The sequence below is a fragment of the Poecilia mexicana genome, unplaced genomic scaffold (genome assembly GCF_051168715.1).
Source record: "Poecilia mexicana isolate PSO_F unplaced genomic scaffold, ASM5116871v1 scaffold_7, whole genome shotgun sequence".
Lineage (NCBI taxonomy): Eukaryota > Metazoa > Chordata > Actinopteri > Cyprinodontiformes > Poeciliidae > Poecilia > Poecilia mexicana.
The window spans coordinates 23759030-23974834 of NW_028263376.1; the positions used below are offsets into that span (position 1 = coordinate 23759030).

A 215805-nucleotide genomic window follows, 5' to 3' on the forward strand; every position below is an offset into this window, starting at 1 on the left:
GTCACAAGCTATATCCTGTTTGCAGTTTGAAACAAGTAATGTAGGGAACCAATCAACTGTCTGCAAGAAGGTGCTCTGCTAAGAATCAGCCAAACTGAACTTTTAGGCCAACATGTAAAACATCATGTATGGAGGAAAAGCTAATGCTGCCCCATCACCCTAAAAATGTCATCACAATGAAAACACAAAACGATGGCAGCATCGTGTTGTAGAAATGCTTTTCTTAAGCAGGGACATGGACGAAAAGGTAAGATGGGGAAATTCGGACAAAAAGAAGTTAAAAACCACTAAAAATTTGAAACTTGGGTGGAGGTTCACCTCCCAGCAGGACCGGAGCAGAGCTACAGTGGAACGGTTTGGATTAAATTATATTCATGCCAGAATGGCTTAAATCTTTTATTACAGATTTAAATCAATACTCAAAACTTGATGTCCACATATACCTTCGACCCAATCTGAATGGAAATCAGTTGCTTTGCATACAAGAATTACGCATCCTTTCAAGCATCGAATAAAAATGCCCGTTACGCTTTTCAGATTTTTATTTATTTGCAAAATAAATTGAAAACATTGCATGATTTTCCGTCAGCATCACAACACAATACTTTATTTTTGGTTTGACACAAAAAAGTGCAAATGAAACGCATTGACATTTGTGGTGATTGCATAATAAAACGAGAGAACGCTCAAAGGGTATGAAACGGCATACAACCGTTTGATTTCAGTCCGGATAGTTTATTGGCGAGTAACAGGTTGCAAAATGGAGGAGCAGAGATAAGCAAATATGACATATGTTCAACTAACATGATGCAGTATTTTCCACCTTTCAATAAATAAGTCATTTTACCGTACTCTTTAACATTTCCACTTCAAATAAACGGCAATATTGCAAAAACGTAAATTATAAAAAACACTACAATCTCAACGACTTGACCTTCAAGATAAGAACTATAGAACTGGTGAGGGTCAATATTGCAGAGTGTGACCCCAGTTCAGGTAAACTGAATATTTTACAACAATAAGAACAATGCAACAACTTAAACAAATTGATATCGTTTATTATCAATAAAGCTCCCCAATCAAAACATTCGGCACATTGTGGATATTTTTATACCATCATTTTCAAATCACCAATCCCACCTACTGGGTTAAAAACCACACGCCTAATCAGTGTTTGCTTTATGCACATGACCCATTTCCACAGCAACAAAAAGATGCACGCCTGTCCTGCTCAGCTGCTTCATACATAGTAAAAATAGATGTAAATGACAGACATCCAGCGTTAATATACGCCACAAGTACGTACTTAAAGCTGTATAATGAACTATTCAACATCCTTTTTAGGCTGGTTAGGTCAGCATCCACGTTGAAGGAAAAGGTTGAACGAGAGAGCTAAAAAAAAAAAAAACCCACCCACACATTTTCCGATTGAATGATCCTTCAGAAAAGCCTCACGGCGATGGAAGTTGAGCAAGACGGGTTCGAGCTACGATTTTACTTTTCTGAAAGTTGCAAGGAAGGAGGCATGTGGTGAAAAAATGTAAAAAGAAAATAAAAAAAACAACAAAAAGCTTCAGTTTCTTTTTTTAAAAAGTGTGCAAGCTCACATTCAATTGTGTCGTCCACAGTACATGACTTAAGGCAAGATATAAAACTGCACTTTTTTTTATAGATTGTCACAATTTAAATATTTTAGCTCTATTACAAACTGTACAAATAAAAAATATTTTGGATTCATAACAGCAAAGTCACTCAACAGTGTTCACAATTGATTTTTCAATGCAATAATTTACAAGTTAGTCTATTTGCAATCTCCCGTTTCCTGGTTTTTAATTATTTTGCATGTCTTTCCTGTTCGATCCCTGAAGGATGCAGGCCGCAGTCAGAAGGAGAAAGACGAGGAGGCATGTCTTCAGATTGCCGCCAAAAGGCCCGAATCCTTAAATCGCGAGCAACAATCAGTAACTGGGCTCGTCTAAGTCCTCGTCGCTCCAGTCAGGCGGTGCGTCCGTTCCAAAATACCGATCTCCAAAATTCCCTGCGCAGAATAAAAAGACGTTTTATAAACTGGAATCGGCTAATTTTCCCCTGATCAGATCAACCGACTTTGACGCACTTCTTTATTACCTTAACAAGTGAGAATCAAGAAGGAAAACTAAAAATTCAAACAGCACTCACCAATGCCGGGAATGATGTGGAAAACATCATTGACCTTCTTGTCCACGGCTGTGGTGATGATTTTCACCTGTGGGAATGCGTAGGCCACTGAATGGACTCCCATTTCCGCCATCAGCAAAGAAACTAACAGGATCTTCTCCTCCTGAACATCATGGTCCTGAAAATGATAATAATAAAAAACAAACAAAAAAAACAGGTTAAATATCGAATGCAGCTTAATGAAAGCAGAAAAAGGAAGATTTTCGGAGCAATCAGCACCAGCAGAACTCGAACAGCCATCATGGCAGCAGCCCCAGTGGACACAGTGCAGTCCATCAGAATCACGTGGTCCTCGCTGATGTCTTTGGGTAGACGAAGGTAATGAAGCTGAAAATGTGCAGACAGGATGTGTGTGGTTAATACCAAAAAACGTGACATAACTGACCCGCTGCTATATTCGGGGCCCCTGCAACCTTCCGAAAAGTCAAAGTTAGGAGCGCTTCAAACACCTGCTCACTGAAAACTTTATATTCATAAAAGTTTTATTTTAATTACTCGTCCAGCGAATTTAAGTTATCTAAAGGTACAGCAATGACAGTTTTAAACAATTTATTCAGAATTTAAGAAAAACATGACTCAGCAGTGTTGTTGAAGTGACTGTTACATTCTCCTCACTACAACTCGGTGTCCATATGCATTAAAAAGTTACACAACTAAAGATCTTCTGCTATAAATAAATACATAATGAAATGAAGAAATACATTTAACAGAACAGTGAGCTCTATTATGAAACGAGTTTGTGTTTTTTTATTATCATCACATGGAAAACACAATTATAAAAACAAGCAAGACAAATCTTGAAAAATATATATTTTTAATTCCTTTCAACTTTACAAGCTTAGTGCATAAACACGCACCTTTTCATAGTGCCACACAATTACTATACTCTTGAATTGGTTTGGATTCATATTTATGCTCATGATTTATAAGAGCAGTTAAATCTATTTCAGTGTTACAGCAGTGATCGTTGTACCTCAGGTTCTCCTGTGTCCTGGTTGGTCTGGATGAGGATCTTCCCGATGCGGACGTCTTTACAGACGGCCCTCAGGGCTGGTTCCATGGTCTCCCCAGCTCTCAGGATGGACACCCCTGTAATCTTTGGGCGGGAAAAAAATGTAAGCGAAAAAGAAAGTTATTTTAAGTGGCTTTAAACTGTGACTATCGGAAAGAAAGCAGAAATGAAGCTCACTCACCCTCTTTCCGTGGAAACTCCTGCCTTCGTAGTCCTCTCCCTGGGGAGTCTGCACTATGTGGACCTGAGTGAATATTGGAGAGCATCGCAGCATAAACGCAGAGCTGTTCAGAATGCTGTGTACTGTGCTGCAGACGTCTAGAACATGCATTCGGATACGCTAAGGGGCATTAGAAACTCATGTGAGTGAGAGTGAGAGATGCACACAGCAACCCAGAATTAAGGTTTAAACTTTCCACTGTGGTGAGTTTCTAAGTTTCCATGCTTGTGTTGCAGGTCATCTCGGGCTGCATATCTCTTTCTAACACAAGCACTTCATCTTTCCATTTGTCTTTATCTTTTCACACTGTTTGCATTTTAAAGCCATCTGTGTGTTTTGTTCTCACTGCGTCCTGAGCTGATTGTCGGCTGCCTTTACGCTTATTATACTCTACAACTCAAGACTCCATGTAGCATAAATTGATTTATTGATATGTATTTAACCTGAGAGGGGAGAAAGGAGAGCGCTCGCTCAATCAACAGGCGCATCAACCTCTTTGAGTAGAAGATGAACTCATCACGGCTGGTTTCCTTGTTTCTAAATGAGATGATCAGTAAAAAAAAAAAAAGAGTTACAAGGTTTATTCTGACAGCAGAGGCTTTCCTCTGCTGAATCTTCCATTAGGGTATTTTTCCTTAAGCTTTTACCTGATGATGGTGTGCATGCCCCTGACTTGGGGTGTGCTCTCCAGAACACTGAGGGTCTGGGGGAGGGGTTGGGCCTGGTGTGCAGAAGCCAGGGCTGCCCTGTAACCACGGCAACAAATAGTAAAGCGGGGGTGGCAGAGGGTGAGAGTGCCAAAAACGGAAAGAAAGATGGACAGAGACTTGAGTGCGAGCACAAATGGATGCAAGCGCAATTAAGACTTTGTGCAGAAATCGTGTAGAATTCACACAGAGGCGTGCACACACACTCCATGTATTCATATTCAGAAAACACACACACACACACAGGTGAATTTACATGCAGATAAAACAGTAAATCAATAAAGATCTATTTCTGTAGTAGTTAGAGAAAATTTGCAAAGCAAAACAAAATTGCAAGAGTACCTCTGGACTAAAAAATAAAAACAACAGAAAACAGTAGAGTGCACAGATTTAGCAGAGACCGTGATAATGGATAAAAAAAACAAAAAAAAAACAAAAAACATTTCAAATCCAAAGAAATCTAAAATATTCTTTTGAATATCATTTGTAAGAATAATATAAATAAAAGTCATGTTAAAGGGAATATAACGCCATATTTCAACAAGTAATGTGAAAACCATCCACAACCAACACTTTCTTTGTTTTTCAAAGCTGATAAGTAAATCAGAAATTTAGAAAAGTCTTTCAAATTTTATGCTGTAGCTCAAGAAGAAGCTGCCATATATATACGGAAGACAATATAGCATCTGTATTTACATCCTCTGAGCATCATAGCAACAAAAAAATCGAGGAGGACGTAACAACAACACTTGAATGTTTCTCGATCCTTTTTTGTTTGGAATGACAGTAATTGGTGTACGAAGGTAAATTTCAGGCATACAAAGTTCGTCACAGAGTTGTTAAATTCCTCTGTATTGTGGTGGTTTGCTACGTCTCCAAGCTACTTCTTTCAGACAATATTTCTAGACTCTTCCTTCACCTTTGTGGATAGATACCCATGGAAATATTTACTTTAACAACTGGAATTTGAGCTGGAGACTTTGCTACCTCTACAAATGCAGTTCAGATGAAAAGCCATTATTGCTGAGCAAGTGTGTTTCCGACACTGGCTTTTTTTCCTTCATGCCATTTCCTTTTCTCTCCTAGCTAATTCTCTATTTCAGTAACACAATTACACCACACATCGGAAAAGGAAAACTGATATATGCCCTTTACACAAAAACGACTTGAAAGTGTTCTTTTTTTTTAATTGGTCTCTGCTTAACCACTCGTAGACATTAGGTCTGAAAAACTAACTGGTTGATTTTGATCTCCAGAGGAGCAGAAACACAGTCATAAACACCCAGTGATGCAGTTATGTTGACACTACAAAATATCAGAAAACATTACAGATTAGCCAAAGGCAAGGAAAGAAAGATTGTAGCAGATCTGCTCACATATCCCAGCGAAGTTTCCTCTAAGGGGAGATTTTTTTTTTTTTTTTTTTTGACAAGACAACAATCACACAGAACGGGGGACAAAGAAAAGACAAACAGATAAGAGAAGACAAATGAGAAGAGACACAACATCAGGTGAATGAAAGGATGAAGGTTGATCAGACAGTGTAAAGTGTGACAGCTGCGACTATGTAGAAATATGTCAAATTGTCATTTCAATTACAAAACAACAACAAAACCTCAGTAGTTGATGTTTTCCTTAACATAATGAAAGCCTAGAGCTACAGGCCATGCTTTCACAGATTCCTACAGATACAGCAGAAAACAGAAGTATCGCCTTTAGGATCAGATTTTGATATCTGCATGTGCATCCAGTGTGTGTATACGCGTGGGCGGTGCACAAGCGCTGGTGCGGCTGTCACTCTTTCACCGTGTACAACAGTAAAGGTTGGTATTTCAGCTCACAGGCCCCAGCACATCCTGTGTCTAAAGACAGACACCGAGCTCACTTCCTTTCTCTGTCTGCCTCATGTACTGTGGCCGACATTCAATGGAAAAACTCGCTGCTTTGTAGTAGGGTATTGGAAACTTTCTCTGTGGCTGAGGTATGTGATAATCAACAATAGGTGCAGCGAGAGCTTCCTTTCTCTTTCTCTGCTTTCTGTTAAGAGTCTCTTTCCCTCCGTCTCTGCTGTTTTTGCCACTTAAAGGAGGGGTCAGTTGCTCAGACTTCATGGCCGTATTTTTAGACACAGGCGTCAGGAAGAGTGTGAGCTTATTTAAACATAAAGAGAGGAAAATAACCAACACCTTTCGCCGCGTGCTGGCTGCGTCGCACCACGTTTAAACTTTTTTTTTTTAAACTACAGTTTCAATAGATTTGGAACTGGCCCACAGATTCAGATCGCACAGTCGTCAAACAATCACATCCCTTTAACTTTTTTCACTTCCCCCCCCCCCCACCACATTCCAACCACAGTTCTCATTATGTTTTTATGGGATTTTATTGGAACAAAAAGTTAAATATTATTGCGATGTGGGAGGAAAATGACATGTTTTTCAAACAAATAAACATGAAAATTGTGTCATGGATTTGTTTTCATGCCCCCTGAGTCAATACTTTGAAGGACTAGCTATTGTTGAAGCTACAGCTGTGGGTCTTCTGTGGCATGACAACTAGCTCTGCGTATTTGGAGACTGACTTCTGCCCTGGTCTCTGGGTTTTTTTGTTTTTGTTTTGCAGCCTTCAACTCTTAAGGAACTTGTAGGCCAAAGTAATTAATTTTAGTCTAATGCTATGTAGGATTGTTTTTTGTAACAATGCCTTTCTTTGTTCAACCTCACCATTATGGTTGGATTTGGGAAGTGACGGGACTAATTATCCTGACTAATGATTCTCCCAGTGGATCTCTGAAGCTCGACTTGGCTGGTTCTCTGATTTAATCTCTCCTTACCCAGCCACGTCTTGGTAGGTCTACCGCTGCGTCACACTCTTTCCATTTTCAGATGATGATCTGAACAGTGCTTGATGAGGTGTTCAAAGTTCTGCATATTGGTTTAGCACTTACCTCTGCTTAAACACTTTCACATCATCTCTGACTTGTCCGCTGTGTGAATTGATACTGATTGTTTTCCAACAAAGCTCTGAGGCATCCAAAGACCTCTTTATTATATACCGAGATTAGATTAAACACAGATATGCGCTTTATAATGAAGCAACGTCTGAAGGCAACTGACTGCGCTGTAAGTTATTTTGGGGTGCCAGAATAAGGGGATTCTTTTATGTGTAAAAAACAAAAAAAAAGTTTGAAAATATGATTTTCCTCCCACCTTCTGAAAGAAGACTTGAAGTTTGTGGTTGTAGCGAGACAAAACGTATGAATATTTTTTGCACAGCTCCGTAACACATTACTACATAGTGGACGGCTTAATTCAGCATTAATACAAGACGCAACAGCACCGCCTGCTGATGTGTCCTGGCAGCCAGCACGACGGAGAGGAAGACATGTTGGTTTGTGCGCGACGCGTTTTCGGTCCCTTCAAGTGGAAAGCTAAAGCAAGTGGTGAACTGGGAAGATGTCGGAGAGAGAAAGACATAGAGGATAAAGGCCACTCTACCTGACGCTGAGCTCACGCTGTGAGCAACGGAGGGTGGCGAGGGGGGGGGGAGAGAGTGAGAGAGCAATCCATCAGCAGCATGTGTGATACTGTGTTTGTGGTGGGGAGGACATAAAAGAAAAAAAAAGCAAACTACGCCACGGCAAAAAGTGCTCCCCACAAACAAAACTTGCAATTAGTGCAGTGGTACAGGAAAACCAAAAGTCAGTTTCATATGTCGTCTCAATTTAACAAACGTATCATTGGTGGGATCACGGGTTGTGTAATCTAGAAAGAAGCAGTCAAGCCTTTAATGACAAACTTGCTCCTTGTGTCCCAATTTCTTAAAGCTACCGGTTTTCTTCTGAGATACAAATTGTCACCAATAGAACAGGACATCATGGTCAGTTTTTTCTGTTGGTGCCATTTTGCTGCAAGTCATCACTTAAGATAGAATCAACCATCCTAAGCAAAGCTTCCATATGAGAAAATGAATCTGGTTATTAAACAAAGCATTCGATCAGTTATTTTACATTTGCATTGTTTTTATTTTTGCCTCTTTCTTTGCCTGCTTTTAATTTAATTTCCTTTTAAAGACAATAAGGAACATGGAGTCATTTTTAAAGATGACCAAAGCAGACTGGAAAACAATCTGAACTCTTCGTAAACTGTGTTGAAATCTACAGTCGCTAAACCACTACAGCGTTCATTAAGCCATCTGATCAGCTTGATTTATGTCCCTTTTTTGGTGTTATCAATCCAAATACACACAAAGCAGAATTAGCAGTTTCCCTCTTAAGTGCAGTTCTTCTAAACATGTGAAATTCAGCAGGAGAAAGTCAAGGATACAAATCCAAAGACATTCAAAACCCTCACTAACACTCAGGCAGTTCAGTCATCCTCCACAAGAGGGCGTGATGGCCCTTGCATGCTAAATATAAAAATGGGCGTGAGCAAAAACAACTCTACAGAGTGCATACAGTTAGGAAGTAGTACTTAAAAAAAAAAAAACAAGATGGAAAAATGAAAAGGAGCGGGGCTCTATTGAAATCTATTTTAATATCTCATCACCCTTCTTACCTCCTCCAGCTGACTGTGAACATGCTGCACAATCAGGTCGATGGCTACCATGTTTCCACCGCCTGACAGGATGACAGCAGAAGTCAATGTAGTTTCAGGCTTTATTTGTCTTTTAGACCACAGCTTTGACCTTTATCTGATTCTATCTGATTCTGAACTAGTCCATGCAGTCAGTGTGTGTAAGCGCTCACCACGTGGCACCACCAGATCCGCCAGGCGCATGGTGGGCTCGATGTACTGCTCAAAAGCGGGCTTCACAAACTTGTTGTACTGCTTGATGACGCCCTCGATGTCTCGGCCTCGTTCCGTGATGTCCCTCCGCAGCCGGCGCACTAAACGGATGTCGGAGTCGGTTTCCACAAAGATCTTCATGTCGAGCAGCTGCCGGGACGCGCCACACAGTTAGAAATGTTTGGCTGAGTTCACGCCGATAAACATGAAGTAAAACGACATTGAGGATCTTATTGGTTGGTGGTGAGTTCACCTCGTTTCAGATTTCAGATTTCATTGAATTATATTTCCTAATAAAAATTATGGTGAAATTCTCCGATGTAAAAACTACTACAAGTTGATTATACTTAGATTTCTTGGAAAAAGTCCACTAATGCAGAAACAAACGGTGACGTGACCTAAAAATTTGTGTTGTGACTCAAAATGTAACTTTGTTACATAAAAGTAATGTTTCATTTTTAATTATAAGAAAATAAAGGTATCATGAATGCACAGCTTGCAATTGGCAAAGTTTGTTTAAATATTTTTATATGTTACTTCAGTAAGAGACCCATATAAAATAACAGTTAAAGTATGGAGAATTTAAACACCTGCAACAATGAAAAAGAGAAAAATCAAGGAAACTTTTTGAATATCCATACTAAATGAGTGATATTTAACAGCTAAAAAAATCTAGAAAAAAATCTAGAAAATCTAGATAAATTTGCAAATTTATCTTCGCAATTCTCTGCTCATCTATATCAGCCCACATGTGCATACTTATGAGGTTTCTGCATTTGTTTACTTTGCAAACAGAGAAAATGCATATATATGTGTAATTAAAAGACCTTGTGAGAAATGAATACAAAATACACTAAAGCAAGCTTTTTCAATTATTTATGCCGTACCTGAAGGAGGGCTTTATCTGCAAAAGACATGATTCCCTCAAAGATGATGACACTAGCTCCATATACAGTTTTCTGTGAAAAACAGACACAAAACATTCAGGTTAAATGCCCATAGAAACAGTGGTATAACGACAGATCAGAGTCATGAAGTGATATCTCAGTAAGTTTGAATAAATGCTGAAAAATGAGCAACGCGGAAAAAGTATTCCTCTCAGAGAGCTCTTAGCTTAGCCTAAAAAAATTCCTGCTAAGAGTCCTAGCTTAGAGTGGCTGATGCTAAGTGATTGATGCAGCTGCAGCAAGATGTGATGCTGTCTACTAGGGGCTGTGATTGGTGGATACACAAAACAAAATAAGACTAAAAAAATAGAAATTAACCAATCATACACTCTAGACTGGATAAAGAAAAATGTGTCATGATGATGAAAATGAATTAATTGCCACACTGAATCAACACGTTTGATGGCAACTTATTTACTTTCCCATCGTCATTGTGGTTTGTCACGGCTCCTCGCTATGCCGGTCATTTTACTAGGTCATCTATCAGATAGATGACACGGTATTTGCTCAGCTGTCAACAATTTACTGGGATTGTTTGCTTTTATAAAGTTGTTTGATCATTACAAATTAGGGAAGTAAAGGACACATAACCAAACAGGACAGAGGAGCAACGCCTATGGCTTTATCCGTTTTATAGGCAATATTTCTGCTTTCTGTTGATCTTTCTTCGCAGCTTAAGACACTTTTATACTAACTAAAAGTCCTCCTCAACACTCACAGCATTTCATGAGGTTAGGAGCTCTCTAAAAACCTGAGGCGCTATGGGAATTAATTTTACCTTATCGAGGTGAAATTCTAAGACAAATCTTAGAATTCCATAAAATCCAGAAAAAAGATTTTTCTAAAATGTCATTAATAGGAGCTACTTTTAGTCTTTGGGAATTTTTTGTCCAGCATTTTCTTTTTGTTCTGTTCTCCGTAGGCTTGTGGTAAACTGCATACGGGACTTTATGCAGTCCCGTATGCTACTGCTCCACAAAGGCCGGGTTTGTGGAGCGCATGCAAATACACACACACTTTTCCAGGTTTTCATTTGTAAAATATGTAAGAAGTTTAATAAAATCCCCTTAAAATAGTTTTGTTTGCAACGTGACAAAATGTGGAAAAGCTCATAAAAACAGGCCAAGCTGCGCTAGGTCGTCCTTACCCACTCTTTCTGTCTCCCATGAGTTGTGAAGTCATACACGGGGATTTTCACACTTTTGCCCTGTTTGAGTTTGCGCAGGGTGTGTGTCAGCAAATCAAAGTCGAAGGCATCTGGGTGGTCAAAGTTATAATCATTCCTGGCTGCCAGCAGCTGCTCCTCAGGGGACAGGACCTGAGGACAGGCACATCGTTTCAGCACAGCGTGACTTCTACTGTAAGAAATTAGCCTGTGTTTCTCTTGTTTAAGCAAGAAAGAACTGAAAGCATTTCATAAAAAATAAAAATATCTGCAATGCACTATCACAGTCATACACAGTCAAATACTGCCACATGATATACACATGCTTGTGTGAAAACACTGATCCCTTCAAGAGCAGTCGAAGTTAGGAACCTAAATTTAGTAAAACATCATGCGCCACTGTGACGTCTGTACCAGGTGCTGTCTCTGTGTGTGTGTGTGTGTGTGTGTGTGTGTGTGTGTGTGTGTGTGTGTGTGTGTGTGTATGTGCCCTTAGGCTAGCTGTGCTTTGAAAAGCCCAGACCTGCTATTTGGCAGTTTCTGAACACTGACACCTCCTTCTTAAGTGAGCTGATTACACACTTAATATGATAAACTGATGTTCCTCGCTCTGTGTGGGCTGTAAGCTACTCCACCAGAAAAAAAATGAAGTCGCTAATGTACAAAGAAATCCCTGTTAGCGCAGCGAGGAAACAGGCTGAAAGCTGTAGCGGTGCTAGTCCTTGGTCGGGTATGACCCCCTGCAGAAAAGGATTACACAACCAGCGTGGGCGAACTTGTAGAGGGGTAAAAATGAAGTCTCCTATTTAACTGAACTTCAGTGCACTCTTTTTCTCCCTCTCCTCTGTCACTCCTCTTTCCTCCCCCCTCAGGATTCAAACTGAATTATATTTTGGTTTCTTTTTCTTCCACTATATTTCTGTCCTTCAGGCCAGTGGGAGGATTTAGGGGAGCCTGATGTGAGTAGGCACCAAAAATCTTTCAATGTAATGTTATGGTTTTATTTTCTTCAGTCTAAATGAACTTGCATTGATGAAAACTATACAAGAAATGTAGATATGCACACACACACACACACACACACACACATCGGTTCATGTCAGACACGCTGCATCATTATAAATACCTTATAAAAAGAGTCCATTGAGAGCAAAACAACCCATGGAACATCTAAAGCTTCAATGATTTTCCTGGCAACTGTGGTTTTTCCTGAAGCGCTGCCTCCACAAAGACCTGTCAGGATAAGTTGAAAAAAAAAAAAAAAGAAGTTACAATATGTATTTATAGAATAAATAAAAGACAAGAGCTGCACATATCAGCGCATGGAATATTGATTTTACAAACTAATGTTCTTAACATAATCTTTATTAGCAATTACTCCAAATGTGACAGATTTTGCATGCTTAACATTTCCAGCCTGTTGGGTTTGGAGCCTCAATGCAGCCAAACTGATCACAGTGTGGTGAAAACTAAAGGTCACAGAAAGAGCTGAAAATATTCCAATGATAGAAAACAAACATAAGTGAGAGAAAAATGTTGATAAGCTGCAATACTTAAAAATATACATCACTACTACATGACTTTCTAATATCATGCCTAACTGTAAACCAAGCATGAGCCTTACTTCCATCAGGTTATTGTTTTATATTATATTGAGAAATTATTGCCAGACACCAGTGGATGCCCCATAAATATTACTATGCCAGAACTAGCAATATGGACGTTTTTTTTTTTTTTTTTAATTAAAACTTTAAAGCTTTGGTAAGCAAAAAAAAAAAAAAAAAAAAAAAAAGAGCAACGACATATCTGCCAAACAAGGAAACTAAAAGTGCTTTAACTGTGACAGTACTATTTTCCAACATAAAAAGCCAAACAGTCTTATGATACGAATCTACCTCATAATGTATAAAGCATTAGCAGACACTGCTGCCGTGATGATGCTCTCAAATTATTTCAGGGTTGATTATCGACCAACAAAATGTCAAAATCTTGCTGACACTTAAGAGTGTGTGAGTAATCCAAACACTCAGCTGCACCTCTCAGGTTGTGAAGCATCGAGGCAGCAAAGCGTAGGAGTTATTCTCACTTCCTGCCTTACTTTCACTGACATCCAGCTCTTTCTGGCCTGCGTTCTCTCACACCGTAGTAAACAATTCGGGTCAGAACCCAATGAAATCGGGCTCTGTTTGTATGCTATGTGTACGTTTACATCAGCTGCTGTTTATGCAGCTAAGAAGAGGATCAACAGTCTGGATACAGCTTTCACTCATCACAGGAATATAATGTACAGAAAAGTAAATCAGTGTTAGTTTCTGCAAAGTACAATTCTTATTAAGTATGACTATTAGGTCAAACTTGTCAAATCTAATTGAAAATGGAAAAAAAAATACATATAACTTTAATTAGATATAAAGGTAGGACAGTTTAGAAAAATGGTTAAGAGGTGAATTTTTCACTTTCTTTTTATTACTGAAATGAAATTCAAAACCTTTATGCAAAACAGAAAACTAAATATACTGCTCAAAAAAATAAAGGGAACATTTCACTTTAATTGTGTGTGTGGCTCCAAATCCAGGCCTCCATTGGTTAATAAATTTGATTTCCATTGATGATTTTTGTGTGATTTTGTTCTCAGCACATTCAACTTTGTACAGAACAAAGTATTCAATGAGAATATTTCATTCATTCAGATCTAGGATGTGTTATTTGAGTGTTCCCTTTATTTTTTTGAGCAGTGTATATTACCCAATAAGCCTAATTTAATTTTTTGATTATCTGAAGCAAGTTAAATACGGTGGTTGTGACTCTGCTTGACTTCATTGGTTTTCCATTGAGATTGTGCAACGAACTTCTCTTTACAGTTTGCAGGAAGCAGCTAAGTTGTTATAGTTATGTTGCTCCCTGCTGACAGTTATCAATAACAGATTTTGGCAACTTTAAAAAAAAACCCTGTTGACAAAGCAAATCTCAGTAGTTATATATTTTCCTATATGGAGGAGTTAGTAATGGAAAACACAACAAAGATTTGATCTATGTGCCACAAACACGCAACAAGTCAGATTCAGGATGGAATTGTTTCGGTCGGTTCATGAGGAAAGCTGAACTCCCAATCAGACTGGCTGCTGAAATGCATCATGGGACTTCAGGTTTTGTCACAGGGTAAGAGCAAGGAAACACCTCAGTCAGAACGCAAATGATTAATTTTACTTTTTAAAACACTTGGACCACGGAGAACAGTGCTTTTCCCAAAATATATACTGTGCTACGCTGCTATGAGAAAGTAATCTTAATAAGATTACGTCTCTGCAATTTCCTACCGATGACGAAGGCCTCTTTGGACTGTGCTCCATGCTCGTTGTACCACGGTGGGCGGCCAGCTGTGTAGATGGTTCGTTTGGAGGTGCGCAGCAGCGGGGGCTCGGATTTACACTGGCTGGTGGTCCGTTTCCTGGGAGAAAGACCCAGGCTGACAGAGGGCAGCAGCCGGTCCAGCGATCCCTCAACGCCTCCACTTTAAATAAGCAAACACAAAAGAGATCGCAGCGTGTTTAGAGCATTAAAAAAAAAAAAACACGACATAATGAAAATGGTCCAGCTAAATGACAGTGAACAGACTGTACCAGCGATGACCTACTGTATCCCCAGCCATTGGTTAATGTTTAGTTTATTTTTTTACATCTTCAGCAAGTGAACTTTGTACACCATTGTGGAAAAGACATCAGGTAGAAGGGGCGTTTTTACGGCTGATTTGGGATAAAAGCTTAACAGATAAAGAAGTTCATATACAACTTTAGGTCCTGGAGATAAAAATGGGTTAACAAAAGACTTAAAATTTGTCTACAGCTATTGCTGCAAAAAATAAGAAGACAGCCAAAGATCCCTTTAGATGGAAGCAGAGACCTGTGTGTATAAATCAGCTCAGACAATTCAATCAAATGGATCAATTCAATCAAATGGATCAATTCAATCAAATGGATCCAACTGTTCAATCAGAGCACATACACACAGACTTAAAACGTATTCATTGCCCTTGAACTTTTCAGACTTAATCACAAGCTTTGTTGTGTTTTATTGGGATTTTATGCGAGAGAGCAGCACTAAGTGGAGCAGGCTGATTGGGTGACACTTAGTAGAACCAATGGTTGGAATTACATAATTCTGCAAAATACAGTAGCTCAAACTCAACTGGATTGGACAGAAAACATATAACCCAAAGTCAAGTAGCTATATTTCTGGACTTTGACTAGTCCAGGTCATTCAAAACCAGGAATATGCTTGGATCTAAATCATTCCAGAGTGGATTTGGCTGAACCTCCACCCAAGACTTTACGGTCTCTCACTGGTTGTTCTGCTAGACTTCTGTGCATTTAGCTCCATCCATCGACCGACAGCATCATGCAGTGGGAAAGCTCTTTAAAACAAAAAAACCCAGATCATTGATCGACAGCCAAAGACGAGGGAAATCTATAACCTCTCCCTGCAGTGAGCTTTACTAATAACTGCTGAGTCATGCAGTCAGTTGTCCAACTGAACAAAAGGCATCATCCCAGTAATGAAGACGATAAACAAATGGCAACAAGCTGATTCAAATTAGACACAAGGTTCTCACTGGACAAAGGCACAAAGTGAATTTGCATGAACTACTGAGAGCAAACACAATGGACATTCATATATTTTTGCAAGACAGAGAAGCACAGAAGGAAGGGCTCTGTGACTCATCAAAATAAAGCGTCTACAGAAACTGAGTTGGAATGTCAAAAGTGGAAATAAAGCTGCTTCACTTTGCAGAACAAAAGTAATGCAGCAGCTAATTGCTGAATAGAAGTGTTTCTTCAGCTTTAATAGAAGAACTACTGTCATACTAGCCATACTACTGGAAAAAAACAAACATATTGCAAAATCTAAACGAATATTGTCAAGTAATCAAATCCTAGGAAAGCGCAAAACAGTACAAGTAAATCTTCTGACTACTCTTAATTTCATGTTTAAGTTTTTTTGCAAAAGAAAAAAAAACTTCAATTTTTGACAAAAAAACCCCCAAATCTAACCAGCCCCCAGTTTTTAGCAACACTTACTGTAGTATGCGAGACATCCACACCTCACCCAGAGAGGACTGTAAAGAGCCAGAGGCCATAACCACAGACTATAAGAGAGGAATTCCAAGACGTCTGCCGTCATCCAGTCAACTCTCTGCCTCTAAAATCTTCCCTCAGATCACATAGTTCCTCAGGTAGAGTGAGGAAGCGGTCGGGAAGCAAACGAGAAACTGGCGAAGATTTTATCTTATCTCATCAGACTCACCTGGTTGAACCCAAGGAGTGTACTCAGACAACAGACGGAACTACGCATGAGACGCGGCTCGCTCAAACTGGGTTATCAGTTAAAGCCAAACCACGGTGCCATAATAGATTAGCCTGGCTGATGGTGCTGAATCATGTTCTTGCTCATTGCTCCAAAATGCAAAGTGCACACCATGAATGCCTCTTTGAGAGGAGGGGAAAAAAAAGGACAAAAGGTCAGATTGCAGGTAAACAAGAAAACTTTTTGGAGCGCACATGTGGAAAAAAAGGTAGCAATTTTAAAATATCCATAGAAATGCATAAAAATGCCAAACATAAGCTGACATTTAATTATTTTTAAAAAACAAGCTAGAGCCTTTCTTGCCTCAATTTGTATAACAGAGTTGATTTGTAAGACGATGCAGTCACATGATTCCACGGAGATCTTCTCAGCATATAAACAATAACAATTTGATTCAAAAGACAGCTCAAGACATTGTTCCACAATCGGAGAGGAAAAAAAGGCTCCTTTAGAGCCTGAAAATAAGACGTCAACATTGAAAATATATGAATAAATAAGACACTTACCTGCCATCAGATCTTAGAGTCCAACAGCCAGATATTCTAGCTCCTGAGTAAGCTGGTATAGTGTTCATGACGGGAGAAACTATTTCGGATTTGCTTGTGTTTTAGTTCAACACTTCTGCCAACAGGTAATAGTTTTAATACATCGGAGCACAGTAACACTGTTCAACCACCGTTCAACCACCACGCCCCTTGTTGCAAAACATCCAGAGACACTAAGGAGTTGGAGACATGAGGGGGTATTAACTTGGGTGAGAAACGAAACTTAAAGCATGTGTTTAGGTTTCAGATTCTCCTTCCTTTTGACAGAGGAAGAGTCCACAGCTTGGTTGTTGGAGAAAACGACAGAGTGAAACTGCAGCACAGCTTTTCCCTCCTCTTTCTCTGCTCCTCCCCTTTGGCTGTCCAGCCAGCAAATCTAAGAGGATCACCTACCCCTTTCCAGATTATGTTCATTAGTTTGTATTAATAGCATCAGGTTAGAGCCATACCTCCCTAGCACTGGCACAAACACACGTGTCTCATAAACAGTTTGGACAGTCGGTGACGCAAAACGTGGCTGGAGGGGGGACAGCGCGACCGGAGAAAAGCGACACAGACAAGGAAACTTTTAAAGAAGGAATAGACAAGCAGGTAGTTGCTGTTGTCCTCTGATGTTGACTGGATCCAAAGAGGAGACGCCTCGGGCTGAGCTGAAGAGGTGACAAGAGGGAGAAAAAGAGGGAAGGCAGGAGGATGATGGAGGAGGAGGGCGGGGAGGACGTGATGTGCTTGTACCCTGCGGAGACTCGCTACGTCTCTGCCTTACTCAGAGACTGGAGATGTCAGCACCACTGAAAACAAACACACACATGCACACGCACACACACACACACACACACACACACACACACACACAGAGCTGTGTGCCTCCTCCCAGGCTTCACTCCCACTGAGGACGGAGGGAATAAACAGCATGATGAAACCCAACACTCCTGCTCAATCAGCTGAAAGTCTGAAGGACGGCCGTTGGCAATGTGCAAGTCGCACCCTTACACTCCTTCTGGGCCAGGCAAAGCAAATATTAAGTCTTTATTTATATATTTATTGAAAATCGATGCAATTAAGAACAAAAAAAATAAAAGAAAGAAATAAAGAAGCAAACAGATTTACTTTAAACCAACATGTCAAACCCCTACGGGTATCCTGACTGTACTACACACATTCAGCTTCTGTTTTCTTCCTTGATCAAACTACAATGGAATTCCTCAGTTATGGAGCCGTGGCCAGAGCTTTAAAGCGCAGGCTGAAGACAGCTGCAGCACAAGAAAGCCACACTGAAACAAGAAGCTCCAGTTAGTTGCTAAGCCAAACATTCAACCAACTCTCTGTGGATACAAAGACGCAAAGCCAAGTCTAACACAGCAGAGGCAGCCTGGGAAAAACATGAATCTCTACTGAAGGCATGATTCAGATCGAGTCTGAAATAACAACAGAAATGCATTCTGTTGTTATTCTGTTTAGGTATGAGTCAGACACATTTTTACACAACAAGAATAGGCTGATTATCAAGAAAAACAAGGTTTTCATGAGCTACCAGACACGGGAGAGCGCGAAACTCATCTAAAATCAATCACTGCGACTTACAAGTTTTGTATAAAAACTTTAACAAAGGCATTTTGAATACTTTTTCTTATGCCATATTATTTTGTAAGTGAAAAAGTGTCATCGCAAAATGAATGTCCCTACAGTGGCTTGCAAAAGTAACAATACTCCACTTACAGCCTCCAACTTCAATGCACTTTATTGGTGTTTTTGTGAAAGATCAGCAAGATGTGTGCGATACAGACTCAAAGTTTTAGCATATTTTGTGGTACTATTGTGATAAAAATGATAAGAACTATTTGTTACTTTTGTTTTAGGGAAATGTGTAACATTGCATCACACAGCAATTGCAGCCCCACAAACACAAATACAGGTCTTGAAAAGCAGCCAGATAGAGTACGACTAAGCTTCACACAGTAACTGTAATAATCATATTTTCAAATTCAAAGATAAATCTACATCCTTCTCACAATAGGACATTTCTCACAATAAATGATAAAGAATTTGTTAAATGCCCATCCCTAAAACCAACATAAAGTAGTGGAGTGAACATTTTATTTTTACAAGTAAAACCATTACAAGTGCATCAAGAATAAATATTAGGCTCTCTAAAGTCAGTACCAACTTTTACTTAGGACTAAGTCTCTATCCACTTTGATAGAGAGCGACATTAATGCCATTTTTTTTGTAAAACAGTTTTACCTTGTTCATATTCAGTTTTGTCCCAGTTTTAAGTTTTCCTTCAGCAATGGCATGTTTTTAGCAACATTCATCTTTCCTTTAACTCTGGCCAGCACCACAATGTTAGATTTCTGTGGAGTCGAAAATCATTCAGTCCTTGCCCTTTTTCAACTGTACATAGTAAACAAGTCATTTCCATGTTCGATCCCCTTTTGAGGGCGTTTTTAATATTTGTGATTGTTCGGTAAATGAGCAGGAACAGGGACGTATGGTACTGTGCTATTGCAGTGCACTGATCAGGAACGCCCTCTGGTGGTACTTCATGGGATCAACCGTCATGCTGGTGTGATGCAGAGACAATTTCTTCACGACATAGCACGTGTACCTTAAATTACATTATTGGCCATTAAAATGTGAATTTCTTTCTTTCCGTAACCATGAACACAGGGCAAATATAATACATGTGTCCGGAATATTAAAAAGATTAATTTGTATCGCCATATAAAACCTAAATTAAAGTGGACTGTGGTCAGTGCCTTACCGTAATTTATGCCCCTAGGTTATACGTGTTAAAGTTTTAGAGCATGTTAGCTCTAAAACATGTTAGCTAATCGGATGTTTCAAAATATAAAGCTATATAAGGGGGCCACTTGGTGTAAAATGGGACACGATGGACGTTCCGACGGGTTACTGTATATGGAATTTGTATGTACCTAAAATTCTACCTAGAATCTAGCAGCTATTATAAGTGTCAGTTTAATGGAAAGAACACTGAGAGAGATAGCATCAGTGAAGATGCTTAACTATTGCTGAAATAATATATTATAACAATTTATAAAAATGCAAAAATAATCCAAAATTTCAAACGGCTAACACCCCACCCTGAAAGCGGAGTACCTGTTGGAAACAGAGCAAGTTTTCTCCTCGTTGTCCATCTTAGCAAGCCTTCCTTCCACGCTAACGGCAGACATTGCTTTTCTCTGTTGACAATCAGGTGTTCGGTCCGCGCTGAGGCATCATGGGATATGTAGGCGCTCCGTTATTCAGTCTTCGAACGCAGTGCAGCGTTGGCTCTCTGAAAGACTTCAAGCCCTACAATGCAATTGCAGATTTTTTTTTCTTGTTTTACAGTAAAAAAGCGTGTGCAGTGCAGTAAACTATGACGTCACACGGGGACTTTCCCGAAGCTTTAACAGCGCAGAGTAGATCCTAAATCTGACCTATTTTTTATTATTACTAAAAAAAATTACAAAAATCTATATATATATATATATATATATATATATATATATATATATATATATATATATATATATATATATATATATATATATATATAGTATTGTTTTTAATTTCTGAACGTTTTATTTTAACAATCGTTTGTCTTACAGAAGTATTGGCTACTTGTTAATTTGATGACGAATCCTGCTGCGGCTGCATGTATGGGAAATCCTTCCAATTCTTAATAATTGTTATCAATTGTTATCAACACTTTTAAAGCTCGTGTTAAAGCCCATCTATTTTACTTGGCTTTCAACTCCAGCGGGATCTAGTTTTAAATTGTATGTTTGTTTTTAAACTGTAAGTTTTTTTTTTTTTATCTTGTGTTTTAATGTACAGCACTTTGTGTCAGCTGTGGTTGTTTTAAAGTGCTTTATAAATAAAGTTGGTATGGTATGGTATGGTTTTGTTAAGCGTTTCATACTTAAAGCTCTGTAACTCTCATAACACTTACACAGCAAGACCCCAGAGAACTATCATAATCTGTGTGTCATTTCAGAATTTAATGTCACAATGCGATAGAAAACATGTACACTGTTGACATTATTCTATGGTGTGTCAAAAATGAAGTATCTGAATGGGTGTTTAATTTTACATAGTAAATAGGCAGATGGACTGATTGTCTCATATGCTGCAATGTGGTGAAGAGAAGGGATGTGGTTGGTTAGTCTACATTCTGACCCTCATCTCTTTTCATAAGATTTGAATCATGACTTAAAGAACCTGCTCTTGGTTATCAACAGCTGAATTAAAAAATAATAATTTGAGGTTATTTATGCATCTGATCAGGATGCCTCCTGGGCACCTCTTTTGGTGGATTTAAAAACAGGGCAAAGAAACTAGCAAAGGCACTAACAGAGAAATTAGTTTCTTTGCTTAAGGTAGCAATAACAAGAATAAATTCTTTCTGACACTTAATATATAATAAGAACCCAAGTAGAGAAGTATTGGGAAAACCTGTATAGGTTCCTCCAACAATAACATTTATCAGTATAGTAACCACAAGTTTTTGACAGTGACACATTATTTGTCACACAGCATACAAGAAAAAATAAAATTTTCATATTGTTCTTGAAAATGTGTCAAGAACAAGCTGCAAAAATAGAATGGTGTCACAACATGTTTTTTCGGCCTTGTGAAAAACAAATTTCTTGTTTAGGGTATGCATAGTCCTCTAAAACTCTTTCAGAGTACAAACCTTTACCAGTTGTAGTGAAGCTATTGTGGAGGATTGTACATAATGTGAATAGCGTTTAAAATAACACTGGCAAAGACCTTACATCCATACGACACTGATTTAGTCATCAAACTTTATTAATTAGTTAAGGGATACTAATGCACAGGTAATACAACAAGTTTTGGGAGAAAAAGTGTAACAGTTCAGACACAAAGGAGGAACTGATTCCTCCAGTGTTAAGTACTATACAGCTTAATTTCAGATATGGAAATCTTAATTACATCATCAGTCTCATTTTATCTGTTACCCAAGTATCATAAACAGTTATGAGCCGTAGTGCAGCTCTCAAATATTTCATTACAATGGGCGGCACCAGAGATGGATGCCAGTTCCTGCTTTTCAAGTAGGTAGCATACAAAACGAACCAGGGTAAAATTCATAGGCTAAGAGGATTTCTAAGGATTAATCTTGGTTTTGGAAATAACATTGCTGACAAAGGGAAGACACTTGAGCCTCCTGTTTCCCTGGGTACAAAAGTCACACCACACAGTCCAGGTCACTAGAAAGCTCCAACAACACTCCTATTTTCAAGCCTATTTTATGTTATAGTAAGTGCACTAAATACAGAAACAAACACACATACATATGCCTTGTTGCCCCCATATCTATATGTAATAATAATAATAAAGGACTCTCTCAACAGGGTTGCCTTTGTGTACTAAAAAAAGCTGAAATCATGTGCATCATCAAAATGGACAAAATAACAGTGTATGCCAACAAGGTTCTTTGTGGTCTACGATTATTTTTCCAACATTGTTGTGTAAAATTCATATAATGTGAAAAGCATTTTAAAGCAATTAAAGAAAATCAGGGGGCGTGGACTGGGGAGAGGGTGGAAAAAAAGCCACACATTTCTAAGAAGACACGTCAATATCAAAAAATTAGCAAGCCAACAAAATCAGCTAAATATGGTATATTGCTGTAAGTTTTAAACAAGTTGCAGTTTATTCACACTGCAGGATAGATGTGTTTTCCAAGTAATAGGAAGACAGATAGTAAAGGGTGTTATAAAATATAAAATATCCACTCTTATAAGCAGTGCTAAACTATCATATTGCAACACCAAAAGCTTGTCGGGTAAACACAGTCGACGCAATGTTGTATGAGACGGGAAACAAGCAGCTGACGAACTGATTCTGTGCCACAGCATCACACTCAACAGAGAGTGTCACTGTTCTCCGACATCCACTCGTTACAAAGGTGCTAACCGTTTAATACAAACACACACACACACACACACGCACACACACTCGCGCACACACGCATACAAGCAAGGTCTGGACAACTCGTGTTAAAAACTCGTCCATGGACCGTTCAGTGCTTCTCTAACTTATGCTCTTTTGTGAACTACGCCTAAATAGCAGATAAAGGCCCATTCCACTATAAAAACATATTCATCCCCATCTGAATACACTCCACTGTCTGATTAGTTCAGGAGGAATTCAAGTTGAATTTTTGCTGTACGTTATAAAAAGTAACAGCACGGGGATGAAACCACTTGAACACACCCATAACCTATTAAACTCTATATTCCTAGGGTATGTTCAGCTGACATCAGTGCTTGGATTTAATAACTTTGACATTTTGCTCCAAAATTCAGACAACTTGCCAGAAGGAAGGTCATGGCTGGATGGATCTGTTGACTTTAGGCGCGTTGTATCAGGTCTTTAAGGTAAAGTGGCAAGTAAAGCACCCTTATTATCCCTCACATCACAATATATCCAAAACTAGCAGACTGGCTATCTAGGTAATACACACAAGAAAATCAAATAGATTTGTGATCTTTTTTGTTTTTTTTGTTTCTATGTTTTGTTTTGTTTTTTCAAAAGTGAGCATCATTATTTTATACACAAACAGCACAAATAAACCAAGTAATATGTTGTTTACATTTGCTGAAAAGTTTAACATAACTGTGGATTCAAGTATCTACTTTGACTTTTTAGCATGTTAAAGTGAATATATTCTCTCATCTTAAGTAATCAAGTAATCTAACTTGTTATTGTTTTATAACAAATCCGAAGTTGAAATGTTGAGGAACTCTGAACTTTAAGACCAGTTATGGCTTTCTGGAATACAGTACCTTGCAAAATCATTCATAACCCTTGAGCCTTGTCAAATGTTTGTCATGTTAAAAGCACAAATTTCAATGTGTTTTAATGGGACTGTATGTGATAAATCAACACAAAGTAGTGCTTAGTTATAAAAACAAGAAACATGATAAATGATTTTTTTATCTACTTTAAATTGTAAAAAAAAAAAAATCTAAAAAGCATGGAGTGTATATGCACTCAGCATCTTTTATTCTAATGCATCTAAATAAAATTTAATGCAACCAAGGGATTTTAGTTCTAGTAGATTTTACTACTGGTAGTAAAATCTCAGTATAAACCCAGCTGTTCCCCATAGGCCCTAGTGGATTGTTGGAAAACACTGATGAACAAACAGCATCATGCAGACCAAAGAGCCACATCAGGCAGGTCTGGGATGAAATTGTAGAAAAGCTTAAAGCAGGGATAGAATATAAAAACAGCATCCTGAGCTGAGTTATTTGAGAACTTTACAAATCTGGCCTTTATGGAAAAGCAGAAATAAGAATACAACTGATGATTAGCAGGTTGACACAAGCCACGCAGGGGACAGCAAATGTGTGAAAAGTTCCACCCTGGTCAGATGAGACCAAAGCTGACCATTGTCCTAAATGTAAAACACTGTACAGGTGGATCTACAGAGTAACACGGATGTGTATTATTAGTAAAAATACACTATAATTAATTGCTACTTCATGTTAGTTGACCACAATGAAACAAAACAAAGCATGGTGGAGTTTGTGGTTGCATTGAAACAAAATGTTAAAAAGTATGAAGGGTATGAACACTTTTGCTTGGCTCTGTAAGCAATAATTACACAGTCCTGTTTTGTAGTTCAGACAGAGTTAACTGTTTCCTTTCCGATCAGAGCAACGTTCTCCTACTCCTGTTAAAGAGACGACCTGCAGGCTAGATCGAATAGTCCTAGAGTGCAAAAACGACAAGAGGAGAGCAAGAAGGGTAGAGGGTTAAAGTGCAAGGCAACAACTTTTAGCTAATTCATTCAAATACATCACTTTCTGAGAATGCTAATTTACATCTTTTGCCTGTGTAATAAAAGGTTATCATCTTAAACCTTTCTATAAAAGATAGCTTTTTTTTAAATCTTCTCTGCAGCTTAGACCTATAGTAAAGCAGAGCCCATAGTATGGCCTCCTTTTAATAGAGATATATAATTTGATTGTGCTGCAACAGTGCAACGATGTTAAAAATCCTTCCTTCTGCTAAATATTTTGTTTGGCCAGACCTTGTTTTGCTTCTTTAAGTGAAATCGATTAAATAATATCACTGTGTGTTATTGTGATTGAATTATCATCTTAAGAGATAAATGAAAAAAAAAAATCCCTTTTTGGGTTTTTTTAATTATCACCTTCAGTTTAAAGTAACCATGGAAATGTTAGGTAAAAGGAACAGCACTGGGGGAAAGAAAACAACTGAACATTGTAGCTTATGTGAAATCTGCTCACAAGAACTGGAAACCCAAAAAACAGTAATGAAAGCAAAACTAAAAGGAAAAATAATACATTGAAACAACGTTGCACTACAACACACTGCAAAATTTGTGACTGACCAAAAGCCAACTGGACGCATCAGGCTTGAAAACGAAGGATGGCATCATTACTTTGAGTATATAGATATATATATATTTATATATATAGTTACTGTTTATGTACACATACAGTATATCTGTGAAGAAACATGGAAAAAACACCAGCTATCATAAAATGACTTCACCATGCTAATAGAATTTCCTTTTTAAATCCTTTCAAAACAATTTGACTCTTGCAGAGAAAACTATTATTATTAATCTATTTGGGACACTACTTCTGTTTAATAACTTCTATCAATGTTAGGGTTTGATTTGCACTTGGTTTACGGCCTCTGCTGTGGGATCAGAAACTGAAATGTGTGCCCTATAAAGGAAACAGAGGTGGAATGGATGAAATGCACTACTGTGGTGATAAATGTTCATACCAGTGCACACATTAACTCTAAGGTATAAAACCAAGATTTAAAGACTCTTAAAATCTTTAAAAGTTTTCATCGTTGATCTGGCTTTCTACCCAGTGCCAAGGTGGAAAGGTCCTTTTAGCTTCCAGGCGGCACGTTCACCAAAAGCATCCATTTCGACTCCAGGGTTGATAAAAGCAGTGCTACTCTGACAAAAAGATCTTCTTGGTTTTGTTCCGTCTGGAGGCAGGGGGGGGGATTTGCCTCTCCTGGCCTGGATCATCACTGTCCGTTTGGTCAGGGATCAGGGCTGGGGACTGTGCTGAGCGAGAGGGAGGGGTCATGGCTGGAGGTGAATTTTGGGCGGTGGTGAGGGCATCTGTCTTTGTTTGTAGAGACTCGTCCATCAGGGGTCGTTCTTTTGGTTTCCGGCCCCTCTTTTTACCTGAGGTGGCACCGTTCCTCACCTCAGCTTTGAATCCATTGTTCTCCAACCCTTTGCTCTTGCTACCAGAAACCCCTTGGCTGGTTGATGCACGAAACCAGTTCTACAAAAAAAAAAAAAAAAAAAAACACACACCAAATCAATTAAAATTTGAACAAACATAAACATAAAACATACCAAGGGCAAACATAAAGGAATATTACTTTACAACCCACAAAGTGATATCAGTAAAGTGTGCATCTGTTAGAATTGATGACTATGGGTTACAGCTGATAATTCAATTAGAAAATAGAAAAAGACCAATTAAAAATTATCGATCTACTGAGAAGTATGTCGATGTACTGCACAGTATATTGACTCAATAATTTGCTGGGACTCCTTTTGCTTAAATTACTGCATCAATGCAGCTTGACATGGAGGTGATCAGCCTGTAGTTCTGCTAGAGCATTAAAGAACTTCAGGTCGCTTCGATCATTTATTTATCATTTTGGCCTTCACCCCTCCCAGAGAATGGGCCACTAAGTAGTTCTTGCTGAGCAGTTACTTTTAGGACACTTTTTATTAGCTTCTTATACTGCAGAGAGAGCGATCAGCATAACTTTTATTAGCTTTAGGAAACTTTTCTGCAGTAAGATCTATGTGTTTTCATTTCCTTCATAGCAGCCACTTCAGTGATGTCTTTGTGCATAATGTCACACAATAATCAGACACTCTGCATATACACACATTAGCAGGGAAAAAACTGCTAAGTTTGCATGCAAAACATATATGTCCCATGAATGTTTTGCATAATAATCTAAGAATGTGGCATTTAATTTAAAAAGTTTTTTCTCAATGAAGCTGGCACATTCATGTCCAAATATACTGTATGTTTATGTTAGTGCGTTCTTAATGGCTGTTTGTTAAGTTTCCACAGAGAGAGACCCACCTGTGAGTGTGTCTTACTAATATGATATTTAACACCGCTCTCTGAGCTAAACTCCTTCTGACAGATCAGGCAGGTGTACTTTCCCATTTCACCACCACCCTGAAAAACACACAGATGAGTAGAAACAAAAAAATGTGTAAATACAGTATGAAGACTAACTTGAACTAATTCAAAAATACAATAAGCATGCATAATAAGCTCATCATGTTAGGTAGAGAGATTCAATGGATGTGCATTACTTACAAATGTGTTCTTCAGGGATGTGTTTATCTTCTTTATTGAGTGTTTCAAATTTATTCATGAATGGATCATTGTGCATATGCCTAAGTTTAGCTTTTGTTGATCTATGGTGTTTTTGTGGTCATATGGATATTCAATCTTAATCGTTAATCTTAAACTGAGAAATACAAGTGATGTAAATAAACAATAAAGGCCCAAAAGACATGTTTTATAAAATGTTATAAAACATCCACATTTTTTAAAGGAATAAATTAGTACACCTACATCTTTATTCCCACTTAAAATGACAAGTAGTGAGGCAAACGTTGCTAAACTAAGTAGATAAACTGCAAGAAGTGTCTCATTAAAATTATTTCAACCAAAGGGGTACACTGGCTGTAAGTGGCAGTGTGTCCCAAGTTGTTCTTCAGTTAGAACACACATTGATGTTTGTTCATATCTTTTGTTTAATGAGTAAAAAAAACTTATCTTTTTGGGTTCAGCTATAATAAAATTACAATAACCAAACAATAAAACAAGATTTAGACCAATATGTGAACTTTTCTGTCAGAAGAGCTGAATATTTAATTAGGTGTCTGACATTTTCTATAAGACTGAATGAGTTGTATCATGCTTTACAATTTTAAGATTTCCTATGACCTTTTCTTTCAGATAAGCAAAGAGAACTCTTAATTAAAGGTTGTCTTATGAGGTTATGAGTTCTATGTCTTATCATATCTGTTCTATGGGGACTTGGCCATCAGATTCCACTAAATTAATTACTTTTTATTTTTTGGTGATCAATTTCAACATTTTCTATGACCTATGTTCACTACGGACAAACTGAAGAGGAAACATCTGGTCTGGCAGATGACCTCAGGTTCAAATATTGGATTGGCTTCTAATTGTGTACATTTCAGCTCATATGATGTTGTCACAATAGATAGGTGTGGTTTAGGTATTTGATAGATCTGCTGCAGATGGAGGTCTGTACCTGGCTGCAGTTGGCAAGGTGTGCCTTCAGTCCAGAGACGCTGGAATATACAGCTTCACAGTTCTGCAGTAAAAACAAGAGCAAGGAATCATAATGAGTCAGTGAACATATTTATAAAACTCTTAAAAAACTGAAGTAAAGAAAACAGACTCTTTCTGAATTACAGTGATTTCAAGCAAAAATATTTACAAAGTTGTAAAATTATTTAAACCTCTCCTTCGTAACTAAAATCCCAGAAACAGTTTGCCCTTTCATTTGACAAACTCTGTACTTTATCCAAACAGATTTGTTTTCTGTGTTTTGACATGTTAACAAGAGGAAATTTCATACAGCATTTGTGCAGCAAATGAAGCCCTTCTCCTTCACTTGGTTCTTCCAGGTCTCCAGTAGCTCTGGGCTGAAGTTGGGGAGGCCAGGACGAGTGTAGTTCAACTGTACAGAGGAGAACATTTTTCCTGAATTGTTAACTGAATTAAAGTTTAACTCACTGCAATAGATATTTGTCTTTCTTTTTTGTGCTTATGTATTCATGCTGTCACTAATCATTTACCACAGTGCATTGCAAACGTGTTCACATTACTTCAGATTTTTTACATTTTCTCTTGGTATTTCAAAAGCCTTAATCTATTTATAGGTATTTTATGTGGCCGACCCAAACAACGTAATGCATATGTGTGGCGTGTGTACATGCATTGAACTGCCCTGAGGAAATACTTCATGGAACATTTAAGGGCAGATTTCTAAAAGTTTTTCAAATCTCATTCTCATTAGATTGAGAGTGTTTGTGAACAGGAATTTTCAAGTCTTGCTACAGATTCTCAATTGGATTTAAACTAAAACATTACATTGTCGCTCTGGCTGTACGTTTATGTTTGTTGTCCAAATTAAATATATTGAGGTTTGTGATTGTGACATGACAAAATGTAAAAAACATTTAACGATATGAATATTCTAGCCAGCACCATATGTAATGTATCCTCACCCTTTTGCTGTCAGGCACCAGGTCGTCCTTGATGCGTCGCTTGGTGCCCCAGTCTTTGGCCAGCTCATCCTCTGCTATCTCCTGCAGGTGGAACACGGCCACCTGAGCAGACTGCCGCCTCACTCGGCCACTGGGTGTCCTTTCAAAGTCCTCCCCCTGACTCTTAATTTGTGCTGCTTTCTCTTTGCTTTGTTTTCTCTCCTCTTCCCTTTCCAAGTCTCTCTCTTTAGGCTGGCTGGTTGGGGGTTTCTCCTGCCAGTCTTTCCTCTCGAGCAAGTTTTGCTCCTTTTTCTTCCCTACTAACGGAGAATCATCAGAAATCCCCTGGAAAAACAAAGACGGAATTCATTTGGGAGAAATTCTTGATGCTATGACAATATTTCATCAGTCTTCTCAAAGATCCACTTACCCTTTCCTTGCCTGTATTGTTGTTGGTGTCAGTGATGCTGTTCTTGTAGTTATTGGCGTTTGTCGCTGTCGTGACGGTGGTGATGGTCGGCGGGTGCTCAGTGCGTATGTGGTAGTCTCTGCCTGCCTTGGAGCGGTAGCTCTTCCCACAGTGCTGGCACAGAAACACAGGCTTCTCATCGTCAGAAAACTCTCTTCCACAACGCTGCTGGTGATACTGGTAGCCCATCAGACTGGAAAAGTGGGCTGAACAACCCTGTGTATATGCATATATGTGTGTGTGTGCGTATATGTGTGAGAGTGTATGCGTGTTTGTGCACAAAAGGTTTGTAAGATGGTGTGACAACAATGACAAGAGATGAGACAGGATGAACATTTAGCAACGAGCCAGGAAGGCAGAAAATGTCAATGTTAAAAGGAACAGCAATACTGGATTCAGTCAACGTTTTCTAGTTGATGTTTGACAGGTGGTAATTTTTCTGTGTGCAAACATGTTGCAGCTAAACATCAATCAGGCAATCAGTTTTTCAAATTTCCTTCTTCTCTGAAACCTTTTGTAGTCCCAGAAACAGGAACTGAGTGATGACGTGGCATAGACAACATATCAGAAATAAATAAATAAATAAGTTGAAAAATAAGTTGAAATCATTGTTCCCACACATTTTTCTTGTCAAAATGTCATACCTGTAGTGAGCTGGAAGGGCAGATGTTTCTACACAGATCAGACTGTCAATATAGAAGCGACACAATCCACAAATGTGGCATGAATGGATGAAGCCTAGCAAAAAAGATTCATTCCTCTATTGGCTTCTTCACATTTTGTGGAGCCACAACCACAAATTTAAAAGCATTTTCTTTTTATTTTACTTGATGAATGAACACAAAACAATGCATAATTGTAAAAAGGAAGGAACACCATACTTGGTTTCCTTTTTTTTTTTTTTTTAACAAATAAAAATATAAAAATGATAGGAGATGACCTTTCATTGAGATTAAATCTGCACATTTTGGAGGGTATGTCTCTAAAACCTTTGCATATCTGCAGACAAAAATCCTTGCCAATGGAGTATGTGAATAACAATTTGCATCTATTGACGCAGTTTTGTCAATAAGATAGTAAATATGTGATATGATATTAAAATAATTTAACTAATAAAACGAAGGAAGTTCTTTGTACTGTATTTAAGGTATCAGAGAAAGGGAGGATGGATTCAAACACACCATCCTTTTCAGATTTTTATTTGCCAAAACTGAAAAGCATTTTTTATTTCCTTCCACTTCAGTCATGCACTACTATATATTTCTGGTAACCTAGCACATAAAAGTAAAATAAAATACGATGACGTTTGTGGTTCCAATGTGTTAGAACTGGCAAAAATTAAAGGGGTCGGGATACTTGTGCAGGGCAAGGTATGGCCGAATGGATGGATAGATGAATGAATGGATAGATAGATGAGTAAAACTATCCATCCATCCATCCATCCATCCATCCATCCATCCATCCATCCATCCATCCATCCATCCATCCATCCATCCATCCATCCATCCATCCATCCATCCATCCATCCATCCATCCATCCGCACCTATCTCTCACAGGGACACAGATGACAAACAACCATGCACACACACAGTCGTTCAGGGAAGATAATCTAAAAAAGATATTTTTCATTTTCTTTAGTTATTTTGATAATAAAAATACTAAAACTAAATTTCCAGACTTTACAAAGTTGTAAAATGAAAGTGGCACATGTGAGGAGTCTGAGAACAAAAAGACACCAAATCCAAACCGCCAAATGTGGAAAAGGGATTGTGTCACGTTAGACAGCAAAACTGACAAAAATGTGAATGACAGATGTTGAAAAGAAAATATGATATATGATAAAAGGCAGGAAAGAGACAAGGCCATGGAAAGAACTAGAGAGGAGAATACCTCAGTAGGACACTTGATTCGTCCCATCTGTTTGAGCACTCGCCGCAGCCGTTCTCTCTCTTCGTGCTCGTTGCCCGTCTGGCCTTCGCTCCCTGAGGGCTGAGGAGGAACAAACACACCGTCACATAAGCTTGTCACACCACAACGCCACCCGCTTCCTCACATCACAACAACATTGTACCAAGAAAGCATGTTTTCCCTCTCGTTTGTTCACACTGTGGCAGGATCATTGAATGATTTCATGGTGAGGCTGTTACTCAAGGCGTGTTTGTGACAACTGTCAAACTCATGTCTTCACTTGAACGTCGCCTGGTGCCAAACGCAGCCAAGACCAGAACAACAGATGGTAAGGCTGCCAGATAGAAAAAAAAGAAGAGTGGGGCACTGGAAAGAGTCTGGACCTACTGAGTAATCCCAGGGGGGTTAACTTCACGTGTTTACTCAAGTGTAAAACGCTCCACGAGACGCACGGCATGCAACTCTGCGGCAGATAAAAGGTGAAGGTAAAGAGGAGATGCCCTTTTATCTCAACAATAATGTTTGCCTGCAGATTGAGCCTGTGATTTACACTGACAGGCAAAAAAGGGTAGCTGTGCATCAACATGCATTATTAATTTCTCTAACATATATAGAGCAAAAGAAGAGTGAGAACCACCAGGAGAGGCAAAGAATGACTTGTTTGTCCTGTGATGGACTAGAGGCCTTTCCAGGGTGCAACCCAACTATCGTGCAGACTATGTAAATAAGGTTTTTAAATAGCCTAGTCCATGTACAAACACTTCAAACACAAAAGACCCTGAAAACTACACGCAACAAAAATACCAAACTACAGCACCCGGGTGTGCAGCTACTATAAACTAGTATAGTTTATGGCTGCATAAAAATAGGGACAAAAATAAGTTAATTAAGGCTAATATTAATAAAATAACCACATCAATATAAAATACTTATAAATAATATAGTAAAAAGAATCGCTACACATAAAATAAAGGACCAGAGTTCAAGTTAAGGGCTGAAAGATTGACAGGACATTAAAAAATGATGCTTCTATAAATCAAAGCCAGTAGATGAATAAATCTGATTTAGGAGATGCTGCAGTGGCGGCATGATGTTCTTTTCTGCAGTAATGCCTGCATAAATATGATCAATGGAAATACCAACTTGCCTTACAAATACATGCTAAATATTTTTTGCCATAAATAATTTAAAAATAGGGGCCACTGCTGTGGCTAGAGTGAGTATGGTAACTGTCCTTCAGTCAGAAAGGAACAAGTTTAATTCCAGCTTCCCACTACTTCAGTCAGGACCTACTCTGAGATTTGGGTACAAAAACACAAGTGACAAAACCATATCCAAAATACTGAGATCTTTTATAGTTTCACTAACTATTTATGATCATCTATAAAATAAAATATGCTGTGCATTGATATTTTCCTGGAATAACTTGCCTTCTCATATCTCTGAGGATCTTACATACCTAACATGCTGAAGTCATCTTCACTGCTGAGTTGTAAGGATGCCAGTAATGTCTGCCTATAAGTCCCTTCAGAAGATATATGGCTGATTCGCTCAGTTTAATTTTGCTGGTGCAAATGGATCATTACTCCAAAACTACCAAGCATGACACACATCATAAATATACATGTACGAGCCCATGTATCAGCTCCTTGGAGCCTAGGTGCTCACCACCTACCGACATACTACGAGCCTCAAAGTTTACTGCCTGTAGAGTCGTTAATTTTTTATGATACCTTTACAAATAAGCAGCTTTGAATTATTTAACAAACTTCATTGCAGTGTCATTGCTCTAATGCAAGACCGGGCATGATAGTGTCTTAATGAAGCTCTTGGTCGTCAGAAAGAAATAGGAGCAATAAAACAAAAAAGCTACCATCCAGGTTACAATTTCCAATACGATTTTAAGGAATTAAAAACAGAGATGTATTTTACTGAATGGAAAGATATCTAAACATAAGGTATAACTTCATGGGCCCAGAGAAGAAGAAGTACATCAACACAAGAAAAAGTCAGAGCAGTTTCCAAACAGCTGAAATTCCTTGCTGTCAAAACACTCTCAAAACTCTCAAAACACCCAAAGCATTTTCCTCAGGGTCAGGCTAAGATTGATACACAAAGAAGACACAACAGGGTGTGTATTTAACACAACTTTAAAAAAAAACAAAACACACAACACATGCCAGAGTACCTTGGTGCTGTGTTCAGCCATGGTGTGGTAGTTTAGACCAGCTTTGGACCGGAACTGTTTCTGGCACTGCTGGCACTTCAGGGCATCCTGGAGCTGAGGACAGTGAGATCCAAACAGAGAATCATTTACATTTACATCAAACAAAAACTAAGGTCGACTTTTCACTAAACTGAATCAATCAATGCACTAAAATCTAGTCAACAATCTGGTCAGTTCTCATAAAAAAAAAACAACAAAAAAAAAAAACAACCCCTGAGGTATAAGATAAAAAATGATTATGTTACAACCAGAAACTAGTGAAAATGCTGCACAGGCTGGAGATACTGGCAGATTTTATTTTCATAGCCACCTAGTGTATATACAGATGTCACTTTAAAAAAGCCAGATTGTGCACAGATGGATTTTTGTTATAGTGGCATAAAAGCCAAAATCAGGCCCTAAAAAGGCAAATTTGGTTTATCAACACAAAAACAAATATAAAATGTAAATGTAGTCTATTTAGCAAGGTCTGCCTATGTCATAAGATGACTCTGGAAGACGTCAGATTTGGTCTGCAGATGGCATAGTTAACTACTGATCCACAGGGAGGGGGTCACTATAACACTGCTGATAATAAAGACCCATCACCTGAAGAACATTGTGATATTTCTGGATCATATCTGTACAATGCAGAGTTGAAACTTAATTTTTGAAACAGTAATCGAGGTAATATGCTTTTTCACCATCACGTTGTATCGCATAACATCACAGAATATGCAAAGAGTAATTAGAGGTCAGTATGACATTCCCACAGCATTATAACTTTGAGAAACTATTTATCATGGTTTCACAGTATTAATATCATGGTATCATGCTATTTTAGTGTTAAAAATCTAACATTAATATGTACAACAGCTAATGATGCCACTGTTAAAATTAATTAGTCAGGCTATGTGCTCTGGTCTGCAGGCAGATCTTAGCCTCTAAACAAACATGCTCATGGTAGTTTGGTAGCTTTAGTCATAAAACAGTGTTCCCCTACCAAAATAGAATATTGACCCAGGTTCAGTGAAGTTTTGGTTCTCTGCGTGGTAGACAGGTGTATTTCTTGCTTACCTTCTGGCAGATCTCCATGTGTTTCTTCAGACCATGGATTGTTTTCCTGGTGACAATGGAGCAGGTCGGACACACTACTTCACCTCGCTCCGAGATTGTTCGCTGCCACTGAGTGTCAGAAACACCACCTGGGCAACAAATGGGAAGCAGGAAGGCTTGTAAAATATTAAGGATTAGGAACATTTTATTGTTTAATGTTTTTCTCAGTTTAAATGAATCTATCAGATCTGTTTTAAAATTCCCAGAACCGCACTGAACAGACGAGCCCAGCGAAAAGCAGTACGCACAATGTCAGACAGGAAGAATTCATTCAATTTCTACACCCCTGTAAAAAGTGTAATGACAGCCTTCCAAGCCTGGGTAATTTTAAATGTAGGTTTGTTACACACTAGCAACCTTTCTCCTACGTGCTTCTTACATAGTAATGGCTGGGATCTGGTCGTGCCACCTCTCCATCCTGAGGAGGATGAAGCAGTCACAGAAAATCAAGGAGCCAACAAACACTTAACAACAGGAAGTTCATCAACAACTGCCAAAATTAGTAGGTGGTATTGCGCAAATTAATAAAAAAAAAAAAAAAAAGAAGCAAAAATCTAGTAAATCTCAGCTTTTGAAATGCTGTGGCATCACTAAAAAAAACTATATATGGAGATTAGATTATTTTATAAACTGTCCACTATGACAATATATCTGAGCAAACTTATGTTAGAAATCCTTTTTTGTTAATTTTTTCAGATTTTGTATAAAATCAGCGTTGGTTAATTTATTTCTTTAGGTTCACTATTTTTTATTCATTTAAGGATTTCATAGATCTGATCTTGGTTCCCACCCGAGCTTGCTGTCACTGGCTCTTTCTTGGAGGACTGAGCAGATGCAGGTCTTCTCTGAGGCTCATCGCTGAACCCACAGCCCTCCGGTCTCTTCACTCGACCTGCCTTCAGCTTCTCCTCCACCTTAGTCATGCCTGAAATGCACATACAGAAGATACAACTACTGTAGTAATCAATTTGGACAATAAACAATTTTAAAAAAGGGGGAGAAAAAAATGACAGTGAAGAGAAAATGATGGTCAACGATTAGCAAGAAACCATAGAGTTAAACTTTATGTACCATAGCATAAAGTAAGAAGGACAATCAACTGTAAATATTACTTTAGTAGAATTGGTGTTTTGAAAAAGCTTTCACATCACCTTAAGCTTTTGCACATTAACCCCAGTAATATATATTTTTTGCTTTTATATGACTGACAGTAGTTTAAAATTGTGAAGTATTAAGAAAATTACATTGTCATTTTCTGTACAGTTAAAAACCTGAAGAGTCTGACTTGTACTTAGTCAATATCTTCTTGAACTGTTTTGGGGTTTGTTTCTATCTGCTTTGCAAATTAAAGACATTAAATATTTAACTCTTTTTAGAAATAGCTCAAACGCTGGCAGAAATAGCCTTGATCCTTATTTGAAGCATCGATTTTCAGGTCAGCAGAATCTCAATTGAATGTATGTCTCGGTAGGTTTGAAGTTGTGCAATACTCTCCTTATTTTTTTTTATGATGGATTAATTAGTTCTCTGTTGAGCACGACGATGGCTCAGGGATAAAGTGTGTGACCCATATATAGAGGCCTTGGACTTCGATGCCAAGGCCGAGTCCCGGCCCGACGACATTTGTTCCTTCCTGACCAGTGTCAAATAAAAGCCAGTAGAGCCAATAACAGCTTAAAAAACAAACAAAAAATAAGCAGTTCTCTGTTATCGTCTTGCCAATTGCCTTGAGGTTATAATTAAAATCAGTTGGTTGGGTTGGATGTTATTTAGTCATATAATAATAGAGCTTAAATGCAAATGCTATTAAACTTTTCAGATTTTTTTTGGGGGGGGTGAAAAAATTATGCCACGTATCATCTTATCCTACTTAAAATGATGCACTACTTTGGCTTAGACTGTCATATACAATGCCAATAAACTGCACTGAAGTTTGCAGCTATATTGAGGAAATATATGAAATACTTTAGGGGTTATGAAAACTTTTGCAAGACACTGTATACAGAGAGGCAGCCTGAAAGAGAGCAATCAGTCTTGCAAAACGGCAGATGAATTGTTTGACATGTGATGAGAAGTGCTTTACAGCCTGAATATGCTACATGAGTCACTGAGTATTTCCAGCATATCAATGAGACAAAGACAGAAGGAGGTTGGTAAAGCTGTGTATGTGACTCACTGTTTCATTTAGCCAGAAATGAAGCATCTCAGCAGTTGCCACATTAACGCTGTTAAAAGACTAGCTCCATTGATCAGTAGCAATAGGGACCATTCACAATAACACAACCAAATGCAATTCTCTTGAAATGGCCTAAAATCAACTCAGCAGGGACACAGTGGTATATTAGTTCTCCTTAGAATTGTATAATTAAATAAAACATCAAATAATTCCTGAGGTCTTCTGTAATCAATGCTGATTCTGTCTACACAGACGGTCTATTTATCATCTTTATAATCATGGTGACATGGTATTTAAAAATAGTGGTAGAGTGCAAATTTCCATTAGAAAGGCTGGATTATCTGCAGCAGCAGGTGTTTACCTTTCAGCCCAAATGTCCCGGATATTGACGGCTGTTCTCCGGTGAATTTCTTGGGAGTTTTTTGCTTCCGTCCTGGTCCATAAAAAAAAAAAAAAGGAACTGTCATTGTATCATTAAAGACGTAGCATACACGACAAACACAAAAGTGCATTACAACATTTTGCTGCAATCTTACTGTGCCTCATTCGCTCTGGATCTTCGTCAGGGTAAGAAGAGGGAAGACTTCCGCCTTCACTTTCACTCCCTCCTGCGTCGGATGATGTGCTTTGAGACTGCGACTGAGGCTGAACTGTGTGCGATGACGGGTGAATCTGCTGTGAAGCCGGGATGTGACTGTGTACTTTCCTCTCACTCTTGAGGTGGGTTAGTTCTCCGTTCTGAGACGGTGCGGAAACCTCGTACGTTTTTTTCACCTTAAAGAACACCGGCGATGGTGGACTGTTCTCCATAGGCCTAAATTCACACACCGAAGGAACAGATTTAGGCATTAAAACACTTAAAACATCCGCCTGGTGGCATTGGGTAGGAATTTGAACTTTCAGTCACCTTTTCTTGATGTTGGATTTGACAGGAATCTTAAGAAGCTGCTGTTCCTTGGCCTCCTTGCTAACTCTCTCTGGGTGGTTCCACAGTTTGTGCTTCTCCAGCCGTACTTTTGTGGCAAAAGCTGCCTCACAGTAGGGACAGCCATGATTCAGCTTCTCGGCTACAGTGGGCTGAAAGATATCATGAGTGGGGACCTAGATTAAGCTCTCCCCCTACACATTATCCAATATTAGTTGGTGGTTATTATTTGAAGCTCTTACGTAACTTAGAAGTCATTCAAGAAGAAAACCATAAATTGTATTTCTTAATTTCAATAGTCGTATAAGATTCAACTGGGTTTCTTGAATCTCTAAACCTTATCGGAAGAATCCAAACAGAAATAGCCAGCAAAATAGCAGGAAAAGCAGCAGAGGCTAGTGACTCACTCCTGGGCAGCGTTGATAGTGGTACTTAACGCCATAGATGCTGGGAAATTCTAACCAACAGCCTGTACATGGACATTTAACCCTGGAGCGGCGCTTGAACTCTTCCTTCCATTGTATTATCAAATGGGCCTGCGTAGACATGATGGCAAAAGAGTGAGAACCTGCAATTTTTTATTTTTTAATTGGTTTATCTTGCAGACATCATCAAGAAACTGTCCACTGTGAATGGGTAACAAAGCCCAGATAACGCACCCAGACATGTCCAAGAGAGATACTCACAGGAATGCTCCTAAGCTCCTGACCGTCAGTCTTAGGCCGACCTTTTCTCTTCCCATCTGCTTGGTCGTCACACATTAAACCTGGAAAAATGAGAATAAAATATCTTTGGAATAAAAGTGACGCCACAACTTCACACTTAACAAAAGCTTGCAAATTGCTATGACAAAGTTTCGTGACGTGTTCCACAAACCATTTTCAGTATCTCTTAGTTCTAACAGAATTAATGATTCACAATCACTATAGAGGTTGAGTTAAGCAGCGAGGATAGACAGGTACATGAGGGATCTCCAAAATGCGATATTTTACCTTTTTGTTTTCTCCTAAAACCATGCACAGTGTTCCCTCCAGTATTTTACAGTAATCCTTCAGCAGAATAACAATTTTTTTCTTTACAGACTAAGAGCACAAAACCTTGAGATGATAAGCTTGGCAGTTCTGTTTTTAAGGTGCAGACTGCTTTTGTCCTCTAGATAGCAAATAGTTGAATTGTTGTAACAACCAGTTAAAGCTGTAATTACTCTTTCAAACTAACATGAAGCTCCTAAGCAGGAGCAACTGTAGTTTTTTGACAGGTGAACTGAACTGATTTCACTCACTTAAAAGTGCAAGCTGTGGATGTACATAACTGCAGGCTTTAGAGCCACTGTGTGCACAAATGCTAGGCAAATTATATTTTTGAAGACACATTTTATTGCTGAGCAACTTGTGACAAATAAATAAACAGAACCAAACTGATATATGCTAAAAGCTGAGTTATCAACAAGATATAATTGAAAGATATGGACAACAAAGGAAACTGACTACATTTTATGGAATTATATTTGCTTATATTTAAAGTGATGAATAGGTCATTCAAGAGCTTAGTGCAGAAATATGAGCAAATTTGTTTGCAAATTATATATATATATATATATATATATTTTTTTTTTTTTTTTATTTTATTTTATTTTATTTTATTTTTTTTTTGTATTTTAGATAATTTTTTATTTCAGATTTGGCCAAAATAATCGCGTGTATAATCTTTGTTAAACCTAAAGTAATAGCCTGCAACTCTAAATTTTAATAAATAAAGATTTAACTAGAAGAAATCATTGGAAAAATTGCAAATTTCAAAGCAATTCACTGTCCTCCAAGTGGAGGACAATGAATTGTGTTGAAAAATATATATATATATATATATTTTGCAAGTTAAATTCTGTGTTTAGTGGAAAATTACTATAATTAGCAGAAATAAAGGCATGAAAGCATCAGCTCATGTGTAATTAATTAATGTGTTTCACGAATTTATTGGACTTACTAAAATAAATGTACTTTTCAGTAATATTCCAGTGTATTTGATAGCGCTGGGAACTGTCCAAATCTATTTCAGAACAATTACTTTCCCCCTGCAAAAACAAAGCAGGTTTTGGACAGAAACACACACGAGGAGGCGCTTCACACATACACAATCTGATATCATGGAATTCCCACAAAAACAAATGGACTGACTCAAGTGTGTGTGTACACAGAGCTAAATGGAAACCAGGGGAGTCACATGTCAGTCTCTCTTGTGCATGTCCATGTGTAAGTATATGTGTTTTTGCAAGAGTGTGTGAAAGTGAAAGCTGTGTGAGCAAAGGATATAAATTGCAGGAGCCTGAATGAACCTCTGACACAGCAGACTGCAGACTGACTGCCTCAGCTCACTCTATTCTCTCTGTTGCGTCCCTCTTTCATCTCTGATATTGCTGCTTTCCTCTTTTCTCACCACAAGACTAAGTTTCTCTCTTTTCTCTCTCTGCTCTTGCTCATCTTTCTCGATGGTTCCACCATCTCAGTACTGCTCTTTTCTCTGCCACAATTAAAACCCCCACACTCCCTCTCCGTAGCACACTGCTACCTGAGCAAATCAGCCCAGACAGATGAAGAGTGTGCTCCATACAAGAATATATGTATGAGTGAAAAGGTGAGAAAAGAGGGAGAAGAGAATAAAAAGGATGTTGAAGAGGGAGAAGGGAATTTCACAGAAGAATGATTCTGGCTGAACATAATACTGAATGACAGGGCTGCAGGTAACCCTGCTCTGCAGAATGTGTCTTTACATATGCTCTGAACCCGACTACATCGACACAGTAAGACCAAAAGAAGCCACACAAAAGACAACCTGGACACATAACTTTTAAAAAAAAGAGTCTCTATTATTTTTCCTTGCCGCTGTAGTAGAAAAACATAGCTGGCAAATTAACACACCATGATGCAAACATGGGACTGCTGTTTTATTCAGTTTGTCTATGTCAATGTGTGTCTGTCCCTATCAAATAAACTTGAAAGAAACATGTGAAGCACTGAGGATGATTTTGTGTTCCACGCTTTTTGTTAAAACTAATTTTATGTTTCAGATCTGCAGTGATTTCCAGGTTGAGCTCTGGCAACTGTGGAGCCCTATATAGAAACCGGTGTGTGTCTATCCAAATAAAGTCCAATCAATTGAATTCACAAGAATACAAGTATGAACTGTTTCGAAGGTAATTTCCGAGAAAATATTAAGAGTTTTGTGTGATTTTAACCAGAGGGATGTTTTTTTAAATTCTGACTAACTGTATTTCAGTAGGAATTCATGAGACAAACTTGCACAAAATAAAGTGGGAGAAAAATGATCAACAGTTTTCCAACTTTTTAACAAACAAGACTTGTCAGAGGGTTGCTTCATAGCATTAGTTGACAAACACAGCAGGCATCTTAAGATGAAATTATGAAGTTTAATGCAGGGCTAGGTTTTAAAACATTACTCCAAGCTTGGAACATCTCACAAAGCACTTTTTCAGTCCTCATTTGAAGGTGGAAAACATTTGGAACAACTGCAAATCTCACAAGACCTGGCCGTCCACCTAAACTGACAGACATAATCAGTCCAAGTGGTAGTCAAGAGGGTCATGGCAACTCAGAAAACATTGTGCATCATCCTAAACACACGATGCCACATATGGGTGATTCTCACGAACCCAGTCATTTGAATGTCTAAGAAGATTTTAAAGTCATACTCATGAAAATTAAAAATAATTCACTTTTATTTGAACAATCATCGTTTCTAATATTTGGCACAGTTAATTGTTAGTTACCAAAATATTTTTTAAAATGTTTTTTAACTAATTTTAGAGTCAGAAATTCATTACCGTAATGCGTCCACAGTAAAAAAAAATGCTTTCACCTCAATTTATCATTGTAATTATTCAAGCTGGTTTATAAAAAAATACTACCAACTTGTGTAAAATAATGTAAACTAGCTCAATATTGTGATATCTAATGATTTCCTATTAAATAATAAAATATATTTTAATAAAAGTGAGTGTCCAGAGGTGCAAAAGTCATTACCGTAGCACCTTGTTCGAAGTCCTGTTAAATTTATAGAATTTTTTAAAATTGAGTTATTTTGACCCATAATGTACCACAAAGAAGAGAAGACAAAATATGGCTAAAAAATAAGATTGTTTGACATATTTTGATTATGATAATTGTTATGTTTCTCCTTGCATACGCCTATTCGCACACCACAGCCGATCATTACCGTAATGTGCATTACCTCATGTGCTTAAAAAGTAAATGATTAGATATTTTTCTGTAGAGAAGATATCAGGGAATTTGTATTGTAGGTGAAAAAATTTTAGCTGACTCACCATGGCATGCTACCATTTTAAGCTATCTCATGCGAATTTCACTCATTACCGTAATGCACAACTTTCATTACCGCGCAATTTTAGACCTGTTGCGGTAATGAAAAACAAGATTACGGTGATGAACAGTGTCTTTTTGAAATGAAAAAATAGATAAATACATAGTGCATTTAAACTTTAATGCTCCTTATTGTTTTTTTTACACAATTACAGCAGTTTTTTATTTACTTCCTACTTATGAAAAATGGTTATACTATTTTATGGCAACAAATATTAATTACCTAATGTGAAGGGCAAAAGGAAGTAGTGCTGGATATCAATTAAAATTTCCAAAAATGCTTAGATTCAGAGGGACCCATTTCAACTCATGATCCAATTTGATGGTTTTTCGATTCAGTTAAGGATATTCCGCTATCAAAATTTTACTTGGAAGGTGAATGAGTGAAAGAAGATGTATACTGGGGGCAGTTCTCCTGGACTGGCAGCCCGGGGGGGTGGTCCACCTACAGAGTATGCTCCAACTACAGAGGGTTCTTAGGCCTCCCTGGTAATGTCTATTCTGTGGTTCTGGATTAGTCGAATCTAAGCTTCAGGAAGAGCAGTGTGGGTTTTGTCTTGGTCGTGGAACACTAGACCAGCTCTACACCCTCAGCAGGTCCTGGAGGGTCCGTGGAAGTTCGCCCAATCAATCTACATGCGTATTGTGAACTTGGAAAAGGTGTTCGACCGTGTCCTTCAGGGAGCCCTGTAGGGGCTGACAGTAAGTCGGGCTGGTTTCCGGTGAGAGTTGGACTCCGCCAAGGCTGCCCTTTGTCATCGATTCTGTTCATTACTTTCATGGACAGAATTTCTAAACGCAGCCAAGATGTGGACAGGGTCCGTTTTGGTGGCCTTCGCATCTCTGCTTTTTGCAGATGATGTGGTCCTGTTGGCTTCATCAGGTCATGATCTACAGGTTTAGTTCCCAGTATATCTGTAGTCATGGATGGGAAAATGGAGTGAGAAATTGACAGGTGGATTGGTGCAGCGTCCACAGTGAAGCATATACTGCTTTTCATTGTAAGCAGTAATGGCTTTCCATTATGGTTCAGCAATATGCAACATTTTCTCAGTTGCACTGGTCTGCCCTGGTGAAGAGAGAGCTGAGTCAAAAGACAAAGCTCTCAATTTACTGGCCAATCTACAACCATTACCTCATTTATGGGCATGAGATTTGGGTCATCACCAAAAGAACAAGATCACAGCTACAAGAGGCCAAAATGTTTTTTCTCTGGGCTCTCCTGTAGAGACAAGGTGAGAAGCTCGGTCATCTGGGAGGGACTCAGAGTAGAGCCACTGCTCCTCCACATTGAGAGGAGCCAGTTGAGGTGGCTTGGGCATCTGGTGAGGATGCCCGAGCCACCTCAATAAATAAATCACCCTTACATAAAAATAAATGAATAAAAATAAAAAAAAAACACCCAGTGAAGGACATAGCCTATTATCCAGGTCTGTGTAATATCGATTTTTGCGATATATATCAATATTTTCTTTCCTAGAAAAAAATCGATATAGTAATGCAAGTATTGTAACATCCAACTGTCATCTTGTTCACTCACTGCTTGCTTCGCCAGGAGAGTGATTAGGTCATCAGGCTTAGAGTGATTCCTTCAGATGTTAAGTGTCAAGGTTAAAAAGGTATCAAACTATTCAGAGCAGGGTACTTGGTGCACTTTATTTACTTTACAAATGCATGTAAGCTACAGTTTGTACTGTTTCAATTAAAAGAAACATGTTTTCTCACCACTTCTTTGATTCATTTTGTCCAGCTGTTGACTTTAAGTCTGTGTCCATGTCCAACTAGAGCCAGGTGTTGTGTAGTTGGTGCTTTTAATCAGTTTTCAGTTAAATTAATTCAATCCAACTCTAAGTCACAAAATGTCACCAAAATCACTCTGTCCCTCTAAAATCTTTCAGAAAATTGCAAAAGTGTATTGAATTGTATTGTTTGCTGAATATCGCAATATATATGGTATCGTGAGCAGAATATCGTGTATTGTATTGTATCGTGAGATTATTGAATCACTACAGCCCCACTATTCCTGAGGATTGATGAATTCGTCCAATTGCCCAACCTTACATTCCAAGCAATAAGCAGAGATGAAAAAAAGTCAGTTGTGGGTTTGTTTCCATGGCTCAACGTTGGTAAAATGTTTAATTTGCAGATGTATGTTTTGTTACATGCCATTTTATTATTTATGTGTAGTTAAATGTTAGTGTAATTATAAAGTGTTCATTACCGAAACATTCTTATTCATTACCGACATACGTTTTTTCATTACCGCTATGCTCATTTTATGATAATTTATTTAGATTAGATAAAAGAATTACATGAACTTTTTAATTCCTCAATGAAATGGTCAGACTCTTTTATATTATGGTTGTGTTGTTTTTTCAATTTAATGATTTAACACAAAATTAGAACAAAAATAGATTTTAAAATTGTATTCATGTTACGGTAATGAAATAATTGTTTACATTAAAATAATAAATTTTGTTATTAATGACTATTCTTTGTTGGTACCTTCTCCTTTGTGGACACTGAAGTCCATGGTGTCCAAAAAAAGTGGAAAAATGTTTTTGTGGTTTCATATTTCTTCATCAAAATTGTGTTACGGTAATGAATTTATTTCTTCAAAGTCAGACTAAAATGTCTAAAAATACCTTTAAAAATATGCATAGAGGTTATAATTTTACATTGAAAGATAAAATTAGATTCTATTTTATAAAGAAGGTGTGTTTTTGTGTGCATACAATGCATTTTTATTTTTGTTGTAAGTTGTACCATGTTCGTGAGAATCACCCATATGAAACACGGGCGTGACAGCATCATGCTGAGGAAATTATTTTCTTCAGCACACAGGATGGCTTGATAAAACCTGTTAGACACAGCTGTCGACTGAGACTAAGGTTCAGTCTGCAGTTCAATGACCCTCAATCCTAGTCAGAGCTCATGCAAGATAGTTTACATCAAAGCACATTCAGCTACTAGTTGTGACCTCCACAAATTTGGTGTGTGAGGCAAAAAAATTACTTTGTTGCCTACAAACAAAATGCTTTGTATGGAAGAGAACATCACCCTAAAAACACAATCTCCATGATCAGAAAATGATGGTGGTAGTATCGTTCTGTGGACATTTTGTTTTTTTAGCAGACAAAAAGAAACAGAATCTGCAAAATGTTCAGTTTCTAGAAGTTTGACGCACAGTGTGAGACATACCAAAAACATTTGCAGCTGTAGCAGAAGTGAACTATTGACTCTTGTGGAGGAGGGTTGAGTAGAAATGCACACCACACTTTTTTACACCTGAGTCGTTTTCCTTCTACTTCACTGTTATTCACAACTTTGTGGAGATCAATCGCATAAAATCTTAATCAGACACACTGAAGTTTGTTTTTGCATTAATGTGAAAAGGAGAATGATAGATTTTGTAAGTCACAATGCATACAAGAATTACACAGCAAACTTTTAACACCTCCACTTTCCTTCTTCATCTCTTGTTCTCTCAGACCCACACCCGCAGACAAAGACCACTGAAAATGTTTGTGTCTAATCTCTTTCTGCAGACTCACAACATTAAGTTAGTCTGAAAATATCTGAAGATGGAGCAAAATAGAATGAGACGTGGCACAACATTGCAGACTTGAAACTTCAAAAACTTGACAAAATGTGTAAACACAAACATAAAAGCACACAGTCCTTCACAAACAAGTACACAAACTCATTACCAGTGTGCATGTGTGTGTGTGTGTGTGCGTGTGTGTGTGTGTGTGTGCGTGTGTGTGTGATGTCAATGCATTGATATGAGTGTATTAATATTCTCCAGGCACCAGAGCATTTCTCTATTAGCTGGGTAGCAGCTGGAGAGGTGATGCACTTGGCAAAGCTGCTCTTTTGCTGGGAATGAAATTGAGCTTGCATTCTAATTCTTGTCCTAGAAAATAAAGGCCTTGAAAAAAAACAGCATAATTAATGAATCTTGCTCTTGGGAAAGATATGATCTTGTTGCTATGGGAATAACATCCACTTGTCTTAGCACAATTAGAGGCCTCTTTAGTGAAAGCAAAACAATCTGACTCAAATTTATGAACTGTGCGCTACAATGCAAACAATCACAGCCTGTTCAGCACATAAATTATGCTTCTAAATATAAAACGTTAACTCTTCTCTTTTGGATTATCTTTGTAAACAAATTACAATCTTTAAGCAGAACTTGGAAGTTTGGAGCACACTGGCGCTCTGATGTTCCAGCAATCACGTGCATTGTTTTGGTCTGAAACAAAGCAGGCTCATTGTGTCAAACCCGAAGACCGGTTCTCATGCACAGGCCACGGGGATAAAACAGCTGTTCTGCTAATGTCAGAGGGTGATTCGCTCCCAGCTGCCTGCAACTGTTGCGCCACACTGTTTAACACTTGAAGGCGTGCAAGAAGAGAAAAGAAAAGTAGAGAGGACAAGAGTCAGGACACAGGAGTCCTGGCAGCTGTCTAATGATCTCAAATAACCTCGGCGTTCTCCTAGCTACGCCTGCAACTGTTCTCCCTTAGTGCAAGCGTTCACACATTACCCACAAGCACACACGCATACACACAACAGTATGCACGTACAGAAGAGCCATTTGTTTTCCTTGACAAACACTTACACAGAAGCCTTTGTCTGTGTCTGCACAGTGGGCTTCAGACCTACTGTAGTTATAAACAAACATCCACCACGAACACATGCCTTGTGGAATGAGGGCATAGTTTCACTACTTCCTCAATCTAAATGGACAAAAGGTGAAGAAACCAATACACCTGGGTTCAGAACACAATGCTTACAGTAAGACTCTGCTGCAGACAATGTGGTTTAGATTTTTTTTAAAAATGTTCTCACATCTCTCGTTTCATACGCACTCGTGTTTTTTTACTACTTCCCACGACCGCATATACTGTATTTTTTCTGCATGTATTTTCATTTCCTCCCTCTCTCTCTCACTCCATCACACACACACACACACACACACACACACACTCAGCGCATTTCTCCCTCTTCTTCGTATACGCACCTCCTTTCGAAGACGTCCCCATATTCCCTCCCAGTCTGATCTGCTTCCAGAAAGTGAGTAAGACAGAGAAGTGAGGTGGAGCAGCGCCAGAAGACACTGACTTACTGAAAAGAAAACCAGACTCTGTCAGTGCGACCGGCTCTCAGACTCATACTGTCTTTGTCTTACTGCCCTCCCTCTCTTTCTTTTCTGCCCCACTGTAGCTGTGCCTAAGCTAAGCACTTCCATGTTTCTTCACAACTAAACTGTCTTATTCTAGGATCTAACACTAACCTCAGGAACCATCATTCCTTTCTTTGGTGGAATTATCACATAATGTAAATTTTTGCTGTTCATCAACAGAAGCAGCACTAAAACAGAAAATAAAAAGTCTTTCAAATGAACTCAACCTTATTCTCTGATCTTGATGGTGAGATGATCTTTGCAAACAGGAGACTAAAGAAACCTGCTACCTCAACAGAAATATAGCTATAAGAAAGCTCATATGCTAAATAATAATAACTAGTTACTGATAATATATCATAATTTTCTTACAAATGTAACATAAAGCAAAAGGAAATGTTTTAATTAATTTAGACCTTGTGTCATCTCATTACTCTGCCTTAGTTCAATTAGTTACATTACAACTCAAAAAAGCTTAGTCGCCATTGGACACGATGTAATGTTAGCTACTAAAAACTACCAAAAATCATAACACCATAAATTCTTGCATATCAATCTAACTAACAGTGTGCTTGTAAAACCGAAACCAAAAATGGGAGAGGAAAATAACATATGTTAAAAGGAAGACAGTGAAATTGCAGTGACAAGAGTATGCTCAATTTAAGGTTCTTATATATTACATGTCAAAGTCTAAATTTTTCGGGAATCAAATTTCTGAAGTTCACAATTCATCTGAATTTTAATATTATTACAAAACTTTGCTCTGACTTTTATGGTGAAAGTTTTATATGTGGAAACTGAAACAATGAATGATTAATAGACAGTTTGTAGGACAGTTTGGAGGAATTGACAGGTTGGTGGGTGGGTGGATGGATGGATGGGTGGATGGATGGATGGAATTGTTATTCACACTTCAAGTAAACATTTCTACAACAGACTCACATGTGCTACACTGACATTAATATTAGAATGTACAGCCCATCCTCACTGAGGTAAAAACTTGTTTTCCACATCAACATGTTTTATCAGATAACAATTAGAAGTCAAGAGAACATTAGAGGTGTAAACTAGAGGGTGATGGAAGTAGCTCAAAGTTTCACTACCTGTTTAAGCTCTCTGAATATTAAAGATTAAACTTGTTTGAGTTTAATTTACCGTGCAAATAATTATTATTTCCAGAGAAAGTATGATCTGCTGTTAATGTAATCATTAGTACAAGCAGCTCATGGCGCAAAATGACTTTCTGCATGTAAAAACAATGCTGCTGTATGCTCAGGGTGCACATCTTTCAGTTGATTTGCAGGTTTGCACTCTCATGTTTCATAGTACGAAACTGACTCAGAGTGGGAGATCCTCGGACCACATATCTTTAAAATTAGTAGCTAGCGTGAGAAAGCAAGTGTCCAAATGAAAAACTACTTTCAGGGCGCACAGCGGCTGAAACCACAGAATAACGACTCATTCCTTATAAGAAGCAATGACTACCAGTTTAATACTTCCACTAAACCACACATTACGCAGCCAGTTCAAAGGAAAAGAGACATGGTAAAGATTTCTGAAATGTAATCTGGATACTTACAAATTATGCATTGATCTTACAGCTGTTTTTTTCCATGCTTGTGCAGAACTAATGTGGTGTAATGGGTTTAAAGACTTTCAATCACAACAACTCCAGCTGGCTGGTCACATATGTATAATTTCAAGGGAAGGACGAAAATAAAGGAGGAGCCGAACTGACAGCAGAACGAGCTAAATCTTTGCAAATGTATACACTACCAGCAGCTCACAGGGGTTTTTTAACCGTTCTACTACATATAAATAAATATAAACATGACCCATGTTTACAGAACAAGCTATACAGTCCAGATACATGAAAGCCAGACAGCGCCTGCTACAGAAAGCCTGCCGCTCCCTCCTTATGGAAAATGACTCACAAACTTAAATTCTTTCTTCTTACCAATCTGTTTGTCGTCTTTTTCACAACTAAAAAACTCCACAAATACTATGTACAAAGATAATGAAGCTTTATTAATGGCAGTATAGGAACCAGGCAAAAATACCCCCAAATATTCTCCAACATTTTATTAATTTAAACAAGAGACAATTAAAGAGATGAAGGAAGGAATTTGTTTATCCATCCAGAATGGGACAAAATAAGTTAGAGGAATTGTGAGTACATCGAGAGAAAAGGCAAAAGAAAAAAAAAAAAACTGATGGAAATAAAGGCAAATGTGCAGTTTTAGCAAATGGCAGCTGTGGGCCAGAAATGAGGGTCCCACAGGCAGAATGGTCTCATTTCACTCAGTTTAGAACATTGATGTTTGCACATATGGACATTAGACTGAGGTATTTAAAATCACCAAAGGTATGATTTCCAGTGCTAACATAGCCAATATAATATTGTAGGGAGATGTGATTCGAAGCCGCTTCTGAGGCCATTGTCTTCTAAAGAAAGAAGCTGATAATGAGTGAATGAAACTTGTGCAGCACCTGGTGCTGTTTTCTGTACACTGAAAAACACACCTTATGTGCCAAAATGCATAAATATGGCATTAATTAATGATCTAACAGTATGTTTGCCCTTCCTTTTTTTTTTTTTTTTTTTGTAAAAACAGTCCAGACCAGTCAAGACATAGATAGCACTCATATCCTGAAGGTATGCTGTGTTGCCTGGTATCAACCTGTTAGTAGCTGATCCTTCAAGTTTTGTAAGGTGGGGCCTCCGTCTCCATGGATTTATTTGTCTAACACATCAACACACGTTTAATTGGATCTAACTCTTGGGGAATTTGGAGATCAACACATTAAAATTATGCAGTTTAAACCGTTACTGAACCATTTATCACTTCACCTGTCAACTGACATAATGATATTTCAGATCTGTGTATGTCTGTAAACCAGACTGGATAAATATTTTTCCCATGCAACCACATAAGCCAGTGGTTTTCCACAACTTTTCACAATTATATTTAATGATAAACGGTATGTTTATGTTTTAAGCAACAGAAGACATTGCAACTGCACATTTGCAGTTCATATTTATGGGTCTTTATTTTGTGCTTCAGCTGTACACATTTGACAAATATCACTCATTTCTCATAGAGGTAAGATGTTTCAACATAGTTTTCCATTTTTAATAAATATGATTATGGATCTTTTCATTAATGAGTTCATAAATTCATGTTTTTTATTCATGACCTTTATACAACTATTATGATTGTTGTGTCTACGTTCCTTGCTTTTGGATTTTAAAGGAGCTTTTGGAAACTCGCCACTGCTTGTATGATTCCCTAAAACTGGATATACTGAAATTTGTCCAAGTGGAAATCTGTTTAGAGTACCAACCTTGTGACAAACCCTACCCCTTATGTGTTAATTGGCCTGGCTTTCTATTTGTAAATGTAAGATTGGTTGTTGTGAATTTCCTTTCTATTTTGCACCTTTTCTATCTATATGCAAACAGTTCCATGTTTTATGATGACCCTGATGAAGCCCACAAGTTTAAATGTGTTAGTCTGTTGAAAGAGTTGTTTTTCCAATGTGCTAATTACATTATTGCAGAGTGTGCAATTTTTTTAGACAAACTAAGTTTGGCTGTGCTGTCAAGGTTTTGTGAATTAAAACGGCAGAAGAGTTTGTGGGCAATGCTTCAGAGGCCGCAACGAGAAAATATATCTGCCCTATTTGGAAGTTCGAGTCCTGACTTTAAGCCTCGCAGGAAGACCTTTGCAGAAGCTTGAAAAAAAAACTGAGCTACTAAAGACAATGTGCATTACTTTTAGGTAAGAAAAAAAAAACACAGTAAGCACAAAAACACATTAAAATAGCAGCAAAAACATCAGAAAAAGGAAAGACACTGGCTTTTTAATGGTACAAAGTTTTTAGTATCTCATTAAAGCCTTTCATTAAATAAAAATATAAATAATAAAAAATGGTTTAAGTGGCAGGGGAATATTTGCATATTTCCTAAAATAAAATAAAAAATTGACATTTTACTATTGAGTGCAGGTACGAGGTTGGGATGTGGGCTTTTCAACTGTATCTTATCTGAGTGGCTCAGGTGGGTCATTATGAGGAAGAGGCTTAGTTAATAAGACTAGTCTGACAGGATAAGCTAGTGGTGGCTAATCCTGAGTGGGAAGCACCAACTGTCAAAATACCTGCATTTAGCTGCAATCACACAAAGCTGCATCAAAATAATCACTCTCAAAATGACTGATGGTAAACATGGCAAATAAAATAGGAAATTTAAGGCGCATTAATATTGAACATCAGCAGGAATTAAGGAAGCAAGAAAACGGGAAGCTCACAGCCGTCAAGATGCATGAGGAACACACTGAACTTTAGATGTGGATGGAAAGTCTTGTAAAAAAAAAAATGTAAATATTTTTTTTAATGTTCTCTTGGGAGTTTGTGTGTAAAAGTTTAAATATGAAAAAATCAGTGGTTAAAATACTTAACCTCTGATATTTTAAACTGCATAACAGTGAATTCACTGTAAATAATTTCTGCACAACATCCCGTCCTCTGTGAATATTCTGCTGCCACGTTCATGTAAATAGAAACAACTTAATGAAGAACATCTACAGTTAACTAACTGCACAACTGTGGCAGAAAGCTGCTTACATTTATGGATTTAACCTGGCTCATCTGCTCAAATATCTGTGAAATTCCTGAATTAAAATAAAAGGTACCTACGTAGACACTTACAAAATCAGATCAGTCAAAATCAACATATTATTCTTTTTAATGTTTTGTAATAAATCTCATTTCGCCACCCTGAGGAGTTTCACTTTTATATTCTAGAAAAAAAAAAGAATATTTTTCTTATTCTTTACATTATTTAACATTGAACATGCTGTATTTAACATGTTCCAGAAGTCGGAGCTATTGAGCAAAGTTGAGCAAAGTATAAACCTGTGGCAACATTATATCACATATGAGTTAAAAGTATTTTATTTGCAGGCTTCAGAACAGTGGGACTTGCTATTTCTTTTTGTGCTGGCTAATTTTATCAATAAAACACCGAAACAGCATATTTCTCTCCATTCAATATGTTCAAACACTGAAGGAACATGTCCGCAAGTAGATCTACAGAACTTTTGGTGCCACTGGTTTACTTAGATGGAAACACGATGAGGTGCACGCCTACATTCTGTGGGTGTGCAGCCATCTTGAATACTACACTTCCTCAGCAAGCTCTGACTGTCTGAGTCGTATTGTTGTTGCTTTTCTCCCTGAGAACTCAGAAAATCTGACTTTGAAGTACAAAGATAATGCAGCAGCACACGTAATGCAATTAGAATATCTTGTGGTTTGGTATAGGTCTAATCTGGTTTAAAAAGGTATTACAAAAGGAATACTTTAATGTCTTAAATAATATCTCCTCTATATCTTCTACTTACTTTACAGACTTTCTTGAAGGTATACCACAGAACCAGACATTTTTTACTCCTTTTAAATGGTTATGTGTTCTCTGAGCCTGACAATATGTTATGCAAAGACTGACTTAGCAAAGAGTCAGCAAACACTGACTTTTTGCTAAACCTGCAGTTGAACAGAGCATTTTAAATAACAGATTTACTTCTAATCAAAAGAAATAATAACACCAGGTTTAAACACAATATCAAAGGGAAGAAAACATAAAACAACAAAGAAAAACGTCTCAAAGTCAACCTCAAGGACCACATCCTCCCATGTGATCTGTCTGGTGTGGCAAGATTAAAGCTTAATCACAACACTTTAGGAACGCATGCAAGTCGATCTGAACTTATTATCTTCACGTTTCAAAGCACGAAGACTTTCAGGAAACCACGAGTACAACGGAGAATGGCTTAGAGACAGTTTGTATTCTATTATTTCTTTGTGCTAAATTTTATGCAGGAAAAACCATTAACGAACAAAAGATGAAATGAAAAATGAAACATAATTAGTCTTTGATAAAAGCCTTGTTTATTCCAATGTTTTAAGCCAAACCAGCTGGGTGAAATAGTGTTGTCGATAAGAAGGATGTGCTACACCAATAGTAAATAGACGTAAACAAACTTATACAACACTTTTCTTGATGTACAGACCATCCAAAGTGATTTTTCCACACAAATATTCACAACAAAATGCAGATTAGCAGATCACTTCAGGTACAGTGTCTTGCACTTCAGTGGTAAAAATCCGGAACCAAACTCACAACCTTTCAACTGCCAGGCAACTACTGTGGCCTCAACTCCACAGCCGTCACCTCAGTCTGCTGACGTCAGTCATTCTCTACTTACTCTTAAGTTTAGCTCCCACAGGATAACATATAACATGTCCTGTTTACAGCTGGAGGAAATCTGTTTCACTAATAAGAGAATAAGAAGCAGATTCAGTCAATTATCAAAAACCTTTATATGGACTTTTTCAGAACTCAACAGTAATCTTTTCCAGATAGTTTTTGGGGTTTGATCAATCCCATAGTAATGGAAGTTTGCAAATATCATACTGTAGAATATTTTTACCTCACTATATGTCACAATTTCTATAATGGAAAATAATGGATGGAACTCCTTGGATGTGATAATTGGCAGGTTATTAGATTTCAAGAATTATACATGCCAATACCGCACATGGTCAGTTGTATGGATTAACTTCACTGCCACTAATCCTCACTCCTGATGTAGCAATAGATTGTTTGGAAATGAATGGAAAGGAGTTCGGACATTATGATAAGATGAGTTAGGAACACAAGGGTTTTACCTTAATTAATAATACCAATATTTAATCATAACTTTTCATTACATCTCTTCCTAATATCATCTAAGTTTCATACAACTTCTCTTGAAACAACTTTAACAGCTAATTTAAAAAAAAAAAAATAACATCAGAAAGTTTGGGTAAAAAAAAAAAAAACTATGCACACCACTACACCACTACTACTACACCACCACAATGATTTAATTGCACTCGTATCCCTGGGAAGCTTTGCATGCGAGTCAGAGCAAATCAACCGTAGGAAAAGAAAGCGGAACATATGCACAAACTGTAGAGTATGAAGTTACCTGGAAAAGTCCCATAAAAACCTGGACCAATTCATCACCTGTGAAAACAGTACCAACACAGACGCACACACACAAACCCCTACTCATGATCTGCAGAGTTACTCATTAAAGAAGTACATGTGTGTAACTTCTAGTCTTACAGTAAGGAGAAAATGAGGAGACAGCCACCAACTTTTCACTGATGGATCTATAAACGTATCTTTATTGAGCAATAAAGAATAGGGGAAATCTATAAAACATGACACTTTGAGAGCTTGCATGTAAGAAGCTGCCGTTTAAACTGACTCACTGTCTTCCACCAAAATAAACACAACATGAAACCACAAGACCAGCACATTAGCAGGAAGCAATATGAGACTAGCGAGCATGTTCTGAATTGGTGCCAGCGATCAGATAAGGCAGATAACTGGAAAACGATAAAGGAGGGATTTTTATAAAGACTTAAATTTGTTTTTTGTTTCTTACGTTTTCTGCACTCTGGGCTTCATCTTGGTGAATAAGGTTTGTATTGACGCCCATAAAAAGCAGGCACCACTGAACACATGCAGGCCCCCGCATGGATATGAAAATACAGCCTGGGGGATTTTACTAATAACAAACACAATGAAGCACCTCTGTGTCTGGAAAAAGGAGGCTATTTTGCAGCAACCAAAACAACTGGGTCATATTAGCACAGACCCGGCTTTCCAAGCCTGCCTGATGCTATTACCAAAGTCATGAGGATCTGCTGGTTATTGAATTGAAAAACCATTCCCTAGTCTCGCTTTCTCCTTCCAAAATATTCCATCTCCATCCAGATGGCTTGGGGTTTCAATCATGTCAGTGCTTGGCAATATGTGTTTGTTTGGCTTTCTCACTGTAAGGCAGTCCCAGGAAAAAATGTTGTAGTTTCCAGGCCCTTCTCTAGTGAGAGGGGTAGGGTTACATACAGACTGGAACCAACGACTCTTAATAAAATATAAATCATTTAAATAAATGCTGTGGGGACCAGTTAGAAATATGGTAGGGTAATCATATCTTTTGGAAACAATGCAGGAATTCTCAACAGCTAATCCAAAATGATAAATTTTCAGCAGATAACAGAAAACCAAGATGTCGAGTGACATAAGAATTCATACGTCTATTAACATTTTCATATTTAATCACATCATGTCCACAAACTCCAGTCCATTTCTTTGTGATTTTATGTGATAGATAAAAACAGGTGGCATTACAAGAAGAAAGCAGTTGTTCAAAGGTAGCAACAAGAACTCCTACTTTCAGGTTTCCAGAAGCTATGCACGTGAAACACAGAAAACATGTAGGAAAATGTGTCCTGGTCAGATGAAGCCAAAACTAAACTTTGTGGCCTACATGCCACAACATTTTATGTGGCAGACAAGTAGCACAACACAATTAACACCTCCACAGTGACAAACGTAAGTGGAAGCATTTGTGGCATGATGACCTGCATCATCAGCTGACCAGACTTGAAAGGAAGTTAGATGTTTCTGAATACAGAGCAGGTCTGGAAGAAAACTTGACTTGACTGCAGCAGAGCTTCACCTTCCAGCAGAATCTGACAACCTCTGCCTGTCTTTTCCTTTTATATCATGTCCATTACATGAGGTGGAAGCAGCCTGTCGCCAGGTACTGACTGGGAGTGCCTGGGTTCAATATTTCCAGCTTATTTAAACCTGCTTGTTACTGACATCCTTAGACTTAGAAAAAAAAATACAAACACTGATACTTTGGTCTGTATTGCTATTTTATAGTTTTTTCCACTGTTTGTTCGATGAGAGAGTCAAAAAAATATCAAGAAATTTACAAATTAAATATAAATGCATGGATGTTTCTCTATATTTTGTTGGGACATTAGTGATTTAATCCTCCAAATGTTCTTTAGATGATGCAGTTGTCTATGTGTCTCTGGCAAGTCTAGGTCCATCTCTACATCCAGATTTTGGCCCTGATCACTTTCTAGCTGTAATAACTGAAACTATGTGCAGACTCTAGATCGTTCTTCTTTAGGTTCAAAGATAATAACTTCAGTTTTGTTTCTACTCATTAGAAGAAACTTCTGCACATTCATACACTGACTTGTTCTCTGCACATTCTCTGTGCTTGAGTGGGTTCGTTGTCACCTGGTGGAATTGTAATGTAGAGCAGTGTATCATCTACATAGTTATGGTAGCTAATATTATGATATGAGTTAGTGGTAACATGTAGATATTAAATAAGGAGAGCCCCAAGATGGAACCTTGAGGTATCCCACATGTGATCTTTTGTTTGTGTCAATGAAAAGTTGACAAAATCCCTGTTCTTTAGGTAACGCTTGAACCAGTCAAGTAGTGTACCAGAGGTAGATTTAAAAATTAAAATGTTCTTTAACAGCGGCATTTGAGTTTGAGTCTTTCATTGCATTGCCATGGAGATAATGACCTAAAAAAAAGACTTAAAAGAAGTGATAAATAGGTTTTTATCATCAATTTTATCACTACGTCATAGCTGTTAATACCATAATAAAATTTTATGTCAACACTGCTCATGTCTCATACCCTCTATCATCGATATACTGATGCTAGGAACCACAATCATTCATTTATGGTTTATTAGTTTTATGTCAACTTAAGTTACATTTATAAAATTCCTTAAATTAAATTTTAATTGAAGTCAAGAAATATTTTAAGAAGAACAGAATACAAAAATACACTCCCCACTTTTCAGGTTTTTATGTTAAAAACTTCAAAAATCTGAGACAAGCTAAGTACGACAGACATACTTAGTGTATGTCTATCATATAAACTCTTTTGCACAGCACTGTATGAACAAAAATTCAATATGTGTTAGTATGTTATGTCAGAGGTCACTAGTAGGACAGATGCTCCACTTCACATCCCCAGGAATTCATCTGGGGATGAAGCCTCTACTAACCTGGTTTATCCCAACAAAAGCTTAATTCTCACTAATTATATATAAAGAGGGACATTGGTATATCACTCACTATGTTTGTTGTTGTTTTCAGGGCACGGCGTGCTTCTAACAAACTCCTGGGGATGTCCGTGTTTGGGTGTTTTGCCCCTTGGCAGGCCCGGTGAGGACAGCTTCCCAAGCCTGAGGCCACTGGAGCTCTCCATGCCTGCAATGGTAGATTATGAGGTTAAAGGCTTTCTGCTGCTCATTAATCTGTTCCCAATGTTTGTAAGAACATTATTAGCACTCCACTACATCAATAGCCTGTGAAGATGCTCTCTCCTTGTTAATGCAGAGTCTTCATACTGGTCATTGGTGCTGTTGGACTGAAGGTGAGATAAGTGGAGGCACACACATCATCTGCAGTGGTAATGAGGGTGTGACCTTCCATGTTTCATTTCAAAATCAATAATCTGACTTGCACACTAACTTCATGCTCTGCCCATTAGACAAAAGGTAAGTCAAAGAAAGGACAGAGACAAGAACTGCTGCTCTGCTTGTGGTCTATCTTATGAAAGACCAACGAAGGATCTGTGTATTAAATCACCTGGTTGACAGCAAAGTTTTCTGCTTTATAGTATTAATTATCAAAATTAACTGCTGAATCTCAACACACCTACTGTATACATAAAATGTACTGTTCCTAAAATTTTGATGAACAAGGCTGCCAATTATTAAATGAAGTGACAGCAATTAGAATCCAACATCCTTTCACTCACTTTTATAAATTACAACACCAAACAGTCTGACAGGAACCAACCAGCTTCCATTTTCACGCCTTGCTTTACAATATATACGTGTTTCTGGTTGATGTGAAAATAATTTGCTTTCATTTTGCTTAAAGATATTCTGACATGCATCGCAAGTGGCCTGCATTAAACAAGAAGTTGAAATGCACAAAGGCACAAACAGGAACTAGAGTGCATGCAGGAACAGTAATTTGGTATGACTGAGGGGTGTTAGATCACCCAAGCCCTGAAACTAACAAATGTGGGCAAAAAAAAAAAAAAAAAGCAACCAGAAATGAGTAATTGTGAGACTTCATTACAAAAAACAGTAAAAAAAACAGAACAAATAATCAGAGATTAAGTTTGCAAGGTTCTTTGCAAAAAGACCTTCTTTGTAAAATGCTACATAGCTAATGTATATGTACTGGAATTAAAATGTAGCTTAGTTCAAATATTAAAATACAACATTCACATTATAGGAAAATACTTTGTGAATGTTTTGAGTTTGTGTGATTTTTTTCCTTCTGTTTACAAATGACAAAATATTAAAATATATGCAAATAAAACATGGATCTAACAGACTTTAAATATAATTGGTATTTTTCTCACTTATACTAACTGCCAAACAGTTTCCGCTCCACCTAACACTGTAAATCGTTTGGTAGCTTTCTCTAAAATATTTCCTCATACTGTTCCCACGGTTTAATGACCTTTTATTTAGATGTCAGAGAAAGTGGCATAGTGACTACAGAGTATAGTTAACACAGTGATGCTCCTCCACTTCCTACTGCTACGAACTGCTGGTCAACTATCTGAAAGAAGGCCACTATATATTTTTTATTACAAGAAAAACATTTAGCTGTTTCGAAATAGTTGTGAAAAACCAGTCATGGCGTGAAACGTGAGTCTAATGAAGCTAAAACTGTTTTGACACTACAGCTGGCAAGTCACAGCAATATGTCTGACATAAAGCCAACTGCAAGCTGGCTACCTGAGCAGATAGCCTGACAAAGTGATCAACAATATAATACTGGTGTATCTATAAAAACCAGAACAGCAACAAGAATAAATCTTCTCCACATGAAGAACTTATAAACTACTACAACATTTAGCAAGTGTTTATTCTACATCTTTGCTTTGGTCTATGTAGAGTCAAAATAACATTTTTATTAGGTTAGGCCCTGAGTTAATGCACCCGTTTGCAAATTTTACACCCATGTTATTTTTTAGTGTTGCCATTTTGCACCCACCTATTTCCATTTAAAACCTGTAAACAAACAAAAATGTTATTAAGCCATTGTGTATCAGTTTGTTTTTACATACAGTAAAGTTTTGACCTGAATTGTGAAAATAGTGATAAATTGCTCAAATCTTATAAAAAATTACATAGTTTTCTGAAATCTTTGTATTAAAGCCTGTTTTAAATTTTTTTGGATTCTAGTTCAATTCAAATTCAAAAAAACTTTCTTGATCCCAAAGGAAAATTAAATAACTCTGATCCATGTTCAGACAAATTGATTGCTCTAAATTAACGTGCCATGATCAAACCAAATTAACTCTAAATAACATCTAACTAGTAGACATATCATTTATTGGACCCCTAAAACTACATTTCCCCACAGTAGGGCTAGAACACCTAATAGAAAATAACTTGAAACTTAAGAGTTGTTATCAGTAAGAACCCTTACAAATAACATTAAAATATATACTTTTAAAATGGTTGAAAAAAACCTGTTTCTATTTTAAAATAAAACAAATTAGATATTATTGTGAAACAAGCTTTTTCTTTTTCTCTCACATTTTTGTTTTTTAATTAGGAACAATAAAGTGCCGAATACAATAAGTAATTCCATAAAAGATTCTTTGCAACCATCCTTCAAGTTATAATGAATACAAGTCTGTGACACCTCAAACAAACCAACCTGCAAACAAGTATTTCCCACTGCACGTGGCCCACTGCCACGGTGTTTGTCAGCTTTGGTCAGGGCTCAATTTGAACATGTGAGTAAATAAAAACAATAAAAGTGTTCCACTTCTTCCTCCTTTAGTCCGACCACACCTACCTGAACTGTGGGGTCAGTCACTCAGCAGCAGGAGCCCTGGGGGGGCCCCACCGGGTCACCCACGTGACGGGAGGAGGAGGTCAGGAGACAGGCACCAAAGTGGGCGTTTTTTCCACCAATGTTATGTTACATGGCAATCACACCTGCTTGTACGTCAAGGGCCGTTCAGACAGGAGGCTGGGGGGGCCGAAGGGAAGTGGACAGCCGTCAGCCTCGTCTCCTCTGAACACGACGACAAAAAGACGAATCACAGTCCCGAGTGTCCATGAAAAGAAATCCAGTGTAGTTTCACCTCATTCCCAGTTTCCAAACGCATTCTCCTCCCTCCTCCTTTTCTGCATTAATATGTACACCACGAGGCACTTCTCCAACCTCCGTCTTCTCCTTAGACCCTCCAGAAATATTAAAAAACACCCAGGAAACACGGCCAGGTCCTCGGCTCCTGAAGGAAAAATATTAGAATACAGAATGGTTTATATAGGCAGTGAAGCAAAATGGCGACTTTATTACGAAGGAGGAGTAAAAAAAAATCCCTGCGCTGGCTGTAGCTGAAGGGAGGCACAAAAATATGTTTAGTGCAGTAATTTCGACGGCTGTGAGACAGTCGGTTAGAGTAAAAGAAAACGAAGCGAAGGAAAAGAAGAAGAAACGTCGGGTGTTAGTCCAGTCCCCGGCTCCTTACCTCGGGATTATTTCGGCTTTTTTATACGGATTTTATCTCGGCGGCCGTGTACAGTATTACAGTAGTGTGTGTTGGGTCATGCGCGTATCCACTCCACCTTTGACAGTTGCAGCCACAGTCTTGATGCAACTTGCGAGCTCTCGCGTTGTTATTATTATCTATTTCGAAGTGAATAACAACAGTGTGGGGTTGCTCTGGCTGATAAAGTCGCTGCAATATACCCCGGCTCTCGCTGCTCTTTCGACGTAACGGCGCTGGTCCCTGACGAAAAAAAGGGTCAGGGCTTAAATTCCTCATATCAGCCCTCGTTAAGTGTTTGCATCGAGCTGCTGCTAAATATTCGACCAATCTGACCCGCAGCTTGAGTTCAGTCTGTGCAGCCTTCTCTCTTTAAAAAAACAGCTGAAAACCAAGTACGCCAGAAATGGACTGAATATACCGCAAAATATTTCCTTATGTCATCATTACCAGTCTGTAATATGTTCTTATATTGCCACAGAATTCAAGGTCATCTCCTTAGATATTAAATCACATTTAATTCAAGTAATGCCATTAATGGACCTAATGCAAAATTTAATCTGCATTAGATGCTCTGTCAGCTGGCTGCAGGGTATGTGCACATGGCTTTTCACCCATCTAAAACGGCTAATAATAAATGTTTCACATATGGCGGGAGCCTACATTTTTCTCATAAAGACAGCTGACTTCATGAATCATTCATGGTTTCATTGCCACCTCTCTGTGTTTCAGTACAACAACAGAGGGACTCTCTTACTCTGACTGGTGCCAGTCAACATGGACTGATATTCTCCTATTAGTGGAAATAATCTGAAATCATGATGTAATTTAAATGTAGAAAAAAGCTATTTTAGGTATCGCCTGTGGAGGGCGGCATAGCTTAACTTTAGTGTTGCCAAGCATATTGCTAGAATTGTCAAATATGTTTTAAAAGGCAGACGGGAAATGAGATACATTAATAATAGGTTAAAAAAAAGAAGTGAGACATTATTTTTGAGTTCTGTGCATAAATTAAAAAACACATACCCTTATTATGTACACATAGTTGTATTAGAGTATCAATAATTAGAATCAACTATACAAAATATAATTTCATGCTTAATCTTATTATCAACATTATTATTATTACTAATCTTATAAAGTAAGTATTCGTTTTTTTTATTCAATTTTCTTTTGTAATTTAATTGTACCACTTCTGCTGTAATTGCAACTGTGGTTGATATTAATGAACTAATGTTTCTTCTTCTACTACTGCTATTATTATTATTATTATTATTATTATTATTATTATTATTATTATTATTATTCGACAAATAATTCATTTTTATTTGTCTCAACACGTTCAGTCAAGGTTTATGACCATAAATCACCCACTAGAGGGCAGTACAATTCAATCATTTCTCAGAGTAAAAAGGCAAAACAAACATCATTGTGACTTCGAAACTTGTGATTTGGATGCATATCTTACTGGTTTTCTCAATTGTTGACTGCATAGTGTTTTTTTTTACGACTTTGTATAGTTTTATGATGTAATGCACTTTAAACTGCCTTGTTGCTGAAATGTGCCCTACAAATAAACTTGATTGATTTGACGAGCCCAAAATTTCCTGTCAGTTCAGGAAATTTTGGGATATTTTATATTTGTTCATAAGTGATGACTAGCAGAACCATCAAGTCTATGGTGATCTTGAGTTGCTAGCTGATCAAGTTAAATATAAAATACACGCTTCCTTTTTAATCGGTTCTGATAAATACTTCACTCTGGGGCACTGTTTGACCTGTGAATAATACTTTAAAGCATGATACAGATGTTTTTTCTCCTTATCAGCTGAGTAAGCACAATCATGTCTTTTTTTTTTTTTTTTTTTAACTGGCAATAGATAATTTTTTCCCTAATAACTTTTCAAATCAAAATCCACAAAGCGCACTGGCATCATTCTCATTATTATCTTGACAGTTTGGCTCCTCATGAAAAAAATACAGTTTTGAGCTATTTATACCACCAAGAGCCTTCAGTCAACCAGCTGTTAAAGGAGAGATGGAAGACATAGGAGTGTTTCACACTCAGTTTCTGTGCTGTCGTAGGATTGAGAACCAGCAGATCAAAGTCACAAGGAAATAGCGATGAATCAGAAAAAGCACGGGTCTCAGCATTTGGCTTATCTTCGAGAACAGTCACAAAAGCATTGTGGAAGCAGAGTTTCCAAATGGCAAATAGAAGAAAACAAAAAGAGAAAGATAATAATAACCAGATTCCAATTAACTGAAGCATCCAACCATCTGCTATGCAGATTTATTCCCCTACCAAGGTTGAGAAGGTCACTGTTCATTGAATCTGTTTATCATACATGTGCCCTGGAACTAACAGGTGAGATGCTTGATGTCTTGCAGTAATTGGATCTATTTGAGTGTGTATGTGTGTTCTGAATGCGTGCGATGATGTGTCAGCGAGAGACAAAGTCAACATCTGTTTAGGCAACACTTTATTTTCACAGAGTCAAAGTTGTGACTCAGGGACCCTGAATAATGTTTCGGAACAGATGGAAGATTGAGGCATATTTTGAATTATAAAATACATCTGGCTTGGGGTCTAGTGGAATTATTTTACAGGAAAGTTTTGTTTTTGTTTTCTTTTTTAAGAAAACGAAGCAACATGAATGGATCTGCTGAAAACAAAGAACTACCTCCAAGTTCTTTGACTCGGCTCAACAAGTAGAAAGTTTCAACTTTAATACAATTGGGTGTTTAAACAAAGTAGTGATCCAAAACACACACACACACACACACACACACACAAAATATTGTTTTGGAATTGTTAAAGCAGGGCTATATAAAAGTGGTGGAGTGAACATTAAACCAAATATTAGTGCAGGTGTGTGCATTGGGCTTGTATGTATAATTCTGACTAGAAAAAAAACTAGTGAAATTCAAACATATGCCTGCTTGGGAAATTCACTGAAGTTGTTGTCCACCCTGAAAGAAAGATGGGGTCAAATGCATTATTGAAAGACCAGGATTAATCTTACATTAAGTCGCTTAAGTAGCGCATGTAAGCTTTTCACTTACGTTGCATTAAATATCACTGATGTGCATAATGTGTCTCCGGTTGCCTATGTTTGCTATTTCATAGATTGCTAAATTGAACCCCGGTTCTTGCCCATGGACCACTGGAGAAATGCAGGCCTTGGTGGTCCTTTGCTGGACTAAATGAGGTTAGAAGATGGATGGAGTTGAGGACAAACCACTGATATGAATCATGTCAGTCCTCCAAAACAAACTGTTTCTAAATGTATTGATGTGTAATGAAGACTTTGTGATTCACTGGAATGAATTCTCTAGCTGTATTTTTGTATGAATATCAAAACCATCACAGTAATTTCATCTCTACTTGCAGATAAATATATATTTATATATTTTTAGTACACTAATTTATATAATGGGAAACACTGGAGGGGGAAATACAAATTAAAATGTTATTACTAAATTATCCACTGAATATGCAAATGACTACTTTTATACTTGCAACATTTTATAAAAACAAAAACTCATTTTAATGTAAGCAATTAACCGGGAAACAACTTTGCTTCTCACTAATTTCATTTTGTCTATTGCAAAATGAAAGAAGGAACTGTGATGATGTATCCAATTTTAAATTATGGTGCACCAACTTTTCTTTTGTTTATGTTTATGAACGAGTTTAGCTTTTGAGCAATTAAAGAACATTATTTCCCTTGATGAGAGCAATGCAAACTTTAAATATTCATCAACTGAAAAAAAAAGAGACAAAGAGATAGCACAAACATGTTTAAAGAAAAGGAAGTAAAGGATTCTGTACTATAAGAACAAAATCTTAATCACTTTTTTTAAAGAAAAATTTAGTATTGAGGATTCTTTTTATCCTTTCTGCCTTCTTCTATTGTTAAAATGATTTTTCTAGTATCAGTTTTGCATCACATGCGGTTGTCTTAACATCACTTCAGTAAAAACTATTAACTTAATCCTGCAAACAGATATACACCATGTCAGTACATCAGGGCCAACAGTTTTTTTTCTCAATACGTTTATTCAAAAACAGCCGTCGTCATGTTCCATACATACATTTATGTTTGAACCTGTAGAGCAGAGTGAACTGTACTTTTTTCTGCGTCTGAAACAGTTCATCGATGATCAGTGAACATAAACCGAATGCGTTGATATTTACAGTGGATTAGGTCTACTAAAAATTACACAGTGCGTTTTCTTTCTTTTAACAGTCACTCACTCACTTTTCCCTGCGGCTCCCTGCTAAAGGATGCATGGATGGCTGTTGGACGGGCAGGTTTTCTTCACTGGATGTTTGTTTATTTTATTCATTTATGTGACATGAGAACCATCATTCTGCAAAGCTGAGCGTTACTGCCTGGAATTACATCTGCAGATCTGGCTTCAGTCACTTAGGGAATCTGGTATCTGGCTTGCTGTCATTGTTGGCAGTCTTGCTTTCTGAGCTTTAGAAACTTCAGTGTCATCTCCGGGAAAGAAACCGAACAGAATACATCAGAGGGATGTTGTATTCCCCCCCCCCCACCCCCCCAAGTGACAAATGATGGAAAATATAAAGATCCACACACAAATGACTTTCTTTCCCTCAGCAGACCTTCACAGCTCTGTGGAAATAGTTTAGCTACCAGTCAGTCCTTTCCCATTTACCTCTAGCTATTCAAATTATTGCTTTATCAGACCTATGCAGTTAGCGAGCATTGTGTTAACCCCATGAAACCCTTTGATCAGTCATTAAATCACAAATACATAAATTAAAGTGTGTGTTACTCTACTACACTCAATTATATATAAAGGTTCATTTTTTTTCAGTACTACACTGCCGAGAAGTCACAATACATATTGTGGGAATGACATTCATCTCATAGTATTGTAGATGGAAAGTTTCCGTCATTTTACATTAGTACACCATGACTCAAGGAATTAACCCAGAATTCCTTGATATAAAAACATGTAAAATAATCACTGGTGTAGTGGTCTTAAAGGGATAGTTCAGATTTCTTCTATGGAGTTCTGTGCAGAGGTTATGAGCAGTCAATGTCTTACCCGCAGCAGACACCTCTATACATAAACTGTTACATTGTAGTTGTTTTTCCACTGCTCTACTTTTTTTTTTAAATCATCAGACAGTTACTCTTCAAGGTTGTACAACATGAAGTACTTGGCTAAACAAGTTTTACATTACTTGTACTTGACTAGGTGCGTCAGTGTAAATAGCTATATACCTCTACAGTATGGAAATAAATGCCATGAGTGTCATCTGTAGCTCCCTGCTAGCTTTCCCATGGAGCTCAAGTTTTTGTAATCATGCTGAGAGAGCGCCGAGCTGAAAAACAAAACTACCATGCAAAGGGTGAACAAAGCACACTGCAGACAGAGAGAGTGACCGATCACAAGCTGAATAAGAAAAAACAACATCTATGCCTGCTTTTTTTTTTATAAGTACAGCGTAATAATAAGACACTGCTGTGCTGTCTTTCGTGTATGGATAAATTATTTCTGAGAAACAACAAGTACTTAAAACGAGATATTCTGGTGAAAAATTCCTTAATTCTTACTTTTACATTATTATTTTTTTCCTTCTCTCTCTTTTTGAATGAACACCACGTTACAGTTGCAATGAGGCTGTAGTGAAAACTGTTTATCGCCAAGTGGCTCACAGACACAGACACACATATCTAAAGCAGTGTTTGAATGAATCACAAGGACTCTTAAGATCAAAGTTCTTGTGCTTTTCAACTAGGCAAATCCTGACCAGCAGTTAGTTTGACTCTCCAGGTAAAACTACCCTCCAGATCTCCACAGTTAAGTTGTTCAAAGAGCTAATGCTGCAGACAAGACTCAAACTGCTCACAGCTGCTCCACAGAACTATTTATTTAACTAAATCAAAGCGGATCTCTATGAATCCAATTTTTCAGACTTGAATTTCAGTCAGTGCTGTCCGGCTGGTTCAATCGCAATGAAAATCAAAAGGGACATTTGTAATGATCCCACCAGTGCCAGGTCCGGATCGAGCCTGGAATAGTGATAATCTTCCGTTGCATCATTAGGTTACAGAGGGTCTCCCTGCTTTGAACGGCTCTTTGTCTTTGTCATAGTGCCTGTAAAGCAGATTGGCTGCATTGAATGGGAATCCTCCAGACCAGTTGGCATAGAGTCTATAGGCTCGTCCTCCCCCTGCTTTCACTCGTTGATTCGCCGCTCACATATCTGGAGATAGCAGCTCTTCCGCAGCTCCTGGAGATGTATTGTGACAGGAGACGAGGGGAAGGACTGCCAAGCGCATCCTGGGATGAGCTAAGAGAAATTTCCAAAGGAGGCTGTGGAGAGAAGAGAAGGGGAGAGGGGGGAAAATGAGTGCATCATCAGGCCTCGCATGGAAACAGTGCTGTTTTCAAGTGAAGCGATTCACTGTTCCCACGTCAGGCTTTTAATCGACTGGTGGCCAGAGGCCTCCACGGACGTCTATTTTATAGAAACTCTGTGTTTTTTTATTTCAAGTAATTATTATGGATGGTCACAGTTTATGGGAAATGCTGCATGTAATAAGCCAAGAAATTGTAAATCAGCTCTGTATTAGAATACAATAACAAAAGATCAATAGCAAAACACATAAAAAATTTTATTTATTTATTTTTCTCCAAGATGTCTCGTCATGGAATACATTAGCATACGATTAATCGAGAGTGGCAAAAGTACTCAAACCCCTTGAACATTTTCACATTTTGTCGTATTGTAACCATAACATTTTCTGTATGTTAATAGATTGTTTTAATGCGAAAGAAAGTAGCAACACTATTACAAAGTTGTAGTTTACATTTTTTTTTTTACAATTATATAAGTTTGGTCTGCCTTTAAGCCCTACTGAGAAAATAATTTGTAGAATGTAATTTCACTGCAATTACAGCTAAAACTCTTATGTTTCTACCATCTTTCTACATGCGGAGGCTGAATTTTCTTTGCCTGTTTTTTTCTTTTTTTTTTTTTTTTTTACTTACAACAGAAGAGCTTTGGAGCTGAAAAGTTTCAGTATTCTCAGCAAATCAGTACAGGCAACACATCTTTTTTGCGGTGGGAGAAGATCAGATGTTTTAATGACAATCTTTGCAGTCGTTTTAATTTTTCCTAATTAGCTAAGATTCTTGTACATGGCAGATGGCTTCACACAAAAACACAGACTGACTTTGATCAAAAGTTGATATGTTGAGCAGCGAAGAGGTATTGGCAGTTTATTATAAAGATAAACCAACAGCTAGTTCCTCAGCAGAAGAAGGAAGGCAGATTTCTCTCTGGGCTTTGATCCGAATCCTCAGTCCCAAAAGTTTCCCGATAAAAATCCTCGCACATTGCTCCCTACTCTCTGAGCGCTGTGGCTCTGGGCTATGGAAGACATCGACTTTACCTTTCAAAACAGTTCCTAAAAATAGAATAATACAATATGCATATAGAAGAAAAGAATGGCAAAGGTTTTCTAAATCGATGACAAGGCTTTGTTGAAGAAAAAAAAAAGATGAATATGAGCTTTCTGGAGTATGAGTTATACATATATCCATTTAACTTCAGCTCTGATGTGAAGTCAACAACCTTCCAAATGTTTCTGACTGTATCAATATGTTTTGAGAATTCCATAAAATAAAGAAAAGAAGCTGTGTGACGTTGATTTAGCAATGAAGTAATCAGAATTATACAGAATTATTCCAGAATCGATTTAAATGGTTAGAAAAGCAGATGTGTGCAGCTTTCCCTGCATGGACATTTATCCATTCATATCTCAGTGGATATTCACTGCATATGAACACTTGACCCTGTATGCATCTCAGACAATAGACAGTAAATTCAAACTGACAGCAAACATAGTTTTACTATAGTATGCTAGTATAGTCAGACTAGCCAGAAACAGAATGATTTAAACAAATTAATGAAAACACAAAAACAAGACTACCTTCAAGTGTATGAGTGGATAAAAACTTTTGACCAGAACTACATTACATGTTCACTGCTTCACCTGTTTTCTGACTTACCATACAAATGTAAGCAAGTAAAAACCAGTGGAGTTCAGCCTCCATAGACCTAAAGAAAACCTGTAAGCAGTTATACCTGTACAAATTAAATCAAACATCAAAGCCCCCTATTTTTTGAGTCCAACACAGAAAAGCAAAGGCAAATATCGGAGTTATTGGAGCCGATATGTGACCTAGGCATAACCAAAATGTTTTAATCCTTATGATAACCAGGCAGCTGGCTCTTTTGCTACTCTATCCTCAGTGAGGTATTTTCACAACCTAGACCAGATGTGTCATAATTTTCATTTGCATGGTAGCCTGAACTTGCACAACCACTCTCGAAAGAAAAGCCGTGTAAGTGATGCTGCAGTAAACTGTTCTTCTACAGTTTACCGGTCAATCTATATGGCAGACATTTCACTGGTCTGCAGAAAATAAAAGCAAATCCCTGACAAAAAAAAAAAGATACATTTCTTTAAAATGAGTCTTTATTAAAGAGTGCAATAAACTCAGGAGGATTTGAACGTGTATGCAAATCTTTTATTGGTCATTTCAGTGAGGCGTAATTTAATATTGTGTGCCATCTGTCAAAAGAAGCTGGATGCAGCATTTCTGCTTCTTGCAAAGGGTTTTGCATCACAAAGCCTTTTACACTCCTGATGTGAATAACGCGGAGGCATTGTAAAAGTGTCACGGCTCATATCAGAGACAAGCTTGCGTGAGAATTCAGCTGCATCTCTGTATTTTCGTTCCCTTCGCAAAATTTATTGTGAGATCAATATTCAATTTTTGGTAAATCCATTGGAGATGTATCAGGCCTGACAGGTGGTATGGCGGCTCCACTTAATCACTGCAGAAGAGTGAGCGTATTAGAAGAATCGTTCAGGGAGAAAAGTTGCAGTTGTGTGCGGAGCCGTGCGAGTGCAACGCCTAAATGTGTGTGAGCTGCCGTTTGAATACACCCTCTTTCTTTCTTGTTTCATGCTCTTATCGTTCCATTTAACCATGACCAGGCCTCTCCACACTATTCAGCACAGAGCAGCCAGCTGGCTCGTCTTCGCTCTCTCTCGTCCACGTAACACAGTCATACCCACAGCATTTCACATTTTCTCAGCCTAGTCCTACCAAGTTTGAAATTTTACAGCTATTTTTATGTGAACAGCATTCTTCAGCTCAGATAAATCAAGAAAAAAAAAACAAAACAGAAATGTTCACATCAAGTTCATATAAGTAGAGAAACTGGCAAAGAATTTATCTTCAAATATTTTTTTATCTCAGAAATTAAACTCTTTAAACATTTACAGTTTGGTATATTATAGATGGTAACTGCGCTGTGTTCTAGTGGCTATTTATGTGATAGGCCAACACAAAGCAGCCAATAGGTGTAAAGAGGGAGGGAAATTAGTTTTCTAATTTTTAAAAAATACAACACATTGCATAATGTATGACTTATTAATTTTTGATTTTAGATCAAATTAATGAGCTGATGGAAAAGTGGGGATGCATTTGAATCAGAAACGCAACCAGGCCAAAGTTTCTTTGGGCATAACCCTGAGCACCCTCCACCCCATCAGCACATGAGTGAGGGAAAACAAGTTATATTTAATGAGCAAATATTTTATAACTGTGTAGCGGGGTGGATTATAAAACATAATTACTTTATATTTCTTTCTTTATATTTAAATCTTTGACCTCATTCAACCTTCACATCAAACACCTTTCACTCCTCGTCTCATGACCCCACCTCACAGCTTCCCAGAATGTCCCACACACCTTTATCACCTCTCATTTTTCTCCAAACTTGTGAAAACCAAGCGCTATATCAGGTCCCCTAATTAGCCTGCCCTTGTAGCTCCGAGTTAAAGCCTCATGAACTGAGAAATTACGTTTGCGCTGCCCAATTAACGGAGGTGTCTAACAGCAATTTAATACTCTCCCCTTACCTATTAGTTGTTTCGCATCTTTGAGTTTAATTCTGTCTAACATGCTTGGGTGATTTGAAGGTCATCAAAAGCACTCCTTACACTGTGAATTGTGCCATTAGGAGGCATGTGCACACCGACTCAATTAAAGTAGATGGAAAGATGTGACTTTGACTTTTTTTTGGTAGAAAGTTAGTTTAAGGAGTTGGAGAGAAATGTATCTATAAGTGTAGTGCACATGCAATATTTCTACAATGTGTAAATAAGCCAAGTCATGAATGATCAGTTTACACTGTGCCTAGCTATTATCTGCTTTCTACTTAATTATTAAGAGCTTCACAGCACTATGTTTCTAGCAGATTGATTGATAGAAAAAAAAAATTGGGAGTTCCAAGTTTTAATGCATCTACTGAACAAAATATAAACAAAAACATAACTTAAAAAAAAGAAGAAGAAATATGCTACAATATCTGGCTCATGCATCGCTGACAATTACTTAAAAAGAAGAGAAAAAAAAACAGCCTCTAAATTGTCTTGTTCCATTTCGGCTGGTTTTCTTAAAAACAGAATACGTTAGCCAAGGTGACTCATCTTATCCCTACAAACTAATAATAGTCCAATTCTGGGTGTGGATGTGAAAATTTACTTGAAACCAGCTGTAATAGAAAAGAGCAAACTCACATTTAACAAAAGTCTTCAGTGTGTGGATTTAAAAGTTACTGCAAAGCAGTCTGTGGCAGATATGCAGAAGGCAAATTGCAACAGCATCAGCAGCTTAGGAAGTGAAACTGTGAGCATGCCTTTGAGCCAACACCACCTTTATTACTTGATTAGCTGTTTGCAGTATCAGCCCATAATGAAATATTCATAGAAAAAAACCTTGCAATATTATATATTTTTTTTTTTAGAAGTGGCACACCTAAACTAAGCGCAGGGTTGATCATTTACCGCATTTGTTTTAGAAATTTTTGTCATGTTTGCAATAAAAAAACCCCAAAAACTATTTTACTCAGCATGCACCAAAACAACCCTAGAACAAATTAAAACAAGCTTCAGAAATACAAAATCTAGAAGCTTATTGCAGTTCACCCTAAATTCTTTTGTCCTCTTCTGATTCTAAGCATGTATTCAGCAAAAACACTTCTACTGCTCAATTTTGATCAGGGTTTTACAATGTATCATACCTAATGGAAAAACCTGAACCTGAGTGCAAACCCAGTGTTGGTCTCATCAGTAAACATGTATAAAAGACCCTGATTCAATCTGCACAACCTGAAGGACACAAATGTTATTTAGAAGAGGGATCATACAAGACGAAAATTCAGGAAGTCAGAGTTTGCCTGGGCTTGTTTTCCTGTGGCTGGGTAGTAAAAGCGGTCAATGAAGCTCTTGCTGAGATGCAGCGCAGTAAATCCTGAAACCCCCACCAGTAAAACCACAAACAACTGCGCTTGTTTGTCCGGCTCCACGCGTGTCGCAGCAGGGATGCGTGGTCCCCCACTGCCTCCTCCCACTTTGATAAATCTCAGACCAATTTGTCTGACTTTATTGTTCCCTCTCCCACTGAAACAAAGCACAGGAACCAGAACCAGAGAGTTAAGGCGGTCACTTACTTCTGCTAAGGAGCTGCAAGTTGCGGACCTCTTCTCTGACCTGCAGCTGAAGGACTTGCTGGAGGACCTCCTGCCTCAGGGAGTCCTGGACGATTCCCATCCGCTCCAGCTTCTCCCCGTTGAGGCGCAGCAATGCCCGTCCTGCCAGTAGGAGGTTAGGAATTAGTTAAGAGTTGTCCTCGACTTTCTGATATATCTTCATTTGCTCTGAGTGTCAGTGTGGATTCTCAATAATTTAACAATGCTCTTCAGAGTTGTGCATACCCCCATCTCCAGCATGAATGTCATAATAATCTTTGATTCTTTTTAATTATGCAATTAATATGTTGTTTGTCCAAGATGACAACATCATACAACATGAGACTTCAATCATTTCTAAAAAAAGAAGAAAGAAACAGGGAACTTGGTACGCAAGTCTGGTGAATTTCTTGGAGATTTTTCTAATCCATACATCAATCCATACATCAATACCAGTTATTCAAATAGACTAAAATATTCATACACCCAATAGCTGCATAAATGTCCCTTAACAATTTGCAGAAAAGAAAACTACAATTACTTTTTAAGTCATAAACATGTTTCCAGTTATTTTGTCATTTATTTTTGGTGAAGCTGAAGACTTTGAAGATGATCCTTCATCTTCGATGCTCTATATGCTTTGAGCAAAGCATCACCAGTAATCAAACAGACCCTCAGCATGACAGCTATCACCACCATGTTTGGCAATTAAAACGGTTCCTTCTAGGCATGAAAGCCTCACTTTGAGAGGGTCAAACATGATTATTGTATTGTGGCCAAATATCTTAATCCATACCTTTAGGCCAGATAAAGCTTGAAAACCCTTGACTGTTCCAAAAGAACAATAAACCCAAAGCCAGGCCAAACCTGGGTCTAAATTAGAAAAAGAGGGATAAGATTATCCTAGCCTGGTAAAAACCAGGCCTCAGTCTTAAGCCATTAGTTTCATACAGAGGGTCTGGGCTCTCAGCTACTGCTTCCTGGAGGCCTGGACTGTGTCAAGGTTTTACATTTTACCCAGTTGCTAACTTTTGTCTGTGACGTACATTCTGAATCTCACCAGAAATTACCGGCGCGGTAAACAACCATCCTTCACAGCGAAAAGAGGAGTGCCGATCCAAACGAGGCAGCTGTTAATGTTCAAAAACTCAAATTCAAAATTCAAAAATACTTTATTGATCCCAAAGGGAAATTACATGTTGATGTGACTCATTAATTCAAAGTCTTCTTGTTCACTTCCTCCACTTCCATTACTAAAGCTACAGGCAGACTACAATTCTAAAGCAGCACACAAAATCAATGTCATCATTCGCAACTTCTCCTGCTGGTCGCCGATTGGCCCGGTAAAAAATCTACCAACGGGAGTGAGGGGTGGGGGAGAAGCCCAGACTGTTCTGGAAGAAAGATTTTATTTGAGCGAAATTACACAGGAAAGCAATGGCCAGGCTAGGTCTGACCTAACCTCTAAGGAAAATTTGTCAACAACGAATTAAAGCCAGACCCATGCCAATGAAGCAATCAATTTAACTTACTTACCAATTACCAGGGAGAGAGTTAATGTTTATAATCTAAAATAATAATATGGCAATCACCCTTATATTGAGTGTATGTGTACCATCTGTCTGCAGGTCATGGCAATTCAATGTCGACCTGCTTAACAACACAAAACTGCATCAGTGAGGATTAACATTCTTCACTTCTCTATAGAATATTGCAAAACTGCAGGTCTAAATGAGAGGTACGGCATAAATTACACAGAAAACTTGTGAAAATACAGAACTACATGTTTTGAGGTCTGCACATGGTTGTTTAAAGAAAACAAACACAGATCTCACATTTACAATCAACTGCAAAGTAATTCATGTTTGAGCTCGCAGACTTACTGTATAATTTACATAAAGGATCTGGCGATTCATTAACTGTTTAGCAGGGGTAAACAGTTAATGAATAGCTAGATCTTTTTTTTGTGGTGGGATTTTATGACAGCGTTTGGCAATTAACCCTCAGGACACAAACATTTAACATATCATTACCCAGTGTAAACAGAATTTAAAACCTTCTGTAGACGGGAACGGTACGAAAGCTTATTTGCATGGAGGTTCAAAAAAGGAACAGATACCTCTGTGGTAACAAGAGCTACAGTGTGTCCTTCAGTTGCACAGCAAAGAGGAGGAATCCATCATACCTGCAGCAGCTCTGTACGACATCCAAAACATAATTGGACTCATTACTCATGTGGCTCCCTCTCCATATCATTCGATTCATTCCAATTTCCTCCATTTAAATATCTGCACATCCTCTGCTTCGCTGGACTAGTTCTTATTCTGCTTTTTTTATTTAATCTCTTATTTTAGGTACATTTTTAAAAAATAACTCCTGCAAAAGTATGAACTTTCATCTCCAACACATAACAAGCTCTATTTATTAGTGCAATTTTACCCTCCCTGGGCAGTCTGTAAGCTTGCATGTGGTCTGAATGCAGAGGCAGTGGAGACAGAAGTGGGATAAAACGGAGATAGTCCAGAAAAACAAAAATCAAAAGGCAGCTTTCAGCTTCCTTTGGTCTCCCGGTCCATGAAATACGAGTAAATTTTCTTAACAGAGGAACAGAAGTCATATTTTATGAGACTGGCATCAGAGTGCAAAACAGCTTTGAGGGTTTGAAGGTTTGGGTTTGTCTGGATCCCCTAATAGTCCCACTGGATGCAGTTCTTTTACGCTATGTATAAAGAAATACACAACATGCCTCAAACCCCCTAACAATTGACTAAAAAACCCAAACACGATAAACAAAGCAGCCCTCATCCCTTTGGAACTGATAAAAATGACGCCTTGGACAAAAAGCTTGTTAGATTTTCAATTGTTCAGGACTTAAACGGACAAGTACATTATTTTTTTTGTAGAGAGAACTGTATTATTCTTCAAGTAAATAAATCCTTTCTTTTATCACTATACGTTAGTGATAAAATTGATCTAACTGATCTCTATCAGAGATCAGTGATCTCTGAGCAATGCTGTGCCACTGTCACAAATCAAACTCAGGCTATCTATTCAAATGCACTTTTTCATACAACAATCCTCTTGGGCAAAAATGTTAAAATCTCTCAAACCTTTTCATACTTTCTCACATTATAACCATATTCTGGGGGGGATTTTATGGAATAAGCCAGCATAAAGTTGCATATAATGGAGAAATTGTTTAAAAAAAATCTGAAAACTTAAGCGTGCAATTGTGTCTAGCTAAATACAGGACAATCCTTGCACAAAACCTGTTTGGTGCTGAAAATATTTGGTTCACTTTCCAGCAGAACAACCCTAAACATACAGCCAAAATTGCAAAGCAACGGTTTAAATCAAGGTATATATGTGTGTTAGAATGGCCCAGTCAAAGTCCAACTGCAGCGTCAAGTGGTTCTACAAAGATTTGACTCAAGGGGGAAGAATACAAATGTACGCTACTCTGTACTGTTCAGAGTTTGTCTGTGAAAACTTTGGAAACCTTATATCTTTCTCCCACTTCACAGTCATGTACTACTTATTGTTGGTTTAACACAAAATCTTCACAAAATACTTGAAGGTTCTTTGTAAAATGACAAAATGGGATAAAACAAAACATATCAGAAGGTACGAATACACTTTCTCTGTCAAAAATGTGCATTGAGTTTGAATGAAGGATTCAATAGACCAACAAACATAATTTCAAAGAGCAATTTTTATATAAAACTTTGGATGGAACAAGACTTGAGTACGGAACTGCTGTATAAACAATGCAATTGTTACCTCTGATGAAGTTTAACTCCCCTCCCTTAAAGGAAGCAGCAGTGTGACACGCATCAGCTTTCACAACTGCTATACGGTGTGTTTATGCCTTTGTATGCTCATGCTGTTCAGAGGATGATTATTTGCTTGTCTTACTGTGTCAGAAAATTTGTATCTAATAACCAATTTTTGTGCAAAAAAAAAAAAAAAAAAAACTCTTGAGAGCTAAACAAGACACGTTTTATTTTGTGCATGTTTTTCAAACTGAAATGAACTAGTTTCTGTGTGTATATACGCTCATTAATGTATTTGCCTCGCCTTCTCAAAAGCCCCGTCGTTTGTAGAGCTTGCCAACAGCGGTACCAGCATGTCCCAGAATACCCCCTGCCCTTGCGCTGTGAATAAGTGTGTACAAACGAGACAAAGCAGATGAATGGAGCTCAAATCAATTCCCTTCAGACAGACTTAATGCAGCTCCTAATAATTGCCTGCAGATAGGGAAAGTATGCCGTCAAAGGGAGAAAAGAGACACAAAAACAAAAGCCTTTTTTTTAAAATGGAGATCGCTTCCCTCAATTTGGCTCCAGACTAAATTGCTTATTAATGGTGTCTTTGGGCAAATGAGAAGCAATTCTACCTTGGCTAGGGCAATAATGACTCTTAAAGTGGTCTGAAAAGCAATCCAAAATGCAGAAAGGTAAAGACTTACTTGCATAAAAGAGGAAAAGCAGTTTAAATCGTATGAACTCCTGTTTTTCCCGAAGCCAAACATTAAGTATTACATTTCTAAAATCCTTTAGAAATGTGTGCGTACCCACTAAGCAAGTAAAAAGAGTTTACGCATCAAATATATGTCATTATTACATTTTGTAGCAGTTCAGTGCTCCAAACCTCAACCTTTAGGCACCATTATGCCACACATGGGTACACATAGGTCGCAGTTTGATACATTTTCAGTATCCTTGAATCAGGGGACATACAAATATGTAAATTACTCTTTTTTATTTTTCTTATTTTGCTTTGAGGCAGCAATAAGCAAAGAATCCTTATCAGTTTCAAAAATGTAATATGAGTATCTTCTAAAACTTTAAAAGTTTCAAGTACTTTTTAAAGTGAAGTACTCCAACCATGTTTTTAGTGAGCTATGTACTTACAGAGCTCACAGGAGACATGGTTGGAGTACTTTCAATATATAAAATATGAAGGCATAGTCAGTTCCTGGTTAGACGGATGATACAATTATAAAACAATGAATAACAACGGAAGAAGAATCTGCAAAGGCTAAACTGAATTTTAACCTTTGCAGACCCTAAAAATCAGTTCGTAATGAGTTTCCCCTCCGCTGAATCAGAGCACTTAAATTAACAGTTGCACTTTTTAACATTTTTCAGAGCAGGATTATGCCACCGCTATTGAATACAGATTTATTTTGGAGCTCTTTAAAAAAAATAAATAAATAAAAAAATAAGAGGTAGCTACAAACAAGTCTGGCGGGTGCTTCAGGCTCAAATTAGTTTTTTAATGCAAAACTAACATGTGGTCTCCATCCCAATTCACGCGGTTATTAATATGCATTTCCCTGCTCTGCCTTTTGGAAAAAGATAAGCAGAAAAGGAGATTGTATTCTACTTTGGTAGTCTATATACACATTAATACAGTTTAGTAATAGCTAAGGAATTAGTATATGATGGAAACTTTAAATGGCAGAATAATTAGCATGTATAGATATTAAGTAAATGCAGACTACATACATATATAATATAAACATTATGTACTGTGTGGTGGAACCAAGTTAAAATTACATAACAGACAGTCTGATAATCTAAGTCTTCACGAACAATGCCAGCATTGAAAGGTAATTTTCTAAGGTTTGTAGACACGGCAAGTTAACCGTTTTGATTTCTCTTTAAGTAACACACACACACCACAAATGTAAATACAAACAACAAACTCCATTACTGTCCTCAGGCAGCTTTGTTCCACTGTAACCGTGCCCTAACAAAGAGACTGAAATAGATACATTTACTTTTGGGTCACTGGTCTAATGTGGTACAGAAAACAGAATCTAGCACGGAGCTGCTAATATCTTACACAAAAGTCATGCGGGTTTATGTAGAACACTTTTTTGTGTGCAATTGTGTCATGACGACTCCAAAAACAAGAACTCATTTGGCAATTTAGCAAAAGAAAATAATAATAGCATTAAGTAAACTGGCATCACAGAGCACATGAGATCTGAGCCGTTTTCCTTACCTCTTTTTCGACAAATTCTATAAACTGTATCCATGTCGGCGCAGTTTTGTCGAGCTTGTTCACCCTAAAGCAAATGTGTACATACAGCATGTGGCTCCTCAAAAGCCTACATGCAAATGTAGTTTGAGTGGTGAATGACCCTACGGCACCATTCAGCAATCTGTTCTCTGTGCAGCCATGAAATACTATTTGGCCTCTCAAGGTTTGGAAGAAATGTGTGCAAGTCCTGGATCTGGATCTGGTGGCAGTATGGTTTTAAATGTAGAGGTGCCTGCATGTGCTTTTGTAGGGTTTTTTTTTTACTTTGTAACAAATACACTCTTATTATTACTCTGTTTTCTTTCTGCAGCTTTGCCCATCTTCACCTAATATAGAGACTTTATCCTTTAAGTCACCTCACAATGAAGACTTTAAATCTCAGTTGCAGATTTTTGAGTTTAAATCCCCTTCAAGCTGAAAAACTATGCTGTCGGATAAAAAAAAAGACCCATGTGACACCTATTAGCATTTTAATGCATTCATTTAATGTGCCTTAATAGAAAAATACATCTAAACTGTGTATTAAAAAAACCTCTAAAGGTCAAGGAATAATTTCTAAGATAGTTTACCCTGAGGAACACTCAGAAGTAATATTCTCATAGAAATACAAATACCCACTGGTAAAAGCGGTACACCAATTTGAAACATTTCTAGGGTTATCATAATACTATAATTTCAAACTCGAAACAATACTAAGAAAAATACTTAATATTCAATAATATTTTGATACTGCACATTTTTTGTACAGTCGTACAAAAAAGTACAAACGATCACAGTTACTTCATGTCATTTAATGCGTTGCAAAGACGGCGTGCTTTCATCTTTCTGCCGTGTGTTGCACCTGTGATAGCGTGATGGGAGAAGGCCTCTACGTAGGTCAGGTAGTTGTGAGGACAGTGTTTCTTCAGCCACTTGCAGACATCCTGCTGAGTCCACAGCACCACAGGTTTGGACAGACAGGACAGCGTAGGACTGGTGTGATAGACGGTGAAGGCTTCACCCGGATGCAGCTGAAACACAAAACAGCAACTGAGTATGTTTGTATCTCAGTCTTCCTACGAGATTTGAAACACAGCTCTGTTTTCCCAGTTAAACTGCAGTAACTGATGTAGCTCATTTCACCATGCAGGATTGTCACATTATGCTGAAATAAGATGGAGGGATGCATTCAAATACCACAATTTTAAAGAAAACTACTCCCAGTAGTGTAAACCAGAGACAGGAAAATAGTAATAGGAAAACAGTCATCTAATTGCCAACAAATTGCAATATTGACTGACACTTTTCCTTAACTCTACCAAACCAAAAATGTTTTTCTGATTGATTTATTCTGCTTGTATAATCTTAAAGAAATTGGTATAATTTGCTTTATACAGAACAAATTTAATCAACACAATTAGCTCCCATGCAGCTTGATTCATTAGTGAGATTAAGGTTTGAAAGCTTGTGGGCATAAACAGGCAAACAGATGTTGAATTAAATTTGAATTAGCGTCTTATGTTCACCTCACAACCCCTGATTAAGAGGGACGCTGTATTAAAAAAATACTAAAAAATAAACTGCTCACGGTGTTTCTTCTAAGATTTTTATCTAACAGTTTCACTTTCAGTTGTCTTTTTGCATTTCTTGTTTTCCGCTCACTAACCGACACGGGCTTGAAGCCAACGCAGGCCCTTCCTTTGCACGAGTCGATTGCAGGAAATTAATTTGGATATTACAAAGTGACAACCGGTTCAGGAGGCCAGAAAACACAACGATCACCCTGTCCCCTCAGTTCTCATTAGAAGTTACTTACTCTCATAGCTAATCCATTCAATTATGTTCTGGCTGAGTTGACTCTAAAACAAAGACTTTGGCTTATTTTCAGCGGAAAAGCACTGAACGGCTGCCAAATGTTGCGCTCGATAGCTGACTGCGTTTAATGAGATTAAGTACGCTGAAATGTCATATGCACAAATGTAACATAGACACACTTTCACTGAGAACAGAATGGTCAGCTTGCAGAAAAGCTGCACATCTCAATTTGGCTCCCATGCAGCAAGCGCTGTATATTTGTACATGCAGCTTCAATTACCTTCCCTTTTAATAAGCTATCGAATCTTAAGGGCTGGTCAACCAAGTGTGATCTGCTTTATTGGACTTAATTGAAAACATCTGCATTTCCCCTCTCCAGTGTGCCTGTTTTCCAATTACACACATATTTCTGAGCAAGTCGGCATCAGAAAATGTACAGCTGAGCCCAGTCATTAGCTGGGATCGAGTTCGAGAAGACGTGGGACTGGTTACTCCTCTGGATGATTAAATAAGATAAACAGAGGATAATCATTGCTTATACAACAGGAAACCAGACAGTTATTTCATTTTGACTTTGCAAATGAGTAAAATTAACCAAATAACTTAACCCAGTGTGGAACAGTTTTATTCTCTCAGCCTTTCTAGAAAAGTTTAAGCTGTCACCCAAAACCATGTTATTATATGGATTAAGAATGTTCATAATGGCAGACGAATGAGTACGTTGGTAATAAAGTACATAGGTTTACGTTTGTTTCAGATTTACGTGTACATTTATAATCAAAATGTAGCAAATGGCATTCAGTGAAACAGACAGAAAAGGTGAGCGCATATAAAATAGGACAGAAAAGGGAGGGAATGCTGTGAGCTGAAGAGTTAGCTATACTCTGAGTGTGAATAATGGCCTTCATCATCAAGAAGCCAGACAAGAGGGAAATGGAATAATAGTTCCCAATCATCCCTCTGTCTCTCTCTTTTTTCCATCCCTCACTCTTCTCGCTCCATTTGTTGGCCATCCATCAGACTGCATCTCCTCTGGCCAGCTCTGTCTCGTCTCTGCTCACCCTTTGCTACCTCCCAGCTCCTCCTGAGACCTACTTCTGTCCAGCTGGAGGAGGTCCCTCATTTGTTACATATAGAAGAAAGACGGAAAGGATAGGGGCCCGGCAGAGGCTGCATCTGCTGAGGCGGTCTATAAAATGTTGATGATATGGACTGGGAAGAAAAAGGGGGGGGAGGGAAGAAAAGCTGGCAGTCGCAGAAAAATGTGAATCTGTCTGGAGAAAGACAAACTCTTATATGACAGGTTCTTATTCTGTTTTTTTAATGTAACACTTGGTAACTAAGTTTATTTATATAACGCCAATTCACAACAAATGTCTCAAGACATTATGCAAAAAAAGATAAATAAATGAATAAAAAAAATACAGCTTATGCACAGAAATAATCAATGAAACTTTATCAGACCAGGTATCAGAGATATTTTATTTCAAGCACGCTTTGTACAGCTAACGAAGCTCCTGATTGGTTGTAATAAGGTGTTAAATAACTGGAGACAATAACAGTAATTAAAGTGTTGTTCTGCTGAAAGTGAACCTCTGCCACGATTTCTTCTCGTACCGCCCTCCATCTATCTTCCTATCAACTCTGTAATGAAGAGTGCATCCCGACAGCATAATGCTGCCAGCACCACTTTCATTATAAAGATAAAGCAATATTATTTTTACAGAAATATATAGACTGTGATGTCTGATTTCCTTCTCTGACTATAGCACCTTCCTCTAAGTGTTTACTGTGTCCTCTATATGGCTTGAGGGAAACTATAAATAGGATTTCTTATGGATTTCTTTTTACAAAAGCTTTCCTCTCGACACTCTTCCATAAAGGCCACATATATGGATCTCTCAGCACCCACAGCTGACAGATCCTCCCGCCTGAGTTGTGGATTTCTGTATTTCCTCCATCATGGGCCTTTCATCTGATCTCCTCGCTCCAGAAAATTCCCCCAAAACTACACTGGCGTTTGAAGTTGCAACATGACGAAAATGTGAAATAGTTGAAAAGTATTACTCAAAGAATTACGAATGAATTTCAGAAAGGAGAAAGTGTCAAGCTTTCAAAGTAGGAGTTGGTTGATGTAGGCTAAAAACAAACATGGTTAGATCATTTGAAACTATTTTGCAGCCCTCCAATAAATTCTGGATAAAAAATATGCAGGTTTATATATCAGTATTTCAGAGTATTTTTTGTGCATTTCCACCCATCCATCCCAAACTCTGACTTTCTCAGTACTCTCCCATTGATCATTCTGTTTGTGTACTGAAACAGCATTTTTTGCCATTCACTGCTCCTTTTGATCTATCATGTCCCATATCCTCCTCCACTCAGTTCACATAAATCTCAGGCTGCTCCGCCTGACACTCTCACTCCACATCTTTTTTTTTCTTTTCCTTTTTCATCTTCTCGTCTGTTCGGTCTGTGCATTACCTTGACTTCTGTGAGCTTTGTCCTCCCTTAGTAATTTTGTGTGCGCGTGTGTGTGTGTGTGTGTTTGCAGTGTCTTCGTGTGTAGTTAATTAGGGATTAGCTGAAAGTCAAGAGAGCGTGGGGAATCTGCTAAATTCATTCTTTGCAACCGATAACACACCTCTTCCGATGGCTGTCTGTTAGACCCTGCGTGAGACTGACGATCGATCTAATGCTAATCAGCAGTAAAAATTCTACTGTAAAAGGATGAATAGATTGATTTTTTTGTGGTATGCATATCATGTACTGCCTCCTTACTTTCTCTCTCGGCTGTAAATCTTCTCTGGGTGCCACTTCATCCCTCAGCAGGATACTAAACACTCCTCCTCCATCATCCCTGCAATCTGCTGTCTGACCAAACAACTCCTTCCCTTTCCCCAATCTTTGGTGCCCATCGAACTCTTGCTCTGCTGTCATTATAGAGTTGGATCTGTAATCTGTCTCTCTGATCCCAAAGACCCTGGCACATCATGACATATGATCCGATATATCTCCTTCCTCCCTCGTCCCTCTCTGCACAGAAACTTTCCTCGGCTCCCCTTTTCTTGGCAGCGTCGATTCCACCGTTTAGCACCCCGTTACTTCGCCCTGCTCAGTCCAGTCTCATGCCTTTGCTTAAGTGTGTCACGGTGATTCTGTAAATGCTCCAGCGGCTTTTTGTCAAGTGTCTACTTGACTGTTCTTGTGTAAGTAACTTTGTGGAAGTGTGTGAACTGTCAACCTCGGCCAGCTTTTGTGCAGCTCTGTTTTTGCCTGTCCCCGGGACTCTGAGTGTTTAAAAAGGTTTGCACTCATGCAAATATGAGCAGCCTCTCAGTGGGTGGACAAAGAGCCAGATGGGATTTTCGCAAAGCTCTCTATTTAGCATGAGTCAAACATGTGTCTTGAAGAGTGCAACACATCACTGAGTGCCAGGACAAGGACAATATAGGCTCAAGCTTTTCTGGCTCTTTGCCCAGCAGCTCTTATTTTCTTTGTGTGTGTGTGTGTGTGTGTGTGTGTGTGTGTGTCTGTCTGTTTTCTGCACTTCATCATCGCGGTTTTAAACAACCGAGGTGATCATTAGCTTCACGGAACTCGTCAGCCAGTCGACCACGAGGTTCCCTGCAGGTGGCTGTGTGATTTCCATGATTTTGTGACTCCATATGCAGACAAAATAATACAATACAAAGCTCTTTGATGCAAATGCAGTAACTAAGTGACGGAATTTGTTATCATCAGTGGGATGTTTGCAATTACGTCAAAGGAAACACAGATGGCGGAAACTATTAAAGTCTGCGACTTAGCTGGGCTTCGACAGACCAAGACAGAGCCAGACCTTCGGCAGGTAACAGGTAGACTGAATGGAGATTCAGGAAGATGCTTTGTTTTATCCCACTGAGACTTTAATCTCTGTCTGTCATGTCATAAGGGGAGCTGCAGTGGACGGCGCTGCAGAAAAAAAACCTGTCAACAACTGGGAGCATAAGAAGAAATGTAGAAATAGTATGTTCCCATTTTAAATGTTAACTGCAAAGTTTGGCTTTCGCAAGTCGATTCCAACCATTTTGCAAAATGTTTTTTCTCTACTTATACTGAACCGTGCAAATGCTTGTAAAAAAAATTGAAGGGCTTTCAGACTTTACCTAGCTCCAAAACTAAACAAGAGAAAATGCTCCTCAAAAGCATGTGCTTCCATGTCACTAGAAAGAACAGAAATGGTGCGTATAAACCAGCCATAATAATATAAACTACTCACATTCTGAGAAATGGCCCTCTGCTAAGAGGGAAGCAGCATAAATACCATCACTTAAAGGTAAAATACTAAATATAAAAAAAATCCCCACAAACATTGTAAATATTTATACTGAAAAAATTTAGAACTGTGGTGAGAATACAGTAGACTAGAGATAATACAGTAGACAAGAGATGACTAAAAGATGTCATCTCTAATAATAATAAAAAAAAGGACTGCAAATTACATGCATGTGTGTTTTCTCCATTAATTCAATTCTTTGTGTCAGTGTCAGCTCAAAAGGTCAGCCACGGCACACGGTAATGAGAAGGGAGAAAATAATCACAGAGCAGTCTTTCTTATTCGCCCACCAAGGCAAAGCAAATTAGCGCACGAAGAAGGAGCTTTGCTTCCTGTAACAAGCTCAGTCCTGCTTCAGAGAAAAGGAGACTTCTTAAATTGTGTCTTTGTTATTCCACCTAGTCCCCGGTCTCATCTAAACGTTCACCCACAAGCTGTGTGGCAGACAGCAAAATGAGCCACGCGCAGAAAACCCTCCCTTAGCCCCCATCTGGTTATCCAAACAGCAGCCAAGGCACGGTCGACACAGAAGGTGCACCGATGAGACAGTAGCTCATTATTTGGAAAAAAAAAAATAATTCAGCAAGCAGAGAGGTCGGTGTATTGGTTCACATCCAGCAACCAAAAACACAGTTAAACTCAGTTAAAGAGAATAATAAATAATTTTGTTACTGGATGGTCTGGATAATTGTAATTTGCTTAGCTTACACCTTTGTCCTATTTCTTCTAAATCACCGAAAACAGGATATATGGTTGTTAGTGACCGTATGTGTCGCCGCACTCTATTTGAACCAGTGACACTTAGAGGCTGTGGACATCTTTGATACTAACAATCATGTTTGTGCATGGATAAACACCACCACCATCACCACCTCGCCTTCCTCGCCCATCATTATCTTTCATCACCCCCTGACTGGGAGTTTGCACAGCGATGCATAACGTGCTTTATCAGCTTTGTTAAGCGCATAAGAAGGATTCCCCAGGTCCTACCTTACATCCAGAAACTGAGCCGTGTTTTACTTAAACGGCTCCCTCATTAAGGCCTGTGTGTGCCCAGCAAGTTTAATGGAGAATAATCTAATCATCCGTCCTGAGAGGACCGCATGCACACACAAGCAGTTAACACAATGCACGCGCGCGCACACTTGCACCCCAATAAACACGCGTTTCTTATCATTACAGCTATATGAGCAGAGACCGTGGTGTTTTGAAAATGCGCAGACGCACCTCGTGGAGCTGGACTCCACTCTCATTTGTTAAATAATGCAAAAAGAAGCTTGTCGCCAAAAGGAAGTGATAAGCTTTAGTTCTCATGGTATAAAGGAGCTTTAATTATCCAAGCTTTGTGTAATCACACGGAAACAGCTCTTCACTCGTCTCTTATTAAGCCTTTTACAGCTGTTGCAGCTAAGAGGACTCTCTTTTATGAATTATTAAACAAACCGAGTACAGTGTGCATGTTTTGCAGCCTCTGAATTACAAACTTTCTCAAAAAGCGGTCGGAAAAATGAAAGAAAGGACATCCATGGGGCTATCTGCTCTCTGTCACTTGAATATTTAAATGGAAAAGAGGGAGTTGATTCACATGCCGCTTTAGGTCCGACGCATTCAATCCGCTCTAATATAGTCATTTTTCATTTTGATTCACTTCTCATTTGCTTTGGAAGGAATTAAAGTTTCAGTAAAGCAGTGTTTCCAACTAAATGGTGCGAGCGGCTCCCTGCATGGAATCGCTACGATGATAAGCCACTAAATATTCCTCACATGCCTGACGGCACTCAAATGAGTTTTATATCTGGTGTTTAAACTCATTGCTTTTAAATCCCTGGTGAGAAACATTTATCTGTAAAATAAAGAAATATTTCAGACATATTTAACATTAAACATCATCTCTTGCTTTCTGACTCACTTAGACCGCACAAGCACCATTACATCAGCAGTTGTGCGACTGTTACATAACCCGTTCTTCTCTGGTGGTTCTACCACTGCAAAATCAACCAAGATCAGGGAGCAATATGTACAGGCTAAAGCTGTTAAGCGTTCTGTCAAGGTTGAGATTTGATCTGGGGACGTGCGCGTCTGATACTGAACGTTTTGGCTCATCTCCAATGACATCTCACAAGTAGATCTCTCAATTTGTTTTGAAACTGAACTAATAAGAAAATGTACTACATAAGGCTCCAGGTAGGACTTCAGAATCACTTTCAATTGGTTAATAATTCTTAAAACTTGCAAAAGATAACAAAATCTAAGTCCTTAAATTCCACTTATTTTGGTGATTTTCTGTTTCCTATAAGTACGGCTAAATTCACACAACAGGAAAATGCAACGAAAATATGATTTTTTTTTTTTTATGCCGATGATCCAAACCCGACTTTTTCATGATAGTCTGAACGGCCCAGTTCCAATCGCTTCACCCCCCCAAAGATGTGATTTATTCCACTTTTACATGTGGTACTAAATCAGATACGATATCTGAGAGTTTTCGGCGCGTCAGTCAGAACGTTCATATCACATTTTGTCCAACTTTTATGTCATGGACGTGAAACGTATCATAATTTTTAACCAGAAGAAGACAGATGGGATAAAACCGGATATAAACAATGACTGAAGTAAGCAATGCAGATGCTTCTTTTGCACTATTATGATCTTGTGGCTGTACTGGTGTGCCACAACTTTAAACATTTATCCACAATCTTGTGAAAATAAGCTAAATTTGTAATTTTATGCTTTTAAGTTGGTGTTAGGCTTCCTGCTCAGCACTTTCTCTCACCTGGTTTCCACGCCACTAACAACACTTTCACAGTATTTATGATCACCGTTTTGTCTCACTGCTGGTTCCTTTCAGTTTACTACTAATAAAATCTGTCCGTAATCACTTCGGTCTAATATGCATTTAGGTCCTACCATAGCCACACATCAATACCCAGATATTCGGAAGTTTATCTCTGATCTGTGGTGCTAAAAACCAAGGAGACTGCTTGGCATTTTCATTGAGAGAAAATGTTTTGTTTCTGATATTTAAATCGGAAATTACTGCATTGACTGTAGGACACTGGAGTGGGACATGGAAGTGGATGTGAGCAGTGGGGTGTAAGAAGAAAAAGACGGTTGAGAATGCCAAACGTATTTCTGATAAGGGATTATCTTAAAGAGCACTTGATTGCCGAAATATGTTTGACCTCATTTTGCGAGCAAAACCGCCACTTGGGGTTAGTTTCATGGACCGGATGCACTCGGCTTCTGCTCTGTTTGTGCAGAAATGCTTCTACCTGGATGCCCTCTGTGCCCGGCTGCTGCAGTAATTTGACGGTGCGCGTGTGCGCTGTCTTCTGGCCGCGGCCGTCGTGCCAGGTCAGGTTGCTGCCTCCGGCCCGACGCGGCAGCTGGTAGCTCAGCTCCTCAGCAGACACCGTGTGCTCCAGGGAGGCACGGCAAAAACTGAAGCTGGACGCCGCTGGTCAGGAGAGAAAGGGAGAATTTTAGCCAATCAGCATTTTTCTACCTTTGCCCACATAAAATCTTTACAACGAGTGATATTGACATTTACTCTAATGTATGCACACTGCTTACCAACTCTAGATTCGCTGTAAACAGACAGACGGCTGATGCAATGATGATTCTGGGAGATTGAGCTACTTCACTGTGATTTCTAATTATGCTGAGTGCATATTCAAAGAGGGAGCACATCATTTCTGGAAAAGTAACTCTCTTACCAGACTGGTTCCTGTTTATATAACCCCTACATCATGAATATATGGGATGTGTCTCACTCATCTTGCCCTCCACACTTCCTCTTCTCTGTCCTTCATTCACCCTGCTCTCTCAGGAATGTTGGATGGATGGACAGACATGTTGGCTGTGACACGGCGAAGCAGACAACTTGTCAGCTTAGGGTCAAAGTGCAGTTCAGCGAACGCCATGAGGCATCTTATGCACTTTGAATCAAATCTGACCTGTGGTTTGTCATCTCTAGCAGAGCTATTATCCAATAGTGAAATGGAGTCATTGGGCTTTTATTCCCCTATGGGGTAATTTAATGCAATGTAATGTGAATTAAAGAGGAGGAGAAACATTACCTCAAGATCTTTGGGAATCTATTTAAAAGTGTTAAATCACAAGCGAGTTGCTGTTAGGCCCAAAACTCATTTGTCAAGAGAACCAAAGACGGTGAATAGTAATAACATCTAGCATGAGTTGCAGTGTTATTTCATGCCTGGATGGATTGGCAAGAAGCCCATTTATTAGGGGTTAATAGCAACCCGACTGTGCCACAGACAGCCAGTATCTGGTAAATCACTTATACATGGCTGCATTGTTCAATAAAAAAGGCTCCATGGAGCAGAAATGAATAAAAATAATCAGTGGTTAATACAGATACAGAAATAAAAAGTAAATATTTGAGTACATGTAAAAGAGCAAAGTGTATTTATCAAATAGCCAAACAACCACATCATATCAAAGAATGAAACAAATCAATCACAAACATCTGTTCTAGGTTTTATAAAGCAGATATTTAATTTTAAAACAGTGTTTAGACACAACTAGACCCTTAGAAAGGCCTGTCTTTCTAAAGCAAGAAGGCATTACTCTATATGTATAAAAATAGTGAATTAAATTAATTTACATCAAAAGCTTTTCCAGCCATAGCGACCGCTTACAGCACTTCACCCTAGAGCCACATTCACCTAATCACACTCATTCCTACATGAACAACAAAAGCGCTTTGTCCAATGGGACTGCACATTGACATGTGACAGGGGGAAGCCGAAATCACACACACAACTTTCAAATCTTCCTACTGAGCCACAGTCGCCCCCACAGTAGAATAACGCCATGTCTTCCAGAACTGCACAGCGCCACTGTCTGCCGTTATGAACGAGGAGTGGATTGTGTTCTTGACAAAAAAAACCCCACAAACTAAAGATTCTATGTACGAAGCTGAACAGCTCGTATATAGAGCAGTCACTACTGGAAATATATTTTGTGTCAAAGGATTATATAGCACAGGAGACTTGGCTTCCAAACAAGGAACAACACAACAGCGAGGGATAGGACATAACACAGTTCATGCCATGGTGACAACTCTAGTAGCAAGTCAGCAGAGATTTTATAGAAAGACTCCATCCGTCCATCCATAGGGGAATCCCAAGGCTTTTCCTGATCAGCTGAGAAACCTAGTCCATCCTGCGTTTTTCTGTATTTCTCTTTTTTTATCATTGTCTGAGCCAGGAAAAGGCTCAGACAACAATGAATTTGATGGCAGCTTCTGTCTGAATGGATATCAGTATTTTTACTTTGCTTCCAGCTAGCAGTGCAACATTAGCTCCTGGATCCTTTTTTGGGGGAAAATTTCGACACAAAGACCTAACTGAAGGCTAAGTTGCAGTTAATCTGCAGTTGGGCTTAAAATGTGTTGCATGATGTGATGCAAATGTAAGAATATAAATAGACGCGAGTGTCAGTGCCTGCTTGAATCAAAGAAAAGAAAAAACAAAAATGCTGGTCAGAGCCAGAGCTGATATTTGAACAACTGCATTACTTCTTAGAAGAATTTAACGTTTCAGAATTCATCAGTTATTTGTCACTGTAGCAAACCACAGAGCGATTTTAAATCACTTTGTTAGGTGAAAGGCTGCTAAGTTTTTATTGCTCTCATGGCATTTTTAATGATTTGCTCCCTATAAAAGAAACTGAACTCACTTTTGAGCTGGAGACACTGGAAACTAGTTTTTTTTTTTGTTCTATGTGGCACATTGTGTTTTGGTTTGAGGCCCAAGTTCATATTCTCACAGAAATATTATTACTTTTCGCCAACTTTCAGATCAGTTCTGCGCTGTCTTCTGCATGCTGTCTTTAACACTCCTTTTCGCATAGATTTCTCGATTACAGGCCTGAAAATTGGAATGAATAAAACGAATGTGAGCTGCAAGCCTGAACAGAATTGAAATGGATAAGTGTTGTAAAAACAACGATATACGACATTTTGACTGCACTGCAGCTGGTTGAGAAAATGCAGGAGATGATTTCAGTTTATTACGAGTCTGCAAGTACAAGTAACTGCAGACTCACAGCATATTCAAAGCAGTACCCAATTCTTTTGTGTTAATTGAACTTCCCTTTCATATCTTGTCAGCTCATGTGAATATGGTTATTGAGACAGAGAGATTTGCTGATTATAGAACTAAAAGTGGAACAAGGCGTAACAAATGTCATTTTCATTTCTTTCCGATGTAAAAAAAAAAAAAATCTTTATAAGAGAACAATGTAAGAGAAAGCTTTCAGGAGAGCAGGGGAAACTTAATTTCATTTTCCTCAGTGCATTTTTCTCTCTCAACAAGAATGAGAGTTAAATTTAAGACTCTTCTGGACTTTATATAAACAAAAAGAAGGTGTCCTGGTTAAAATAAGCTCAGAAATTCAAAAAAATCCATTGATCGTCAATTTCTGATTATTCTAGCAGGATCGCAGGGAGGCTGGTGTCTATTTCCTGCGGTCATTGGGCAAGAGTACACCGAGTCACCAGTCCATCACAGGACAACACATGCACACACACACACACACACACACCTACATAAGGACCATTTAGAGGGATTAATTAACATTCTTGTTTTTGGAACTGCTAAAAAAACATATAGAAATGTAACTTCATCCATCAAGGGAAAAACAAATCTTCTGATTTTACTTCACAATTTAACAGCAGAGCACTGAAACCTGTTGGAAGACAGTTGATGTTTGAGGAGAAGCACCTGGCTGCAGCTAAGAGGAGTGAAGACAAAAACACGTTTTCTTAGCGTACAAGGCCGCTCGAGTGAACAACGATGAATACCGAGTTCCCATACCTGTGATGCAGGAAGGAACAAGGGGGAAGAAAGGGAATATGAAAAAGAAAAATCCCTGTCAGGAATCAGTGAAGTGTAACCTTGTCCAGCCTATCTCCCTCCATTTATTTCTTACTCTGCAGAGATGTGCATCATTCCTGACTTCCTTTTTCTGCATGGTTCAGCCTCGCTGTCTTACGGGGTGTACTCCTTTTTTCATTATCTTATACTTTTTCTTCTCCTTCTTGTAATCTTTTCGCATTTCTCTGTCTTTTTTATTGTCGTCACGTCCTTGGGGTCGTCGGGATCAACCAGGCCCCAACTCAGATATAATTACTGCCAGTCAGCCTAACGGCGGGAGACAGGAGGAAGGAACATGGAAAACTAAGCGCCTTAAAACCCTAAAGACCTGCCAATCTATCAGAAAGAGACAAGAGGAAGCAGAGAAGCGGGAGCGAGACTGACAAGGAGGAGAAGGAGGGAGTTGAGCTGTAAATTAGTCCTGGATTCCTGTAAACCAACCTTGACTGTATCAAGGTAAAAAGATCTCGGGAGGACGAGACGTTGATGTTACAAGCCAAAACTTTGCTGCCAATAAACAATGATTCCACACTCGATAGACATAACCTTTAAAATGAAGAATTGCTGGATTATGACCGCTCTCATCTATTGGAATCTAAATCTCTCCACAGTGCTGGACTCCCTCTCCTAAAGCGGTCATAAAAATGAAGGCAAAGCACTCATTCTGCAGACTTTAATGGACTTAGTTGGCTTAACCTTCTGGCACAAGATACCAAAGAGAATTTAAGATCAGCCAAAGATAATTAAATATCCACACAGCCAAACTAATGTCCCCTTTGAAGCGGCAAGGCAGCGAGACCGCAAGCTTTAAGAAAATGGGGCTGACGTTTATTTAGGTTCTGCTAAATCTCGTTATGTCTTTGTGATTTCAATCAGACTCGGGGGTTATCTCTCACCTTTCCTCGTCTGCCAGAACGTGCGCACGATGAGCCTGGACAGCTGCCAAGTCCCCACTGTCCTATTTGTCACCATCTAGTGTTGTATTATCTCTCAGTGCCCTTGTGAGTGACTTTTATCACCTCCCCCCAAGAGAGGGGGCGGTAGGACGAGGGATGATGGAAAGTATGCGGTGGGAGTCAGAATGTAATGTTTTAATAAAAAAGAAAACTATACTAGTAAAGAGAGGATTCATTTTAACTGTGTACAATTAAATCGCTGTGCTTAGATAAAAAAAAGGTAAAAAAAAGAGGACTGTTCAGACTTCCTTTCATAATAATTTTATGCAGTGTTTTTTATTGAAATTCTCAGTATATCATGAAAAACGCAGTTGGCTTCCAATCTGATAGCAAGATAAAGGAACATTTCACATTTTTTTGGCAGTGGAGCTGATTTAGATCAAGATTGTTTAAAATTTTATGATATGAGAATATTACATATCAGATTCTTGAAAGCATGGTTTATGTCTGTAAAATCGCTTTTGTTTGTTATAGTTTTGTTGAATTTAAACCAGACCCAGGTTAAGAACCACAGGTATAGTTTAACACTCCAGCAGTAAGAGACGGGGTCATTTAGACTCCAGGAGTTTTCTGCTCTATGCGGTGCGGTCGCAGCGACTCCATGGGCGTTTTTTATGAGATTTTTTTTTTTTTGTGTGTGTGTGTGTGTGTGGTTTCGGAAAGTGATAGTCTGACGGGACAACCGCCCGCTTCTCCGCTTTCCCGCTTCCCTGCTGTCCGACCCTGATCTTTGCTGCACACCTCCTGAGTGTCGTGCTAAGACCACAGCAATGTTAAAATCCTGATCTACAAGGGTCAGGTGTACTCGGGATGTCCAACTTCAGTCCTGGAGAGTTGTTGTCCTTCATATTTCAGATGTGACTGTTCCAACAAGCCACAAGTAATGTCTGAATTACTTCCTCAGAATATCAAGTTCTGCAGAAGCCTGGTTTATTTGATTAAAGTGCATTGAACCTGGAACACTGCAGGACACCGGCTCTTTAGGAATGGAGTTGGACATCCCTTGGCTGGAGACCAAAAAAAAAAAGCACTGAAATTTCCATCTTATGATTTTTTAATGGATTTGCATTTATCTGTGAGTTCTCTGTCAATAACCCAGCACTTTCATTAGATTTTTTTTTTCAGATAATGAAATAAGGATTTAGGTCTAGAAACCCAAACACTTTTTTGCTGTCGTCAATTTTCTTTAATGCATATTTGTGATGTCTTGGAATCAGGTATAAAACATTTATCAGAATGTTTCAAGACATTCCAAGGTTTTAAAAAGCTATAGTTTCAAAACCATTAAAATGCTACACCATATTGTTCTTACAGTTTAACAGCCCTGGCTACATGAAGGCCACTACACAGACTCTCACCAGCAAGGACAAACTTGTCTGCCTACAGACTTTTCTTGTATTGAAGAACAGTGTTTTTAAAACACTCACTGCCATGGTGTCCAAACTAAAGGAGTGTCACTCTTTTCTCATTAAATCAATACTTTTTAAAACTTCGGTTGTAAAGGTTTGAGTGACATGTCTGTTACGCAGTTGGACTGCTATCCCTGAGCAGATAGCCCGACTTATTTACTAGACATTTAATAAACATTTTAAAAACCACAATGTTAGCAGGTCTGTATTCCAAATTTAATTTTAAAATGTAAAAGTAAAAAAAGATATTATTTTTTAAATGTATAAGTTAATATAACAATTAATTAATGTAGCAAGTAGGATTTTTATGACTATACGTGTTAAATAACTAATTTTAGAAGCAATATGAATGACTACTGATTTTCGGTTTTAAATAGAAACTATTAGATAATGTTAAAGACTTCATTTTAGACATTTTGTACAAATACTGTGAAAATGTGTTTTGTTTTGTTTTTTTACTCAATGTTATTAAACCATGTGAATTCAAATCTCATGCTGGCCTTTGTCCACTAAGGAAGAGATTCAACCATATTCCATACTTTTCCACACTTTCAAAGACTGCATAGGATCCCTGGGAGTTGGAACAAGAAGTGCCAAAAACCAAGGGCAAAGTGTCACAGAAAGCTTTACATGAGCATACAGAGGGTAGGAAGGTCAAAGCGACTCAGCCCAGTGAAGTGTAACCTCATATCACCTCCTCTTGACTGAACAACCTATCTGCTGTGCAGGAAGGATAGCCAAATCTCAGAGGTATTCCCTTTTGTAAAGGTAATTAAGCTGTTAGGTACGGCACCCTGGAAGGTCGTTTCGAGCCAAATCCCAGAGTAGATTAACATGGCATCGGCCAGCATTACTCATTTGACTCCAAAGAGTGTCTAAAGTAGTCTATTTTTGCTGTGTAGGCTCTTCTGCAGAACCCTGATTCCTTTTTCTTCGATAACTCTGGCATCAACCTAGCAGTTCACATTAACTTTACCCTCTTGCATTGAGAGGAAGGCAGTTGGTCTATCCACTGTACTTTGGGCAACATTCAGAGGATACCATGGTGCATTTCAGCTGCTTGATATTGGTATTTACTTGCTCCAACACTTTGCATTCAACCCAGTAAAAAAAAAAAAAAAAAAAAAAAAAAAAGCATTCTATTTGCAGCATAAGTAATACATAAATGTGTGCAGTCACCCTGTAATCTTCCAGTGTGAAACATCATAATGCAGTCCTTTAAATGCTTGTGTAACACATTGCGCTTGGTGTCCCAACTACTGCTTTGAGCACACTAATATTTCTGCATGATGCTGGTAAAGTAAGTGGACCTTTCAACACTCCTAGTCCACGAGAACCCAGTTTGAACCCAATGAATAAACCTTGAAATTACTCTTCTTGAATAAGCAGGAAGACCGGGATGTGTTTAGAGCTTTGAATATACTCAAGAACCCCGTGATAGCTCACATTATGCACTGCAGCCCATTATCCACTCTGACAGGGAGCGTTCGCCGAGGATGGGGCTAAGGTTTACCTTTCACTAACTATCAGTGTCACGAAAGCAAGTAAATAATTGGATGATAGTAAACAAGCACAGATTCAACTCTCATCGTGGCACAGCATGCACACACGCAAGCTAAATTCCCCCATACCACTAAGAATGAAGGTCAGCACTGCCGTACACGCGTTACTGTGAGTCACATGCCAAGTCGCACAGTCGTACATCTGTGGAGTTTCTATCGGCATGCATCCAGGCTATTGAGGCTGAGCAAAGCTACAGAGAGAAGGCCGTGCGGATGAAGAGCAAACGCAGGAATCGAATCACAGGGCAGCCATGCCTCAGGATGCACGGAGCTGCCCGGCACACAGGTGGGGATGGCATTTCGTTTATGATTCTACAAATTGGGCAGAAGCGCTATCCTGGGAGAACGTAGCCCTGCTGACATGATAAATGCCAGTTTCCTCTCTGTGGGCACAGCTGCGAAGGAAAACAACTCTGGAAGACCAAGCACATTCACAAAGTCAGACAGAACTATTGATCAGGCATTGATGTGTCACAGAGAGAAGACAAGGTGCATAGATGGTGTTTCTTCCACACCAGCGGTTGGTCAAATCTCTTATTTAGAATAAATACTTCATTTTTGTTTAGTTTTTTTTTTCTTCACAACTTAAAATACCCCTGAAAAGAAGAGTAAGCATTGAACAGAGGTGGGACATTTTAACACGTACTGGAAGAATGTAAAAAGGAAACCTTAGAGCTCAGATAGTTAATGCAGAAAACAACCATAAAATGGGTGTAGAACAAGCCAGAATACAATGAACAGACCAAAAAGAAGCAGAACATTGAAGAGTAAGAAAAGGTTAACAATGATTTAAAGTAATCAGACGCAGTGTTTTTCGTCTGCTCCCCTTCACAGCCGAAGCCCTCATATGACGACACGGGAGGACAGATTAGATCTCTCTGCCTATCAATAATCCAGAGTGAATGTCAAAGAGGAAGGGAGCGGAAGGACACAGAGGAGGAGGATATGAATCTAAGTAATAGGATATGAGATAAAGTTTGATAAAATCAGGGAAGGATATAAACAATGAGTCCATCTGCATTAACAGCAGTTACCTGATTTTGAGGCTTAAATCTTGAACATAGCTCTGATACAAACGCTCCTGTACCTTTGCCCTCATCAGATCAGATGAAAGACACTGGTCTGCACAGAAATATAATGTGTTCACTGCACCTTGATAGGGGAATGATAATGCATTGATGTATTTTATGTGGACTGTTCAGGCGTAAAGACGAAGAAAAAAAGAACTCTTTCAAAATCGTATGTTAGCACTATTTTGATCTTTATGTTGTTGCTTGGAGAAAGTACGGAAAATATCAGAATTTACCGACACTGTATTTTTTAAACACATTTTGCCATTCTTCTTCTTCTATTTATAAAATAATGGTCGTTTTCTATATCTGCTGTGATCTTGCCAGCACCCTTTGAATGAAAGAGTGTAGTCAGCCTAGTCACAAAAATCTGGGCAGCATACAGATGTCCCTACAGGACAGCTATAAATGATGAGACAGGAAGACTTAAAGCAATGAATAAAGAGTGTTGCTCTGGTACATTTTACCTGAACAACACTAAGGTAAAGTGTACTCCTGCTAATTATTTGTCCTACAAAAGCCATTATATCCGTGGCAAGGGCATAGTAGAACTAATGGAGTAGTTAAAAATTAATGTCTATAGATTTTAAATAATTTTTTAAATGCTGTGCAGACATTTGTCATCCATGTCCTCAAAATACACAGAAGAGCTGGACTGCAGCAAATTGATAAATGGAAACAACACTGTTGAAAGAAAAGGTGACACCTGATTTCTTACTAAATTTATGGACTGTATCGGGGCTATCCAATGCATCGGTCAGTGCGGATCTTAAATATGTATCTTGGGCCCCAACTAGAATGGTGGAAAATGTGACCCTATTGGGACAGGCAACTGATGCAGACTTGGATTTTTCTAGATCTGCTTCTAAATAATTCATTAAACTAGGCTAAATATGGAAAGTGTTTTCAAATAAAGATATATCCTGCTCTTGTTACTGAAAACAGAAAAGTTTTCCTTGTCTAAGAAAATACAAAACACAATGAGAAAACTGTATGCCTTTCTTTAGTAACAGAAAAGTTCAAAATTCATTATGTTTTGGAATTTACAATAATGTAAAGATCTCTTTTCTTCAAAACACAAACTATTTTTTTCAACCCAATAATTTTGTTTATTGTTAAGCAGATATATTTTTTGTGTATATGCCTTTCATTTATTTATTTTTGCTGTTTACTTTGAGCTGAAGGATTTTTACTCATGTGACAAAATGTTTGGACACCACGTTGTTTTTGCGAAACCAAATTTCCTTTTAGAGTTTACAAAGAGATTTTTACTAACTGGATATGAATCTGCAATATAAACTTTTTAATATGCTTTAAAAATATAATTGACTATAAGATGCAATCTAATCTGCACATATGGTGTTTTGCATAACTCTTAAAATTTTTCTTAGTCTTTAATATTTTCCTTCCTACAACACACCTCAATATTTTAGTAGGTCTTCAGATACGTTGTCGTTTAAAGATTATCTCATTAATATTTCATTGGGAATTTTAATGAGGTAAACAATATATTTGCCAAGATGGGTTTTGCGATATTTACGCATATTACAAAGAATACTAATTAGAAAACTATTCTGGATCAAAAGTGAAAATCTGAGAACTGTCCAAATTCTGGTTTATGAGGCAAAAGTAAAAGCAGGGCAATCCCATGCATACGTTTGTTTTTTTGTTTTTTTTCCAAAGGCGTTATGATTTAAGCTCTGCTACACCTTTACACCACTTGCTCTATGTTAGCTTTACACAGACACTGTACTCACATTCACACACCAGTGAGCAACACAAGCTCCATTAGGCAGCTATATGTATAATGAATGATGCAGTCAGAATGGTGGATGTCAAAAAAAGAAGAAAGAAAAAAATCATGGCATGAATGATTTTCTAATGAAGAGTTAAGTACTGTTTCTTTCACAGCATATAACGTATGTATATTTGCATCATCTTTTCCATAAAGTGTTAAATAATTAAATAACACGGCGCTCTTACTGCGGAAGCAATCGGGAGATCATTTGGTTCACATACAGATGTTACTGTTATGATTCACCTCACATAAAAATCGTCATCAAACTTTATCCAAATTAGTCTGATTGTCACATCGGGATGAATTAGAGTAAATGGGGCACAGCATGAAAAGGGGAAAATTACACAGAAAGGTCAAGTAAGTAGGGAGCAACTTCATATACATGCAGAGTAGGAGCACATCGTTCATGTAAGCTGATGAAGCAGCAGCGATAAAATGAGACGCATGGATTAAAAACGTTCCGACCACTTTGCTACTTGACTCTTGCTCCTCTGATGAAATGACAATGAGCTGTGGATATCTCTTTCACAGGTTAGTCTCGCATATTAAAAATGTCACAATACGAGTAAAGTGTTAATGGCTGAACAAGCAGCAAATATGTCTTTCCATCAAGGGCAATAAAACAAAAAATGAGAAGATTTCAAGGTTAGTTTGCAATTTTCTGTTTTGTGATATTTAAAAATGTGCACATATCGGTAATTGGAGCAATAACTAAAAAGACGAGGAGTGTGAGAAGGCTGGAGAGGGATCCCAGGCTGCTGCCATTTATAGTATCAAATTGTAAAACTGCAGTAAAAATGATCACATTATTCATTCATTTTAAGTTGTTTCTAAATACATTTAACAGGGAAGTAGATAATCTGCTAGACTAAACACTGCATATTATTCAGACCAGGGCTTCCAGAACCACAATATTGGTCTATGTATCCTTCATATTTGTTGATCTTTTGAGTTCTAAAATTTTAATTATTGCAGATTCATTTCCAGAAGGAAAGTTCACCGCTTCAAAAGTTTTAGATAGAAATGTCTCTCATTACGTTGTGTTGAATACCAGTCGATTTAGCTGTCAAATCATAATAAATTCCTCAGGCCCTCAATGTTGCAACATGCTTTAATCTAAAATGTCACCATTTGTTCGGTTTTTTCTGACACAGAACGGTACTGTCCAAACCTCTAAACCAGACTGGCATTTTAAGGCTGTTGTCCAATGCCGTTCTCCTGAAGGGCAACACAGTAAACGTGACAGGATAATTTGGTTTCCTAAAGGTCTAAAGTAGTCCCTGTCCACCCTAACCCAGCACCGAGTCATCTTTTCATTTCAAGAGCAATTTAAGCCGACCACTCGGAGCGACGAGCAAACACACCAGATGGTCTACTAATGAGCTTTATAGTGTTCCGCATCGTGAAACAGATTTTATCATTAGCTTTTTATAAAAAAAGAAAAGGATTCAACAAGACTTCACACAGGCGGCTGCAAGTTTTTCTTTTCCAGTTCACACATAAGTATTTAAGCCCTTTGAACTTGTCCAGATTTTTTTTTGCCACAATACAACTAAAAAAGTTAATATATTTTGTTAAAATTCTTTATGATGAACACAGAGCTGTGAACAATTTCAAAGCATAGTGAAAAGATTTTTATGGTAAAAACAAAATGCAACTCTTTGTTGCAAAATTGCTCAAGCTTAGTCAGCTAGAGCGCTCCTGAAAACATCAAGACCTGAATATTGATGCGTCTTGAAGAAAAAAACATGCCCACAGTATGATCCCACCACCTCCGTGTTTCACTGTGGGGATACAGAGTTCAGGTTTGCAGCCATACGATTTTTTTTTTTTGTGACACATAGCACTTAGCATGTTGGTGGAAAAATAGTTCTTCTCTCATCTGAGCAGAGCACCTTCATTCACATGACTACATGCTCTCCTGCATAGTGTGTACCAACATTTATTTCCTCTTCCTACATTTTTTTTATAAAGTCGTTCAGGGATCTGCAACCTGTGGCTCTGGAACTGCAAAACTGGCCAAAATAACTAAAAAGAACCAACTAATGTTTCCAACATAGATAAAATGAAATAATGCATTTTTTTGCTTTGCCCTTTTTTCACTACGTGAAAACTATGTGCTTTTGTTTTTAACATGATTTTGAATTAATAACATATCTTAGCTATTGTGCTAATTTGGGCATATTTACATTACCATAAATTGCAGGAATGTTGATGCAATGTCCTAATCAAAGAAAAGATCAAGAAAATGAATACCTTTTAGAAAATATTTTTTTTGTTTTTCTTTAATCTAAAACCTAAAAAAATTAAATCAAATGCTGGTTCTTTAAAAATGACAATAAAAATGACAAAATAACTTGTGGATTGTGTTTCATGACTTAGGCCATGAATAATGCAAGATTTGTTTTGGGAAAAACCATTTGAAAACCATGTGTCCTTCACTCTTCACTTCACAACTATGCATTACTTTGTGATTTAATATGACAAAATGTAAAAAAAAAAAAAAAAAAAAAAAAAAAATCAAGCATGAATACTTTCACAAGACACTGGATTGTTCTTTCAGTAATACATTCAGAAAACTATTCAGGAGATATCCGCATCCTTTTTTTCCTGCTTTCCATAAGGAAATCCCTTCCACTGTCATTTGTAAATCCGGTTATAGAAGCCAACTGATCCATAAAGATAACAGTTAACCACACTTGTATTTAAAAGTTGCATCTAGCCTATAAATCAATGCAGCGCCCTCACCCCGTAGCCTGATGAGAGAAAATGATGAGGAAGGGTTCAGCGGTCAATAAATTATTGAGTGTCCCTAAACCATGGGAGTCACGCGAGTAGTCCACTGTGTTAGCTAATGTGTTTCGGCGCTCATAGATCTTTGTAATAAATTAGGAAATAAATGTCTAAGCAGTGAAGCGTTACTAAAGTAAGCAGTCAACATTCTGTGGCTCATATATTAGTATAAACACAGAGACATTTCCATAAACCGAATAACTATTGTGGGGCTTATCTGAAAAATTGTCCCTATTTCTAAAATAAAATCAGGAAGACAAAAATAAAAAGATTTTAAAAGAAATCTGGGGGGGGGGGGATGTGGAAATAGGCTTATGGCAGGGATACTAAAGGGAGAAAAAGATAAAAGTTAATGCTCAACAGAAGCTGAGAAGGAAACAAAGAGAGAAAAAAGCACATTGCAGAGAGAAGGTAAATGGGTCATCTGTGAGGGAGATACAAAGAAAACACACAAAAAAACTGAAAGTGGGGAATTAATTTGGAAATTTATATAAATAACAGAGATTTGAAGGCTGCAGTGGTCTGAAGTGATCAAGACAGCTGCATCTTATTTTCTTCCTTTAAAGGAGGGTAAAGAAGAAAAAAGAAACCAGAAAAACCAGAAGTGAAGGAAAAAAAAAGCAAAAAAAAAAAAAAGTGTGACGAGGGGCCACACAGGCGGGCTCAGGCAATGCTGCTGATACAGGTGAGAGGGAGAGCATCAGCAGTGCCACTGGCATAAACAATCAATGTATGAAATTGCTCTGCTCTATCTCCACTCTGCATATAATTTTAGCAAGCGATGCAATTAAATCCAGGATTTCATAAGCTCAGCTCTTCTCTAAATGGAATCATTAGACAAAATGAACTTTTACAATGTATTTAGCTATAAATCTTTCATTTGAAGTCACTAAAAAGTAATATTAGGGAAAACAGATATTTCTGTTCTTTATTTGTATGGTTTTTTTTTTATTTTGCATTTTTCCAGGGTTGTCTGGATGAACACTTCAGGTTTCAAACGTGTTGGTGAATAATTTCCCTTAGCCAGAGAAAAAGATCCATCACATTTTAAGACCTGCCTCTGATGCCCATCAAAACACCTGGCACGTTTTTTTTTTTTTTTTCTCCTTTTCCCCGATACTACAAATCCATCTGAATGTGATTTAACGTTCCACTTTTCATTCATTTCCTGGGTTTCTCCCAGCAACTCCCTCTAATTTTCATGGCCATTAATCTTTATTATATTGTTTACAAAGAATAAACTTCAGTTATTGAATCATAAATTTCATTTGCTGGTTGACATTACTCAGGTTTCCAAAACTGTTTTAAGCAAATCAGCATAAATCACATCATAAATCTTTATATTTTGCACTCAGTTAAATGTGTGAAATGTTTAGGTTAGTCTCAATAACAGAGCAGAGGATGACAGAGGCTGGCACATTGTGTGTCCACACGAGGCAAAACCTGCTGCACATGATGTAGTGTCTCATGGAGACTATGAACACTTAGGGGCTGAAACAGGTACAGGATTGTGCAAGGTAAGGTGTTTGGCATAGTACGTCAGCTAGCTTCATATTCCCCATTCTGGAAGCAACAACAAAGGGCTTTTTTTCATGGAAAATTAAGTTAATCAGAGAAAGAAAGATGAGGTAAAACATTGCACCATTTACTGGTCTCAGTCACAAACTGGGATGATTAAATGGAAGAAGACAAAAACAATCTGGTAATGTTGTCACTGTTACTCTTACCGTCAAGTTTCTAGAAGGTTTACTTTTGCATCTGCTGGATCAAAGAACGCCCACAGAGAATTTAATAGATGCAAACTGGATGTTTGTTTAGAAAGGTAAACTGCTTATTATTATCTAAGCTCATGCTTAGATAATAATAAGCATGAGCTTATTATTATTTTTGGAGATTATCATCTCCAAAGATTTCTACAGTAACAGCTGTGTTTTCCTATGCATAGGTTAGTAACACATTTACTTTTTAATTAGACGTAAACTTGTGGTTTCCTGAAGTAGTTCTCTATATCCATGTATGAAATGTTAGGCAGCCAAGGCACTTATAACACCGTCATGAGGTACACTTAAAGTCTACCGATTAAATGTACTTTAAAACTCTCCGATCTTCCTTTAATTGCAGTTTTTTAAAACTGGTTTTCACCAACATTCCTGCACAAGTCGCCATGAAAGCTCTTATTTTGACATCATTGCAAACACCCTACAGGCAATGTAATATGAATACTAAGTGGTGTTGTAAAAACGTCATTACATTTACTCGCTATCTGCGATTCTCACAAAAATCAAGGGCATGTGATATACACCATTTAAAATATTTTTACTTGTAGATTCACCCATAAAAGCCAGAATCCAATCTGCACCAGGTGTCTTCTGCGTGCAATTCGTCCAGTGCAATCCGTTCTGGACTTCCCTTTTTTTTTTTCTCTGTATTCACTCCCAGCAGTCCAACCTATCGCTGTGAGCCTCCAAGCATCCGACTGCAGTGATTTGGGGTCTGTCTCTCTGAGCTTAATTGCCGTGTTATCACCGCCACTCCTGCACCGCCACCAAGTCCCGTCCTTTCAGTCAGACGGACATGCCAATTACAGCTTCTCCACACAAATACACACACACACACACACACGCACACTAAATGTTGATCCCTCACAGGGTTCCCTGAGGCTGCACCATCAGGTAACAAAGTAGACAGCAGCTGGAGCAAAGTGGACAGTTAAGGATGAAACGGGGAAAAGAATCAAAGCTTTTTGTTGCCATTATTCACACATTTAGACAAGTACAGGCACGGGCACAAAGAAAGTCCCAGCTGGAGCTTCTTGTCCAGGCCAAGTGATCCGAGGGAAACTTTCTGTTTCCTTACCTCTTAATCCTATAAGCACATACAAACATTCCCACACACTCGCACATCTCCGTGATTTTCTATTGATTTTCTGAGCTTATCTTTAACCAGCAGACACACAATCCAACAGTTTTGAAATATCCATATTTCCATTTGCACTTTGTTTCACTCCCAGGAGGAAATTGAAACGACTGTCATGGGTAGGCAGTGAATACCAGTTTGAATTAAACATGGAACTAACAGAACTTGGCCAGCCATCAAAAAAGTATATTTTCTAAATGATGAGATGCTATGTAAAATCCAAATCAGCACAGAATGAAAAGGTTCGCAAATTAGTCAACTAAGATATGTTGGCAATTGTGATTTGCAATGTACATTTCAACAAATATTCATTAATTAAACAATTTTGGTCTACTGTACTGTCAAAATTTTATCTTAAAGGAGCAGTGTCATGTACCTTCCAGACACATTGTGCCATTTCATAGCAAAACTGGTAGCCATGTTGTTACCATCAGTTGTTATAAAAATGCTCTATATATCAAATATAACTTAAAAAACGTTGACTTCACAATTTGACACCTTGAAATTGCCCTCTAGCTCTTTATGAAGTTCCTGCTCTTTCCGACACACCGCCTTCAGAACATCATCACAACGAAGCTCCTCCGTTATGCTGTTTATAACAGTTCATATGAGCGTTCGACTGCGAAGTAGTTTGTAAGATAAACTCAGCAAACTTGTAGTTCCACCAGGATTTTTCTAATTGCTGCTGCTGCTAGTCTAGAGGAACTGAGTGGGGGAGGTACTGCTCCGTGAGGCGGAAGCTCAGCTGGAGACTGCAGCTCCAAGGAGTAGCTTTTTGTAAATAGGCGGCACTTTGTGAGTTAGTCCTCTGAACAACATCATGAACTTCCGATCACATTTAAGTTTCAAATGACATCCCTGTTTGGGCTCTTTCCACCTTCTCAGCCATTTTTACACAAGGATTAGACAAAGGACAAAGCTGTCTGGTTACATAAAAAAAACAGAATGGAGATGGTCTCTGCAGGGACGTGAAGCGTTTTTCTGTGGAGCATCAGAAATGCAGTCATCTCTCCCATATGCATGATCAAGCTTAAGAGCGCTCCCAGTCTCACACACTGAGATTGTGGTGGTTCGTTATCACAGTGACAGCATAATGTATCCTGGGTGCTTCATGGAGGAGCTTGGCAGCAGCAGTTGTCAGTCTGCTGTGTAGTGTGACTTGCTCACCTGTGTACACTGATCTTGAGCGAATTCGAAGCAGGACTGCTCATAACAGCCAGCGGCTACAAACTCATTACTCCACCAAGAGCTTAAGTCATTTTAGCTCTTTGCGCTTAAATGGACTGGGACTCTCTTTCTATGCTAAATGTTCAAATGCCCAACACCCAGATAATATTTAGGGTTAAGCATCACAAGTCTCTGGCCAATACTACACTGTCTGCAAACAGCAGCAAAAATGTATACAACCCAGTTCAATAATCACCATGCAACATGACTGACAGATCAAATAAATGAGAACTCATACCAAGCAGCAGATATGCCTCAGCTTTTTAGTAAAGCAGTAAGCACAAAATGTGATTAATTTCACCTTTCACAACAAAGCAGTCCACACAGTATTAAACCCACATCTCCATGTGTTAAATACCATTTCAGAGTGACACCTTACAATATGCAGGCATCATTTCATTTATTCATTACTTTTTGAAGGCAAACATGTTTTTATTCATTGTGGTTCTTATCCCCGTCTGGCTCAGTTTAATCTTATGAAATGTAACAGTCTCTTAATCAAATAAAAATAACTTATCAGAATTACGTAAGTGCATTTCTTTACAGCAGGTGGTACAAATATTGGAGAAACCTACTTTAAAACATGGATTATGAAAGTAAGGGTGTGAAATAATGCATGGTCTATTAGAGACGTTCCATGGAAAGCAAGTCCTTTTTGCACCTGATAGGTTCAGCTATGTAGATAGAAAGCAAGAACAATAGCAGAATACTATTTTTTTTTCTCCATCTGCAAACATGACTGGATGGTTTGAAGTCGTCTGCTTTCTCTATTCATGGCTGTCATGCTTCTGCATCCTGTAAACATTTGCATATCATTTTAAATTAGGTGAATTTCAAATAATACAACATAACGCCTTCAGCCAGATTTATACAGTAGGTCTCTATCAGTATCAATTTTTCCAATCCCAATCTGCACCAGTCCTCCAACTTCCCCTCTGTTGACATGAAAACAATCCAAGATATATTCCTTACAGCTGGGCGAATTGGAGACGGCTGCTGTGGGCTTTCTCTCATGTAGCCACCAGTTTATCAGCCTATTTGTAGCACTATGTGAGTGTATGTATACTTGTACTTTAATGATACTGCCGGCTCTAATAAGTGTGTGTGTGTGTGTGTGTGTGTGTGTGTGTGTGTCACAGCGGTTTCATTTATTCTGTCCCAATGTTCCGGTGTCAAACCAGTTCTAGTTCCCATTATCTTCCACTCCACTGAATCATCCCCTTATTATCACCAAGCGTCACACACAATCAAACACACACACAAAAACATACCCTAATTATCCCACAGATACGTCATTTTAACAAATGGGCTATTAATAGCACATGGATGAACAAGCCTTTTTAACACTTTTTTTTTATTATTTCTGTTTGACAGACAGATACATAATTCCATGACTATGTTATTATAACCTTACATAGTAATATACTGGATGATTATGGACCATCTAGGAAAGAGTTTCACTATCTACCCCTTAATTATTTCACTTTCTGCCGAGTTCACCACAGGGTCATCACAGTGTCTCCGAGCTAAATCCACACAGGCCTTGAAAGGTTCAAGAAGTGCAGCTTTATTTCTACTTGTAGATTCTGAAAATCTTTTCTGTTTTGTGAAGGCACAAAACATTTCGCAAACTTAAAATCAACGTCTTTATTTTCGGTCCCGTCCCGAAAATGCTTCTTTGCAAAAGTTGGTGACTCATCCCATCAAAAGCAAAATGTAAATGTGAGGAAGCACGAGTGCAAAAAGCACGTACAGTTTAACTGTGTCTGTAAAAGTATGTGTGATTGCTCCTGCCAAGACCCAAAGCCTGCAGTGCTCCAGTGACCTGTTATGTAGGGCGAGACCGAAACGCTGGGATGACAGCTTAGAGCCCGCCCCCACTAACTCTGACTGACAGTCCGGTAACCTCGGCTGCCTCTCGAGACAATAACTCAGTCTCGGTTTCACTTTAGCATCTGTCATTTCAGCTTTCGCTATGTTTTCAGCTTTTCATATTTAATATCATGACTTGAGGAATTGTCAGGTTGAAGGAAAATATTGTTTCTCAAAGTATTCTAACAATCTGATGTTTAAGGGCAGGAGTCACATTCTTAAAACCCTCCTGATTCTGTCAGTGTTTTCACAAAGCAAACACATTAGTATCTTTCAGTCCTACAGTCTATAGTGGTGGTTCCAAAATCTAGTCGAAAATCAGCAAGTGTGAATTTTTGAGGTGCTCTTTGGAAATCAAAAATAAGAGATCAAATATGATCATTTCAAAGTATATTTATGGTATAAATCTAGATGACTTTTATATACTTTACAAATACATAAAAGCTAGATACTGGCTGTTGATACGATTTGCAGTCATTGTGTAACTTTTATAAAAGAATACATATATTTTTTTACATATTAAAACTGTCACCATGTCTTGACAGATAATATGTAAAACAAAATGGACCCCATGGTCCTATTATGGACACACCACTCAGTCAGAAACAACCAGAGATTAAATATATTTATATACGTCTCATGTTAGTGGCACATGAATCTTGCTAAATTCATAATACATAGAAAAGTCTGGGTTAGGTTGTAAGGGTATATAGAAAGAGCAAGTTGAGCGAAGAGCAAAGTCTAAATCCAAATTGGGTTAGACATACTCAAAAAAGTTGAATTAAAGTAGTGACTCAAGTTGGCTGAGAAAAATGCAAACCATATATTTCAAACTTTTATTGATAAACTATTTTAAAAAGCACTTATCTTTTTCCTTCAAAGTCATAATTAGGCACAACTCCTTGCACGCATATCTCAAAAATCCCACAAAAATCTCTTTTAGTTGCCTCCTCGATTACTAGATGTGAAGACCTATTTGGTACCAGATTGGTAACCGGATGTCACACTCTGAATTACTTTTTGAATTTGCATTATATCAGAAGACACATGAACAAACTGGCTAAAAACAGCATGTCTTCTTTACAGCCTTCAGGACATCTTCTGGACTGTGGCATTAATGTCAATTTATGTCTGTGGAAAATCAGATTACATTACATGCTGAAACTTCCTTGTTATTTTCAGCTACTACAAAATGCCACTATGCTCTGATGGACGCATTTTTGCAACATGCATTTCCCATTGTGACTTCTAATGCTACCGTATGGTTCTTTAAAAACAACATTAGTTCCCTTGATATGAGTTGGCATGTGAGGGAAAAAATAAAAGTTTGTGAAATGAAAATGTCACAAGTTCAGTAAGCATGGAAAAAAATGGGAAAACTGAAGCATATATCTGTTTTAAGAATCTCCAGTGATATTTAAAGGACATCAGACAGGCAGAATGAAATGTCGTAGAACAACAATACAGTAGGTTGTAGGTTGAATGGTGCATTTTACATTTAATTTGACAAGGAAGCTCCACATCCTGTATAATTAATGTGTTTTTCCACACAGTAGTAGATTTGAAGCTATCTAACTTAGAAGCAAAAATTGTCTTAAAACCATGAGCAGTGGCACAAAAAGTGGGTATGCAACGCATGCAATGCATAGGGGCGCTGCACCAGAGGGGGCGTCAAAACCCCGTCTGGAGGGGGCGGCGCGCCGATGATGCCTTCGCATACACTTCACCGCGCACTTACGCTCCTTCACCTCGCCCACATGTAAACACGTGTCTTTGTCTTGGGCGGGATGGTATAGAGCACATGTGTCAAACTCAAGGCCCGCGGGCCACATGTGGCCCGCCATGTCATTTTATGTGGCCCGCCCAGCATTTTATAGGCCGATGATTGACTTAAAATAGGTTTTGAGCACGAATTGACTACAAACTACATCTCCCACAATGCATTCCAATTGTTACCAGCCAACATTACGGCTTCTCGCCACTAGAGAGCAGCAGTGTCACCTCAAGCTGCTTATTGATTTTCCCAGTGAATAAAACTGAGACATCGACAAGCTAACATCAAAACGTCCAAGAAAAGAAAAATCGATTTACAAGTAAGACTGTGAATGAAGATGTGTGAGTTGGTATCAGGGCGGCAGGTGGCGCTAGACTTTTTTTGTTTTCTGTTATCTTGACCGACAACATAAAAAAAAATCGGTCATGTACTATTTTTATCCGTGAAATTACAATCATATTAACATCGACTATTTAGTCGCATTTTATGCGGTTTAGTTAATATTCACCGTGAATCCAGATCCCATCACAAATTAAGCAGATAAATGCATCTACATTTTTCTCGTAGTGACAAAAACCACTGACTGAGGCCCCAATAACTTTTAATAAATTAAATTAAGCGACTTCACTTAAATTAGCATCACTTCACCCGCTGGGGTCTGAACAACTTCCTCCTGGTTCCCATCTGCAGAAAAATCTGCGCTAATTCATCAGTCAGTTGGATCTGTCTGATCCAAACAGATCAAATGTGAGTGTTTTACCCTGTGCGGTCCGGTGTGAGCTTTTACCAGGATTTTTATTTATTTATTTATTTTTTTTGCGTGGTTTCGCTTCTCCGAAACGGACAGATGTTACGTCTGCAGCTCCTCCAGAGCGCCGCTCTCCTGGGTAACGAGCACCAAGAAGGCTCCATTTCTTAAAGCCGCTGGATGAGTTACTTCCAGCGGTTTCTTTCCAATTCTGCAGTGGTTGAGCAGCGGACTGCGCATGTTACAGTCTAATTAACTTTTGCATCGTCATTTATTTCCTCAAGATAAATGCAACGTTGTGTTAATCCACTTGAGGGCTCCACAACGTTGAATTCTCTTTAGTTTTCTCTGGTCTGTAATGGAGATTTGAATTTAACGCAAACAAAAGGTTTGTAATGTGCTTCCTAGCCATTTTTTATTTGTAAGTATTGATTTTATGGACTGAACAGACAGAAACAGTTACCATTATACATTTTGAAGTGTTGATTTTATTTTTGAACCATTTTAAAATTTGAAGTGTTGATTTTATTTTTGAACCATTTTTTAATTGTAAAGTGTTGATTTTATTTTTGAAACCTTATTTATTGTAAAGTGTTTTTATTTTTTAATTGTAAAGTGTTGATTTTGTTTTTTAACCCTTATTTATTTTGAAGTGTTGATTTTATATTTGAACCATTTTTTAATTGTAAAGTGTTGATTTTATTTTTGAAACCTTATTTATTGTGAAGTGTTGATTATATTTTTGAAACCTTATTTATTTTGAAGTGTTGATTTTATTTTTGAAACCTTATTTATTGTAAAGTGTTGATTTTATTTTTGAACCCTTTTTTATTTTGAAGTGTTGATTGTTTGAAAGACCTTGTACATGGATTGTCCCATACGGGGTTTGAACCGACAACCTCAGCATTACCAGCACGGTGCTCTAACCTGCTGAGCTAACTCACCTACCTTACAAACTGTTGGGTTTCCATGGATTTAAGAAGAACTTACATGATCTTACCACAATGAAGATTTGATAAAAGTGCTTATATTCTAATGTTTTTCAAAACAACATTTGTTGTCAAACAAGTTGTCAAACAAGTTTGACAGTTTGTTCACCAAGTTACTGTGCTCTCTGAGAGGATCTGTGGTATTTGACATTGTTCCATGCTCGTTATTAGTATCTAACAAAATGTGGATCATCTACCAGGTACACTGCAAAGAGCATGAGTTTCTGTAGTGTAGTGGTTATCACATTCGCTTTACATGCAAAAGGTCTCTGGTTCGAAACCAGACAGAAACAGATTTAGTTGGTTCTATTCATCACAGGTGTTTACTAAAGGTCAACAAGGGTTCTGTGGTGTCATGGTCTGTACTCTGAATCCAGGCATCTGAGTCCAAACCTCAGTTGAAATTTTCATGTTGCATCTCACATCATCAACTTTGGAACCTCAAACTGAAACAAAGCAGAGAAGTTCAGTTCCTGTAGTGTAGTGGTTATCATGTTTGCTTTACATGCAATAGGTCTCTGGTTCAAAACCAGACAGAAACATTTTTTTGTCGGTTATGCATCTCTTGGGGTGCAGTGAGACAACAAGAGCCTTCCTCTTTGGTGATAGTTCATTTGCCAGTCGGCTTCTTTGAAATCGAAGCCACTTTACTTCAATTACCAATTGGCAGTTCTATGGCGTAATGCACATGTGTCAAACTCGTGGCCCCCCAGCATTTTATAGGCCATGGAAACTCAAATGCAATATTTAAAACTTCAATACATAAAATCAGTTATTTAACAATATGAGGTGGTGTTTAATTTATTTTTAGCATTGTATTTTCATACATTTATGCTGGGGGTGCCCAAGTCTAGTTTTCCAGAGCTACCATCTGCAACTTTAGATGGATTCCTTCTCTAACACACCTGGACCATTGACTCATTATAAGCCTCTACAGACCTGAATGAGGGAAGTCAACCTTTTGTCTGGGTGTGTTTTAGCAGGGATGCACTCCTGATTTGTACCGTCAATGTAGCCCGTTGAGGGGGGCCAATATGCTGAAGTGGCCCTCGGTGAAATTGAGTTTGACACCCCTGGTATAGAGCGACCGTATGTTTTCTACGCTCCTTAACCCTTACATACCTTCCTTTCGGGGTGGGGGGACCGATTTATGTTTTTGCATCCACCTGAATAATATGTAGTTGCGCCCCTGACCATGAGTAAAATTAACTTTTAGTCATGAGTTAAACTAATGCTGACAAGGCTAAAATTATATGTAAACATTAGAAAACATTAATCTAAAAGGTGGAGTTTAAGAGAGAGAATAAGTACAGTAAACCTTTCAGTTTTTACACTAAAAATATGCTTTAAATTAATATTACATTTTCACTTTTTTTTAGAATTAGTTATCAAGCCTTTATGTTTAAGTTTTTGAAATGCTAGCAGCTTAGGGTTCAATAGTCTCCGCTGTCAGTCACAATGGACATCCTGATTATTTTTAAGAAAATCTAGGTTGTGCTAAATTGTGCAATCGTCAGCCCTAAATGCACTGCAAAAAACATAGGTAAAGAATCAAAGAGCTCTTTTCCCATTCAAACTTTTTTCAAGTAACACTTTTACACGGACCCAGATGCCATAAGCCGGTCTCCGTTTGTCTTGTAAATGGCGGGAGGTAGAATGGGGGTTCAACGCGACCTTTATGCTTCCTAGCCGCCAAGCAACTGTAACAGCCGACCCCTAAGTGATGATGAAGATCTGTTGGATGCAAGGCAAAAAACACAACAGGACATAATCTCTTATCAGTATCACACATTGCACAAATCGTGGTGAAGTGTGGCATGACAGAATAGATAACTGGACCACAGCTAAGGGCAGTTTCATCAAAAATGATTAGTTATTTTCCATGCATGTTTTGGTTCTACACTGCTGGATTTACCTTAAAAGTTTACATGAGTGCAAGACATGAGCATCATGTTGGTGATCTATGAATGTCAAAGGGCTACTTAAAGAGCTGCTTGTCTTTGTTGGTTTATAATAGACCTGTTTTTCAAAATGGACAATTGAAGCTAGAGGCAATAGTACTTGACAGAAGACCAAAGATCTAATATATACAAGTACATATGAGTCAGAGGTTGGTTTTAGATTGACCAGAGCAAGACAGTCTATTTTTTACCATTACATGTTTAATTTAATTACATATTGTTTTACTTCAAAAATATACATGCCTAAAAAGAAAAAAAAAAAAAAAACATATTTGAGACATTCATGACCTCCGGATTATGCACTCCTATATTAAATCCAGTAAACATGAGCAAACATACAAGAGCATTGAGCTACATTTGAGCAACTCTTGCTCAACACCCCAGCTGTCGAGGTGACACGCTGACTCTTGGCTGCCCATTGACATGGTAAATCGAGGGCTCATTCTAGCATAAATGTGAAAGCCAGGGGAGGCCTTGGACTTTGCCAGAGCTTAATATGGAAACTTTGCATGAATACATACACAGAAGGAGCAGGAGAGAGAGCAATGCAGCAAAACATGAACAAGGGATATAAGATAGATGAATGCAACAGAAGGTGTGCCGCGCAGAGGTAAAAATGATTAAAAAGTATGAAAATATAGGCAGGAAGAGCGAGAGCAGCGGAGGGAAGGAAAGCACTAAATGTGTGATAAGAGGGGAAGACAGAAAATTGATTTCTATTTTTGGAGGAGGTACGACCATTGGGTGGAATAAGTCTAAAACATATTTGAACTAACATAGAAGAAACACACACACACGGTTTCCTCCACATAAACTCACATAATCTCACATGCCGATGAGACCTGCCAGAGATCACGCAACGAGATTGCTTTCGGGAACTTAATTGCTTTTCGAGTGGATGAGCATGACTTCTGCTCCTAAATGCGAGAGGATGTATGGCTTGTTAGGGTGTAACTGGAGCCATCAGCAATTTGGTTAGATGGACAATCTCCACAGAAGGGTGTACTGACCCCCAGCAACTCAGTAGGAGGAGATGCCTAACCTATTAACAAAGAGTGAAAAGCTCCAAGCTTGCGCTCTCACACAAGGCCACACTTAATTAGGCCGTTTGTTTAGCTCATTCTAATGGAGAGGACAGCAAACCGTGTGAGAAGGTTGTTTTTCTCCTTGAAACTGTGAGCTGAAAGACATCTGGCCAAGGATAACTCAGAGGACAAAAACGTGTTTATAGCCCAACAAGCCCTCTTCTCATTTAGTGCGTCTCGTTTTGTCTGGACAGATGGTGACAAGAGAAAGCAACAACAGATACAATGTAAAAACTTTAAATTCAGTAAGTTCTCCTTTCATTTAATAGGACATGTGTCACTTTACTTGAACAGTAAAAATAATACGGGGGAAAGAATAATTGAGTTGACATGTTTCAAATCAACAAATGATTGAAATTGTATCTAAATCGGTGCAATCCTTCAGTAAAATTATGTCTTTCATTTTTTTCCCCCTCATTCCTCCCCTTCTAGTTCCCTCCTCAATCGCTCCATTGCTGAGTAGATGGCTAATTAAAGGAAAGAAATTGGATATGGGCCTTTGCGCACTCTAATTCAGAAAAAAAAAGGAAGTGACGAGAGGGAGGTAGAAATGTCAGACCCAAGACGAGGACACAGGATCAGACAGGTACCTCCTTGTCCTCTGGGTAAGCATTTAAGTGATGCCAAAATGTAGCAACAGTGAGGGCAGACGACTAACCAAAAGAGACATCTGAGGTGTGACGCTTTGGGGCATAATCCAAAACGCACCTCAATCTGCTTATGCTAATCCACTCTTGATTTATCCTGCAGTGATCTTGTCCTCTTTGACCACCATTTCACTCTTTTGAACAGAGAACATTTCTATATCCATTAAAGTCTTAAATGCTCAGTCAGGGTTTAAGCCGTGTTGAATCTCCGTCTACAGCAAGTTATCACTGAGGCTGGACATTCAGATTACATTACCGTGAAAAAGGCATTTTCTCGGGCTTGCTTAACAAGTTTAGGCTGTTTGCAAGTATGACTTTCTAGTACATGCAGGTAAATTTATTTGCTGGTGCTAATTAACATGAGCAAAAATGAGTTTGCACATGCTGTAAATTCTGAACTGGACATAAAAATAAATCTGATTCTAAAAGTATGTCATTAGGCAAAGAGCACGAGACGTAATGGATGCAATTGACAGAAAAACTTTATTTATTTTTGTTTATGTAAATTACTGGTGGGCAGATGGCATCGTCAAAGACCAGAGCATTTTGTGTTGTGCAGACTGCAGAGTATAAATCTTGTATGCTGAAAGCTGATAGCTATTTTGGCAAATACTTTTTTAATTCAATATGCACTGTATACAAGGCAGGATAAAAACTAGATTTTTCTCTCTTTTTTTATTTATTTAACCAGGTAAAATCCAATGGAGATCCAGATCTCATTTGCAAGAGGGACGCAGGCAGAAATCTGCAATACATATCAAACTTGTTACGCAAAAGTAAACCAAATTTAACCATATACGCAAGTTTGAAACAAATTTTAAAAAGCAATGCCATTGACTAATAGAATGTTGCTCGTTTTTGAGAAGCGATCAAAAATAATTCCAATGAAATAATATTTGACATCTTGAATTCAGACTAGAGTTGATTCTATGCTAAAGGAGCCATGGCGCTGAATGCTTGCTTCCCTTTTCTCTGTTCAGGATTGAAGAGATTTGGTCAAAGCATTCATATATAAAACATCTCCATAATCCAGGAGTGGTAAAAAGGTAGCCAATTTGTGTTTGAGAGGACAAATACACAAATAAATTTCAGGTGAAGCTGACATCACTTTACCTTTTCATGGCCCGCACAAAAAGTCTTGTTTAACAATGTACATGTTTACATTAAAATGGTAATTTTAAAATGAGAATATTATTTATTACAGGTGAAAAAAAAAGCTATTTAAACCAACCTGGCCTTATGTGAAAAAGTATATGACCCATAAGCCCAATAGCTGGTTATGCCAATACCGGCAATGTCCTGCTGCAGACAACAGGTGTGCTTAAGATTAAGGCCAGGAACTGATGCATTTTTCTCTAGGATGTCCTGGTAGGGAGCAGAATTCATGACCCCATCAATTACGAGAACTACTTCAGGTCCTGAAGCAGCTAAGCAGCCCCAGATCATCACACTACCACCATGTTTGATGTTCTTTTTCTAAAACATTATAGTCTTATGCTTAATGTGACAGGACACAGAGTTCCATTATTGCTCTTCAGTCCACAGAATATCGTTCAATAACTCTTACAGATCACCGATATGGTGCTGTATTTGTCAAATGTGAGATGGGCTTTGCATTGTTTTTAGCCAGTCGAGGTTTCTACGTTTGAGATCTACCACGGGTGTCATTTTTGCTTCATTTCTTTCTTGTTGTTGAATCATAGATTCTCATTTTCACATAGGCAATGAGGCCTACACGGCTCCACAGTCACTCCTGGGAAGGTTCATTACTGTTGCAAGTTTTCTTCATTTGTGCATAATGACTTGCTGGAGTCTTTACAAAGTGAAGTACTACAAGCATGATGCTTGCAGAGCCAGGAAATACAAAGGACATTTTAGTGCAAACAATAGTCACATTCTAGAAAAAAATATTCTGAAGCGTTTGTGGTTCTTCTTCTGCATTTACGATGCCTTTCATCAAATGCATATCCAAACATACCTGCAAGAAATAGTAGCAAAGGCCAACAACTGTGCCCTCAAGCTGAATGACAAGTTTACACACACTTAAGGTCCATGTTTGTGAGCGCATTTTGAAACACATCCATCTCTGTCTGCTCTCTCTCTCTCCTTCTCTGTCCTCTTCATATTTATTCTGCTCTCTGTGGGTCTAAAATCCACAGGATCAGGTCAGGAACAACTACAGGCCAGCAGAGGATCAGGGTGTTGATGATGGATGATAGGAGTGCTTGTGAGTGGGTGTGTTTCTGTGTGGGTGCGTACACATTTAGTAGGACTCTCTATGCATTAAACTGACGCCTCCCCCCCACCCCGCCCCCTGCTGTGAGGGATGATAATGGATGGTGGGGAATGAGGTTAGGCTCTTGCATGCCTTACATGCATGTCCACATGGAAAATCCTCGCAGCAGATCTGGAACAGAGGAGGTTAAGACTCTATTACCAAATCAGTTAACTCCAAACACCTAAAAACCATTTGGCTCCACCACCAAATGGACCGCCATCAGCAGGCGATGCAGTGCACATCAGGGAAAAGACAACAAGGGTGTGTTCACGTGCTTACTGCTCCTCCCCCCATGCGTCTCCTTAACTGTGACACTAGAAACCTCTTTTGCTTCATCCAACATAAACATATCCACAGAATAAAAAATGCACATGTTCAGACGCACACTTGGTCTGAATTACTTTGTTAGTGCAGGAGGCTTCTCCTGCAAGCGGGGGAATTGTTTCACAGCTGAACAATGGTGGCACCTGATCACAGGAGTGACTGTGTATGTGACACTCCTGATGATCCTTCATCAAGACATACCCACTTTTTGAAGATACAAATCAGTGCTTCAGAGAAAGAATGCCTTGTGCATTTCAATAATACAGTTCTCAATGAAATGTCCATTGAATGTTGCCATGCCCCAGTGAGAGAGACGAGGCCGAAATAAACAAATGGCTTGGGTTTTGATTGTGTTCCAGCTGTGTAGTCGTCTCCCCGTAGGCTGTCAGGTTGCTGATGAGCACGGCTATGTGTGCGTCCATGTGTATGTACATTTTTCTGGCAGCATGAGGATGCATGATAGCCATCCTGACATCCTCCGCATCGCCACAAATCTTTAGATATCTAGCTGAGCCTGGTCAGCCTTGTCTCTTTGAGCATAAAAGCAATAGGCTTTTGGTTATTTTCTCTCTAAAAATCAAGTTCTTCTGCTAGACAATGAGCTTTTGGTCTGTGCAGTGGTGAAGTGTGTATAGGAGAGGCAGCAGACAAAGATTGATGTGTTTGTATTGGCTGCTTATCTCTGATTTGACTACACTTCCAGAGTTTCGGAGATAAGTAAGCCAAGATTCCAGAAAAAATTAACCTGCTCAGATTTGTTAACATGATGGAACGCATAGCTAGGTAGCGTATATTCTATCCTTCCTTTTGTCTGCCGTCTTTTATTAGGAATGCAGCATCACACAAGGTGTGATGGAGCCGTCAAACACGGTTTGATAAATGCCTGACATTTTGTAATAGTACAAAATTGTGGATTTCCAAATCCACAATGAAAACTATAAAATAAAGCAGCCCTCCTATCGTCTACTATGAGTCTAGCCCTTTCCTTGCCAGAAGAATTCATAAGTTTAAATCCTATTAAATCTCATCCCATCAGTCACAGTGTCCACACCGAAGAATGTTGTTGTAAGTACAATTTAGTAGTGCTTACATATGATGCAATCATGCATCACAAAAAGATCCAACTTTTTCAAAACCCTGAGCAGTGAGTAGGATCAGTCAAGCTGATTAAAGACAAAGCAAATCCCAGTCACAAGTCGGTTTTTCTGCACATTTCTGTTAAGGATAATTATTTTTACTCTTGTTTCAGATGCTGCAATACTTCCAGACCTACTGGTAAGTTTAGGCAAATATCTGAAGAACTGAATCTGCTTCAAAGCATGCATCAATGGCAGCGAGAAAGAAAAATCATTGTCAGTAAAGTACATTTACACAACATTGAAGATGTCTGTAATTTAAGCAGCCATTTAAGCGTTCTTGTAAATGTAAAAAAAATAAATAAAAAAAATTAAAAAAAAGACTACAAAAACCAGGCTTTGTTATTTGTAGTACCTACTGGTCAGCAGGTGACAGCCTGCCAAACAATGACACTGCAAATAAAAGCAAATTGAGAACAATCTGAACTTAAATGTTTTACTGAGCAAGCCTGACATGTCTGAACTCACAGGCCATATGTTGGCATCCAGTGACTCTCAGGGTGTCCTTCCCTGCTTTCAACAGTAAAATATGGTTTTCGCTCTCTTTTATTCTTTGCACCAACGTGCATTAAAGTTTAAGTGGAACAGTGGCACTTTCTGACATCAGTGCCCAGGGCACTGCATAAATCAATGCTGCTTAAGCAAACTTCGGCTCAATTATAGATAGTTCAATGTATAACTTCAGGCAAAGACACCATGCGGCCATGACGTTACAACCACTGACAGATAAAGGGAGCAACACTGATTTTCTTATTGTAGAGCAATGTACTCCATATGGAAGATGTCCAGATATTTGACACCTTTCAAAAAATTATTAAATGGGGTCAGAACGGTTTTGATATGAAAAGGAGAAGCTGAAAATCATAACGGTATACTAAAGTGTGCTTTGCGTTGGTGTATATTTGACTGATTTTCCTAAATAGACACAAATAGAAAACACACGCGGCACAACAGAGATGTTCCAACACGCATTATTGTCCTTGAGGAGAAAAAAAATAAGCTTTGATTAGACTTCACTTAAGTTTGCTAGCCTGCAATAAAAACCAACCAGCCATACAAAGGACAGACAGAGGAGTGTGGAAAACAAACAGGGAAAACAGAGAAGAGGTGTTAAAGTAAATTTAAAGCACAATAATGCCAAATTGTGCGTCTTTGCCCCTTTAAGCTAAAAGGAGGTGGAAGAAGACAACCCTTGGACTTACAGAGAAGCATAAATTTCAAGCTGAGGCAGCAAAATATATAACCTCATCACTTATTCATCATAGTTGCAAGGATTCTGTATTTGATATGCAAGATTTAGTAACTAGTGAGTATGATTAAATGATCTCTATCCTTGCTTTTTAAGAAATAGAAATGAAAATATTCTGTATTTAAGACGAAACCATTGTAGGACAATACAGGACAATTCTATTTTTTTTTAATCTAGGGCTAATAAATAAAAACTAATAGAACATTATTTTAATTAATTTGTTAAATGTAATAATTATAGAACAAAATACACGAAAAAGCATTGTCATAAAGTCGCAAATATAATTTCATCATTTTGAAACAGTGAAAAAGGAAGCAAAAAACAAAAGATGACAGATAAAACTGCTCCTAGTTAAACTGAATATTAGTCCCAAAATTAAGTATTCCTGGATCCAGAACTCAGCTACGTAAATATACAATGGAAGAAAACTGTTTTTGCCAGCAAAATGCTGTGTTTTAATTACAACTCAAATAAATATCACAAAATTCTTTCTATGCTCCACTTTTCACAGTTTAGAAATGCATAACATAGCAAAGACAAAATAAATTGCGAAAGTTTTCTTCTTGTTTTTAATTGACAAATCTAATCTAATAATCTAATAGCAAGAACCATGTCAACAACTTTAATTATCGGCATGCTGTGAATGACTGAATAAATAGGCAGCTCTTTTTGTGCGGATCCTCTGATGTGAGGCTTTTACCGTCACAACTCACAAGTCAGATCCGAACAAAGTCTGTCAGAAAACTGTCCGGCTGAGAATCTCCGCAGAACTGAGCGCTCTTACCGTCCACAGCCATAGTCGGTCTCAGCGTGTATCTCTCCGTGGTGTCAACAGGACTCCCTCATCCTCCCAGAGAGATAAAAATGTAGGTTACTGACAAGAGAGGATGAAGCGCGCCTCTTGGCCCCTTTTAACCCGCTATGTGAGCATGGAGGAAGCTCTTGATGCGGCCGTGCTGAGGAATAAAGGAAACTCGCCTCACCGCCGCTCTCTGTCGGCTCACGGCCATTTATTGTCCGGGACGTCGGGACCAGTCCGACACGAGGCTGCTCCTCCTGTGTCTCCGCCCCCTCTCCGTACCTGACCGCCGGGAGACAAAAAGGTCATCACGCCCCGACGGCAGCTGTTCATTGGTACACAGCAGACACAGCAACCCGTCTGTCCCTGGCGCTGGAGACAAACACACATTTGAATGAAACCACTAATTGCTTTAAAGTGGCACCTGTCATCGGTTTGTTTCACTGGATCAGTTGTTTACTGAAAATCTAGGAGGGAAAATGTCAATTATTGCTGTAACTGTAATAAAATTTTACTCTACGAAAAGAAGTTTATTAAAAGCTAGCAATTAATGTAAACTACAGATTAATTAAGCTTTTGTTTTGCAGGTGTAATTCTAAGTTTTAATAATCAAATGTTTTATTTTTAGTAAGAAATCCTGCCTGAATTATATTTATATACATTTATTCAATTACAAACTTCCACTGAGATCAGAAAGATGTAAGGATGATCTGACCAAGGTTTCCCTTTTAATCTAACTGAAGTCATTGCCAGTCTGGAGGATGATTATGCAAAAGTTGCAGCCACAATTTAGGTGTGACTGACAATAGCAAAGTGCCCCATAAGTCAGAATGCCAAATAATAGAAAAATAATCACAATTGCAATAATAATGAAAAGTTGGGTGCAAAAACATAATAGGCCCAAGACAAATGGCTGGATAAATCTCATTATGTAAAAGCTTATGTTTTAATTCTAAATTAATTTTAAAAATAGATTTTTCTTTCAAATGCCTGCGACCAGCTGTCAGCAGAATAATCAAATAACTTGTTTCTTTTTCTTCTTTCCCCTCAAGAGAAACTGAATATAAACTGTCATGGTTCCTTGGTTCCTGCTATGGTTTATTCTGCTCCTCTGCTTACAGTCTCTCCTTTACCTGCTGTCGCTGATCAGCTTATTGCTCTTGCCTGCGCCTTTGTTCCTCCTCCTGTTGAGTGCTGGCTCTCACCTGTGCTACTGGCTATGAAAACTCCTGCTCTGCTCTCCTGATTTTGTACCTGACCTGTTTTCTGCCTCCTGACCACTGCCTCTGCTTCACCGAGTTACTCTGATTTTGGCTCTAAGCCTCGATTTACATACCTGGACCTTGATTACCGATTCTGGATCTGTTTCGCTTTTGCACCCAACCCCATTCCTGCTTGCACATTCATTCAATTTTTGTGAATAAAAACTGTTCGGCTCTTTGTGTGATGTGGTTTGCTTTGGGTCCAAATCTACATAAGTCATTGCAACATACAATACAAGCTGGCAAAAGTATCAAATGTAGACATTCAAACAACTTTCGACAATTTGAACATTAACAGCAATTTTAAGCTGTTTCATTGCATATGTTTGGTCTGAAAAACATTTTCAGGAAACTATTTTAAATCATTGAACAACCTTTTTTTATAGTTACTTGTAAAACATATGAAATCTGATGTCCTTTTTTCTGTGAGAACTGTTATTTTTTATACAGATGGACAATCTCACCCAACTACAGAATCTTTGCGCCTAGGAATGGATCTGATTGAGCTGCAAACCACAGTGATGCATGACCTTGTTTTGTTATTGCATTTTTGCTTGTGTGCAGAAAATGAAGGCATCCACTACTACATCTAAATCTCTTGACAATTTCAGCCTGGAATTTTGTTTTAACTCCTTTAACGTCCAAAACACCTGTGGTTCTTGGAAATGCATTTTTCAGAAATTGTTGAAGACACTTCTGGTTTACAGAAATTTAGCATATATTATCTATCTCCACACTCTTTCCATTATTGGATGATGGATTTAACAGAGCTCTGATATGTTCATGTTCTCTATAACCAAACAATGCGTTAAACATTTAGGAGTTTAGTGTGTTAGTTTAGTGAGTTTCGTCAGGTCTTCAGGTTTCTGTTTGTTAAATAATGAACTCTAACAAGTGTCTGAGGCTTTTACAGAACAGTCGTATATATACTGGGAGTAAATTACACAGAGGTGAACTCCATTTACTATTTGGGTGACTTCTGCAAACACTTGATTCCACTGCGGTCTCTCACATGAAATCCTAACAAAAAAGAGTGTTTGTGGTTTTAATAAAAAATTATTTGTTTTTTACAATAATTTGCAACATAGATTTCCATGGAAGAATAATAACAGCAGTAATAAAAACCCAGAGATTACTTTTGAAACATCATATAGACTGTATTTCTAACTTTGGGAGTAAAGTGAAGGCAGGTGCTTTATGCAACCAAAATTTACTTTCTATGAAAGACTAAGGGATTTGTTTTAGTGATTATGGAAAACGATGAACGCCACCTAATGGATCAATGTGACTAAGTCAATGTGATTTAGTGATTTTTTTTTTTTTTCATTTTTAAAAGTAAAAAGAAAGAGACTGAGGGGAAATCCACTAACAGATAAACCTAAAAAACTAGCTGTGTCTCAATGGAAACTCAAGACAGCTGCTATTTGCCCATCAAAAGGCCTGGCTGCACATCAAAGAAAAGACTGCCATTGAGCTGTGAATGTGGCTTTGTCAGAATAATCTCAAATCATCGCAGCTAATTCAGTATGTATTTGCACGGTTTGATGTATACTCCTCTGCACCGATAGTTTCCTTCTTCTTCTGTTTTTTTTTTTTTTTTTGCAGAACACCGAAGCGACTCTGAAGGACTACGTAAAAAGATGCACACCCTCCCCAAAGCCCTGGAACTTGATCATCAAAGGGGAACAAAGCACCGGCTGGTCTATCAGAGCTTCACTAGAGAGCCTGCTGATTGGGAGGAAAGAGGACTGCGCGCTCACAAGTGCACACTCATACACATTTATACATGACGTTAAAAATGCACATGTTAAGACCGACACACATTTGCATGCCCTCCCTTGTCGTCACAGACAAAGCTTAATTTAGAAGTCTGATTCTGGGTGCCTGTAAAGACATTTTGTCGTGTAAAAAATTGAGGAGCAAAAGCCTGAATCTTTCATTTAGATGGTGGTCAGTGTGGTGAATAATGAATAAACTGGGACCTGTAGAGATAAAGGGACTTGCCAAGCTCTGGCTTATAGTTTCAAGTTACACAGAAGCGGCGGTTTTAGTACAAGCAAGTCCTGTGAAAAGAAATGTACTATGGTGTATTTTGCTAAAGATAAAAAATAAATGGATAGTGGAGAACAGGGCATGAAAAATGTTACTGTTGCACTCATTCTTTGCTAGTGAAATATTTATTTCTTCTGTACGTTTTCATTGGATGATAAGCATAATGGATGAAGAGTATTACACATTGTGGATCTCTAGCCACATTACATTTTTTATACAGTTTTCAATTAAAAACATTGTTTGAATTAATGAACAAACTCGGTCTGTTGCCATAGGGTTATTTAAATAGGCATCATAAAATAAATAGGTGCAAAACAATTAAGATGATGATGAATGGAAAATCTAGTTCACAATAACATCTTGCAATCCTCTCAGAATCTGATTTAAGGTATGAAATGCTGATCCAGAGAAGGTCCTATGGGCTCGCCCCATCGTCCTCGAGTCTGTGGATTGTAGATTTGTAAGACTCAGATTCCACCATGGTCTCTGTCCATTCCTTCGTGTTCGGGGGGCAGAGCTGATTTCTACTGTTTTAAATTAATCCTGGAAACTGGAATAAGACTGCCTTTTGTATCATCATTTGGGCTCTGTGCTGTAAGAAACATATGCCCGATGAGCAACTCAAGAAATTTACATTTTGTCTTTAATGGGAATATGAAAATATCTGAGCATGATGTTGTGTAAACCTCCCTTTTGCATTTCTAACATGTTTTCCATTGTGCCAAGATCCCCAGCCCCTTTTGTTGTCTACATAGTCTTTTCTCCATAACATTACATTTTTTAAATATCTTCATTTGAACTGGTTTACATACATTCAACATACATTTTGCCCTCAGTGGAGTTTGAATAAGTTCCTTTTTCCCCTTCAACCATATCTCTGATCAGTCATTACATGGATAAAAAACAGGCTCTCTAGTCCCCGTAGGTGTCTAATAATTGGATTTTTGCAGTAAAACTATTTAACGTGACTGTACTCTTCTCCTGAAAACTTGGTGACATGAATTTTGTCATCTGTACTTGCGTCTTAAGCTCTGCTAGGAAACACCTCCACATTGGCTGTGTCCACCTGCAGGGATAATGGTAGTCCCAGTCAGTGGGTGGGCAGCACCAAATTCTGCCAGAGCAGAAGAAAAAAGGGAAACTCCAAACAGTTTTTTTTTTTGTTGTTTATATAAAATACACTTAGCAGAGATCTCTCAGGCGCAACATACTTACAAAAACTGCATTGAATTGCTTATTGTTCCCATGTTTCTTTTTGTTTTTCTTTTTTCTCTTTCTTCTGAGTAAATGTAAACGCCCGGAAGAAGGGGAATATTTTAATAAAAGAGCCGGACACTGTGCTACTGCTCCAGAGTATATTATTATCTAAGTTAGCTTACAAACATACACAATGATATCAACGTTGAAACACCAGTATGTTAGCAAAGGCGCTAACAATGGAGCTAGCAACGGAATTTGTTAACATTCGGAGCGTCAAAAAAACTCACAAGCTTCCTGAACGTTAATAAACTCATTTACAACCTACAGCTGTGTTTATATATACTCATACCTGAAGAAGGGGAATATTTTCAATAAAAGAGCCGGACACGGTGCTTCTACTACAGCGTACATTATTATCTAAGGAGGAAGTTCCGGTGCTCTTCAATATAGCTAGCGTAAGCGCTAGACTCCCCCTGCTGGTTGCATCTGACCATTACATCAGCTAGACATTAAACATAAATTTCAGTCCATCACACAGACTTCTTATAAATCTGAGTAACATCACCTACCAACAGACTTTAGTAGAAATTGATATCTCTGAGTGAGACACAGTGGTTCAGCTGAGCATAAAATAGAATGAATGGAGTCACATGCTCGTCCCTGAAGTCCAACCATTTTCCAAACGTCACATATACACAGACACAGATCTTTTTGATATTGTTCTCCTGTTGCTTTGTCTTTATGCATTTTCTTGTTAGAATTTTTACCACTAACTCTGCATTTCTCTCTGTTTTTACAGAGAGAAATGCAGTTGGTCTACATTTATCTGTGTCTCTCTTGTTTAGAGAGAGTCAATGATGGAGCTAAGACTGCTGTTAACTTTTTGTACTCTCTTTCTTTGTCTTTCACATAGAAAGTATCCCTGGCTCAGTGATTCTGTGTTTAGTCATTTCCTCAATGAAGCTAGAGATGAAGCTTTGGCTGTCATTAACTGTGTTCTCTGTTCATTGCTCTTTCTCACAGAATATACTGCTGGCTCATTACATCATCGTACAACTGTGCCACACTCCAAAATGGAAAAAAATTAAAAGAGCTGTTGCTGCTCTCAATATTTTTTTCCTCAAAATGTTTTTCTTTATAATAGAAAGTACTCGGCTATGCTTCTGTGTTTATTTAGTTGGACAAAGCTATTATTTAAGCTATTTATTCCAGGGTGGTATTATTTATTTTCAAGGCACAGAGTGCAAAGTCAATGTAACTATGTTACCCTCAGTTGTTATAAGAATGCTGTATGTGTCATTAAAAGAAATTTTACTTTGTAATTTGACGGCTTGAAACAAGACTCTTTTAGAAGCTCCTGCTCTTTTCATCACTTTGCCTTCAGCACGTCCTCACAACAATGCTTCTCATTCAAACATGCATGAAAGAATCAAAGAAGCACTCCAGGTATCTTTTTGAAGACAGAATAACATTATAATATTCATTACTTTTCAAGAAAGTCCATTTTACATAATACTGACCTCTTTCCCCCCCTGCCTTTAATTATGTGTAGTCCTAGAAACCTCCCTAAACTTACAGTTTCTCTGTTTAGCTTTGTCTATTTGATCAACAAATTAGGTTCTCTCTTTATCCTTGAGATAGTAAGTAGTCTGATTTATAAAACTGGCAGATCCATCATAACCTCATATTATGGCGGAATCCATGTGTCGCGACTCACTCAAATTTACTTAAGTGGTTTTGTTGTCGGAAAATACCAATGAAAAGGTATATTTGTGGTGTTCAACAGACTGGAAGAGGCTGCAAACATGGTGAAAAAACTTGGGCTCTCGTCAAAGCTCTCTTCAAAGGGAAAGGAGGAAAAAGAGCTCTTCCTTGAGATAAACAGAGAATGTATTGATTCTTAAGTGGAAAGTACCATCAGCTGTGCCAGAGCTGGCTTCTTTTGGTGAATGGCTGTCCTTGAATTGACACTGAGCAAGTACGCTTGCAAACAGAATGGAAAATAGCGAAACACAGAAATGGTTGAGGAAGGAGCGAATAAAGCTTTTGGAGCATCAAAATGTTCAGCTAAGGTTCATTGAGGCTGGATTTCAATAAAACATAAGAGTAGCCCTCTGCCTGTCCTAATCTGATCTGAAAGGGAATGCTCCTTCGGGTGGAAGTGAAAGCAATCTAATGAATTCCCAGAGGAAGCCTTTTACTCCAAAGAGATGAGTGCAAATGATAGAGAGGAACCCATTTCATAGTGATAAGTTGCCTCCCTGAGCCTTTTTCCTAATGAGAGACCCCAAGGAGTTTTTTGGTAATTCTGTGAGCATATTGTTAAATCGAAGCCTCTATTGGAAAACCTGGATTTAGATTCAGAGCATGTTTGAGAGATATTTTCCCTTTACTACTCCCCGATTGTCTCCTCTTGTCTTCGGCTGTGCAGTGTGCCCGTGCGCATGTGTTATGTGCGAATGTGTGTGCACAGAGGAAGAGACAAGACAGAAACGTAATTGTCATTCCACTCAGTCTATGATGGTGACCTCACTCTTATGCAAATGAGCAGAGTGCAAACTGAGCAGCTGAGCAGCAGAAACACATGCACAGCTCCATCCATCCATCCATCCATCCATCCATCCATCCATCCATCCATCCATCCATCCATCCATACATATGAATGATAAAAAAATTTCTACCTGCAAAGCAGTGAAAAACAGGATCCTCTGGCTGATCCTCAATGTCAGTGATTCCTGTGATATTTATGGAAATAAAATCTATTTCACTGGAACATTTAAAGAGAAAATCAGAACAAAGGCAGATCTCACATATAACAAAAGACTAAAGAGAATTAAATAAAATGCATTTGTGGTGAACAATGATGCTTTGATGCAGTTAATAAACTGTATCAGTTAAATTGCATGACAGTTCAACATCATTATTGTCTGTGCAGCAGTAGGTTTGGCTATTAATAATTCTAAATAATTACTTAGGGCAATTATTTTGCTAATGTTTCAAATTATTTTGCACCATAACTTTCTGTGGATTAACTACCCAGCAACACCAAAAATATGTAAGAATAAAACATGAAATAACCCGTAGAATGATAAATACAAATATCACAGTCCAGTATGAATATGTATATTTAAATACTAAGATTTACACTGAAAAGTTTTGGTGGTGAGGCCAAATTAGTTAGAAAGTTAGAGAGCGCTAAATAATTTTGCGTTAGTTAGACTAATTGACAAATTGTTGGTATTATAACTTTTTTTTATTGATATGATGTAATATTTAAATTTTAAATGTAATATTTTTACATTTTCTATAATTGTAAAATCACCGCAGCTAACAGAAATAAAGACGTTTAAACATCCATCTCTATGCTGTCAATCTATATAAAGTGCTCTTTAAAGTTACATAAATAAAAAGGCTTTTCAGTAATATTCAACCTTTCGAATGGGCCTATAACTAAAAATGCCCCACGAATATCCAGACAAGTGAAGAACAGACTAAAAATCAGACATATTGAGGTCCTTAAGGATTCAGTGCAAATGAAAACCAATAAATAACCAAAAATGTCTCAAAAGGACAAACCAGTTTTATCAGTCTTTCTTAAAGAAATAAAAGTACAAGGTACCAAATTTACAAAAATTGAACAATATTAAAGCTTTTAAATGATTTAGGATCCAAAGCCTCCATTAATATTCTTACAATTTATGGAGGACTTTCACACAGGATTCGTTTTGCATAAGGATGAACTATTTCAACTGTTTCACTTATGAAGTAGAAATATGTGTATCTTTAACTGAGGGTTATAGATTCGGCTTCAACATAATCAATTTGGGTGCACAGTTGATTGTAAATGTCTCAAAAAGCAGCAGTGGAAAGCAAAGAAAATGCTGCAAAAATGCTATCCTCATTTGAAATGCTAAATGCTTGGGTATTTTATATATTTAACTTTTGGGATTTGTGAGACTCTAAAAAATTGTAAATTAAACTTTAGTGCTTATATGTTGAGTATAAACTGTGTCTTTAAGGTTTTCAGTTTTACTGTTATATGATTTTTCTTAGAAAATCCAGGAATGGTTAATTTATGTCCAGTTAATTTAGTTGCTAAATTTACTGTAGGAAATGATATTTAGGAATAGAATCCAAATGACTGAGTCAGATTTTCTGTTGTTAAATAAATGTACTTGTGTTGTTTATGCTAAGGCATAAACAACACAACACATAGAGTGGAATCTCAGATTATTCAAACTTCGTACTTCTGAGAAATGGCTTACTGCGTTTTTATTTTCTGCTTATCTCACTCTGTCTCTTTGAGTTTTTGTAACCGCGCTTTTGAGTTCATACCTGTCAAAACCCAGGAAGCATCAGAGTCTGCTCTCATCTCATCTCGGCTGTGGAAAGACAGGGTCATGGAAAACAGAAAGCAGCATAATTTGATTTACTCTGCCCAAATAACACACAGCTGTCTTAGTCTCAATACAGGTCAGGAAAACAGCTTCAGTCAATAATCTCATTTATCTAGTCTCCCACCAGAGGAATAAATCAGCTCTGCTTTGGATTACACTAGGCGACATGCTTTTCCTAAGGACAAACAGAAAAACAAAATCATGTATGAAACCAAGATTTGTGAAAACCTCAAGCTTCTTTTATTCTCTTAAATTGAGCAAACTATAAAAACATCTTTTGCACAGTAAGAGAGAGGTGCTGTGAACGCAGGAGGAAACACTGCAGCGGAAGAAAGAGCTTTATTATGGCTGTTTTGAGGTATATTTTGAAACACACTATTGCTTTGGGCAAGACAAAACAAAAGACAAGACAAAATATATTCCATGAGGGAGCTTCAACAGAAATCTAACAAACACTCAATACACACCTGCAGGCTCCTTTACCGCATAATGAGAATTTTATATAATTAAACTTAATAGGCATCTAAATTACCTTTAAAAGTGTCTATTTACAAAGAAGATTTGGACAACTAAAAGGCAATCAAAATACGGACGTGGAAGGGTTATTTTTGATGATTTGTTTAAAGAGATCAGTCATGTTTCAAAATGTACTAGAAACACACTTAGAATGTCAAAACTCTACATTTTGCTCTAGTTTACCTTTTCTACCTTGCTCTTCATGTTTACTCTTTTTGTGATGACAGAAAATCTAGCACAGTGTGCCACTTTAAGTTTCACGTGCTGCACTTCTAAAGCCATCTCCTCACAGGCTCCACCTTAGCACATGCGGCATTCACCTGGGAGGATTGCATTTATTCAGTACTTCTAACAGAGTTTGAAAAAAAAACGAAAAAAAAAAAAACACAACTGACAGATTATGACAACTGCTCCAACCATTTTGCATGTTATAACTTTGGGGTGGGGGTGGGGGATGGGGGAGCACAGGAAGACTGCTCAGCTGAAGATCGGTGTAATGCTGTTTGATCAAACATGACAGAAAATCTTAATAATGTATGAAACAGCAGACTATTTCTCATCATAGGATGAAAAAACATTCTGCGGAGCATTAGTAAGTCATTCCCATACAGTTGTTTTTAAAAGTCATTTCGAGAAGAAGAAATACTTTTTTCACTCTAGAGTCAACCTTGTGCAGAAAGTGATCGAAAAAAAAAAAAATGGAAGATGGAAACCACTGACGCATTTTCAGTATTGATTTAGTGCAAGCCAGCCCAAGGCATAAGAAAATTAAGAAGTTGCCCGTAGGCCAGTGTTTCTCAGTCCTAGTCCTTGGGGAATTCTGTCCTGCATGTTTTCAGCGTTTCCCTTCTGACACACACCTGACCTGAATAAATAGGTGATTAACAGGCTTCTCCAGCAGTTGGTGACATTCAGAAGCTAATGCTATGATTTGAATCAGGTGTGCTGGAGCAGAGAAGCATCTGAAATATGCAGGGCAGTGGTCCCTGAGGAGCAGGACTGAGAAACGCTGCTGTAGACCCAAGAACAGCAGGAGACCCACACACGTGCTTTAGATTTCAAAACTCCAGATTTACATTTATTAGAAATGAACATATCTTTACTTTTACTCTAAATACTTCTGAATATCACATTCAGTTTTTTTTATTTAAAAACATAAATCTATTTAGAATAAAAAAAAAATAGTGTTATGACCCACTTGTGTCTCCGTTTTCTTTTGATTTGCTTTCTGTTTTTTCTGGGTTGTTATTGCTTGTATAATCTTTCCTTAAAGGTTCGTTCCATAGCACTGAGTTTCTTTGTTAATTCTTGAGTTCTGCTTTCTTTGCATTTTGATTTATTCTCTTAGATCAGTCGTGTTCCCTTTCCCCTTGGTTTGAACATCCTTTTGTGTACATCTGATTTACATTTGCATCCATTACCACCCCATTAAACTGAACTTGTCGATTCCTATAATAATGGGAAGTAATCACTGTGAGGCTTTGTTGTCTCCCCCAGCTTTCTGGGTGGCTTTCTAGTCCCCTTGAATATCTGCAACTCAAAATAAATCTGGATGGGCACTCCTAATGGACGGTCCGAATGGCAATTAACTGTAATCTTTGCACAAGGACACTTCTCTTTCAATAAGAACATAACAGCCTGTAATCAGCACTAAGTTAATCATTAATTCTCCCAGGACTGTGGTGTGTGTATGAAGTCAGGCATTCAGCAAGAAGACCACTTTCATCCTAGGGCTATAATTGAGTTTAGCATGGGTGTGTAATTTAAAAAAATAAATAAATAAAAATAAAAACTATGTCCCTGTCCTATTTTCTGCCCTTTAACCCACGCTGTATTGTTTAATGTAATCACCTCCCAATTCAGCGTGAACTGCATGAAAGTCTGTATTTCTTTGTGTTTGTAGGTGAATGTTGTGGGGAGCTTTCTCTCAGAAAGCTGACAGAGAACAGGACACAATGCTTTGTACTGGCATGTAGAATAAATGAGATATGTGTCTCTTTCCAATTGACATCTGCTGCGATACAGAGGCGGCTCATCCACTGGTGCTCCCCTCTGACCACTGTCACAGCCCCTATGCAGTCACGCAAAGCTCCACACACATGAATGGTCGTGCACCCACACTGCAGTATTGTCTTACGTTCAGTCAGATATGTCATTAGCTGTGACGTTACTACTGTATTATTTTATGTAGCCATTTACACAGCTTCTCATGCATCAACACATGATTCTAGCACAACTTAAACAAGTTTTTCACCAATTCAGAGGTATTATTGTGTAAATCTACATCATCTGAAATGTTTTTCTGCACAATTTAACGGATTGGCTCTGTTAAAAAAAATAAAGTGGGTCAGGCCACTTAATGACTGTCCGTCTGCTTTCTTGCATGGATAAATCACACTAATTGCTCGCTCTGACGGTGAGTTTACTCTCTGGCATGTACCAAGAACCAGACTACATGAAAATTAGACAACTTTCCTCCATATGCTATTTAATCTCATTATAATCCAGCTGTGCTGTGAAGAGCTCAGATGTTTGTTTGAGAACAGTATTAAAAACAATATTATCTTAAAGAGACAGGAACACAACAGTCAGGTTGTGCCTTAAGATAAGGAGGAAGGTACAGCAGTGTAAAGAAAATATCCCAATATATGAAGGTCTTTTAGAGCCTTGTTTAGTTAAGAATAAAAAAGAGCATGGTACAACTGCAAAACCACCAATACACTGTAAGCAAACAAGACAGAAATGGAGAGTATTAATACAGAAGCAGCAATAAGTCCTTGGTAACTCTTGAGAAGCTAAAGAGATCCTCACCTGAAGTGGGAAATTTCACAGTATCCTGTGCAGTCCGCATATCTAGCCTTAATGGCACCAAGACACCAAGACAGCCCTTGATGAAAGAAATCCATCAAAATCCCATTTAAGGTTTGAGTCATGCAGGGGACACAGTAAACACATGGATGAACTTTTTCTGGTCAGATTCAAGTAAGTCAAAATTGAAGCTTGTGGCCTACATGCAAACTGCTAAGTGTGGAGCAAAAACTCACCAAAGAGGACCATCTTTGGGGAAGTTTTTCTTTAGTACGAACAGGGAAGCTGGTCTGCGTTAGTGATGAAATTGATCAAGTCATCCTGGAATAAAACCTGTAAGACTCTGCAAAACAATTGAGCTTGTTGCCTAAAGCTACAATATAGCCAGAAAAACAATGGCGTAGTGAGACCCGTCGGTCAGATTAAAAGAACCTTTTAAAGACAACAACCTTTAAACAGCTATTAAACATATTTTTCATTAGTTAAACATTTCTCTTTTAAAAATAGTTTTAGTTTTTCCCTCTACTTCATTATTATGTACTACTTTGTGATGGTCTATGTACATAAGATCCAATCGGAAAATACATTGAGATTTGTGGCTGTAATGCAGAAAAGGGTGTGAGTTTTGTCTGTGTTTTGGTCGAGAGCATTGTAAACCAAATATCCATGCCAACTAGATTCAGAGGTCACATTAGTGTATTTTATTCATCTTTTTGGATTATGCCTAAAAGTGAGCCAAAAAAAAAGAAGTTATTTCTTTTTAAGGTTTATTAACTCCAGACAATTTCCAGCTCACTGCTAGATTTTCCAGAAGCACTGCCAAATGTTTTATGGTAGCGCATTAGCGAAAACGATGATAGTATGATATCTGGCAAAGACTACCATAATTCAGAACGACTTCACATCCATAGCTGATATCTGCTTTCTTTTGCTGCCATAGAAATTCAATCTGCCAAAAAAGCAGATGAATGTGTGTGAAAGAGAGACTGTGTGTGCTGGAGGCTGTTGGGCTCCTGGTGCCCATGGAAACACATTTGTTACCAAAACACTGCTCCACTTGTGCAAAACACCTATTAGGAACCACCTGACTGTTTTATAGCAAAGTAGACATGAGAATGATTGTTATTGAGCAAATTAATTATTATATGTGCTCGAAAACCTGTGCTTGAAAAACCGTTATTTTTATTTACAATCTGGTCATTTAACCTCAGGGAAATATATATAACTACATGGTGAAAGCCCAACTTGGGTTAACTTTCATGTTTAAATCAATCCTTGGCTGTGTGAACTATATATCATCTAATCCACGTGACAATTCTCTGAAATCATAACTTCTCCTCCCTCTGGTAAAATATAGTTGGCTCTTCAGCCCATGCAAATTAAGAAAAATGTGCAGGCCAGAGACCAGGTTAGGACTGTGGGTGGGTGAAGGTAATGTGACAAAAACTAATTGATTTATAGCTACACTTCATCTCATGGGATAGGAGCCAGAAATGTCATGTTAAATTGTAATTACTTTGTGCAAGCTCATGTCTCCTGTTTTACTATTGCACAAATCATTTGGATAAGCTTTCTTCAAAACGCTAATTCAGTTGCTGATGTAATGCACTGATGTATATCTTATAGGACCATATTGACTGGGAATGTAAGACTATCGGTGGTCTGAGGTCAGCATGCGATGACAAGCAAATGCTTACCATAAGAGAGGGCATTTACCATATATAAATATATATCTATTTATATATATATATATATATATATATATATATATATATATATATATATATATATAGATATATATAGATATATATTTATATCTATTTAAATATAAATAGATATAAATTTATCTATTTATATACCGTATTTTCCGCACTATAAGACGCACCTAAAAACCTTCAATTTCCTCAAAAGCCGACAGTGCGCCTTATAATCCGGTGCGCCTTATATATGGACCAATATTGAGCCACAACAGGTCCAGCAACGGACCTTACCACAGGGGCCGCGTTTCATTGGCTAATGCCCATTTTAGGTCACAGTGCAGCTACCACGTGCGTGACCGTCTCACAAACACAAGCTACAGTAGTAAACATATGCTAATGTACATTGTGGACCATCAAAACCATGAATGCCGACTTACCCAGCCTTGCAAGAACAATAGGCATCAGTGATCTTGTCCACAGCTATATTTATGCTGAGGGTGTGAGGATCTGCTGTTTTCCTCATCTATCGGTAGCTTTTAGCTGTGACGCGCACAATGTTGGAGGCATCCAGTGGCTCAAACACCTTGATGTCGTCCAAAAAAGATGACATGAACTTGTTGGTTCCCCTGTCCATTGTCGTGGCTGATATGTTGTGAAAATCCGGCAGAAATGCTACGCTAATTAACTCAGATCGAAATGAAAGACGTCATGTTTACACAGACATGCAGTAGGCTGCTTACTAGTTGGTCCACTACGGTAAGCAGCCGCCAACTTCTTTTTCCCCCGTAGAAGAAGTAGTGCGCGGTGCATGCTGGGATAGTTGTCAGAACACTGGTTTGTTAATAAAGTTTGATAATACATTTAAAGGGGGGGAGGGGCAGGGGAAGAGAGACAGAGACTGCAGCGGCAGCGTGTCGGTTGGTCTGTGTTACCCAGAAAGCAGTTGGGCATAATATCGCAACACCAACACCGTGAGTGAAACAACGACTGGGCCAGCCTACTATATAAAGTACTCGGGGACCATTTCTTTATTAATGTGGATGTGTAATAATAGAGTATGAAGCGTCTATTCTATGCGCCTTATAATGCGGTGCGCCTAATGTATGAAAAAAGTCCTAAAATAGGCCATTCATTGAAGGTGCGCCTTATAATCCGGTGCGCCTTATAGTGCGGAAAATACGGTAGATAAATTTTATAAAATAGATATAGATAAATTTTATATATATATATATATATATATATATATATATATATATATATATATATATATATATATATATATCGGGATATATATATATATATATATATCCCGATACCCGAGGTTCCTCCAGCACCTCGGGAACAGAGGACGAGGTGCTGGAGGAACCATCATGGGAGGACAAGCCCCTACATGGGATGTACCACCGACAAATAACTGAAGTGGCTGATATCAGGAAATCCTACCAATGGCTGGAGAAAGCTGGACTCAAGGACAGCACAGAGGCCCTCATCCTGGCCGCCCAGGAACAGGCCCTAAACACCAGAGCAATAGAGGCTCAGATCTACCACACCAGACAAGACCCAAGATGTAGGTTGTGCAAGGAGGCCTCTGAGACAGTCCAGCACATAACAGCAGGGTGCAAGATGCTGGCAGGGAAAGCGTACATGGAACGACATAACCAAGTGGCGGGCATAGTGTACAGGAACATCTGTGCAGAATATGGACTGGAAGCCCCGAGGTCAAAATGGGGGACACCCCCAAAGGTGGTGGAGAATGACCGAGCTAAGATCCTGTGGGACTTCCAGATCCAGACAGACAAGATGGTAATGGCGAACCAACCGGACATTGTGGTGGTGGATAAAGAACAGAGGAAAGCCGTTGTGGTGGATGTAGCAATACCAAGTGACCACAACATCAGGAAAAAGGAGCATGAGAAACTGGAGAAATACCAGGGCCTCAGAGAGGAACTGGAGAAGGCCTGGAAGGTGAAGACCACAGTGGTGCCTGTGGTCATCGGGGCCCTCGGGGCAGTCACCCCCAAACTGGAGCAGTGGCTGAAACAGATCCCAGGAACAACATCAGACATCTCAGTCCAGAAATGTGCAGTTCTAGGCACAGCCAAGATACTGCGCAGAACCCTCAAGCTCCCAGGCCTCTGGTAGAGGACCCGAGCTCAGAGGATGAAAGAGAGACCACCCGCAGAGGGTGAGAAGGGAATTTTTTTAAATATATATATATATATACACACACACACACACACACACACATATGGCAAGTTTTGAAAAATTCCAGCAAAGTGGGTGGAACCAAGAGACATGCCAAATGTGGGTGTTACAGATTTTGATGTAAAAGCTGCTGTGATGAAGTTGTGCCAAGCTGTACTGCTGCAACAAATAGAAAAATTAAACTATTTGAGAACGGTTTGGCCGAAGAGGCTAGTAGTGAGGTGGTTTTAGGCAAAATAATGCAAAACTAAAAAAATTGCACAAAAAATGTCAAACTTTCCACCATAAATATAGAACCTTAAGTAGTTTATCAACAACAACAACAAAAAAAGACGAGGAAGCAGAAATTAGCATGGTACTGGCGCATTTTTACAAAGGAACATAATTCCGAGAACTAATACAATTTCTGTTTATTGATAAGCTGTCCATTAAATTCTGTCTAGGTTATCTACAATTCAATCCTCTTGAAAATCATTTTCAGGTGAAATCAGTTAGCTGTGATTTGGAAAGCCATTTGTTGAACATGACAGCTTATTGTTTGGGCTCACTTTGGACGTCATTCAAGCAATATTTAAAAGCTGTGACAGGGTTTTCTTATCCATTTGTATTCCACTTATTTTATCAGTTTATTCAAAGAAATACATTTATTCTTTGAGAAAAGAGTGTGGTCTGTAATTTCACCATAGTCACATAAATTCTAACTAGGCTTTTCCCAGGAAAATATAAAAGTTGGGTGCTGCATATGTCCAAAGGACTCTATGTGACATGTCACTTCCGATAATAGTTACCCATTTGATGTGCTCTAATGCAGCCATATAGCACTGTCGGTGCTCGCGCTTGGTCTTTGTAGTCTTGAAAGATGGGATGAATGGACCACATCTTATTCAGACAAAGTGGGAAGTGTGTGTGGATTCTACTTGCTGTCATTTTTTTATTCATCATGATACAGAAATGTCTTTGATTTTCCGTCAGTGGATCTTGAATGAGCAGAGGACCAGAAGATAACATTCTAAGACTATGCTGTAAAAATTCTATTTCTTCTTCAAGTTACATTTTGAGCAATAGTGATCAACATCTTTAGCAGAGAACTGGGTTTTCTGCCTTTCAAAGCAGAAATTTCTCAAAACGCGCCCCCCCCCCAAAAAAAAATAAATAAATGACTGATACTAATACAATATAGCGGTCACTGGAGAATCCATTTCAATTCCCAATCATTTTCTTGTTGTGTCAATCGGTTCACATACAATTTCCTGATGTCATATATGATATCGAATTCATAATAATTTATTCACAATTCTTAATATATTCAACTTTTGCCAATGTTCGCTTTAAAAAAAACAGCAGTGGCCTCTTTATTCCTCAATGACTCAAGTGCAACTTTTTAAGTTATATAAGAAAACTCTCCTATATTATAAGTGGAAAAAATGGAACATGCATGTATAACAATTTTTGTTTTCTTTCACTTTGTTCTTCCTTTCTTTCCTTACTTCTTTATTTTTGTGACTAACACATTGACTAAAGTAAAAGTAAAGCACACCCTCTTTGCTTTATGGATGTGGCGCCCTTTTGTGGCCACTTTAAAACACGGTTGACGTACATGTGTGAATAAATTGTTTTACAGTCTAACATCAGTCAGTCACCGACCCACAGAACCAGGTTTGTAGAAAAGAACACACATTTTTCACGCTAAAAATTTTAAGGACGAGATAACGTAGATTGAATTAAAATGAGTTATAATCAGTTTGACCTGTTGGGGCGCTGTTTTTAATCTAGACAGAGTCTTCTAGAAGGGAAGACTCGTTGCCGTTTCTTTGGAGCGGAAGTTAAGCTGTTGTTCATCCGCCAGTGGAGGTTCGTCGTTAGAGGAACGATGGCTAGCAATGCTGCAAAGCAAGCCACTAAAATTGTCCCCAAAACAGCAGCGGCGGGCACCGCCGCTGCGGGGGCCAGCGGAGGACCCCCTGTAATGCCCCTTGCCTCTCCGCTCATGGGGAAAAAGAAGAAGCCATTTTTGGGGATGCCTGCTCCGCTGGGCTACGTTCCCGGTCTAGGCAGAGGGTAAGCTAAATTAATGCTAAGGAGCTAGCCTAGCTACAGGACCAATGTTGTTATTATATGAAATAAAACGTTAAGATTATGTTTGAATCATGTAAGTATATTTGTAATCTAAGCTTGCTCATCATAACAAAAGCGAACTTAGTTTAATTTAATAAAATGTAATAAAATTATCAACCGTTATTTTGACATCCCAATTTCTCCTTATTAATGAGGTTAAAAGTTTATTTCGAAGTTAAAGTCAAAAGCTTTCGCGCTCATCGTGCTTACTTATTTTATTTTCTTTAAAACGCGCCAATTTACGACACAAGTCTTCTCAAGACACTTTGCAAGACAAACAGGCCTCGTTTATATTTAGCTTTATATACGATCCAGTTCTGTATAAATTCTAATTACAATCCAACTCAACCCAAATTATAATCCAAAACAAATTTATCATTCAAAACTATTTGGGGAAAAGTCATTACAAGTTACATGGTTATAAATTGTAATTTGGCAAACAATTTAAGAACAGTAGATTTCTAATGGCAGATATTTAATGTAAAGGACAGAAAACTACTGTTCCAATCACCTTAGGTTTCAGGTATCTTTACCTTCAGTCAAGTCTTTAAAGTAACCATTTTGTTACTTAAGTGAAAATTATGTATTTTCGGGATATACCACAACACACGTAAAACACTACTGGAAAATGAGGCAGGGGTAAAACAGGCAGCTAGGATCTTAATACTTCCATGTACTAAATATATGGCTCCAAACAGAACAGCCAACTTGTTAAACACAAAATGTTCTCAACAGTCATCTCATTTTATTCTTGATTTTCAACCCACCATCCTTTCTGTGATCTGAAGGAAGGTTTTAATCAGTATTTGTGTCGTAGCGCTACTGGTTTCACCACACGGTCGGATATTGGTCCTGCTCGTGATGCCAACGATCCCGTGGATGACCGTCACGCGCCTCCGGGGAAAAGGACGGTTGGGGACCAGATGAAAAAGAATCAGGACGATGATGATGAAGACCTGAATGACACCAACTACGATGAGGTTTCTATGAATAAATTATTTTACATTTAGACTTCATGATGCAGTTCAAATTTTTAAATTGTTCACTCAAAAATGTAAGATGACAAAACCGTGGCAAACTGTTCCCCTAACAGTTTTTTGTCTCATTTATCCCTAAAGTTTAATGGGTATGCAGGGAGCTTGTTCTCCAGCGGGCCTTATGAGAAAGATGACGAAGAAGCAGACGCTATATATGCAGCTCTGGACAAGAGGATGGACGAAAGACGCAAAGAAAGAAGGTCACTAGAGGAACTTGGGAATAAAATACTCGCGTTTAGGTAAGGTGCTGCATGTGTCTCTAACATTGATTGTTTGACGTGCTTTTATAGGGAACTGAGAGAAAAGGAAGAAATTGAAAAATATCGTATGGAGCGTCCAAAGATCCAGCAGCAGTTCTCAGATCTGAAGGTGGGACATTTTTTTTATGTTTTCTTATGTCTCCAAACTTTTGACATGCTGTACTTCTGTTGTATTTTACATCAAAATATCCACCACCTTGTAGTTTGTATTAATTCAACTGTTTCAATGTGCAGAATGACAGATGACACAGTAGAATGGTGCATTTATTTTGCTGTATTTGTCTAACTGCTTTGTAAAATTGTGAAATACACAAGCTAGCGAAAACTTTATTAAGAAAGTTGTTCTGATTCTTGTCATAAATAAAACTACTGAAACTTATGATCGGTCATTATGGAGCCCATTTACTCTAAAATTGACAGCCTTTGGATTATTGTTTAGAATGCCACAGTAAACTTGAGGTGTTTGACTACAAGTTTGTTTGAAGAAAAAAATGACTCAACCAAAACAGAGATTTATCCTTCAAACCTGAATTTTCACAAATTAGATTTATAAATCCAAATTTAGTTTGCCTCCTTTGTTACTTTATGATCGTTTATATTCCTTTGTGACAACATGCCTCTCTTGGGTCACAGAAAAAATGTTTTCTCAGCTTTGATGTTTTTCCTGTTATTTTCTTTATTCTTGCAGCAAGAAAGTTTTTTTTTTTTTTTTTTTACTTCATTGGTTATATTTCAGTGTTAGTTTGAAAAAAAAAAAAAAATCAGCTCCTCTACTGTCGTAGTTATTTGGGTGATTTTCTTTCCTTCGGTGACCGAGAAGATGAGTTTCCAGGAAGAACCTTTATTAATTCTTCCTAATCATTTATAGAGGAAGCTGGCTGAGGTGTCAGAGGAGGAGTGGCTGAGCATCCCTGAAGTCGGAGATGCACGGAACAAGCGTCAGAGGAATCCCCGGCATGAGAAGCTGACCCCTGTCCCTGACAGCTTCTTCTCTAAACACCTGCAGAGCGGAGAGAATCACACCTCTGTTGATCCGTTGCAGGGGGTCAGTATTTATGCAAATACACATAAGTTGTAATAAAAGCCTGGCACTGAACATTATATGTTGTAGTTACAATCAGCTCCAGCAGGAGTCAGGATGTCTCAGTGAGAGCTGCACTCAGTGTTGTCTGCTTTATGTTATCTTGACGAGAGATAACTGCAGAAGGTATCGACAGTCACATAAGCCGTAGTAGAAATGTTTTAATAAAACATAAAAAGGCAATTTGCTTATACACCATGGATGTGCATGTTGCAGAATAGTCTACCATAAAGAACTGCAAACATGGTTTATTCAGTAAAAACTTTCTGCAATACATTATTTTAACATTGAAATCTATGTTTTATAGATATTGGTATGCTAAAATGCTGCATTTTATTCTATTATTGCTTCCCGTCTTTGCTAGCTGGGAGGCCTGAACACACCGTATCCAGGAAGCATGACCCCGGGTCTGATGACTCCTGGGACAGGAGAGCTGGATATGAGGAAGATTGGCCAGGCCAGGAACACGCTTATGGATATGAGGCTCAGTCAGGTGACCTTTAAAACATTCTGAAATACGGAACATTAGTTCTTGCCATGTTGGCTTTAGATCTAAAGTGTCATTTTTATTTTCTCTCCTTGTTTACCTTCCAGGTTTCTGATTCAGTCAGTGGACAGACTGTTGTTGATCCCAAGGGTTACCTTACAGACCTCAACTCCATGATTCCCACCTATGGAGGAGACATCAGGTAGGGAACAAGCTGCTCTTAAAGATAATCAAGAAGATGCAACCCTTTGTTTTCATCTTCTTGTTTGATGATTACTTTTTGGCTGTGTGTCCAGTGACATTAAAAAGGCTCGGCTGTTGCTGAAATCAGTGAGAGAGACCAACCCCCACCATCCACCTGCTTGGATTGCTTCTGCCAGGCTGGAAGAGGTGACAGGCAAGCTGCAGGTGGCTAGAAACCTGATCATGAAGGGCACAGAGATGTGTCCAAAGGTAAAGACAACAAATAGATTGAAAGCAAACTCAGTTTAGGCTTTAAAAGGTCTCACACATATGGGATAGTATAGTCAAGATAAATTATATTTCACTGGTTGCATCATTTTAGTTCTCGGTGACTAATCGAGACAAGTTAAAACTTGATATTCTTGCTGGAGAAAAATACATTTGCTGAAAGAGTCTCTACATTTCTGCTGAGATGAACATTTCTGATCTGATTTTCATCCAGAGCGAAGACGTGTGGCTGGAGGCTGCAAGGCTCCAACCCGGTGACACCGCTAAAGCCGTGGTTGCTCAGGCTGTCCGCCACCTACCGCAGTCCGTCCGCATCTACATCAGAGCAGCTGAGCTCGAGACAGACATCAGAGCCAAGAAGCGAGTCCTCAGGAAGGGTAAGGTCATGGTTTCTTGGTTCTGAAGAAAAGAAAACATCAACAAACTCATTATGTTTATTGTGTTTTTCCTCTTTTTGCACTCATCGTCTAATGAAGCAGTTGTTTTGGAAATAAACGTTGCTGTGAGCTTCGTGTGCTCTGCTGCCAAAAAGGAAGACGCTAATTTCTGACAGGCTAGAATTCAAGGCCAGTCCCAATCTGTTGATTGTCTCATAAAAGAGCCCACACAAAGCTATCAGAGTAACATTTGGCAGCTGTGTTGCTGGCTTGTCTTCAAGGCCGGGCCCTGCATTTAACCATGGTGTCAATGCCCCAACACACATGCACGCACAGGCACACATGCACCAGTGTTTCCCAGCAGCATACTCCACTGACAGAGATGGATGGAAGCAGTCTCTAAGGAGGATCTTTCTCCGCCTCTACATGTTTGAACGTCTCTGCTTTGCCTTCCCTGACAACATACATAATACTTCTTTCTCTGCTTCCCACCCAACTCAACTACAAATGCGCCACTTGAACCGCTTTCACACATGAAGTGATTTCCATGGTAATTTGACAGCTAATCAGTGTGTCAGTTTCATGTCTGATGTCTTTTCATGAAAAGAAAAAAAGAAAGGTGTTGACAATAATTTTAAGTATACATTAGTACAACTTTAAGTCTCACTTGGATGCAGGTGCAACTCCACATCCAAAAAAAGATTTGATTTATAGGTTCTCACATCAGACTTATTCCTATTTTTCCACTTTTGGGTCAAGTTGCATTCACTTAATAAGCCTTGTGTCTGACTCACAGCTCATAAAAACATTTGTAGTAAAACTGTTAAAGGAAACAAGAAACACATACTGTTTTTATTGCATTTGGTGAATGACCACAAGTAACGGCTTACTTTGTTTAGAGATTTAGCTGTGTTGCTGTGCTGAATTGGCAGACCCATTGCTCCGATTCATTCTCCGCGTTTTCAGCTTCCAGGTCTGCATTCCAACTCGGCTTAGTGTTTGGTCCAGGTTGAGAGCTTTCTAGTGGCTTTTCTCCAAAAATGGCTCTTATCTGGCTGCCTGAATGTTTGTGTCTTTAACAGAGTGATGAAGCCATTACATTTGTGTATCGTTTGTCAAAATGTTTTACATGCTGTCATCACATAGTGTGTATTTGTCTCCTTCAGCTTTGGAGAACGTGTCAAAATCAGTTCGACTGTGGAAGGCAGCTGTTGAGCTTGAGGAGCCAGAAGATGCGAGGATTATGCTCAGCAGAGCTGTTGAGTGTTGCCCTACAAGCGTAGAGGTAAGCTTCAAACATCCTGGCCTTCACATGATGCTTGGTTTCAAATAATCAGAGAATATATATATGGTGGGGGTCCACTATATACTGTATATAGAAGTTCTTATTTCTTCTTATGTTACAAACAAATCATTGTCAACAGTAGGGCTGAAACGATTCCTCGAATGATTCGAGTACCTCGATTACTAAAATTCCTCGAGGAAAATTTACCTGCCTCGAAGCTTCGTTAATTTATGTTTTATTAGTTAGCGCACCGTGTTCCGGCCGGGACTTCATTTGCGTTGCGCGGAGCTCTCACTTCCGCCTCTAAGTTGTTGACAAAAGCTAAGTCTCAGCGGCATAAAGTCCAATCTTCAAGATTGACCCGTGGGGATTTTATTGATTGATGATAATGCCCGACTTTTTATCGTTTTTGGGGAACCAATAAGCATCCTTAAAATGACTGGGGGAATGCCTGGAGTACGGCAGCATTTCTCCTCCGGGGCTGCTGGTTGAAAGCGAACGGCGGGAAGAGCGCTGAGGTGAGCGGATAGCCTGAACAGGGCGGGCGGCTGAGTAGCTGATGCTTACCGTGTAAATGTAGCTTTACCGACGAACCGCACAATAAATTTCATATCCCGGTCTGAAAAAACGGGTGGCGGAGCGCATCATACATGGCTGGTAGATGAGTTTCTGAGTGTGACCAGTGAAGGTGTCGTAAATAACCCGTATTGCTTCCCCCCGTGTTCGTCCCCCGGTCTAACGGTTCGTCAGTCCGCTGGTCTATTTCCTCCCCTCCACCCCATCTTACGTTCGTTCATTCGCCCTCTCCTCCCACTCCAGGCGGCATTTCCCGTATTTTCAAACCCAAAGCGTGACAGGTTAGGTGGCAAGGTGAGTTTAATTAATCTATTAAACTCACTGAAGATGAATACATAAACTAAAAGCTGGATTGTAGACATTTTTTATAAGCATATTTGTGAGCCTGCCTCTTTGTTATTAAATTCAATATAATTTCAGATTTTTCTATAACTTTTCTTCTGGTTAACTTAGAAAGTGAGCTATTATTGTTACAGGTTAGTTTTCTAAACTACAAAAAAGCAACTGTTAGGGATGCTCAAATATGAAAAATTGGACTGATATTGATATCTGATAGTAACACCGGTATTATGCCAGATTTACCAATATTTCATTTTATAATTTTTTTTATCCGATTACTCGATTAATCGTAAGAATAATCGATAGATTACTCGATTACTAAAATATTCGTTTACAACAGCCCTAGTCAACAGGCCAAAGCTCGACCAAAACTGGAAATCGTTTGCAGAATTCTGATCACTGCACCCCTAATATTAACATTTCATTTTGAACTAGATTTTGTGCAGCAGTTAGCCACACAGGAAGGTTTTTGCAAACATTAACATTTTGGTTTTCATCAGCTGTGGCTGGCTCTGGCCCGACTAGAAACCTATGAGAACGCCCGCCGTGTCTTGAATAAAGCCAGAGAGAATATCCCCACCGATCGCCACATCTGGATCACTGCTGCCAAGCTGGAAGAGGCCAATGGCAACACTCAGATGGTGGAAAAGATCATTGACAGAGCCATAACTTCTCTGCGGGCCAATGGTGTGGAAATCAACAGAGAGCAGTGGATACAGGTCTGTCGGTCGTTATAGAGCAGATGAAAAATCAGATTTCAAATGACTTGGTAGATTCAAAATGCCTGAGTCCGCAGAGTCAGCGGGATTTTTATGCTGTAAAAATCCTGCCGACTATGCAGATTTTTATTTTTTTTTAATTGCTTACATGTTTTTATATTCCCAACTTTTACAAACTTGGCCTTGTTTAGGGTGTTTTCAATTATTTGGTCCATACCAAAATAACTAGTGTGGACCAAACAAACAGACCAAAGGACTTTCCTGTTGTGAATATGCTCTCAGACAGAGCACACATTGGCTTTAAATGGCCTCAATAAACTTTCGTTCTGTTCTAATGCATTAACATCGCATGTACAAAAAACATTCTTGTTGATCTTTTCCATTTTTATTTTCCTTCTGAATCACAGACTACCATATCAAAATAAGGTGGAAAATATCATGACTGCACCTTTAAACTGTAGCCCGCTTGGATTCATTCTGATTTGACAGAACGCCAAGATATTGGCTAAGTGCTCCAGTGTTACTTCAACTGAATGAAACTAAACATGCCAGCACACTGACTGACGTTTATGTCTAGTGTTCAGTTATTTTGCAATAACCGACTGTCGAATAGTTTTTCTTTTCCTAAACTAAATGGCTTGTTTTTTTCTGTCTCCCTACGCTTTGTGTTAAGTGTAAATGATGGAAAAATGCCCACTATAGCTTGCAAGAAAATTTAAGGTTTTAGGTTAATCAGTGCCTTACCTCATGTTATCCTCAGGTAGTTGGCTTTCCTTAGAGCAGAATGCTCTCTGTAAAAGAGAGTTTATGTATATATAAAACTGTAAGTCATCTACATGGATGTTAATCAGTAACCAGGGTTCATCCAAGGATCTCCGGTATCTGTCGTGAAACACTTTTTCCTCTAACACCAGGTGTGTAAATACTCCCTTCTACGTTTCCTCATAATTCCAGTCTGATTGCTAGACTAAAATGGGTGCCAACAGTTCATGCCTTCAGTACTTTTGCATTCTTCCTCTTCACCCAGAGACGTTTCTGTCTAAATGTTTCTGCTTGTCACGCAGGATGCAGAGGAGTGTGACAAAGCAGGCAGTGTGGCCACCTGCCAAGCGGTGATCAGGGCTGTCATAGGGATTGGCATCGAGGAGGAGGACCGCAAGCATACGTGGATGGAGGATGCAGACAGTGTGGGTTTCAGAGAAAAATATGTTTTAGCTTTTTCTTTACACCGGTCGTCTCTTAGAACGATGACACAACACGAAGTCATCATCAGTATAAAGCATGAGCTTTTAATAATGTGTCAGGGGGGGGGGGGGATTATTCAACAAATAGCTTGGATTTATTGTTGGTTTTCTTTGATTCTCACAGGCTCAAAATTATTCATACAGGCATCTGGACCCCACAAATAATCACGTGCTTTTTGTAGCCATCATTAATCTTGGGTTTAAGTTTGACCACTCAGCTTTTCAGACTTGGCAGAGCTCCTTTAAATCATAGACTTTCAGTCGTACACCATGCTCTTCAGCAGGGTTGAGGTCATTGCCACTCCAGAAACTTGATTTCTTTCTTTCTAAAAAACAGTTTCAATATGTGGTTGGGATCATTAACCAATTTTCAAACATCTTGTTTGAAGTTTGGTGAAGTTAAAGAACTTGCTATCACCACCATTGTTGATACATAGGGTTAAGTTTGAAAGGCTCACTTTGACTCCTCCAGACGTATAAACACACATCAAAACTATGATTAAACTAAAATGCTGGGCATCTGACAGGAAAGCCACCAGTTTAACTGTGCTTTTCCATTCCTGATAAGAGCAATGATCAAATATCCCGACAGAATAATGCCAGAACCTTATTGATGTTTACAAAATGTGTGCTGCTTGTCTGTACCTGGCTGAGGGACTGGATGTTAAAACTGGGATCCTATATCTGAGTCTATGTATCATTTTGAATGTGTACTACTGCGTTAAATTCACGCTTATGCCTTGACACATTTAACTTATTTGTGTCGTCAGTCCACTTTGGAAAATTTTTTTCAAGTGCATCATTAAAACTGTCAATAATTATCCCATGGTGAATGTTAGTGAACTCCTAACTTGTGCAGCAGATGTTTTTTTTATACACGTGTTTCCTGTTGGAAGTGTAACAGCTGCTCTTTGTGTTTCAGTGTGTGGCCCACGGAGCATTGGAGTGTGCCAGGGCCATTTATGCCCACGCCCTGCAAGTGTTTCCCAGTAAGAAAAGCGTGTGGCTACGTGCCGCCTACTTTGAGAAGAATCATGGCACCAGGTGAGCAGTTTTATTTACTACTCTTCTTTTCTTCTATTGACTGATTGTCTGTGTCTAATTTTCTCTTGCTTTTTTCCCCTCATGGATCACATCAACTGCGTCTGTTCCCCCTTCTGTCCGTCTCAGGGAGTCTTTGGAAGCCCTTCTGCAGAGAGCAGTAGCTCACTGTCCCAAAGCGGAGGTGCTGTGGCTTATGGGCGCCAAGTCCAAGTGGCTGGCCAATGACGTTCCAGCTGCAAGAAGTATCCTTGCTCTTGCTTTTCAGGTGAAAACAAAAATCATGCAGAAGTTGACTCGTCACACTTTGTTGCTTGTCCTGTGCTACACTCAGCCCCTCTCTGTCTTGCTCCTTACTGTTTATTCCAGGCGAATCCCAACAGCGAAGAGATCTGGCTGGCTGCCGTCAAACTGGAGTCTGAAAACAATGAGTACGAAAGAGCCCGTCGACTGCTGGCCAAGGCTCGCAGCAGCGCACCAACAGCCCGGGTGAGTGAAAAGGGGGTGGCGAAATTACTAAAAGATGTTGGGAGGATTTGTTTTTTAAACAAGCCTTATGATTTGTTTTCTTTATCTGAGAGATAAAAGCTTTTTTAAGAGGATTCCCAGTTTGACCATAACCGCTCCTGTATGACCCCCTGTGTTGCTATCAGTAGAGCTTTTCAGTGACCCGTGGTTCACCATTGTAATCTAATTGTAATGATCTCTTTTGTAGAAAGCCGCGTTTAAAAGCAAGTTATTAGTGATTCATCTTTCATCTGGCCTCTTCAAACATTCTGGTCTCTTCAGGTTCAGGCTTGCGGTTCTTCTTCACCTACAAACAGGGACACTCAGTCTGACAGATGCTGTTAGTTGAGCTCATTAACGATCACATCTGTTTAACCTGGCTACATTCCCTTTTCATCCCTGCATAATAGGCTCACGGAGCCTTACTTTTAATGTCGGATGAGACACATTTATGGGTTAATGACTCAGTTAATCTCCTAGCAAGGATGCCAGATTATTTTACGTGTGTGTGTGTTTTTTTTTTTTTGTTTTTTTTTTCTATTTTATGTCTTTGTTGATGGGAGGTTAGTCCATTGGAATGTATTTATCCTCATTTTCTGACCGAGGCAAATCTTTTCTCCGCCATGTTCACAGGTATTCATGAAATCTGTGAAACTAGAATGGGTGTTGGGAAACATAGAAGCTGCGCAGGAGTTGTGCACCGAAGCTCTGAAACATTATGAGGATTTCCCCAAGCTATGGATGATGCGAGGCCAGATAGAGGAGCAGTGTGAAAACATGGACAAGGCCAGAGAAGCTTATAACCAAGGGGTAAGGCAGAGTAAAAGCTGTGCTTACGATTGGTACTTTTCACGGTGTGTGTCCGAATAAGTAGAACGAGTTGTTTGTTTATGTTTATTTTGCTGCTGCAGTTGAAAAAATGTCCCCACTCGGTTCCTCTGTGGCTGCTGCTGTCTCGTCTCGAGGAAAGAGTCGGCCAGCTGACCAGAGCCAGAGCGATCCTGGAGAAAGCACGGCTGAAGAACCCGCAGTCCCCTGACCTGTGGTGAGAAAACACAAGTGAATGTATTTTATCTGAGGTCAAGGTTCAAAGGATGTGCTTTGACATCTTTTTACATTGTGTTTTATCATTTTTGGACCAAGTATCGAATTACATGAGTTATTGGATTTTCTCCATAATGCGCAATATTTTCACTGTAACACTGAAAGCCAAATTTAGCCAAATATGAACACATGTTCACCCAGGAATTTCTTGAAATAATTTAAGTGTTTGCTTACCAGGCTTGAGTCTGTCAGGTTGGAGTACAGGGCTGGATTGAAAAACATAGCCAACACATTAATGGCCAAAGCCCTGCAGGAGTGCCCAAATTCAGGTAAGAATATATCTATATATAAAAAACACATTCTTTTATTCAGTAAATACTTTTTTTTTTCCTTAGAAAACTGAAGAACATTGGTAATTCTTCATTGGTGAATAAAGATAATTGAAATTATTTAAACTAGTTTGTGTCTTGAGATAATTTTTGTGAAAAAGCAAAAATTAGCTTTTTCACAAAAAGCTAATTTTGTGAAATTAGCTTTGAAATTAGCTCAAAATCACACACTAATTTTGAGCTTTTATTTCCTCTGGTTACAAACTACATTGGCTCTTTAAGTGTGTTAAAAAAATTGAACAAATTTAAACTAGATGTTAAAAAAATCTACATTTTTAAATGTTTCCACTGAAATAAAACTAAACTAAAATAATCACAATGTATTCTGTCTTTGGCTGCACTTTCTAAGTGTTTCCACTTTTGATTTATTCTTGACAATAGAATAGGCTTTTACACTTTTGCAGCTCACGTTTTGTACATTTTTAGAAAGTCAATTTTTCTTTCCCCATTGTTCTTCGTTAGGCATCCTGTGGGCTGAGGCCGTATTCTTGGAAGCCAGACCCCAGAGGAAGACAAAGAGTGTGGACGCTTTGAAGAAGTGTGAACATGATCCCCATGTCTTGCTCGCTGTGGCAAAGTATGGCTGCAACATTTTAGTGCCGTCCTTTTGTCACAAATAACATACCTTTATAAATCAAATGACTGAAATTAGATTTTTGTTAATGTTTTATATAAATATATATTTTTAAATTTAAACTTATGCATTATTAGGTTGTTCTGGAGTGAGCGTAAAATCACCAAATCCAGAGAGTGGTTCCTCAGGACAGTAAAGATTGAGCCCGACCTGGGAGACGCTTGGGCTCTCTTCTACAAGTTTGAGCTGCAGCACGGCACAGAGGTACTGATCTCTAACTTATTTTTGTGCTACCTCGTGAATCATTAACTCTACATTTCAGTTTCTCTTTTTAGCGCCACACAGTTTAAAGTATTATGAGTGTTTTTCCCAAAAGCTTCGTGGCTTCTTCCTGCGTTTTTAATCGTAAGCGTTAATGCTAATGGTCTGCATCCATCAGGAGCAACAGGAAGAGGTGCGGAAACGGTGTGAGAATGCAGAGCCCCGCCATGGAGAGCTGTGGTGCGCCGAGTCCAAACACGTCCTGAACTGGCAGAGGAAGACTGGAGAGATTTTAGCACTGGTTGCCAGCAAGATTAAGAATACATTCTGAAACTTCCAAGAATCCCTGGAGGACTCTGGCAGTCACCAGGATCAGCTATGGACACACTTATTCTCTACCTGGACTTTTCCCAGCTCACACAAAGTTATTTTTTTTTTTAGGTTTATCATTTTACAAACATGGATTTTTTTGCAGAAAATAATGACGATCTAAAAATGACAAATGTTATGCTGTTACCCATATGGGTATGACTGTAGTAACAGTATTCAGTAAAACCAGCAGTTTTTGTGAACTAGCCATTGGGTGACTCGGCAGCGCCACATTGAATAAGGTCTTTGACTCAGACATTTAAGGTTGTTAATTTTTAGGCTTTTCTCATGTTTGTTTGTCTTGTTGCAAAGTAAACCCCCCTCTGCAATGTACTTAACAGCCTAATGATGATCTCTTTCTTTTTTTTTTTTTTTTTTTTTTTTTTTTTTTTTTTCGGTTTTTTACTTATCTTCCTGGAAAACACTTCAAGGTTCGATCCACATCATAATGCTCCTACCTATTTCATATAGTGATACTTCATATATTGGAATTAAAAAAGATTTTTAAATGGTGGGGCATTGTTTATATATCTTAAAATCTAACCACTTATCGATAAATGACTTTTTCTAATCAGTCTCAATCTATCTGATCACTTCCGATTAAATAAATCCTTTTACTTAATTCATCTAATACGTCAGAATTCCGTAGATATTTTATGGAAAGGAATATAATCTATGTTACAAAGATAGATTCCAAAATTACAATATTTACGCATCAGTTGAAATAGATTTCATTGGTCTTAGTCATAAAATCAATAACTAACAATCACCCCTGTATCTTAACTAGGTAAAGGAGCAAACACAAAATCTCACTGAAGATCTGACTTTATCAAAGCATAATCAACGTCTCCAAGTTGAATTTAAAAGTCTTGATGTTTTATCTAAATATTTGTCTTAACTTGAAGGAAAGGTTTGGAGTGTAAACAGGAATAAATTCCCAAATGCGACATCATGATCCTTCACAATTCCCAGACTTCTGTCGAATCCATAAACAAGAAATAAAGACATTAACCACAGGAATGTGTAACAGCATGAAGAAAGTCTGATTTAACAGTAACATTATGCAACTTCAGAGAGAGAAAGTTTTTCAGGTGTCATTGTTTCTGTTTGCTTTGACGACGTGCTCACTTTTCACCTATTTAAACAGCAAGCAGGTGAGTCAAGTCATGAACAGCTTCAGGCAGTTTTGACTGCTGAACTGACATTTTTACGTCACCATAAATATTTGGGGTTTTCATTAAAATCAAGTAAATGTACAGTAATGTCTGCTTTTTCTGACAGTATCTCACTTAACTTTAAATCTCTAAAATGTAAACAAGGGAAAGATAAATGGACACATTTTACAGATTTAGGTGATGAACCAGGTGTTTTTCAGTGTTCGGTGTATTTCTCCAGCCGTCTCGTGCATGTGGATGATTTATATTGCTTTTTAAAAATTGTTTTTCTTTTTGGTCTTGTACCTTACATTTTCCAATGAAAACAAAAAAGTGCATTGTGGTAAAAGCAGCTCTTTCCAAACAAGTTCTATTACTTGATATTTGTTGGGGTTTAAATGTCAAGTTGTGTTTGAGAGAGCACAATGGCTTTATTGAGTAGAAATCTTTCCCAGACCTTTTGAGTCCATGTCCAACTCCCCCCATGCATTTCCCAGACTTGTTCTTTGTTGACACACTTTTTGATTTAGCTGAAGTCTGATTCATTATGTGATGTTTATTTTATCATAGGTATATACAAAAGGAAATCCTTTTCAGAGGAGAAATGCTCCATCAAACTTAAAACAAACCTCAAAATTTAGTTAAACGCGGTACCAAACCAACCCTTATTTTTGGGGTCAAGTCTTTCAAACGAAACTGAAAGGATAAAGCCGAGTGATTTATTGCAAAAGTTTTCCTCGACTTGATCGGACAGGAGTTTGGTGCAACCCAAAGCCCATCGGCAACCATCCATGACGGGGAAGGAAATAGGAGCAGCTGTTACGTTGGTGATGTTGGAAACCACGGAGCACCGCGCTGAACCGCTCACAGCGACAACATTAACCTCTGCATTGGAGGAAGTACAAAAGTACTGAAGAAGAGGAAGGAGAGGGGGGAGAAAAAAGCAGGTTTGGTTACAATGAGCCCTGCAGAATCCAAATAAATTCTTCCGATCTCCCAGCCACCAACAGAGATGGGTTTGCTCGTCTGAGGATCCTGCAGAAAATCATGATAAATGGTAAGTGCGTTGGCGCGTATTTACGCAGCGCTAAGGCGAGATGTTTGAAGGTCGCCCTGTTCGGGGTGAGGTTTTTTTTTTCTTTTTTTTTTTTTGCGGAACTATTTGTCTTTAGTCACATTAATAAAGCACAAGGAGCAAGATGAGCTGTGAATATTTATTTCTACTCTAATCTAAAGAAGATATATATCGTTTGATTTGTCTTTTTTTTCCACACGCTTCTCTCTTTCTTTCAGTGTCAGACCGGATCTTTGCTCCGTAGTGTCCTGGTGGTTCTTATTTTGGCCAACTGTTGTGGTAAACGTGGATGTAACTATAAAGAAATACTGGACTCCTACCGAGAGGTCGTCTTTGTTGAGCTGCAAAATTTGGTAGGATCAAATAGCACATCGCGAGGCTTTTGCTTGTTTGAACTATTTCATCAGCTTTCTGTCAACGTTTAGCTGTCATGCACAAGAGATCATGATTGCTTTTTAATGACACGCTGCCCTCCAGTGATCTAAAAGTAGAACTTGGGGATCTGTTTTCTTCTCTTTTAAGACAGAACAAATGCACAGTAATTACTTTAGGAAAACACTAATTGTGATTCTTCCTTCAGAATTTGACTGGCTCAGCCACTACATTCAAGGAGAGAGACCCTTGTCCCTCTGGAAAAGTAAGTGGCACCACACCAAGCAAACTGGAGAAGCAAGTGCATGGGAAATAATCAATTTGGACTGAGTTGATTTTAAAATGCTTTTACTTATTTGCGAAGCATTTAACCCTTTTACATCCTCATAGAGATTTTAATAGGGAAATTGTATAGATGCTTATGGTAAAGTATCTACATTTAGCGAGTGCTTCGTGATCACTTACAGCAGACAAAATTAAGTTTTAATTCAAGTTGTATTGGATTGGTTCTAAATATAATTCAGTTTTTGAGATAAACTGTTCAAATAACCATAAAGTTTACTCACAGGCTGTGCCAAAAACTGGGTTTTGAAAAAAAAATGGGGATTTTTGTTTTTTAATCAATAGATGCACCACAAACATTGTAATTTGTACAGATACAATGATTATGTAAAAATACTTTTTTTGTGTGTGTGGGTGTAGTCAACATGTGACTATTTGGAAATGATAATGTCAGGGGCTCGACTCTCAGCAACCCATTGACCCGAGGCGTTCTAGCTGCAGGCTTTCAGCAGCTCTTTTGTTTTTGGTGTATTTGCTGATCTCAAGCAATCTTTGGGTGAGCAAAAACACAAGTTATCATAAAATCTTAGAGGTAAAAACATACATTTGTTTTGTTCTTTTTAAAATTACGTTTTCGACATCCAGCAAACATGAACATGTGATACTTTTTAAAAAATGTTTTCAAAGTTAAAAGGCAAAAATTCATAGTTATCCATTACATCATGTTTACATTGATGTACTTAAGATCAAGTGAACATCTATTTTATATTTTCATATAAAAAGATTTGTTTGTTTGGGTTAAATTTCAGCAATAAAATGCAGAAAGTCCACCAGACCCACGAACAGCAACCAAAATATGAACAGCTTACAAGATTTAGGTCAGCATTTAGCTGAATTATGTGCATTTACTTATGTATATGTGCATTTAGAATTATTTGTATTTATAATGTATTTAGATTTTTTTTATTTGTCACCCAATGATTTTATTCTTTCCTATCATTTGATATTGTTTCAGTACTGATTTTTTTTAACATCATATTTAAATATTCATTTTTTTTACTTTCCAATTTTTTGTTTCCTCCTCTGCAGCTTACTTCCTGTTTGACATGATTGATCCAATACGTGTTTAGTAAAATGAATAATTTGAGTCCTTCTTCACTTTCATGTTAATAACATATCCTGCAAAATTGTCCATCTTAAGATGTTCTGATTTCTTCAGTTTTGTTGTGTTTGCAACTTAGTCATTCATAGTTGCTTTCAGCACCATGGACAGGGTAAACAATCTACCACAGTTTGTCCCATAATTCTCATGTTGGCCAATGTTGAGAAATATTTTTCTGAAAATCTCATACAGTTTGACTATAACCTGTCAGGCGTGATAAACTAATTCAAACCTTGTCCCTGTGTTGTTTTGTTTTTGGGATGTCGTGTCTCGACAGGAACGCCGCATCCTGATGTCCATCTATGGTATGACGCAGCAGATACTGTGTCAGAGCAGTGGCAAGCAGTCTGACCTGGAAAAGCCAATCGGGAGCATGGAGCGACTCATCATTCAAAACTGCAGTCCAAATTACATGGTAAAAAACAAAGCAAAACAAAACAAAAAAGACCATCTTTAAAGCTGTCGCCAATAATCACTGAGTTAAATATAATTCAAATAAATCTGCTGTATTTTCTTATTCTTTTTACAGGAAAAGAAAACCTCATGTTCAGCTGTCAAAAAAATACAAGGAAAAAAAAGGAGGAGACTGAGGATGATCCGAGTTATAAAGCTGATGATCACTTGTTGGAAGAAACTTCAGAGCGTCCATGTTCTCTCTAAATAGGACAAACTGTGCCACCCTTTCATGAAGATACCAGATGACAAGAATGTTCACAGCACCGCTACAGAACTCAATGACCTTTTTTTTTTATGCACAGCTCTCTTTCTAATGGAATATAACAAATGTTTGCTGCTGTTAAGTTCTCAGTGTTTTGTGTATAAAATCTGCCTGTCTTTTGTATCTCACCACTGCTCCTCGTTATACGTTTCATCATAACCACAGATAAGCTAAGAGTATCATAAGTGCATGCAAATACTTTAATAATATGCACATTGTCAAGGTCTCTCCTGATGTAACATTTATGTATCATGTTTGTAAGCCAAATGTCTCTATAACCATAAAATACTCATACCACATAATAAAAATGCAAAAGACTTGCCACTAGAAGTTCTCTTTGATTGTCAAATTTGACAAGCTAATGAAGTCTGTGGGAGACGGTTGCTTTTGACGCAAAAAGCAGCTTTAGGGTATTAAACAATAAACTTTGCACATTTTAAAAAGCACTTTTTTGTCCACTAACTTAGGAAGAGTACACCACACTATTCAACAGTTAGCTATTCAACCCTAGCACTATCACAAAATATTCCCCAAAACCTTTGAAGTTAATGGTAAAGTGAAAAAATTCTTAAACAGTATATTCACCTTACCTTCCAAAGCGGCTCTTAATCACTTTGGTTGAAATGACAGTCATCTAATGTTTTTAGAAATTATGATACAGGTTAGAATCTTTTATGGAATAATTGAATTATCATACTAGATTGACCTGTATTATTTCTCAACGGATTTTTCTTGTCATTAGGTTAAAACTGTGTTTTTTTTTTTCTTTTTACTCTATTTTTCTCAGTTGTCAACATCCCAGATAACATATCCTTTCTTGCAAATGTGTTGTATTGTAAAATTTTACTAATAGCGCCTGGTAGATTGGGTCAGTGAAGTCCCTTACAAACGTTAAAATCCTTACAGAATGTGTAAAAATTGAAACGTTTGCTTGTTTGTTTGTTTTTCAACTATTACAATGTTTATTTTTCTTAATTTTAATTCTACGCCACTAGATGAGCGGAACTCTTCCACAACTACGCAGTTTCCGCCCGGACCAATGAAAATGTGACACAAGTGTTACCGCAAACGAATTCCCAACGTTTTGGGGGGAAAACGGCCAACTTTAAGGTGGTTTTTGGACAACAAAAAAGTTGTTATGAAAATATTTCTTTTAGAATTCATGAATGAACAGCTATTTTTCTAACTGTGTAGCTGAACAGCATCCGTGTGTGTTTTCATATTTAGATGCGAAGCGCTCCGGACATGAACAGCTCATTTAACAGGTGAGAGCAGACCTCGGTTTTTTGAGTTGTCCTGCTGGACCCGGTGTGCAGTTCTCAGTCAAACATGGCGGGCAGCAGTTGTGTGGACATGGATCCAGATGTTGCTCTGAGATTGTTTGAGGAAGGAGCCACCCTGGTCTTGCTGGGTGTTCCTCAGGGCACAGAACTGGGGATAGACTGCAAGAGCTGGCAGGTGGGTCCTCGCTTTAGAGGAGTGAAGATGATACCTCCGGGTCTCCACTTCCTCCATTTCTGCTCCGTTAACTCTCCAAGCTGTGGTGGAGAAATTGGTCCTAAGTCAGGCCTCTTCCTCACTCTTAAACCCAGAGAGATTCTGTTGGCCCACTGGGACCCCAAAGAAGAGGACCTGGACTTCTCAGCCTCAAAGAATGACGAGGAGGTGAACCGAATCCGGAGCACATTGCGAGAGCTGGATCCTTACTTGGGTCCCTATCCATATGAGGTGATGAGGAAGTGGGTTTCCCTCACTGACCAGATCAGCCAGGAGCTAGCTGTTAACCTGCAGCCTCTGTCAGGTCGAGTGTGTGCTTTCAGTGATATCATCCCTGAGCTGCAGTTCAGACACACGAAAGACCGGGCAGAGCAGCCAAGGAATGACACAGCCTGTCAAAGTATGAGAGAGGGACTCGATAGGCTTCCGAAGATGAAGCAGAGGGAGGGCACAGAGTTACGCTTCTCAGATATTCCCAAGAAGACCTACCCTCCTGGAGCTTCTCCCGCAGAGATCACCCGATGCAGCATGGACCTGAGTTACTCCCTGGAGACTGTGCTGGAGCAGAACTACCCGGACCAACCCCTCAACCTGCTTGGTAGGCTAAGGGTATTCATTCTTAGTCATAACCATTCTGTTACATTTCTTTTGAAAAGAATAAACTCCTTCATCTGACCTCTTCTAGGTGAGCTGCAGTTTGCCTTCGTGTGTTTCCTGGTCGGAAACGTGTACGAGGGCTTCGAGCACTGGAAGCTTCTGCTGGCTCTGCTGTGCCGCTCAGAGGACGCCATGAGGAAGCGGAAGGAGCTCTATCTGGGCCTCATCACTGTGCTCTACCACCAGCTTGGAGAAGTACCCCCGGACTTCTTCGTTGACATCGTTTCGCAGAATAATTTCCTCACCAGCACACTCCAGGTAAAGGCGCAGCGCTTAGAAAAGTTACTAAATCTGAAACCTCAGGAGGTGAATGGTATACTAGCTTTGTTTTCTGAGTAATGATTGTCAACAAACTGCATTATCATTTCCTTGAGCATCAAAAGTCAAGTGTATTAACTCACTGACGCGCACTGTAGCTTTAATTTTGCACTCACGGTTTCATTATGAATCTTATCTGAACTTTTTTTTTTTTTTGGCCAATAAAATATTTGCATTTCTACTGAAGACTTCAATCCAGTTTCAGGTTAATTTATACAGCATCCAATTAACATGTAATGTTAGATAAAAGCCAGTCAAAAATAATTTCATTTCAGATTAATCATACAGTCAGATACAAATACAATCAACACAATCAAGAATCAGCAGGTCTCCTGCAGACTCCAAGCCTGGAGGGCTTTCAATCTATTTTAACCACTTTTTCTCTGAAAGTGCTTACGTGTTATCCAATGGGCTAAAGCTGGAGTATGTAACTGTTACAAAAATTCCTGACTATATGGTATGAGACAAATATCTATTAAAATATTAGCTCTTCTACCTCTTCACAGTGCTACTGTTGCTATCTGCAAAAATGCTACACTCCCAGTCAAAGCAACCAATCAGAACCAGGAGAAAGGTCTCAGTGCTGTCAATCAACCTCGTGTCCTGATGTAGGAGAAACGTCTTACAACAACAGATTTCATTACAAGAAAGCTTGAACATTCTTGGCAGTCTCTGTTGCGGTAAACTAGCTGTTTAGCAGCAGAGAAAAAGGGGGAGGGTGTGAGCAGCACATACACCAGTTTGATTGACAGCGGTAAGACCCTCCTCCTGGCTCTGATTGGTTGTTTCTGACTGAGCGGCATATTTCTGTAGATGACAGCAGGACGGTAGGAGAAGGCAGAGTTTTTTTTTACAGGTTTCACAGTATACTAGTACAACATGGTGATAGTTTCAATAAATATATAAAAACTTTTTTTTTAATATATTTAAAAGTTACGTACTGCAGCTTTAATGACAAACTCCACTACTGCTGGACTTATTTTGCAGGACTTTTTCCAGTTTGCCACCGGACCTGGTGTGGACAGCACTCTGCGAAAGAAAGCAGAGAAGTTCAAAGCCCACCTGACTAAGAAGTTTCGCTGGGATTTTGATGCAGACTTGGATGACTGTGCTCCGGTGGTGGTGGAGTTACCTGAAGGCGTCACAGTGGACTGAAACAGCTCTGTCTCAAACATTCATCATATCATTGGTATTTTTTCAGTATGATGTGTGGTGTGTACAAAACAAAAAGTACAATGCGACTACTTCATGTAAAAAAGTTATTAAACCACCTGTATGGTTACAGTCTTGTTATAGGTAAAAGAAGATGCCTTTTAAACATGTTTGTTGTTATCAGAACTTTGAAGTTTGTAAGTTAAATACAGGAATTCAAAAGAAATGTTAGCAACTTTAGCTTTTATATTTTATGAATATTAAAAATAAAGACTTTTAGATGAATAGTTACAGAAAACTCTCAATATATTAGAAAAAAATCATTTCAGTAACCAATACATAGATTCATTACTGACAGGATTTTGATCATCCTTATGGTCATAGCTTACAACTAAAAATAACCTAAAATCCAGTTTGTCTGAGAATAAAATGACATAAGATCAACAAAATTATTCTATGGTTGATGCAATCATGGTTAAATTGTTTCACAGTAGAAAGTTGCAGACACCTCACACAAGAGGTCATTGCTCATGGGCTTTTCAAACAAGGCTGCATCAGAACCTTATTGGAAGGACAAATGGTTGAAAAAGGCACACTAGCAACAGGGATTACAAAAGCCTTGAAGCATTGACCATTCAAGTATTTGGAGGAAATTCAGAAAGTTTGAACTGTGCTCTGGTGGAGTCAGAGCTCCAGGGAAAAACACCCAGACATGTCTGGGAAAAAGGCTAAAACATTCCTAGTGTTAAGCAATCCTGAACCAAGGATGTCCTAAGCTTCTAATAAGAATCTAGGCTGTTTTTTGTTGGGTTTTTTTCCCCCAGATGAAAGTAAGTTTTGCAATTTATTTGGAAATTAAGGTTCCAGTGTCTTGAGGAAAAGTGGAATCCAAGCTATTTAAGCTCTTTATGAGGTTTCCAAAGTCAGTGATGATTTTATGAGGCCACCTGGTGATGATCTAGTGTCATATTTTAGTTATCTGGCAAACTGTGTTTGAAGGTTTTTAACCTATAAAATGATCAAAATGAACAGAATAAACAGTTCAAATATTTCACTCTCCTAATTGCTCTCTACAAAACTTGCTTTTTGAATTAAATTCCTGAAATAAATCCTACTTCTAATAATACTGTAATTTTATGCACTGGCATATGATTCATTTCATTTCATTTCATTACAAAGCACTTTCATGGACTAATTATATTTAATAAACATCTGTTTACATTGGCGATTACGGGGCGTTATTACTTTAGTGTCCACTAGATGGCGACCTTCGCCACAGAATTCGGGTTGCTATGGCTCCTTGATGTCGATGCTCAGCTATCTTCTCACAAGTCCTGGAGAGACCTTGCAATTATTCAACACCTTTTACCTGTTTCAGATGGTAAGAGGCATTAGGTCATTGCTAGGAAATTGGATTATTTTTACATTTTCTCTGATTTAAGCCAAAAAGAAATCTATAAATATATGTGGAGCGCACCGACAGCATCTTGGTGATAAACATAATTATGTGTCGTTAATGAGGTGTGTGTGCATCTGTGTACGTTTCCCTTCAGTGGCCATGATTGATGGGGCAGATATTGTATTTTCCTGTTAGCTCGTTAAGCTCGTCAAACATTAATTCTGTTCATATTGAACCACTTTCTTCCACAGCTGGACCTCTCCTCTTTGACACACAACCCCAGGAGCAGCATTTATAGTTGTAAAGCTGCCACGAACAGGACAAAAAGAAGAACAAATAATCGCTTAATGCAATTATGTGAATTAATAGACTCTGAGGCTGTTGATGAAAATCCAAAATGTCAATACAACAAACCTATTCTCTTCCCTGAAGACAGATGGTATTGTGACATACAGTAGATGGTAATGCTAGGCTTGGTGAATAAACCCCCCCGCCCCCCCTTTGGAAATTTATGCCCAACTTAAAAGAAGATCAGTGGAGTATTTGTGGTCTACTGTTGGCCCACTGAACCCCTTTGCTGGTTGTAATTTTTCCTTTTGAAAACAATTAGATGGAGAAAACAGCTTGGAACACATGGCAGATTCATATAAGCACAACACAGAGGGGAATGCAAGCCAAGCATTTGTACATAGATTTTCCTCTCTGGGGATGAAATTATGTACATTGCACAATGAGGCAGTCACACAAACGACTCTGTTGGGATGTCCGTGGCATTCCGGTCCCTCCATTAGTGTAGGAATTACATACAGTCAGCAGACAACTCATAAAGTTGTCCCACTTTTCTGTGCTGCGTGCACCCACTGACCTTCAGAGGACAGGCGTATTCCTGGTAGGGCAGCGTCTTCCCTGCTGATCTCTCAGATATGTTTTGCTTGGTGAGGCAGTACTGGGAAGTAAAGCAGGCTGGAAAACATGCTGCGTTGATTGTGCTGAACCTCAAAGCCTCACTGGCCCCTTCAGTCACGGTGGAGCTCTTTTTTTTTTTTCTTTCTTTTTCCAAACTATATGTGAGTTTGCCATTCCCATGGAACCTTCTGGCTGCTCATCCCGCCAGCATAAACACGTGTCTCTGTTTACTCCCTCAGTAACTGGACTGATCTCCTCTTTGCTATCTGCGGGAAGAGAAGGTGGTTACTCCTCGCTGCTTTCAGTCCAACTCGCAGAAGAAATTCATATTTTATCACGTCATTCATGCTGTAATTTCTTGATTTTGATTCAAAGTGTGTTTGGAATCTGACAAATCTTAGTGTCTAAACACTTCTCCCTCAAGTTTTTCCTCACTCGATTGCAATATGTACATCCATCTCTCCATCAACTCTGACTATCTTTTCAGTGCTGAAGAAAAGCATCATCGCAGCATGATCCTGTTAAAGCTATGGGCAAAGTATTTTATTGGTGATTGGCTACAGCTTGTCCTTTTCGATGTTGGATGAAAAAGTAAAATTTTGGTCTAATTGGATCTGAGCAAACTATGTGACATCTAAACAAACAAACTCTGCAGCCCCTACATAGTTGTCATGGTCTTGGCTGCTTCTTTGTGGTTTTCTGATTTTTATTTGTAAAAACTATTTCTAAACAATGCAATATTTTCCATCCATTTTCCAATTATGCTCAACTTAATGAAGGTCTGTCATGTCATGATAATAGTCATTTACTGTATTTGTCATGCACTCTACTTTTTAAAATGTCAGTGCTACATTGTCATGTAAAACCATCAAGATTAAAAGTACATTTAAATTTTGTAGATATGAATGTTTTTGGCTCTTTCTTAATGTGTTTAGTGGTGTGTGGCAACCTCAGATTGTTGGGAAGAGAGTACTATAGCCATGGTACCTCAGAGCAGAAAGCCCCGTCACTAATGATGTGTAGTTTAGTCTGGGGGGGAAGGAAGATGGAACATATCCGTAGAGCAATTAAATCCCATTAAAATATATTACAGCTTTTAGCTGTGATATCACAAAACTGCTTAAGGTGTATGAACACTTTTGTGAGGCACTGTGTTGTAGAGTCTTTTATTAAAAGATCATTTTTATTCTGGAGAGTCTTTGATTCTAGTGAAATCTGGACACCAAGTGAAAAGCAAAGTTTTGAATTGTTTCTCTTTCAGCTATTTTGGTTTTTATTTGTTCCTATTACTGAGATAATCACCAGGTTGCATTACACAGATTATCCTACCGAGTGGCTTACAGCCTGAGAAGGTCGCCAGTCGATCAAAGGGTCGATACAGAGACACAAACACACATGCTACCTCTCACATCTGAGGCCAGTTTTACAATCAACACTTAACCAAACATGTATTCTTCTTGGCTATGAGAGGAAACACAGGCCTACTCCAAAGACCTATCGGCCTCTGCAGCTGAGATTTAAACCAGAGGCCTCTTTGATGTCAGACAACTGTACAAACCACCACCATGTAACCTTGGACAAAGTCCTATTGCCACAAATCAAGACACAATCATCCCCTTTCCACCGATGTGTGCTGCCATGTTAGGGTCAAAAACGTCTTTCTCCTGCCAACTCTTCCAAACCAGCCATACTCAGCCTCTTGTTTTTATTCTAACTCTAGCCTGTAGAGTCTGCACTTTCTTCACTGAACGGGGATATTACCTTTTGTGCTCCCTTTTTGGACTGTAGAATGATGGACTCCATATTGTTTGGGGATTGTCTTATAACTCCTAAAAGATTGATGGACTTTATAAATTCCTTCTCTTTGATCCTTGATGATCTCACTTCTGCTTGGCATTGACCGAAATGCTCCAGACTTTCGTTTTAGTAGAAGTACTTATATTGTCTGATTCATCTGGTGATCAGACTCATGTAATTAGCAACATCATCATGCTACTTCCTTCTCTTAATTTGTTTTTATTTATTTAGCTTTTCTTTTCTTTTTCTTTTTTACCATTGTGAGCTGTTTTCTTGATTTTATGTTATATGAGTAACAATGTTTAATTCCAGATGAGGGCTAAAAGATCTGCCCTCTCAACGTCAATATTATGTCACAAGAGTTTGTGCCTGCACATCTGCACTGTGAATTTCCCAGCTGCTGGTTTCTCCCACATTGTTATTGTGAAACAGTTTGTCTCCTAAAAACTTTGCATTGATGACCAGGGTGTGAATATTCTGTAATCCCTCCTCTGCTCTAGTAACGGCAGGACTTCACATGTTTGACACACATGACCTTAATGTGAGTCAGGCACGTGTGCTTTTCTCCAAGGATGCACGGAGTGACTCTGGTGCCCAGACATGTGGAAGTGGGGGTGATGTAGGCGGGTGCCGAAGGCTGGAGGCGGGTGGGGAATGGATGGGGTCAAAAATCCCTCCTGGAAACTGTGGAAAGCGAGCACAAAGTGAGTGCACACACAGTATGTTCTGCTATGGTGATCTGCTGAAGTGATTAAAGCCTGCAGCTAAAAACAAGGCGGCAGACCTTTGAGGTGGCGGCAGGCAGGCAGGCAGGCATGTGTGTCTTTCGGATCATGTACTACATGAGCACACAACAGCTGGTCGGTCATTTTCTGAGCCCAAGCTGCTAAATTTGTGGAGGTGAAACAAGTGTGGGCTTTGATTAGCAGGCACAGATCCTGCTGAGCAACAGAGGCACAGATCACCTTTTGTGTTGATTGTTGTTGGAGAGCTCATAAAAGTGTCTACATCTGCTTTGGAGGAGTCAAGGGAAGCCTTGGATGTTCACTTTAATTCAGGACCAGTTTGAATTACAAAAGGGAAAATGTTTCGCAATCCAATTTATCGTGTTTGGCTCATCAGATAGAGTCCCTTTCAAACGTATTCACCCTCCTTAGAGTTACCAAATTTCGTCACACAACAGCCACAAAATATACAAAAGTTTTGTATATTTGACACAAATAAGTGCAGAGTCGTGCTAAAACAGTGAACTGTAACTCTGGCTGCATGCTTATGGTCTTTGCCTTTCTATTTTCAGATGATGGATTGAGCTGTGACAAAAATCCCAGTAAAATACGTTCAAGTTTATGGTGGGGACATTGCAAAATGTGGAAAACGTCTTTTTCAAGGCACGTATAAAAGTAAAACTATTCCTTGGTACTTATTCCCCAAACTCAGCACATCAGATATCTTTCATCCTCCACCAACTGACCATCAAATGACTGATCTCTGACTTCCTTTTTTAGGGAAGCCATGTTGTCTTTGGCTGTGGCACTCAGAGCCAAAACACTGGCAGAGGTTGTCAAAGCACATTTTAAATACCCATGCACCCCGAACACACACACACACGCACACACACACACACACCTTCTCTATTTTTTTTTAATTTTTTTATGTTGGTGTGTCAGAGGACTCACTGGCTGAAAATCACCCCTTCTAGTAGCCCCACACCTATGGGAGAACACCCCTCTTTGGTGTGAGCTGAAGGAAAGGAAGGGCAAGAGGAAAGCCCTGCAGCAGTGCAGCGCTTTCAGAAAATGAATACATTCATTACCTTTTGTTTTCCACTGGGTATTAAAAGAAATCCACGCTTTCTTCTCTTTTTCTGCTTCGTCTCAACTTTCAGCGCTTTCCCTTTGCCTTGCTCCTCTTCACCTTCTGCCGGCTGCACTCTACCCTGTGAATAATTCACGAATTTCTGATGAATTATTGAAACTTTTTTTTTTGTCTGCTTTGAATTCGTAGCCATCAGAGATGAGACGTAGAAAGACGTTTTCTTTGTAGCTTTCGTGGATTTCTCCCTCCGCATTTCCACCAAATGTGGAACGTGTGACATTGATTGAGATGAATATTTTCAGCATTGATCAAAAAAAAAAAAAAAGAGGGGATATATAAGGGCATTTCACTAAATTGGAAAAGTCTAATTTTAAAAAAAAAGCAAAGTTCTACATTTTTTTCTCTTGTTACAACAACAAAATGCTATGTGGTTAAATGGGAATTTATTTGATTGATTGATTGATTGATTGACATGAAATAAATTCAAAAGGAAACTGATATGATTTAAGGGTGGGGGGCTTTTATATAGGATTGACTTTTTTGAGCTTTACATCATGGTATAATCTCATTCCCTCACATACTTGAAGTGTTGTTTTGATTCTTTTGTGCATGTTTGAGAAATCCTGGAATCTCCCACGGCAACAATTCGAGGTGGCTTAACATTTACTCCCACAAAGTACCACCTAATTCCACTAAGCTCCTTGTTGGAGCTGCAGCTTCACAGAGCATCCCTCTCCCGCACCTTCTCCACAGAGCTCCTCCAGACTAGCAGCAGCAATTAGCAAACACCTGGTGGAACAGTGCATCTGTTGAGCTCATTACGTGAGTTACTTTTCAGTTCAACATTCCTAAGAACAATTGTTGACGGCATAACGAGAAGCATTGTTGTGATGGCGTGCTGAGGGCGAAGTCTCGGAAAGAGTGCAAGCATCTTAAGGAGACAGAGGCCAATTTCAAGGTGTCAAATAATGAAGCCAGACAAGAAGCCCTTAATAACTCTGGAGGAGCTCCAGACATCCATAGCTCAGGTGGGAGAATGTGTTGGGATGACAGCTATTAGTTAAGCACTGTGCAAATCAGGATTTGCGTAAGAGTGGCAAGAATAAAGAGATTGTTAAAAGAATGTCCTGACATTTGCAGTCTGTCTCAAACCATATATGAGACACAGCAACAATGTGGGAGAAGCACTATGCACGATAGGAAACTAACATTGCACGTAGCCATAAACAGGCCATCTGCACTTTTGAAGCACGGGGCTGACAGCATCATGCAATAGGAATGCTTCTCTTCAGCAGGGAGAGGCTAGTCAGAGTTGATGGGAAGATTGAGGGAGCTAAATACAGGGCAATCCTGAAAAAAACAAACATAAAAGCAAAAACTCGTCTGAGGCAATGAAACAGTTTAGGTTGGAGTAAAGGTTTCCTGTTCATGCCAGTAAGAATATAGAGAGAGAGCTACAATGCAGTGGTTTGGATCAAAGCACATTCATGTCGTATAACCTCTCAGTCAAACTCCCAACCATAAACCAATGAAGAAGCTGCAGCAGGACTTGAAAATTTATGTTTCCAGTGGCTCTTTAGTTAATCTGAGTGACCTGGAGCCAATTGGCAAAACAATAATTGACAAAACAATGTATTCTCTAGATGCATAAACTTGAGTCAAACTTTTCAGATATGTTTGTAAGACATATTAAAATCCATGAGTCATTTTCCTTACATTCAGAAACATGGGACTACTTTGTTTCGCCTTAGTTTAAAATCCTAATAAACTCAATGAACTTTGCAAAATGTAAAAAAAAAAAAAAAACTGTAGCTGTATAAATACTTTTGCATAGTGCTGAGTGGTTGAAAGAAGTTCTTCTGTACTGTACACAGGAATGTGGAACGATTCATCATTTCAAACTATCATTCTTGTGTTAAAATGTTATATTTTCAATCTTAAAATATATCTGGAGACACATTAAACTCTCAAAAAGCTAACTCTGCACAATAAAGTTAATATGCACTACTGCAACCAAAGAGACCCTTACTATGGCTTTTCCAGTTATTATATGTGACAAGATTTACAGAAATTATGGTCAAGAAATCGAAGGGTTTGGAAAGCAACGTTCTGCATTCCTTCATTAATCCACATTTTACGACATGGAACTTCGTTTGTTTTCCAGAGTTTTTCTTTTAAAGGCAGCATAATAAAATCCCCAGATCCCTTCATTCACTTATCACATCTTCTTTGTCTCCTTTGCAAGCTTTTTTTCCCCTGCTACTCTTTCCATACTGCTTTCCATTTCACCCCCCCCCCCCCTGCCCCAACGGGCCTCTCAGCCGCCACCACCACCACCCTTTTCCTCTCAGTGCTCAAATTGAGAGTAAACGAGCAAGAAGTGGAAGACAACGGAGTGCACAGTTCGACTTTTTCAAAGTTGGCTTTAGACAATATCATCTTCCCAAAATTCACTCCTAATCAATCGCAGATCAAAAAGAAACTTCACCTCTCATCAGTATGTTTGTTAAATAAATAAATAATTCACAATAAACATCCTCTTTAAAGCCTTTCCATTTGTCTCTCCAGCTCTGACTCTCCTTTGGTTTTACTGGCCGTGATCCTAGAGCCATCTCAGCTCATTGTCCCTAATCTTAGCTCCGACTGTCTCCTGTCCGATCTAGTTGCTGTCACCGCTATTATTAAGTCTGTCTAATTGAACCGAGTTCTTTTTCAGTGTGTGAATGTGTGTGTGTGTGTGTGTGTGTGTGTGTGTGTGTGTGTGTGTGTGTGTGTGTGCGTGTGTGTGTGTGTGTGTGTGTGTCCATGCTGTGGCTAGGCTCGCTGGAGCCAGGTGGCCACATGTTTGGCTTGAGCTCAGGAGACTTTTATTCTATCAGTGTTAAACCACGAGCAATTCACAGTGCCATCTGATGAGCACAGAGAGCGAGAAATGATATCAAGTCAAAGACTCGGCAACACATGAATGGGGAGACATTGGATCTAACTGGTGGGAATGAGATGTTTGGACAAAACTTTTAGGTTTGGCAGTTGTGACTCGAGTTGTTTGAACGCTCTCCAAATGGTAATGTAACTGAAAAAAACAAAAAAAAAAAGGAACATGCGTGTGGATTTAATATGTTTTGCATAGTGACTAAAGCATCGATAGGTCATCGAGGAGAATTCGATGGATCCACAAATATCAGGTTGGGACTTGAAAAGTCTGAAATTACAAACAAATCTGCAAGAAATGTTGAAACAAAGCTCCTTTTAGTCGATCGGCAGCCCAGCAATGTTTTAGGTGTGGTATAATTGCGGTATGTCAGCTAATTAGGCAGCTTCGGTTACTCAACCCATGCTGCAAACAGCTTGCAGAAGCTGCTGCATTGCCATGATGTCATTTAAAGCTGCAGGGCATATTTTTGCCTTTTGCACATCACAACATCAAGACTTCTCTTTTACACAGCGGGTTACTTTGTCTGCTGCTGGTGTTTAGTTCTTTGACCTTTGCTGCTTGACCGATAAACACCTACTGGCAGTGAACATACTCTGGACCAGCTCCTAGTTTTCTGCTCTGGGCCGTCTCCGTGTCCCAGTTACGATTGATCAACAGCTGGCTAATGAAAGTCAGGCCCCTAATTCCCGCTCACGGAGTAAAATGTCATAAGAGGATCTGGTTTTGTGCATTCATACAAAAAAGTCCAGTAAATTATGTCTAATTTGTTTTCTTTTGCTAGAGTTCTGTTTTATTGGTGTGATTTGGCTTCAGACCAGTTTCAGTATTAAGCGGTCAGCATAAAGTGCTTTATTGTATGTTCTAAATTTATATGCATGGGTGTAGTCATGCAAGAAGGAAAGACAGTTCATCTTGTATATTCTGAAAAACTGTGGAAAAGTGCAAAAATTGATTGAAGTATTAAACAGATTCGCTAAAAGGAAAATGGAAAATGTTTGAATTTGTAAACTTTTTGATCAGTCCCATTTTCCTAATGTTTTATCCATCCATCCATTTTTCTATCTGCTTGTCTAAGGTTGGTGTAAGGTGATGAGTAAATGCTTGTGTCATCCATAACAACATTGTAAGAGATCAAAATGGTTAAGTCTCAATTTCTTTTTGACTTCAGTGATTAATTATGGAGAAATTAAGCAATAATAAACCATCTCTGGATGCTTTATGCTTAAATTTATAGTTACAATTCAATGGGAAACCAGGGGCATTCCTCACTCCATGGACAGTTTCCACACCATTAATTTCAGTAATTTTATTCAACAAAGTGAAACTGATTGATTATGCCGATTAAAACTGAGCTTTAATTAGTGTGATGCCACTCATTGCACCAACTGAGGCATGTCAAGCTTTTGATGGTTGCAGCTTTGAGCTACTAAAAATTCACAATTATTTTTGCAACACCGTGTAGGAGTGATAATCATCTACATAATATGTAACTTTTTAATACCCAATGTATGTTGCGGTTAAGTTGCAGCCTGAACAATCGTTGTGTTGACTGATGACTAGGGATGCAATTATATAAAAATATGAGTCTATATCACTATCCAATATTAGTATTACAACTTTGGCCAATAACGGATATTTAGCAATATTATGCATATTATATATTGGATGGGTGGCTTAGGAATTCAAAACAAAACAAAAATAGAAGTAAACAAAAGAAAACAAATATCATAAGAGTATTTGTGCAGAAAACAATTTAGACAAATGATTCAATGTGTAGAGGTGAATTAATTGGCTCCCTTTCTTGATAGCTGGGCTTTAATTAAATAAAAACTTGCACATTTTCACACAGCCTTTGCCACCTCTAAAGAAAACCTTTCCAGGATGTCAGAATAAAATCTCTTTCAGTCCCCGCGCATGCATGTGTTTGTTTCTTTGCTCTGCCATGAAAAGCAAGCTCCCCACTCCCCCCTCTCCTTTCTGACGGTCTTGTCATTCTCTTGAAAGCAATGAAATGATTGGCAAATCAGTGGCCGTCACACCCAAACCATTTAGAGTCCAGCTTTTCACACAGTTATTTCACACGCCCGGGAGGGACCCCGAGCCTCAGACAAGGAGATTGAAAATGGGTTTGTTTTAAGGGTAAGAAGAAAAGAACAACACTTTTTATGAGTCAAAGGGGCTGGTGACTGGGATTTGTATGCCGTGGGGAAATACGTTAACATAATACCATACAAAGTAATTCAGTTGGAGTGAGGCCTGCATGCTTTTGCCACAACTAAGATTTATCTTTAAGGTTTAAGGTTGACTGGTTTCAGAAGGAATTCTTTTGATACAACTCTGGCTGTGCCTTTTTACAATAAGACTACCGTTATAAAAAGTTCATAATGAGTAGCCATGTAGCTAATTATGCTGGTGGTGACACTGGTTAACTATAAACCATGCATCACCCATTATTAACAGAACTTATGTGCACCTGGTAACAACCCAGAGTTCAATTTTACCCTAATTGTCATGTCTTAAATAAATAACTCCCCATTGATGGTTTATACAGCATTTGATGTTTCATTAATTACTAGTTTAATAGCTCTATGTGAGTGATTTACTAACAGTTTTATTCTTGTGTCTTGCTAAGTGAAGAACCGCACAAACACACACCTTTACAAATTTGTTTAACCTGGTTTTGTTGCATTAGGTGTTCCTCTCTACCTGTCTATTAAAACATGATCTTAGCGCGTTGGATTAAATCCATTCTGTACATTGTTGGAAAAATCACCCCGCAGGCGAGGAAAGTGTTTCATATCAAGAATGAATCAATAAGCCAAAATAAACACCTGTAATTAAAATCCTCTGTGTGTCTGAGATTAATTGAAAAAGAGACAGGATGTTCTCACTTTTCCCTCTGAACACAAAATGAAATACTTTGGCTTGAAATATGTTTGGCTCTGGGATTAATTTGACAAAACAGCATGAGGAAAAATCTGAACGGAATTAAATGAAAAAGGAAATTTATCAGAACAGCACAGCTAAAAAAAAAAAATAAAAAAAAAAGCTTGGTCCTCCTCTGGTGTGAAGACTTTCCTATGATTAATGTGCTGGTTAGCTACAGGGAGTTTGGGGTTATGGGATCAGGGCTAAGGTCAAGGACACAGCCATGGGAATTAAGCGGTTTCTGCATTCAGTTTGTTAGTGAACTGCTCTGTTTTTTAACAATTGTTGATGCCAAAAGTAGCATTCTGGTTGACAAAGTTCTGTGTCCCAGCATTTTTAGCCAACACATTGTGCTTTTGTGGTATTGTAGTGGATATGTCAACTGATGATGCAAACAGAATACCAAAATAAACTACTTCCTACTCTGACAGAATTATTATCAGAAAGGTACAGAAAGGTGTTTTTTTTATCCCTCTTCTAACCAAATGCAAAAGTAAGGAAGGAAGAGTTGAACTACCAAAGAAATCCACCAAAATCCCTGAGGAAAATTATTGAAAATGCTCATGAGTTGAACTTGAATCATATTTTGACAAGCATAATATTCAAAATAATTTGCCAGCTACTATATGTATTTTCTGCATATAGAAAAATGCCAGCATTTTCAAATTAATGAGCACCAAACACAGCAGAATGTTGCATTTATTTAAAACAAATAAATCTATGAGATTCCAATTTTATAATCAATCCAGAGAAAATGGGAAGCTGATGTTACAGATGTCGGCGCATGAATCAGTGCATGATAATAGATAGAACCAATTATTTCCAGACAGATTGCCAGTTGCATCACAACAAAGGAGTTTATTATACAGAATCACCAGCTGAAACTCCTGTAATTTAACAAGCCCACAAACATGCAGCTTATTTCTAAATCTTGAACACAGCAAACCCTTTTGATCATCATTTTTGTCTGTTTTTATGCTGCTATGTCCCATGAAATATGACTTTGTTTGCCCTTTTTATGGAGTTTTAGACCACAGTCTGTTTTCTCTGTGTTTCAAATTACTTTGCCTTCCTGTTGACGTTCTCTTCTTCACTGACGTTATCATGTTTTCGTCTTTCTTTCGTCTTTTGAGTTATTTGTCTTTCTTTCATAACAAATTGACATTCATGATATAATTTTTTTCAGCCAACTTGACAGATGCATGGACTCTTAACGGGTGGTAATCGGTCTTTTTTCCCCCCATCCTTCTAGTAAACATTTAATCTTGTTAAATGTTACTCAACATTGATAATATCAGTTAGAAATCTTTTAAATTTCCAGAAAATGCAAGTTATGCTATTAAGAATAGAATGATTCACAAAATAAAAATAAAGGTCTCTTTGTTTTTCAAAGAGATCTTTGAAAAACAAGTTCTTCAATTCAGTGCTTTCTATAATACACCTCAAATCATCCTTCTGTATGGCCACTGTGTTTCAAACATATTTACTCTCACACCACATAGTTTTATATCCTGCTTTATTTCAATGGGTCCAAATATAAAACAAATAAAATCTGAAAATATTTTAACATGCTAAAACAATTAAATGAGGTGTGCTAAAGAAGGGAAATATCTAAAACACACAGGAAATGACAAACGCTGTAGCAGGGAGACGTTTATAAAAATCCGGTCCAACTCGAGAGAGATTCACGCCATGGATGTGCAGTCGATAAATCTGCCGGACATCCTTGATGTTATGAAATCAATCTGAGAAATTATCCCAGACACCTTCTTGAATCTATGCTATAAAGCATATGGGAGGTTCTAAAGGCAAAAGGTGGCCAACCCAGCTCTCATTCTTTCTGCTGAATGTTTGTGCAAATGCCTAAATGATCAATGCTAACTTCCCTCATCAAATGTCACTAGAAATATTCTGCCTACTTCAAATCAATACAGCAGGTTTTCACGCCCCAGGAAAAAAACAACAATATACACTAATTCCTTCAGACAGCTGAAAAAATGTCCAACTTGTTCACTGTGTAGGAGAATTCCTGTCTTTATTAAAATGAGATTTGTTTGGCTTATGCTCTGCCATGAGGAGGATTACCATGTCAGACAGGAGAGTCAGTCTAAAAACCTCTCTGGGCCTGTCTTGTAGCTCCTCTAGCTAACACGCCTCAGCTCGCAACCCTTAATCCGAACAGTTCAATATTGATTTATTGACACTGAGCCACCAATCACGTATAATTACATTCCAAACTGTATTATGGCAACAGTCTCTCTCTGCTGTGTGTGAAACCCAAGAGTGAGACTTGTGGGCTCCGCTGAAAGTAATATATGCACAGAGATGCGTGCTTTGGATTTTTCAAGGCTTTGATAAAGTGCAGTACAATGGGGTGAGTGGAGCGGAGGGACCAGCAGCAGCTGCTGTGTGTTTGGTATGTGCACTATCCATTACAATAGATTGTATAGATGTTACTGTGGCATTTCAACATTTTTTCTGGAGCGACAACAGGAGGTTAAACTGTATAATTATTCATTCTGTACTTTTATGAACACAGCACTGTCCATATTCCGGTTGGTTTACATGTAATCAGTGTTGTCAAGTTTTCAAACAAACTTGTAATTCCTACAAATTGGCTAGCATAAAGGTATGCTTCAAAGGTACAGCAAAACCAGTAAAATGTGAGATGTAGCGCTCCCTGAGGAGTAACGGCATAAGTCAGACAGTGAAGAGGAAATAAAAGTGTAAACTAATTCCCCTGAGAATCATTATCTTTCAATTCACAATTTTCAATAGACAACAGGAGACCAGAGACTTTAAACCTAAGAAAAAAAACAAACAAAAAATAAAACAATCTGAGATTTTTTTCGGGGAAAACCATTTACAGATTCGTGCAGCTGAAATAAAAGCAGTGACTTTGATAAGTTTTAATAAGTCTTTTTCAGCACTCTATTAATTTAAATCAGCATCACACATTCCTAATACTTGGCAAGTGCAGGAAATAAATGAATGGGTGACCAATTAGTGTTTTTTTTTTCTTGTTGAATGTGGGAAAATTAGATTTTCGTATTTCTGACTGAACCTTACTGAGGAACTGACCCACATACAAAGGCACATTTGCCAGCTGTAACATTGCTATCGTTTCACATGTACAGTTTGATTGATAACTCTCAGTTGGACTGTGCTAAATAGAAAGAACATAATAAATATTCTTGATAAAATTTCAAATCGCTACCATTAAATAGTTATCAGACTTATCTCTATTAATTGCTCCAGGTTCCAGGTTAAAACAGTCTGGACATGTGTTGTCCTTAATCTAAACAAAAACAGAAAGTACTGGATATGTCATGAGCAAGAAAGACAAATCAACCACTAAGTCCCTTTGCTACCTTACTGGTCCCAGTGTTAAACTGGTGCTAGGGCTTGCTTAGCACCAGTTCTTTGTGTTTCCACCTTTGTAAGCTGTGGTTCTGGCCTGGACAACTTGACTCTGTCTTAGCAAAATTTTGAAATGAGGAAAGAACTGGGTAGGGAGCGACACGTTCAAAATGCTGGGAGTGCCTTGTTTTAGTTTTGTTTTTGATCTGCATAATTTACGGAAGAAAACGGTTTAGAAACTGGACTTTATCACCATCAAAAAAAATGTCAAATTAGCATTAAAAGAACCCAAGCTGGTCTCTAATCTTCCCACTGTTTGTTTTAATATCACATTATGGAATATGTTAAGCAAGATTGGGGTATTTAAATAAGATTCATTACATGGAATAACTGAAATAAAATTATTACTCCACTTTCATTCTTAGATCCCTGTAGGGCGTTTGCCGAATACCTTTACAACCCATCGATTCGCATTAACACACACAGACTGACTTTATGGTTTTGACTGTTGTTGACAATCTCATTCCAGCGAGAACTACATTTCTCATTACCTAAGCAGCGCAGAGACTCTTATCACACACGGACACACACAGCGGCATGTGACTGGACCTCACTAAAAGCTCGCTTTTAGATCTGCCCGTGCTTCTCCTGTGTTCTGACTCGGTGCCAGACACCGTGAAATTAAATTATCATCTGTGAAATGATAAGCCCTCTTCCTTCTCCTTGTGATCCAGACAGGAAAGATTTGGGTCAAATGCAGACGCTGAGAAAGTGCTGGAGGCCAAAGCGGCACCTCGAAGGGTGGGGGCGGGGGGAACTAAAGTCTTCAACCTCATTAGGTAAATCTTTATTTGTTTCCTGAAGCCTGCATCTGAGATGGAGAGCAGTGAACCCAGGGATCCCTCTTCCTGCTTGAAATACTTTCATAAATGATCCCAGGTTAAACAAACATTCAGGGTGTGAATTGTCATCTTTACCCCCTGGCTGCTGATTTCTCTTGCTCTGAGCACTCAGCAGCAGATGCCTGGCTGTGCTAATGGTGGGATTCCCTGCATACTTTTGCTCGCAACAGCTGAGGTGCATGCAGAGGTCACAGGGACACACCAGGAGCGTAATTATCATTAAAACTGCTGTAATGTACGTCTGTTCCTGAAAATCATAAATACCAATACATCTCAAACAGAATACTGTGTAAAAGTGCAAAATTTCTTGCTGGTTATCTCAGAAAGTCAAATTTATATCTTTATTGGAATCATCACACGTAGAGCGATATATTCCAAGCCTTTGTTTCTTGTAATTTGGAAGATTATGGCTTACAGATAATGAAAACTCTAAATTCAGTGTCTCAGAATATTAGGATTCTGTGAAAAAAATATATATATATTGGAAACTTATGGTGTTACACACTAATCAGCTAATTAACTCTAAACACCTGCCAAGGTTTAAACAGTCTCTCGCTCTGTCGTCTGTGGCCTACACGGTCATGTGGAAGAGCATATGAACAGAAAATTGAGTTGAAGGAAAACGTGCAGAAGGAAAAGGTGTTAAAAACAACAGTGAAAACTTTGAGAGAATTGTCAAATAAAATCTATTCAGAAGAGCCACTGCACACAGATGAATGCTACACGTGAGGCGCAAATATTGCAATCCCTCCGATCCACGTTGCTTGAAGTCCGGTGTGCAGTTTGGGTTGCCATGTCATCTGCTGGTGAGGGTTCACTGTGTTTTCTGAAGCTGAGTCAGCTGTTTAACATTGAAATCTGGAGCTCTGCTGCATAGATGTATAAGTGCTGATTTTATTTTCCAGTAGGACTTGGCACGTGCCCACACTGCCAAAGAAACCAAAAGCTGGTTCAGTGATCATGATGTTCCTTTTCTTGATTGACCAGGAAACTCACCTGACCTGAACCCCACAGAAAATCTATGAGCTCTTGTCAAGAGAAAGATGAGAGACACCACAACCAACAAGGCAGCTACCAAAGAAATCTGGGCTTCCATTACACATCAGCAAAACGACAGGGTGATCGCCCCCATGGCACTGTGCACTGACGCAGTGATTCATGCAAGAGGAGGCCCAACCAGGTATCGAGTGCAAAGAAATGTAGATACTGTACTATTCAGGAGCTTCATTTGGTTTTCCTAATTGTCATATTAAAATGTTCTGACACACTGAAGTTTGGGTTTTCTTTGCAAGCCGCAATCATTAAAACTGCAAACAGCAAAAGCATGAAATATTTTACTTAGTGTAACTTAATCTCTATAAAAAAAGATCATTTTTATTTCTGAATTAAGAGAAATATTGCACAATATTTTCATTTTTTTTTTAGATGTACTAGTTGCAGTACTTTGCCCGTTTGTACTGGTAGGGTAATCTTTTGTGGGTGAGATTGATAAGGTGACTATGTGCAACAAAGTGGGCCAAAGGTTTTTTGTCCTTATTTGTTCCAACCCTGGTCAGCTGTGACCTCTGGGCACCCTCTTCTTGGATCTTGAAGTGAGCTCAGTGAGGGGTCGGGGCCATGCATTAATTAGTGTGAACAATAACACACAATTGGTTACAGTTAAATTAGCTGAAACTCCTCTAATAAAGCAGGGAATGCACCAAGTGGCTCAGTGAAGCGCTCAGTTTGGGTAATGATACACATGCTTTGATGTTTAATGAAAGGCATCTCTGGCTGTTCAGTTTGCTCAGTTCACTGCCTGCTTGATGGTCGTACGCGTACCACATAATGATAGACATCAGCAAGACGTGCGTATGGAAAACAAGCACAAATATTATACAAATTATATAAAATAGACCACCACACAAAAATCCATCTTAAATTAAATTGTCTTGTATATAAGCAGAACGGAGTCAAAGTAGATTAACACAATCTCATAAACATTAATTTGGGATTTATTCAGTACAGGAACTGTCTTTCCTCAAAACCCTATGAAAAAAATGTTGATCTTCTTTTGGATGTTTTTTTTTTTTCTACAATAATCTGCACCATATTTTAGTTTGCCAACTTCGTGCACTGTTGCCTCACTCAATGTTTCCTTTTGGACAGTCAAACAGCTCAGCGGCAGCCGTTTAAGTAGTGACCTAGATGCAATGGGGATGTGATCACATTGAATCTGGCCTGACAATCATTTCCACTCAACCCTCTGGTCGGGTGTACTCCCTGAAGTGCTGATTGATTGCAGCTCTGTCTGTATTTACTGTTGCGGAGCTGATTCCAGCATTATTAAAAGAAGCACACGGTCTCCAGGCCTCGGCACAGCAGCCTCCAGTGAGCACTTATTTTGTTGCTGCCCTCAGCTCCTTGGCGTTTTCCAACCGGCTCAGTCTTCTTTCCATTAGGTTTCTATTCTCTGTTTTACTCAACCCATTAGATACAAGATGAAATATGTCTGAACAGAAAGCACTCGATTGCATTAAGCTGTTTTATATTACCGTTTATGTGTTTCTAAACGTTGTTCTCGCCTCTGAACGCAGGACATGCTAACAATAAAACAAAGTACCTCGTCTTGGCAAAGTTTGTTGGCGCTAACCTAATGGCTCAGCCCCCCACAGCCTTATGTCTGAGGGGCTAGGTTAGACTTTGCTTTCCAGTACTTCGTTGAATTCGTTGAAGAGGTTATGGCAATTGCATTAGAGCTTTTCTCATTTACAAGTTCAATCATTTCCTCTGTTAAGTGAGGCATTTTAAATACTCAAATGTTGCCTGCGCTCTGCAATTTCATGTGGTGCAAAACAAAGGCAAGTCAAAGACAAAAAGTCTCACAACGAAAATAGTCAACCAGGAATTTATATCTTATTTCAGCAGCAATCTTCAATTAGAACAAGGGTGTCAGGGGAGGACTGGCCTCTATGACTTCTGATTGGTGAAGTTGAAATGATTTCCATTCCTGACACATCTGTTTGTGGTTACAGTGCCTGGCACCAAAACTATTCTCTACCCTCGGTTATTCTTTTACTTTGGTGCTGAAGGGGCTTTGTTATAAAATGGGCTGTAAAACAGCGTTCAGTATTGTAAGCAACTATTGCTTTATGAGCCAACGAGTCAATAGTAAGCAAACTGAGTCTGAGCGTGTATTTATAACCCACAATGACCTGCACCATATTCACAGTATATGGGCAGAATCAGATTCAGAAACCCTGCACATTTTCATCAGTGGGTAGGATGTTTACCATGTCGGGGTTTAAAACTGTACAAATTACACATTTAAACATTCAACCTATCTTGTAAATCATGTTTATAGTATTAGGAATATTTTTAACAACCTTACCTCATTATGGGGAAATATGAGTGAAGTTTGTTATGGGGGGGGGAAAAAAACCTGCTGAATGTTAGTGTGCTTGGCTGAGTAAAGAACATAAAATTGTTCAGCTGTTTGGAAAAATAGAAACACTTTTTAAAAGTGAAATCTGGAAGCAACATATTTTAGACAGTAAAAGTTTGACTCTTGCGCTTCTGCAGATATGACAGAACTATAAATGTGCAAAGCAGTTTCCTCATTAAAAAACAATGTGTGGAACAGGGTCTTTTTCTCCTTAAACCCTTTATTTTTGAACTGAGTACAATGGCTATTTGTGAAGCTCTGCTTATAGAGTATGTGGTCTAAATTTACAGAAAAATGGGTAATTATAGTCACAGGTTGTGCACCTGGAACTGCATCAGTGGTCATGCATGCTGGTCAATTTGTCCCTTTGCCAATTCAATTTGTTCTCTTTACATGCACTTCTTCATTATGTAATATGTAAAATCTTGGGATCCGGAAACAATGAATGTGTGTAGCATTAAGTTTTTCCATTTTACGTCAGTAAGTAGAACCACATTTCTTCATAGTCAGAATTTACTTCCACAGGCTTTTCACAATAGTTTAAAAATGTTAGTCCATTCTTCCTAACAAAGTGCTTTTCCAACAGGCTCACAAATGTTTTCAGCTCTGCCTGCAAAATTTCTTCAGTATTGAAGAAATAACTTTGCTGTCTTTCTGATCTGATTTAATCTGATTTGATGCTGGAAAAAGGCTTTGTCTTTTTTCTTTGAGAGTGTGGCCCTCTGAAGCACTTTGCACCTGGAAATATTGTGTTGTTTTCTTCCTAATGAAGATGCCTACTGAAGAAGAAAATAAACCAGTTAAACTGTTTATGAGCTTAATATTGTTTGTGCAATGACAAGTTAGTTTTTTGTTTTCCTCTCAGGAAAAATTCACATGATAAAATATTTTATATGTTGCTTTCAGAAGTTCCTTATTCCATTAAAACATCATATGGGTGCTTATCTCTCCTAACATATTGAAAGAAAGAGGAAAACATTGTGTTTGGTCAGCGTTCTGTGTAAGGTGGAGTTTTTGTACATCTGAAAACAAGACCAGAGAGACTTTTATAAAATTTTGTTCCAAATATGGGCTTGTGAAGTTTATATAACGGCCTGGCCAGCAGATGTACTTAGATCAGCATAAGCAGGGCAGCAATGTCCAAGGAGTTGCAAGCACAGCTGAAGTCACACAGCCCACAACAAATTATGGCCTTATGCAGACTAAATGGTGCTTGACAGCTTTTTAGGATCATGCAGATGCATTACTATTAAGAGGGGGATTCTTTCATTGGGCTTCCTTGTACATCAGATGAGCCAAGAGACTCACAATGCAGGGATCATGTGTTGGTTGTGATGGTGGTGTGTTGTCTGATCGAGGTTGTTCTGAACTAAACACGCAGATGTGGAGTAAATTATCTGGAAATCCTTGGCATAGATGTTGAGTGAGGTTAAGAAGATGTGGGAAGAAAAAAAAAAATAGACAGAAAAGCATGTGACTAAAGTTTGACCACAAGTTAGCCACTGTCTCTGACTTCAACCATGGCTATTTATCTATTCAGAAATTGAACTTACAAATGCGATCTGCTGCAGTGCTCAGTTTTGTAAGTCAAACAACTTAATGCCCAGAGATAACTGAGCAAAAGCAAAATTGAACCAAACTGCAGTTGTTGAGTGGCCATAATTGCCCAGTATCAAACTCTGTTATGTATTTCTGATAATGCATTTCACTTTTAACCAATGACACCAATATCCTGACTATGTAATGTTGTTTACGTAGACTTACAGACTTTTATGTTGTTCATTTCTCTATTTAATGAAATATTGAATCTGTTGCTTTATTAGTCTTGTATTTATTTCATTTAATTGGCTGTTGTTCCAGCTTCTGCTACCTATTTAGGTTGCGTTTGTCTTCGGTTTTCCTTTTATTCTTTTTTAATGCCACACATAAATTGGTCGAAGCAAAACATGTGATCGGAAGGATAACATTCTGATATACGCTGGAGCCCTCGCTTTATGTTTCTTCTCTTGTGCCATAGGCCAAAGTTTTACATCCAAGAAATAATGATAATTTTTTCATTAACATGTCACTTTCATATGTCGAGTCCACATGAACTCATATTTAAGTGCTGGAGCTGTGCTGTAAATTTCATCTGTGACGGTTTTGTGATTAGACAGTGGGTGGTGGCTTTGTCACATACACGCCCTGTTAAGACATCTGCACTATGAGGGATTGCTTCGACACACAAAGGCCCAGTGTTTTAACCTCTGGACAGAGTGAAGTTCAACCAAAATGCAGTCCCTTGGAGAGCGGGGCTGGTTGCCAAAAAAACTAAGGTCATGTCACCTCTCCTCTAAAGCATAACAGAGCACATCCCAGTTTATTTGAACTCTGCTTCAAACAATGCTACCAATGGAAATTCATCATTCTATGTGGAATCTGTTGGGTATAGCATAATATGAATTTATAGCTGTGAATAGATGAAGCCTCCCCACATTTTTTAATCTTTCACATAATCCAAGGTGTCCCTTTTTGCAGTTTTATCTGTAATAGGTCATTCACAGGTAATGGTAGTGAAGAAAGTAATAGTATTTGCTGTGACTACCTTCCTTCTGTGATTTTGGCCCATCTTCTTTTGTTCTTCATTTAAAACTGCATTATTTGGGAAACTTTTTCAACAAAAATACTATACTGATGTTATCCAGCATTAAACAAGAGCCACAGTTTAGAATTATACTCTGAGTCCCACCTGGATGGCTGAGATTCCCACCCAATCTCTAAAGGAGAACCAAAACACCTTGAGCAGAAAACTCATTTTGGCCACGTGCATTCATGATCTTGCTCTTTGTGTCATTCCCCAAAGCTGGTTGCCAAAGACATTTTACACCAATTGCCCAGATTATCAGCTCTCTTTTCACCACAACAGATCCACACAGTGCCCGCTCCACTGCAGATGCAGCGCCAATCCGCCTGTCAATCACCAGCTTCATTTTTCTCTCATTCGTAAGCAAAACCCCAAGACATTTAAGCTCCTCTACTTGGGGCAAGACCTCTTCCCTGACCCAGACAAGGCATGCTACCCTTTCTCTGGCTCAAGACCGTACTGCAGTCTTGGATTTGGAGACCTTGATCCTCATCCGGGCTGCTCAGCACCACACTGGAAACTGCATGTTTGAAGGGAGCAACTGTGTTGTTTTATGACGCCAAGAGACCTTGACAAAACATCGGAATGTGTTCATACTTACGGTGCTTCCGCACTTAGATATTTCCTCAAATTTAGAAGCCTTGCTAGAGTGCAGAAAGTGCATTTTTATATGTTGTATCATGTATTTGTGCAAATCCAGGAAGTTAATACTCCTTCAAAGCATTATGGAAACCAAAAGACCTTGTAATGGTTGCCTTTTTTGTTATAGATGCTGGTTTATTTAAAACCCAAAGAGGGGAGGAAAAAAAGCAAATCAAGCAAAACAATAAAATACTAATTTTAGACATGTATTGAAACCTGCAGGTGTGAAACAAAGAAAGGCTAAACTCACACAAAACAATTAGGTCAGAAGTCAAACTGACTTTGGAAACTTGGTGGTCCAGCAGGCAGGCTGAGAGTTTCTCATGTCTTAAAGGTCAGCTCTATTTGCTTAGGAATCCAACTTGTCAAATTGCATTTGTGGATCATAGAAAATGGTTTTAGATGTGCACAATTAAAAAACAAAAACAAACACCTGAGCACGTCATAGGTTGTTTGTGAGTCACTGAGCTGTGTGACTTTGAGACTAACAACCCCCACAGAACACATCTTAACATGTGACTTTGATATTTCAGCAACGATGAATTGGATGCAGTCAAAAAGAGTCATCTGACCTATGGCACACAAAGACAAGAGCAGAGTGAAAACACTGAAGCAAAAGGAACCCATTGGAATTCCTGCATTCCAGGATTCCTGGGCTCCCTGCAGTGACTGCGAAGCTGCAGGAAACAGATTGGCTCAAAGTGACCGGATGGAGCAAAGTTGACTTCCTCAGAGGATGTGCATCTATGCAAATGAGGGAGCGTGAAGTCTTTCTGAAAAGTTCAATGAATAAGTTCCACAATTTTCAACTGAGAACATATTTGTTGAAAATTGTTTCGGTTTTAAACATCTGCTTGGGTGTTTCCCATGGCAGCAGTTCAGTTCTCGGGAGCTTTTCCTGGCAAAACTTAGAAATAACTGTGTAACCATTGGAGATGAATCTGTATGTTAAGCACTCAGATCAAAACAAATACCAATAACACATTTTTGTAACATGAAAAATTAATGCTTAGAAGAATTACGAAATACATGTGAGTTTAGGTGTTTGTCTCTTTTACCCTTTATAATATCTAAACAAAGTTTGACGTTTCGTTTCAGTCACATACTGAATAGTATGGTACACGCCGTGTACCATACTATTCAGCCGCCCCTGATGTAACTCCACCCTGGGTGGTGAACCGCTCCCATGTCTCCCTTGTTAATACTGCACTAGACTTTAATCACAGAACAAACCATCAGGCATAAAACAATAGTCCGCCAACAGACTAACAGCACAGTCTGTTTAGCAAATTTCGGAGGTTGCCCTACGGCTTTAATTGTGCTGATATTTCTTTTTATTTGAGGAATCTACCAAGCATATGGGGGCATTATGTGAGTAAAAGTATTTCTGTGTTGGCGAGACATGAAACGCAGTACAGTATGAGGGATGAAATGAGAAACACTAAACTAGCTGTAAATTCAGAGCAGGGATTGAATCCAACGTGAAAGATCACAGAGTTTAGCACAGTCACGTTTGTCTGGGATTACTGTGTCATCTTTCATACACCCAAGAAAGGGTGCACTTTGAAAAATTAGATTTGTGAAGTATTGCGTTTGAAATTAAGTGTGAAAAATGTTTAGTGAATAGCAGAAATCCGTTCCAGTTAGGGAGAGGTTGTCTTTTCTAGCGAGCATTAAGATCACAAGTTTTTGAATCATCACTCCTGGGTGGATCCCGATAACATTGTTCTTGCAAAAACACTGAAAATCATTAAACACATTTCTTACTGCCTTTATTTCCTCAAAATATTATCGTAAGGGTTGCTGATGTCTCAGAAAGTTTACTCAGAATCAATATAATTATGTTAACCTTTGTGTTCAGACATGTGTTGTAACAATCACCAATTTTAGCCAAGGGGAAGATGTCTCTCCAAACCTAAATAAAAGCTTGCCATTTTTTTCTCTCTCACTAATTTAATTTTCCATCTGAAAAGGTCACTCAAAAAGGGCTGAAAGGGCACAGACACGTCCAAATACCACCGTCATCACTTGAGGCTCCAGGTGTCAGGCCATGTTAGTGTCAGCGACCTGCACTACACACATCTGTCCCCTTGCATTAGGCTCCACAGCTAACCCAGGGCTTCCCAGGCCTCAGACAGGCCACACCTGGTTTAACCTGTCCACAGATGTTGAGTCTGTTTGGGTGAAGCTTGGGAGGAAAGCTGCTGGGATTAGACTAATTGACTGGCTGAATCCCAATGTTTAATTTTCACAGTCTAGTATCCTTCAGCTGATCGCTGAGAGAATTAACACACTTTAACACCCCCCCCACAAAAAAAGAGAGAAAGAAAACCATGCCTTTAATATAACTGCCTCTGGTCTTTCACATTACATCCACGCATTTTGATATGTTTTGTTGGAGTTTAATGTATTAACAAGCACAGGGTAGTGCAAAATGGCAAAGTATAACATTTTTAATTTTGCATCTAGTCATCTTCAGAAGTCTCCTATATTACTGTGAATGTTAAATGAAGGCCTCAGATTATTGGAGAGCATTGATCAACAGGCAGCATCCAGAAAACCAAGAACCTGAGCAGACGGGTCAGGCATAAAGTGGAAAAGTTCGAAGCAGAAAATATAAAAGGTCACCCATGGACAAGATCTGATGGATTTGGAAAACCTTTCCAAGGTAAATACAGACTGAATAATCAAACTAACTGCACAAAGATGGTTACACCAGAGCTTCATAATCACAAGGAGAATGGTTGGTAGTTTGGGTGTGAGCGTCTAACATGGTGGGATGAAGCTTTCAGCTTGCAGGACAACTACGCTGTGATAGTTTCAACCATTGTCAAGTCAGAATGTGGGGACCAAGAAGACTGAATGCTAAAATTAACATGCTTCAGTAAAGTATTAGTTTAAGGGTGTGCAAACTTATGAAAGTATGTTATCCCCCCCCCCCCCCCCCCTCATTTTTTCATTTGAACTGAACAGGACAACGAGAAACATTCTGAAGCATTTTATCATCGGATTTTAACAGAGGAGGTGAACACCTCTGAGGTCCCCTGTACGGTTAGATGAAGCCGCGACCCCTCATTACCTGCTGTACAGATCAGCGTGGAGCTCAGGACAGGTCAGACATCATCCAAACAGAGCAGATCTGTTGATCTCCTGGACTCTAATGGGTTCCAGCTGCCCCTTCCCTCATTTTCTCATGAGAGCTACAGATCCCAGATGTCTCACGCTGGCTGGCCGGGCAAGCTCTCAGCTGGCTTAAAGCAAAGGACGAGAGAGTAGTGAAAAAAAAAAAAAAAAAAAAAGAACGGAGCTGAAATAAAAACGGAGGTGCCAGTAAAACTTTATGCGTTTCTGCCGGTCTGTCACACAATAGAGATCTGGTTTATCCGCTTCAACTGGGAACAAATTAAACACAGAACACGCAAATACAGAAAATAAGCTGTATTTGTTACAATATCTGCCAAGCGTCTTTTAGAAATGGAGAACATATTGCAGCGCACACACTGTGTTTACATAACTGTGCAATATTTTTGAGGCAGCGCTTTGTGCTGGACATTATCAAATGGTCCCATCTGATTCTGCAATGACCACAAAACACAAACCAGCTATTGTTCCTTTCACCTGTCCAAGACATATTCTGTCCTGTTTCTGCAAACTGCCTTTGCAGTCATTTTATATTTACTATTGGCAGAAAGTAGAGCTTGAAAGTCTTTTAATGTTTGCTGTGTTTTATCGGGTACTGTAGCCAGAGCGTCTGTAGCAGCCCCAGAGAAAACGAGACCACCAGCCGACAGGACTCCCCCTCCCTTACTGTCACTCCTCCTTTATCCTGGTCTCCACTCTGAGGTGCAAAACTCCTGCAAACACGCCTGCTTACACACACAGGCAACCTCTGTCCTCTGTTCCTTTGTCTGGAACCATATATCACGGCGCTGAACACACCTTCAAATTGTTCCTTTGGGGATGATTTCTAATGCACATTTCATTAAATGTTTTGACATGATGTTATTTTATTTCTTACTGCTGTCCTACAAAAGTCCCTGTCTGACAGCTTTTTTCCATCAGAGTAGCACACATGTAGGTCCTGAAGGTGAAAGAAGTGTGTGATGTCAAAAAGCTTTGACGTAGTTGTAAAGCATTCCCGTTTTGTCCGTTTATTTTTTTTAATTTTTTCAAGCTCCGCTGTTGTAAATAGCTGCTCGCAAAGGATCGGGAGGTGCGACTTTTCCTGGCATGCAAAAAGACGCCGTGGACAGGAAAAGATTAATAAGAGATGTCTTCTTTACCTAGATTTCTTCTATTTTTTACAAAAAAGAAGAACTCAAGTTTCCAACGGAACTGAGATTGGATGGGTGACAAAGTTGCAGGGCTTGTTTAAACTGTGATGCTTTCTTGCCAAAGGAAACAGCAAAAGAATACCTGCTTGTTGCAATTTATGCTATTGCTTTTAAGTTTCCTCTGTGGATTTTCTGATCGGTGCAATTTTACAGCAATGCATACCTCACCCCCTGAATCATGGCGTTGGCTCCGGTCAGCTATGACTGTATTCATGTCAGTTTGGCCATGGTAGTTTTCCCTGGGAATTTTCGAGGCCTTTAAACATGAGAAATTGTCTTAGTCCTTTGCAAACCAGATGGCCCTGCTATTACTTTTCACGTCTCAGCTTCAGACCCAGAGAGGGCAACACAGGCGAGCTGCTAATGACATGCGAATGTACATCTGAAAAGGGGGGAATGCATGTTTTCCGCCATTATTTATATGTAAAGCAGACCTGTTTAAAGCCACATCCTCTAGTGTTTCCGTAACTTCTGGCTTGAAACTATAGTAAGTATGTTTTGTTTCAGTACTTAATATGAGATGACACAAAGCTAAATGTGTTTGAATGCATTAGACACTGAGATAAACATGTGCAACCTGCTGACGCTCCATTCTATTCCAACAGCTTAAAACTTTTAAAACTTAAAACCAAAGATGCGAATCGGTGTGCATGGCAAGTTGTGATACAAGAGTATTTCAGTCATTTTTTTTTACATTTGAAAAATAAGAAGAACTGATGTTATTGGATGAAACCCAAAGTTGTAGTTCTTTGCCAAATCGGGGTCGAGAATCAGCCTTTGTCCTTACTGACAGTTTAATGGCTGTTTAATGGTGATTGGTGAAAGTATGTGAATAATAATTAAATTAGTATCTTAACAGTAGCTATTTTTATGCAATGCTTTTAAGTGCTTCATAAATTGAGTGTGTTTTAAGTAATGCTTAAAGGTTTTTATTATTTTAATGTTTGCCTTTGATTTTCTGTTGATCACTTTAGATTTCCTTCGGCATGAATAGTTGCTTTGTTAGTTTTTACTCACTATTATTTTTGTTACTAGATGATTTAATGTCTTTTAATACTTTAAATGGTGATATTTAATTATTCATTCTCTGTAAAGGAATTAGTAAAACTTTGTTTTTACATTTTCTTTTTCGATTTGAAAAGCATACAGTCAGTTAAGTTTAGCCATTTGAACATACTCTGGAAAGATGATGATGATGATGATGATGATAATGATGATGATGATGTGGCATTTCCTGGTGCATTTGCACTCATTTCTGTCTCTGCTAGTTTTCAGCAGCCACTTGTGAGGCGCAGCTGCAGCTGCTGAGTCTGGAAGTGGCAGGTGAAGATGTGAATTGATGTGGTGAATGTGTAAACTTTAGCTGCTGCCTTGCTTCAGCCTAAGCCGCCATGTCCAGCTGTTATTATTTGAACCTGTTGTGCTTCTGTAAAATACTTTTTTTGGCTGCAGACCTCAAATGCTTGGAATAAAGTAGCTCCGATACAGTTAGCCAACACAGCTTACATAACTGTATAGTCAGAGCTGCACACGCTGATAGGTTCACTACATAAATACTTAATGGGAAAAAACCAGAGTTGCAAGGACAAAACGGTGAAATCAAGATATTAATACTTATTAAAGGCAAAATCAACAAACGCTACATTGCCAGAGGTATTCACTCACCTCTAAAATCATTAAAATGCGGCATTCCAATCACTTCCGTGACCACATATGTATAAAGTCCAACACCCCGGCGTGTGGACTGCTTTTACCAAACATTTGTTTCTCTCAGCAAATTCCAGCTTGTCGCCATGATAAGAGGCCATCTGTGCAATTAGTCCAGTCATAAAACATCCTCACTACTAAAATATTTCGCAATCAACTTTGAGTTGTTTTAAAACAAAATAGAAGAAACTTTGTAAGTGGTAAGTCATGTAAAATCACAGAGCATGGTCAGCAGATGTTTGCTCTGTGCACAAAGGTTGTCAACTTCCTGATAAGTCAATAGCTACAGACCACCAAGCCTTATGTGGCCTTCAGATTAGCTGAAGATCAGTGCACAGGCAGTTTAATGCAACTGGTCTCCATGACTGAGCAGCTGCGTCCAAGCCTTACATTACAAGTGTGGAAAGCAGCGGTGTGAAGCATGTCACCACTGGACATTTGAGCAGTACTGATGTGTTTTCTGGAGAGATGAATAATGCTTCTCTGTCTGACTATCCAGCGCATATAGCTCTGGGCTCCGCAGTTGCCAGCAGACAGATGCTTGCCTAGCTGCATCTTGTCAACTGTTTGGTGCAGAATGGATTGCAGTGCAGGTCTGTTTGTCAGGAGTTGGTTTCATCTCTGGCAGCATTGGCATTTAGACAGTTCAATGCTCCCAACCCCTTCAGGTCAAACACGGCTGTGCATTGGTGCACAATGCCTGGTCCGTGACAACATTGATGACCAAGTTTTGTGTAGAACAACTTTGCTTTCAGTACTGAGTTGTGATCTAAACCTGACAGACCTTCGGAATGAATTAGAGACTGGAAGGGCAGGTGGTTTAGTCCAAACTCAGTGTCTGAAGTCACAAATTTGGTTCTGGAAAAATGTTTAGGCTAAATTTTGTTCAATCAGTTTCCTCCGCCTTTTTTCCCTAAAGGGTTAGACAATGCACACTTGCAATTTTTTTTAAAAAACAGACAGTAGGTAATAATATAGCTCTCCTTGTGTTTATCATATATTTTTTTGCATTTCAAAGCCAGTTTTCAGTTTTAAATCTGCTTACCGTGTCACAACCTTTTCATGTGATTTTTGTCATGCAGCTGGTGGAGAACTTTCAAACCCTAAGAGACCCCTAACATTTTTTAAACATTTTTATCTTACCGAATATCTTAAGTAAGCAAAGATAATCCTCATTGTGTTTAAAGCACAATAAAGTAACACTGGCTTGATTGTGGGTTTTCTGTCTGAAAATTCCTCGCTGGAATATTCCCGTTGAGAAGAAAATTAAACAATCACATATTTTATGAGGTCTCTGGGCAGAATCCCCCCACCCAGGCCATTAAAATACCTTGTAAAAAATTCCCCACACTCTATATAATATATGATAGAGTAAGGGTAGAAAGTTTAAAGCATGTCGCAGCATGCATACTGCTTGCTGTAGTTACAATCTGCTGTTAAAATAGATACATACCTTTATTTTCAGCAGACTTAGGCGTGTATGCTATAGAGTTGAATGTTTATGGATAAACGATAAAAGAATTGGAAGAAGCATCCAATTCCTTTGAATGTATTTGATCTGAATTATTTTGGAAATGGATGATTTGAGAACTAATGATACTTATAGAAGTAAAATACAAATGTAAAATAACAATCTTATAACGCTGTTGACTTTATTTCAACATAGTGACGACGAACCGAACTATAGCTCGCAGAATGTTTGAAGCTTGTAATTTGAATGAAATTATTTCATTCTTAAAGTTGCCATAAATTATATGATATGTCAATTTGCACCTTTTAGTGCATTTTTAAGGTCATTTTATCATTCTGTTTGAGTTGTAGCAAATTTTAATACACCTTAAATACAATGTTTGTGCAGATGTGCAGCAAGATGTGCAGATTGTGGAAAATGTGTTTTCTAGTATAAACTTAAACATCTACACTAAAGCGTTGGTTTCCAACAGAAACTTTAGATAGATAAACTAGTTTATTATGAAGTTATTTAATAATGTAGTACAGACCAGACTTTAATAGTTTTGAAGATAGTACCTTGGTAAAAGATGTGTAAATGTTTGCTACTTTGCTTCTGGACTGCCAGAGTATTCAGTGTCATAGTTACAAGGACCAGATAGCATGTGGTTTGGAGATTTGACAAATTGATGCATTACAGTCCACCCTAAATTCCAAAGTATTTTTTTTTTCTTTTTTGGAAACACAAAGCCTGTCGCTCTACACTACAAGCCATACAGTTTTCTTTTGCTCTTATTTGGCCTCCTGCAATCACCTTAAAAGTCTTGGGAGTTGTTTTAAACTGGTAAACAATGTAAAAATAAGTCTATCGCACAATCCTGACAACAGGTTTTGAGTGCATGCATGTCACTGGGACCACCAGGTTTCTCATGCATTATTATTCGAGAGCAAAGGAAGTCGAGAGGTGGCAGTCAGAGAAAGTTTTGTGATGTAAGGATTCCTGAGATCACATGGAGCTGTAATCAGGAGTTGCATGTGTGAAAGAGCTCTTTGTCTGGACTCCAGGTTCTTGGGTTCAGCATATCAAATGGATTGGAGACGGCTTTGAAAATCCGCCCATTGGAACCAGGCCGTCCGCACAAAAACAAACATGCTGCAGTGATTGCAGCTGTCCACTTTAAAGATGGTTTCTGTTTGTGTTTTTGCCTGTTCTGATGTGGGTCTGCATGCCAGCCCGCTGGACAGTCAAATGCTTGCTCCCTGGTTCCAGAGTGAGAGCCGCGGTTGTGGTTCTGCACACCTCAGGTGTTGATTAGTGGCTGTATGATTAGTTCTCACGAGTAAGAAGGCAGGACTCTCTGACAGCCACGTTGGGATGCTCTTTCTTTGACCCAACAGAGCGGTGTGTGTGGTCCATTAAATTCCTTACACTCTCTTAGAGGAAGGACCTAATGCTATCATCTCTCTATGATTTAAACTGCACTACTTTGTTTTGTGATGTCAAACCCAATCAGATAGATAACTGTGCAACTTAATAAGTTTCAGATTGCTTTTAGACAAATCCCGCCCCTTTTCATTGTTCACTTACCAAAGACCACAATAGCAAGACTACTTTAGTCTTGTGAGTTTTTTGAGTGTGTGTGTGTGTGTGTGTGTGTGTGTGTGTGTGTGTGTGTGTGTGTGTATGATAACATAGTTATCACAAAGTTTTGTTTTTTGTGAGAGCAATGCAAAGTGCAAAAAGATGTGACTTGCTGCATGTGCATGTTTTTTTAGTAAATGTAGATTTTCAATAGAAAAACTTAAATTTGAGGAAAACCTATTTTGAGGTTTAAGCATTCTGACATGAACTCTTTGCTAATGCCAATCGTTTTGGTTTAAGTGTAAGTCTAACAATACTTTAGCCAAATTCAGGATCTTTTTCCTTTGCATTTTGCTGCAGATGATGGTGGCATAATGGCCACCTGCTGGTGCACAGGAGGTATTACAAGACTTTTGTCTGCAGAGTCAGGGGGGTCAAGTAGACACCATTTTAAAGAATGGAGTTGGACATAAATTTGTGTCATTATTTCAGTAACATTTTCAAAATGTAGTTTTGAGGGGGAAAAAAAGTTTTTGAAAAGATAAGGTAACAATTTTGGACAGTAATCTATATTCTTTTTGGTTACCAAGTCAAGTTTTAGTGCTGTGCATTTTTTTTTTTTTGTTTTGGTTTTTTGGGGGGAGGAGGCAGTAACTCGATAGCAGAGAATATAAAATGTTGTAATTTGGAGACCCAGCAAAGATCTACAAGCAGTCTATGGTGTGTACATAATACCAGATATTTCCCACAGTGGGGAATGTCCACTTGGGACAAAAACTGTGATTCATAACACTAAAGATCTGGCAGCACTGAGACAGATGTGGTAATTTCTGCCCCATTTCGGATCAGCATTTTATATTCTGATGCACACAGGCATGCCTCCACACATTCCTTCCAGCAAGTGTTACGAGAATAGTTGACTTTATTCTGGTGAGCCATACAGTGGTCGGGTTTTACTCGTGATAGTTTAATTGTACCACAGTGAAACTGTAAAAACATTATTATGAGGATGTGATGTATCCCAGCACAAAGAGGTTTACAGAAATGTTGAGCTTAACAGGAAACTTATCAAAGAATATTTTCAAAGTGTTGCATTTGGGGACTTTTTTTCTTTTCCACTTGTATGTACCATTTTCTGATGCAAAAGTTTCAGATGTTTCAGAAAACAGGCCACTGAATTCTGCTGGCATTTGCGAAACCTTGTAAGGGTCAGAGTGTGACGGGAGTGGACCTGAGGCTTATCTGTGAGGATACAGATTCTTTTGTATCGCTCCTGATCCCCAGGAATGATTACTCTGCTCTTCCAAGAACTGTGAAACCCTAGGACTTTCCATTTGATCTGAGCCTTGTTAATGTGAAATTGTGTTTGCATTTTCCTCCAACTGACTTGAGAAATTTTCACTAAATGTTTGTCTAAGAGAAGAAAAGGTCGAGCAGAGCGGGACTCGGCTTACATTTGTCTTTCAGTCATGGAATGACAGATGTCTTTCTGCTGCTGCAGTAAATGTTTGTGCCTTTAACAGAAACAGACCTTGTCCGTCATATTCGATTACACATGAATTTGATCACTATATAAAGCTAACGGCGCGCAAGAGGCAGAGAGTTTAGAAAAAGAAAAACATTTTTTTCAACCAAAAAAAATTGACAGTTTTATACAATGGCTGGGAATTGCTCGGACACAAATCCCTGAACCAAAAACCAATGCCAAGCTAGTAACGGAGCTAAACAGATTTGACAAAATAAAGGCAAAAACAAAAGAGTGAGCAAGTATTAGCAGTGTGATGATTTAGTAGAATTAGGTCATCATCAGTGCTGTTTTTGGAAGTTTTTTTTTTTAATTATAAGAGAAACCAACTGGTGCCTGTAATTAAACTCTGTGCTGTTGCTGAATTTTTTTTTTCAACTGACTCGACATCGGTGTTTTTACCATGTTTATTTCAATTACCAGAGTGTGATAATGAATCCCAGTAGATAGAACAAGATAACAGTTTACACATGTGTGTTCCTCCTTTTAAGTTCTCCTTCAGAATCTTCACTGGGTTAGGAAATGTAAACGTGTCTGCTTCCCTTTCTTTGTGATATCATTTTTTAGGGGTTTTTTTTTTTTTTTTTTTTGCTGGTCTCTGGTCCACAGATGTGAACATTTATTTTTGAGTGTTGACAACAATGTCAAAGCCAACTGTCTTCATATTGGACACAAAACTACTTTCTATTTTACTACCATGTAAATCTACTGAGACCTTGTTACCTTATTTGGACCCTCGTTGGCAACTTGGTGCATCGGAAGTCGACGGTGCAGCCAAATCATTTTGACACCTCGCTTCATACTTTGCAGATGTACCCATAAAAAGCACATTGCTAAGTATCACCCATATTATATGAAGAGTGTTCTATGTGATAATATTGAAAATTTCAGGCTCTTGCATTTCTAATTTAATTGTAAGACATTCTACCTAAATGCTCTTAAAAATATAATAAATCACCAACCTCCCCTCTGCTTTAAATCCCATAGAAATACCTCAGCTTTGATTGCTTTGACGATAACGCTGATATAAAGTTTATTTGGACTTCTGTGGCTTAGATTTATTTCAGATAAATCATGATTTTTTTTTTTCAAAGACAGAAAGATGTACGATTTGAGGGCCTTTTGCATTCCAAGTAGGGACAGTGAGATGGAACTGATGCCGGCGTTGGATCCAGTCTTGAAGACCCGGATTTGAGTTCAAAGTGAATCGTGATTTATCAGAGGACCTGTCACGATGGAGTACCTTCACTTTGTATCCACCATGACTTCACTTGAGCCACACATTCGCCTCATTTTTCCCTTCTCCTTCATTTCACACATTTTTCCCCCTCTCTGCACAAAAAAACACAGCGCCAAAGTCTTCGGTCACAATGGGCTTTGTCCTTGGCTACTTCTATCAAAGACGTTCCTAATCCAGCAGATGTTCTGAAACATGACGCTTTTGTCACATATTAGGCCAGTTGTGCCAGAAGCGCTGCTCTCCAGCCGCTTGGCTCAGATGTCTTTTGTCCCATCGGCTCCAAGGGCTCAGCAGCATCCAGCTGGCATCGCTGAAATAGAGCGAACCGCTGGGATCCTTGACCGCCTGGATACCACCTAACCATCAGCAGAAGCAGAGGCGAATTAGAGGTTAAAATCTCTCCAGTTTGATGTTGACATGCTGACCTTTTCTTAAAAATGTGATGGAAAAAAAAAAAACAGCTTTATATGTTTCTCAAGTTTTAATTTCGGTAACGGATTGATGCTTTGGCTGTGACATTCCTAACACGTGTGTATAAATATTATGGAAAACATATTGTCGGTATGATTACAACAGCTCCATGCAAGTGCGAGAGTCTTGGGGCACAAAACTGCATCATCCATTTTACTGTTGGACACGTGTGACATTTATCTTTTTGGATAATAAGTAATTGAACTGATTGGCCATTATTATCATTGGGGGAAGAAGAAATGTGGCACTTTTCTTTCAGATAGCAACACAGGATTTGGTGGTGTAAAACTGAGCCTTCTTATAACCCAAATATCAGTTTAGCTGAAGAATATTTATATTTTATTAATCAAAAGCACTATCTCATTTTACATTACTGAATGTTGTTTCCCTACTGTGTAACTGGTTAGTTAAACTTTTTTTTAGCGGAAAAAAAATGAAAAGTAAACTAACTGTCTTCACTCAGTAACGTGAGCAATCTCTATTTTGGTGAGCTGCATCGTTTGAAGAACTTTTCCAACTCAAGCTATCATCTTTTCTAAATGGCCGTAATTTATCTGTCTTCAGCTATTTTACAAATGCTGCTGACAGAAGACAGTGGAGCTAAGAAAGCAGAAGAAAACCTGGATGGAAGCCAAGAAGTCCAACCAGGGAGTTGGGGGAAGGAATGTATTTCATTTAGGAACGAGGAGTTCAGCGTGTCATGCCACGATACGAAAAACATAAGTGGCTGAGTGTTTAGATGGTATAATTTAGTCCGACTGCTTTTCTGCCTCATTTACTGCTGAATATGAGCGCAGCCAAGCTCTTATCAACAGACTCTTTTGTTGAGTTTTGATAATAATATACATAATAAAATAGATGTATAAACATCTATTTTATTATTATTAATAATATCGGAGCTTTCCATTAACAAACTGGAAAAAAGTGTGGGGGGTGGGTGAGTGGGGGGTTAAAGCAGTGTCTAGTCTGGTCCATAATTTGAAATACAATTAGGAGTTACTACCAGAGATGAAGAAAATTTTGGACTTTTAGCAGAAAAGATTTGTCTCAAAGAGAGAATCAATGTTTAGTGATTCAGACTTCCATCTATGCCACTCGTGATGCTCTGCAAACATTACGTTTTTTTCCAGCCTTAGTAAATATCTGTAAAAAGCTTTAACGTACAGTAAAGCTTTTAAGTCAAAATAATGTATGAAAAACTAACTTTTGGTGAAGAAATCACTGGGAGTACAATTCTTTGCGCCCTCAGTAACAACTTCAAAATAATATAATACAGTTAACATTTCTAAGATGATCTCAAAAACCTCGGAATGGAATGACATAGACGTAATTTTTTTTAGGCTGAACTCATATTTATCTTGCCAACGGTTGTAGGAGAGAGGGAGAAATGAAAGTTCAGCTGCAGTGCAGCATCTTGGGATCATCAAGACTCCATAACAACCAGTAGACACTGTCTGCATGCATAAAACTGTTTCTTAACATGATTTTCTTTTATGTTAATGTTCTTGAATTAAAGGTTAGACTTCAATTGGACTGGGAAAACAAGTGTGAAATTACACTGCAGTAACATATAAATATGCCAACAAATGTTTGTTCATTACTCAACAAAGACATGCAAATGTGGGAGGAGTAACAAGTTCAAGGACATATTTTGAAATGTTCAAATTCTAACACAGATATTGGAAAAAACAAACAAAAAAACTTAAATCAAAAGTCAATCTGCACCAGAAACCCTTTGGATTTAAAATATTTTTTAAAATGATAATTAAAAATCTGGAATTTTAGTTGCCCTTTATTCATCGCCACATTTCTGTTTCCATGCGACATGTAGGTTAATTATTAAATGTGGACCTTTGCCCACTTTTGTCCTGCTCATCACACATGGCCAGAGGGCAGAATAATTGACCCCAGGGCCCCCAGTTTGGCATTGCTTTGCAACCTCCATGTGCAGACTAGCAGACTCCTGGTTTTGTTGTGCGTTCTGCTGTGAGAAAAGTCTCACAGTCGGGGTCTGAATGTTGACCCTCTACGCTAATAGTAAACACCAACCAAATCCCCTAACAAGTAAAAGAAAAATAAGCAAAGAGCATCCATCTGTCTTTGTAATGAGCCTCTTTTCCTCTCTCTTCCTTCTTCCTTCCTTCTTCTCTGTTCCCTTCTTGCATTCTTCTCTGGAAAGCTTCAATGGTTGGTGTAATAATTTAACATCGGAACATGAAGCAGAAGGCCAGGACGAGCAGCAACTCAGAGTTCAATCAAATGTTTGGTGGAAACTTAGCTCAGGATTGGTCGTAGTCATTCAGTCAGCCACAGGGCTCAAAAAAAAAAAAAACACAAGATTTTTTTGTCCACGTTGCGGATTGCTTCCACTTTCATTTGTTGTGTTTGTGAATTTGAGCCCAAGCATTTTCTTCACCCCCCTCCCCCCAGCGCATGCTGTCCGATGTATAGAGTCAGAACCAAAAGAATAGGAGGGTCATTTAAAGCAGCCAAAGCACTAATACAGCTGCTTTGGCTCGGTTTTGTATCCATTTTCTTTTTCTCTCTCATGCATGCATGCAAACACAGAATTAGCCAAGTGCCAGCGTTACTAAGCCAAAGCCCGGTTATGAGGTAGTGCATGGCAGCGCTCCACTAGCCCTGGTCCAAACAGAGCCACTGCATTTTCAGCTCCAACCGCTACCGGTGACTCACCAGCCTCTGGATCTGTTAGCAGATTAATGCCTTGTGGACTTGCACTGATTGACTAGAGTAACCACACTCTCTCCGCATTCCAGAGTTCGCTTGTAACCGAGACTAATCCTGTAAACCCTAATAGATATTATCACTTCACTCTGAAACCCACATGCTGTTTAATTAAACCCGGCTGCTCTTGTTCGTAGCCAGGCAGTGGTGGGGTTTTCGACAGCACTGCCAGTCAGATTCCATTGACCAATCGGCACTTGTTTCAGTGTTTCATAATCAGCGCAGCCTAAAAACCAATCCCTCTCAATATTTGCCCATGTTAGTATTCCCTGATTTTTAAAAACATTTTTTTTCTTCTTCTTGCAGTATTTATTTTTGGGTGACTATGCCTGTTGTTTCAGAGGTCTGCTTTTCATTGGGTTTATGAGAGCAACTGTAAATTCCTGAGTGCATTGTGTCTCTCAGTGGTCTACAGTCTTTTTTTTATTATTATTATTCCTCAGAATTGGACCTCCTTTGGTTTAACTGACTGCCAAACACTTGCCTTGGCACTTCCTTTACACTTTGGAGGAACCTCGTCAGACCTCTGAGCAACAATAAAAGGTGATAATTATCAGCTGCAGCTGATGATGGCTCTGAAGGTTGCGGTGCCATTACCGTCGAAGGTTTCTGCCTCGATGGACACAAGCGAGTTTAACTTGTTTAACAGATGTAATGAAGAGACAAAAACCTTACTGTAGACTTTATGCACTTTTTTCTTTTCCTGTGCTTTCATTCCTTGTTATTTTCAGTTAATATATCAAATATTTCCTCTAATAAAGTGCTTTGAAAAGGCTAGACACAAGAGAGAAGTTAAACAGTGCCTTTCATGCTCCTTGAACCTTTCCACATTTTGTCCTGTTACACACACAAACTGCATAACACTGAGACCGCATGCAACAGAGATATGCAAAGTAGTGTTTGATTTAGAAACAAAACAGAAACTTTTTTTAATTTTTACAAATAAATATCTTAAAAGTGTGGCATGTAAATGTATTGGTAGTCTCCTTTACTCTGAGAATGTTAAATAAAATCTAGTGCAATCTGTTGATGTTAGTCTGTGGTGATGGGATTTCAGAATAGATAAAGAAAATGAAGGAATGGTTTGACCCAAGTTCGAAACACAATGAACCCTGATACTGGCAGAATGCGTGTAAACTTCTGAATTTGAATAAAATTACAAACAAATTCTCTAAAAATAAGTTCTCAATAGGGTTTCCAACATTCAGAAAATTTAGATAATCTTAGTAATTCTGACTACTGTAAAACAAGAGATGTTTAGACTGATTTAACTTCAGAAAGTGAGAGAAAAAAGTGTAAATGTCTTTTTACTCGCACTTCTATCTTCAAATGTACCCCCAAAAGGCTTGTGGTAGTTTGTGGTTCTTCAAGGTCTTGTCTTGAAGGGAGGAATAAACAAAACATAAAGCACAACACTCTCCAGATTTTTATTTTTAACACACACACACACACACACACACACACACACACACACGCACACACGCGCACACACACACCCCCCCCCCCCACACACACACACACACAAAACATGTTCTGTGACATTCCTTCAACTCTACACAACGTGAAACGAATGCTTCTTCAAGATATGTGCTTTTAGTAAATATTGCTTTGAAAAAGGATGAATCTCTAACAGAAGCAAGAACCAGATGACAGCAGTGAGAATAAATGAGTGAGCAAGTTTCCTTCTAAAGCTCGTGTTTTTGTTTTTTTTGTGCTTTTTTTACCTAGTGTGTGCATGTTTGTGGCCTGCAGTCTTCAGCACATGAGCAGAGAGGAATGGCAGAGCACGGGGACTACGGAAACTACATCACATTATGAGGTAGAGTGTGTGCCTGTGATAAATTGGCTGAAGAGCCCTTTTTAGACATCTGTTAATGATTTTGCCAAAGTGTACTGGGGACAGCGATGGGGTAAGTTTCACTGTAACAACAGAAGCTGCATTGTGCTTCGCCTAAATTAAGTTCATTATATTCTTTTTTTTTTGTAAGGCAGGAGAACTTCTGGCTCTTGGAGATGTGTGTATGGTTACCATCACACAGAGTGAAATGTCAGGGCACTGTGTCACCATGTGAGCTAGTGTCCGTGATATTTTCCCTTTGCGTTGTGAACACACAATGTGGAAGGGAGAAAATACTAATTTGACCAGTTATTCCTCATGGAAGAAAAATAGCACTCAAAAATAATGTCTGCCCAGCAACAGCTGTCTAAGAGATACAAGTCAAAGGTCAGAGCAGTCCAGAGAGGATATGACATTTGAACTTTAAATCTGTCCTGCAGACACCACGCTTATTGGTTGGACCTTGAAAAATCGAGAGTTGGATCTATATATCAAGTTTGATTTTAGTTTTTAAAATGATTTATTATCATTTTTGGAAATAAGATATGCAATACTGCTGGTAAACTTACAGACGGAGATGGTTAAACACTAAGTTATGCACCAAAGTCCTGAGAGCAAAAGTGAGGAGTTGTGTGTCCAACAGTTGGTCAAAACTGCAAGATACTTGACTTAATAGCATTAACATCTCAGGACCACTTATAGTTAAGATTTTGGATTTGCATAAGGCCAGATTTTTGCATTTGCAGCTGCGACACTTTGCACCATTGAGGAAATGTTAACCAACAAATTATTACCCAAATTATACAGACAAAACAAAGATGATGCTTTCTAAAATGTTTTTTGATGTACTGAATCAATCAACAGGTTGGGTAATAAATCATTTGGTTTCATGTTGCCCTGTGCAGCATGTTGGAGAAACATTTCTGGAACATAAGAATTAAAACAAAACCCTGCACAGGCTGCCAAAGACTTACACAAGCAAAATGAACCTTAGAGATATTTTTGTTTGCTTGTTTTGTTTTCCACGGGAACTCAAGTGCTGCATAGACATTTTCACTTTTACATATAAAGAAAAACTAAACGAAGCTTTTTTTTAACCCTAACTTGAAGAAAAGGCTATAAATGGCATTCCATGGAAATCAGCCACTTTCCCTGACATATGATCCAGAGTGGAGGAGAAAGAGAAAGCATGAATGGCAGATTTATTGAAAGAGAGGGGTTGGAGGTGAAAGGAGGTTGAAATAGAGGCAGGAGGGAACATAAGGCTGTGGAGAGCAATGGTATGAAGCAGAATGAGAATTTGGGTCCTGATAGCTTGAAGTGCATCACTAATCTCACCTTTCTCTCAACCCATACAAACGCACTCCTTCATCCTAATTTGCATTAAACAAAAAAAAAAAAAAAAAGACAAAACTTTTTCACTGGAAATCCAAGACCCCATTCAGAAAACATCAGAATTACAGGGAGGATTGTTTAGCAAACATAGTCAAAGCCTGAGAAGAAAAAAGACCCAACCCTTTAAATCAGGCTTATTGGAACACATACTGTACTTGTAAGGCACCCGCTGTTGCGAACTGGACTTGACCATCTCTGGCCTACATTCAGGTTCAGGAATGCAATTTCTTCCCTGGTTTTCAAATTTCAAATACCTGGTTTTTGCAAATCAAAATCCAAAAACTCTGACATGCATTCGTATGTAGCCTCAAAACTTTGATACCTGACAATACAAGTGTAAATATAGCTGGTCTGTAATTGCCTCAGAGGTTCTTTAGAAAATATTAGCGTTCAAATCGCACAATGGAGACCAAGGAGCACATCAGAAAAGGGTCCGTCATGAAGTTGTGAGGAAGTGTAAGCAAAGAGAGGTTAACAAAGAAATATCCAAGCTTTGTACTGAGAGCATGATTTGTTGTCTAAAAATAAGATCCCCACGTAACTGCAAACCCGCAAAGACATAACTGTTCACCTTAAATACTGGGCAAAGAGGGTCCATGAGATTTGTTCTGAACTTGAAATAAATGTTTCAAAAATAGGCTTGGTGAAAGAAAACAATAAGAAATCTCATTTGCAACAATCCAAGCAAGAAATCAAGCAAATATGGTGGAGCGTTCTCTTGTCAGATGAAACTAGAATAAATGTTTTCTGGCCAACATGTAAAACGATGTATGTGGCAGAATTATGCTGTGGGCATGGCATTCTCAGCGATGGTGTTGGTACGAGTTGATAGGAAGATGGTTGGAGCTACAAGCAGAAATTCAGTTAGAAAGTAAAAAAATAAAAAAGCAACAACAAAAAAAAAACTTTCAGATATGAGAGGAGGGTCAGCTTCCAGCAGGACAACTCTAAACATGGTAAGAAATAAAATAGTTTGATTTGAAACGTACTGCATCTATGTGTTAGAATGGCTGAGTCAAATCGAGATCTAAGTCCAGCATGCAAGACTTGAAAATGCCTGCGCACAAATATTCAAATATAGGTAAATATATATTTTGATATTACGTATACTTTTTGTTCTACAATGACTTCATTCTTCACCAAAAAAAAAAGGAAAATAAAATAGTTAAAGACTTTATTTTGCTTTCTTTTTGCATACTGACTGCCCTCAGGAAGAGACGCGGTTTTACATGGATGGAAATTATTACATTTTTTTTATTTTTTTTTTTTTTTGTGCTGAATAGTGTAATGATTATGAGATTAGCATGGCTGAACAAGCACAGAGAAAAACTACAACTTCTGAGAAGCCAAGTCAGGAAACGCTCCACAATGGTGCAATAAATTAGCCCTTTAATCTACTGTTCAGCTTCATGCTAACATGTTAATGCTCTCCTTCTGTGTGAGGGTTTATGCTGTTTGAGCTGTGACTTACAGCATGCTGCTGTTTGTTTGGAGGTTCAAAACCACAGAAAACATCCCCAGATTGCGGCAGCTATATAGGACTTCTGATTGCAATCTGAAGTTAAACCTGAAACGCTTGTATGCTTCTTCTTGTCCGACGTAAACAGAATCTCTTCAGCTAGAGCCGCATACAGTGACATCATTTTAAAAAGAGACACATTTGAGTCTCTTTTCTTTTTCGTCATGCTTTTTCATGCTTTCTCTCACCACCCATCTGTAACGAGGCCTCTTTGTGGGAAAGTTTAACATAGCTATGGTTGGAGGCACCAGCCAGCGTGGCCTCAACTGGGTTTCCTGATTTTCTTTTATACCTAATTGCTCACCGCATATGTGACAAATGATGCCAGATGCCACAATGAAGAGAAATCCAGCGCTCTGAGATTTATGAGCTGCAGTTTGCCGTATTTATAGAAGGCTTTTTGCTAGACCTGGCCCCAGGGAGTCAAGAGTGACTGGAGCAAGTTGCAAATTAGACTGTGGCACGTGTGATCCATTAAATACACCAGGTAGTGTGATGGGAAGGACGGCGCTCTTCAAAGATTCAACTCGCTTGGCTTGGATCTCTTAGAAGAACCGGTCCTCACGGGTCTCAAGTCTTAATTAGAGCCTTTAATTCTACCTTGATTTAACAGTTATATACAGTTTTGTGTTCATCATAAAAACAGGGTTTACTGTTTAACAGTTTATTCAGATTTTTAAAACTCAAAATATGCTAACGTTTAAATGTGGCTTCCTATGTTTAAGTCACTCCATATCATTGGGGTGCACCGCAGACTTTATTTTGATCTGCACATTAAAATAAAGTCCCGCTCTTGCCTGCATGGATCGCCAACAGCAATATTATTAGTCTACGTTATTCTTAAAATAGTTGTTTAGATCAGTCTCTATCTTCCCTATAAAAAAGGTATCGGCTAGAGCAGTCCCAGTTTTGAAAGTGAAAGATAATAAACATTTTTGAAAGTATTACTTTTGCATGATACATTTTTTTTAGTTTGCTTGTTAACTAAAAGTCTAACTGACTAAAAGCCTCTCAGGATATGATGCATTCGGGAGCGAATTTACACTATCTAATGATGTCATTTTGTTCTGCTAGCTCATAAAGGGCAGCATGAGAATTGGTCCAACTGTATTTTGGTATTGATGAATGGAATTCATGAATTCAACTCAATGACTCTTCTTCAATCTCATACATCAAGAACTTAACATGGAGAAAGGATAATTCTCCACATTGACCAGATTGATCATGTTTTCACTCTCTTGTCTCATTTAAATGTTTCTGATCATCAGAAACAACAGTAGCCGGAGTAAAACCTAGTCCTCAGATGTTTTTTTTTTCTGCTTATGAAGGGATTCAGGTCTTATTAAGGACACTGAATGAGACACAAAGAAGCTACAAACAAAAAGAAAATGAGTGACAATGATATAAGCGAGATGCAGATAAAGTACAGAATATTTTTAAATTGCTCCACAAAACATTTTCCTAAAATGAAAAAGAAAAGCATTTTAGTTAAAACTTTAGATAAAGAATCATTTGTAAATCATATTAGCTTCACAGGATTGGTTGTAGTACCTAGTTTCTATTTAATTCATGATAATACTGTCAAATTGTAACATTCTGTTTGATGCTGCTGTTTTTTTTTTTTTTTTGGTCTTTCTCTTTTCACTCAGGTATTCAGGCCAGAGGTTACTGGCATCCATTGCATTCGACTGCTGCCCAGATGAGTCCTGTAATACTATGTCCGCTCTGCTCAGCTCACAGGAAATTAACTCAAGTTTAAACTCAAAAGCTCTGTTGACTGAGCTCAACTCCAGGTTAAATAATGCTGGAGACGGATATGTGATGAGATATTCATGCTGAAGCCTGAAGTTGACAAGGAAAAAAAAAAAAAGAAAAACACATTAAAATATATTGGCTGTAAAAACTGTCTGCATGTAAAAAGAGATTGATAAAATGTATGAATATTGAAAGCATCATCTAACAAATGCTTGCATGTGTGTGTTTCTGGGGCAAATAACCCAGAACGTTTTGTCAATTGAGCCAAACTAATAAAAGCCTTCATCACAGCACTTATAGCAAAATAAAAGGTCCTTCTTGGAGCGCATTTCCTGCCAAAAGCTCCTGTTTTCTTCAGTGATTTTCACCCCAAAGAGCTGTTTATTAATCACAAACTCAACACACGTTCATAAAAAAACAATGATTTACAGAGTTGATACAATAGACCTCCCCTAAGTTTTGAAGTCAATCTTTTCATGCATGCATGTTAACAGCTGTCGTGAAAATTGTTTAATGCAAGCAGTTGTTTCAATGTTTTTGGTTTATTAATCTAAACTTACCGAAAGGTTACAGAACATAGCAAAGGGTCTGTTTTATTAATCAGGGTTGTCAGCAACAAAAACCCAATGATAGTGGAAGGGAGAAGAAGAAAACCAGCACAGAAAAATGAGGTTGTGGTTAGGACCCTTAGGTGAATAGTGTGCTATAGGCTTTATATCCAAGATGTAACTTTCCATCTAAGGTCTTCATAGACCACAAACCTGCATTAAGCAGTTCAGAGAATCCTGAAGCATAAAAATATCCTCTATCGAGCCTCCTCTCTTCCCCTGCAAGGAAATAGTACAGGAGCTTCAGCGGCCACGGGCAGGATGCAGTGTTAGCCGACAGTTCCTTGAGAAGGTATTCATACCCATTCATTCTTCCACATTTTGTTTTGTTGCAGTCAAAAAAAATCCAGTTGGCAGACCAACACAAAGAAGTGCAAATTATGGAACAGGAGGAACCTGATGGATTACAAAATGTTTCGCAGAAAACGTAAAAATGCTCCTGAGTCATTGCTGTATAGAAACACCATTTGTTGCTTTTGTAGTTTGTAGTTTCTGCAAAATATTTTGAATGACATGTTGTGTCCCCTACATGACTTGACAAAATTGACTTGTTTTGACCTTCTTTTTGTAATAATTTTCCATTTTCTGAGTTACTACTTCTCCCAAAAAAGAAAAAAAAAAAAGTCTTACAGGTGAAGTATCTGGCTAGGTGTGTCTTATGCGTTTCCTTTTTCTGATGAAGGATTAACAGTGCTCTATTTGTTGCTCGTAGGTTGGGATGTCATTTATTATCTGACCCTGGATCAAACATCTCCTCTGTGGTTCTTGGTCATCACGATCCTGTTTGTTCCTTAATGTTATCCATAAAACACCAGAAAGCTTTCACAGGACAGCTGAGTTTACCATGCCTAACATCTACTCTCTCTGCCTAAATGAATGTTTTCATTGCTTTTAAACATAAATCATGACCATGAACAAATGGCAGTTTGTTTGACGTTTCATGACAAAGTGAAGACCGATTTCAACAAAATAAGGACAATTTAATAAAAAGCATATAAAGTAAGTGATTGCATAAATATTCACCCTCTCCAAGTCAGTATTTCTCAGATGAACTATTGCTGCAAGTCAATGACCCAATGCAATTAAATAAAATTTAATAAAAACTTTTTAATCTACTTTGGATAAGTAATAAGTAATTTAATTGTAAAGTAACTTGACTTCTGAAGGCAAATAGTTGCACTTTATTTCTTTAGGTGGGGGTGTAAATACAAATCATTTCCACACTTATATTATTATTGAGGCTATTACTGTTTAAAATAATAATTTAAGCCATCTTTCATTTTCCTTTCATTTCACATCCATGCACTATCTTTGCCTGTGACATAAGCTTTCAGGTTATAAATATGAAAGGTTATGTCACATGACAAGAATTCATGTATAAAAAACATGAGCTAATGCTCTCGGACTCCAATTTCACTCTAAGTTACTTGTATTAGGCCATGTGATGGATATTGACATGACCAGCGGTTACCTTCCTTCTGGTCAAAGATACCTGGAATGGTCTCAGATCGTCATGTGAGCTTCAAGTGAGCAAAGGGAAATAGAAAACGACTGACTTAGAAAGTTATTAAATCATTTTAATTTGCAGCAGTTGCTTTCCCTTTAGTTGGTATTGACCTTGGATAGACAGGAAAATCTCCCACAGAATTTAGGACTGTTTATGATACTAGGAAAACAAATGATTCACATTACAAATCTATTATGCAAATCTTGCACATGAACATTGTCAAAACACTAAAAAGGTCAAGACTACAGCCCTCAACAGGCTTCTTTTTTTTTTTTTTTACTACGTAACAGCATCTGAAATAACATCTCTGACAGGAACAAGTCCAAACTCCTTAAGATCCAATTCCCATCATCCATTTGAGAGGAGACCTTTGACAGAAAAACTACAAGTCAAACAGCTGGGCCTCAGTCAGTTTGACCTTCAAATCTGAATTTTGGAGCATTGTAAGCCAAAGTAACATGTATAAAACTTCCTCATTAGTGGGGTGGATAGCTGGATCTACTCACACAAGCATAAAAAAAAAAAAAAACAGGACGGATCCAGTACGAACACATAATTGGGAATGATGTAAAACATACAGGAGTTTTGCAAGTCAGCTGGAAAAGAGAAAAAAAAAAGGTTCATGTAGAGGGGAAGAACACACTGAGTCCAACATACTTGATTGTGTTCGGTTGTACTTTTGAGTTGGTCAAATTTGTTAAGAAGAATTTAAGATGCTTGAAGGGATTTGTTGATTATTCTTTGGATAATGTGCATATATATATATATATATATATATATATCTTTGCTCTTCTGCAAGACATAAATTCCTGCATTGTGATGGGGTGCTGAAGCAAGAAAGGGAGGGGAATCGGCTGGAATATGTGGAAACAAACAAACTGAAACTCTATATGTATAGAAAGCACTCCAGGACTCAATATTTAGACCCAGCTTTGCTTTACAGACGGATAAATAATAGTCAGAAAATTTGGAAAACGAGAGGGAGATTTATTATCCTGAGTTTATGGCCCCATTAAGAGTTGACGCTATTCAAACATCCCAGTGTGAATATGGTGAACATACAAAAGTCAGCTGACAAAAGGACAGCACATGTAGTATCTCCACAACGTTTTAAGACAGAGTGGCCCATTCCTGTTGTTTTTAACCCCAAACTGCAGGAAAGAGAACCGATAAATCGCAAAGCAGCTTCTAACACCAAAAGGGAAAGTGGAACAGGAAGTGGGACCAATTTATTTGATTGATTTATTTTAGTGAGACCATTTAAAGTGATGGACCAACACTAGTCCTCATTCCACACTGTTCCCACTCCAACACCCCACTCAAACCACAGTAAGAATCCCAAACCCACTGACCCTGAGTGAGAGGAACCTTGTTTAAATAACAGTAATCCTTCCTCATCATCTCTGTTTTGCAGTTGGAAAGATTTCAGAAGGAGCGAGGGGGATAAAACAAAACAAAACAAAAAACGGTAAAGATCGTGTCTGACACACATGGAGAAAGTTATGACGGCTCCCATTCCTGTGCAGTGCTAACACGAGACACACCAGACGGGTGTCGTGGTCCCTCTGTGAAAACACACAACCTGTACAGCTCCTACCAGTGTGAGCTGTGGAAAACGCCTGACTGAGAAACAATAATATTTGACCACACATTATGCTAACGCTCAACTATTTGCCTCACCGGTTTATTCTTTAGGGAGAGAGAATAATAAATACATTCAAATTATATTTAATCTCAGAAAAAATATATATTATAGATTCAAGTTCCAGAACAAAGAACTGATGTTTTTTTTTGTTTTGTTTTTTTGCTAAATGTCAAAAATGATGTGATTCAGAAACTGTCCCTCCATTTTTATTTTTTTTTTTTTTACATTTGACCAATTCATGCTGGACTGTTTGGCGGTCAGTGGTCAATAACCTAGAAGGAGGGTACATTCTGTACCCATCACAGGGCAACACAGCCATGAACGCAGTCGTAATTGAGGGCAGTTAATCTAATAAGCATGTTTTTGGACAGAGGCAGGAAGCCACAGAACCCAAATGAATCAATGCACTCAGGGTTATAAAATGTTATGTTGTGCTATGAAAACCTCAAAAAAGCGCTGTTCAAACTATCATCTGAACACAAATTATGGCATATCTGCAAATGGAAGCATTAGCCAAGCCCAGAAGACAAATAAACAAACATAAAGAAACTTGTGCCTACACTGGGAAAGCTGCAAAAAATAAAGAAAAAAAATACACAATAAAAGGACAAGACATCACATAAAAAAGAAAGCAATGTTAAAGCTCAGGTCGGACTGCAGCAAACAATAATACTTAGCAGCAGTTTCTGCAGTGGTTTCTGTGAGTCTTAGGTTTTCAGGGAGTTCGTTCCAGAGCAGAAGAACTGAGAAACTAGAAGCTGCCTCCGCTTGTTCAGCTCTGAACCCGGGAACACTGAGTGTTTCCAGACGACCCGAGGGGTCTGCATGGTTCATAAATGACCAGCAACCGCAAACTTTATAAGACATGACCATCCACCACCTAAAGCAACAGGATGAGGAAGGAGAGGATTAACAACACATGAAGCCAAGAGGTCCTTGGTGTATCTGGAGGAGCTGCAGAGATCCACAACTCAGGTGTGAGAACATTGTCACAAAGAGAGAAGTTAGTTCTGCAGTATGTTGTCTGTGAGAGAGAGAGGCAAAAAAGGAAACCATTAGAAATCTTGTTAGCAGTGTGCAAACAAGATTTCGCAAGCGGCGTTGGTTGTTATATCGAAACACGATGGTGGCAGCATCATACTGTGGGGATGTTTTTGTTAAGGGACAGGGAAACTGCCCAGAGTTAACTAGAAGATAGATAGGGCAAAATACAGCTATGAAAAACCTGCAAAATGTTTCTACAGGTTTCCAGTAGAACCATCACCACGTAGCCAGAGCTGCAGTGAAGCGTACCGTATTCATGTTCGATTCCCTCCATCAAATTTAACTCACATCGGGGAATTTCGCAAAGTAGAGAGGGAAAACATTTTTATCTCTCGATGTGCATAGCCAAGAGAGACCTAAAATTGCATTTGATTAAATTAAAGTTTATGGTTACAATTTAACAAAACGAGCAAAAGTTCAAGGAGTTCATAACGTTTCGAAATACACTTGTTTCATGCTGTCAAGAGGAAAAAAGTCAGGGCGTTTGGACAGATTGTGAGGCTGTTACAGACTTAAACTTAAACGGCTGCAAACTTTAAACAAGATTTTGCAGGCTGTGTATTTCTTTTTTTTAAAAAGAATAATGTATTCAGTACTTTTTTTAAAATGCTTTTCACTTGCAAATGAAAGTTTATTATTATTTTTATATTTACAAAATAGTCAATGCTATCAGCAAACACCTGCAAAGGCTCGTTAGGCTTAAATGCTTTAACATCTGTGTTTTGCTAAGCCAACATGCTAATGACCAAGTTCAACATGATGTTTCTGTCACTCATCTGAATTTATTGTAATGTTGCTGAAGGGAGAACGTCATACAGTGTATCCCTTGTGTTGCTGCTGTAGTGAAGTGTTTTCCTTCTGGCAACTCTGGCTGAGAGCTAACCGGTGTGTGTGTGTGTGTGTGTGGGGGTGTGTGCGTGTGTGTATGTGTGTGTGTGTGTGTGTGTGTGTGTGGGGGTGTGTGTTCACGTGTGCACGATTGCGCACTCCACACACGTGAATGTGCTAGTGTGTGTGTGCCATCAGTCAGTGTACAGCTGGGCAAACCCGGAGGATTGCGTCACGCGCACGGAGCAAAGAGCAGCCCCTGCCAGTAAACTAGTCTTTAATTGCTTTACAACTGAGAACACATTGCAGTGGAAACAAGGGGCTCATTGTGAGTCTGCGTTCATCTCAACACACCTCATATTTTCTGCAGACCACTGACCCCCGCTACCATTTATAAGAAAACACAAAGCCAGCAATTAAAATGTTTGTATGCGCACTCACATGCAGACACCACCGAAACGCCTGCTTGCATCTCCATATGCATTTTTTTTCTCCCCTGAACAGTAGAGTTGTGTGTTATTGTTTTCAAACAGGGATTACAGTGAATTTGGTTTTGCTTGTTTAGTGATGTACAAATTTATGCTTTTGTGATTTATCCCGAAAGAAAGCTCTGCATGATGCATATGATGTCGTCATTTGAAAACAGCGAAACAGAGAAAATTGTGTGTGTCGCATGATAGATTCAGGTTCTGGTGGTCTGGCTGTGATGTAAACCAGATGTGGTCTAAATGCAGACTTTCATACCAGCCTGAGGGTAAAAGAACCATGTGTGCATATATATATATATATATATATATATATATATATATATATATATATATATATATATATATATATATATATATATATATATATATATATATATATATATGCACATATATATGCACATATATATATATATATATATATATATATATATGCACATATATATGCACATATATATATATATATATATATATATATATATATATATATATATATATATATATAAAATACCAGGACTGGACCTTTCAAAGAAAACATGTAATTGCCAAACTCTTTCTGAAAATTGTGATAACTTTCACTATTAACTCATATATATGTGACGCTTCTTTTTCCTCTCTGACTTATTGCATCTCTGTGTGGTTTTCCAGATGCACCTTGGCACACAAAACGGCACTACAGAGGGTTATTAACGCTGTTCAGGAGATCACTGGCCATCCATCCTCTACCCTCCGTCAAGGACCTCTACAGCACCTGCTGTTTTAGGAGAGTACACAGCCTTCAGAGAAACAGCACACACACATGCACACAGGACATTGTGTGTTTCAGCTGCTGCCCTCTGGTAAACGTTTCAGGGTGCTTAAAACACAAACAGGCTGAGGGACAGTTTTTACAACAGGTCCTGTTGAATGCAGATATTTGGCACTATCAGGTGTTGTTTCAGGCACGGGCCAGGCACAGCAAATGTTTGTGAGATAGGTTTTTTTTCTTAGAATATATGTGTAGTGTTGCACACATCTCTGTTTATAGTCCTGTTGTGCCTTTATTTGTATATTATTGCATTTTTAAATTTAATATTTAGTAACTTACCAACTCTTATGAGTTTTAGTATCTCAGCTACCAATAGAGCATAAATTATACTATTGAATTTGGATGTATCACACATGAAATATAATAGCACACCAAATATTGCTTCCAAGAAGTCCTGTAAGGTTGCAATGTTGCATGCATTCATATTCAGCCCCTTTGCTCTTTCATTCCAAAATAACAGCAAACGCAAACAACCAGGAGTCACTTAATTAGATAAACACATCCACATTTGAGAAATTAAATCTCAGAGCATTGATCAACAAACTGCAAGCAGAGCCAGGAACACATGAGACAGATCAGAGATTAAGCTGTAAAGACGCTTGAAGCAAGATGAGTTTATGAAAAAAAAATGCACATTGAACAAAGCACTGCTAGATTCATCGCTATGTCCAACTGTAAGACACAACCGTTCAGCTGAACCAGAAGGAAGGCAATAAACACAGAAACAGCCGTCAGGGGCCGTGGGAACCCTGGGGAACCTGCAGAGATTGACACCTCATGTAGGAAGAAATGTAGACAGAACAGCCATTAACCATTCACACCACAAACATTGCATGGAGAAGAAAACATTTGTGCAAGAAAGCCATTAGTAATTCTGTTGATAGCTTGCCACACAGTAGACACAGCAACAAACATGTGGTAAAAGGTGCTGTGGTCAGACGAGATTAAAACTGAACATTTTGGCCAATGTGCAAAATGCAAAATGTCATTTATGGCCCCCATCCATCCCCTTCCCTCAGCCTAACCAGTGAAATGTGGTGGTAGAAGAACTGTGCTTTCCTATTTGGCAAAGATAAGAAAACTCATCAAAGAGAATAGGAAGATGGAAGAAGATCAACACTGGCTTAATGAAAGAAAAGCTGTTAGAGTCCGCAAAAGACTTGAGAGTCGCTGGGCAGAAGTCTGACTCCAGCTAGAACAATATCCCTAAACAAACAGGCAGAGCATCAGTATTCTGGTTTAGATAAAAGAGTTTTGTGTTATGGTCCATTTAAGTCCAGGCTTAAATCCAATGAGGAAGTTCTAGAAGTCCTGGAAATCAATCTTTGAAGATGTTACACATCAGACTGACTGACTTGAGCTGTTTTGCAGAGACAAATGACAAAAAATATTTTGCTTTCTAGATGTACCAAGCTGCTGGAGAGGTAACCGGAAAGATGTAACCCAAATAAATGCAGCTAAAGGTGGTGCAGCTAAGAGCTGACTGAGGGAAACTGGGTACAAACACAATTTATTTTCGATTTTGTGTTGGTCTATTACCTAATAAACCTATGTAATACATTGGCATTTATGGTTTTAACATGACATAATTAGTTTAAAGAACAGGTTTTTCCAAGAAAAGATCACCTAACAAATACCACTAAATGACCTAATGTCATGAAGAAAAAAATCCTTCATGACGTAAAAAATAATCTTAATTCAATAAAGCATTTCTGCTTGATTGAGAACACTGCATCCATCTGACGAGCATTTTTACAGCACAGATATTTTTGTGCACAATGCTCGCTGTGTTTGCAGCAGACTAGATGCCATTCCCTTCCAAACTGATGTTTCCTCTTCCAGTGAGACTGCAGGAAACTCTGCTGAAGAGAAAGAAAAGAGTCATTCAAGCAGTCAGATGTTTCCATCTGATGAAAAACGGCAAGGATGAAATGAATGAATTGGCATTGCGAGAGTCTGCTCAGTGGATCTGCAGCTCGTATTTTGAGTCGGTGCTCTGATCTCGTTGCTCTCAGCTGCAACGCGCCAACTAAATCGCTCTTATTAAACTGGACATTAATATGGCTATTTCCTCTTCTAGTGAAGAAGAATTAATACGTACAAATCACCAACCAACTGGTAATTATAACCTGATGCAGCGGGCCTGATGAGGAGCTTTCTGTATTTATCTTATGCGCCGCTTTGCTTTATTTGCAAGCCAAAATTCTTGGCCGCAGGTGCAGTGTTCGAAGAAAAATAATCCCTTGATTTTTGTACGTTAATTTGAAATTAAGCATTTGAGAGCTTGATTGCACAACGCAAAGCAATATTGATTGGGCTGCTGCGAGTTACAGTTATGTTTACGTTGTAATTTTCCGGTGCACAACATTAGTTTATACTGGAAGCAAGAGCAGCAGACCTCCCAACATCATTATGTTGAAGCTTACCTGGGATTAACTTTGCCAGCTAGCATAAATATTAGTATTCAAATCTCACCACATCATAAATAACAAGCATAGAAATGTTAGAATATATCACGAGGCACATGTCAAACAAGCTACAGGAGGAAAAAAAAAAAAAGAAGCTTCATCTGCTACCAGACATTCATTGAAAATGAAAAATGACCTGGACTTTTGGCAGAAAACTGCAGATTGTTCTATTTTTTTTCTGTAATATCAGTGAATGACCTTTATTGTAAATTATCTATTTTTAACTAATGCAAAATGTAAGATTGATGGAGGATGAGGGCTTCATCATACAGCAATTAAACTGTTCTGACATTGAACATGCTGCAGCAATGGGTTATTATTGAATATGAAATGGAAAAATCTGAAAAAAAAGAACTTTGACGCAACATGTCTCTGAATTGTTTTACAAATGCATGGCGTGCAATAGGTTGCTGAAGTAGTGAGACATTACAGTGGGACCTGTGGGTCCCAAACCTGGTCCTCAAGTCCCTGTGCCCTGCGTGTTAGACGAGTCTCTGTCCCTGCACATCTGATTCAAATGATTGTATGACTTCCTCTGCAGTCACCAAATGTTAATCACCCATTAAGTTAAGTCAGGATGTTGGAAGCACCTAACACACACAGAACAAGGGCACTTGAAGACCAGATTTGGGAACAATTGACCTTTAGCTTTCTGGCAGTAAAAGATGAGCACGTGCGCTAACAACCGGCTTATTCATCATTTGGTTGAGGACGTTTCAAATTTTGTAATCCAATTTCATTTCACACTGACAAGATTGTTCGTCCAATGCTTATTAACTTCTAACTGGGGTGTTGTTGATCTTTTTCCAAGAACAGATGGCTTCTTCTTGTTTGAAGACCTTCCCTGGCAGTAAATATCAGTACATACCTAAGAAGAACAAGAGCAGTGACACAGAGGGGGGATAAGTGTGTGTGTGTGTGTGCGTGCGTGCGTGCGTGTGTCTGTGAGAACATTGTGAAATGTCGCTCCATTCCCACACCTGCCTCTTTATGACTTCATATCCTCTAGGTCCTATTGTGGAAACAGAAAAGGTTTCCATCACAGGAAGACTTGTTTGACCCCTGTGAAAACAGTGAAAATGTCCCCTGTTTTTGACAATCCTAAACGATTACAGTCATTTAGGGTTGGAATGTCACTGTTGGAAGTCGCACTGTAAGGTCTAGGCTACGCTGTCTAGGCTATTTGTGCTCTTCAGTCTGAACCGGAAACAACCTAAAATGTGCAGTAGCGTGCTCAGTGGAAATAAACATGGATGATAATGGTAGAGCACGTGTTGTGATTTTAAAGCTGTTATCTAACTGGATCCAGCAAATTAGCAACTTAATCCTCATGATCGACTACTACGGTTGTTGCGTTTCTTCCTGTTTCCACGTTTCAGGATGCAGAAAAATGCACACACTCACACCTAGAGACAATTTAGAGAGGCCGAATAACTTATCGGTCATATTTTTGGACTTCAGGAGGAGACTGGAGAACCCACAGAGAAGCCACACATATATGAGGAAAATAAGCAAACTCCATACAGAACCCGAGGTCCGGATTCAAACCGAGACAGAGCTACCAAATGTACCACTGCAGATATGCTTTGGTCAATTGTCATGTTGCAGGTTCTAGTACTACTTCAGCTTCCATCTTTTCTTTTTTCTATATACGGATCTTATATTTTCTTCAAGCTCCCTCAGATATATTATTGAATTCATAGTGGATTTTATGTTGTTGAGCTGTCCAGCTCCTGCATCCTCAAACCTTGGCACCTTTGGCTCCATATGTCACAGCTGGTATTAAGTTCTGTTTCTGGGTTGTTATATTTGATTCATGCCAAACATGTCCTCTATTCTAATGTCCAAACAAGACGCTCTTATTTTCATTTACCAATTCACAAATATGGCCGAATAGCAGAACAACTTACATGTACTTCACTTTGATTTGTTAAGGTTGGGATTGATCACCTGAACTGAGTTGGACTCCTTAGGAAACAAAATTTCTTTTCGAGTCTAAAAATTGTTTAAAAATCTACCAATTGGTGAGTAAAAACACTGGTTTCTCTTTATGTTCTGTACATCTTCTTCACCGCTGCTCAAATGTTCTCTATGTGTACAAATCTAATGTTTGCGCTGCAATAAAAGCCGTTGGCAAATGTTGGGAACAGTTCATTTAAAGGCCAGACAAATGAAACTAATTGCGTTGTGTCCTGTTTTGCCAAATTTGACTCATTAAATTTGTCTCTCATCACTGCAGAACTGTGTGCAAAGACTACAGACGAGGATGCCAGTCTCATCGAGAAACACCGTGCGACAAAGAGAGTAAAATATCACAACCTGTGACGAATAAAACACAACCTGGGCTTCTGTTGTCACTGTTTAACTGATGCTCGAATATGTCCTCCATTAGCAAATGATCAAAGCCTCCAGAAAGGTTTGATGCATCTGTTCTGATATTCAAAATCAGGTTATGTAGAGCAGATGAGGATACTTTACTAAAACTTCTCACAAATGTGGCACACAGGATACTCATTAGGTACTGGGATACAAAACAAAAAAGAAAACAAAACCATTGTCAAAAAAAAAAAAAAAATCCAGATGTACAGTTACCGACTCTGTTTTAGTTCTAAGCTTAACAATTTTGCATGTTCAGCATTACAAGAGTAAAGAATATTTGCATGCACTTTCAGTTCTGCCAAATAAAGCAATAATCACCTTAAAAATTGCCCGTATTGATTTAAACTTAAACTGAATGTAACATCTGATAAACAGACACTGCACCTGTAGATAAATTACAACCTTCTCTCACCCATCTGGACTGTCTGTTTGCTCAGACCTCTGTAAAAAAAATCCTTCCCTCCTTCTCTTTGAAAAGCAGTACTTTGGTGCACCACTGCTTGCCAAACCGGCCAGGTTTTGAACAGTTTCCTTTAGAGCTGATAAAAGAAACCAGGACATGATTTCACACTGCAAGGCATGCCTTGGAATAGCACAAAGGAATCTGAAGGGACTATCAATCAAACCTTCTGTTTGAGGCTCT

The 215805-nt window shown here is 38.5% G+C and overlaps 5 protein-coding genes and 1 long non-coding RNA gene across 13 annotated transcripts; 3 read left to right on the forward strand and 3 right to left on the reverse strand.

Moving 5' to 3' along the window:
- Window positions 1–524: 524 nt before the first annotated feature.
- Window positions 525–20189, reverse strand: uckl1b (uridine-cytidine kinase 1-like 1b). 5 transcript variants are annotated; one of them, XM_088007289.1, is made up of 15 exons: window positions 20079–20189; window positions 14370–14563; window positions 12179–12285; window positions 11035–11205; window positions 9828–9899; window positions 8901–9090; window positions 8710–8771; window positions 5533–5552; window positions 4097–4195; window positions 3893–3986; window positions 3411–3473; window positions 3191–3313; window positions 2437–2544; window positions 2179–2335; window positions 525–2038 (listed from the first exon to the last, which is right to left on the reverse strand). In XM_088007289.1, the coding sequence occupies exons 1-15, from the start codon at window positions 20150–20152 to the stop codon at window positions 1959–1961; spliced, it is 1614 nt and encodes a 537-aa protein (XP_087863415.1). In that variant the 5' UTR covers window positions 20153–20189; the 3' UTR covers window positions 525–1958. The 5 variants fall into 5 exon arrangements, with proteins under 5 accessions (XP_087863415.1, XP_087863416.1, XP_087863418.1 ...); XM_088007290.1 differs by lacking the exon at window positions 5533–5552 and adding an exon at window positions 7651–7667; XM_088007292.1 differs by lacking the exon at window positions 20079–20189 and adding an exon at window positions 16920–17258.
- A 1569-nt stretch (window positions 20190–21758) lies between these two features.
- Window positions 21759–61494, reverse strand: znf512b (zinc finger protein 512B). Of its 3 annotated transcripts, none has more exons than XM_088007295.1 (19): window positions 61126–61494; window positions 60444–60885; window positions 57684–57818; window positions 38771–38850; window positions 38492–38620; window positions 38067–38236; window positions 37696–37973; window positions 37521–37592; window positions 35774–35908; window positions 35363–35401; window positions 34945–35072; window positions 33850–33942; window positions 31644–31742; window positions 29714–29968; window positions 29305–29628; window positions 28653–28754; window positions 28323–28385; window positions 27110–27208; window positions 21759–26284 (listed from the first exon to the last, which is right to left on the reverse strand). In XM_088007295.1, the coding sequence occupies exons 3-19, from the start codon at window positions 57814–57816 to the stop codon at window positions 25940–25942; spliced, it is 2544 nt and encodes an 847-aa protein (XP_087863421.1). In that variant the 5' UTR covers window positions 57817–57818; window positions 60444–60885; window positions 61126–61494; the 3' UTR covers window positions 21759–25939. The 3 variants fall into 3 exon arrangements, with proteins under 3 accessions (XP_087863421.1, XP_087863422.1, XP_014861914.1); XM_088007296.1 differs by having other exon boundaries at window positions 29714–29866; window positions 61126–61492; XM_015006428.2 differs by lacking the exon at window positions 35363–35401 and having other exon boundaries at window positions 61126–61492.
- A 3691-nt stretch (window positions 61495–65185) lies between these two features.
- samd10b (sterile alpha motif domain containing 10b) lies at window positions 65186–120764 on the reverse strand. Its single transcript, XM_015006432.2, has 5 exons — window positions 120383–120764; window positions 88175–88359; window positions 79632–79800; window positions 72722–72862; window positions 65186–67503 (listed from the first exon to the last, which is right to left on the reverse strand). Exons 1-5 carry the CDS (start codon window positions 120393–120395, stop codon window positions 67481–67483), a joined length of 531 nt encoding a protein of 176 aa, XP_014861918.1. The 5' UTR covers window positions 120396–120764; the 3' UTR covers window positions 65186–67480.
- Window positions 120765–138363: 17599 nt separating this feature from the next.
- On the forward strand, window positions 138364–151046 carry prpf6 (PRP6 pre-mRNA processing factor 6 homolog (S. cerevisiae)). Its single transcript, XM_015006433.2, has 21 exons — window positions 138364–138595; window positions 139470–139632; window positions 139771–139889; window positions 139980–140058; window positions 140818–140994; window positions 141395–141523; window positions 141625–141719; window positions 141814–141970; window positions 142203–142365; window positions 143532–143650; window positions 145066–145284; window positions 146349–146471; window positions 147451–147572; window positions 147699–147837; window positions 147939–148058; window positions 148710–148886; window positions 148988–149121; window positions 149358–149449; window positions 149972–150086; window positions 150221–150347; window positions 150523–151046. The coding sequence occupies exons 1-21, from the start codon at window positions 138408–138410 to the stop codon at window positions 150673–150675; spliced, it is 2910 nt and encodes a 969-aa protein (XP_014861919.1). The 5' UTR covers window positions 138364–138407; the 3' UTR covers window positions 150676–151046.
- Window positions 151047–152537: 1491 nt separating this feature from the next.
- LOC148158436 (uncharacterized) lies at window positions 152538–155806 on the forward strand. The gene is made up of 5 exons (XR_015763819.1): window positions 152538–152924; window positions 153161–153295; window positions 153523–153579; window positions 155036–155173; window positions 155288–155806. It is a non-coding gene; the product is annotated as an uncharacterized LOC148158436 (long non-coding RNA).
- Window positions 155807–156476: 670 nt separating this feature from the next.
- aar2 (AAR2 splicing factor) lies at window positions 156477–160326 on the forward strand. 2 transcript variants are annotated; one of them, XM_015006436.2, is made up of 4 exons: window positions 156477–156586; window positions 156704–157571; window positions 157659–157888; window positions 158936–160326. In XM_015006436.2, the coding sequence occupies exons 2-4, from the start codon at window positions 156806–156808 to the stop codon at window positions 159101–159103; spliced, it is 1164 nt and encodes a 387-aa protein (XP_014861922.1). In that variant the 5' UTR covers window positions 156477–156586; window positions 156704–156805; the 3' UTR covers window positions 159104–160326. The 2 variants fall into 2 exon arrangements, with proteins under 2 accessions (XP_014861922.1, XP_014861921.1); XM_015006435.2 differs by having other exon boundaries at window positions 156500–157571.
- The last annotated feature ends 55479 nt before the right edge of the window (window positions 160327–215805 follow it).

What these genes read in the sequence shown, in the direction of transcription:
- uckl1b (XM_088007289.1), bottom strand. Translation starts at nt 20,152, where the DNA reads ATGTCTGCCGTTAGCGTGGAAGGAAGGCTTGCTAAGATGGACAACGAG. An exon ending in GGCATGCACACCATCATCAG is followed by an intron (nt 3,987 to 4,096) that starts GTAAAAGCTTAA and finishes CATCTCATTTAG; the next exon opens with AAACAAGGAAACCAGCCGTG. An exon ending in CCACATCATTCCCGGCATTG is followed by an intron (nt 2,039 to 2,178) that starts GTGAGTGCTGTT and finishes TATTCTGCGCAG; the next exon opens with GGAATTTTGGAGATCGGTAT.
- aar2 (XM_015006436.2), top strand. Translation starts at nt 156,806, where the DNA reads ATGGCGGGCAGCAGTTGTGTGGACATGGATCCAGATGTTGCTCTGAGA. An exon ending in CCAACCCCTCAACCTGCTTG is followed by an intron (nt 157,572 to 157,658) that starts GTAGGCTAAGGG and finishes GACCTCTTCTAG; the next exon opens with GTGAGCTGCAGTTTGCCTTC. An exon ending in TCCTCACCAGCACACTCCAG is followed by an intron (nt 157,889 to 158,935) that starts GTAAAGGCGCAG and finishes CTTATTTTGCAG; the next exon opens with GACTTTTTCCAGTTTGCCAC.
- znf512b (XM_088007295.1), bottom strand. Translation starts at nt 57,816, where the DNA reads ATGGAGAGCTCCAGTGGCCTCAGGCTTGGGAAGCTGTCCTCACCGGGC. An exon ending in TCCAGAGCGAATGAGGCACA is followed by an intron (nt 37,593 to 37,695) that starts GTAAGATTGCAG and finishes TTTATGGACCAG; the next exon opens with GACGGAAGCAAAAAACTCCC. An exon ending in ACATGGAGATCTGCCAGAAG is followed by an intron (nt 33,943 to 34,944) that starts GTAAGCAAGAAA and finishes CACTGTCCTCAG; the next exon opens with CTCCAGGATGCCCTGAAGTG.
- prpf6 (XM_015006433.2), top strand. Translation starts at nt 138,408, where the DNA reads ATGGCTAGCAATGCTGCAAAGCAAGCCACTAAAATTGTCCCCAAAACA. An exon ending in GTTGCCCTACAAGCGTAGAG is followed by an intron (nt 143,651 to 145,065) that starts GTAAGCTTCAAA and finishes GGTTTTCATCAG; the next exon opens with CTGTGGCTGGCTCTGGCCCG. An exon ending in GAGAAGAATCATGGCACCAG is followed by an intron (nt 147,573 to 147,698) that starts GTGAGCAGTTTT and finishes TGTCCGTCTCAG; the next exon opens with GGAGTCTTTGGAAGCCCTTC.
- samd10b (XM_015006432.2), bottom strand. An exon ending in CTCCCATCACGCTATCACAG is followed by an intron (nt 72,863 to 79,631) that starts GTGCAACACACG and finishes TCCTACTGGCAG; the next exon opens with GACGGGCATTGCTGCGCCTC. An exon ending in CTTGCAGCTCCTTAGCAGAA is followed by an intron (nt 67,504 to 72,721) that starts GTAAGTGACCGC and finishes TTCTCTCCACAG; the next exon opens with CCTCCTTTGGAAATTTCTCT.